The sequence below is a fragment of the Lagopus muta genome, chromosome 1, assembly GCF_023343835.1.
Source record: "Lagopus muta isolate bLagMut1 chromosome 1, bLagMut1 primary, whole genome shotgun sequence".
NCBI classification, from domain to species: Eukaryota; Metazoa; Chordata; class Aves; order Galliformes; family Phasianidae; genus Lagopus; species Lagopus muta.
Window position 1 is genome coordinate 77,338,729 of NC_064433.1, and position 263,653 is coordinate 77,602,381.

A 263,653-nucleotide genomic window follows, 5' to 3' on the forward strand; every position below is an offset into this window, starting at 1 on the left:
AGCTGCAGACCATCAGATCCTTGTTTTTAGAAGTGGATTGGGCTATTTTGTTAATGCTTTTGCTTTTATGATCTTGCTTCTTGTTAATGAGATGTTTTCCTTTCTGGGGCACTTCTTCATAGAGTGTTTCCTTGCAGAGCTGCCAGCCAGAAAGAATACTGATCCCTGTGCAGTGAACTTTTCCAGAAAGCAGGTCCTACACAGGCATTATAAATGCAGTGTTTCTTTGGGCCTGGGTGCCCTAGGACATGCAGGCAGGTTGCTGAGTCTTTGGACAGCAGGTTACTGGTTGGAGTCCTGCCTGGCTCTGTAGGGAGTAAAAGTGCTGCAGTCTGTGTGCTTGCTTGTGCGTCTCCTAGAAGATGGGTCTGGAGGGGTTAATTTCTGATATCTGTACCTCTATTTCAGAGCTGGTCAAAGCTCCTGGTAAAATCTATTTTCATCACAACTTGTATATTTGCCACAAAGAATGTATGATTTGACAGAGCTTTGAGATCTGCTTGGTTTCCTGCTTCTTTTCTGCTCAGTGCCTTGTCAGCTCGCCTTGAGGGTCAAGAAAGGCTTTGCTGCCAGGATGCCACAGGACACTGTCATGTCCTGTGGCAAGGGACACCAGGCCTTCCAGGGCCTCGTGGTCTGGGACATCCCCACCTAGACCTACGATGGCCTCACTAGGCTGCAGAATGCTGTCACCAGAGGGGAGCAAGGCATGAAGGCAGGGCAGAGGGAGCCAGAAGATGGAGCTGCTGTTTCTCTGTAATACGGGAGAATATGCTCACCCACACAGGTAGGCAACAACCTGCTGGGGAGACTTAACTTCTGAATGGTGGATGGTAATGTGGAAGTTAGCACATTAAATAATTCATAGAAATGACACAATTAGAGCTGCGTGTGTTTGCATTTATGGATACAGACCTTCTGACTTTGAGGCATAAACCTCCCTCAAATGATAGCAGTGGAGAAGAAATGATGGAGAAGGCCATAACTGTGCCTTTCCACCTGCACGCCAAAGACCAGCACAGGGGCCACACATCTTCCTCAGCAATCTCAACAATTCCTCCACACGCCCACCTCACCAGTTCGATTCACCTAAATTGTGCACGTGTTCCTGATCCAAAAGAAGGTTCTAACGCAGAACCTTTTTTGAAGTGTCCAGAAACACGGGCTCCAAGCCACCCAGCGCTGATGGAGGTATGAGACTGTGGGAGATCTCCATTCCTGAAAGGAGCGGGACGAGGAGGTGCTGGTGCAGCCCTTTCCGTAGCAAGGCACTAAGCGGGGAAGCAGAGGTGCCCGTGGTGCCAGGAGGACTTCCCGGCTCAACTGCCTTTCCGAGAGGAAGCAGCAGGAGAGCCGTGCCCTTCCGACACCACCGAACCGCTCCTCCAAGCGCCGCTCCCGGCTCCCTGCTCGCGGGACCGCTCTGCAGCCTGTCGGCGTGGGGGTCAGCTCGGGCAGCGGGTGCCTGCCGCTCTTCCCGGAGCTCTCTTCCTCTAGGGATGGTAGCCCGCCGCCCGGCTCCCGCTCCTCGGGGCGGCCCCGCGGGGCAGCGCGGCGCCCGCACACCCCGGACTCGGCGGCCGCTGGGAGGGGCTGGAGCCGGGGCCGGGCCGAGGCTGGGGCGGCGGCCGCCGCGCCGACCGTCCCGGCCCGCCCCCTGGCTGCTCGGCCCGGCGGAGCTCCCGCTGCCGGCTCCCCGCCCCTCGCCCCTCGCCGTCGCCCCGCCTGGCGGATGGCCGGAGCGCGGGGCCGTGCCGCCTGCCTGCGGCGTCCGCAGCGGTGGCCGGGGCCGGGGGCGGCTCAGGCGGGCAGCGGCGCGCACAGCCGCGCGGGGCGCCCGTCGCCATGGCAGCGCTTGCTCCGGCGAGAGGTAAGATGAGTCCCGGCGGCCCGCCGTCGCCCCCGCGTCGCCGCCGCCCTCGGCGTCCCCCCAGGGCGGCGCGCCGGGCACGGCAGCGCCCCGGGACGCCCCGCGGCCCCGCGCCTGGCGTGGCCCGGCCCGGCCCGGCCCGGCCCGGCTCGGGGCCGCCCGACCTGGCCTTCCGCCCCTCCTGCCTCTGCAGTAGCCGGGCTGCCGGGCGGGAGGCGAAAGGGAAGGCGTCGGGGGCACCCTGGCACCGGTCGCTCCGATTTTCGCCGCGCTTTCCATCGATTACTCCGTCTCGTCCGCCCCCCCCCCCCCCCCCCCCCGCCGCTATCCCCCGCAGACCCCCTGCCTCGCCCTCCCCGAATCACAGCCCGAGGAGTTTCCCTGTCCCCGCAGTCCGGGTGCCCCTGCCCAGCGGGTTGGGTGAAGGGGGGGGAACGAACGGCTCCGGCCGGGGCAGGGGGGGATTTACAAAGCCGGCCATTCTGCAGCGGATCAGAGGCTCTCCGGATGCTGGAGGACGGCAGCTCGGAGCACTATTGGGCCCCCGAACTGGCAGGCGCTGGAGGGCTCCTGCCTCATCCAGGAACAGCGTGGGCCACTGGAGCAAGCCGGGTGGGAAGGACAGCAGACGGAGAGATTGCAGGAAGATTCCTTCCCCAGGGATTAGCAGGGCTGGCCAGCTTCCGAACTGCCTGCAAAGGGCACAGGCCTCACTGCTGCTCTGGTAGTTTTGAGGGGAAAAAGATGGGATGCCAGCCACAACAACCTGCTCTGAGCAGGGAGAAAAGGAGTTGGTCCAGGGGGCTGAAGAAATGTGGTGACCCAGAAGCATGGGAAGGGTGGGAACTGAGCCACTGTTTGGGCTCAAGGCACTGATCCACCAACAGGCCGACTGGGTTTGCACTGTCTAGACAAGGTGCAGAACAGGCCTTTGTCTTCCTGGAGCATACTGCATGGGCATACCCCATAGGTGAAGGCAGGAGAGCCTGAGCTGGCAGCACTGGAGTCACAGGGAGAGGGCTGTGGAGAGTGAGGCTGGTTCTACAGGAACTTGAAATGTGACGGCCAGGAAACTTGTGCTTCATGGCCATGGGACTGCAGCAAGTTGCTGGAGCCACAGATTGCAACCCTCGGTGGGTTGAGACAGCTGCTTGCCAGAGAAAAGCTGAGGTCCAAAAACTGGTGTGGATGTGGGAGCTGTACATCAGGAGTGAGGGATGTGTGAGGAGAGCAAAAGTGGAACAGCAGGGAGCGGTGCAGATGGGGCCATCGGTTATAAGAATGGCATTATTAATGTTTTGGGTGGGGAGCCTAAGACTGGAATAGCAGGGAGCACAGAGTGTCTGGCAGCCAGTCCCAGCTGAGGGACTGGCACAAATCTGGGTCTTCTGTTCTCTGAAAGACAAGGGGGGAGAGCTCTGCAAAGCCAAATCATGACAATGTGTTTGTGTGAGCAAGGAGAGAAAGGGAGATTTGAAGAGATAGCATGATCTTAAATTACTTTTTCTCTTTTCTCTCTTCTACAGTGAACCTCATACCCTGAATCTCCAAGGGAACCTTTATAAAGGATTGCCCCCTCCCTGCCATCTCTTCATTGTTCATCAGCTCTGCCCTGCATTCACAGGGAAGCTTGGAAAAACACGCTGAGCACAGGAGGGCAGCAAAACAGACACTGCAGTGAGAGTGCCACAGCTTACAGAGCTCTCTGAATCCTCCTCCTCACCCTTCACTCCCTGTTGATGGCTCTCTGACTGACTTAGCAGGCATCTGGCCACGAGTGAACCATTTGCTGAAGGGGATTACACATTGTGCATGCACCCTTCTCACCATTTCTGTGGGACCTTTGTCCTGCTTCCTGTCTTCTCTGAAACTCTCTGTTAGCCCCTTGCTCAGTGGGACACTGGGCAACAGGTGCCGGCTGCTGTAAAACTCTTTGGAGTCCGAGCAGCCTGTTTGTTTGAGGGCTTCACCAGTCCCTGGAGAAGGTGGTTCATCAGACAGAAGGTGTCTGAGAAGCACACAAGGTAAGGAGAGCCTTTTCTTTGGGGGAAGAGTGGAGGAAAGGAATGAAATAGATGGGGAGGAAAAAAAGAAGTGAGCATGAGAGACTGAGGGAAGAAGCACTGGCAAGCTTTCATGAGAAAGAAAGAAGGTGGAAGAAAGAAAAGGGAAGAGAACAACAGAAAAAAACAGGAGAAAGAGATCAAGTGAAAGTGATTTAAACAAACAAAAGGAAAAGGGAAGACAGAGATGCAGGCTGTTCTGCCTCGTGCCTGGTGACAATGCCTTGAGGAGTGCCTGCAGAGTGCGTACGCCTTGCATCAGCACAGCAGCAGATGAGGAGGGACGTGGTTCCCCCAGTGCGAAGTCTCATTCATCCTCTTGTAGTAACCCAGAGGCAGGAACAAGGTGCAGCCTAGCAGGAGGACAGCATGGGGGACTCTGAATCAGAGTCGACCTTGCACAACAATTCACTGTGGTGGCTGGCATGTGGGATGTTAGCCCTGCTGGCCAACTCTTGGATTATCCTCAGCATCACGGCCAAGCAACAGAAACACAAGCCCCTGGAGCTTCTCCTGTGCTTCCTCGCTGGGACTCACATCCTCATGGCAGCAGTGCCCCTCACTACGTACGCTGTGGTGCAGCTGCGGCGTGAGTCCTCCAACTATGACTGGAACGAGAGCATCTGTAAGGTCTTTGTGTCCACATACTACACCCTGGCACTGGCCACCTGCTTCACAGTGGCCTCCCTTTCCTACCACCGAATGTGGATGGTGAGGTGGCCAGTCAACTACCGGCTGAGCAATGCCAAGAAGCAGGCTCTGCATGCAGTCATGGGGATCTGGATGGTATCATTCATCCTCTCCACCCTGCCCTCCATTGGCTGGCACAACAACGGCGAGCGATACTATGCTCGTGGCTGCCAGTTCATTGTCAGCAAGATAGGTCTGGGCTTTGGTGTCTGCTTTAGCCTCCTGCTCCTCGGAGGAATTGTCATGGGCTTGGTGTGTGTGGGGATCACCTTCTACCAGACCCTGTGGGCACACAGAAGGCGACGACAGTGCTGCCATCAGAGGCCAGAGGAAGCATCGTCCTGCTCATCAGCACACAACACTTTCAATGTGCCAGCCATTGTGGTGGAGGATGTACGAGGCAAAAGGAGGTCCTCGCTGGATGGCTCCGAGTCAGCCAAGACCTCCTTGCAGATGACCAACCTCATCAGTGCAATTGTCTTCCTGTACGACACACTCACGGGGGTGCCCATCTTGGTAAGCAGCAGGTTCTTTCTTTCTCTTTACAATATGTAGTTAAACCAGATTTCCATTTCTCTCAGATTTTAAAGAGGAAACTCCTTTCTCCACCCACCAGCCAAAGTGTTGCCACATCTGAATCTGTATTATTCAGGGGGCAATTTTAAAAAGCTTGCAGTAGTTCCCTCACCCTTCCACAGGAACATTTTTTCAAGACAAGCCTGAGCCTGGGGAATATACACCGCACCACAGCTAAAACCGCTGTGAAAGTTTTAAGTGTCTAAGAGGAGACTGGAGAGGAAATTATTCTGCAGATGTACAGGAGTCTACCTTGGTAAAAAGGATGAGATTGCTTTTATTCCAATTTGTTTCTGGAAATCTGATGCACCAGCTTTAAAAGCTGTTGCGGAGAGGTTTATTTTTCCTACTGCTAGTATGTTTGTAGTCAGCATTCAGGTTTTCACTGGCTGGTTTATTCTCTGCAAAACTGGAGAGCGGAGGAAGTTCTCAAAAGGAACCATTAAGAAAACGAGGCTTAGTCACAGTTTTTTTTCCTGTGGCTGTGTCCTTTGTTTGTGCCTCTTTAGCTCCAGCACTTAATGAACATAAGGAAGAAGGGATGCTAACACCAAGTCTCATATTAGAGAGATCACAGCTCAGGGTATGCTCCAGCAAACCTGCAGAAACATTCTGGGAACATTTTTTTCAAAGGCATGTGCATACTCACTTGACAAACCTTGTAATGACAGATTATATCCTATTACAGAGGTGACTCCTGTTTTCCTTCTTTTATCTGCATGTCTGTTTTTCACAGTCTTGTTTCTCTCTCCTCCCTCGAAGGTTGTGAGCTTTTTTAGCCTGCGCTATGACACGGCACCCACTTGGATGGTTCTGGCTGTGCTGTGGTGCTCCATGGTGCAGACTCTGCTGCTCCCCTCTTTCATCTGGTCCTGCGAGCGCTACCGAGCAGATCTCCGCACCATCTGGGAGCAGTGTGTGGCTATCATGTCTGAGGAGGATGGAGATGATGGTAAGCCCCTTACCACCCCTCAGACATCTTTTCAGTAACCCCATTCCCAGAAGACTATAGAGGAGAGAGTTGCCTTCCCTGGGAAAAGGACATAATGGCACTGGGAGAGATATGGGTGGCTGTATGGGATGCGTGTTAGAGCCTGAAGGCAGCAACAATGAGAGAATGTATTCTGGAGAAGGCTCTGACATTTACATGCTGCCTTAGCACTCACTAGCATCCCAGAAAATCTGTGCAACATCCTTCACAGTAGATGTGTAGCTGTCAATCCGTAGTGAAAGACACAGCAGCCCTCAGGCCAACCAGCTGATCCACAGGTCCAAGTTCTGGCAGGGGAAGATTCCAAAGAGAGACAGAAGAAATGACGCAGTCTCTGTGTCCTTTCTGCTGGAAGCAGAAAGTAGAGGTCCTTGTTCAGATATCAGTCCTGATGACTGCAAGTAGGGTGGCAGAGGTCAGGTGTTAGGATGACATCTGCATGCACTGATAATGCTCATCTTCTGATTGCCATACTCTCTTTGCCAACAGATGGTGTGTGTGATGATTATGGGGATGGCAGGATCTGCAAAGTAAGATTTGATGCCAACGGTGCTGCAGCTGTGAAGCGGGATTCTCGGGACATCAAGCTGCTACCAATGCACCACATGTTGTTGCCCCAGGACAAGGTGCACTATCTGCAGGTGAGCTGAAAGCTAGTAGTGCACACCCATAACCTACTCATTCTCTGTCCGTCTCCCATGTTCGTGTCCTTTAGACTCTTCTCTCAGCAGGCCTCAAATACTCCCCTTCTGCCTGTCTTTTCTCCAAGTCTTTCATCGCCTGCCTCCTTCTCCATCACCCAGGTCCCTATCTCACGGAGGATGTCACATGATGAGACTAACATCTTCTCCGCCCACCGCTCCGCTCCATCCTTCCTACACAAGTGGTCTTCATCTGATGACATCCGCATTTCCACCCTCCGCAAGTCTGGAGGCCCTGGATTCTTGCCTCCTCAGCTGCATGACTACCAGCACTGCCGGCAGCCCCCAGAAGACGAGCTGACATCCCTACGGCAGTTTTTGGAGGGTGGGCTGGTGCCCCGAGGATCCAGCTCCAGTGCCTGCTTCTTCCGAGATGAGATCACCACGTTCATCGATGAGACGCCACAGCCCTCCCCAGTCTGCAGCCCACGGCACTCCCGTCTCCCACTTGCAGCTTTCCGCGATCGCCGCCTCTCGCTTGGCAGCAGAGAGGAAGAGAGCACTGACCGGCCACGGTGCTTCTCTCTGGCTGGCAGCGAGGCTTGGCAAATGCAGGATGAGGAGCAGGCACCACGTGAAAGGACCCCTGAGGCCTGCGAGGCACAGGCCCTCCAGGATCCCAAATTATGAGACAGCATCAGAAACATTCAGTGCCATCATGATTTTTAAATAAAACTTCAAACCTTCCCTTTGTCCCAGGACCCGATTACTAATTGACATTCTCATCTTTCTCGCCAGCAGGCAGGAAACATGGCACCCCATGGTAAGAGAAGTGTGGCAGATCTGCAGAATGGAGCTCCACGGACACGGACAGCCTGTGCCTGCCCTCAGGTTACAAACCCACCGCTGCCTTGGTGTCCCTTTGTGAACTCCACCCTTGCATTCGCTCTGCCCTAAGAGACGAGGCAAGCATGGAATGGTATTAAAATTCTATATTTGGAGTGTCAACCGTGTGTCTGCTTTTAAAATAATATATTAGTAATTATTTTGTTTCCATAGAAACAAAATGATTGGCCCGATGTTTAATGAAGATTCACTGGCTTCTGGAAGGAAAATGCCAAATGTGCGAGGCGTGCTTCCTGTCTTGTTAGTGTATCTAGGAGCAGCAGATGCCCCGCAGCCCATGGGAGGGTACAGCGCCCATACTGAAGAGTCATCATTTGGAGGGGGGGTTGAAAAGATTCCCTCTCCATTGCAAGGTAGACCTAGCCTGCCTACAACTAAACAGGAACGGACTCGGTGATTTCTGAAGCAGTGTTGTTTTGAAAACTTAAATCCTCTCCAGAAAGACCCTCTCATAAAGTAGCGTTTCCACTGGTGCAGTCTGTTGATTCCAGTGCAAACTTTATGACTTTGCACAAAACATTGTAGCCCAAACTTCTCAGGCAGGCAGCAGCCAGCTCAGAAAAGCTGCCAGAGCCTCTACTTGCAGGGCTCCAGGCTTCCACGCTACCAAAGCCGGGAACAGTGAGTGCTAAATCAAGCTCCTGCTCTGCACAAAACTCTTGAAATAGAAGTGTGGTGGTATATTGGAGATGAGATTTCTCCTTCTTCGTGCTGTTTGTAGCTGCAGCCACAAGTGAAACGGGTGGCTGCATCAGAGAGACCATGGCAGGTATGTTGTCCTTCATCAGCCAAGCACTCTGCCACATGATGGAAGCTTCTGAAACGTAACAGGTCGATGTGTGTCCTGCAGCGGTTCTGATAAACAAGCCGTGACCTCCTCAGTGCCTTTCTGTCAGAGGGCCGAGGTCCCACGGCCAGAAGGAAGGGTTAGGTTAGCCGGTGGCGACCCGGACACAGAACCGCAGCAGGCCGCGTCAGGGCTGAGCTGGCTGCACGGGCCCAGCCCGGGGTTGGTCCAAGCGTCCGTGAAGAGCGGGCAGGTTTGCAGCACCGCTCCTGGGGCCCGAGACGAGCTGCGGCCCCGTGCCCCTTTACCCCTCCCGCAGCGCCGGAGCCCGCTCACCGCCCGGCCCCCTGGGTGTGTCCAGCCAGGGCCGCCAGTGCCTCCACCCGCCCGCAGACCCCCGCCGCCTCCCGCTCCTCCTCCCGCTCGGCGGCTCGGCCATGGCCTCGCTCGTCTGCCTTCTCTTCTTCCTCCCCGCCGCCACGTCCTCGGCCGCGGGCCGCCTGGTGCCCTACGACCTGCTGTACGCCGACGGCGTGCGGGCGTACTTCGCCCGGGACTGGGGGCGGGCGGCCGAGCTGCTGCAGCGCGCCCTGCACAGCTACGCGGGGCTGCGGGCGGCCCGCCTCGCCTGCCGGGATGCCTGCCTCCGAGAGGCCGCCTTCCTCGGCGAGCCGCCGGCCGCCGGGCCCTGGGAAGCCGCCCTCTTCGACCGGGTGCTGCAGCGCGCCGACTGCCTGCAGCACTGCTTGGGGAGCCGGCTGGGCGCCGCGCCCTCCGCGCACCGCGCCAGCCTTGTCATCCAGCGGGACTTCGAGCGGAGAGAGCCCTACAACTACCTCCAGGTGGCCTTCTTCCAGGTGGGCCTGCCCTCGGGGCCGGGGGGCGGCGGCCCCGGGGAGGGAATAGGGGGTGCAGCAGCCGGGCTCGGAGACCGGGCTGGAGATCTCCAGCACCCCGTGCACGCTGCCGTGGGAGGGCAGCGCGGGGCACCTCCCCGTGTGGGCAAACCTGGGTGACAGCCTGGTGCCGCGGTCACGGAGGTTAGCTGTGGGAGCAGCTGTGCTGAGGGGTGGGCCTGGACAGAAGCAGGAGTGATGTACACAGCCTTTTTTTCTCTGCAGCTGAAGAAACTGGACCAGGCAGTCTCTGCTGCTCACACGTTCTTTGTCGCCAATCCCCAACACCTCCAGATGCGTGAGGACATAGAGAAATACCGGCGCATGTCAGGGGTGAAGTCAGACAATTTCCGAGACCTGGAGGCTGCACCACACTGGGTGAGGGTCCGAGTGAGAACCAGCTCATACCACATTGTAGGGAGCGGCATGCAGCCCTGATCTGTTCCCACACGAGGTCTGTGGCTTCAGATGAGATGTATGTGCTTCAGTGATGGCACACTACAGCAGTTATGACACAGGCGTTTTGTGGTGACAATTTCTATAAGCTGTGGGGCTTTGGAGAAGTACATTTGTCCCCAGTCCTGAGGAAGGGCTGTCACTGCATGGTGGGCTGTTCGTGATCCAGGCGGGCCCCTAGGTGTCAGCACCATCCTGAGAGTGACTCAGTCTCAGGGAGTCCTTTGGTGTCACCCGCACTAATGAGGAGCCTGGATCTGTCTTCTGCAGGAAGCATATGAGGCCGGTATGCAGCATTACAATGCAGATGAGTATCTGCAGGCTGTGGACAGACTGGAGGAGTCACTAAGAGAGGCACTGTCAGCACTTGAAGAGTGTCGTGCTCTGTGTGAAGGGCCACTGGAGGATGAAGAGGTGGAGGAGGAGGATTTGCAGCCTGGCCTGTATGAAGCCATTGCAGGTAGTGTTAGAAGCCCAAAGGGATGGGTAAGAAAGCCATTCTTCTTACAGTGGATGTCTCATCTTCCAGCGCTCCTGTCTGGCTGTCGGAGCTGCTGGCTTTCATGCCTCTCTTTCTTGCAGCCCATTATATTCAGGTGTTGAAGTGCAGGCAGCAGTGCGTCCTTGAAATTGCCACAAAGCCAGGGTGGATTTCTGCCATAGAAGATTTCATACCATCTCATCTCGATTTACTGCAGTTTGCATATGATCAAGGTGAGCAGAGCTACAAACCAGTGGGTGATGCTGTGGCACCCCTTAACTTTCCACTTCTGAACTTGGTGGGCAGTTCACAGGGAGAACACCTGAGCTCTACCTCTGCTCTCCTTCTGTCCCCATCTACCCTGTACTGCCCAGAACCTCTCTTTGCTTGCTTCCTTGGGAAAGATCTCATGCTTTACTTCAGTCTCCTTGTGCAGCTTCAGTAATGTGGCTGTTTCCACTGTGTGTGGACAAATCTTTCCTATACCCCTCTCCATTTCAAGACCTCGCTCCAGCAGTCCAAGCTGTACATTTTACACTTTCATTTTCAATACATGGCCCCAGATCAGACCTCTACATCTTACCTAGAGCATGTGCATGTATCTCAAGTCAACAGTGATGCTCCTGCTAAGTCAGCCCTGCCTGCCCTAGCTGAACTGGTATCATGACATTGATCAATCTGCCACTTGTCCTTCAGCTCCTGGACACGTACACTCCCTCCTGTCTCCTCTAAATGAACTTCCACTAAATATAGGAAGCGAGCCCATTCTTTGTGCAGTGCGTTCCGTATATTTTCTGCCCACAGGTAGAGGCACAGCTGGGCAGGGATTGATATGTACTCAGTGTCATTCCTCCTACTGCCAGATTCTGACCAGGATCAGCTGCTGCTGGCCGGCACACATCTGCTGCTAACACCAAGTCTTTCAGATATACCTGTTTGTTCTGTTTTGTCCCTGCCCAAGTTGGGAACCAGGCACTGGCTGCTGAATGTGCTGCTTCCTACTTGCTCTTCTATCCCACGGATGAGCCAGTATTGGAGAAAATGAAACAGTACCACTCAGAACTTGGAGAAGATACAGCTGTCACAGCGAGAGAGGTAGTTACAACCCCAGGTCTGTACTTTCTGGTCCCTCCCCTGTCCTGCACAACAGGGTCACAGATCCAAGAAACACAGGGAAACATGTTCTACAGCAGATGTGTTCCAAGCTCAGGACTGAAGAAAGTGGGAGTTTGCTTATAATCAGTACCAAACAGGGTTCTTCTGGGACAGAATGGGTTCTCATGGCACAGAACTGTGTGTTGGAGAAGATTTCTGCATGGACAGTGATAGGTTTGCCTGTTGTGAAGTGGTTGTTTGACAGCCTCTTTGCTTCCATAGAATATTCGTCATTATGTGCAGAGATCTCTGATGGAGAAGAAATTGATTTACTATGCCATGGAACATCTAGGAGGAACTTTTAATGACCCTGTAAGTAATGGTATCATCTTAAATTTCCTGCCTTGATTTCACCAAGACAGCTGCTAGAACTTGCTTCAGTAGCACCTGAATTAGAGAGGATCAGATGCTGATGAGCAGGACCCTCCACATACTTGTGAGGTGGATCTTCTAAGGCCTTTCTGCTGCTTCTGAAATGAAGAGTAGCTGGAAACTGCTGTAGATAGCATATGCATTAACCCAACATTATTGTCCTCCAATCAAGGCCGGAGCCATTGGTCTGGCTGTGGAGAAGGGGGATCAGGAACAGGATGTTTGTCCTGATTTACTATGGGAGAAGTTTGCTTTATGGTGAAACATCTGCATTTTTTTCTACAGGATCTTTGGACTCCAGATGAGCTGATTCCTGAAAACCTAAAGCAAAAATATAGGTAAGGTTGGATGAATTGACAAGGACTGAAGTAGAAGTGTTGAAAGCAGGGGATAATAATACTGTCATACTGAGGAATGGGTAAAACAGGAATAAGAAGTCAAATGCTGATCACAGAAGAGGGCAGACATACCTCTATGTACTGACAGCCCTGATCTGTGTTTTTTCCCTTGCTCCCGAGAGAGGATCAGGAGAAGCAAAAGCAGGAAACTCTTGATATGGAAGAGAGAGGAAAGAGAGGTGAGTAGAAAAGCTTGTAGAAATATTTGGTTGCAGTCAGCTAGGCTAAATGCTGTCTTTTCTTCCATCCTCAGACATTTGAATGCTAACATATATGCAGACTGACTCGAATGGCTCAGCAAGTCCTCTCACTGTTTCTTTTCTCCATCTGTGATGCATGTGTACTCTTGCAAAATCTCGCTGCGTACCTCTCTGGGATGGGAACTTAAAGAGCACTGTGGCTGGAGAAGCTGAGGTCAGTGCTGCCTGGTTGTATGACAACCCTGTGGACATGTAGATCCCTGTTCAGCACAGCTGGCATGGATAGGCAGGAGTGGCTACGCAAAACGTGGCTCAACTCCGCCAGCTCAGCTTCAAACAACACTTTTCTTAGAGGGACCAAAAGAAGGCAGAGGAAATGGAAACTGGAAACAGACAATTCAGCTTTGGCAAGCCTTTCCCTGAATAACACCAATCCAGGTGGCTTGTGGCTGAATGCTGTAGACTGCAGGGCGAAGTTCTGTATTCTTTCTGGCCCTATACTCTTGCAGGGCTCTGTTCTGGTAACTTTGGTTGAAGTGACCCTAAGTGGTTCTCTTGCTGTATCATGTGGGGGAGCAGATCATTTTGAGCACCTGAATGCATTGGCATTCCTTACCATCCAGAGGAGAGAGGAGATGGGGGGGGAGAAGATCAAAGATCAAAAGATCATGTCACTGACCAATACCCATTGCTTCTCTTTGGAACTGGAAACAGTAGGAAGATGCACTGGTGATGCTTCTGGAGTAAGATGCCTTGCCCCAAGAGGCTGGGCCTGATTCGCTCTTGGGGTACACCATATATTCAACTGTCCCCAGCTTTCTGCTGCTCTCCCAGCAAGCCCCAAGTTTCTGCTGCCTCCAGAAGCACTTGCTGAAGGCCAGCTCCCCAGCTGATGCTCTGGATTCTTTGAAGCTTGTGAGGGATGCATGTGGCCCAGATCTGCAAGGAAAGGGCGCTTCTGGGGAGCTGTCCTGTCTTCCCAGAGAATGTATAGTGTCTGTTTACTTTCTTATCCAGGATGGGGGTTTGTGTCTCGGGGCTTCTTATCCAAAGCTTGCTTACCTCTGTCTGTACTTACTTCTCCTACAGGTTCTTTGCCTTTTGAGGGTATCACAGTCACCATGGATTCCCAACAGATGAATGGAACCCAGAGGGTTGTGTTTGACAGAGTCCTGACGGAGTCTGAGTGTAAGGACTTGCTCCGGCTGACAGAGGTAATGCCTGGGTCTTATAGGAACTCTGTATGTATCACTTCCTCCTCAGCAGGCAGTATTGTAATGCTGCTGTGGAGGAGAGAAGGCAACCTAGTGCATGACCTCTGTATCATTTTGTTCCAGGCAGCAAGAGGAACAGGAGATGGCTATCGAGCGAGACGGTCCCCTCACACCCCACATGAGAGATTTGAAGGGTTAACCATTCTGAAAGCCATGCAGGTGAGTGGCTCCGTGAGTCTGCCATCTTCTTGTCCATAAGGCATGCTTTTCTCTCTGAAGAGCACTCTGGTCAGGGTTGTGGGTGGCTTTTCTTTCTTGCAAGAGCGTGAACAGCTTCCCCTGACCCTCCACGGTTATAGTTAGATACACTGTATTTGGAGGGCTCTATAAGCACCTTCCCTCTTGTGGGGCAGCGTTTCGGGATTGCTAGTTGCCTGAGTGCAGTAGTCTTACAGGGCAGTGTAGCTTAGAATAGTGGTGTAATTTAAGGTGGAAGGAGCCTCTGGGAATCTCTGCTTTTCCCCTCTGCTCACAGCATGGCTAACTTCAAAGCTGGATGAAACTCCACAAGGCTTTGTGAATGTAAGTGGTGAACATATCCAAGGTTTGAAATTGCCCATCCTCTCTGGTGCCTTTTTCAGTGCTGTGCAGATCTCAAGGACAAGTTGTTTTTCCTTATATCTAGCCAAAATTTCTCTTGCTGCAACATACACCCATTGCCTCTTGTCTTTTCAGTGTGTTCCTCTAAGAAGTAACTGGCTCCATCTTCTCCTTAACTGCCTTTCAGGTGATGGGAGACTGCAGTTGGATCCTCCCTTGGCCTTCTCTTCTCCAGGTTGAAGAAACCTAGCTCTTCAGCCTCTTCTAAGTCATGTGTTCCAGATCTCCATTTGTCCTAGGACATTTTACTGAGGGCTCACTCCAGTTTGCTAGTGTCTCTCCTATCCTGGGACACAAAATGATGCTGCATTCCAAATGTGCTTCACACACTAAGGAGAGGGAAAGAATCACTGCACTGCACACATGCATACCTGACATTTATATGAGAAAATGTTATTTTCTTACATGCATGAGCACAGTAGTTTACACAGATCTGTGTACAGGTTCTGTACACGTGTCGTTTCTTAGAGTATCTCTATGAGTATTCTAACAGGCTTGTTTTTCACTTGTAGCTAGCCCAGAGTGGGGACGTGGACTGGAGAGATGCCAAATTGCTTCTGCAGGCCAGTGAGAAATCACGGAAAATCATAGAATCCTATTTCACTCCTGGAAAGAAACTGCATTTCTCATTCACACACCTTGTGTGCCGCACAGCAGTAGAAGGTAAAGAATCCTTCACCCTGTTAGTCTCCTCTCCTAAAGAGCCTTTTTCTTAGTCCCAGCCACGTGCTTTCAGGAGACTCTCTTCCCTTTTACTCTCATGAATCCCTCACTCTCTGCTCTTTCTCAGAATTTTAAATGCTCTTGTTCTTTTTTGCAACTTTCCTTTTCAGAAGAGCAGGAAGGTCGCATGGATCTCAGTCATCCTGTCCATGCTGATAACTGTCTGTTGGATCCTGACGGGAAAGAGTGCTGGAAAGAGCCACCTGCCTATGTCTACAGGGACTACAGGTAAGAGAAGGGGACCTGCATTAGAGCTTGTGGAGATCAAAATGTCTCCCCAGCCCCAAGAAAGTGTGAGCTCAACTTATATAAATACCAGCCAATGGGTTGTTGGCTCACATGAGGGCTGTAGCATGAGGCTGAAGGCTGCGTGAGTGCATTCAGAGTGAGGTGTTGTACACCTTCCCTAGGCTGGGAAGAGGTCTTTCTTCCCTCCCTACATTCAGCATTGGCAGAGTGCACAATGAGACTGAGAGGCTGACAGATCTAGAACCATGATGTTTAGCTGTCTTTCGTCTCTCATAATGCTACAGCTTACTGCTAGCACTTAGAAAAAGAAGTTTCTTTGAATTTTATTCTGTCTTTCTCAATCTTACTCTCCCACTTCCACACATTACAGGACAGGGAGAACCAGGCTCTTCGAATTTCTTTCATTTGAGCTGTCAGTGTACTTTAGTGACTGTTCTCCCACTGTTCTCTCTGAGGGTTCACTTTGAGTACTTTGAGTTGGGATTTTCCACTGCATGTGAGAGATTGTTCCAGATAGCAGCAGATTTTGTTACTGTATAGGAACTGTTGAGTCACGGCCTGACCCACTGATTGAGCACCTGGAGAAAGGACTGGCTCAGCCCTGGGAGGGCAGGTGAAGGCAATTTACCTGTGTGACCAGAAGGGGTGGAGCCTGGCTGCACCTCTCTTAGACCTCATTTAAGAGCTGACTGCCCCTGGGGGACAGTTTCTGGTTGAAGATCCCTCCCATGTGGAGTTTTTCCCCATGAGCCTACATCCTTGGAGATGGGTGAGCATTCCTTTCCTGTTGCCCCTTTTGCCATTCCACTCCTGTATCGCCTTTCCACTGCGCTGATCTTTCCGACTGCAGCAGTTACTCTTCTGTGAAAGAAACAAATAGATTTTCAAGGTGGTGACAAGCCTTGCACATTGCAGCCAAATGTGACCAGTTCACTATGTTTTTGTTCTTTTTCCCTATTCGCCATCTCATCCCTGGGTACCAAAAAATTTTATATGCCTTTTCTTTGAGTGGTAGCTGAACCCAGAGCAGAAATTTGCTTTGAACAGCCTATAGTAGGGATGTGGGACCAAATGGGATCCATTTGGTGTCTTTAATTCTATTTCCATTCTTCCATGGGTGTTAACTTGGTGTAGTCAGATAGTACAGTTACAAGGCTCTGTCTTCTAACTGTTCTCTATTTCCTTTGCAGGAAAGTTTATCCTGTCACCTTATTCCTCCCTGAATAGTAGAGTTCTCTGACTTGTATGCCGATGTATATTAAAATTTCCTTCCTGGATCTATGCTACTCAGCTGTTTCTAGGAGTATTCTGCTCTCGCAGAGTGAAATGTGGTAGACCAAGCAGCTCAGTAAGGGCCATGCTCTTCTAGTGTCCTTTTCAAAGAGGATCCTATGCTCCAGACCGTCTAAGAAACACCATTCAAAAACTTCTTGGATTTCTTCTGTGTATCTGTGCTATACTCATTAATTAAATATTAAACAGAATTGGGCCAAGGGGTCCCAGAGTTCCAGTAATCCTCATCCAGGTGAACAGTAGACCTCTCCATGCCACTTGTGTGCTATTCAGTGTGTGCTGTTCACATGCTCTTCTTCACCTTCTCTGTGTCAATTAGTAATTTCTCTAGTGGCACTGCTCTGATAAGTTTTTAGCAGAGTCTAAACTGACAAAGTTGAGCATGTTATCTTCTTTCCTTGAGACATTAACTGTTTTGTCAGAGATTATGTGATTAGCTAACTGCTTTTAGTATACCCATGTAAAGAAACTGTTTTCCATGTTGTGTCCTTCAGTTATCTGTCTCCTCGGAAATGGATTTGAAAGCCCTGCAGACTTCTGAAGTTGAGCTGATGGCCTATTGATGCCTCAGCCAATCCTCCTGTCCCTTTGTACGCATGGAAACCATCAGAGCTTTTCTCTAGTCCTGTGTTACAGCCCTGATTTGAGTCTTTAATACTCTATGGGAGAAGATCTATAACTTTATGGGCTCTGGGGCTGGTAATCATGTAATTGAAATTATGTATTTAATATTTTGCTTCAGCAGCAACAATGTTGATATCTATTTCATGCAACTAGTCTCAATAATGAGCCCCTTTTGTTCCTTTGGCATTCTGTCTTTGGTTTAACTGAACATGAGGGATAACTCACAGAGTTTGTGGTTCTTTTTTTCATACAATCACTCAGGTTGGAAAAGACCTTGAAGATCATCAAGTCCAACCACAACCTAACCATACTACCCTAACTCTAACAACCCTCTGCTAAATCATGTCCCTGAGCACCACATCCAAACTGTTTTTAAACACGTTTTTCAGGGATGGTGACTCAACCACCTCCCTGGGGAGCCTATTCCAGTGCTTAAGACAGCCAAAACAGCCCTTTCTGTGAAGAAGTGTTTCCTAACATCCAACTTAAGCTTACTCTGGCACAACTTGAGGCCATTTCCCCTCATCCTGTCACCAGTGAGAAGAGACCAATCCCGCTCTCACTGTCAGCACCTTTCGGATACTGGAAGAGAGCAATTATGGCTCCCCTCAGCCTCCTTTTCCTCAAACTAAACAACCCATTTAGTTGGCTGTGGTCTTGCCTGCACTTCAGTCACCTCACTGCTTCTCTTTTTGTCTTGTATGAGTAAAGAAACTTCTTGTTTTAATTTTCTTTTCCACATGCACCATGCCTCTTTCTGACCATTCCTGTGTTACACTTTATTCCTTAGTTCTCAGGACCTGGCACTTTTTGTTGATTAATCCCCTCTTCCAGGCTTTGGATTGTTCACAATACTAAAACACAAACAAGGTCACACCAGGTCAGGTCTAAGGTGTGCTTAGCCCACGGCATTGTCACAGTGGTGCCACAGATGCATGCTGCAGAGTATTTAAGAAAAAAAACAAAAGCCAGGATGAGTGTGTGGATCTAACTCCATGGAGTACTCCCCTGGCCTCCTGTGGCTTGCAGCTCAGGACTCCCCTGAGCTAAGCATTGCTGTATTTAACACTCCCAAATGGTTTCTCACGATAATTGAACCTCTGGCATTAATTAGGTGCTGCATTCTCCTATGGCAATTAGTCTGGGGAAGTGCCAAGGCTGAATGAGCTTCCTCATCCATATGTCCTCTTTGTTTTTTTTTTGGTCCACAGTGGCATTCTCTACCTCAATGATGACTTCCGCGGTGGGAGCCTTTTTTTCACTGAAATGGACACTGTGACTGTCACGGTAGGTCTGGGACTGACCAAATGAAGGACAAAGGACTGAGCATGAAATTTAGACCAGGTGGGAGGCAGCACTAGTGCTGTAGCAAATTCAAATAGGGGCAGCTAAAGGCAAATTGAGGCAAATCTCAAACAGAGAAGAGGTTAACTCCTTTCTAGTAGAGATGTTTCAGGCTCTTACTGTCTGTAATCAGCACTATATCTGTAGAAGGACAGTGAGCCCCAGAGCAAGGGGCTGCTGGTTTCATTGTGTCTTCTCTCTCCTGGCAGGCTAAGGTGCATCCTAAGTGTGGGAGACTGGTAGCCTTCAGCTCTGGCAAGGAGAATCCCCATGGCGTGCAGGCAGTGAGCCAAGGCAGGCGCTGTGCCATTGCTCTCTGGTACACGCACTCTGCAGAGCATGCTGAGCAGGTAAAGAGCCATGCTGGAGAAACATACACAAATACCTTCAAACTATATCAGATCCTCTGAAGAATCACTTTTGAGTTCCCTTATGGGGCAGCAGTTCGTGGTAGTTCTCTGACAAGATAACCAGTGGAGGAAGTCACTGGAGGAAGCCAGCCTCTGATGAGTCCTGCAAGACAGAATGGATTCTAGCAGGGTTGGATGGATGTGGCAAAGACCATATGTGTCTCTCCAGGCCCTGTGAGCAGGTCTGAGATCCTAGCAGGGAGAGTCTCATATCATTTTTCTCTATGGCTGCAGGAGCGGGTGAAGGCAGAAGAGCTGATGGAGCAGAGAGCTGCGGAAGAGAACCAGCCCGATGGAGATGGATATCATGGGGCTGATCACAGCAGCAGATCCTCCCCAGAGGCTCTTGTTCCCAGTGGTGGAGCCAGGCCCACGAGCCAGAGGCACAAGTCTGTCTCAGAAAGGATGCAGCACCCCAAGGAGCTGCGAGCCAGGGATGAGTTCTAAGTGCATGGGGCCCTGGGCAGGACTGGCACACACAGTGGGTTCACAGGTCTTGGGAGTAGTGGGACCACAGAGGCCTGGAGCAGTTAATTAGCATGCTAGAGCCATAGTGATGGGGAGGGAATGCAGTTTTCTTCTCTGTGACTGCCCAGCAGCTGAAAAATGGTAGCAGGAACAGAGTACTAAAGCTAGGTACACCGGGATCTTTCTTCAGTGCCCTGACAATATGTTTGTGTCACTCAGAAGTAGGAAGGCCCCCTTGCCAGATTCCTCTCAGAACAAGCTTCTTGGTCCTCTGGGGCCAAAGCCAAGAGTGCTAGGGGAAGCCTGGAGACTTTGATGAGCAAGGGCTGTCTCATATTCAGGAATTCAAAGGAGAAGCCTCTGGATTTCCTTGGCGCCTGCAAACCTTGAAAACCTCAAGACTGGCATGCGCAAGGGAAGATGAGACACTGTGAATATATGGAATAAAAGGAAAGTGCTGGACAAATGTAGTGGGAGCTTGAGTCTGTACACGAGGAGGGACACATGCAGATTGGTTGGTGATGGAAATTTAATTAACAAATGATGGAAGGAGATTGAGCCCTTAATGAAAGAAAACAAAGTATTTGTCCAGATGCCATCTACTTGTAATAGGGTAAGAAAGCTCTGCTATGGCTTACCCCTGGAAAACATGGGAGCTCTTTTAAAGAAAAAGCACTGTACACTCACATTTCCCTGAAGTGAGGTGTTTTGTTTTGTTTTAATTCATGCACCAAATTGTCTGTGAAGGCAAATGTTTTGTTTATAATTTTCCATGCTGACATAGAGACAATCTGCTGTCATTGCCCAGGGGATTAGTGTCCAGAGATGGGATTATATTGTAGCCAAGCAGGAACTGAATGAGGTGGATATGGAGCGTGAAAAAGAGCGGTGAGCATTTTCTTGGGAAGCGTGAAACTTCAAGGCCTATGAAACAGGCCTTGGTGTGAGCTGCATAGAGACCACAAATGTGGTATGGAAGGAAATAAGTCTGAACAGTTGGGGCCAGTTTGGTAGGAGGTGCATGAGTGTTCCCCTCCCTGCTGTTTGGCTCAAGGCTTCTTGCCTAGTGGAACATGTCGTGTTAGCCTCAGTCCTACAGTGCTGAAGGAGCTGGACTGAAGCAGGGAAGACCTTCCCCCTTCTGAATCCTGCCACTTCCTTAATGTGCAAACCTGGGAATCATGCATCAACAACCCTTTTTGTCTCCTGATCTTCCCAGGATCATGGGAAAAACAAAATTTGATGTGTGCATTTCAAATTCCCTACCCTTAAAAGGAGATCCACAAGGTCCTTGCATCCACAGGTTCTTCCCAGTGATTTACATGGGATCGCTGGATGTCTCCTGCTTGATGAGACCCTTTTTGGTGGGGTGTGGGGCCAGTGTCCACAGCTCTGGCTTGCTCTACCCAAAGGTGGCTTGGGTGATTAGACTGATGGCTTCCTGACGTCAGATGAGATCCGTTAAAAGGTATTTATCTCAGGCTTGGGCCAAAGCTGCGGGAGAGATTAAAAAAGATTGAGGCCAAGATAATCCCCTCGCAGCATCCCACTAAAGTGGCTGCCAAAAGGCACACCACCAAATCTTTTGCTGCTCCTGGCCTCTGCGCCCAGTTCTGTTTTCCCCACGCAGAGCTGGAGTTTGCTGCCCAGAGAGGCTGGGACCCCTACCCTACACCACTGTGGGTCTTGCCTTGGCAGGACTGCTGTGAGTGACACAATTTCCTCTTCCTGGCGTGCACAGGGCACAAGTGGCACTCTGTATCCGCAAAAATGGGAAATTTCTGTGGACGTGAGGTACATGAGCCCTGCCCCAGTGGTTTATAATCCTAGCCTGTTCTGGCTAATCTTCACTTTATTAGTTCGTGGCTCACATAAACATGGATTCAAATGTGCCCGCAATGGTTGCTTTCCCTTCAGAAGGAGTGTGCTACTCTCTCTTTTCACCCCTCCCCATCCACCTGCTTTGCATTACGTCCCAATCCGATTTCCCCAAGTCTCTGGTGTCTGATTTAATTTGCCTGACGCTGCTCCTGGAATCAGCCCTCCCCTGGCCCCTCCCGTCCACAGCCTTCCAGCTCCCCATGGGGAGATCAGTCCTGGGAGAGGTTGAGGAGCTGAGAAGGAGCGAGGGTGGACGACAGGACCGATTGGGCACCACGAGGGGACGAGGACCTTCTGGCTGGAGGGAAGCCATCCTCAGCTGGGAGGCAGGCTGTGAGACTCCCAGCTAGGGAAAGCGACCCAGCCTACGCTACAGATCCTGGTAAGGATGCTGCTTTGTTGCTCCATATGTCACTGCGGTGAAGCTGACACTTGGGACGCTGGGTTTCCTGGTCTGATGCTGTGGCGTGCACTGGGATCTTTGCACAGGTGCTGATCCTGTGTGCAAGTATCTGAGGAAGAGGGAGGGAAGAGACGGTGGAGAAGTTGGCGATGGTGCTGAGGTGCCTTTACAGTGATGAGGGGCTCTGGACAGGGATGAGGTCACTTGTTCTCACCATGAGAGCTAAATCCCACTGGCTTCCAGACTGGTGCAGGAGGGCAGTGCCTCCCCTGAGGGAGCTGGTGCCCACCACCCTATGCAACTCTATGCTACCGGTGTGTTCCTGCACACTTCTTTGCAGTCAGGTTTTTTTTTGATGGAGGGCAGCCCACAGAAAGAGAGGAACAGAGCAGGGTAATTTTACCCTGGCTTTTGATCTCTATCAAAGGAGAGGGGGATCATCTCTGTATCCGGCTCTGCAAGGAGCCCAGGGTCACCAGGGCGAGCATGCAAGGCCAGCCAGGGGATTATGCGGAGACCCAGGGATGCTACCTATTAATATTCAACCTTCCTTCCAGCATCTTTCCCCTTTCAATTTGCAGCCCTCATTCAGCATCCCACAGAGAGACCACTCCCTGCCCAGTGCAGGGCAGTTCACCCTGAGGTGAGAAAATTTGAGGGTCCAATTCCCTTTTCTCCCACCTGTTGCTCACCCCATTCCCACAAGCACGTGGTGCAGGTGGCTCAGCAGGACTGTGCCTGGGAGTGTAGGATGGAATGCTGCCCTGACATGGTGCAAGGTACATGGCTACTGCCCTGACAAGTCACGGTTTGGCAGCAAAAGGCAGGGAAGGTGCCCAGGGGCTCAGAATGAGTCTGGCAGTCCACCAACAAAAGTAATGCAGCAGGGGGCTCCAGCCAGCTCACCAGAAAAGGCAGAAGGGGAAAGCACAGTGAAAGAGAGCAGAGAGAGGAAAGCTGCTTTCCAAGTCTAAGAACTGTCAACTGGATGAGTGTGACCAACGCAGAGAGCGGAAGAGGGGCTGAGGTGGTCTGACTGAGCACAGGCTGTTTGCATTGCAGTGCTCTCCAGGTGTGTGTGGCTCACTAGATGCACGGCGCTATGGAGCAGTGCTGGTGTCATGGGTCCTCCTGCTCTGTTGTAGCACAAGGGTGACAGTGGTAAAAATGGTTTCTCAGAGGAGCATAACAATTTGGTTTCCTCTACTGCTTAGCATTGATCTGAAAGAGCCATTACTTCCAGAAAGCACTGGGATTGCATCATTTGGAAACCTTTCCATTTAACACCAATCTTGTCAGCTTCCGTGCTCTTATCTGCAGATCTGTAAGAAATGTGCATCCCTAAGGTCCTGCTCAGGGCAGTACTGTGCCTTGGCCAGGCTCCAAGCTCCATTCCACGTTCTCTTCATCTTCACAGTTTCAGTTCCCCCATTTCCTGCCCTAAATTTACATGACAAGCTGTTCTTCCGCACACCTACCATGGTCCTCTGAGGATACAGCAGTGCTGCAGTGGGGACTTCATCACTTGCTCGGAACAAATTTCAGTGGAATGTGATGGGTGGAGGTGCAAGGTGAAACTAGGGCTATTATTACTGCTCATCTGTGGCTCCTTGTCCTGAGGCTGAGAACAATTCCCAACATCATTTAGATTGTTCCCTCAGAGGGATTTAAAGATTCAGGTGAAGATCTGAACCTGAGCTGCACCTTCTCTATACTTAGCCCTTTTTATCCATCCTTGAGATCATGCCCCTGCCCTTTGATCTTCCTGTCAATTCTGAAAGCCCTGCATCTTGTCATGCACGTTAGCAGAGGGCAAAGAAGACTCCTAGGAAATGGCTCTCTAGTGCCGTATTTGAGAAAAAAATACATCCAGGAAAGGAAGAGACCAAGTTAAAAAAAAAACAAAACAAAACAAAAAAAAAAAAAACAACAAACAGAAGAGATACAGAAGAATCTGTGGGCCCAAGGAATGCTGGGAGACGTGCATGCAGCCAGTTTCATTTGGGCAAGGATTGCAGGAATGGAGGGAACAGAGAAAAAATGTCTGTCTTTACTGTGCATGTCTAAGCAGAAGTCCACAAGAGTGGCTACAAGGAAGGCAAATGGATGGTGATTTCAGACAGGCAAAGGTCTGTGAAAAGATGGGCTGCACAACAGAGAGACAGTGCTGTTCCAGCCAGGAAAAGCTTGAGGATGAGTTCTCTCTGGTGACAACAACATGGTCCAAGGGAATGGCATGGAGCTGCACTGGGAGCAGAGGGCAGTGGGGCCCTGGAACAAACTGCCCAGGGCAATGGGCATGGCCCCAAGCTGTCAGAGTTCAAGGAGTGTTTGAACACCACTCTCAGACATAGGGTTTGAGGTTTGGGTGGTGCTGTGTGGAGCCAGAATTTGGGCTCAGTGATCCTTGTGGATCCCTTCAAACTTGGGATTTTCTATGGTTCTGTGATTCTGTGGAAGAGATTACCACAGAAGACAAGCCTTCATGCTTTGGGGACCAAACAGAGGAGGATGGAAGGAGAGAGTGAACTGGGAAGCAGAAGCAGGCATCTGGTGCTAAGGGCTGTGGAGACATGATGGAGGGGAGGTAGGATCGGTCCTGGGGAAAACTATGAGAGGGCAAATTCTGGACCAGAATGAAGGAGCTGGTCTGCTCGGGGATGCTGAAGGTTCAGGTTTACCACTTAGTGTGCTAGGAGACAGTGACCAAAGCTGCACACAGCATCCAGAGCTTGTCCGTACAGCAAAGCTGAGGGACAAACATCACAAGGTGAGGAGCCTGCTGCTGGAAGTTGCAAGGCCTCCTCAGCATCTGCCCAGTCAGCCAATGAGCTGAGGGATGGGGTGAGTTGTTCAATTCTTTTCCAAAGAGAAGTGCCTTCAGGTGGGTTTTCAGGACATTATTCTTTGTTCCACCTTTGGCTCCCTTTGTTCCACCTCTGGGAGCAATCTCATCACCACTGCTCTGTCAAGAGAAAGAGAAAACAGTGGCAAGGGGCTAGCTCAGGTGCTGATCTCCCCCCCATCAATTTATACAGCTGAGTCTGACAGCCCTAAGCCACCACTAGGATGCATTCCTCAGGCTCTGACATGGTGTCCCTGGGCCTGCACCCTGCGCCCTAACCATGCGTGGTACAGGCAGCAGGCAAGGGGCAGCCATGCTGTAACACTGTTCAGGCTTGCAGGCAGCTGGTACGAGACTTCCTCTGCAAAGAGTAGTCTGAAAAATCCTCTCCTTAGGATAAATACCTGCCTCCTGGGAGCTGAGGGAAACCTGCATCTCGCTCAGCAAACTCTGACCAAGCAGAATTTAATCCTGCTTGAAGCAGCAAAAGACAGAGCTGCTTAGGGGAAGGGATTCTGAAGAGAAAATCAAAGAGTTCATGAGGAGCAACTACATAAAAATGGTAAGCAAAATTGGGATTCAGGAGCTGTCAATGCCTGGGGAGTGCCCACAGCCAGAGAGCAGCCTGGCATGGAGAAAGCAAGGCCTTTGAGCAACAGGCCAGAGCAAGATGGAATGCTGTGGCTCACAGAGGGTAGCAGTAGTTCTGCAGGTCCTTGGAGTCTTATAGGTCTTGGACAAAGTGCCAGCTTTAAGGATGAACACCTAAAACATTTCTGGACACACATTCCTACCAAGGAGAAAGACTGAAATAATAAAGACCATATTTGTCTACAAGAGTGAAGATGTCAGAATCACTGGTGGAGTTTTAAGTACACCAAATGGAAAAGAGAGAACAAAACTGAGATGTTGTTCAATCTTATAGTATAGCTGTAACTTGAACATGAGTTGCAGTTCTGGTTCATTGCCCTCTCTATGCAAGCGTATCATCTATGCTCTGTAAACAACTGAAAAGTGCTTAGAGAACAACAGAGGTGATGAGATGCAGCAGTTTACATGTAAGGAATGACTAATTGTGCTCTGCATTCTGCAAAAGGGATGGATAAAGATGGATATGACAGAGATCAATACAATTCTGAGTGATGCTGAGGTGAATAGAGACCATTTATTTGCAGATTCAACTCAAAAGAACCTCCAAGTGGAACTAGTGCCTTCTGGGTGTATCAGAACCAGGAACTTCTTCATAAAGCATGCTACTGACTTGTGGAATTCCTCACTACTGTGCACTGAAGATATTAAACTTTGACTATGGTACAAAAAGTGACAGGACAACTGTGTAGAAAACCTGTGAAAGCCTTGCATGTCGTAAATGCTGCCACTAGCTTTGGAAGCTGGTGAAAAACTGGGCTAGGAAAATAGGAGAAATACCACTATCTGCTTATGCTAATCTCAGATTCCTCCCGAGGTGTCCACATTATTATTATTAGTAGTAGTAGTTTTAGTTTTAGTTTTAGTTTTATTTTATTTAAACTAGAAGGGAACTTTGTTAGAGCAATCCCTCAGTTTCCTTGATGGAGGACTGATGAGCACTGCCTGCTGATGCAAGTGCAGCAGAACTTCAGCAAGAAGTTCTTCAGCTTCTCAGTGTTCATGTAAGCAGGACACAAGATCAAAAGGATGTTTGATGAGGTTTAGCATGACCTTCCCAAACGCTAAGGGCATTGACTGGGTACAGTGAGACATTTCAGTCGTTCAACCAAAAATCAGCCTTTATCAGAGACACCTGCATTTCCATAACTGAGCAGTCTTATTGTTGGCCTTTCTACCTCACATCTCCCTCCCTTAATTTGTCTTCCCAGATTCAAGGTTGCCCACGTGGAAAAGCCACCTCTAGCTCAGAAAGATGGGAGAAATGGAACAGATGAAGCAGGAGGCTGAGCAGCTGAAGAAGCAGATTGCGGTAACGCTGGCAATAGTCATGAAACTGCTGGCAGAGTGTCTATCCCTTGTGTCTAAGTCTCCAACTTGGAGCTGAGCTTTCTCCAAGTATATCCTTGGAGCCTTCTGCAACACCGCACAGCCCTCTATGTACTAATGGAGATCTTCCTAGTATGGAGGGAGGGATTGGAAGGAAAAGTAGACAACAAGGGGGAGAATGGAATGGACACTGGCATCATGACTGCAGATGAGCAAAGACTAATTCATCTCCAGACCTCTGTCTGTGGGGGCAGCTGGTGTTCTGTCAGGCTGGAGGATTCATGGAAAAGGTGTTGCATGGAGAACTGGGGAGCCTTAGACTCACCTCTCTACTGCTTGTTTGACTGGTGCTGAGCAGCCCTTATCACAGAGCAGGAACTCCCTGTGCTGGGTACAATACAAACTAAGCAAAACTCCTATCCATTTTAAATGAGACTGTAGGGAAGGCCTCTGAATTTTACTTGCTGTTGCCTCCGTCACACACCTTTTTTTCTGTCTCATCCACTCTTGTCTCTCCTCCAGGATGCCCGGAAAGCTTGTGCAGACACAACACTTGCTCAGGTAAGGGCCAGGAGTGATTGGGCAGGTTAACATGCATGAGGTCAGCTAGCATCACTTCCAAGGGGACTCTCCAGGTTGGAAGCAATTAGGAAGCAGGGATAGGGAGGCAGTACAGCTCCTGTTGGTCCCAGATTAATTCTTTCCCTCCCCCTGCTCTTTCCTCAGATTGTGTCTGGAATGGAGGTTGTCGGCCGCATTCAGATGCGGACCCGAAGGACTCTGCGTGGGCACTTGGCCAAGATCTACGCCATGCACTGGTCAACAGACTCCAAGTGAGAAAGATGCTGCTGATCTGCTGGGTGCCTGGCAGCACGTAGATATAGAGAGCAAGAAGGCTCTGGCAAAGAAAGACCTACTAACACAGTCTTATTCCTTTCTTGCAGACTACTGGTCAGTGCCTCACAAGATGGGAAACTGATTGTGTGGGACACATACACAACTAACAAGGTAAGAGTCATGTGGCTGCAGAAAACTGGGATGGGATGCGGGATTGGAACCCTTCAGATGCCCTCGCCCTGCTCTCCCATCTCCTCTGCTGCCAGAGGCCAGACATGGTTTCTTGTCCTCCCAGGTTCACGCCATCCCTTTGCGTTCCTCCTGGGTCATGACCTGTGCCTATGCACCCTCAGGTAATTTTGTGGCCTGTGGGGGCCTTGACAACATGTGCTCCATCTACAACCTCAAGACGCGTGAAGGCAATGTCAAAGTGAGCAGGGAACTCTCAGCTCATACAGGTGGGTGTTCTGCCTGTCAGCGGCCTGGGTGCCTCTGCTTCCAAATCTCACTCTTCTAGCCCTGCTCTGTCTCATATTCATTGGTTCCTGCTCCCCAGGTTACCTCTCCTGCTGCCGGTTTCTTGATGACAACAGTATTGTGACTAGCTCTGGAGATACCACATGGTAAGTGTTATCCTCTGTATCTTATTGACACGAGCAGCCACAGGCACTGAAAACTCACACTGGTCCCATCATATACTGTATTTTGGGAGAGCTCTGCCTCATGGTGGTGTGTGATCTCAGGCGCAGACTCTATGCAGCCCCTTTGGCTCTTCTGGCTGAACACGTGGTGCTCTTTCTGCAGCATCTTTCTTCCCACTTTATGTAAGGATGTTTTACCTGAAAGCCACAAAGAGCAACTCAAGAAGCCAGACTCATTGCTCTGCAGCTGCTGTTTTTCCCTGTGCAGGTTGGGTCAAGATACAGGTCTATCGGTGAAACGGGTCTATACTCCCACTCATCTCACGTGGTAGCCAGGCCCATGACTTCCCTCCTTTTCCTTGCAAGCAGAACAACTCTTTAAGCCAGCTAACAGCACTGTATGGCCTTGTCTGGCTCTGACAAGTTCTCTCTTCCACAGTGCGCTCTGGGACATTGAGACAGGGCAGCAGAAGACCGTTTTCCTGGGTCACACTGGAGACTGTATGAGCTTGGCAGTTTCCCCAGACTTCAAACTGTTCATCTCTGGAGCCTGTGATGCCACTGCCAAACTGTGGGACGTACGGGAGGGTACCTGCCGCCAGACATTCTCAGGGCATGAGTCTGACATCAATGCCATCTGCGTACGTATGCCATCTGTGTGGTAGAGGGGAAAAAAGAAAAAAGAGGATGGACCAGCAATAAAATAGAGTCTCAGGTCATGGTTGAGAGAGGCTGTCAGTCACATGAGGAACAAGGGTCTTGGGATTCAGCCTGAAGCAAAGAGGGCTTGAGTTCAGGTTGGGGGCTGGTTCTTCGCAGGCACTGGGGCACCAGAGCACCTGCCATTCTTCAAACCTGGCTTGGACCCAGCCAGTACACTGTCATCTGTGGAGCTCAGCACGATAACACGTGTTTATGCTGCTTTGCTTGTACCAGCTGTTGGGAACCTCAGCTTCGGCATGATCTAGGAGCCTTGACAGAAGACACAAGTGAGGTAGCTGGAATATCTAATTTAGCTGAAAGTCTCGTCTTCAGCTTGTAGGGGTGGTAACTTGGGATCACAAGATCATCTGAAGAGGAAATCCTTATGTAAGGCAGCAGAGAGATCTGGGAAAGTATCAACCGTAGAGGCAAGGATTCAAACCAGAGCCCTAGAGGTGACAGAACAGTATACAGTGTCATCTCTTTCTGCTAATTAAATGGGTCTGCTGGCTTCCTGCAGTGTACAGCTTCTCTCACCTGACACGTGGCTATTCTTCTGCCACACCTGTGTAGCTTGATTTCTGCTCTGGGAGCTGGGGCAGGACACACCCAAGAAGCACTTATGAGAAGGTGGCTTCCTGATGGTTAGCAGAGAGGTGAAAATCCATAAAAACAGCCTCATTAAAATCCGATGTGCCCTTCACAGTTCTTCCCTAATGGCGAAGCCATCTGCACTGGCTCAGATGATGCCACCTGCCGCCTCTTTGACCTCCGGGCAGACCAGGAGCTCATAGTGTACTCTCACGAAAGCATCATCTGCGGAATCACATCAGTCGCCTTCTCCCGCAGCGGGCGCCTCTTGCTTGCTGGATATGATGACTTCAATTGCAACATCTGGGACTCCCTGAAAGCAGAACGTGTGGGTGAGTGGCTCCTGGAGGCACTTCTTTCATTCTCTGCAGAGGTCTTCTATCCCTACCAAAGAAAGGAAAAGCAATGTATCCCTAATTTTTCTGAAAGGGACACATCCTATACCAACCAAAACTCAGCAGTGCTTTCTTGTGCTTAAATAATAAATAAACTACCTTACTAAATGTTGGCTTTAATGTTGATCAGGTCAAGGCTTGAAACAAGTTTTTCAGAAGAGAAAAGTGTCAATATTCCTCTTAGCTAAACTGCTCTCAAACATCAGTATTATGTCATACATTCTTACAGCGCTGCACGGTGGCCAGGCACCAAGCTGAGCATGGACCTGGGCTTCTATCCAGCAGCTTTGGATGCTCTGATGCAAAGGATACGCCTAGTTACTATCTTTCTTCTAGACGTGGCTCCTAGTCCCCCAAAACTTATCACAGCCCACATTTGATCTCCAAAAGCATTGCTCTCTTAGTTTTGTCAAGGACACCTTCCTTTCTTAGCCTTACAATGGCTCCATGGTGAAAACAGTTGGCAACGATCTCTTGCATTGAGGATGCTTCTAGCTGGACATTCTTAAGAACATTGCTCCTTGGCCAGATACCCTAGTTGTACACCATGCACAAATGTTCTTCTGCACACTTGCTCTGATTAGCCAGGTACAGATTGCTAATCACATTTTGCGGGAACAGAATGATGCATAAAAGACTGGGTACACAGACTGTGGGGAAAGCACTCAGCTCAGTTAAGCCTTTTGCCTTCTCTCAGCCCTATTTCTTCTACTGATTTCTCATCATCTTCTCCCATCAGGAATCCTTTCTGGCCACGACAACAGGGTGAGCTGCTTGGGCGTTACAGCAGATGGCATGGCTGTTGCCACTGGCTCCTGGGACAGCTTCCTCAAGATTTGGAACTAAGGGCAGCAGAGGAGAGAGAAAGAACAGCGGAAGCATGGCCCACAGCAACCGCATCATCAGCCAAGCACAACAGAAACACCCACTTGTCACTCTCACTTCTCGCTACACACAGGTTGCTTACAGGGGTCTCCTAGAGTGAAAGGGGAAGGAGGAGGAGCACACACACTGGCTGTTCTCTCTAACTCTAAGTAAGCCTAAATTCTTGCAGGCTTGAAGACCTATAAAACACATCAGTTATATCTCTGGACTTTCCAGTACACCTCAAACACTGCATCTTCCTCCAAACACCACCACCCACATTTGGTATCCAGCCCTTGGAGGACCCCTCATTCAACACCTCTGTCCTAGACCTTTGATTTAACTATACCTAGCTTCTGTGGGGCTGTCATACTTCTGCAGGCAGCCTCAGAGATATACTAGGCTTGAGATTTATAACATGCAACCCTTACCAAGCAGGTAGTGTAACTTGGGCTCACTTTCTATTGGGAAAAACTTAAGACTTATCTATGGATAAATGGGGGGAAAAAAATATAGCCCTCAGACTACCAGAGAATGTTTTATTTATTGTTTGCTTCTTGCTGTTTCTTCTCTTTTTGCCTCATTCCTATATTGTGCAGTGACCCTGTCTAACCAGTAGCCATCAGCTACCGCTTTCATGTCTGTTCTAGGTCTCCATAGTCCAGGCAAATAAAGAAAGCTGACATAAGCACCACAGACTGTTATTTCCAGAGCCGCTCTTCTCCCGTGAACACTCTCTTGATTCTCTCTCTAAAGAATGTATTCTTTTAAGTCCACAAGGAACGTGTTCCTCTGTTGTTTTGTTGAGAATAGCCCTATTTGTCCTGAAGTTCACTGCTCTGAGTTAGAATGGGGCACTGAAATTATATCCCTGCAAGCCTTGGAGATCTGTAACAATTTAAATCTCTCAGCTCAGGAGACAGCTGAGCATCAGAGCTAATGGAAAGCTGACATATTAGTCCCTTAAACTTAGAATAAAAGAAGACACACATGCTGGACAAGCAGAATGCTCCTACTGTCACCTCAGATACAGAGTATCAAACACCAGCTAAGTTTTAAGATTAATTTATTTACTATAAGAACTATACAGTCAGTACAGCCTACGGAGAACCAAAGCCTGTACGTATATGAATATATATAAGGTTAAGAGTATTATCTTCCCACCAGAAAAAGGTGAAGATAAATCATGAGTCTGGAGTCTTAGTTGATTTCAGGATTTCCCAGTCCTAGAGGACTCTCTGAAAAGAGAATTACAGGAAGATTTTTGGGAAAGAAATCTCTAGTTCTCCACAAAAGGACACTGTTGGTTTTCTTTGTTTAAATCACTCCAAGCACAGTTCCCAGCTTTGAGGTTCCTGCTCAGATCCACTGCCACATCCTTCTCCCCAGGGTTCTCCCCCAGTATGTGCTTCTTAACCTACAGAAGGAAAAAAATGATGGTAAAATACAAACCGAGTTATTCAACTCTCAGTAAAATACATAAGCCATTTTCAGGCCATCCACCTTTGACGGAATATCTGGCACTCTAATGTAAGAGTACAGGATTTTCATAGAAAATATAGAGAGGATGCAATGGAAGGGAGTAATATTGTGGTAGAGTTAGGAATACAGATATGGAACAAGATTTGAGAGGGATCTAGGCATAAGACCATCCCATATAAGCATTCTCAGGATATCACCAGGCTCTACAGGTTTGGGAGACCATAGTTCCAGCCTGTGGCTATACAAAAAAAATGGAGAGATTTGTTATTTCAGCCCCTTCCCCTCCCACAGTATGAAGCAGTGAGATTTACCTGACGTTGGACAGGAGCACTGGGGGAATTATCGTCTTGTAGGATACTGAAGGGAGAACGGACAATCCCACCAGAGGTTGCCAAGATCTTGTTGCTGGCCTTGCGTCTTGCATGCTTGTTCACTGAGAAGCAAAGGAAACAAGTCAGTGTGTCACAACAAGGCTAAATGGTCCTGGATTTTACGTGCTTCCTGACATATGATCTCATACATGTTATCCAGAAGGTAAGAGGATCAGAACGAGACAAAGGCAGAGGCTGGCAGGGACCTCTGGATCTATCTGACCATGCTCTGTTCCAGCAGGGACACTGAGGGCTGAGTGCCAAGGACCACAATTGGGTGGGTATTAGAGATCTCCAGGGAGAGCCCAGAGCCTGTGGGCAACCCATGCCAGGGCACCATCACCAGCACAGCACAGAAGCGCTGCCTGGTGTTCAGAGAGAACCCTACTGTTCTCTCTCATGAACTCTCTGGTTCGTGCCCATTGCTTCTAGTCCTGACAGTGGGCAACGCTGCTAAGAGCCCGGCTCTGTCCTCTGTGCACGCTCCTCTGGGGTGTAACTCTTCAATCCCTGAGAGAACTCATTTAGAGAAGCAGTCCCCAGCCTGTCAGCTGGAAGAACCGTTGGAGACCGACCGCTTGCTCCAGCACACACCCGCCCCACACAGCCCCTCAGCCACCCCCAAGGGGCTCACCAGAGGCCAAGCCAGGCCCGGCACAGCGGTGCGGCCGCAGGGTCGCCTCGCAGCCGGGCTCGGGGCCCCTGTCGGGCTGCAGCTCCGCGGCGCCCCGCAGGGCTGGCTCTTCACACGCGCGCGCTGCTGCGGGTGGTGGAGGCTCCGGGGGCGCGGTGTCGACGGCGAAGGCCTCTCCGAGCTGCCTGACCAGGCACTCCACGCTGTCTGCGGGGGAAGAGACAGCGCTCAGCCCACACCGGGAATAGGCCCCGGGGAGGCGGCCCGGCACTCACCGCTCTGCGTGTCCTTCATGGGCGTGCGGGATATGCCGGGCGTCGGCGAGCGCGGGTCGGCGTCCTGAGCGCCTGCCTGGGCAGGCCCGGGCTGGGGGCTGCCGGCGGGGGAGCTCACCACCTGCGGGAGGACAGCGGGCGCTGAGGGGCCGCGGAGAGCAGTGAGGAGGGAGGAAAGGGGGAAACGCTGTACCTCAATGGGGGTGCGCAGGATGCCGGCACTCGGGGAGCGCGGATCGCTAACGTGAGCCAGGTGGCGGTTGCGGAGGGGACCGGGCACGGGAGTAGTAGGAGCACTGCCCGAGGCGCCCATAGCGGCGGGCGTGGAGCCGCGCGGTCCCCAGCCGGCGGCGCTGCCGCGATTCAAATCTCCCGCTCGGCCGCGGTGGCGCCGCCCCATTGGTCCCCGCCCGGAATAGGGCCCCGCCTCCGATCCCGCCCCGTGCCCGCCCCCGCCCCGCCTCCTGCCTTCTGTCGATCTGCGTGAGACTCCGCCCCACGCCGCGACGCCATTGGCTGAGGAACTCGGCAGGGCCGCCCGTGACGGCTGAAGGGCGGCTGCGATTGGCCGAGACGGCCGGCTCGAGCGGCAGGTGGGCGGGGCAATCGTCTCCAGGCCACGTTACGGGCGTGCCCGCGCGGCACGGGATTGGCCAGAGACCTTACGAGCACGCTGGACTGCGATTGGTCAGGGTGGGGCCGCGGGCGGAGCTGCAGTGAGCCGCTGTCATGGCGGAGCTGAGCGAAGCGCTGCTCTCGGTGTTGCCGTCCATCCGGGTGCCTAAGGCCGGCGACCGGGTCCACAAGGACGAGTGCGCCTTCTCCTTCGATACACCGGTAAGCTCGCCCCGAGGCCGACCTCCGCGGCCGGCCGGGCTGCTCCCCGCTCCCACCCGTTCTCAGCCCACCCGGGCGCCGGGGGTGCCGCCCGCGCGGGGCGCCATGGGATTTGTGGTTCCCCGGCTGCCGGGCCGTGTGCGGCCCGGTGCGGCGCAGGGCCGTCCGAGACTACAGCCCCCGACGTGCCTCGCGGCGCACCCCTCCCGGCCATGGAGCGCTGGGGGCTGTAGTACCCGGCCGGAGCGGGCGTGGGCAGCTCGTCGGCCCCTCGCCCGCCGCGGAGTATGCCGGGGGCTGTAGTCGGGCGGGGGGCGCTGCCCGTTGGCCTGGCGGCGTCACGAGGCCCCGCGGGCGGGGGCGAGCCGGTGCTGTGTCACTAAGATGGCAGTGGGCGTCTCCGCGGCCCTCTCCACACCGGTGCCGGCGTCCCCGCGCCTCTTTCCCGAGCCGGCCTGGGTGGGCCTAGGGAGGGGCGAGTGCCCCTCGGTCTCCTCCGCAGGGGATGTGCCGGAGCCCTCGGGAGAAAGGCGCTGCCCCCCGAAGGTGGAGGCTCTTTGGGAAACAAAACCCCACCCCCTGGCCCAGCTTCCCTGCTGAGCCCCGCGCAGTGCCAGTCCCTGTGCTCTTGCCCTGTCTGCCCACTCTCTGCATTTGGATCCCTGCCCGCTTTGGCTTACGGCCGGTATCTTTGCTGAGGTGTCTTTGTGCTTCTGGGGTGAGCAGGGCTCACCTGTAGCCAGTACAGAGTTCCTCACAAGCTTTTGCGTGCAACAGTGAAAACAAGCAGTGGTGTGCTGGCCTCCCCTGTGCTGTGGCCTGGCAGAGCTCCCCATGGCCATGGGAGCTGTGCCTGCAGGCAGGGTGGCACAGCTGCGCTGGGAGTGGTTATGCCACGTTCTGACTGTGTGAATGATGCATGCTGCAGGCCTCTGGTGGGGCATCCTCCTCACCCTCCTGGGGATCTTGCTCAGACATCACAGGTTGGGTATCATCCTGCTGTGTGTGAGGAGTCATCTGGATTTACCTGTACATCACCCTATAGGAGCACCTATCCTGGGACAGCCAGAGCAGGGCTTGCCAGCTTAGTTCAGATCAGTTACTAAATAACTGATATATAGCGATGAACAATTGCCATTATTTAATCAGTAGTTGATAGCATTCCAAGAGGTACCTTCTGTCCTAACTGTTGGAATGGCATTCTTTGCTGTCTCCCTTCAGTTTTTCTCTCCCCTTCCTTCCAGGAGTCTGATGGCGGCTTATATATCTGCATGAACACGTTCCTGGGCTTTGGGAAGCAGTATGTGGAAAAGCATTACCAGAAAACAGGCCAGCGGGTCTATCTGCACCTCAAAAGAACACGTAAACCGGTATAAATAAAATAAATAAAAACAAGGTGGCAGTACTAAAAAATAATGGAAGTCATGCTTGTTCTGAAACTGGGAGGTGGGAGATGTCTCGGTGTTAAATCAGGTATAGAGTTTTTCCTTCTGTTATCAATGATATTTTTCTTGGTGAGTTGGGATTCGCTAGACCTTCAGCTCTGCTGATGTTGAGCTGTTGTACCTAGCTGTTGGACCAAGTAGTTACTGCCAGCCCTCTTGCCGTCTTTGCAGTATCTTAACTCCAATCCTTAATGCTTGCCACAGCATGTCTGTCCCTCTAACTCTCTAACCCTATTTCTTCTCAATGAAATAGAAAGAAGAAGATGCTAATTCCAGTGCTGGGGACCCCCCAAGGAAGAAACCAACTCGCTTGGCTATTGGTAAGGAGGCGCTTGTGTACCATATATTTCTTGTCATTTTGGATCAGTCTTTTGAAGCTGCTTGGCTTCATGGCACGTTTCCGTTCCCCTTCCTCTTCTAAGCTAGCTATGGTAGTGTCCCCAACTGAATTCAAATGTAATGTCTTCTAGTATGTCATAGGTAGGCAGTTACTGCAGAGCAGATGTTGTGATGGTAGTTTTGCTCTGCATTCAAACTTGTAGCATGTTTTCTGTAGGTAGGTAGTCTTTGTCTCCTCTCTGAACTCATTATGCCCGATAGAGCTTGGTCCCATACGGGTCTGTTATTTAATACAGATGTATCTAGTGAGGGGTTGGAGTAAGTCTGAAAAAATAAAGTTTCCAACAGAAATATTTCTTCTGAGAAATTTAACTAGTGGTATTTGTGTAGAACAGGAAGGAATTACTGATAAGTGCTGTGGGAACACTTTGGGTTAGACAGTTTCTTGAAATATGAAGCTGATACTGGAGGAAATACACAAAACCTTAAAATGCTGGAACTGCTCCAAAAGTAATGCCTCTTATTTTATTATTTTGGCCCACAAAATCAGAAGTGGTTGTTGGTGGCATGGCAGTAGATGTTGAACCTTTCCACCAATATCCCATTACATTTTGTTGCTATGTGACAGATGGCAGCAGAGGGGCAGTCTAACAAAATGGTATCTGACATGGAGGAGCAAAGAAACGAAAATGTGTCACTGAATTTCTCCATGTGAAAAAATGGCACGCTGAATTGATATTCAGTGACACTTGCTAAACTTTTATGGGAGCCACGCTGTGGATGTGAATGCTGTGAGGAGGTAGGTGGTGCATTTCAGCAGTGACAACAACAACAGTATGTTACCTCCACTGGTACAGGTTTTTAGGATCGCAGCAGGTAGGCATTTGTTCATTGCTGGCAAAAAATACATAGCTAATGGTGAGTGTTGAAAAGTAGTGTTTTATAGCTGAGAATTTGCTCTTTCAAGTAATGTTATTGTGCTCTTTGTATTTGTTGTAGTTTCCATGGAAATAAATAGAAGGTATTACTTTTGGAGCAACCTACACATTAAGAGCAAGCCCTTTTTCAGGAGAACAGTGCTGATGTTCCGTCACTTTTTTTGCACCAACTGAAAAGCTGTCATAGGAATCAGAGAAGATGCTGCTTATTTGGAGCGCTATCAGCTAGCAGTTTCTTAGGCATTATGAAGCAGAGGACGGGACCATTTTTATCAGTAACATTTTCTTGGATTGCTGGAGGTTGACCACTACAGGGAAATCCAGAACTTGTACCAAGCAGGTCTTGCTTCTTAGTCACTTTTTCCCTAGCGGTGTCATTGCATAGCAGAAGCCTTGTGAGAAGAAACCTCACTGCTGCTATTGCTGCTTTGGGAGATATTCGTCCCAATCTGCTTTGTGAGTTATTTCTGCATCCTCAGTTCTGCAAAGATCTTGAGACAAGTTTTCACTGGATCAGAGAACAGTTGCCAGTTATAACATCATAGTGGATGAATGAAGCAGAAGAAAATAAAAGAAAGTAATAGCTTTGTAGCTGAGGCATAAGTAGTAATAATAATAGGCATAAGTAATAGCTGTTGTAGCTCAAGTGTAGTGGTGGATTAATGCAGACATAGAGGAGGGTTTTGAAAGTATAGGAAAGATTTAGGAACAAAATATAGCTGCATAATATACCCCGTGGTCTCTCTGTACCTCAGCCTCCCACTCCATGAAAAAAACTGCCAGTAGTAGCGCTTGCCCTCCATGCCACTCTGTTGATAGAAAGACTCTTGTGGAGGTTGTGATGCTGAGATAGAGCCATGAAGGCAGCAGGCCTCCTGGGGCAAGTTTGTGGGTATATACGGGGTAGAAAAGGGGTGGGAAACAGTCTGCCAGCTGAGGACCCTTTTCCTCATCTGGAGCCTCAGGAGGTTTGTGTAATGCCTCAGGGGACTTTGAGCAGTCTGTTTTTGTTTGCTTAGAGTTCAGGAGCTGTATAATATCCTGAGATTGTGTACTGTTTTGCTCCATGAAGTGATGACAGATCTCTCTGGGATGTGCTGAAGAGGTGCAGGAGAGAATTATTTGAGATGTTGTTGCATGATGCTTACAACTTCTCAGAAATTTTTAAAACGACTTGGGCTTGCAGCATTTGCATTCTTACGTGGCAGATCTTGCATAGTCTGAACACTGTAGGTATCTGTGGTGAGAGGTGCAGGAGATATTGTAGGAACCAGATGTTCTTGTCAGTGATGTTTTATCAAATGCAGTAATGATTCTCAGAATTGTGTCACCTCCAGAATTCCTGAGGCAGGGGCATTAAAGACTTCCAGCAAAAACTCATATTCCCTTCAACGGTTTGTTGCAGAGACTTATTGCATCCACAGCATGCAATTTTCAAATAAAGGAAATGCAGTAAAAAAAAACCATGGAGGTTTAAGGTTGTCAATAAGCAACATGCTTTCAGCCCTGTTTCCTTCTGGAATGTAAAGTGTGAGCTCTTGCAGAACAGGAAAAGCCAAGAGGTTTTTTGTGAGAACCTTAGAGAACCAGAGCCTTCCCTCCACTGCACATGTAGCTTCTCAGTGACTCTGTCTGTGACAGGGGGGTTGAAACTAGATAATCTGTAAGGTCCTTTTCAACCCAGGCCATTTTATGATTCTATTCTATGACTCTTGACGACTTGCAAGTAATCTGTTGTTTATTGAACCTCCATTTCTGTTGCAGCCTCTTGAAAGCATGGCTAGATGGGCAAGAGAAAATACCAGTACTGTGCCTTTCCTAAGGCTTTTTGTGTGTTATTCTGGGTGTTGTGCTCCCAGAAGAACAGAGAACTGCTAGTTCTCTGTATTTGAGTTCAGGTCATTGATTTTTCTTTTTTGGAAGAGGCAAGAAGCAGAGCCAGGCTCCTTGAGGATGCAGATAGGCTAGTCCTTCATGCTGGATTGGAACACTATCTCTTCCTACACATCTCCATGTGTGATCTGAGGTGCACTGTGACGGATAAACAGCAGTCTTTTGTCATGGCCCTGTTGTGGTCACTCTGTAGAACACGTCTGTTTTTTCCAGTTGTAGTCAGGGTCTCGAGTTTCTTTAAGAGCAATTGTAAAAGTAGCTGACAAAAGCACACCTGTTGTCACTAGGCTTATATTTCCTTCTGTGAGGTCCGTACCTGCAGCAGGAATGCTGGGAGGTAGACATGAAGAAAGATTGTGGAACACTGGTCTAGAATTTTGCCTTAGTCATGATTCTTTATTTCGTGTAAGCTACAGGTGAAGAAGTGTTGGAAACTATTTAGTTCTTATCTCTTGCCACAATGTTTTTTCTTTCTGCAGGTGTAGAAGGTGGATTTGACATCACAGAGGAAAAGTTTGAATATGATGAAGATGTAAAAATAGTGATTCTCCCGGAACATTTGGATATTCCCCGTGATGGGCTGGAGGGACTACCTGACATGGTCAGAGACAGGGTACGTTTGGTGGAGGGTGACGTTTTTCACTAGCAGGGAGGCAATGAAGCATTGCTATGAGAGAGCTGCGGGATTATTCTACAGTCATAAATTACTTAAACAGTGCTTTTATAGTATGGAGCCTGGTTTATGACCAAATACTGTCTTTCTGTGAATGACTTGCAGTTCTGAACGTAAACGTAGAGTGCTGTAGCACTGGAAGTTTCTTCTCTTGCATTCCGCATTGTTTTTCTTGCTCTTCTGACTAGATTGCCAGTGCGGTTGAAGCCATCCTTACAGCAGACTCAGCTTCCCGGAAGCAGGAGGTGCAGGCTTGGGATGGGGAGGTTCGACGTGTTTCTAAACACGCTTTTTCCCTGCACCAACTTCAGAATGATGTCCGCATCCCACCATGGTGAGCACAGTACTGACATTTGCTGTATCATTCTGTGTCCCAGATGCGCCCTGATCATCTTCCTCTCCTGTCCCAGAAGATGAGATTTCCTCTCTGGGGCCCTGCCCTGTGTGTGAGTGTGCCTTGTGTAAATACAAGACCGGGGGCAAACTAAGGTATTTCAGGATGCTCAGCGTTCTGAATTACAAGATAAATGAGATCACAGAAACTTTTGCTCATACTGTGGTCAGTGGGTAGCAATGGAGAGGGCTTAGGAGATAGAACCCAAAGGTTTTTACCCTAACAGCACTTTTCCTCTATTCCTTGTCAACAGTGGCTGGAAGTGCAGCAAGTGTGACATGAGGGAGAACCTGTGGCTGAACATGACCGATGGAGCCATCCTCTGCGGCCGGCGCTATTTTGATGGCAGTGGAGGCAACAATCATGCAGTGGAGCACTACCGGGAAACTGGCTACCCACTGGCTGTGAAACTGGGAACAATTACTCCTGATGGGGCTGGTGAGAAAGGGGGATCCAACAAGGGTTATAGATGGCAGGCACTGCTCAGGATGACTTTGGTCTCTGACAAGGTAAAGGAGGGAGGATTTCAAGGCTGATCTTGCCCACGATATGACCTGGAACATGCAGTATCAATCTATCGTAAGCTTTCCCATCTCCCACCCTGACCTGCTTCTTGTGGCAGACAAAGAACCAGCTGATTAAATCTCCTCTCACTTGTAATCTGAAAGCTTTTAGAACAGTTTTCCAGCTTTCTCTCTTATTTTAAGTAGTGAGACATCTATCAAGGATTTTTTGTGTCTAAAACCTGAGGGTATAGCACAGTAACCCTTTCCTCAATCCAGGTGTACAATCTCAGTATTCTGTGTGTTGTACTACTCTCCTGAAGAGAGAAAAGAGAGGAAAGTCCAAGTGCTCAGTTTGTCAAAACTCCCAGTTCTGAGCACCCAGTTATCTTCATCCAGAGTGAATTTTAGACCATGGGCCATGATTATTTTCCTCTGTGTTTCTGCATAGATGTCTACTCGTACGATGAGGATGACATGGTCTTGGATCCCAACTTGGCAGAGCACCTCGCTCACTTTGGGATTGACATGCTCAAGATGCAAAAGGTGAGGGGCTATTGCTGTGCAGACCTAGAGGGGGAGAGAAGAAACTAAGTTTTCTTAGCTGGATCCCAACTTTCTGTGGCTGCACAGAGCCATTCCTGATGAAGAAACAGTGTTTTATTTATCAAACAGAGAGTTGCCTTGTCCGCCTCTCCCATTGCCTTTTTTGCCTTGCTTTCTTGTCCAGTAGTTTCATTTCACTGTGGCTCTGTGTCAGTACTTTTGGCAGGAAGGTGCCCACACCCCTAGCTGTGCTCCCTAGATTTATTGTTAATTTGTAGTTTTCATGCTCCTTTTAAGAAAATGCCTTGGATTTCTCTCATATTTCATAGCATTCCTCCTTCTGTCCCAAGTACTTAAATATTTGAAAAGAATTCTCGTATCTTCTTTTCACATTTTGTTTCTCTACTGCATTGCCCTTTTCACACCTCAGTTGTTCTCTTAAGTTGTCTTTGAAGGTTTTCTCCTGTTCTTTCCCTCCACAGACAGACAAGACAATGACAGAACTGGAAATAGATATGAATCAACGTATTGGGGAGTGGGAGCTCATCCAGGAATCTGGTGTGCAGCTCAAGCCCCTCTATGGGCCCGGGTACACTGGTATCCGTAACCTGGGCAACAGTTGCTACCTCAATTCTGTGATGCAGGTGCTGTTCAGTATCCCAGACTTCCAGAGAAAGTAAGTGAGCCTAATCACTCTTTTCCATTGACCTGGGATCCCCTGGCACCAGTACAAAGAGCTGGGAGCTTCTGTTGCAGGAATCAGGCTCAGAGCTGTTTTTGCTAGATGAATCCATATGTCTCTTAGATTGCTCTGGTTTGTTCTGCAGGTATGTGGACAAGCTGGAGAAGATATTCAAAAACGCACCTTCGGATCCCACACAGGACTTCAGCACACAAGTGTACGTAGACTTTTGGTGAGAGAAGGAAGGCTGAAGCTGCCTGGGTGTATCCCTTCTGCATTGCTACAGGTTTCTCCCTCAAGCCTTGCCTCTCTGTTTCCATGTTCATCACCAGACACACTGGTCTTCTGTGATCAATAAGGATCTAAGCCAGGAAAGATATGCTGAATGTCCTAGATGGAGAAAGCAGGGTTTATCTCAGTGCCCCTGGGGACTCTCAAACCTATGACGTGAGGGATGCAGTACCATATGTTACCACGAGGGGATTTCTCGTAGGCGTATTCTGTCTGCGTAACAGCTTCTTTGCAGAAAGGTTTGCTTTCTGCAGAGGAAGAAGATGGCTAAGAGCACAGAGATACACAGATTTGGAAAAAAAACATCACTCTCAGTGGATAGTTTATATATGCTTAAAGAGACTTCCTGCAACAGGTATGGAAAAAGGAGCACAGGTTTTCAGAGGGCGCTTCATTTAAATACATTGCTTTGCTTTTGCATCTGCATTAAAACAGCAAAGCAGTATATGGAGGCTTGGGATAAAGGAAAGGAAGGTAGCATTTGTGGAAGAGAATCCAGAGGTAAGCAAAGATTCCAAATTCTAAAGCCTGGGGTTAGGTGTTCAGTTAGGAGGAAACTGAGACAGCCTGGACAAAAGGAGGAATTGGTAGTGTTTGGTTCCAGACAAATGGCAACAGTGATGGGGAAGAATTGGAGTGAAGTGGAAGAACAGGAGGATCTGGGTGTGGGAAGAAATCACTTGAGCTTTGCTATTGTCCATTAAGTGCCTCATGGAGTTATTCTTAACCTTCCCCTTGGGAAACTGTGATCAGTCTGCTCATAATATTGCTATTTCTAGCTCAGGCAATTTCACTGTGTCCTGTTGTCTCTTGTGCTGTCAGTTAGATACACTGCTACTTTAGCCACGTCAGGCTGCAGTATAGCTTGGCTGCTGAGCAGCTGCTGTGTTGCTCAGCACTGGCAACCCTTCTGTGAGGAAAGGGAAGCTGTTCCTTTTTGCTCTCCCCACTGTACAAGCAGTGGTTGAAAATGTTGACCAGAAGTCCAAGTAACTTTCCTGTGGATGATGTCTCATGGGCCCAGAGGGATCAGACCAAGATAAGGTGATCTTAGCTGATGCAGTTGAGAAAGCCAATCTCTGTGAGAATTCCAGCCATGTCACTGTTAAAGTTGGACAGGTTTCTGTGGCTCCCAGAGTGTGTGGAGTTTGACAGACTTTGTCATTCCAGAGCCAAACTGGGTCATGGTCTGCTATCTGGGGAATACTCAAAGCCAGCTTCTGCAGAAGGGGAACAGCAGCCTGATCAGAAGGTGAGATCTGGATATGGTTCCCACATGGTGTGTGTTAAATGGGGGAGGAGGAGGGAGAACCATTTCTGAAGATATGTCCGGGGGTTTGTACCATGGCCCCATCACACAAAGAGCATGGCTAAGAGTAGAATGTTGCATACGAGGGCACACGTTTGGTACATTATGAACACCTCCTTCTTCTACCTTGTTATTTGCAGGGTGTACAAAATGGCATTGCTCCACGCATGTTTAAGTCCCTCATTGGGAAGGGACACCCAGAATTTTCCACTAACCGGCAGCAGGATGCCCAGGAATTCTTTCTGCATTTCATCAACATGGTGGAGGTAATGGCTGAGTTTTATTTCTCTGATTTCAGAAAAGCCTGGCTTTTTTTCTTGCTGTAACATGGCATGAGATGTACATGTGAGAAGCTGGCAAATGGAGCAGAAGGAGGGAGAGAATAAAAGGAAAAGGGGCAGCTGGCACCTGTGGGAACAGAGAAAGAGACATGTTTGCCATGTTTTCGGGGCTGATTCCCAAGAGATTCCTCCTAGCAAGGGCGCAGATGGAGATGTAAAATTCAGTTTAGGAGTTAGAATGGCATGCGTTCCCACGATCACAGAAGATGTCTGTAGGTTCCTCTTTGCTTTTCCTGTGGACGGGGTGTAGAAATGAATACTCTTTCACCATGTCTTGTGTGGGACTGCTGCTGCTGTAGATCGTTATTTCTGCCATTCTGATGCCATATCCATCCTTGTAATCTCTCCCTCTTTCAGAGGAACTGCCGCAGCTCGGAGAACCCTAATGAGGTCTTCCGTTTTCTGGTGGAGGAGAAGCTGAAGTGTCTGGCCACAGAAAAGGTGAAATACACCCAGCGTGTGGACTATATCATGCAGCTGCCAGTACCCATGGATGCTGCGCTCAACAAAGGTTAGTGATATGTCCTAGCCAGGATAGCAGCATACATTATGTCAGGTATCATGCTTTTCTTACGGAACTCCTTAAATGGGAAAGAGACTTCCTCAAGCTATTTCTCTGCCACTTCTGAAGCCAAATTCTTCAGCTGGTCTTGTAGAATTGGGCTCATTTCTTTAGTGGTGTGACAGTGATGTCCCTCTAGAGCCTTTCCCTCCTACACTTCAAGCTGGGCTGTGGTTTAGCAGCAAAGCAGAACTGCAGAAGCAGAATAGTGCTTGCAGTTGCCAGCTTTGTGCTCCATTCTTGAGAATGTGTATCCATGTATCTGTAGGCCCATTCAGCCTCTGGGTGTAGGTTACACAATTGCTTTACTTGTACCTAGAGGTTGTCCTTGACTCCTGTACTTTATTCTCCTTTATTCTCTCAGATGAACTACTGGAATATGAGGAGAAGAAGCGGCAGGCAGAGGAAGAGAAGCAGCCACTGCCTGACCTGGTGCGAGCCAAGGTGCCTTTCAGCTCCTGCCTAGAGGCCTATGGAGCTCCAGAGCAGGTGGATGATTTCTGGAGCACAGCCTTGCAGGCCAAGTCTGTGGCTCTCAAGTGAGTGTGTGGGGGTTACTAACTTGCCAGGCTATGGTGAGTGGGCTGCAGCCACATCTCAGGGGGACTTGTTTTCATCGCCCGGAGAAGGCGATGCATTACTGAAGAGCATTCCCACAGCTCTTCAGTCCTCCAGATCTTTGTCCATAGAACATGGAAGCAGAAGGGAACCAGTCCATCAGTGCTGGAGTGCAATCCCCTGAAGGATTACGGTGGGCAGAACAACAGTGCTAGTGTGAAGTCCTTGCCATCAGATTTCAGTTGCTGAGAGGCTATGAAAATACAGTGACATCCCAGAAAATTGGCAGCTTTTATTCTAAATGCAGTTTAGCTGTAAAATTAGTACTGACGAGTATGGCAACACCAGTTCTGCGTGATCTCCAGAATGTCTTTAAGGGAAGCTTTTTAGCTGCTAAGGTTTGAGTAAAATGCTGAGCATAAGAAACACCTGGGTTAAAGTATGCTAACTTAAATGCTAATAGCAGAGCTTTAAAGAACAGCTGTAATTTGTCACACTGCCAGCAGCACATGTCACAATGGTGCAAAGGTGTAGTGAGAAGAACACAAGCTTAAGCACCTTCCTTCTGTGATGCTACTGGCTGTCCTGCAGTGAAAGAGTAGTTGTCAAAGAGCCCAGTAAATCCATAGAATGTGACTTTTTTTTTTTCCTAACAAATGTACTATTATTAAGCAATAGCTACTAAAAATGAACAGTAAAACATACAGTTTGAAAAATAATGTTTTGCTTTTAAATAGTGAGTTGTGTTCAAAAGCTTTGTTAGAATTAGCATTGAATATATACTGCTTAAGTTAATTCTACTGCATGTTAAGATTATTCTGGTAATATCTGTCTCTCTTAATGTTGCTTCTCCCTTCACAAAGGTTCCCCTCTGTTTTGGAGATGCCAAACACCCTTTCCCTCAAACTGTGACTAAATAATGTTCAATCAAATCAAGTCCCTGTCAGCTTAAGACTTGCCTCTTCTGCTTCATAGCTGAAGAAGTGCTTTTGCACTTGAAAGCTTATCACTTTCTGCAGCTTTATCTGTTGGTCTAATAAAAGATTTTATTTCTTGTGTTCCATAAGAATAATAGTTTAATTAACTCCTAAAATCTGAGTCAGCTTGTAAAATGCATGATTGGGAGATAAAGAATGTACTGTGTTTCCTTATCCCCCAAGATTTTGGGGGATTAAATGCTTTATTCCACCTAATCTGGTCAGAGAACCTGCTTTAGAAATTGTTTGGTGTTTCACAAACTTTAAGCTCAGCCTAGGAGAGTTGTACAGATTTGTCCCTGCCTTAGGACATGCCTCCACCTTACTGTTAGTTGATTTCTTGAATCAACTAGATGCCCTCAGTCACTGCTAACAAAGTATAAACTGGCTGTTACGTTAATGTCTTTCAGAACAACGCGGTTCGCCTCTTTCCCAGATTATCTGGTGATTCAGATCAAGAAATTCACTTTTGGTCTGGACTGGGTGCCCAAAAAGCTTGGTAAGAAGGACAAGAAGTCCAAGCATATAGGTACAAGGAGTGATAAATGGGTATTGTGATCCTTGCTCCATAGAGGAAAGTAACAACCCCAAAAGGATCTGCAGGCTAGCATGTTGTGTCCCCAGTGACTTGCCCTTCTAGAACTCCCAACGGAGTCTTCTGTTTCTGCCTGTGTGTCAGACTGAGCAAACACCCTGTCTTGTAGATGTCTCCATTGAAATGCCAGAGGAGCTGGATATCTCTGCACTGCAGGGAACGGGGCTGCAGGATGGAGAAGAAGAAATGCCAGACATTGCACCCCCACTGGTGACACCAGATGAGCCCAAAGGTAGCCTGGGGTTCTATGGCAACGAGGACGACGACTCCTTCTGCTCCCCTCACTTCTCCTCTCCGACATGTTAGTGATTCTCCTCCTCTCTTCCTGATGCCTGATTCGTTTCCTTGCTCTCCTTGTCTTGTCTCCTATCCTAGTGGTTTCAGACTTTTCCTGTCCCTCTGTCTGTGAATATCAGCTGCCTCCCTTGCATGTAAGGGTGTTATGCAGGGGAGTTTGTTAATTCCCTTACTGTGGGAGATGAGAATGTGGCATGTCTTGTGCACGTAGAAGGGGCAGAGCTGAGATTTACACAAGATTTGACTGGCAGAGAGGTATTTTACGTAGACAAACCACAGCACAGGGCAGGGTTTGAAGGCTAGGAAATGGGCAGTGCTGCTGAGTTAATGAGGTGAACGAATCCTTGTGTTCCCTGGAGTGCATGTGTGTGAAACCACATTTTTGAATAAAGTGTGATGAGGAGAGCAGGGAGTGAAGAAATGGCTTGGGAAGCTGTATGAGACTGCACAAAATGGTGCAGGCATGGCTTGGGTGGGAGCGGGTGGCTCTAATCTCTGTTTTCTCACAGCCCCCATGTTGGATGAGTCAGTGATTATCCAGCTAGTGGAGATGGGCTTTCCCATGGATGCTTGCCGCAAAGCAGTGTATTACACAGGGAACAGTGGGGTTGAAGCTGCCATGAACTGGGTCATGTCACACATGGATGATCCAGGTATGAGACCACATAGCCATGGAGAAACTTACTGCATCTGGGTCACTGTCTCACTTCTTGTCCCACTGCAACAGGGAAAAACTAGTCATTTGAACCTCAGACTGTATCCCTTCTGGGGGCTGTGTTTTGTTTTCTGCTGCAGATTTTGCTAACCCGTTAGTTCTCCCTGGATCCAGTGGACCAGGGTCGACTATTGCCTGTCCAGACCCTCCATCAGAAGACAGTGTGGCCACCATTGTCTCCATGGGCTTCTCCCGGGACCAGGCTATGAAAGCACTTAGAGCAACGGTGAGGGGCACAGGTGACATCAAAGCAAAACAATTTTCTCAGGAATAGGCATTTGCAAGTCTTTTCCTTTGCCTTCCAGAACAACAGCCTGGAGCGTGCAGTGGATTGGATCTTTAGTCACATTGATGACCTTGATGCAGAAGCTGCCATGGATATCTCAGAGGGGCGCTCGGCAGCAGAGTCCATCTCTGAATCTGTTCCTGTTGGTCCTAAAGTGCGCAATGGGCCTGGAAGTGAGTTCCAAGCAAAATGAATACAGGCTTTGGGGTGCAAGCTCATCCAATCTAATCAATGCAGTAAATCCATAGGTTTTAGTGGCAGCAGCTCCCATAGAGCTGAATGGGTAGGAGTGGGGAGGAAAAGGAGAAGGGTGGCAGTGTAGGGCCTAAACCCTTCAGCATGGGAATTAGTTGGAAGCTGATAAGAGTGAGGCCAAGAAGATGCTGTTAAATGAAAGGCAGGAAGGATTGTAGTTCTTTCCCCCATATTCTGATCTTTGGTCTCATTGAGAAACTGAGTTCCAATCCATTTGCAGAGCTCTAATGCCAATGCAGTTTTGCCCTGGACTCTACAGGTAGGTGGAATTCCTGCCACTACCCATTCAGCTTACCTGAGCCAAATGAGCTTGGGAGAGAAAAGGCTCACTGGAAGTCGTCATCTCATGTTTCCTTGTACCTTTGGCCTCAAGTCAGTCACATTTGACTGGGACCCATTTTTAAGTTAGTACCTAGGAGAGCTTCCGTCAGATCTCACATCAGGAATTCTCTAGAGGGCCTCGCACAGGCCTGTGGTGCCTTTCCACTTTATCTGATACCTCTTCTCTTTTCCTCACAAGAATATCAGCTGTTCGCCTTCATCAGCCACATGGGCACTTCGACTATGTGCGGTCACTATGTTTGTCACATCAAGAAAGATGGCAGGTAAGAGGGGTTTTGACAAAAGGGGTCTCTGACGTACAGCTTTAAGCCACTGTTCTGCCCTGTTTCTTCAGAGGTGACGGTGGACAGAGAGAAGCAATCTGGCAAAAAGGCTCACATAGCGTCTTTGCCACACGATAGCATTCCTGAGCTTCCCCCTTTTGTGTGTTGCAGGTGGGTGATCTACAATGATCAGAAGGTCTGTGCTTCTGAGAAGCCCCCCAAGGACCTGGGCTACATCTACTTCTATCAGCGGATTCCCAGCTAGAACATCCTCTTGCTGTGTGTGGAGGGGGGGAAAGCGGGCCGTAGGCAAGGAAGGGGAGGGGTGGGGGCAGTCAGAGCAGGGTCCGCCTCCCCTGCTCCTCTTACCCGCTCCGCCCTTCCTGCCCTCGCTGTGGGACGCACGGGGAGCTGAGTTCCACGACGGGCTGGGGCTGGAGCCCCCGGGGACGGGAGCGAAGGGGAGTCGGAGGGTGGACATACGTGTTTCTGTAGGACGTACCTTCACTACCCGCACCCCGCTGCGCAGCCCTTGGCTTTGCTGCTGGGGGGACGGCAGCTCCTTGCTTCCCGCAGGGGCAGGGCACGTGCGTGCGTGTGGCTCGGGCGGCGCTTTCTGCCTGTCCTCCCAGCGAGAGGGCAGCACGGGAAGCAGCGCGGGCCGTGAGCGGTGCCCCCTCCCTGCGTGCCCTTCACATGCCAAAATACACGAGGGACAAAATAAAAGTCGAAATAAGTCCCGGTTGATGTGTTCTGTGTAGCCGGGGCCCAGCGAGCCGAAATTCGGGCACTGCCGCGGTACGAGCTTCCGTACGGAGAAGGGAGATGGCGTGGGTCTCTTGCGGGAGGGGCGCGGAGCTTCCGTGCGGGCCCCCCGCTCATCGCAGCTTCTGAGGAGCCGCCGCAGGCATCTCCAAGCGCAGGCCGCCCGGCTGCCGAGGCCCCGGGGGGTGGGGGAACTACCGGGGGGCGGGGCTACCAGGGGGCGGGGCCTCGCGCCCTGCCGGCCTATAAAAGCGGCCGCCGCAGGCTGCGTGCCGTCGCCGACCTTCGTCTGTGTCGCTGGTGGTTCTCGCCTGTCGCCTCCGCCATGGCTCCCAGGAAGTTCTTCGTGGGTGGCAACTGGAAGATGAACGGCGACAAGAAGAGCTTGGGCGAGCTCATCCACACGCTGAATGGCGCCAAGCTCTCGGCCGACACCGGTGAGGGAGGGCGCGGCCGCGGCCGCACGTAGCTCACGTCCCGCGCGGCGGGGCCCGGCCGGGGCATGGGAAATGTCAGGGGGCGGCGGGGCCGAAACTTAACCCCGCAGCGGGGCTAAAAATACCGCGACACCGGATCCCGGCCGCTGAAGGGCACCGCATCCCCCCCCACCGCCGGATGCGGGCGGTCTCCGTCCACCGGGGCGGCGGGGATCTGCGGGCCCGGCCCGGAGAGGAGAGCCTGCGGCGGGCGGTGGTGCTCTCCGGGCTCTCGCTCGCGCGGAGCTCCTGTCCCCGAGGCCTCGTCCCTGCGGCCACGGCCTGCCGCCCTACCCCGCGCCAGGGTTCGGAGGCGCGATATTTGGGCTGAGGTCACCGCACTGTGGAGCGGGTTCCAGCGGCGTGCCTAGCTGATGCCCGGCTGAAATCCACGTGTAACCCGACGCTGCCCTTTTCTCCCCGGTTCAGCCTTGAGGCCGGACAAGATTCCTGCCCGGTTTCTCGACTGGGATGTTTCCAAGGGACCCGGTGTGAACTGGCTGGAAGCCTGGCTCTCTGCCCGACTCCCCCATTTCTGACCCCTGGAATGAGTTTCCCCTCTGCTGTCGAGTCATCAGATAGTAGGGAGGATGTTCCTACTCTGTGGGTCCCCCAAATGTCAGCGAGGGCAGGCTGAGCCTCCACCAAGTGGGGGAGGGGGAAGGGTAGCCTCTCAGGGCTGGGCCACAGGGCCAAAGGTTGCGTGTGGTTTCTATCCTTTGGCCTTCTGATGGGTGACCCTTCTGCCTTACAGAGGTGGTTTGTGGAGCCCCTTCAATCTACCTTGATTTTGCCCGCCAGAAGCTTGATGCAAAGATTGGAGTTGCAGCACAAAACTGTTACAAGGTACCAAAGGGTGCTTTCACAGGAGAGATCAGGTGAGTCCAAAGTGAAGATTTAAGCCAGCATTGCTTTGCAAAGTGAATTTTCTGTGGAGATGTGAGTCAATACCTTCATCTGCTTTCTCATCAGTCCAGCAATGATCAAAGATATTGGAGCTGCGTGGGTTATCCTGGGCCACTCAGAGCGGAGGCATGTTTTTGGAGAGTCTGATGAGGTGAGAGACTCTGGAGTGGAGAGGTGGTACCAAACACATCATTCTGTGAAGGCTGGAGGAGTGAGCAGTTTATGGGAAAGGTAGGTACAGGAGAAGGTCTGACTGCCACTTACCTTATTTCTCTTCCATCCCCAGTTGATTGGGCAGAAGGTGGCTCATGCTCTTGCTGAGGGCCTTGGTGTCATTGCCTGCATTGGGGAGAAGCTGGATGAGAGAGAAGCTGGCATCACGGAGAAGGTGGTCTTTGAACAGACCAAAGCTATTGCTGGTAAGGGAAGAAAATTGACTTTTTTCTTTGGACAGCTGGGAAATGGCCATTTTGGCCATAAATGTCTGTTCTTGGCCTTTCTTGAAGGCTTTCAGAGACATTGCTACAAATGTTAATGAACAGTGGTCATGTTATTAAAAGGTCTGCATGTTCCAGGAAACTTTCCAGATCTACCCTTCCCAACATGAGGTATTGTAATCATGTATACTTTCTTCTCTCCCCTCAGATAACGTGAAGGACTGGCATAAGGTGGTTCTTGCCTATGAGCCAGTTTGGGCTATTGGAACTGGCAAAACTGCTACTCCTCAACAGGTATTAGCAAGGGAAAGGTGGCTGATAAAATGGCTGTCTGAGCTTGCTCGAGAGGTCTCCCTGAAGATGGAACAAGGCAGTTCCTTCTTTGGAAGGGAGTTGTAGGCAGGATGGTTCGGACCAGTTCCTATTTCTGTTTCATTGCAGGCTCAGGAAGTTCATGAGAAGCTGAGGGGCTGGCTCAAAAGCCATGTGTCTGATGCTGTTGCTCAGTCAACTAGGATTATCTATGGAGGTAAATGAGTCTGTAGTTTCTTTGAGGCTGAACTTAATTTTTTTGTTTGTTTGCTTGCTGCTGTTGTACAGCATGCTCTGCTCTGCTGATGAGGAAACATGAGACGAGCAGAGCATGAAGAACCACTTACTAGCTTTTTTAGGTGAATGGGAGATGGTCTCACAATTTACAGAATAAGAGGTGGCTAGTACCTTGCAGGTGTATCTCTGTGTTATTGCCATTTTGGGTTTGTCACATCTGAACTCTTAATCCTGTTCCCTCTTTAGGTTCAGTCACTGGTGCCAACTGTAAGGAACTGGCCTCTCAGCATGATGTAGATGGCTTCCTTGTTGGCGGGGCTTCTCTCAAGCCAGAGTTTGTGGATATTATCAATGCAAAACATTAAAGCAGCCTGTGAGGAGCAGTCCCTTACGGTTAAGAGCAAGAAACTGAAGCAAGAAGGGACCTTTTGTTGCACGTGTCTCGGTACAGAGGCTTCTTCTGAGGCTTTCCCCCACCACCACAATCATTGTTCTAGCTGTGCTGCTAACTCCCATCACCTCGTTGGAGTCCCATTAGTGTGAGCCCATCTCAGCAGAGTCTCCTTTCTGAACTGGCAAAATCCTTGGTTATCTGTTGAGCTGTTAGAGCCCACAGTCAACTTGGCCATTGCCTCTCTCTCTTTGCAGCCCTGCAGGGAGGGAGGGCCACTAGTACTGAGGGGAGGAAAAAGGAACCACCATCTTCTGCATCCTTCAGCTCCATCTGCAAGGAGCCTGGCAGCTTAGACCCTTGTGAGACACCTTACCTCACCAATGTCCTGTATTGAACAATAAATGAAAAGGAAAAAAGTGTGTCTTGTTTCTTACTCAGAAGCAGTTAAGGGCAAGGTGTAAATAGATGAGCTGGAGTACTTTGGGGAGAGCTAGCTGCAAAGAGGGCAGTATGTTTGGGTGTTCTGTCTTTGTGAAGTTTTGGGGGGGGGGTGAATGTATTTTTGGTCGTTACATTTTTATTTTTTTTTTTCTTCTTATACCCCTCCATTTCCTTGTTGCTCCAACAAGCGTTGCACAAATGCAACGTGTGTCTTCTCACTATAGTTCTCACCTAGAACATAGCCCAGAGAACCTTTATTTACTGTTGCAGTTCCTCTTCGGTTCTGTGATGATGAATGCACTGCAGTACATTTCAGTAGCTGCAAGAGCACCTGGCTGTCCCACTAATAAGTGGATCTTCCTGCCACTGTCACCCTGGTGGTGGTTGCTGGCTAGGTGAGCCAGCACAAGTGTGAGCAATAGCTTCAGGCTGGTGTGAAGCAAGCTGGTGAAACCGCTGTTGTGAGGTAGTAATAATCCTAAATTAGTTGGTGAGGTTGTCTGGCCAGTGAGTATCCCATCAAGTAGGAAAGTTGGCCTGAGGAGGAAAGGAGGGGTTGCTGGTGGAGATAGAGCATGTAGTGGCCAGGTGCCTGGAGAGAGGTGTGCAGAAAAGATGTTTCAGAAGTTAAAATGGAGAGGAAAAAGATCCTAAGATCCGTGGCTTCTGCAAGCAACGTGTTTGAAGGGCTTCTGGGGCATGGCCTTAGTTTGGTCCTACACAGCACTGTCAGAGCAGCAGTGACTTGCAGAGGTGGAACTGTGCCTTGGACTGGATGGGCCCAGGCTGTAGCACTACTGCCAGCTCTGCTGTCCAGCACTGCCTGGAGAGCAGCTCTGCAAGGGACAGGGAGAGTGACCTACACAGGAAAAACAGATGGGAGATGTGCACCACACTTGCTGTATTCAGGAGAACACAGAAGCGCAAAACCACTCATTTAGTGAGGAACGAAGCGGGCAATAATCTCTGCATGAGCAGGAACGTTGTGGCTCTTCTTTTTGTCTGCTTTCTGGCAGGAGGAACCATAGCTGCGCGGAGCAGGATCACTGCCAGCTCCTCACCCTCAATGAGAACTGCAGGGGCTGGACCTTAACCGTGTCGCTGCTGAGGGCAATGAGTCGAGATAGCCTCACCGAGCCCGTGCAGCCCTGTGCCCAGGCCGGGGGCCAGGAAGAGCCGGCACTCCCAGCACAGGCACGCATCACACACGCACATCAGCGCGGACGGCCAACACGCAGCTCCGCACACCGCGCTGTGCCAGCGGCCTCACCCCACGTCTCTCGGGCCGGGCCTCGGCCGTCGGAGACCCGAGGCGGCTGCCGGCACAACTCCGCACTCAGTCCTACAGCGGTTCCGATACCGACTCGGCGCGAACCGGAACGCGGCCTGGAACATACGGGAACCGGGGAGGCCGGAACTGCCCGTCAGCGCGGCTGTGTGGTAGCAGCGCCGGGGCCCGCCCCCGTTCCCATGGCAGCGGCGCGGCCTGGCGGGCACGGGGCGCAGTGAGGCCTGGCTGCCGTCGGGAGCGGGGCGAGATGGAGGGCGGGGGGCTGAGCGCGGAGGAGGAGTTCGTCGGCCATGAGGGGGGGGAGGATGACGAGGAAAAGAAGGCGCTGTCGGAAGAGGAGGAGGAGGAGAAGCAGGTGAGGAGGCAGGCGGGGGCAGCTGGCTTTGTATCCCCCCCCCTCCGTCCGCCATTTCACCTGTGCTGGGCTCTCTCCCCCAGGTGCCGGCCGCATGTCCCCTGACGGAGGAGGTGCTGAAGGAGGGCCTCTCCCTCCTCTGCAAAATTGGCAACGGCCTGGCGCACGCTTACGTGAAGTTTGAAGCCAAGTATAAGTGAGTGTGCAACGCACATGCAGGAGAAGAGATCCTCCTCCTAACGTGTCTGTGTAGCCGTCCAGGGGCTGCACCTAAGGCCACCAGTGACTGGGCTGTGGGGCAGGAGTGTCACAGGGCACATTGTCCAACTGCCTTGCTTCCAGGCAAGGCCTGAACTGGGGACTGCCTCCACTGTAGCCAGACATGTGGATCTGTGGGGCACAGTAGTGACCCCTGGGCTTGTGGGAGCTTCTCGGGTGCTCTGATTTTGATCTCCCAAGGGGACCTGAGCAGGACACCTTCACTACAGACAGTCCAAGAAACATCCATTAAGCATCTCTGCATATAACTGATTAACATACACACTTAAAAGTACAATGCCACAGCTGTCACAGGAGTTTGGAGCCTCAGCCCCATCAGTACCCCCAAAGAGCTCTAGACATAGCAGGCCTCACAAGGTAAGGCCAGTCTAGGTGACTACTGGCTTTTCCTGGCTAGGAAAGTCATTACACACAGCCTTGGGTTGCCCCTACTGTCTAAAAGACACTCTCCCCCTTCCCACCCCCCCTAGGCTTGCCTTCTTTCTACTCTGGTTCTTCCCTCTCCTGACTGCTACAGTTCAATGGGAAGAAGTACTGTCTGTGCCAGAAGGAAGGTCCTCTCCTTGGCATTCAGCCTTGCTTATAGCATCTTTGGCCCATCCCTATTGCCTGCCTTTTTCCTCCTTCACACAAGGCTTTGTAGGACAGGAGGGAGATGGGAGAGGAGGGGGCCCTCCCTCCCACCATAGTGAGAAGCAAACTGAAGGCTGATAGCAGGGGAGGAAGTGAGAGGTGTTTTATTCACTTTTTCCCTTCCACAGGGACTTGACAGACATCAGCCTCCTTGAATGTTTCATTCACCTGCGGTATGTGGATTTGTCAGAGAACAAGCTGCAAGATTTGTCTCCACTGAGCAGCCTAACCCACCTGCTTTGGCTGAAGGTGGATGGGAATCTGCTTACCAGTGCCCACATGCAGGAGCTTCCCTACCTCCAGATCGTCAGCTTTGCTCACAACCGCATCAAGAATATGAAGGGCATTACTCACCCCCACTTAGCCAGCCTCAGCCTTAAAGGTGGTACAAACTACTGTCTTCATTGCTGTGCACATAGAAAACTCTCTTTGAGTGGTATTAACTGTCATTATTTCTTTGTCCTATGGCACTCAGGAAATAAAATCCAGACAGCACTGGGTCTGAATCAAGCACTGTATAGCCTGCGTATACTGGAGCTGCGAGGAAACAAGCTAGAGAGCACAGCAGGGCTTTGCCTTCCCAAGCTCAAGAATCTCTATCTGGTAAGGGATCAGCCATCTTGGGAAGTGGAACTGAGATGCTGCAGAGGTTGGCATCTTCAGTCAGTGGGTGTAGAGAAGACGCTATCCCATTCCAGACGTCATAGTGTACACGCTAACCTATTCAGTTCAATCTTTGCAGCCTGAAAGGAACAGATTTCAGAGAGCTAAAGAAGCAAAGGTCTCTCCTTTGTGGTAGATCCTTCTATGATATCTGTTCAAATAGTGCAAAGGCAGTAGCAAGTAGCCAGTAATTGTTCTGCAGAGAGCAGGGAGATTGGCAGTGCTTGGTATGTTGCATTCTCCCTTTGCAGGCACCTAAGGGAGAACAGTGTTCTCTCCCTGGCAGCATTAGGCAAGATCACACTCCATGTCTCCCAGGAATGTCAATGTCAGTGGGGAAAGCAGTAGGTGTTCTCTGGATTACACACAGGAAGGTGATCATAGAACGTGAATGGTTTGGATTGGAAAGGACCTTTAAGATCTTTTTGTTCCAACCCCCCTACTATAGGCAGGGACATCTCCCACTAGACCAGGTTGCTCAAAGCCCTGTCCAGCCTGGCCTTGAACACCTCTAGGAAGAGGGCATCCACAACCTTCCTGGGCAACCTGCTCCAGCATTTCACCACCTTCACAGTAAGGAATTTCTTCCTAGTACCTAGTCTACATCTACCATCTTCCATTTTAAAGCCATTTCCCCTCATCCCATCACTACCAACCCTTCAAAAAGTCTCTCCCCAGTTTTCCTATAGGCTCCCTTCAGATACTGGAAGCCTGCTATGAGGTCCCTCCGGAACCTTTTCTTCTCCAGGTTCAAGAGCTCCAACTCTCTCAGCCTATCCTCATAGAGAAGGTGCTCCAGCACTCTGATCATCTTTGTGGCCCTCCTCTGGGCCCACTTGTCAGTTAATAATAATATTAAATAACTTTCTGCCTATTTGATGCGCACTTCCATGTGTACAGTTACGTATTTGAGGTCTCTATCTAACCCAATACCTATTGCCAGCAGCTCTTTCTCCTCTCTGATGGGCCTAATTGAGTATGGGTATAGCAGCACAGAGATATGATTCACATCTTGGGCTGCCAAAAAAACCTGATTGAATATCTCAGTTGAAACTAAGAAGAAGCAATTTTCTTCTACTGTGAGCAGTTGCTTAGGGACCATTTACTGCTTGAGACACAAATGAAGAAAGTATGTTGGCTTACTCCCATGAATCACACAGTACTATTGCTTGCAAAGACTTGATAGTGATCCTGAGTCGTTACCTCTGGAAAAGCAATTAAAGATGATGAAAGCTACAGGGCTTCTTTTCATCAGTACTCCCTGGCAGAAAGCACTGAGGAGATTGTTGTCTGAGGTTGTCTGCTATTTTCTGGTATAGAGCTGAAGTCTTAGGACTACTGGTGCTGGAAGAAGGGATGAAGTGGGTAAGTCTCTAGGTACAATATAGAATTGCTAAGTAAAACAAGCCATGTTAGCAGGTGACTGAGTTAAACCAAAGCAACACCTTTATTTAAAGTAAGAAACATAATTGAAGAATTCCTGAGCCATGCATCTGAAGCAGGCAAACTGCAGGACAAAATTATTAAAACTAGAACTACTGATTAATGTCTCAGAAATGTGAGCTTGAATTTGTTCCCCATGTTTACCTGCTCATCAAATCGTTTTGGAGGGGGAATCTCTCCCAGTACTACTTTGCTTTCTGTAGAAACGTGTCGGCGTTACTTGAGCCATAGGTAGGTAAAGCTGATGTTGCAAGGACAGGGTTCAGTGCACCCATCAAATAGGAATTCAAAGGTCAGCTTAAAGTAACTGAAGCAGATTTGGTTAATATATGACATAGTTTCAGTATTCACAAAGTTCTGCCCACCAGCGGGAAAACCAGAGGCTGATTGTGAGCCATGTGGTGCTTCAGTCAGCATCCATTTTAGGTTCACTGCTGTCCGAAGTGTAGGTGTGTGTTACTTCCTGTTCATTACGCAGCACTGCTGACAAAGGCTAGCTACAGCATGGGCAACATGTTGTATAGCTTGCACTAAGAAATGATGGCTTATGTGTACGTGAGGAATCGTTACAGAAGGCGAGGTGATGATGTGATCATTAAAATAAAGGTGTCATTTTGAGTGCTCCTGGAGTTCAGAAAAATGGAAGAATAATAATCTGTTCCAAAATCTGATCTGCATCGTCCTGTTAGCGCTTGCATGGCTGGAGCCTTTAAAACTGTTCACTGGTGTAACGGAGCAAGTGGGAGTGATAGTAGGTTGCTACTCATTTCACAGACTAGTGGTCTGTGAGCTCCCCACTTTCATTCCGACATCAGCTCCTGATTTCCTCTGAAGTGAGATATACAAATCAACCTTGGCTTTTTAAATTTGTTTACAGGACCTTCACTAAGTCTCAGACTTTCCTCTTTTTCTCAGTGTTACCTTCTTGGCCCTTTTGCTTCCGAGTCTCCTTTGCCCAGTTTCCAGTGCAGTCTTCATTTTCTACAAAATATTCTTTTCATAAGTGAGCCTGCCCTAAACTGCTCTCCTGTCCCACCAGTTGAGACTCTTCTCCTTTTATTAGATTTGACTACATCACTGCATTTGACTACATCAGTTTTGGCATTGACTACATCACTGCTTGAGTAACAAAAAAGGAACAGAGAGTGCAGTGGCACCGTTGTGGGTTAGCCTAGCAGGCAGCTAAGCACCACACAGTGTTCTCCCTGGTAGGATGGGGGAGAGAATTGGAGGGAAAAAGTAAAACTTGTGGTTTTAGATAAAAAATAGTTTTATAGGACAGAATAGGGAATGAACAAAAAAAAACCCCAAAAACCCACAAAGGAAGTGTTGCATAATGCAATTTCTCATCACTCCCTGAATGCCCAGCCAGTCCCTGAGCAGCAGGAGCACACCTTGGCCAACTCCTCCCATGTGATAGTTCAGTGTGATGCCAGATGGTGTTGGATAGCCCTTTAGCCAGTTTGGGACTGTCCTGGTTCTGTCCTCACAGCTCCTCGTGCCCCTCAGGCTCCTCACTGGTAGGATGCTGTGAGAAGCTGAGCTGTGTCTGCGCAGAGCTGCTCAGCAACAATTAAAACATTGGAGTGTTATCAACATTATTCTCATTTTCAAATCAAAACATGGCACGGTGACAGCTACTATGGAGAACATTAGCTCTATGTCAGTTGAAACCGGGATGGGAGCCTCTCTCCCTGTTCATGTATCTGCATCCTTAGAAACTATAACCCTAAGCCACAATCACAAGTGAAGTCCTGCTTATCTCTGGGTTGAAAGATGCGGTAGGGATAACGTAGTTGCCAGGGATTTTGCAAACTTGGCTGCACAAGGCCATGAGCAATCAGATCCAGCTTTGGTGCTAGCACTGCTGTTAATCCAGGGATGGACAGGAGGCTTTGAGTGGAATTTTCTAGTCAAAATTGTGCTGTGAAACTATTACTGAATGTAAGAACTTTGTGTTTCCCCATCTCACAACTGTTCACATCAAGGTGAAAGAAATAGGGAATTTTGAACTGGTAAGATATTCTTCCTGCCCTAAGCTTGTCAATTTTATTTATTTGTTTATTTATTTGCAAGACTTATGGATAGCTAATAAATATTGTACTAAGAAGCTCTTAAACCAACTGACAACCCCCACTTCTCTGCAGCCTCTGTCAGGATCATGCAGCCTGCTTCTGGTCATAGAGGAGCAGAAGAGAAGACTTCTTGGTAGTAGATTTCTCCTATAAAAGAAGCAGCTAAACTGGAAGTTTGCTGGACTTTATGACTGAGAGGAGCAGATAATTATCCTTTAAATAAACTTGACTTAGCTCTTTGCTTTCTGTTCCACATTGACACTCTTTGAGGCCTTAGGGGCTCAGATGAGGCACTGCTGTGGAAGGGCTGTTTTGCTGGAAGTACAGCAGGTGGCTCAGATGGCATGCTCTGGTAAATTTGAAGCGTGGCATGTCTGCATCCCTGCGTAACTAGAGGCTGTGTTGGAATTACTCATCTGGGGCGGTCATGTCCCAGCCACTAAGTGATGCTGCAGGGAACTCTTTTTAGCAGGCATTTGGTTCTTGAATCTGAATACTCAGAACTCTTTCAGTAAGGCCCTGAGCATCCTGCTTGCAACCAGGCTAGCATGGTAGTTAGCCTGGCTGCAAGCAGGATGCTGCATGGAGACTTCTAAAAGTCCTTTCCCATCTAACTCTTTATGAGTCTAAGCAGAGTCCTGATCAGAGGTACAAGCTAGAGCTGCAGACATGTTCTCAAGGTATTCTGTCCCCTATCTCTAAAATTCCAGTGCAATTTCTGGTTTGGCTTCTGACCATACTATCTGTCACTGCCAGGTAGCCTCCTTACATGTGTGTATGATGTCCTGCTTCAGAGAAGATTGCTTAGCAGAGGTAGGAAGTCTGAAGAGTAGAAAGAGCTTGACAGAACAGAAATAACTGCTGTTCCCTTTGCCATGTGTGCCTTTTTTTCATTCTCACTTCCTATGTCCCTGCTTAGGCCCAGAATACCATTAGGAGCCTTGAAGGCCTTGAGGCACTAGAGCAGTTGTCAACTCTGCACCTGCGTGACAATGAGCTTGAGACTCTGGATGGATTCTCTAGCAGCATGAAGTGCCTGCAGTACCTCAATCTACGGTAGGTCCTCCCTGCTTCTTGTCAGGACTGGACACCAATTCATCAGGCTATACTCCCATTTACATCTTTAGGATTTTCTGTTTTCTCTAGAAGCTGAAGCCTGATGGGAACGGGTTGGATTGATCTTTACAGCTTTTAATTGGTGTTCAGGGCTCAGTTTTCTACCAGTTTCCCAACCCAGACTTTTCCAAGCTTCTCAGAAAAGCTCTGCCTCTCCAGTTGCTCTCAGACTCCACACCATACTTTTTATATCTTGCTGTAACTCTTTTTCCACCCCTCTCCGCCTGTTCTCTGTGTCCTGGCCATGACCACCAGTGTCCTTTTCTTCCAAGCACTTGCTGTACAGGGGGTGGCATTATCAGACTGTTCAACACACTGTTTGAACAGAAAGAAATCCTTATTGTTAGGACTTATATGGATCTCTTTCTCCTGCACATTGTGCTGATTTTTCTTTAGGAACAATGGGATCAGTAGCTTGCAGGAAGTGGCAAAACTGCAGGTGCTCCCCATGCTGCAGGCCCTGGTGCTGATGGACAATCCATGCTCTGATGAAACAAACTACCAGCAGGAGGTCCTGGTCCAGCTGCCACACCTGAAGCGCCTCGACAAGGAACCAGTTGAGAAAAATTAGCATGCAGAGGCAAATGAAATCCGTTAGAAAGGGCAGGAAGAGGAAAAGGTATGAACAGGAATGTGAAAAACATAAGGTCAGATGTGCTGGTAAGCCCCTCCTCCTGTGAATCGAATGAAAAAATGGCTGAGGGAGGTCAGGTCCCAAGGGCAGAGCTGCATGCAGCTGAAAACAGGCTTTACAGTCTGATTGCCATCCCTGGCCCCAGCAGCACAAGTGAGAGGTGAAAAAGAAGTCAGGCATGGAGTCATTTAACTTCTCCCTCTTTCCTTCTTCAGGAAATGGAGGTATCTCCCCAAGATGATGTATCGAGTGACCTCTGGTTTAAATCCCTGTTCCTTGTGAAGATTTGGGGATGCATCTTCCCATGTGCAAAGCAAGAGCTATAGGTATGAGGTTCACCTCATTTTGCCTGGAGAGGAGTGTCCTGGATGCTGCCTTCAGTTACTGCAGTGTTTTTACAGTCTCTGCACGTACATCCTCAAAGTAGTCCCAGGAGGGAAAAGGGGGGTTACAAGTTGCGTGGTTTGATATATGATTTTCTTATTTGGATAAAAATACTTAACGAACCTGGAGTGTCTGTAATTGTTTATCCTGCCCACCCACTCCTATTCCCTAGCTCTCTCGCCCTCTTCTGTCTGTGTCTGTCCCCTGTCTGTCTCTCTCTCTCTTTCTCTCCATCCCCTACGTGCTGTTTGCAAAGCTTTGCTAAATCCTGACTCATCGCAGCTTTGGGTCACATGCTGCTGTCCCGGCCCTATCAGGGGCGTCTCCATCCTGCTGCCGCCGCCGCCGCCGTTGGCTTAGAGGACACATCATCTCCCCTTGAGGTCCTGCATCCCTACTCAGCTCCGTCCTCTCTCCTCTCTACCAGCACTTTCTCAGTCTCTCGTTCACCCCTGCTCTAGGAAGGTAAGTGTCTCCCCGTGGCCAGCCCTCCCCCTCACTGCATGCGTGCCTCTGCTCCCCGCTCCGTGCCCTCCAAACCCTACACGCACTTGTGTCCCTGTAGAAAAGGACCGTTGTGAGCGGCGTTAGCAATTAAACTCCCCTCACTTCCTCCACCTGCTCCTCCCACCCCTTTCTCCTCACCCCCACCCTTCTCACTTTTCTTTCATATTTTAATTTCAGGTACTCCCTCCTTCCCAATCCCCGGCAAGGATGATTTCAGATATGAGTCTGGGGAATTTCAAAAGGGGGGGCAACCGACAAGCATAGGTGCTGCTGCCAAGGGCACTGCGGGGAGACGCTGAGATGGAGCTTTACCTGGGGGAGGGGGCTGGCGGTGGTGTGAGGTAAAGCTCACTGGATTTTGCTGGGGAAAGGACCCAACCTCGGAGCAGACCTCTCCCAAACTACTGATGTGTCGACGCAAACACGAGAGCGAAGCCCAGTCCCAGGGAGAAGGAGGGAGGAGGAGGGATGTTTTCTTATCACCGCCCCACACCGCACAGGGTGAGGGGGGGCAGCAGGGAGAGGAGGTGACAGTCAAGCAAGCGAGAGCTGCATCAGCCACGACACTGCAGCAGTGCGGGCTTCCTTAGGAGCAGTGCCTAGCCGGGGGGGTGGCAGCTGCACCGGGGCCCCAGCATGCAGGGCTGGTGGCTGTGCCCTGGGGAAAGGTCTCTGCAGTGCTGTCCTGCTAGGAAGGGAGGGGGGATTGCTGCAGCAGGGTCAGGCAGTGCCCTGGCGGATTGTGCTGCATGAAGCGGTGCCCGTGGGAGGCACTGCAGCAGCGCCGTGCCGGAGTACCCTGCTCAGCCCCTGCTTGAGAGAGGCAGCCCAGCCTCCAGCCTGGCTGCTCTTCTTCTCACTGTGTCAATGGGTTTCCAACTGAGGCTCTGTCCCAATCCTTTATCCCAGCTTATCCGCCTCTGACCTGCTTTCAGGACAGTGCAGCTGATGCGAGGGATTTTAGAGTGGTTCAGCAGAGGCCGAGCAGAGAGGGACATGGAGAAACTGCAGAAGTGGAGAAAAGGGTGTAGAGAACTAAAGAGGAATGAAGAGATCCAGTAAATGATGGGATGGAGCCAGCTAGGTTAGGTTTAGGCTCGTCATCTGGCATCCTTGGAGCTGGCTCCAACAGGGATAGGTGGATGCAAGCAGAGGGACATAACCAGGGCCAACATGATCACATAAGCACTGCATCTGGCGCAGGTCTTGTTATCAGACCCCTGCTGTGCCATAGGTCATTTTAATGGGTATGGCCAGGGCACTGCTGTGAAGAAGCTCACAGCTGTGCAGGCATGGCTCTGGAGGAAGCTCCTGCAGTGCAGACCAGATGGCATGAGAAGTGCTGCCAGTGTGGCTGAGGGGGATCCCAACCCAGATGGGCCCTGTGGAGGGCCCTGCATAGGTTCCAGAGAGCCCCGGTTTCCCCCCATTTAACCTTCCCAGCATCGCAAGCTTTTGCTGAAACTCCAGAGCAGTGTGATTTCCCCAAACCCTGTGATTTCCATGTATCAGAGGCCATGGGACTGGGAACTGACTGGCTTCCCCAGCCTGTTTCTTAGCCCTGCTCTTTGCTGTGATGCCCTATTTGCAGCACCCCCAACAAACACACCTGTGCTGAGAGACAATGTCGGCTGCATCCTTGCCTGCAGCCCAAGGCATGATTCTGCCCAGAAAAAACACCGACTGCACCATGCTTGCCCCTGGGCCTGGACTCCACACTTGTGTGGTTCCAGCTCTGCTCTGCTTTGAATGAATAAGTTGGGGAGCCAGGGACAGAAAGCCCAGCGAAGCAGGGGTGGCAGTAACAGCAGATGCTGCCAGCTCCCAGCAAGGCTGCTCCCTACACTGCACTGCCCCACTGCCTGCTGGTGGAGGCAGGGAGACTTGCAAGGCCAGCTAGGGTGCCAGCTGCAGAGGAGTGAGGCAAGGCCAAGGCAGGCGCTGCCCAGGGCCCAGCAGGGATCTCTCATCCCTGTGAGGAGATGAAAGTTTCTGGGAGCCCTGGTGCCAGGGCTGTGCCCTCTCCAGAACCCCCAGTGCTGTGGCCCCCTGTAAGTCAGAGGTGCTGGAAAGGGGGCACGTGGCTGCCACACGGGACAAGAGGGAAAACTCCTACTTTGTTATATGTAGTGAAGGGATGGGATTCAGCATCAGTTCCTGAAGAGAATGTGGATAGCTTCTCACTTTCTGGGCTTTGGATCACAATTTTCATATCTCCCCTCTAGTCTAAATTTCCTCAAGCCTAAATTTCCTTGGAGTTTGAACTTCAGCTCCTAATGTAGTTCTTTGTTGAGCATCCTTTCCTCTGCCTAGACCTTAGAAGGGTGAGCCCTAGGTCCCAAGGGCGGTCTGAGATCTTGCAGGACAGCTCAGAACTAGCATGTCCTTTCCTCTCCTCTACACAGAGTCACCATGGCAGTCGAGAGGATCCATGCCCGAGAGATCCTGGATTCTCGTGGGAACCCCACTGTGGAGGTGGACCTGTACACACACAAAGGTATGGGGTGAAGATGAGAGATGAAGGGGAAGTCCTGTCTTGCTGAAGGGGCTGGATCTGCACAGCAGCTGAGAGCAGGGAGTATCTCCCCTGAAGGCTCTCCAGTGAGCGACCAGAGACATCGGGCCAGGGAGATAGATCTCCTGGCGTCTACCTGTGGTCCTGCATGACATGCATAGTGAATGCTGAAAGCTGTGTGTGTGGCTTGTCCCATGTCTGACTGTAGCAGAGACGGCTAGTTTCATTAAAATAGATATATTTACCTTTTTGTCCTATCCACACAATGCTCTCTGCAGCTATACTTTCACTCCTGGGGCACATTTGGAAATGCTTCCACAGCCATGCTCTTGAGGTTGAGGGAAGATTTGTTTCTGAGATGTGTGCAATCATGTGTGTGCAATTATGCATTTCATCTGGAAGAACTGCAGCTATATTGGGCTGACAGCTAGGTGGGATGAGATATGTGCGTAGTATGAGTGACCAGAGTAGGCCTCCAACCTCCTGCACCTTCACTGAGGTAAAAATCCAGCCCTGGACAAAAGGGAGGAAGCCTCCGACAGCTGTGAGTAGGGCTGTCGGAAGGATGCAGACAGAAGTACCAGGACAAGGAATTTCTGCATGTCATTTATAGTTCTGGGACTGGCACAGATCTCTGCATGGCTGAGATCCAGGTTTTCCAGTCTGAAAACACTGGGTGGACTTCTTTCTGTCAGACTCTCTGCTATTCCTCCTCTGAGAGGTGTTCACCTCTGAGAAGACTACCATGAGCAGCCAGCCAGTGGGGCTATCTGTTGGCAGAGGCGGGTGGCTCTATCCTTTCCTTAAAGTAGAACAGAGACAGATGCATGAGGTCTTTCCTTCCTTTTAATCCTCTGCTCTACTCATACACACGTTTTGCTGTCCCTCAGGCATGTTTCGAGCAGCGGTTCCCAGCGGAGCATCCACTGGGATCTATGAAGCACTGGAGCTACGAGATAATGACAAGTCACGTTTCCTTGGAAAAGGTGGGGAGGTGTCTGCTCCACACCCTGTACCTGGGGCTGTCACACATGGGGCTTCACCAGAGGGTACCACTCATCCACTAACGAGACATGCCCTCCATGGAACCTTCCAGGCACTGATCCAGTGTCAAGTGAAATGTCAGGCCTCGACTTTCCCTCCCTGTTTCCCCCTCTCAGCCTTTCTATTGGTCTTCTACCCTCCCTCTCTTCATTCTCTTCTTTGCCTCAACCTTTGTCTCTCTCCTTCTTTCTCTGTCTATTCCCTTCTTTAGGGGTCCTGCAGGCCGTGGATCATATCAACAGCACTGTCGCCCCAGCTATCGTGGGCTCTGTAAGGATTTCTCTTTGTTCTTCCTTATTGAACGCTTACTCTGTTCCGTCTCTTTCCACCTGATCTCTGTTTCTGCCTTTCTTCATCTCACTGGGTTGACAGATGTAGTGCTGCTCTCTGTGAACCCAGGCACACTCTTCCTGCCTCCATGGCTGTATGCAACCACAGAGATCTTTTCTCTGAGTGGAAAGGAGTTAACCCTACCTGGCCCACTGCTGCATCTGTACCACCTAGCCAGTCCCCTCGTTTCTTTCTATAGAGCTCTCTACCTTTTTCAAATGTGCTCCTCACTTAATCTCGTCCACACGTCTGCATCCTCACACCCATTCGTCCTCCCCTCTCCTCCAGCATTCATGGTGTGGTGAGCAATGACTGTACCCACGCAAGGTCTGGCAGCCCTCCCCAGCACAGTCTGTGGACTTCCAGATCTGTGGTGTCACATCTGTAAGTCCTTTATGGAACCTGCTCCGAAGGGAGTTGAGTTGATGTCATGCACTGAAAGCCACGCAGCTTGTGAGGAGTCTGACTGAGAGCCCAGCTCTTCTCAGCCCTGAGAACTTTCTGTACTGGTAGAAGGCTCCCCACATTGGCCTTAACACTGCTCCCCCGCTCATTCCCAGGAACAGCTCCATCTAGTTCACGTGTGCTTTCTTGGGGTTGAGCATGCACTGTTATGCCTAGCTTGTATGTAGCCATAGCATGACAAAGCTCCCTGGAAGCTGCCAAAAAGCTGGATAAATCCTCAAATGAGTGCTGTGTGCTGAACTCTGTGTGACCGGCCTGGGCTGCTGCTGATCCCTTATCCAATGTGGGTGCATCTAAGCTGCACTGCAATAACATCATCATGATTACCTTACCTGACTATATACCAAGGCTATATACTATTAGTATATACTATATACTAATTTCCAGAGCTGTATGTGTATGTATTCCCCCACAAGCTGAAAAGGTCCATGTACCCCCAGCTTCTCCATCAACACCTCCTTTCTCATGTGCCAGAGCCAACAACTCTTCTCAACATCCCCTTCTCAGGAACTCTTTCTTTCCTCCAGGGCCTCTCTGTTGTAGATCAAGAGAAGATAGACAATCTGATGCTTGAGATGGACGGCACAGAGAACAAATGTAATTTGCTATTTATTTCGGTCTGGGAAGTAAAGATCACGGTGGGTGGAGGGAGGGTTGTAGCCTGGTCTGGCAAGGGCACTTGCTGGGTAGAAAGGCAGTACCTGAGAACCTCGGTGAGTTCTTGGTTTTGCCCACAGCCAAGTTCGGTGCCAATGCCATCCTGGGAGTTTCACTGGCTGTGTGCAAGGCAGGAGCTGCAGAGAAGGATGTCCCCCTGTACCGGCACATTGCTGACCTGGCAGGCAACTCCGATCTCATCCTTCCTGTGCCAGTAAGAATCCTCCATCCTTGACATACTAATTCAGAAACTTCCAAAGATACCTCAAAGAGTGTGTTTGATAGAGGAGGTAAAGTAGTAAGGGATATAGGACCAAAACACCAGCTGAATGCACTGCAGGAAGCAAACCAATGCCCAAGCTTTCTCAGGGAAGGACTCACAAACAGAATGCCTATTCCTGGAATGGTGTGTAAGGCTCTGCCCTCCCCACCTGCACAGGGGTAGAGGGGAACTGGAAAAGGCTCAGGAAAGGATAAGAGACAGATCAAATTGTGGGCCAGCTTTTGTAAAAGGAAGGGCTGTGTAAACTAGGAGTTTTCCTTGTGGAAAATAGGAGCTGAGAAGGATACAGCAGATGTTGTGGTGGGGGTTGACTGAGGATCAACCACTACTCACTCTTAATGCAAGAACCAGAGAGCATCATGTGAACCCTCTGAGGCACAGTTCAAAACAAGGCTAGTTATACTGTGAAACTCCCTCACAAAGCATACTGTGGGTGCTAAAATTTTCTTGGGGTCGAGGAAAAAGTTCCTGGAAGAGAGGTTGATGTAGCATTGCTGAATGGACAGATAAATACATACAGTTTGGGAGAACTCTGAGAGGGAAACAGGTGGGAAAATCCTCTCCAGTTGTTTGCCACTATTGGAAGGAGGATCCCAGGCTGTACGTGGCTTTGGTCTGACATGCTACAGCTGATGTGTTATGTTACTCTATGGGATGTGGTATATCATGAATAGACATGGTGACCCACCTGAGAGCCTTGTCAAAATGAGTTCCTTCAGCTCTAATTCACTTACAAACTCTTCCAGGCTTTCAATGTGATCAATGGAGGTTCCCACGCAGGCAACAAATTGGCAATGCAAGAGTTCATGATCCTACCTGTGGGAGCTGAAAGCTTCCGCGATGCCATGCGCATTGGGGCTGAAGTCTATCACAATCTCAAGAGCGTCATCAAGGAGAAGTATGGCAAGGATGCTACTAATGTGGGCGATGAGGGAGGATTTGCCCCTAACATCCTGGAAAACAGTGAAGGTGAGAGTTACACGTTAATGGGATATCCCTGCCTGCAATGCTGTGACCAAGGCCTTTTTACACCCAATCCTTTTATCCTTTTAGATGTGGCCTCCACAGCCCCTCAGCATGTTTCTGTTCTGCTCCAGGCTTCATTCTCTCTCCCTCATTGAGCCATCAGACTCGCAGTGGCTCCTGTTCACAGGGTCTTTCTAGGGAAAGTTTCTGCTGGAAGTCAGAGCTGTCTGGCACAGGCTGACTTCAACTCTCTTCCTTCCAGCTCTGGAGCTCCTCAAGGAAGCTATTGACAAGGCTGGCTACACAGACAAGATTGTCATCGGTATGGATGTGGCAGCCTCTGAGTTCTACCGAGATGGCAAATATGACCTTGACTTCAAGTCCCCAGACGACCCAAGCCGCTACATTTCGGCAGATGAGCTGGGTGACCTCTATCAAAGCTTTGTACGTGATTATCCAGGTGAGCCACTGTGCTTGGCAATGGGGACTCATCACCGGTATTGCAGACACCACAGGTGCATCTCTACCATTTTGGGGGGATTGGGAGGAAGGTAGCTTTGACTTGTCTCTTCTGTTGTCCATTCAGTGGTTTCCATTGAGGATCCCTTTGACCAAGATGACTGGGAGGCCTGGTCCAAGTTCACGGCCAATGTTGGCATTCAGATAGTGGGAGACGACCTGACAGTGACAAACCCCAAGCGCATTGAGCGAGCTGTTGAAGAGAAGGCCTGCAACTGCCTCCTGCTCAAAGTCAACCAGATTGGATCTGTCACAGAGGCCATCCAAGCGTGAGTCCACCCTGCTGCCACTGTTATTTGAAATAGTTGGTGATGTACCACAATAAGATTAAGACTTGTGTCTCTGTGAGAGTGTAGAATGCTGAGGAGGGGAGGAGAGGGTCTGGATCTCACCCTGTGCAGGGGGTGGGTATTAGAGTGGCAGCTGCTGAATACATATCTTGCTCCTGCAGCTGTAAGTTGGCCCAGGAGAATGGCTGGGGTGTGATGGTGAGTCACCGATCTGGGGAGACCGAAGACACCTTCATTGCTGATCTGGTCGTAGGACTGTGCACTGGGCAGGTATGTGAAACCTAGGGTGTGCACAGGCATGTAGAAAAATGCAGAGGTGAGAAGCAGCATCCCTCTTGCTTCTCCCTCTGGGGAAACTGGTGCGAATCATAATGGCGTCTTACAGTGTTTGTTTTGGGAAATCCTTTACAGATAAAGACGGGTGCCCCCTGCAGGTCTGAACGCTTGGCTAAGTACAACCAGCTCATGAGGTAAGGGGCTCTTAGGGTAGGAAACAAGTGAGAATGGAGAGTAACTGAAAAATAGAGAAGCTAGAAACCCGAAGGGCAGAAGGAGTTTGTTGGGAGAAATGTGAAGGCAAACTGCAGAGGTGAAAGTAGAGATCTCTGGATCCCTCCTCCTTGGCATGGTGGGATAGCAGCACCCTCCAGCAGCTAGCCCCTCTGCCCCCTTTCAGTTTCCTGGCCATATGTTATCCCTCAGGTACTCTGGTGCCTTTCCTGAGTTTTGCTGTGTCTCTCTCCTGCAGGATTGAGGAAGAGCTTGGTGATGAAGCACGCTTTGCTGGACACAACTTTCGCAACCCAAGTGTTCTTTGAACGTTGTCCCCCAGGCATAGACACCCTTCAGCTTTTTCCCACGTCACAGACTCTGAACCCTCCTTCTCTTCACTACTCCCTTTTTTGCTCTTTCTCCCTTCTCTACCACCTGGTTTTCTCTCACCTCAAAGCCCCACGAGTTCAGGTATCCCTGGCTAGATATACCCAGATGAAGGATGAAAAAGTGGTCCGCCCCCCGTCCCTTGCTTTGGGATCATAAGCATTTCTGAATCTAGGCATTTTGTGTCTTTTGTTCTTGTGCGCATCTGAACCACTCTGTTCACATATTAGACTATGGGAGCATGCTGCCCAGCGTGTTTACGTTGTACGCCGAAGCATGTGCAGTGAACATATGTGCGTCGGCTGGTGTGTTTGGACAAGTGTCGCACTTGTAGCTGTGTTTGAACGAGTGTCACCAGTGGCTCGCTCTCGTTGTGCGTGTGTGTAGGTGTATGTGTACTGGCCTACAGCATTGTTGTGCCCCAGGTGCATTTGCGCTGAGCCGTGGTGGGACCTAAGCGTTCCTTCCTACTGTTCTGAGCGCTGTTCCATGCTGAGCTGTGCTTGTCAGCAGCTTAGTGTTGAGTGAACAATTGCTTGTCACTGGCCGTGTGTACGTGTGCTGTCAGTCTCCAGGTTAAGCAGCTCTATGGGATCTTGTGGGTCAGCACATAGTACTGTGGGGCAATATATTAAAACACAGTCGTAAAAAAAACACATGCTCTCATTTGCTTATCTTAACCTTCTTCTCTGTTTCCATCCCTCTTGCACTCCTTCACTCTCTCTTCTGCCCATAATGTCTGCTTCACCTTCTAGACAGTCAGTGCTCAACAGAGCAACAAAGTACAGAACCCTAAACTTAATTAAAATGTATTTCACACCTGAGATCGTTGACTTGGCCTGATGTTTCTCTGCACTTATCTGTATTTGAGGAATGGGGACATTTTGTTATCAAAGAAGAGGATCGTGCAGAAGGACAACCAAAGCAAGCAGAGGAAGTTGGCAAAAGAAAGGCCCAGATAACCCCCAACCTGCTTTCACAGCTGTCCCACAATGAGACTTGTCTGTCCTGTATCCAGCTGGGAAATATTGAGGGAAGGGCAGATGGGAGAGTTTTCTGCATGAAGAAACTGTGCAAGGGATTTTAATCATGCCTGCCACTGATCTAACAGACCCCAGGGCAGGTCACAGGCCAGATGCCCACTAGACATCCTGTGACAGTAAACTGAAACTGCAGATTTTGGAAGAGAAAAAGCTATCTTTGTGTGCTTGGGCACACTGAGGTCCTGCAGAGCTCCTGTTCAGCCCTTGCCTGACTGTGCTGCCACACCTTTCGCGATGAGTAAGGTAAGTCAGCTTGTTCAGTGAGCCCTAAGCCCCCTTGACCAAGCCCCAGTACAGACTTCCAAATTGAAAGACAACATTTAAAAATCAACACTGGCATTTCACTGCTAACTCTTTACTAAATAACACAGGAAAAGGAGTGCATTCATCAAGGAAAGACAAAGGCTGTGACATGAGAGAAAAGATGGTGGGAAGGAGAATGGTGTTGAGACGGGGTTGGTTCCGGTGGGGTCACCAGTAAATACGGAACAAATACCGGCAGCAGTCAATAGCTTGCGTCCTAGCTGCAAGTACCTCTGTGAAGACTTGCCCCTACGATCCCCCGCGTCCCGTCCCACACCTCACGCGCACGGACGGTCAGTGCAGACCAGCACAAAGCAGCGGGACTGCCGTTGCCTTCTGGGAGCTGTAGTTCGGGTATGGCCGCGGGAAACGCTCCATTTTCCAGTGCCGGAGCCCTCGCCTCGCCTCAAAATGCGGGTCCCCTGCAGGCAGGGGGGAGCTGCTCCTCCGCCCGCGCTCCCGTAGGGGGCGGCCTTGTCTCAGCGGCTCCGTGCGGCTCGGCTCGGCCGGGCGCCGGCGGAGGGTGGGATGGAGCTGGCCCCTCCGGGCACCGTTGCATTTTGCAGCCGTGCAGCGTTTTGCCACTCCCTCATCTGCAAAATTGGTTTTGCACGATGTCTCTGGTTTTGGAGGAAAGTATATTTTTGTGCTCGAGGTACATGTTGTTATTATTATTTTTTCTTTTTCCATTTGCACGCCTAACCACTGCTCCCTTTTGTTTTAGATGCTGGGATTTTGCAAACAGTATGGCTGAGCAATCAGGGAAGGTTTTTTGGAAGTAGTTTCTCAGCTTTTATACTCTTAAAGCATCTCCTCTTCCCGTTCTCCCCTCACTCACTCTCATTTGTCTTTTTTCTTGTTTTTTTTTTTTTTGTTCACGGAAGGAAACAAAGTGCAGGAGGTGATGCGTTACCCATTTAAATGCAGCAGTACTGTAACAGCAGGGAACAGGTGTGTGTGTGTACCTCCATAGACTGTGAGAAGAATTTGTTAGCAGTTACTGCCAGTGAGATAATGCCACGTCCCTACAGTAGGACGTGTGGAAGCACCGGGGTGATGAGGATGCATTGCCTCAAAGCAGTGCCTCACCTTGGTGGCTTTTCTAAATCAGAAGAGTTTGGCTTTGACAGCCCAACATGTATATGACGCTGGTGTGTTCACTTGGGTCACTACAGGTACATACATGGATGCTGCTATTTCTTTGTCTCCGTGGCAGACATTTGGTTACAGTTCCTTTGTGATAGAAAGACCCAAATACTTTGTTATCCCTTACACAAGCAATGCAGTAGGAGATGCTATCTTCTCAGCAGCAGAGCTACAGTGTGCATTTCCATGAGAAGCAGCGGAGATTGGGGTGTGGAGGCAACGATGTCTGTTAAGGGGAACGAATGTTGGATTGGTTTTCTTTCAGCTCTCAAATCAAATTCTGTTTAGATGACGTTTTCAGAGATACAACTGGCTGTTCAAGGGATAATTTAGCTCCAGCTGCCCTGAAGCCTGCACAATTGTTCTTTAATAAATAGGTGTCCACAGAGCACCTGGAAAGGAGAATAAGCCTTATTGTAGAGGACACATGGAAGCCTTAATGATGCAGAGCTAAGAAGTTTCTCCCGTCCCTCTCTCTGGAATGACTTGGGAGGGGTGGGTGTAGGGCGGAGGGGAGGGAGAGGACAGATATGCATGTTAAAACTCAAGTAAACAAAATCCCTAACATAGGAGGCTTTTTCTGCTGAAAGATGACCTTGATCTGACCAGAGTTCCAAAAAATTAGGTGCTGGGTAGCTTGTGTTATGGGACAGCCACTGCAGGGAGGCTGGTGAGGCTGGGCATTGAGTTGTGTCACAGACTCAGCATTTCTGCAACCAACAAACACCAGTGCTGTTTGCATGAGTTTTAGACAGCAAGCCAGGAGGGGCCATCTTGTGTGGCCATGTTGGAGTTTGTGTCACAGGAAGTCTTTACCAAGGCCTAGAACAAGCCACAGGGGTTTCTGATTCTTCTTGTCAAGGAGATCGCTATGTGTTGCACGTCTGTGCTGCCTGAAAGGGAAACAGGGCTCTGCATAGTTTTACAGCCACAGGTTAATAGGATAAAGATCAGAAGGGGTGTCTAGTGGTCTCCACACCAGGCTCTCTGTAGAGGTAAGGTTGGCCCCAGAGGTAGATCAGCTGCCCACAGTTGTTCCTGAGCATCTCCAAGGGGAGACTGCCCAGATCTCTGGGTGCCTGTATTGGTGCTGAACCATGCTCAGGGAGGAGCTTTGTTCTTTGTCTAGACAGAATTTCTCTTCTTGTAAATTTTGTAACCATTTCACTGTCCATCTGTTAGGAAATCTTGGCTCTGACTTTGCTATAAACTCCCATTCTCACTCTCACTCCTCTTTTTCCCTCAAAAAACAAAACAAAACAAAACAAAAAGCTAGAGAGAGCAATTAGTCCTTCCTAATCTTTTTTTTTTTTTATCTTTTTTTTTTTTTTTTCCCCTCTCCTGGCGGAGAGAACTGTCTCCCGTATCTTCTCCTTGCATGTCATGATCTGCATCACTTCCAACCACTAGTCCTCCACGGAAATTTCCAGCACCTTCTTTCTTCTGTATTTGTACAAGAAGGTTGGAAGGTTGCACCACAGCCAGCTCCTCTCGCTCCTGAGTCCCCCAGAAGTAGAAAATAGTGGAAGGATGCAGTCAAAGAGACTCTGGAAGGCTGCATGCTCCATCTGCCTGCTCCAAGGCAGGACCACTGATGTGTTACTCGTCTGTCTTCCATTTGCACTGACCGCTCTGAGTCAGAGTACAGCATGGTGTTACCAAATGTCAGTATGGGTATGAAAGTGATGACATGAAAACCTTTTTAGAATTGACCTTGTGGTTAAATAAACTCAGGGTCACCAGATGGCCTGACAAGTTACCAATATGAGAAGAAGAACCTAAGATTATTAAGATGGAATGCGGAGAGGCCAAAGCAATACCAGGCACTGTGACTTTCACTCAAGTCAGAGAAGGCTACCTTAGTGATTTGGGTATTTTTGTTTGGCATCCAGTAAGCAAGGATTTTGACAAGGTCTTCCTCCTTTCTTGAATTGTCCCTATAAAGATCACACTCATTATGAGCTTGGGATGCAGGGCTGCCAAGCTCCTAAGGTGAGAATTTGAAATGGCAGTGACAACCGCAGCCTCAACAGCAATAACAGTATTTTTTCTCATCTTCTAGAGCTCTGCTGGGTGAGACACTTCTTATGGCAGCTGATGCTTAATTTTGGGAGTGTGTATGCGCCCTCTGCAATGTAACACCTCTGTGAAATAATCGGTATCATGAAATGTTTCATACTGATAATCAAAAATCAGTGAACATTTTTGCAAATGTTGGTTGTAGCTTTTTCAATCCTCTGTTCCACACAGGGAAATCAGAAAGTAATGGTGAATAAAAGCACCCCAGTATCACCATTGGCAGGGTGGAGGCTCTCAGCAAGGGTCAAGGCAAAGAGATAGGATGAGGAGAAGAATAGATGAGAAAATGAATAATGGCTGGAGACATGAGGCATGTTTATATTGTGTTATATTGTGCAATGGCATGCTGCCTGGCAGCAGAGCTGATTTGGGAACAAGAGTCCAAGTCCAGGGGAAGTGTGGGCCTGGTAGTGGCATGGTACCGCTGGGAAGAGGGTGTGGAACAAAAGCTTGCAAGAATGTTGCTGGGACATTGTTAGGAATGTTTGTAAAATGCTTGGGTGCAGCAGTGATTAGCACTACAGAAAAACCCACAGGGAGATTATTACATCTGCATTCAGTGCCAGGTTTGGATGCTGTACAGTGAATAATGCTCGGAGCCATGTAACGGACAATAAGGAGTGCTGAACGAACACCCACTGAGAGCAACATCCAGCCTGCTTGCTGATGGACAGGAGGTCCTGCCGAGGAAAGGTTTTGTGATTGTGTATATGAAGGCTACCCAAATGCCACAGCAGGACTTGCCCCTGTGCATACCAAATCCCTCTTGCTCTGTGCAGGCTCACATAGCAGCGTAGTGCTTGGTTCTGCTCATACAACCAGCCTCCTTCCAAAGTCTGAAGCTGAGAGTAGCACTCGGTCACTCCTGGCTTCTCCCTGATGCTCACCAGCAGTAGAATCATAGGATCACAGAATCATAGAATGGTCTGGGTTGAAAAGGACCATAGTGATCATCTCGTTTCAACATCCCTGCTACCTGCAGGGTCGCCAACCACTAGACCAGGCTGCCCAGAGCCACATCCAGCCTCGCCACATAGATGAGCCTGCCCAGAGCAGATCGCAGCCCTGCTGCGCTGTAACAGAATCATTTGGCTCCCCACCTCCCCTTCCAGAAGTCCTCCTTTGCTTAAACTTTTTCAAAATGGCCATGCACACCCTCTTTGAGGCTGAACTTTGCAAACAACGGAGCGCAGCCAGCAGCCAGCCCATTTTCCTGAAGCAGAGAGGAGCCCACACGCGGGCAGGGGAAGAATTGTTCACATTTTTAACATTCTGGCTGAATTTGAGCCCTTTGTAACGGCACGGCGCCCGCGTCTCCTTTGCATCTTAAAGAGCGTTTCTGGTAGCAGCCAAAGGCCCCTCAGCGCCCGCCCGATGCCTCCTGCCAGCACCACAGATAGCCCAAGCAGGACCCGACCCCACAGAGATGGCTACCTCGCTTGACAGAGGGGAAGAATAAGAAAAAGGGGAAAAAAGCGGGGACGTCCCAGCCCCCCGGGACTGCGCAGGGCACTATCGAGGCGGTGCGCGGCGCAGCGGGGCCGCACAGGCCCGTCCCGAGGCGGCCTCCTCCGGCGCTGGGCGCCGGTGCCTCTCCGGCCGCCGCACGAGGCTCTCCCTTTGTGCCGTTGCCTGGTAACCGACGGGGGATGGGAGGCCGCCGGCCCGCGCCGCATGCTGAGCGCGGCCGCCCCGCCCCGGGCCTGCCCGCCCCCCGCCGCGGGGAGTCCGCGGCCATTTCGTCTCCCGGCGCGGGGCCGAGCCGCGCTGGCGGCGGCGGGGAGGCGGGGACGGGCGCGCTGGCGAGCGCGGCTCGGGGGGTGACGGGGCGGGGGGGGCTCGTTCTGGGCTCTTCGGAAATGGGAGGTGGCTAAGGGAGGCGGGCGGCGAGCGGGGCAGAGGCGGCGGAGCCTGAGAGCGGGGGGCGCGGCGGGGACGGGGGGCGCCGCCCCCCCTCGGAGCCGCTGCCCCCGCGCCGCCGCGATCCCGGAGGCACGAGAGAGAGCGGGGGAACGCGAAGCAGGAGGAGGGAGGAAAAAAAGGGGGGAAAAAAAAAAAGAAAAAGGAAAAAAGGGGGAGGGGGGCAGCGTTTAAATCCCTTCCCCCGCTCCTCTCCTCCTCCATTCCTCCCTTCATTCGACCTCCCCTCCGGAGCCGCCGGTGAGTTCCCCTCCCGCTCACGGCCGCTTGTCATTTTCGCCCACTCGCGGGGATTCCCTCCCTCCCTCCGTCCGTCCGTCCGTCGGATCGGGGCGGGGGGCGCGGGCGGGACGCGGTAACCCCCGTGGCGGTGAGGAAGGGCCCCCCGTGGTGCCTTCCCTAGTGCGGGCGCGGCGGGCGGGGCCGGGACCGGGTCGCGCTGGCTCCGGGGCGAACCTCTCCCCGTGAGCGGGAGCCGGGAACGACCGTAAATCGCCGAGGGGGGCCGCCCGCCCAGCCCAGTGCAGCCCGCGGAGCGGGCCCGCCGTAGGGTCCCGGGGCGGGGACCTCCCCCCCCTCGCCGCTTCCCGGCGTGACGTCAGCGCCCGCCGAGCCCCCTCCCGGCAGAGCGAAGTTCGGCGGGGGCCGGGGCAGGGGTGCCCCCGGGGCGGCGGAGGAGCCGGAGCTGTGAGCGCGCAGCCCGGCGCCGTTCGGGAATCGAAATAAAACAATGCTGGAAGGAAATCGGCCCGCCCGCTGCCGGCCGGGCTCCCGCCGCCCCGAAAAATCTCGACGAGATTCCCTCCTCCTGGAGAGCCTCTTATTGTCCCTGCTTTCCAGGTGCAGCTCGGGAGCACGCAGGAATAACGCCCGCAAGCGGTGTTCGCAGCGGGCTCTGAGCGGGGGAACCGGCGTACCGCCAAGTGCGTGCGCTCCCTCTTTGCTGCACGGGTGGGATTCGCCCCGCCGCTGCCATCCGCAGCACGGGCGGACCTGCTGCCCTGCTCACAGGCGGGAACAGCTGCCGGGGGACCGGGGAGCGAGCACGGCCCTACGGGTGGTGGCATCTGGGGGGCGTTGGTGCTCACTCTCCGTCCTGGGGTGTTCGTCGACTCTTCAGGGAAAGGTGGCAGCCTTATTTCCTGTGCCGCTCTTCTGGCTGTGCCATTGAATCGGTCGCTGCTTTGCCCTGCTGGCCCCCAGATGGCAGGTTGCAATGCTTCGGTGGCTGTTGACCAGTGAGTCCGCCGGCTGTGCTTTGGAGTGGCAGCCATTTGGTCATTGTGGCATCGCTTTGCACGCTGCTTTGCGTGCAGTTGAGATCTGTCGATTGCCTCCTGCTAGCTGCAGCGACGTTCTGAGGCTGCTTCTGAAAGAGGTAGTGTCTTTCATGGCATTTGCCTCGGCGCTGTGGCTGCTTGACTTCTGCAGTGAGTTACTTAGTTGCCAGCGCAGCTACTTGTGAGAATTTGTGTCTTTTGTCTGCACGGTCTGTTCTGCGGCGCTATGATTCCTCATGAGCAGCCTCTACCCATGGAGCTAGCCATTCAAATCGGTTGTGAACATCTCTCCTGGGTTGTTGTACTGGATGGGTGGCACGGGAACCTCTTTGCTTTCTAGCACTGAAAAAAAGTGAGGTGAAAGTAGCAGGCCATTACCTTAAGGATGTGTAGCAGCAGAACCGTTGAATATGTCATTCATCTTGTGCCATCTGAATAGTGGAACACAGTTATTGAACCTTCAGTTGTGCTTATGCCTAAAGGTTCAGAGATCAGCCCAGTTTTCCCTCAGGAATCAAGGTGTTCATGTCAGAGCGCAGCCTTTCTGGGTTGCCTTGCTTTCATGAACTCAAGTCCACTATTGTTGAGTTGAAAGCGAATGTCCCTTTAAGCCAAGGGTGTTGTGCATCACTGCTGTGCTGTACGTGCATCCTTGAGGGAGTGGAGGGGCTGAAACTCCAAAATCATTGTCCCTGAATGGGACACTTGTAAATGTGAACTATCAAATCAATAGAAGGAATTTCGTCCTTCTTTCCCAACCTGTTTGTTTTTATTTTTGTTATTGGTGTCTGCATAACCAGTCGTTTGTGCATATTCCCTGTTTTTGGGGGGGAATAGTCTGATCTTTCAAACCATACTGTTCTGGTTGTGATTCACAATGGAGCCTTTCAAGCATGGCTTTGAGGAGTGATTTTGCAGTGCTGTGTTTCTTGCTGGAAATGATAAAACTCCTCTAAACATGAAAATTAAACTTGCACTGAGTTCTAATAAAGAAGATCAACAGGTTTAACCTGCTGTGATGGGCCGCCTTTACATCTTTTTCATATGAATTTACCTCCTCCCCCAAACTTTGTACCCCTTCGGTGTCTCTGGAAGGTTCCTACGTTCTTGCCTTCAGATTCATCTATATTTGTATATAATACTGGGCATGCAAGGATCTATGACTGTAGCCTATCAAGATCATTATACCAAGAGCAACCGGATAGGTATCTTTCTTCAGGATGGGGAGATTGTATTTGCAGCTGGAATGGATAGAGAAGGTTATGCTCATCCCAAAGATCAGCATCTGTAACTCCATAAATGCTTTCTTTATTGCTCCTTGGCAATAGATTGGCTTGAGTTGGAAGGGACCTTAAAGTTCATCTAGTTCCAACCTCCCTGCTGTGGTCTTCCTCCTGTTCACCAGCGTTATTGTGGAGGATGAAGGTGGAGTTGATGGGTGTAGATACTAGAATTTGGAGCTGTGTGGGGAAGAAATAAATTGCTGGACCTGTGTTGTAATATCTTTGCAAATTAAGTCTCTGCAATTGATTTGAGCATTTATTTGATTTTTTCCCCTTCTTAAATATCTCCCTGCACGCTTACTCAGTCTTTTATTTTTTTCTCTTTAGGTAACTGCCTGTTCTTATGAGAACCTGTATGCTTCCTCTGTCAGGCTTTATCCTCCCCGGTTCTATTTTGTCTATCTCCTATTAATGTTCTCTTTTAGACAAATAAACTGCATTCTTACTTCTAGTGGATTATTTTTTTTTAACCTCCTTCTTCCTCCATTAAGAGTTGTTATGAAAATATCAAGTGTATTTCCTGCATTTATCGGTTTTTCTCTTCTATCTTTGCTTCCTGAGGAACGTTGTGAAGTACAGAATGATAATGCTATATAAATTTCTTGAAGGGCCAGTAGTCCAAAGGAGAAGGCAATTCAAGTTCCAAATGTGAAAATATAAGCATCTCCAAAAAAGTCATGCTCTTATGTAAGTGAGCTACATCTAGGGTACATGTTCTCTGCAGGATTAATTCACGTGATCACAGCCTGCTTACAGTTAGTTTTTTAATGTTAACATGAGGTAGAGCATTTCAAGACCTTGCTTGGGTTACTGAAGCTGCAGAGGTCCCCAGACACGTTGCTTGGATATGTGTGCCATTGCCCTTTTTATAACACTAAGCTGGAGGATCTTGCTGACCTTCCAGTTATTAAGTGTGCAACTGTGGGCCTACAGCCCATGTCCTCCTCGTCAAGTGTGTGGAGAACAGTGAGATGCAAGGGGATGTTTTCAGCCCAAGTGATTTGAGATTTACCTCTGTATTAGCCCAGGGGTTAAAGTGGACTTGAGAGTTCTTTGGGAGAGAAGATTTGGCACATACTAAAAGTTTAGCGCTGGGTAGTTTTGCGAAGAAACAATCCCTTCAGAAGCACTGCCTTCCTTCCAGTTCTGATGATGCTCTGCTGCTGCAGAAATTTCTTAGATTCCGTTTTCATTGTTTGTTGTGGCATTGATTTGTTATTGTCTCTTGTAAAAATATCAATGTTTGATTGATTGCTGTGGCGGTATTTTCACCTACAAACCAAAGGGTAACTGCAGTATCTTCTCTGAGTAATTTTAGCCAATGTTGTTCTGACTGAGCTTTGCTGAGGAAGTGTAACTGGTTGCTTTCAATCTTCCTCTATGTCTCTTGCCCTGGTGACATTGTTCGTCGTAGATCAGTTTAGCTGGAAAATTTTAGTCGTGTGCTTCCCTGCTTTACAAGCCACTTGGTGATACCTTCTTTCTTCCATAAGGTCTTTCTGTGTTGTACATCATTTAAGTGAAGGTTCCATTTGAACAGCCTTTATCTCTTTTTTGTGTGTATGTATTTTACATGCACATATATATACACACATGTACCACATGATGTACATATATAGTAGCATATATAATACATCACATACAATATGCATCATAAAATACTGTATATTAAGTTTTAAATGGAAATTGTATAGTGTAGTATATTGGATATAAAGTTGTATCTATGAAATAGTATATTGTGTATGCTGCTGTTTTTCTTTCAGACAGCGCAACAGATGAAGTGATTTTCCTCAGAATTATTCAGAGCTTGCCAGCAGTCGACTCTCTATGAGCCAATCATGATTGTTCATGGGGCTTTCCTTATACACTGCTAGACTGATGCTTTCAAAGTACAGTTTCACCCAGGACTAGCCTCTTCTCAACCCCTCTATGACTTCTAATGACTTCAGCATTAAAAAACCTGTTCTGGTTAGCTAACTGCGCTTCTACCCTGTACGACACGAGGCAGGGAATTTTACCTGCAGTCTTCACATTTGAGCAATTTTTTAGAAGAAAAGGGGAAAAATCATTAAAGATTTCTAGCAATACGTTAAATCCCTAGGCAACTTTTTCAAATAATTAATCTATCCCAGTTTTCAGATTTTACCCTGCTTCTGTCAGAATTTTTTCTAGCTTCAGCTTCTATCCATTAAATCTAGGGTCTTAGGTTTGTAGATTAGAGAGCTCTCTCCTATCCGCAATTTTCTCCCTTTATCGTATTATAATATTCGTAGGCCTTGGTCATCACCTTTTGACCTTCTCTCTAATAAACTAAACATGTTGAGATTCTTAAGACTCTTTGTGAAGAGGAAGGGGAGTTACCAGACCTCACATCTTCCTCATTGTTCTTTCTCAGAAGTTTTCAATTTGTCAGCATCATTTTTGAAGCACGCAGGACAAAACTACATACGCTTCTCCCATGATCACAGAATCACCAAGGTTGGAAAAGAGCTCTGAGATCATCCAGTCCAACTGTCCACTTGTCACCAATATTTCCCACTAAACCATGACCCTCAGTAAAACATCTAAACATTTCTTGAACACCTCCAGAAACAGGTGACCCTACCATCTCAGAGAAGCGTTTCCTAATGTCCAACCTGAACTTCCCCTGGTGCAACTTGAGACCATTCCCTCTAGTCCTATTGCTAGTTATGTGGGAGAACAGATCGACCCCTACCTCAACCACAACCTCCCTTTGGGGACCTGTAGAGAGTGATAAGATCACCCCTGCGCCTCCTCTTCTCTAGACTAAACAATCCCAGCTACCTCAGCAGTTCCTCATAAGGGTTGTGTCAGACTCCTGTGTTTAGACCAGTCCTGTGTTTAGTCGGGTAAAAACATTTCTCTATTTCTGTTCTTGAAGAACTGGTGGATTTCATTCATTCAGAAATGGCCTCCTTAGAAGTCCTGTGCTGGGAATTCATGTTCAGTTTGCTACCGACTGTTAATTACAAGGCCTTTCCAGAGCTTCTCTTTATCCTCAAATTTTCATCCTTGAAAGCATTCTATGTTCTTCTGTTCTTCCTGTCGAAATCTTCCATAATTAAAATGCTTTTAATGCAACCTCACTGTTGCAGTAATTCCAACTGATCTGTGCTGCATACTCTGCCTCAGTACTACCTGCAGACTTTACTGTGTTTCTGCAAACTTTGTTTGGCCGGTGCCTTCACCAATTGCCAATGAGTCCCATGATGATTCACTGTTGACCCTCAATGGCAAGCTTTGGGAAATACACTTTTTGACAGTGGATCCATGCGTGAGGTCCTTTTGACAGGACAGGTCGTGCTCCTGCCATATCTGTGCACTAGGTCACAGGTTTGCCAAGTGCTGCTTTACAAAGATTACCCAATGGTTTTAATGATTGATATGATTAATATCTCTTGGGCAGTGTTTTCATTTGCCATCATATCTTTTCCCCTGGCTATCCAGTTTGGGCTTAATCTGGTAAAAATCATGCCAATGGCTCAGTAGCCTACTTGAGATGTAGAGGCCTTTATCTGTGGTTCTGTAAGGAACATTATGCTTATGTACATGGCAGCATTTTTGCATGAATTTGTTATTTTAAAATCTTTTGGGATCAGGGAGAATCTTAGATGTTTGTGACTTCTAATACTTCACTGTATCATGATCAGGAAGACCTTGACTCAGCCAAAGTTATCATGTTTTCTGATTTTGTAAAGTCATTAAGAACTAAATCCAATTGTTCTTTGTGAACTTGGTGAAGTATGTGAGACAAAACTTCTGTTCCTATCCCAAGAGTAATTCAGTGCTGGCACAGGTTCCTGTGTGACTGACGAAGCTGTTCCCTGAGATGTTTGTGATGATTTCACGTAGCCTTGCAGTTTGCTACAAACAGGGGATTTGGGTGGAGATCTCTGGAGATCTCATGTGTAAATCTAACTGTCACAAACTATTGGGTTTCTCTTCTCTCAGCCCCACAGCTGAGAACAAGATCATCCCACTTAGCCAGTTCTGTAGACTGGGAATGATCTATGGGATTGCAAACAAGGGAGTGACTCAGAGTTCATCAGTGTCTTGTGCCTGCAGCTCAGCTGTTCCTGTGCCCATCTCCTTGGCCTTAGTTCACTCCTTTCCTCCTGGATTGTCTGTTTGTCTTCTTCCCACTCAGACTCTTGGTCTTTGCAAAAATGGCCGTCACACTGACTTTGCTGTTAGCTATGAATTCCTAGAAACAGAGAATCCAAAGGCCGTGCCTGCAAAACCCCTCTGTGCACCATGCCAACTACTTTCTTTTGCAAACTTAGTGCATTCTATCTTAATAATAAAGATTTTATTTTACCCTTGTTATGCTTCAGGGAAAGCTGTTTCAGAGCTTCGCCAGATGGATGAGTCTTCTCATTTCCATCTTAGAATTGTTGACAGCCATTTTATACTTACCTTCTTCCTTAGCTTCAGTGTACTTCTAACTCTCTGTGTTTAATTTTTGGTGTTCCGCAGACAGTAATTGCATGACCTCAGATTTTATATTGTGATATTTGGAAAAGTAATATCTTTCTAGGTCTTGAACATGACAGACAGACTCTTTGTGTCCCTCAGTACTCTGGAAACTGCTTTCTGTACCTTCTGCAATACACTTTGATCTTTACAAATCTTTACAGAACCAACAGATTTGGTTACAGGGTAACCAAAGCATTGTGTGGGTTGCCTGACAAGTTCGGTGTCCCTTGGCATTGATACTTTCTTCCTCATTGCTTGGTAATACTTGTGTGGTACCTTCAAAATAACAGTGGTCTCCTAAGCCTTCCTGTGATTAATAAATCCCTCTCCTCTCCAGTGCTCTCTACTGATGAGCAGAAGTTCTGATGGTGGATTTGCTTGCTGTTTCTCTTCATGCTATTGAGTAACGGCCATCTCATCCAGAGTCTGCTGCTCCAGCAGTGGTCGCTATCAAATACTTAGGAAAAAGAGTAATATAAAGCGACCTTATATGCCATTTTCCTCTGGTACTCCTACAGGTTTCAGCCATTTTCAGGGCAGGGACTGCCATAGGCAGATGTGGTTTCCTGCTATTCAGTGAGCTTCAGATACTCTATCTTGCACAAACCTTTTCTCTCTCTTTTCTCCCTTAAGCCCGTGAAAATTTCTAGCACTCACAAAGTCCTTTGATGAGAAATTCTGCAGTGAACCACCCAATTCAATAACCATTTATTTCTGTTGATTTTGAACTTGTTCTCTTGTTCTTTGTAGCATTATTTGATGGTCCTCATTTCTTGTACTGGAAAAAACAGCAAGAAATTATTTTATACCCAACTCCTACTTTTCACATATGGCTTTACAGACCTTACAGACCTTCTGACATCCTCATTTAGTATTCTTTTTTTTTTTTTTTTTTTTTTTTTTTTCCTGGACAAAGATATTTAATCCATTCAGTCATTGCCTTTTCATTGCCTTTTCTAATTTCTGTGGAAGGAACAGAACTGCAAGCATGCGTGGGCAAAGCATGTGTTTATGCAAGTGCATAATGGCATCCACTATTTTGTTTTCTGTTCATTTCTACCAGGTTGTTTACCTTCTTGATAGCTACTGAGTGCCACGGTGATGTTTTCATGGGTCAGTCTCTCATACCCCAAGGATTCCATTCTTGAGTGGCTCTGATCAGTAAATAGTCTGTCAGTTTACATGTGGAGATGGAGTTATCTTTTTCTTTATGCATTGCTTTACATTTGTGTAGATGGAAGTTCACATGTCATTTGATTGCTCAAGTCATTCCTCTTGGAAAGTCCTCCTACAGTCCTCCTCTACCAGTTCTCACCTTTTCTGTCATCTGGCCTGACGCTTTCAGCACTTTTCTCGTTCAGATCCATTTACAGGGTTGAATCCTTTTAGCCCCTGAGCTTTTCTCTGTCTCTCTTCAACATTCTGACTAGTTTGCCTGGGACAGAGGGTCTGAGCAGAGAGCCATACCATGGCCTGGGCCTGCCTCTGCCAGCTGCAGAGCAACATATCTTTGCAGAAAGGAGTGGCGATACGAGACATTCATTGATTTGTTAGAGGAGGGTTGGGTGGATGGTACGGCTGTATTTTGATATTTATCCTGCAGCTGCAAAGTTTCCAGCAACATCTCTCAATAAAGACCTAGGGCAGAAGACCTAGGTTCTCAGTAAACAACCATGGCAGGCCAATAGGTGGATAACGTCCTTGTACCAGCAATTTGAAGCCATGGTACGTGGAGCCATGGTCAAAAGCTGCAGCAAGGAATTTATGAGCCTCCAAAGATGTTTCAGTACTGGGATGGGTACCCCATGTCAGTTGGGGTTGGTTTGCTTTTTGGGATATTTGGGACATTTCTGAGCAGCTCCACCTAGATTTGTGGCCAGTCCAGCCGTGAGCAGAAGTTTGGAGAAGGGACCAATAGAGCTGCCATCCAAACCAAATCTTTCTTTGAGTCTCTAGTAAACTGGCCTTTGATGTCTCTAAGCAATTCACTTTGCATTCCTTAGTAAAGGGAAATTCATATCTAAAAAGAGGGAGGTTATGAATTACAGTAGACTCTTAAACAATTCCAGAGGTGAGGTATGCTCAGGCCTTGCAAATACAGGAGGTGCTAAGCTTCCCAAAATAGTGAGCATGGAAGTGGTGATGTGTCCCGTCTCAGTCGTGCATTTGTTAGCTTCCATCCCACTCTGTGTTGCATTTTGTGATCCTCTGCCAGCCTATATCTCCAGGAGATCCAAAGGCCCTCCTCTGGAAAGGCTGAATATTCTTCTGAGATTTTAAAGTAAATCTGTTACAGACTTACAGTCATTTTACTGTGCCCTCAGGAATCAACTTGCCATTAATGTAACGTTCTTTAGTACATCAACCTTCATTTAGTGAATCAAACTTCATTTTCAGTTGCTTTTGCAAAAGTTAATATCCTCTTCTATGCTGTAAATTAAGCTGATGTTAAATGCATAAATGTTTTTATTATTTATTACCTCACTCTCGCTCTAATTGTTTTTATCTTTCACTCTTCTCATTAGAAAATATGTTTTATTCTCAGTTATCTTTTTTTGTGGAGTGGAACTTCCCAAACTGCAGCTTTCACACTTCACATTTTTATGTCTCACAGTTGTGTAGAATTAAGAAAACAAAACATTAATGCAGACTTAATAAAAAGTAAACTGGCTTTATCCCCTTAGAGTGCCAGTACTCTGAAAGTATCTGGCCTCATTTCGTGAAATGGGAGCATTTTAATTTTTATTACTTTACAGGGGTAAAGAAGCACTTAGGTGTAATGACCAGTGAATTCCTAAACAAGTATTGTTATGAAATATATAATATAAAGACTAAACCTAGTGACTGAAGTTGAGCTCCAGCATTATTTTAATATTTATGTAGGTAGACCTAAGCCACAGAGGGTTCATTCAGTTACTGTATTTATGTATAATTCTGGAAGAGAATGAAGTTTCCAAAAATGTAGATGTGCCTGTTAAGTAAATTGGTTTTTAACATTGGTTAAGTTTGTTTAAAAATGTTTCTTAGTGACACATTTTATGTGATACTTTGGTGAGTTTAGTTTAGCCAGAAGAACATAACATAATTTCAGTAGTACAATTTACAGAAGATAACTAAAATTGGAAACCATCGCTGTTCGTGCACTGAGCTCATACATTCTGATTTCCAAACAGCAGTTTACACTGTCCTGTGCAGCAGCAGGAGGTGGGGGCTGACAATGGGCAGGGAGGCTGGGGAGGTCAAGGAAGAACATAGTTGGTTTGGTACGAAACTCCTGGCAGCTCCAGTAGGAAGAGCTGGATCCCCCAGCTCTGCAGTCATTTTGAGGAGAGAGACGGCGTTAAACTTTGCTCACTGGAATTTTATTGGAAGATGATTAAATGACCAGTAAGTCTGCCATTTTACTCCTTCACTAATCCAGTCTCCAGCCTGTGCTCACAGCCCCTCCATCCACCGGCTGTTGTAATTATTCTGTAGGATCCAGCCTGTGTCAATTACTACCTTTCATTCAGTTTCACATAAGCATACTTCTTCATAACAAAAGTTACTGTATGGAAAAAAAAAAAAAGTGAAGATTTGCAAGTCATGGGAATATTGGCAACCAAGGTAATACCAGCTACAAGCATTTGCCCACTGCCATCTTTGTATTCAATGATTTTGGCATCCTAATCTTTTCACTTACACAGTCATTTTCACACTTGGTGTACATACCGGAGAACTGGCAGTAAGACTGCAGCATGCAGCCTGAGCCCTGACATACTCATCATTTATTGCTATCTAACAATGGACACAGCACTTTCCCCCTTCCCTCCCTCTTGCGTGCCTAGTGCTAAAACACCAGGATTAGAGCACAAAGTCAGGCAAGTAGCCGTTAGGAAATGTCACACATCAGGATGCCTGACTTCAGTGTTTTAGAAAAAACTTTGTTTTTTCAGTTACTGCACAGTTGTTAACCCCAGGTGAATCTCTAGGATTTTTTCCTCATTTTATAGGTAAAGGAAATGGGGATAGGAGTTGAAAATATATTGCCTGGAAACACTATGCAGTATAAGATATAGCAGCTGCTGTCTTGAGTGCCTGTCCCTGGCAATCCTGCTCCATTGGGTGCTCACCTCTGAGTGGTCTTTACCTGCCATTGGGAATACTGTGGTTTTACATCACATCTTGCTTTCAGGATGCTTTTTGGCATCTGCAGTATGTTATAAAGATGCTGTGTTCATTTCACCACCCCTTTTCATCCTTTTGGAGGAGAAGGGAGAAGAAAACCAGGATATGAACTTGAACTAATAAGCTGCAGAGAAGGAGAATCCCTCTAATTCTCAGACCCTGTTTTGGCAAGCCAAATGCCTTTGATTTCAGATAGGATTTTGAGTGTAGTTCTTACATTAAAAAAAAAAAAAAAAAAAAGACAGGAATTGTCACTGTGTACTTTCGATAATTCCCAACTGGAAAACAAACAAGCAAAAAGCACAAAAGGAAAAAAACAAGAGAGTTTGAACTTCGGAACATCTATACTTAGACTAAGGGAGGAACTCAAAAGTCATTTTCTATGGACTGTCACCTAGCAGAAGATAACTCTGGCCAGGCTATATGTCTGCAATCTGAAGTAAGCTCTAACACTCGTGCACAGTTGGCTGTCCATTGGCATGGCATTCCCTTGTACCGCCCTTGGCCAGTGCCAGCGAACGCTCTCCGAGATGATGCCCAAGCATGGTTTGCAGGTAGCAAGATATTGTCAGATTGCCCCTTCCGCCTATGATCTGGCCATGCACATTGCCATCTTTGCATTGTGCCCCCAGCTATGGATGTGATCAGCCCAACAGTGCTGGACTTGGCTGGCATTTGACCTCAGGCAGACCGGAGCCCTGTGTTTGGGCTGCCCACGCTGGACTGACCCTGCTGGTGAGCACTGGCTGAGGTGACAAGGCCCTTCAGGTCTGATTGGGTCCTGGGGCATCATCCAGGCCTTCCCATCTCACTGAAATTGCCTCTCTGCTGCAGGCAGCATGTGTGGGCTGTACATCTGGGTACAGAAATGCAAGTTTTCTGGGGAGTTTGTCACTTGCCACCCCAGACAAGCCCCCAAACACCATTCTAGGCCATCTGTGCTTCTGCTGCCATGTATGAATGTTTATTTTCTTAGACTCTCAGTCTAGTATGTAAACTATGTACAGAACTAAGGACATTAATGTGACTTTCTAAGAGGGCAAGAGCATGTGTTTAAGTAGGTAAAACTTGAGTGTGTCCCATTAGAGCTGGACTTTCTTCCAGCTCCGATAGCTGCAAAGAGCTGCTTCACACCACAGCCTGTGAAGAGCACAGTGTATTGGGTCTCCCAGTAGAGCAGCCCCAGACCTCCTGGCTGCCTGGACAGCCTGGGACAGGGAGCCACACGTGGGGATGCCTGTTGAATGCAGGAGCCTGCACAGGGCTTGCAGGAGAATATGGTGGATCCTTGGAAGCGCGCCTGACTGAGCTGGGTTATACAAACACAAACAGCAATTCCCAGTGCCTCTTAACTCAGTTTAACCTGTAAAGGGCTTCACAAGGCCAGGAAAAGGTTAGCCCTTTGGCAACAGTACTACCAATTGTCTCATTTTCACAAAAGCACAGGGTGGTAAGAACTCTTCAGAGGCATCTTCTGTGATGGAAAGGGTTAAAGCGTAGCTCAGGTTTTACACTTTGTTAATTGCCAGGGTTCCTACTGCAAGCTTTTATTTTGCAGATGTTGAGATTAGAAGCAGCACTGTGATCCTCTGGTGTGACCTCTGACATAGCCATTGCTGCGCTGAGCCAAATAACGTGTGGGTCAGTTTTGCTTTAGAAAAGTCTTAATCCTCTAAGTGGCAGAAACTTCTGCCCCAGTGGTTAATGGTTGTCTTCCGAAATGTACCTGTTTGCTTCTGGCTTTGTTTGGTGCTACGTAATCTGCAGCTGAGAAAAATACTTGGTATTTCGTTTAGAAAGGGAAGTTCCAGTAAGCATTTGCCTTGCCTCCCTTGGGTAGACTGCCGTCATCATTACTATGGAGCTGCTAGAAGGCTGAAGTGAGCCTTCTGCACTACATGACAATGTCCACTGTGGGAGCTGTGGGTGGCATTGCTGCTGAGTGTAATATAAAGAGCAGCAACATGTCGGCAGTGAGCTGCTGCTAGCACTGCATTCAGTTGAAGTGGAGCTGGCACCTGAGGGCTGCCAACATGGTGTGTGCTGGGATTGAGTTCAGCTAGGATTGCCTTCCTTATAGCACTCCTTTCTTATCAGAAATAGTAATTCTACATGCTTACGTGGAACACATTCTAGCATCGGCATAACTGACTGAATTAGCAGCTGAAGGCCAGGTTATGCCAGAAAAACAGGCCTGTAAAAGATATCCGTTCATAGGGATTGAGAGAATGCTCTGGCTCCAGTAGGTCAGTTCTCAACCTCTGAGCTATTTTTCTATTAAAGAAGAGGTCTAAGTTAATGAATTGTTTTGTGTGAGAATTAATGCTAGATGAGTCCCCTGTGGCTTTCATGGTGAGGGTCAAATAAAATATTAATGAAATTAAAACAAACAATCCCTGTTCTTCCCAAGTATCTTCTATATGAGTGTCTCAGCACTGGCCAGAGAAGATGAGGAATCCCACAAGGAGCAGGTCAGGGAAATTACTTGTATTTTATGAGCAGGGAGGTGGAGGCAGTGGAAAGCAGCGACTCAGGCCATGCAACTCAGCATCTGGGCCATGAGCTCTCCCATCCCATGCTTTTGCTCTGATCTCTGGGTTCAGCTCCCTTTGGAGAGTGCTTCCAGACTCCAGCACTGACCAGTTAGAGGCTGACCTCTCCAAATCTGGGATGGCCTCTAGGAGTGCTGAGTTGCCAAAACTTCCCAATGCTTCCAGAGCCAAGCATATAACCCAGAAGACAAGTGTATGTTTCCTGATGCTTCAACCACGGGACAAATTTTGTTGTCTTGCAGATTGCCCATCCAGATGCTGGGTGCAGGAGCTTGTACAACAGACTGGAGAAGGACGGCCTCTTTGGATATGCCTGTGCAGTGCAGGGCAATGCAAAGGGTCCTGAGCTGGAGCCAAGCAAACCAGCCTCAGAAGCAGCATTCCTTACTGACCCCAGCATGGCTCCCAGGCTAACAGAATCATGGTGTTTTCATACTCTGAACTAGGAACCCTCTGGCATCATGGGGTGTTAAATATCTAACAGTGCTTTCAGGACATGGCACAGATTGTAAGCTTGTTCAGAGGGAGCTTGGAAATCTCCCTGCTGGTGCAAAGTTCTGTGCATTTCCGGGCATGACACTGATACACAGAGGAACAGCAGAGGGGATGGAGATGAAGGAGGTCTAAGGAGATGGTCCAAGCTAAGCAGAATGATGCTGTTTGTGCCATGCAACATCAAAGCTAAATGAATGTTCTTGCACCTATTTTGGACATTGAGTAGCATGAGCAAGACTTGTCACATATCCATCTTAACATGCTGGTATATGTGAGCATGTGTGTGTGGTCTGGGGAGGTCAGGGCTGTATCATCCTCCTTGCAGCAGAGATCTCAGGGGGCTTATTACACAGACTTAGATAATGATAACACGTGGCCAGTTAAGGATAACTTACTGCAGCGGCAAGTACAAAGAGGAACTTCTGAAGGCAGAAAATTAGTGGTGATTGTTTCTGTTTGTTTTTTTTTTTTAACTCTTATCTCTCTCTGGAGATAAATCAACAAGGAAATGGAAATACTAAAATGCTTCCAGAGGAAAATCAAAATACTGATAACTCATTCCTCCCTGCTTCCCTCGAAAAAATTCTGTTGCATCCTGACTGCTTCACATAATGTTTGTATCAGTCCTAGAAACTGCAAATCAGAGATGACAGTGAACAAATCTTTTCTCCTACTAATGGGAAAATTTATTGCGTTCTTGGTAAAGATCCTTACATCTGTGCGTAATAACTAAAGAAACAGTAATAATTTTGTCATATTTCTATAACAAACCACAAAAGGATGTTCCATAGTCTACTCACTGTTTCTCCCCATCTTCTTGTCTCCCTTTCAGTGCCCACCAGGGTCGTACTGCCTTGCTGGTGTAAGCCCTCCCTTCCAGAAGACCTGCTCTTGCCCACCTCAGTCTCCCTCAGAACAGCGGAAGGGGGCTGCACAGCGATAAAAATTTATGTTTTCATCAAGCCGTGCCAAGGAGAATGGGGGTCCCACACCCAAAAGAATGAAGACACGACAGAACAAGGACTCGGTACATAAGGTGGAAGAGGGAGGTGGGATCCCAGTGACCAGCAAGTGCTGTGGGTTGGGACTGAGGCTTGCAGCAGAGGTGGTGAACATGAGTTTGATGTGGTGGAGTGTCAGGACGTGGGGCTTCGAGAGGGCAGGGGACAGGGCAGGAGTGGAAGGAGGTGCAAAGTAGAACTTATCCGATGATCCCTTTCCAGATGTCTATGCGGAGTGGACGGAAGAAAGAGACTCCAGGGCCCCGAGAGGAGCTCAGGTCACGGGGTCGAGCTTCCCCCAGTGGTGTAAGCACCTCCAGCAGTGATGGCAAAGCTGAGAAATCCCGACAAGCAACAAAGGTAGTATGAAGTAGTGTGCGGCTGTAGGGTGCCAAAGGGCTGCCCAGAATGGGCACGACCCATTTGGGAATGCAGACCAGATGGGATCTACCACGCAACCCATGCTGAGTTAGCTACCTGTAGGGGTTGTATTCCTTTCTTTGTGCTTCCTGATATCTCAATTTTCAATACTGCTTTTTGCTATATCCTGGCTCAGTGTTGCCACTACAACGTCCCACTGCCTGCTATGATCTGCAACAGAAGTGGTGCTGTGTCTCGCCTGCTGCCAGCTGGCAAAGCTGGGCAGGGTGGGAGGTTTCCCTGTGGCCCTCTCACCTCTTTGTTTTCTCTTGTCTGCCTTGCAGAAAGGCCGGGTGGAGGAATCCTGCACCCCCAAGGGCAGCAAGCAGGGCCGAACAGAAGAGATCTCTGAAAGTGAGGGGGAGGACAGCAATGCTCCTAAAAAGACCAAAACTGAGGTGAGTTCTCTTTGTTACGGTTACTGGCACATTCTGGACCCTACCTGTGCTGCTCACATCTTCCTAGCTTGAGATTCTGTTTGCTTGATAGCTCTGTCACCTCAGATTGTGCCCTGCAGCTCTTCTGCAGGCAGAGCCCAAGTGACACCTGCAGTTACACCTATGTAATTTTTCCACGTGGATGCTGCTCAGCTCAGCACTGATCTTTCTTTCAGTTGAACTGCTCTTGTAGGCTCTGAGGCTCACTTGTTTGTTGCCACATTAACTGCTTAATCACCAAACAGTGGAAGAGTTCAGTGGGAAACACAAAGAGAACCCCAAAAGGTAAGGAGTGGGGCAGAGAGGACATGCTCAGGGCAGGGCTTGGAAAAGGACCAGGGAGCAGGCCTCTTCCTGAGCAGGGTGTCAAGGAAAGCCCTACTCAAGGGAAAACTGTGGGTCTGGGGGCTGTGTGGGCAGCACTACCTCCCCCCTTATTGTGCCACCTGGTGGTAGTACTGGCTCATGTCTTGGCCAGCAGCCCATTACTGGTGCTGGTGCTGGGACCTTGCAGGTGCCTTGTCTCAGCCTCATCTATAACAGTTACTGTGCCTCTGAACATGAGATGCCCATCACCATCTCCTCCCCAAGTGTGTAATGAAGTATCCAAGAGCACCTGAGCTGCTGTTCCAAAGGGCAGCAAGAGAACTGCCAAATGAAGCCTCCTTCCCTCAGTGTGCTTTTCTAATGCTAGGGACAGCAGAGGAAGGTGAGATTGAAAAGTGTCACGCATTATCAGGGAGGTCACATAACTTTTTCTTCCTCTCACTACTTCAGGAATTACCCTGTCCTCCATCCCCTTCTGACGTTGACAGCCTCGATGGCCACAGCTTCAATGATGAGATGAGCAGCGACCCACGGGACATTGACCAAGATAACAGGAGCACCTCACCCAGTGTCTACAGCCCTGGCAGTGTGGAGAATGACTCCGACTCCTCCTCTGTGCTGTCCCAGGGCCCATCCCTCTCCTACCACCACCCTCCGCTCTTCCCCCAGAGCCCTCCGGTCGCCCCCACTTCTGACAGCCTGGCCCGTCCACCTGAGCCTGGTTTCAGTCTCCCAGGCGAGGCCCACCCCCAGGGCCCCACTGGTGGAGGCTACCACTCCCAGCTGGAGGGCCAGGCCTCCCGCATTTTCCAGGCTCCAGCCCCACAGACACCAGCCTCCTCTTCTTCTGCCGTTGCCACCACTTCTGCCCCCTGCTCTTCTTCCTCCTCCTCTTCTTCCACTTCCACCCACGCTCCTCTCTACCCTACGGCCAATGTGGTTCAAGTTGGTTCCAAAATTGCTGGTGGAGCAGGGGGGCTCTCAGCACCGGGGAGTCGCGAGCAGACCCTCAGCGCCAAGCACAATCCACCACCCACCACTCCCATCTCACTGGCGTCGGTGGTTGGGGGGTTGCCCCCTCAGAAGACTTCCCCAGCCAACCCACCGCCTGCTCCCCCAGCCTCTGCACCTTCCTTCCCGCATGTCTCAGCCAACCTGCCACCCCCACCAGCCCTACGCCCACTGAACAATGTGGCAGCTGCCTCCAGCTCCCCAGGGATGGCAGGGCAGGCCTTGAGTGGGCACATGGCATCACCCCATGGGATAGGCCAGGACAAGGCACAGCCCCTGGCCCCCTCACGCTACCCCTATGCCCCTCCGCAGCTGCCACCCTCCAGTTCCTCTTCCCAGTACCCACAGCCCTCCCCCACCCAGCCCTTGCCTAGTTACACTGCCTCCTATGGGCACTCCTTTCCCCCGCCCAGCGGCCTTTCAGTGTCCAGCCAGCCCCCCAAGTACACCCAGCCCTCCCTACCCTCACAACCTGTATGGAGCCAGGCCCCTCCTCCCTACAGCCGCCCCCTGGGCAATGCCAGCTCGCATCTCCCAGCCTCCTTCCCTGGTCAGTCTCCTCATCACCAGCAACCACCACAGCAGCACCACCATGGCCACAGCAGTGGTGGGGGGGTCTCCCCAGCTGTAGCAGCAGCCCCCCCACAACCCCCTGGGGGCTATCCCCATGCCCTGGAGTCCAACAGCCATCACCCATCTCATGCCACATATGGGTTGCGCCTCTACCCTCCCCACAGCCAGGCCACTTACAGCCAGGCTCCCTCAGCTGCTACAGCCCCTTCTTCCTCCTCCTCCTGTTCCTCCTCATCTTCTTCTTCCTCCTCCTCCACCTCTTCCCAGGGAAGCTACCCTTCCATATGCACTCATCCCCCGGGGCAGAGTCCTGCCACCTACACCTTCCCCCCGCCCCCACCCCCCTCCCCGGCCCATGGTGCTGGCCCTCCAGTCACCTCTGCAGCCACCACCCTCTCTACCGTCATCACCACCATGGCCTCTCCATCTGCGGCCCCCTACAAGACCGTCTCGCCCCCAATGCCTCCCTCAGCTGTGGCCCCATATGGGAAGTGTGCAGCCTCCCCTGTCCCCACCTTCCAGCCCCCAGCTCCCTACAAGCCAAGCTCTCCCCCAGCTTCCTCGGCTGCTCCATTCCGGGCTGCAACCCCCCCAGGCTACCGGGTAGCATCCTCTCCTGTGGCCAGTGGCTACAAGGCCGCCTCACCCACCCCGCCTGCCCCACCGCTGCCAGGGAGCTTAGCCACCCCAGCCCCACCACTGCCACTCAGCGCAGCCCAGATCAAGCAGGAACCATCAGAGGAGTATGAGCCCCCAGAGAGCCCTGTGCCACCCGCTCGCAGCCCCTCACCGCCACCCAAGGTAGTGGATGTGCCAAGCCATGCCAGCCAGTCGGCCAGGTAGGGGCAGGAAGATCCCCACCCTGCTCTTTCCCCGTTCCCCCTGCACTGACACGCTGCATTTGATGCCCCCAGGTTCAACAAGCACCTGGACCGTGGCTTCAACTCCTGCTCCCGCACAGACTTGTACTTCGTGCCCCTTGATGGCTCCAAGCTGGCCAAGAAGAGGGCAGACCTGGTGGAGAAAGTGCGGCGGGAGGCCGAGCAAAAGGCTCGGGAGGAGAAGGAACGAGAGCGGGAACGAGAGCGAGAGAAGGAACGGGAGCGGGAGAAGGAGCGGGAGCTGGAGAGGAGCGTGGTAGGTCCAGAGGATGCTGGAGGCTGACCTTGGCGGTGGGCCACAAGTATCCTGATGCTGTTTCTTTGCTATCTTGCAGAAGATGGCCCAGGAGGGCCGGCCAGTGGAGTGTTCCTCACTGGGGCCCGTCCCCCACCGCCCTTCCTTTGAGCAGGGCAGCGCTGTAGCAACCGTGCCCCCCTACCTGGGCCCTGACACCCCGGCCCTGCGCACACTCAGTGAATACGCCCGGCCTCACGTCATGTCCCCCAGCAACCGCAACCACCCTTTCTACGTGCCGCTGGGTGCCATCGACCCAGGCCTGCTGGGCTACAACGTGCCAGCCATCTACAGCAGCGACCCAGCCACACGGGAGCGGGAGCTGAGGGAGAGGGAAGCCCGTGAGAGAGATCTGAGAGACCGGGACCTGCGTGAGCGCCTCAAGCCTGGGTTTGAAGTCAAGCCGGCTGAGCTGGAGCAGCTCCATGCCGTTCCAGCTGCTGCCATGGATCCATTCCCACGCCATGGTGGGCTCAGCCTGCAGACAGCCCCCGGTCTCCATCCCGCCTTTCCCTTCCATCCTGGGCTGGGCCACTTGGAGAGGGAGAGGCTGGCGCTGGCAGCTGGCCCCACTCTGCGTCCTGACATGTCTTATGCTGAGCGCCTGGCAGCCGAGCGCCAGCACGCCGAGCGGGTGGCTGCTCTCAGCAATGACCCACTGGCCCGGCTGCAGATGCTCAATGTGACGCCTCATCACCATCAGCATTCCCACATCCACTCCCACCTACACCTCCACCAGCAGGATGCCATACACGCAGGTAAGGACTGCACAGAGCAGTGCTCTGCTCCTGCTGCATCCCGTCCATCTGCCTCTGGGAAAGCCCAAATATTTCTGATGCAAGATTAGAGGGCCTTAGCCCCACCTATTCACCCAGAAAAGGTCACCCTCGTGATCCCTTGTGGACCTCCCATCCAAAAGACACTGTCATCTTTTGCAAAAGCCATGTGAGTCTGCTGCTTGGTGGAGAGCAGAACTGTTTTCACCGCAGCTTTTAGTTTGGGTCTCTTAGAATGCAATGCCATGTGAGCACTGGCTCCACCATATTATGGGGCTGTGGGCTGCATTCCTCACCCTAGGGTCTGCTGAGAGCATGGGCGCCCTGATAACAGCAGCCTCAAAAGCATCCTTAATGCCAGGGAAATGTTGGCTCTGTAGTTTGCTCTGTAGTTTTCTCCTGCCACTCTTGGGATGGGATAGGGGGAAGAATGGTAAGGAATTGGAGACAACCATCCTTCAGAATGGAGGTGGCCCCTTCCATTTCTTTGTTCCACAGGATACCAAGGTAAAAAGCAGCTTAATGAAAATCTCATGGAAGCAAAGCCCATACTATCATATAATAGAAAGAAATTGCCGTGCCTACGAGGTGCTGTGAAAGGTCAGCAGGATGTGGTGGCAGTCACAGGCAGATACCCACATTAATCATCTGCAGCTGTTCAGAGGTGGCATTGGGTACAAGTGAATGGTGTGGCTCCAAAGCATTGGAAAAATCAGTTTTCATATAAAACAGTATCTCACTTCTGGGTACAGGCTAGATGGTAGAGCAGGCCCTTACAGAACCAACTCTGAAGAGTATGGGCACAGAGTATGGGCCACACTGCTTCACATGAAATTCAATGCAGGCAAAAGGAGTAATGCTCAAAGGCAATGGTACTGCATTGCATGCCTTGAAATCATTCCAGTCCTAATGCAAAGCGACTTGCTCCGTACCTGTTTTGTTGTTGTGTCCTGTGCTCTTCCCTTTGTGACTTACCAAGCACGAGACAACTACCTTTTGACATCTTTTCTTCCCAGCCTCAGCCTCTGTCCACCCTCTGATCGACCCCCTTGCCTCGGGATCGCACCTCACTCGGATCCCATACCCGGCTGGCACCATCCCCAACCCTCTGCTCCCTCACCCTCTCCATGAGAACGAAGTGCTGCGCCACCAGCTCTTTGGTAAGAGTGCTCTCAGACCTGCTTTACCCCTTCAGAGGGCATCAGCAGAGCACCGTGGGGCAGGGCGGCCATGGGGGGTGTCACAGGATTGGTGGAGATCTATGAGGCAGAGCTCCGGCATGGTATGGGTTTGGGTGTAGCACAATGCCATTAAGTGCCGTGGAGCCTTGACTGGTCTGTAGGAGCACGGATGAAGCTGTGACACTAGCTTGTTCATTCTTTCATTTGTCTATTGGTACAGCTGCTCCCTATAGAGACCTGCCAGGATCTCTCTCTGCCCCCATGTCGGCAGCGCACCAGCTGCAGGCCATGCACGCGCAGTCGGCCGAGTTGCAGCGCCTGGCACTGGAGCAGCAGCAGTGGCTCCATGCTCACCACCCTCTGCATGGAGTGCCACTCCCCACCCAAGAGGATTACTACAGGTATGTGCACCAAGCTCACACTTGGACTGAGCATAGCAGAAACACTGGGAAAGGGGCACATCTGTGTAAGCAGTGGGGTTGGAGATGTGTTTCCCTATATGTGTGTGGCTCCAGACTGACCCCATGCTGGGACTGAGGATTGCTTGCTGCGGTGTACAGCTATGGGCTGTTGGCCAGAGGCTGTGGTGGGGCTTCCGCTCCTGTCCTTGGCAGGAAACCTGTTTCACACATGCCAATATAGTGATGAATAACTGATACCCTTGCCAAAATGCCAAGTATTCGAAGGGCTGGATGCCCTTGTCAAGGCAAGGCTTTCTCAGAAGCTTGTTGGGTAAGAAGTGCAGCATATTATGTTTTGGATGGCACCTCTTACATGAAGGATTTGCAGTGCCAAGCTGGCACTGCCATGCAGGATTAGGCTAGCAACTGGCATTTGCGCAACGCTAATTTCTCCCTATATCTTCCCTCTCACAATCACTTTGTTTCTCTCCTTTATCCTAGTCACCTGAAGAAGGAAAGTGATAAACCCCTTTAAATTGACTTCAACTGTCAACATGACATCCCTATGTCTTTCTGTGAACCAACCAAATCCCAGGGGAGGGGAAGCTGCAGTGATGCGTGTCAATCCTACCCTGCAGCACACTGCAAGAAAGGATGGGACAGAACTATGGTATGGCATCCTGGGAGCAGAATGTGGAGGAAAGCACACAGGGAGGGACTGCAACACCAATGATCGACTTGAAAGGATCTGTCCATGATGTCAGCAGAGCTCTGGAGGAATTAAAATCTGCATCACAAAGAGCTCACAAAGATAAAGACTGGTGTGAATTCAAGATTGCAGCAGCTCCATCTTTCGTTTTGAGGGAGCAGTTGTGTTAACTAGAAAAGGACTCACGGGACTTCATGTACACAATGCCGCCTTTCCTGCTTCTGTGAGCAGGAGCTGCAGCCACGACGCACCTCCAAACCCAGTGGAGCCTTTCTTCTAGATGCCTCCTCTTCCCCCACACTGTAGGTGTAAGATACTGCTTAGCGATGCCGAAAAGCAACACGGAACTTATTCAGATGAGCCTGAGCAGCCTCTCATTCTCCAGCCTCCCTTCAGATGCGAGCAGTGCGTTCCCGGACCTTTGAAACACGGCACTGCTGCCCGCTGCCAAGGCAGCTCCAGGCTGCTGGGTACCAAGCGCTGTGGGACTGCTGGGCGCGGCCATATTTCCCTCACACCTCACGGATGGCCACGGCCCACAGGCACCCCTTGATCCCAGTGCCAGGCCTGCCCCAGCGGCACCCCTGCCCTCACCCCCCCACTTGGTGTACTTTGACTCATGCACATCCTATTAGACGTGGCAGTTTGATGTAGCAACGTGTGTCCCCTTCCCCCGCGTGCGTGTCTGATCTCACGGTTGTATAACTCGAGCGGTCCCCATATATATATTTACTTAACCATTAAAAGGAAAAGGAAACCAACCCACGGCCCAGATATGGAAAAATGCCCCAACCATGTTCCCCACGCACTCCCCATCACACATTCTAATAATTTATATATATAAATATATATATGAAGCTCTTAAAAAGAAAAGCAAACAAGCAAACAAAAACCCTTCCAGAATCAGAGTCCGTTGTGTTCATTTCTCTCTCGGCGCCCAGAGGTACCCTGCTGGACAAGGCGCTCAGCCTGCCGCTGCGGCCCTCGGTGGGCGGGGCATTCGGAGGACACGCCCTCTGCACTGCACCTCCCGCCAATCGCAGCCCTCGCCCGAGGCCCAGTCGAGCCCGTCCTCTACAGGGGGCGGGGCGTGCGCGCATTGGCGCCAATAAGAAGCGGCTGATCTGCATACGACCAAAGCGGCGCGGCAGGGCTCTGTTTTGCGGCTAATGCCGGCCGCCGGAAGCGCGGAGCGGGAGGCAGCCTGCCTAGAAGAACTGTGGGGCCGCTCGGGCTGCGGCCCGTAACGAGCGGCCCACTCGCCCTTACTTAGGGGCATGTCTGCGCCTTGCGCGCCTCCGCGCGAGCCGGCGTTTGGCAGTGATTTCAGCTCTTTTAGTATTTGTCCAGCAGGTTTCCCGCTCTGCGGGAAGCCCCACACTGCAGTGCAATGATAGGGCGCGGCGGCGGGGGGCGGTGCTTACGTTGTGGGCGGGGGGCGGTGGTTGGCGGTGCGGGGCTGCGGGAGGCCTCATGGCGGCTTCCGTCCAAGCTCCGCCGCCGGCGCTCAGTGCGGAGCAGGCGAAAGGTGAGCGGTGGAAGGTGTGGGTTGGCGCCGGGGTGTCGTGGCGGGGTGTGTGAGGAGTTTATGTCGCCGCAGTGGTGCTGGCCGAAGTAATCAAGGCCTTCGGGGCGCCTGAGAACGTGCAGCGCATGGACGAGGCCCGGGAAAACGCGTGTAATGACATGGGCAAGATGCTGCAGTTCCTGCTGCCCGTGGCCACGCAGATCCAGCAGGACGTGATCAAGGCCTACGGCTTCAGCAGCGATGGCGAAGGTGGGCAGTCCTGGCGGCAGGAGGGCAGGGCTCGTTCTGCCGAGCGCCGTCTTCCTTCTCTCCCTCCTTCCTTCCCTCCCTCCCTTCGCAGGGGTGTTGAAGTTCGCCCGGCTAATCAAGTCCTACGAGTCGCAGGACCCGGAGATCGCCAGCATGTCGGCAAAGCTGAAGGCTCTGTTCCTGCCCCCCATGACGCTGCCGCCGCACGGGGCTGGCATTGGCGGGGTGGCCGCCTCGTGACGCCGCCGCCTGGGCTGGTGCTGGGGGTCCCCGGTGCTCCGTCCGGAGCCTTCCCTCGCGGCTGGGGTTGTCTGCGCTGCTGCTCAGGCAGCCCCGAGAAACTGAGCGGTTTAAACAAGGAAGATAATGGCATGAGACGAACCGGCTTCTTTGTGCATGTTTCTGTTTCTGGCTGTGAATAAAAGACGTCTTGAAAGTGCCCTCGTTGGCTAATGAATGGTCAATAAGCTGGTGCAGCTCTGCAGGTATAGGCCCTTCTTCCTGATGCGGGGCAGTCATGGCGGTGCCCACCTCATATGTGGTGAGACCTGAGCTTACTGTACAAGGCATGTACCAAGTTCTGCAGAAAATGCACTTGATGATGCAAGACTTAGTATGAAAGCACAATACTTTATAGCTGTCCCTTTCTTTTTTAATGCTGTTAAAGAGATGCTAAGCCTCATCTAGAATCACAGACTAGTATCAGAGTATGACATGTTGGAAGGGGGCCACAAGGGTCATTGAGTCCACTCCCTGGCTCCACACAGAACCTATCCTAATTCAATTTAAACCCAGTGTCTGAGAATAAGCACTCTCAGCTTCAGCAGACTGGGGCCGTGGACAGCCTGTTACAGGGCCCCACCACCTTCTGGTGAAGACCATTTTCTAACCCCCAACCTGACCTCCCATGATGCAGCGCCTTGCCATTCCCTCTAGTGCTGTTGCTGCCACCTGACAGCAGAGCTCAGCCTTGCCCCTCTGCTCCCCTCATGAGGAGCTGTATGCTTCTGTGAGATTCAGAGTCAACTTGCTGTTAACCAGAATTCCCAGACCCCTTCCAGTGGGGCTGCACTCCACCTTCTCTTCCCCTGATAGGATAGATCCAAGGTTGTTTCATCCCAGGTGCAGAATACAGCATTTGCTCATGTTAACCTTTACTTGGTTGGTGATTTCCCAGCCTTCCAATTTGTCAAGAACAAGTATTTACAAATGTGCTATTTGAAACGTACTAGGCAGCATGTTCCTGAAAACAATATTGTCCCTAAGGTGCTGTCCAGTGATGTAAATGCAGCTTAGACCACTGTGACCAACAGTCAGTACTGATAATTCATACACTTTCCCATACACTCCTACAATGAGCCTCTGTGGCTGTATTCTTGTTTTCTGTCCAAATGGGATCAAACTTGTCAGACTTCGTGATACAAGTGGTAACATGATGTAGCAAGGGCTGGCATATAGAGAGAGAGGGCTGTGCTTGACCATTTTGGACGCAGATAATGTGTAACTATTCTGCATTTCCCCAGACTGAGAGAGAAGTGGGCTCTCCCTGGTGTGAAATTTTGTTATTTTCACCTTATGAAGGAAGGCACACGAATGTATCATTTTAGCCTTCTGGTACATATGCCTGTTGCCCATGGGAGTGCTGTGGTCTTTGGGAAGGGCTGAGAGCAAAGAAGGGCTCCCAGCCACCACAGGCTGGGAGAGCAAACTACGGCTGCGAGAGCTCTGTTGGGTTTTGCCTCTGTGCCTTGGTTACAAACCAGGTAGGAATGTAGCTGGAGAGGGTGTGAGCAGAGTGGATAGGAAATAGGAAGAGCAGTCCATCCCTTCCGTTTCTACCTACCTCTCCCAGCCTGGCCTTTCCCCACCCCTCTAGTTATTTATTAACTACAGCCCAGGAAGTGTTTTGCAAATGGTGAAAACCAAGCCCTCTGCCTGGGGCCTGCTTTTTGCCTAGCCTGGAGCTACCACCTTTAAAGTGCCCAGAAACAAACAGAGCTCAGTCAGGATCCTGCCTTTGTGCATCAGACGGGTGAGTCACGGGACACACGGCAAACCCATCAGCTGCTCCTTCCTGAGCCTTGATACCGACTGCCATGATCACCCAGCCATGGCAGCAGAGCACAAGTCCACCTCTGCTACTTCCAATCCTGCTTTATTTCTTCTTGTAGGACCCCCTGGTTTAGGGGTGTGGTAGTTCCTCCAACAGCTGCTGTTAACCCCCCATCAGTGGGGATCTGCGTGTCAAGACCCCGATGCCATCCTGTGGGTGAGTGCTCTGTGTGTTAGTTAAGGCAAGAAAACAGAACTGGGGGAGGGAAACAAAGATACTGGCAGTAGGAATTGGGCACACATGGGAAAAATATACCTTAAGCTTGAGGTGCTGGAGGACTAGAGTTTCAGTGTTTCTGTTATTGCTGTTACCATTGCTCCTCCTCACTTTCATAATGAGTGAACAGTTTGTGATGCCCAGCTCACTGCAATTACTCTGTGAGCTGTGAAGCTGGAGCATTTAAAAATGTTTTTGTACAGAGGGTTGTCAGGTGGTTGACCTTTTTAATCCTAGCAATCTGTGATTGCTACAATTTTAATTCTTCTTTATGGAAGAGCAAGGCATGCAGTGTTTACCATCAGTATAAATGGGCATTCTGTTTTGAGGACTGCAGTGGTATGGAGTAAAGAAATGCAGTTTGCACTAGTCTGAATAGAACCTCCTTGTCAGGTGGTCACACAACCTACATCTAGCCTCGGCAGGTTATAGGATGATGGTCCATATGCCCATTCCCTAGGACCAGATGGCCTTCACTGCTATGTACTTCTGGGAAGAACTGCAAGACTGCCTGTCTCAGTGCTGAGAACTAGAAATAGCAAATGCAGTGCTGATTTTCAAAAAGAGTTCAAAATAAAAGCCTCCAAATGTGAAGAAAGCACAGACCATTACAGTTGATATCTGGGCAAGAGGTAGCAGAGAAGGCAACGTCTGTGACATCAAAGAAGGAGTCAGCATCTGCTTTTGTAAAGGCAAATCTTGTGTTGTAAAAAAGCCTGCAGATTTTGATCAACTTAACAAGTTTGTGGACAAGAGAGACCTGGTTTCCAAAAGAGAATTTGACAAGGTTGCCTCATGAAAGGGTTTAAGACAAATTCATAACATAAAAGAGAAGGTGGCATTTTTCTTTAGTGAATAACTTGAAAAAATAGGGAAAGGAAAGTAGGAATATGTACTTTTATAGTAAGTTGAAGGTATCATTAATGTCATGATAAGGGTCTGACCTGAACTATGTGCTGCTCAGTATATTTCCAAAAGACCTATAAATAAAGCTTGAATATTGAGATGAGAAAATTAACTGTTTTTAGAAAGTTATTCAGGAAAATGGGAAGCTGACTCAATAGTTGCAGAAAGACTTTATGATAATGGATGAGCAGGCAATTGATCAGGAGATGAAATTCAATGTAGGCATATGTAAAATGATATTCTTAGGATCATCAAATGGTTTGGGTTGGAAGGGATCTTAAAGATCATCTAGTGCCAGTCTTCTCTGTTGTGGGCAGGGTTGCCACTCACTTGCTCCACTTGCCCAGGGCCCTATCCAACATGGCCTTGAACGCTTGCAGAAGTAGGGCATCCACAGCTTCTCTGGGCAACATATTCCAGTGCCCTCAGTAAAAAATTCATACTAACATCTAACCTGAATCTACTATATTTTAGTTTAAAACCATAATCTCTTGTCCTATTACCACAGACCCCAATAAAAGGTCCCTCTTTCTCTTTCCTGTAGGCCCTTTTTAGGTACTGTAAGGCCACTGTAAAGTCTTCCAGGAGCTTTCTCTTCTCCAGGTTGAATGATCCCAAATCTCTCAGACTCTCTTTCCAGGAGAGGTGCACCAGTCCTCTGATCATCCTTGCAGCCTTCCTCTGGACTTACTCCTGCAGGTTAATGTCCTTTTGGTGCTGAGGGTCACAGAGCTGAACTCAGTACTGCAGGGGGTGTCTCATGAGAGTGGAGTCTCATGCAGAGGGAATAATAATCATCTCCTCTCTGCTGGCCATAGTTCTTTTGATACAGCCCAGGATATGGTTGGCTTACTGGGCTGCAAGTGCCAGAATTTCATCCACTAGCACTCCTAAGTTGTGTTCTATTCTCAGTGCTGTATTTGTGCTTGGGATTGCTTGGACTCAAGTGCACTTGGCCTTGTTGAACTTCATGGAACTCTCTTAAGCCTGCCAAGGTCTCCCTGGATGGCAACACATTGGAGGTCCCCCGTTCCCTACAGTGATCAACAAACATCTCACAGCTTGGTGCTGTTGGCAAAGTTGCTGGGCATGCACTCAATCCCACTGTCCATATCAGCAACAAAGATGTTAATAGTGTTAACCCCAATACTAACCTCTGAGGAATACCATTCGTCACCTGTCTCTACCTGGACATTGTGCCATTGACCAGAACTCTTTGAATGTGATCATCTAGGTGAATCTTTATTCAGCGAGTAGTCCTTCCATCAAATCCATGTCTTTCCAGTATAGAGACAAGGATCTTGTGTGGGACAGTGCCAAAGCCATTGTAAAAGGCTCCCGTGTTTGTCAGGCACAGTGTGCTCTTGTGGAGAAAAATAACTCAGAATTTACACATGAAACAGTTGTGAGCTAATGGTAACCTCTCAGGAGTGAGATTGTGACAGCATACAAGTCCATGTGCATGTTAGCTTAATGTTCAGTTTTGGTGAGCAAATAGCAGAAATTATCATCATGTCTCTGTCTGTGTCTCATCTTTAATGCTGTTCATTTCTGAGTCATCCTTTGCCCTCTTCTCCAAAACAATACAACAGAGTTAGACACACCTCAAAGAGGGACAACAGAGATGATTTGGTCTGGGATAGCTTTGTATGGAGACCATCTAAGTAGGGTTGGAGTCTTCAGCCTGGGAAACAGGTGAGGAAGGATACAGAATTTAGAGGTTTATAAAACCATGAGCGGGTGGAGTGAACATCAATCAGGTGAAGACTGATTTTTCTTTCTACAGCAATGAAGTATTATTAAAAATGTGCAAGCAATATAAGCAAACCAAAGGAGGTAGTTTACCAGTGAAACTCCTTGACAGAAGATGCAAAATTTCTTACAGATTTGACAATTGACAAAACTAACTTCAAACAGAGACTTAAAGAGTACAGGGAGGAAAAAAACCCTCTGTGCATAAATTCTTCTTCTGCTTTTCCTTTGTCAGCCATTTCAACCTCTAGATGGCCTAGTCCAACCCTTTGCTCACAGCTCTAAACCACCATAGTTGAGGTTGCTTAGGGCTTTTTTCAGGTTAGTTCTTGCACATCTCTGGGAGAAGTTCCCGTCTCTCTGGGAATACTGAGGCAATTGCTGAACCTCCCTTGCTGTGTGTATAATCTGAATTTCTTTGCTGCAAGCTACGTTTCTTATTTCTTTTCCTTTTGCTGTGTTCCATGGAGAAGAATCACCTCTAAACACCCTGGTCCCCTGTTAGATAGTGTCAGACTGCTATTAAACTCTTTAGCAAGCAACTTTTCTCCAGACTGAACAAACCTAGCTCTCATTTTCTGTGGTGAACCCAAGCTCCTCATTGCCCTGGTGGCCTAGTGCTGGGTTGTGCCCAATTTCTCAGTGTCCTTTTTTACACCAGTTCAGATGGAGGTGCCTTTTAATTACTTACTTTGTTTATCCTGTCTTCTGATCTTGTTCCAGTGCTAGCTGTGGCTTTTCTCCATGAAGAATTTGCAAGATGAGGTTCTACTATCTGGTGGCACTTAAAGCCAAACGACACCATAAGAGTAGTCTCTTTGCTGAAATCTTCTGACCTGTTAATTATGTTGTGATAGTATTTTAGAGTCTCGATTATAATTTTGTGGTACATGCTTCCATATGACATCATGTGAAAAAACTTGAAAACTGTGGGGAGTTGGCTGGGCAGGCAGGTGCTGCTCAGGGGCTGGTAGGCTGGTGGTGAGCAATTGCTTGTGCATTGCTTGTTTTGTCTATATGTTTTATCATTATCATAACTATTGTTCTTTCTTCCTCTTCCTTTTTTTTTTTGTTTTAGTGAATAGTTTTGTAGTTTTTATCTCAGCCAATGAGTTCTACTTTTTTTTTTTCTTTTTTTTTCTTTTTTTTTTTTCCCCCCCCAATTCTCTCTCCTATCCCCCTGGAAGGGGTGGGTGCAAGTGAATAGCTGTGTGGTGCTTAGTTAGCTGTCCATGCAAACCTCAGCAGTCCTTTTGGCACTCAACATGAGGCTCAAAGAGTTAAATTAGCAGCAGATTTGACCAGAGCTTATTAAAACAGAGTTGTGGTTGTTGTGGTAGTTACTCTGCTAATATTTTTATTATTTGCAGAGCTCTTTCAGAGCCTTTTCTTGGAACTATATTATTTAGCACCATACTTGCTATTTATTTTCCTCACTGTGGTGTTTACTGTCACTAAGAGTTGAATTAAGTTTGTCATTTTGTTGTACTGTGTGATCTTGGTTTATGATATGATAAAATTGCTGGTTGGAAAACTGATCTTGAGTTTGTGCTCAGCATTACAATCATCTCTGTGCCTAGGGAACCAGATGTTGGAGAATATTAGTAATGACACCCTTTGCTTTGTCTCCTCTGGGAGGTAGGCCGTGGGGGAGACAAGGGAGGATACTTTCCACCTTTTCCTCAGCCTCCCTTTCTCTTTCACTTTCTCATGCCTCCGCCTCCCACAACAGGCCCTGATGTTGCTCCAAGCACTGTGACAGGCCCTACAATTGCTCCAGTCTTTGTGACGGACCCTGTGGTTGCTCTAACCCTTCTGATGGGCCCTGTGGTTGCCCCAAACTCTTGCAACAGGCCCTGTGGAATTAGCTTTCCTCCTCAGATCGTTGCCACTGTTTTGTTCTTAGGCCTGTCTCCCTGCCTTCTCCCTTTTTCCCCTTTCCCAGGGTGTGGTTCCATGGGTTTCCCTACCCCATTAGTCACAGAACTGGGCTGAACCAGCCTGTAAATTGTTGACAATATCCTTTCAAGTAAGATCTGCTATGTTACCCCGACAAATGGACCACCATGGAGGAAGGTATCCAGTGCCTGATAAATTAGCTGTGCTGGAGATTATGCGTAATGTTTACTTGGATGGTAATCAGTTATCCCATGATCCAGATGATATGAGGTGCCCTCAATCTATTTGACAGAGATCTGTATGGAGTGCACCACCATCATATGCCACCACCTTAACAGCAATGACCTGGAAAAATAACAACAACAACAAAAAAAAAGCAGATGAAGTGTCTAACCTACTTCAACAATATGAGGAAAATCTGTCTTTCTCCCTACACACCTGTATCAGCTGTAGAGAAGCAGGTTCAGCAGCTCAAAGAAAAATATAAGTTTTCTCCCCAACCTATACAAACCAGTATCTCAGCTATTAGAACTCAGCGTTCCTGTGCTCGAGTGAGTGAATACAGTGACACCACACTGTCACCTGGTGGTTTTACTGTGTGACCATGGATAAGATATGAGGTAGTGGAATGGAAAACCCACTTTGATCCTTAGGCATGGATATGTGAGTTGCAAGGAAGAACAATTAAAAAAAATGGCTCTTCCAGAAAAATGGCTGCTCCAGTTTCCAAATGGCAAAATGTTCCTAGATAGACAGATAGTCTGATCTTATTTCTGACATTGACAGTGAACCTTCTGGTTCTCATACATGAGAACTGAGTAATGAATACAGTAATCAGAATCAGAGGTGCCCTGCCTCCAGCCAAGTGGAGGAAAGGGACAATGAGTTTTACTGGACTGTGTGGATTTGACAGCCTAGCACATTAGAACTACAGGAGTGTAAGGCTCTAATGGACACCAGTGCACAGAGTAATGTCATCAGGTTATAAAGGGGCAGATCTTCTGTATTTCTGGAGGGACAGAGGTATCCCTTTTCATACTGTTTCTCACAGTATCCTTTTGGACAAAATGTCTACCATATGGCTAGACAAAAACATAATGTGATGGGTGAGCAACTGGCTGATGATTTGGGCCCAAAAGGTCATAGTAAATAGGGTCACATCAGGCTGGTGGCTGGTCGCTAGCAGGGTTCCACAGGGTCCATTTTAAGGCCAGTTCTCTTTAATATTTTCAAAAATTATTTGGATGTAGGACAAGAAGGTATTTTGAGCAAGTTTGTTAATCATACTCAATTGGGAGGAGCAGGTGACTTCATGGAGAAGCTTTGCAAAAAGTTTTAGACAAGTTAGAGGACTGGGCAATCACCAACCGCATGAATTTTAGCATGAGCAAACACCAGATTCTGCACCTGGAAAGGGGTAATTCCAGCTATACATACAGACTGGGGGATAAGATATTGAAGAGCAGCTCAGATGAAAGAAATCTGGGGATTTTGGTCAGCAACAAGTTGAATATGAGTCAAAAGTATGCCCAGGCAGCCAGGAAAGCTAACTGTGTCCTGGGTTGAATCAAGCATAGCATTGCTTGCTGGTCAAGATAAATTATTTTCCTACTCTACACTGCACTGATACTGCCTCTTAGATCATTGTGTTCAGTTTTGAGTGCCACAGTACAAAAAGGACATGAAACTATTAGTGTGTCCTAAGGAAGGCTTACAAAGATAGTGGAGAGTCTAGAGGGGAAGATTCATGAAGAGTGGCTGAAGTCCCTGGGTTTGTTCAGCCAAAAGAAGAGGAGACTGAGGGGAGACCTCATCGTGGCCTACAGCTCCTCATGAGGATTTCCCCTCTCTGATGACAAGTGATAGAACCTAAGGGAATGTCATGAAGCTGCAAAGGTGTCTGTATGGCTATCAGGAAAGGTTCTTCACTGGAGGGTGGCTGGGCCCCAAAACAGGCTCCCCGGGGAAGTGGTCACAGTCCTGAGTTTGCTGGAGTTCAAGAAGCATCTGGACAATGCTTTCAGAGATGTGGTCTTGTGTGGAGTCAGGAGTTGGACTCCATGATCCTCATGGGTCCTTTCCAACTTGAGATATTCTACAGTTTGATATGTAGTAAACTACCTGAGAGTGAAAAGCAATGTGCCTTGTTCACTGGTGGGTTCTACTGTACTGTGGGACAGTGTTAGAGGTAGAAGGCTGCTGTATAGAGTCCTACATGATTGAGTTGCAGAAGCTACTGAAGGTGACTTGAGGCAATTTGCAGAAGTGAAGGCCATCCAACTAGCTTTAAATACTACTGAAGAAAGAAGTGGCCAGCACTGTATCTCTGCATTGACTCCTGGGTGATGGCAAATGCACTATGGGAGTGTTTGCAACAATGGAAGCAGAACTGATGCAGTTATGATTATGGAAAGATATTGCTGCTTGGGTAGATAACATGGTTGTAAAGGAACATCCCTTAGATGCCCACATACCCAAGAACTGTGCCACTGATAATGATCAAAACAACCAGCAGATGGATCAGGTCTCTAGGACTGAAGTGGCTTAGGTAGATCTTGACTGCAACATAAGGGCAAATTATTTCTAGCTCCGTAGGCTGATGATACTTCAGGCCATCAAGGAAGAGATGCATTATATAGATGGACTTGGGATCAAGGGGTTGACTTGACCATGGATGCTATTGCACAGGTTATCCATGAATATGAAAGGTGTTAGAATTAAACAAGCCAAAGAGATAAAAGCTCTTTGGTATGCAGAACAATGGCTGAAATATAAATAAGGGGGGGCCTGGCAGACTCACTGTATCACACTCACACAGACCTGCAAGTGCAGTGTGCTTACAATGGTGGAAGCACCCACCGAACGACTGGAAACATACCCATGTCCTGTGCCACTGTGTAAAACCATCCAGAGTTGATTTTCCCTTCATAGCATCTGGTGTAATTCTGTGTTTTCGTTTTAGGAGAAAAACACTTGATAACACCCCAGTGTTTTTAGTTGGTGCTGAGCAGTGCTACACAGAGCCAAAGACATTTCAGCTTCTCAGCTTCTTATACTGTCCTGCCAGCAAAGGGAGCTGAGGGGGCACGAGGATCTGGGAGGGAACAGGACCAGGACAGCTGACCTAATCTAGCCAAAGGGATATTCCATACCATATGACTTCATGACATAAACTTGAAAGTGGTAGGGAAATGGCCAGGCAGAACCTGCTTGGGGAGGTTGACTGGCTGAGCATCAGTTGGCAGGTAGTGAGGTTGCTTCTGCATCACTTGTTTTGTATGTATATATTGTTATTATCATAACTATTATCCTTTTTTTCCTCTTTCTGTTTTAGTGAATAGTTTTTATCTCAACCCACAAGTTCTATTTTTTTTTATTTTTTCCAATTTTCTCCCTCATCCCATGGGAGCACAGAGTAAACAAATGACTGTGTGTTTCTGAGCTTATTGAGGTATTGTATGATCTTTGTGTAAAATTTGTTTCATTGAGTCTCTGTGCCTTTGAAGTTTCCTTATTTTAATATCAGTTTTAAGTCAGTACAGCTGGATTCTGCAGCTTACCACATCCCAGCTTATCATCTGTGTGAAACTGGAAGTATTTCAAAGGAGGCTGCTTTTGGTGCCTGATCTGTCTTTCTAGCAATGAAGTTTAGTTTCTCTGTTCGTGTCTCCTGTACTTCCCTTTGGTGTTAGTTTCTGTATGTCTTGGCCATTGTGAACAGCCTGTTCATTTCTTTGTAAGATTTGTGGTATGTAGGGAAGTCTGCAACTGCTGCTACTTGAAATGAGCAAATCTCTTCTTTTTCCTTCTAAAACAACACACATCTCAGCTACTCTGTGTGGTAGAAGAAAGAGTCATGCTCCTTCGCCAGCTGGATTGCCTTCTGTGGCTTTTACTTTGCTCTCATTCTTTCATGATAACTGCAGACTTTAAAATGTGCTATGGAAAAGGATAGTAATGTGCTTTAGCTGTGGAGAAGTAGAAATAGTTTTCTTACTTTTAATCTGGATGTGTGGATTTACAGCTTTGACCTCACAGGTGCTGTGTGGGCCCACCATAGGCTGTAGCTGATGGTTCTGCTCTCTGCCTGTTGTTCTGGGTGCTCCAACATGTCTCCCAGCCCTTTCTTGCTTCTTCTAGTTGTACCCTCCAGGTAGGCTGTGTTCAAGATGAAAGTGCTCTGCTTAGAATGCTAGCCTATGCCTCTTAAAATCTGCAGACCTGGCTTTACTCAGATTCCCTCTGTGGCTGCTTATAGCACATGGGATATTTACCTGCCTAGTGGGGTCGTGGATGTTTCATCTACACGGCTGAGGGCAGCCCCACAGAGCAAGATGCATGTCTGGTGGTCATAACACATAGGGTGCTTTATTGCTGAATGCGTACCAGCAGCATGTGCTGCCTGTTTTACCCTTGCAGATGTGTGGGTGACCCTAGGCAGCTGTGGTCCCCTTAGTACCACTGCAAGGACTTTGGAGTGGAGAGCCCTTGTGTTTCTTACTGACCTCATGAGAAAGAAGGGGAACAAAGGTCTTGCAGAACTGAAATTTGTGACCACAGCTGGGTCCCAAGAAGCACTTGTAGAGTCAAACCTGATGTGAAAAAAAAAACAAAAAAAAACAAAAAAAAAACACAAGGGCCTGAGAATAACAAGGGGGCTGGGGAGGAAAGACACAAAAGGAGAAGCAGAAGTGTGTGCAAAGCAGCTTGGGGCTGAGGAGCTGATGGTTCAGAGCACTTCCTGTTCCTGGAGCCGCGTGTGCTCAGCTGCGCACCAGGTTGCTCCTGCCTGTGCTCTACAGCACAGAGGGCCAGGAGATCAAGGCACACACCCAGAAACAGAGTGATGGAGAGGCACTGAATGGACTAACAGTAGACTTCAGGAGAGATACATGGCCAGCTCCCAAGAGAAGCAGAAACAACTTAGTGCCGGTTGCTCCATTGCTGATCTCCGACTTCCCTTTTCTCAACAGTGCAAAGAGACTTTTCCTCTGTATTTTTTGAGTTGCTTTGGTGATAACCACTTGACCTCCCCTTCATTTTTCCCTTCACAATGGTGAGGTAAGAGGGTCTGACACGTTTGTGCGTGTGTGTGGATGTGTGTGTGTAGGCAGGGGAACCAGCAAAATAGGGCAGCTCGGAGGGGATCACAGTGGTAGCTGTATCTCAACTGAAATCCTTTGTAGGCTTGGGGATGTGGTTAATAAGGGTATTCATGCTATTGCTGGCTATCACCTGCATGGATATCCCTAAGGAAGATGACTGGAAGCCATTCTTCACTGTACAATAGTGGTGCCTGGCATTTTTTTCGTTTACTTGTTTCTGTTTTCATCTCCTTTTCTAGGTGGTTTCATCGTGACCTGAGTGGGCTGGAAGCTGAAGCCTTACTGAAGGGACGAGGTGTCCATGGGAGCTTCCTAGCCAGACCCAGTCGAAAGAATCAAGGGGATTTTTCCCTTTCTGTTAGGTAGGTAACCTGGACTTTGACTGCTGTCTTTCCAAGGTTACATATGCAAAATGCAAAATCTTCATTTGTCCTGCGTTCTCTTCTTCAGCTGTCCTTATTCCTCTGACTTCTTTCCAAGCTGTAAAAGGACCTGAGCTGCCCAGTAACTTCTAGACACTCCCTTAACTTTCATCAGGAGCTTCTTTTTCCAGTCATCTCCTTCCACTGGGATGGTTTGCTGCAGTTCCATGGGAGAAGGTGATGCAGGCGCTGGCTCCAAATTTTCTGTTTTTTATTCAACTGCCTCACCAGACTGCTCTGTGCCTCATCCCTCAGGGTTGGTGATCAGGTAACCCACATCCGTATCCAGAATACTGGGGATTTCTATGACCTATATGGAGGAGAGAAGTTTGCCACACTTTCAGAACTGGTGGAGTACTACACGCAGCAGCAGGGCTCACTGCAAGATAAAGATGGAACCATCATTGACTTGCGATATCCTCTCAACTGCTCTGATCCCACTACAGAGAGGTATGGAGAAAACCAAGCATTGGTATGTCTGTGGTGACATGTTTCATGCCCTTCTCTCTACCTGGCCCACATCTCTAGAGAAAACCTTGCAAAATGCATCTCCTGGTTCCCTCATCCTCCTGTGTTTCCACAGGGACAGCCATCCTCAGCAATAGCTGAACATAACTTGACATGAGAGCAGACTTGATGGGGATCTATTTATACTTTTGATGTCTTGTTGCCTTTGTGATTTATATACTGTTCATAAAAAGCAGGGGTTGTGGTGTTAGTTATGTATCCGCAGTGGTAGGTGGGGGTGACTTGGTGCGTGGGAGCCCTCAGCCTTGCCCCAGACCTGCTCCTTTGGGCCTAGCTGACTCGTGGCAGAGTGGGGCCCACATTCACCTGCTATTCCCAGCCTGTTGAGTCTCCTTCCTGTCCCCACTTTGCATATGTCTCTGACACAAAGTTCCTAAATCAAATCAGGTGGTTTTGCCCTTGCATCGAGCCTTCAGGCTTGCTGACGCAGCTTGGAGGGTGTCATGCTGTGCTCTGGGGCGGGGACAGACGGCTTCATGGGGAGCAAACAGGTCCTCCTCATGCACCTGGGGACAGAGAACTGCAATGCTGGGTGAGAAGCAGCTGGGTGCACCGTGTGTTACTGCTGTGTCCTGGCTGTCCGCTCCACTCAAGGCCGTTGGGCTGTGGCCCTACTGCTTCCTCCCTTCCTCCTGCGGTTGGAAACTTCTCCCCCCAGCTCTTACGAAAGCTCCTCTCACTCTCTCCCCAAGTGATTTTCCATCACGTGGGTTTGAAGAGCTAGGCTGTGCTGGGGGAGGGAAGGGGGGAACAGGACACATTAACTCCTTCCTACCTGTTCAGGATTGGCCCGCAGACCCCTTTCTTGATCAAGAGGGCAGTCTGCTGTTCCCAAGGGCAAGTGTTGGCTGGACACTTATTTGGGAAGAGGTTCAGAAATTAATAACTGCCATGCAATGGAAGTCCCCAGCTACTTCTTGCAGAGAATGGGATGAAGATCAGTAGAAATTAAAGCTAGCCCCAATTAGCTGAGGATGGTAACTGTATGTGACATCTCAAAAGGATTCTTAGATGATGTGTAGAAGAATGTGTTGTGCTGAGCAGAGCAGGGGTGAATGAATGCCCTGTCTGTTTCTGTTACTGTGGAATGGGATCCTGCACTAGATTTTAATTCTTGGGGATAGCGGAGGAGCTGCAGCAATTCAAGGTCCATCAATAAATACCACTGCAGCCCCAGACCTCCATCATTAATTACTCAATTGTCAGCAGAACTGCTGCTATGGATCTACCCACACTCAGCATCTGCCTGGCCTTTACTGCAATGTGTGCAGTGATGTGTGGAGCATATCTGGTGCTTATTGCAGTACCTGAAGTGAGCAGAGCAGGAAGAGGCATTACAAGTCAGCCTGATGCAAGAGCTACCTGCTTTTGAAATGCTACTCACCAGGGAGATGGCCAAAATGGCAGTGGCTGCAGTTGCTGAGAGCTCCATGACACAGGACAGAGCTGCACAAACACAGCCCGTGCTGGTATGATAGATTCAAAGCCTCTGAACACACAGCCCAGCGCATGGCTTCAGCTGCAGATGAAGCTGTTCCATTGACAGATGAGCCTTTTTGAGCCAGTCCCATCCTTGCTTGAGAGGGCCCAAATCTGCTCTCTGATATCTAAGTGGGGAGCACATAGGCACTGGGGTTGTGGTGGCTCCTGGTCTCAGGTATGTCCAGATCCAGCAGAGCTTCCACAAGCAAAGTGGTACTGGAAGGAGTGGGATGATTCAGAACATCTCACAGCATCTCAATTTACTACAATTTGCATGTGTTTCCCTACTTACCAGCTCAGTAATGCCCCCAGTACCTTCTGGAATGGTCCCCATGTCTAGTCTGATTGCTGTAGTGTGATGTGTTCATAGAGTGGGAATTATCCTTTGACTGAAAAGACAGCTGAGTTTCAGAAAACAGGATTGTTACTAGAATTCCAAGAAAAGGATCTTTCCCTTGGTTAGTTCTTTAATGGGTCTGAACTCAGTAAAGCCATCTGAGTGCTACTAAATCTGATGGGATTGTTTCTCACTGGGGCCTTCGTTCTGTTTTCTTTAGTGTTTGAATTTCCAAAGCACCCTGTAGCAGTAAGGCTAGAATCCCAATGATGCTTAAAGATACTGAAACCCACAAATACCCTACCTGAACTGATCTGAAAGCCAGTAAGCATGGCTTACCTGTGCTTTTGTTTATAACACAGCTGTATCAAACTTGGTGCTTTCCCACTGTAATTTCTGTTCCTTAGTCCCTTCTAGCTCCACTCATCCCTTGCCCTTTCCTTTTCTTGGCAGCTGTCTAACTGCTGTGCCACGTACTTTTCCCAAGATCTTGCTTCTCCATCGGTATCCCTTCTTTCCTCCTTCCTCTATTTCTCCCCTCATCTTTCTTCATCCCCCTTTCTCTCCTTCCCCAGTGTTGCTGTCTGGCATGTATCAGCTCACTGGCATCCACTTACTTGCATCTCCACCTCTTCTGACCTTCTCTTATTTTTTCAGATGGTACCATGGGCATCTGTCAGGTGCTGCAGCTGAATCACTTCTCCAGGCCAAGGCCACCCCATGGACCTTCTTGGTGCGGGAGAGCCTCAGCAAACCTGGAGATTTTGTCTTGTCTGTCCTGACTGACCAACCTAAGCCTGGGTCTGATGCTCCACCAGCTGGAGCAACCAGTGCCTCTGGGGCCCGTCTCAAAGTCACCCACATCAAAATCATGTGTGAGGTGAGCAGGTGGGAGAGCAAAAGGAGAAGGGAGTATGTGTTTCTACCTATCTCTGCTATCTCTTCAAAAGCCCTGTCATCTTGATGACCAGTGTTTATGAATTTGGATCAAATTGCTGTCACCTTGCAGGTTCCTTATGTTCTCATGTAGGACTGGGTGACCACTGGCAGTGCTGGGCGCTCAGACATGGAAGGAAGCAGGATGAGGTGTGTGTGAGAGCTCCAGCAAAGGGAGTCAAGTGAAAGAGGAGGATTCACAATCTAGTGATGAGTTTATCAACAGACTTAAAAGCTCTTGGCAGAGTTGGAGGTATCAGCAAGGTCTTCAGACTTATTCTGGAGGATGTTGCACCTCTCTGTAACAAGCACTCTCTCTTTCATATGAAGCTATACAAGAAACGGAGGGAGATTTCAAGGCCAGAAAGCAATAGGCCTTAAGTGAGAATTGAAGGCAATATTTCCTCCAGGCTTCCATCCACTAAGGAGTCAGCTCACCATGAACTCAGTACTGTCAAGCTACCTTTTGATGACTTTTTTCTAGATGGCACAAAGTGGTTCCTACGACATCGAACCTCAGATTACTCTTTTTTCCTGAGCATTATCAGCTGTGCTTGCAGAAATGTTATGGGATGTAACGTGTTCTTTCTCCATTTAGAATGGACGTTACACAGTCGGAGGTACTGAAAAGTTTGACAGCTTGGCAGATCTTGTGGAGCATTTCAAGAAGACTGGGATTGAAGAGGTGTCTGGCTCTTTTGTATACTTGAAGCAGGTAAATTCTGTTTATTCTGTTTCTCAAGGATCCTTCATAGGGATTCGCTGTTTGTTTGTGTTCTGTCACTCCTTGTTTTCCACAAAGGAGACTTTGATCTCCAGTAGCATCTCTCTCTCATGCCAACCTGTTGTATTTTCCCATCCCCAGCCCTACTATGCTACAAGGGTGAATGCTGCTGACATTGAGAATAGAGTGCATGAACTGAACAAGAAGAGTTTATCCGAGGAAACATCAAAGGCTGGATTCTGGGAGGAATTTGATGTAAGAAACAGTGGGGGGATTTACTCTGTCTTTTTGGGGAGTTCCTGTGCACCATTTAATTATCCATCCCTGATTTCTTTTTGGAAGTTTCTCAGGCAATCTTGTAAATTAATATCAATTTGTCTCTGAAATGTCTGTTTAGATCTCAGGAGTAAGCATTATCTTTAAGTTAATTTATCTTTAAGAACCCAGTGAGGTAGAAATGTACTTTTTTCATGGATAGAACTAGTTGCTAAAACAGTAAGAGCATGAACCTTGGACTTTTCAAGCTAGTTAACTTTTTACATCTCTACTCCTCGACAAGCATGCCCACGTATCCCTAGAGTTACCACTGCTCCTCTGACCATCTACTCTGTTATTGTGATCTTGCTTTTTCCTGCTTTTAGAGCCTGCAAAAACAGGAAGCCAAACAACTATTTGACCGTCACGAGGGCCAGAGACCTGAAAACAAGAGCAAGAATCGATACAAGAACATCTTGCCTTGTGAGTCTATCTCCTCTACTGTAAAAAGAGCAAAAAGATGGAGACAGGCAATGAAGAGGTGTCCCAGTTATCTCTGGCCCTGCCTCAGCCAGTTCTGTCCTCCAGATTGGATTAAAAAGTCTGCAGCATAGAAGATTTAAAAGCTGATAAAAGGTCACAACCTTTTCATGCTCCTGAAGGAGCGAAGGAGGGAGGAAAGCATTAGACTAGCTTATGGGACGGTCTGTCATGGGAAGCGGGAACTGGAAGCACACACTAAAATTGCTCTGACCCCAGAGAAGAAGTAGTGAAAATGTGGGGCATGCTGTGTACATTGAGTAACATGAATGAGGTGGCAGTCAGCGAGGGAGGTTTGTGTGGCTGGGCACAGTGTGTCTCACTGCTCTGTTTATTCTTGACTGCGCACCTAGTTGATCACTCTAGAGTCATCCTCCAAGGAAGGGACCCAAATATCCCTGGATCTGACTATATCAATGCCAACTATGTAAAGGTGAGATTTTTGAAAGATGGCTGTATGCCCTAAGTGGGAGAGAGGACTGCCAGTTCCTGCAGCATGCTTGATCCTTCCCTTTCCACAGAACAATCTGATCAGTCCAGATGAGTGCCCCAAGACCTACATCGCCAGCCAGGGTTGTCTGGATACCACTGTCAATGACTTCTGGCAAATGGTGTGGCAGGAGAACACACATATTATTGTTATGACCACACGGGAGGTAGAAAAAGGACGGGTAAGAAGGTGTCTTGAAACTGCCCTTTTTTCCCCCTTCAGTCATAGCTGTTTTCTTTCTCCCTCTTGCCTTCTGCCTGTCTCCACTTTACCTCTTGTCCACGCAGAATAAATGTGTGCCCTACTGGCCAGAGGCAGGCAGCACAAAAGAATATGGTCCTTACCTCGTGGAGAATGTTGGGGAGCACGACGCATTGGAATACAAACTCCGGCATCTCTGTGTGTGTCCAATAAATGATGTGAGTGTGCTTGGTCGGGGACTGTTCTGGAACCCGTGAGTCTAACAGTCACTGTATGTTTAAGGCTGGGAACTACTGGGTGCTGTGGTTGCATTGTTCCATCTGTTTTGGGCTGGGACCACTGGTGACATCACCAAGGAGCGCTCTTAAGTCTTTGGCTTAAGAGCCAGCTCTCCCCAGGACAGTGGCCAGGGGGAGGACTGGGTTGCAGTTTTACCAGTAAGATGTTTTTATTCTCAGAGTGAGGCTGTGCGTGAGATCTGGCAGTACCAGTACCTGAGCTGGCCTGATCATGGTGTTCCCAGTGAGCCTGGAGGAGTGCTGAGTTTCCTCGATCAAATAAACCAGAAGCAGGAGAGCATTCCAGATGCGGGGCCTATTCTGGTGCATTGCAGGTTGGTACAAAGGCTGAGGTTTAAATCACTCTCCATCTCTTTCATAGGGCAAGGTGTAAAGTCTTTGTCCTGCTGCACTAGCTGTTCCTTAGGACTTGAACCCATTGACAATTCTTACTCCTTTTTGATGTCCCCAAACCAAACTCTACTGCCTGTTGAATCCTTGATTATTTTGTGGCAGTGATGAACAGCTGCTACAGTGCTGCACCCTTCCCCAGAAGCAGCTGCATATTGTTTCAGGACCATGATGGCTGGGTGGATGTAGGTATAACTATGCAGGCAGCTCTGATCTCTGCTTGTCCTCTCCCTGCAGTGCTGGGATTGGCCGCACTGGGACTATCATCGTCATTGATATGATAGTGGAAACAATCTCCACCAAGGGTAAGAGGACCTCATTGTGTCTTGAAGTAAACTGGCCCACGCAATAAGGCTTAATGCCAGCAGCAGAAGGTCTCAGTGGAGGAGAGCCTGCCACAGCCATGATAAAGTTGTGCTATCCTTGGTCTACGGCAGCTGCTGATTCTCTGAACTGTACCCACTTACTGTGACTTTCACCTTCCCTGAGCCTGAGCTCTTCCTCCAGGGCCAGGCTTGAAAGATCCTGAGCAGGAAGAAGGGATGGGAGGTCCTTGCAGGGGTAGGGGTGAAGGGAGGTGAAAACTTCTTGAATGAGCTCCACTGTGACTGCTTTTGGCAGAGAAGTGGGAGAGAGGGGTCAGCAATTACATCCGAAGTTTTTCTGGTACCCCTTTGTAGGGCTAGACTGTGACATTGACATCCAGAAGACCATCCAGATGGTAAGGGCCCAACGCTCAGGGATGGTGCAGACAGAAGCCCAGTACAAGTTCATCTACATGGCCATCTGCCAGTTCATAGAGACAACAAAGAAAAAGCTGGAGGTTATCCAGGTGAGAAAATGGGCTTTCCTATCCTGGGAATTGAGGCTGTGTGTAGTGTCAGCCCTGAGTCCAGGTGCTCTATTTCCTAAATGTTAAGTTAGCTTTGGAACCTACATAGACTCCGACAATGAACCAAGATTTGAGACTTCTCCCCAGCACTATAAAATTCAGGAGACAATAGCAGCAGCTCAAGTACCACCTCCTCTGAACCACTAAACAGCAGTTTTAATGCAACCATTTCAACATCATTCTATATAACTTCCCTAAGTGTGGTTTAGTTACAAGCTGAATCTAAACCAAGCAGATTTTGCTCTCTGCCTTTGTCTTTCCCATCCTGGTTTTGTAGTTGTCTCCCAAACCTCTGTCAAAAGGGTTTTCTCTTACTTGCATGCTGATACTGGCATGCTTTCTTTCTAGCCTCTGACAACACTCACTACCTGCTGCTGTTTCACTGTTTAGCCAGCGCATGACAGTGAGGTTTGTTGGTGCCTCCAGAAATGCGTTGCCTTTCTAGTCCCTTCTGTACAAGGATGCAAGCATTTTCCTGCTGCTCACCTCTGCACCACCTGTGGGCAGTGCACAGGGCATGCGAACTTAACAATCCACCAACCTCTGCTGAGATCCTAGCATGATATGGGCACGATTAAACAGCCCCGATTCTTCCATTATGCCTCCTCTCATTATGCTTCTCCCAGACCCCATTCTTCTCAGCTTGAATTTTCTCTCCTGCAGTCTCAGAAAAACAAGCAAAGTGAGTCAGAGTATGGGAACATTACCTACCCCCCTGCAGCGAAGAATTTGCATGCCAAGGTCTCACGAAAATCCTCCAAGTAAGTGCTGGCATAAGCCTGAGGCTAATCTATGCTTGCTTCTGGCAGTGCTCTTTCTACCTGCTGGCTTGGCTAGGCTTTTCCTTCTGCTCACTTTTTCCTGTTTTTTCCTGGTCTTCCAGGCAGAAGGAGACAATTTATGAAAATTTGGGTAAAAAGGAAGAGAAGGTACGGAAACAGTTGTCCTCGGAGAAGAAACTGAAAAGCTCACTGAAGAAGAAATAAGCACAGATTGCAGGTAGCCCCAAGGGAGTTTCAACATGGAGTGCAGGATGGGAGCTCACATCCATGCTGGCCAGTCTCACATTTCAGTCTCTTGGACAGCAGGCCTTCCTCATCTCTTCCACGCCATCTTTCAGAACTCTGAACCAGGCTGCTTTCTAGCTAGCTGACCGACTTCAGCGTCCCTTGCCTGTACAAGCCTGTGACAACTCCCACTGCCCTTCATCATTCATTAACAGGAAAAATCACACCACTTCTTTCCCTTGATCCTCGTGCACTGGCACCCAAACTCACTGCTGCTTCAGCACTTCCTCTTTTTGAGGAGTTAAGGAAGAGCTTTACAGGGACTACATCTCTCTCTGCTTCTTTGAGTTTAGCCTGTTTAGCATTCCCTGAGAAATCATCTTTTAAAATCTTTAATTTCTGGCCTATTGCAGCTTAGCTCCTCTGCTGTTCAACAGGAAACTTCCCCTTTTCTTTATCCTGTCCCTCTATACAATAACCTTTTCTTTTCCATCCTACAATTGAATGCTGTAAATATGCCAGACTTTGGTGTGACATTCATTTTATCTTCTGTTTGTAAATAAAGGTGTACTTGTTTGAATGCTGACCCAAGTCTTTTGCACTGCTTGCAACCAAATAACAGCTCAGCTCCCCTTTCCCCTGTGCAAAATAACCTCTTTTTTAGGCACCACACACAGCATAAATTTTGAGATTTTTAATTTTTACAAATGTTTGAAAGAATCACTGAGCACACAGTGATAAATATTCCAGCAGTTGATAGGCACCCAATGAATGGTATTTTCCTGAATTCAGTACTGGGATCCAAATTTATTACAAAAAGATTTTGTGCTGATGGCAGCAGAACTCCCTCACTTGACCAAAAATAAAAAACAGGTCTGATTTTACCTTACAGATATCTAAGATTAATGATGATCAGAGATGAATTACTACATCCACGTAGGTTAGTTTTATCACTAAGTCCCCTTGCTCCCTCCCCAGATTTAACTGGTGAGGTGAAGAAGGAATTATAGCTGTGATGTGGTAGAACCCAATCCTACAGCTGGGTCACTACAGATGGAGCCGGGGCATGGAAACCAAATCTGGTTACAGGTGTAACAATTTCAAAGTGAGGTCAAACAAAGCTAATGTGCAGGAAATTCCAAGCTCCTCACTCCCATCTTCTGCTGGTCAGCGCTGGCGGTTCTAGAAGCCTTCAGTTCTTTCATTTCTTCCCTTGTTTGAGTAGAAGACTGTCACTGCGAGGGAGATAGAAGTGAGTAATCAGCCCAGAAATCACAGGCAAAGCTGAGCCAGACCCTTACTACTGACTTGGGAGCATGAAGTGTCACACTCCAACAATGTGGACTTCAAGTCCTTTGAAGACCTTTTTTTGAACCCCCTTAAGCCTGCTGGGACAAATAAGGTAGAATCTGGCCAAACAGGCACAAAGGTGATCAGAGAGAGCATAGAAGATAAACCAGCTCTTGTTTCTTTTCTCGATTCTAAGCTTTTAGCCAGACACTACTAACTCAACTGGCTCTGCTCTGTCTCTTCCAGTTAACACTGGACAAATGAGGCTAAAACCATAAAATTCTGTCTGGCTCTGAAAGCGGAGAATGAGGTTTTCTAACATGGACTGGAAGGCTTTTGGAGAGTGATGAGAACATCTTTTCAAGAGATCATTACACCAAATCAACCCAATATACTACAACCATCTAAGTGCCTCCATAGAGCCCTCTGTTTTAACAGCAGGATGTCCAATACAGGTGGGACAGATTAGAGGACAGTCCTCAGATTATCATTCCTGTCTTCCCCATGCAAGGTTCCAAGACACACGCACATCTCCCACTTGACGTAGATGTTTGTATGGCCCCTGCAAGGAAAGGCTTCAAACTTCATATCACAAATGGGAACTGAGGTAGAAACAAAATGAACTGGTAGCCAGAAATGCCCAAGAAAAGCAACACCCAGGCCAAATACCAACACATCAATATCCTTGTTTCAAATACTAACAAAAGGATCAAAATAAAGTTGAGCGTCCTACCTTCCTCTGTGCCAGGAGATGTTGTAGTGGGGTGGAGAGGAAAGAGAAAACAAAAGAGAAAATCATTGGATTGAGAAAAAAATAATTTATTTTTGCAGTAAGCAAGAGTGCACTCTACTTAATTGTGTTCTCTTGCATCAGGATCTCAGAGGAAAGATCCTGAGAGAGCTCCTGAAAAAAGACTAGTTTCACCAGGAAGGTGTGGGTAAATTGCCTCCCAGCAGCCACCTGTCCTCTTACCTGGTAAAGCCCTCATCCTGCAGGTTCAGTACCAAGTTATCTGCTGTGAGATACACACGGTTTTGTGAGCCAGCAATCTGAAAAAGAAATCCGTTATAGAGATCGTATGGAAAAAAGCTTAAATACGCAAGGAAGGACAGCATTAATAATCACTCTCTCCCTCAAGATACAGCTCTCTTGCTTGTATACACTTAAAATCTTAGTTAAATGAATACAGTTTTCAAAGCAAACTACGTAATGTCCTTTCTTCCCATCCCAGTGCCGTCAGACTTTTAAAAAGCAGTGATCATTCTGTCTCCTTGTCAGACAGACCTTTGATCCCATGCCTATCTGTCCCCTCTTTGCAGTGTGCAGCAAGCCAGGGGCTTGTGGTGGCTGCAGCTGAGGGAGGGTGATGAGATCTGATTTGGATCTGGCCTTGTCATATGAAGGGCATAAACTCCTAGCCTTGCATATAATGGCCGATCACTGCTAACTAAATCTTTAGATCTATTTGATCAAAAAAAGAGCAGAGCTGGGAGAAAGATCAGGACAGGGCAGGTCACATTCGCCTTAAATTCATCATACGGCCACCGGGCTAGAAGGAGAGAGCAACTGCAGAAGAAACATGGAAGTTCCCTGCTCTCCTACTCACCGTTTTTGAGATGTTCTGAGCAGCTCGTATCTTACGTAGTTTGATGTAGCCTGGATTCCTGCTCAGAGCTTCACCGAGGTGCAGGGTACGGTTATGGAAAAAAACCTGGCAATGAAACTCGCTGCCTTCAATTAATTCCTCCTAAGGAATTCACACAAATATATCAACACGTATCAGCAAATTCTCAAAGGGAAAAAAAACCAAAACACTGCTACACCACTAATTTGGGCCTCTAGGCAAGCACATTTTTACGTTTCCAAATGTAAAAATTCCAAAAAGTACAACGTTATTGCCCCACACAGCAAACAGTAATTACATCTTACAACAGGGAGCAAAGGCTCATGGTGTCTTCTGCCCTGATCTGTAACCTCAGACAAGTAACTGCATTTAATCCTCACTCCAACAAACTGCAGGGAAAAACAAACCCGAGACCTACTTGATGCTATCATCTCCTCAAAGTCTGCTAAACATGAATCCATGCAACAAATTCCAAGGCCTGTCAAGCTCACAAGCCACATCCCACAAAACACCCCAAAGCAGGATATCATCTTAGCAGCTGTAGCTTCTCCTTCAGCCTGAACAATCTTCTGCTTCTGCTCCTGCTTGGCCTTCTCCACCAGGAACTGTGCACGCTGTGCCTCCTGCTGAGCTGCAGAGAGAATGGACAAAAGCACTCAAAGCAGATCCCATCTCTTGAATCCTCTGCCATGACTCTATGGCTGAGGCCTGGGAAACTCATGCTTCTGTAAGAACTGACAGTATTCTAAGGCCACATCCACAAGAAAGAAATGCATAATTTTGCCATTGTTTTTTTTTAATAAAACCACAACCTCTAAGTATAATAATGGCAAGTACTACTTCCCATAAGAAGTAGTAGGGAAGTTCCCATTCATGACCCATTCCACTAGCTATGGCCCAAAGTTTTCTGCTAATACTTGGAACAATCTAGTTAGCTCCATTACTAAGGAAGCTGGGGCCTGTAACCCTGAAGTTGTATCAATGCAAAAATATTGACACGCTAGCTCAGATTTGCTTCCTTGCTTATTAATACAATAAAAAGGGAAAAGCAACCCACCCTTTCAAGACATAAATTGCACTCACCCACTTGCTTGGCCTCCACAGCCGCTGTGTATTCACGACTGAAACTCAGCTCTGTGATAGCCACATCATCCAGGATGAGGCTGAAATCCTTGGCTCTCTCTGTGAGTTCTCGCCTAATGAGCAGAGACACCTGAAACACAAGCACAGCAACAGCACTTCACACAGGCTGTTTCCCACTTGCTGTGCACTACAATACTGAAGCACAACTGCTCTTCAGTTCAACCACAGCACGCCAGAGAGACAATATCTAAAACAGAGCTTGGACATTAATGCCTGTCCTCTGAATCTATCACCACTAACTCACTCTCCATATTCAGAGCTATATGTGTAGCATTCCAAAACTTAATTACAGCTATTTATAATTCCTTAACAATGCTACACAATTAGCACTAGAAAAAAACCCAACTTATTGAAGGTTTTTAATTTTTTTTACCTTCCACATCCTATCATACGCAGTTCCACAGTTGCCATATTTGTTTTGGGTAAGTATTTTCTCCTGCATTTTGAATTTTCCACCGTTTGGAATTTGAGTTTTTCCTCAACCCTTCATCGAGTGACTCGCAAGCACATAACTTACAAGGAGTCACTTTCTTTCCTTCTGAATCTAAATGCTCCATATTTAGATTCAGAAGATTCATACATAGATTCATACATATCACTTTACAGTAAAGACTGCTAAACACAATTTAACTCACTTGGTTCAGAAGTCTCACAGTTACCCCACGGTCCTCTGCTTCTGATAAACCCAATGCACAGATACTGCTTCTTTGCTGCCACACACTCCTTTTCTATTCATTCATGTTATACAAGATCTAACACATTAAGTTGTCTCCTCAGTGCACACCAGGCAGCTTTTCATGTCTTTCATAACCCCGATGTTCCTGTTACTGCCCAATTCCTAAAATAAAACCTGGACATTTATTTCTGTTATTTGCTTTTTTTTTCTGTCATGGATTCGAAACAAGTTAAAGATACTTTGCATTTTCTCTTCAGCAGTCTCATGCAGGAACTTCTCCAAAGCATTTTAAAAGAAAATCAGCAATTCCACTCTCCTTCATTTAGGATAAGCGGCAGATCACAGAATCACCGAGTTTGGAAAAGGCCTCCCAGGATCATCCAGTCCAACCACCCACCTATCACCAATAGTTCTCACTAAACCATGTCCCTCAACACAACATCCAAACGTTCCTTGAACACCTCCAGGGTCGGTGACTCCACCACCTCCCTGGGCAGCCCATTCCAGTGCCTGACCACTCTTTCAGAGAAGGAGCATTTCCTAACATCCAGCCTAAATCTCCCTTGATGCAGCTTGAAGCCATTCCCTCTAGTCCTATCACCAATTACATGAGAGAAGAGGCCGACCCCCAGCTCCCTACAACCTCCCTTCAGGTAGTTACAGAGAGCAATAAGGTCTCCCCTGAGCCTCCTCTTCCCCAATACACTCTCAGAATCCATGGAGCTCAAATTATTAAAACATAAACATATAGGTAAAGGCTTTTAAAAGTTAGTAATTTTTATAATTTTGCAACCCCTCCAGGTTCCCCCCTAACCCTTCTCTAAACAGAAATGTTTAACAATCTTCTGTAGCATCTATCACCAAACACTTACCATTTTGCTAACTTCTGACCTGCTTCTCATTTCAGCTCCACTCAAACTGTTCAGTTTGTTTTGACATCTCCCTTGATACCCACAAAAGGTCAGACAATCATTTCAAGACAGATCCAGTGCTACATGCTCACTATGATTTACATTAGCTCTCCCTCCCCCATTATTACATTACGTTTTGCATTCTACACATCATGAAACCAACGCTCCTCTCAAAAGCTGGTGGTACAGCTTTGGCAACTGTATCAGAATCAAACCACAAGCAGAACACAGTTCATACCCTTTCTGCTAGCAGATATGCATCTTCCACCCCTTTTACTGTTCCCCATGTGCACAATTTAAATGTCCTTTGCAATCTGAGCAGAAGCTCCCTCAGGAAGGGTCACCTGGGCTCTCTGTGTGATGAGCTGCGAGGCATTGAATTTGGCCACCACGCTCTTGAGCACCTCGTTGACGATGGAGGGCAGGACCCGCTCCTCGTAGTCCAGGCCCAGGCGCTGGTACATGCTGGGCAGCTCTGCGGCATTGGGGCGGGTGAGGACGCGCAGTGAGATGTTCACCATCTGCAGGTCTGAACGGAGAGACATGAGCGGGGCCGGCTCCAGGTCTCCCACCCCACAGGCCCCGCCGGGATCCGCTCTTACCTTTGGAGCCTGTGGGGGAGGAAATTTTCCGCGGCCGGGCACGGATATCATAGATGATGGGGTACTGGAACCAGGGAATCCTGCGAAGGATCGGGACGCCTACATCAGGGGAGGCCGCACGGGCACCCGGACTGGGAGGAGAGGGGTAGGTCCTACCTGAAGTGCAGCCCTTCAGCAAGGATAGTGTCCTGCTGCACGCCGCCAATGCGGTTGAAGAAGATGGCCCGCTGCCCACCTTCCACTGAGAGGAGAAACAGCGCGGTCAGCGAGAGTGGAGGGATGCGGGGGGGGGGGAAGGAAAAACGGGGCGCGAGCCCGGGGAGCACTCACCGATGAAAACGGACTCGCGGACTCCATAGGCCAGGGCGCCGGCGCCCAGCAGCAGCTTGAGGGCGGTGCCGACGCCACGCGGCCCAGCCGGCAGCCGCCCCGCCAGGTCCTTCAGGCTCTGCGCCATGGCCGCGCCGTGCCGCGCGCCCCGCCGGGAAGGACACCGGAAGCTGCCGCTGCCTTCCGCCGCGCTCCGGAAGTGGTCCCAGGGGGAGGGAGGGGAGGGTGCCATCTTGGGCGGCTGCGGCGGCCATTGGCGGCGCTCGCGGTGGTGACGCTGCGTTGTGCGGCTCGGACAAAATGGCGGCGCCCAGGCGGCCGCGTGGGGAGAAGGAGCAGGATGAGGATGATGCTCTGTTAGAGGCTAAGCGCGTCCGCGGGCAGCGACGGCTTCTGGTGGTGCTGGAAGGGGCGAGCCTAGAGACAGTGAAGGTGCGGACGGAGGGGGTCGGGCCGGGGGATGCTCCGCGGTTTCTGTTGTCAAACTGTCCGTGCTTTGGCCTTAGGTGGGGAAGACGTTCGAACTCCTTAATTGCGACAAGCATAAGGCGCTGCTGCTGCGGAGCGGCCGGGACCCCGGAGAGGTGCGGCCCGACATCACCCACCAGGTACCGCCTAGGTACTGGCAGCATGGACTGCCCTAGGGCGTGTGGGGCCATGCCGGTGTGGCACTCGCTGCAGGAAAGTGCCCCTGGAGTGTGGGGTATCGTCTTATGGCCCTGGGGCGGGAATGAAGTTAGCTTCACCCACCATACTTGTGCTTAATAACGTGTGTTTATATTTATTTGTGTATGGGATTGCTTGTTTCTCAGCATAACAGGAGTACTTGTATGGCCACTCCGTCTCTTGTCACGTATGCAGTTGTGGAGTCTTTTCCAAGATCCCTCCCTTGCACCTTTTCAATTTCCACTACTACATTTTTGTTTTGTTTCAGAGTCTTCTCATGCTTATGGACAGCCCTCTGAATCGGGCTGGTCTTCTGCAAGTTTACATCCATACCCAAAAGAATGTTTTAATTGAAGTTAATCCTCAGACCAGGATCCCAAGAACATTTGATCGATTCTGTGGTCTTATGGGTAAGCGATTCATGCTTTGTACTGGCTACAGAATTATGTAGGGTGGTGGTTAGGAGCAGAAGAGTTGTGTGAAAAATTAAGAAGCTACACTGACTCAAAAAAAAAAAAAAAAAAAAAAAAAGTGAGAAAAGAGAAGGGAAATGAAAGTTTCTTTTTGTGAATTCCCAGCCACATACTCGGAATACATACCATACTTCCTAGTACAGTAGGGAGTTGCCTGCGTGAGAGTATGCTAATGGCAAAATAATTCTCTGATCAGTGTTTTGTTTTGTTTTTTTTTTTAAACTTCTTTAGAAGATGCTGGGAACTCTGAAATTCTTTCTAGTTGAGCTCTCACCAGCAGGCAGAGAATGTGCTTCCTCCAGCAAGAGAACAGACTGCTTAACTAATGTTCTTCTCTTTTGTCAGTTCAGTTGCTGCATAAGCTTAGTGTTCGAGCAGCTGATGGTCCTCAGAAATTGTTGAAGGTAAGCAGTCGTTCACTGTTTACAGGTAATGGTGCAAGATTCCTCTTTGCAGCCAGTAATGTATTTGCTTTGAGTGCAGTATATATTGTGGACTTGTCTATCTGACAGAGCCTCTTATCTCTACACTGCTATTAATTTTTTTTTTCTGTAGGTTATTAAAAATCCAGTCAGTGACCATCTACCTGTGGGCTGTATGAAGATAGGTACCTCTTTTGCAGTTCCAAATGTGACAGATCTGCGTGAACTGGTTCCTACAGCAGAGCCAGTAACTATTGTTGTGGGAGCTTTTGCCCACGGTTCAGTAAGTGCATGTAGCCTTTTTACTTAGGAGTTGTAAATATATTTATGATTGTAGGTTTTAGTGCCATTTTTGAGGGTTGTTTGTTTGTTTGTTTGTTTTAAACTTCTCTATTCTTTGGGAGCTTTTCCTGCAACCCCTTCTCTGCTATAGTCCTGTTAAGAAACTGCCCAGCTCTGTGATACTGGGGCCTTTCACTGAAGAGAGGGCTATCAATTGCTTTGAGGAGCTTTAACGTGGCAATACTAGGTCTTGGATGAACCATGGTCATATAGGAGCAATGATGTGCCTCTGAAACGGATGAAAGAAGATGGGATTAAGTGATAGTGTGCAGCTTGATATACAGTCAGATATGTATTTTCCTCTTCTTTCTCCCCCCAGGTCAATGTGGACTATACAGAAAAGATGATCTCTATCAGCAACTATCCCCTCTCTGCTGCCCTCACATGTGCTAAAATTACTACTGCCTTTGAGGAAGCCTGGGGAGTAGTATGAACTTCTGTCTCTGCTGCTGTCATGATGGACTGCTATACAGTGACTCCAGATTCTGGAGAGGCTTTTTTTAGTTCTTTGTGGACCTGGTGCAGCTTTGGGCTCCTGAAAAGGAAAAGCTTCAGTTTCTTCTTTGTAGCTCCTGGAGCAATGCAACTTTACATGGAGGTGCCCCACCAACCCTTTTTCCTCCTATTAAAGGTAACTTTTCATAAGACTGTGTTTTGTACTTAATTTTTTGTAAATGAACAGCGTGGATATCACCCTTGATAGTAAATCCAAATTTGTTGTGGAGCCAAAGTTCTTAGCTGGGCCCAGCAGCTCTTTTGCTGTAGTGGGTGACAGCTCATGACTCCCACACTGATGCACCCTGGAGGAAATGAGCTGAAGCAGATATGAAAAAAGAACAGGAGCAACTTTATCTTGGATGACAAACGTAGAAAAGTCAGAGGGTAGCTCCATTCCAATATAGTGCCCGTGTTGAGTGTTTTACAATCATCTGATATCAGCAGAGAGACGAGAGTGTCCACTGGAGGGCGGCAGAGAGATAAGGCAACATACAGAAAGTGGAGGGTCTGGAGGGAGACAACTCCATTCCCCTCCTTTTGGGTCTTTGACCCTGTGCTTTCTCTTTTTCCCCCTCCTCACGTTGAAAAAAAAGTCATACTTCAACACAGCAAACTTGGCAGGTGGTGCTTTGCTTCTGGAGTGTTAAATCAACTCCTACAAATGCATGGGTGGTACAATCTGAAAAAGAAAGAGCTACTATTAGACTTGTTTCAGTTGTCTTGTTTCAGGGCTGTAATGCTGCTGTTTCACTTCACCGCCTCGTCCCAGTGTGGGATTCCTGCGAGGTGTCCCTGAAAGTAGCACAGCCTTACCTGTTGGCTGTTATTCTGCTTTTTTTAGCTTTTCTTTTCGTGGCACAAGTAATTTGCGAATATAAGGCAACACCAGTAATAACGTGAAAAACAACACGTGGCCAAGGAAATAAATAGACTTGTACACCTGCAAAGAGAAGGGGTTAAGGGTCAGCAAGCAGACTTCAGCTAAGACCACATGAGAGGGCAAGCAGGGGTAAAAAGGACTGGTTGCATAGATTGTGTGTTTAAGGTTAATAAATACCTTCATCCATTTGTCCCAGGTGAAAAGGCAAAATGGCACCAGAGAATAACCCATAAACATCCAGTGGTTAGTCTGCTGTAGCACATAGAAAATAGGCTGCAAGGCAGTGATGGAGGCCAAAGTGCTTAAAGTAGGACTGTCCCGAACAAGGTTTATAACCTAATGTAAAGAAAAATAAAGCTCTTCTCAGTTGGATGTCTTAACAGTTGTGTCTGTAGGCTCTGCAACCAGACCATCCTTGTTAATTAACTTTGGTAACCGGCAACAAAAAACTAAGTACCCTATTCTTGAAGTTTTAATCAAAAAAGAAAAGGCTAAATATGGAATATTTTTCTTTCACTATCAGAGATTTAGCTGCCTTAGTGAGAGGCATTCTCACGTGCTTGTCTTCCAACCTTCCCAACTGGCAAGCACTTCAGTTGCAATATGCTCATGTGCTAGTTGTACTGTAAAAGCTGATGGGAAGAAAGCTATGGCTTGCCAGTGTTAAGCTAGGAATTTAGTGAACCTTTGACCAGAACAGTACCATTGTGAACACCAATTTCTAAGTGAGCAGTTATTAAACCCTTCAATGTGGAGTTTCCAGACTCAAGGGGAAACGTTAACGCAGGTGACTTCATTCTGCTGAGTCTGACAAGGCGCACCTGCTTTTCAACGATGACTATAAGCAGCTCCATTTGAAAGCACACCAGGTAGCCAGAGTGTAGTCCATGCCAAATAGCCAGGAAGAACAGGGCCAGTGCCTGTGAGAGCAGTTTGTTACCCAGGAACTTCAGGCGCTTGAAGATGTAACTAGAGCAGAGTAGAAACAAAGTGCTTCTAGTACACTGTTTATCCTTCTCTCTCCATGTCAGAGATGTAAGGCCCAGGGGACCGTGTCTTCACGTTTCCCTGTGGTAACAGAAACAGCTAGACAGTAGTTGCCCTCAGAAATTGGGGGCAACTTACACTTCAGTCTTTATCTTAAATGCCAGCTAGTGGGGATAGGTGGTTCTTCTGACAACACTCACAGAAATGAGGATATTTTACAATTCAGTTGTGGTCCAGCAAGATCTGAACCAAAAAGCTGTGTCATTGCACAGGAGGCATCAAGAAGCAGGAAACAGCTGCCAAACTGCATCAGCCACTAGACCAGTTTGGCAACTGTTTCACCTGTTCTGCAACTGTTTGGCCAAGAAGGCTAGAGAGCCCACTGTAGTTCCATTCTAGCCCCCCCCTCCAGCTTTTGCCATTTTCAACTTCTTGCCTCTTAACAAAGAACTGCTTTTTTAAGTTGGATTCAAAGATCTACCCAACTCAGTAAGCTGTTTCAAATAGGAGTAGGGTGAGAACTGAGAACTAGCAGATGCTGAGTGCTCCCTTCTCAACTTATGATCTTGGTTCTGTTGACACAGGTACTACTGACATTACAGAAGTAGAAATTTTTCCTGCTCACCGGGCCACCCAAGCATTGGTGTTGGTGTTGAAAGAAGCAATGGTCCCTGTGAACAAAGGTGTTGTCTCATACAGCCAGACCTTCATATTGGCACAGGCATCCCACATAGGTTTTCCACTCTGGTCAGTCCCATTGTACCCTAGACCAACAAGGATGCAGACACCTTCCTACAGAAAAAGACAGAGGAAGGATAATAAAAATACATCACTTTCTTTTTCTTTTTTTTTTCCTGAAAGGCAGAGCTGGGGACATACTGATTCTGTGCTCACTGGACAGTACCACTGCAGATGGAGAGAATGAGTTAAAATCTTCTCTTTTTGATTAGTTAACCCTTGTTTTACTTAGAGCAAACTACACTGATCTGCATTGATACCCAGATACTTGAATTTCTTCCGTTTAGTGCTAAGTCCAACCAAAAGCATACTTTGTAACTTCAGAGGTGCTAACTTTGTTCATTTGCCTTGTTTCTAGAAATACTTCTGACTCACCGTAACAAGCCAGCAAGTTACGTATTTGTAGAGTATAATTTTGCCCCAGACCAGTATGTAACCACAGCGGAACCAGAAAGGCTTCTCCTGCAGAGATAGAACAAATTAAACATGAAAATGAATGAGTTCTGGCTATATAAAAGGTGGATAGCTGAGATCTCATTACTGTCTTTCATATTAATCTAATCAATATGTTGCGACACTAAATAAACTGGACTAGCAGGCTACAGGGTTATATGAATCCATACACCTTTTACTTCCTTTGGTGATATTTGACTGTACTGACACACGTAGTCTGGAATTAGCATAATCATTGTGGGAATTGATACCCTCATTTATTCACACTGGTACAGAAAGAATGAACAAGGACTGACGTCCCTGTTCCTTGCAGGGGAGTTGGACTAGATGATCTTTAATGGTCCCTTCCAACTCTGAGGATACTGTAATTCTATAATCTGCAGATTGGAATTGCTTGTTAGGAGTTTTCAAAGAACCTCAAAGACTCTGTAAATTTTTAATTCAAATGAGTCAACCTGGAGAATCTGCTGCTGCATCCCTCTACACAAAATACGTTGTTGAGAGAAGCAGATCAAGTTTTTCTTTCAAAGCTGGCCTGTACTCAAGGATAGCTCACCTAATAGAGTCTACACAATGAACCTCCATCTTCAAATTTTAAAAAGCCTTGGAAACTACTATGGCAGAGTTCTTTGTGTGCAATGGTTAAGCAGTTATTAAAAAGTAACAAACTACATGTTAGGATTCCAAAAACAGCTGTACCATCCAAGATGAATTCTCCATTTGTAAAAGTTTTTATGTGGTTCTGTTCAATTAAACACGTTCTCGTTCTGCATCAAATGGAATCCATAGGACAGGCAGCAAAGCCAAATCAGTTATGGGAAGGCATAGCACTAGTTGCTGACTTATCTTCTTTTTGAATTGAGGCAAACCTAAAAAGTACAATGGCCTTCCTCTACTCCTGTAGATCCAGTGCCCTCCAGAGAAGTAGAATTCTTGCACGTATCAGAACTGTCAAATATATACATACCATGTAATCATCTGAGATGAGGTATTCATCAGAGATGTATGGGCTTGACAAGGTATAGGTCACTAGAAATAAGAGACCCAAACTCAGGCGCTTGAGAGCAGGCACAAAACTGAGAAAGAAAAATATGAAGGTCAAGGAAAAGCCCTGTTTAAAAACAGAAGTGGAAATGAGGAGTATGGGGAGACAATGACAGGGGGTTACCACATTCCACTGCAGCAGATGCCTCTACTTGGAAGCTGGGGTGCTGACCGTATTCCAGGTCAGGACTGAGTCTGTACTAAACAAGTCAAATGTTAACATTTGTGCCCCCGAACAATGCTAGGAAATTATGCAGAGTTTATGAGCACCTTCTGAATGGCTGCCTTCTCTTATAAATCACTTTTAGTCACGGTATTTCAGTGTCCAGGTAAGAATACACTCTGCTGCAGGGAATGCATGGGGGGATTCAGCATTCTGGGATCTTAGGAAAGCAAGGAGCTAAGTGGATCTCATTACCTATTGGGTCTCTGGCCTTGAACGTCAGTCATCTCACCCTTTGCCAGTTTCTGATAGTCTGTCATGGAGAACTGAGGCCCCACCATGAAGGCACCATAGAAATAGGAGAATCCTGAGACCTCCAGCAAGGTAGGAACTCCCCGGACAGCAAATCGACGCTGCTCAGGGGTCAGGAACTCCTGCACCAAAGGGATTGGATTAACATCATCCTAAGGGTTGTCATACTTAGCTCTGGATGTTATGTTTCAGTGCATCTCCTTTATGGTCTAAGCTCTTACTCTCCACATACAGGGAACTTTTAACTTAGTACTTCATGTTCATTCCTCTCCTCATTGCTATCACTATCTCCAGTCCCTCCAAACAGCAACAAGATCTAACAGCTGAGACCAGCTGCATAGATCTATACTCCCAAAAAAGCTCAAAACAAGGAAGAAATCTGTTAACATGCAACCCTGCCAGCACAGATGCACAGTAAAAGCTCTGTATCTGACCATTACCAATCCCTCACTGCAATAGTATGTACCCAGACCATGCTGTCCTACAGTTCCTACTTCTTGATGCAAGGATTTAATGTCTTCAAATACTTGAAACTTCTGCTTAAGAGATTTCAGATGAACATTTTTTTTCTTGCAGTTTGTGATGACTGCATGGACACTGAACTCTGGATCAGGGCCTGTACAGGAGGTGAGAAACAAAGACACCTAAAGTAGTATTAAGAGACTGTAGTAAGTGTTCTGTCCTCTTCCGCACACTGTGCTGTGTGACTTCTGTCACTATGTAATCTTCTCTAATAACAGGGCCAGAACAAATGGCAAAAATCCACAAAGATATGACATGACTCAACAAAAGAAAGGAAGATGGGAACTGAGATCCAGTGCTGATGGTTTCCACATTAAGGGAATACTACCCACAAGACACAGAGCATTGGAGATTGGGAATCTAAAGCAACAGATTTGGGGAAAGCAGATGGTGAGGAATTTGGAAGGGGGCAGAATTATATTTTGACACAATTCAGTGCTGAAGCAACTTTTGCCCTTCTGTAATTGCTACAGTTTCTGTTCCAAATTATTTTTTTCCACTCTGGAATTCAGTGCTCTCAGATATTCACAGATAATCCTCTCTCAGATCTGGCTTTTGCCAAACAATGAATGCAGCTTACTAACTTACATCCTTTGAACCTGATTTTGTGTCTTCTAGATCACTGGAATAGCAAACTAGAGGAAGGAAAGCGTATTTGTGTTCTACTCACCAGATCTTTTCCTCCATCATAGTAATCAATGGCCAAGCCTGGAGATGAGAAACAATCATTTGAAGATTTATGATGGACTATTTGGGATAAGCAAGCAGTCCTCTTCCCTGAGGCATGGCTTACAGAATGCAAAATATAACAAGGTAGCATTGCTTACCAATTAACTTGAGAGTCAAGACACAATGTGGCATTGTCCACTTGATGTCATAGTGCTCTGTGGCTGTGAAGTAATAGCCAGCCATAAGGTATGTCTGAAAGAAATAATTATTTGGGTTATTTAAAGCAAACCTCCAGCAGTTTTTGATCTGTTTTCATTTTTCCACCTATATTTGCTACTGAGAACTGCAAAAATGAACAGAAAGCTCTTTCTACAAACTGATGCAAACTGACATAAAACTTCCTTAGGAGGAAGTTTATCACACAGAGGGTGGTGACACACTGGAACAGGCTGCCCAAGGAGGTTGTGGATCTCCCCATCCCTGGAGGCATTCAAGGCCAGGCTGGATGTGGCTCTGGACAGCCTGGTCTGGTGGTTGGCGACCCTGCACAGAGCAGGGGGGCTGAATGATGTTTGAGGTTCTTTTTTAACCCATCCCATACTATGATTCTATGATTCTGTGATGCAGTAAGAAAGGGAATTTTACCATCTGAAAGACAAACGTGGTGAAGATGGCAGTGACTGTGCGACCCATAAGTCTCAGGATGAGAAACTGTATTAGAACACATAGCAGTGAATGAAAGAACTGCATCCCTGTAGAGAGAGAGAGATGAAGCAAAAATGAGATTTTCCCACTACAGGTCCTCCCAAACTGCAGCAATCTCTGGGCCTAGTAGCTCTCTCTTCCAAAGCTCATCTTACCAAAATTGAAGTAAGCAATTGAGAGTCCTGTGAACACATTGTAGAGATGAATGAGGTAGGTCTCCTTCTGGAAGAGGAAATAGCGCTGGAACAAGGCAAAAGGATATCCTGAATAGAGGGGGAAAAGATGGAAGAGTTGTAAATTAGTGTAAGCAAGCAGCAGCATTTGTAATGGTCCACATTATAGCTTTATTGAACACTTTACTAGGAATATGCACTTGACGTAGATACATCACCAATACAGGCCATGGTATAATTGCTGATACTGTATTTCCATCTAAGGGTATAAATGCTAGATGACTTAGTGGAGTTTCTGGCCTTATACACTACAAGAGGAGGGATAGTGCTGAAATACATATATCAGACTTCGGTGGACTACTCTCTCACTCCTCCAAATTCTGTGACAACCACGGCGAATATTACAAGGCAAGGGAAGATAAATTTTATAAATGGTTTATACCATTGCACTGATCTCGAAATTCAGTCCCTGCTCCCCCTCAGTGACCTCTTATATGATGCTGAGTAACCTTATGGTCAATGGCTCTATGTCCAGGTGGAGGCTGGTGGCAAGTGATGTCCCCCAGGGGTTTGTCTTGGGACCAGTACTCTTTATCATAGACATAAACGATGGGATTGAGTGCACCTTCAGCAAGTTTGCAGAGACACTAAGCTGAGTGGTGCTGTTGATACGACAGAAGGAAGGGATACCATCAAAAGGGACCTAAGCAAACTCAAAAGGTTAACCTAATGAGATTCAACAAGGTACTGCACTTAGGTCAGGGAAATTCCAGATGTGTGTACAGAGTGGGAAAAGAACTCCTTGAGAGCAGCTCCACCAAGAATAACATAAGGGTCCTGGTAGACAAAAAACAACGTGAACCAGCAGCATATACTCGCAGCCTGAAAGGCTCTGAAAGTACTCTGGACTTCATCAAAGAGGGGTGGCTGGCAGGGTGAGGGAGACAATTGTCTTCTTCTACTTTGCCCCCAATAGATCCATCTGGAGTACTGTGTCCAGGTCTGGGGCACAAGAAAAACGTGGAGATTTTTGGAGTGGGTCCAGAGGAGGGAAATGAAGGTATCAGAGAGCTGGAACACCTCTCCTACGAATACAGGCTGAGGCAGCTGGACTTGTTCAGCCTGGGGAAAAGAAGGCTCCAGGGAGACCTCATTGTGGCCTTCCAGTACTTAAAGAGAGCTTACAGGCAGGAGGGAAATCCACTTTTTTGACAAGTAAATAGGGACAGGACAATGGGGAATCATTATAAACTAAAAGAGGAGACATTTAGATTAGATGTCAGGGGGAAATTTTTCATTGAGAGGAGTGAGGTGCTGGAATAGGCTGCCCAGAATTTGTGGATGTCCCACCCATGGGGGCATTCATTGCTAGCATGAATGAGATCCTGGGCAGCCTGAACTAGCAGGTGGAAATCATGCCCTTGTCAGGAACTGGATGGGCTTTCAGGTCCTTTCCAACCCAACCCATTCTATGATTCAGTGATTTTGTGATGTTTAATCCCAGTGCTCCCCAAGTGACCTCCAGTCATACATAATTTCTTTTTTGACTCTTACTTTAGATTTGCATTTGATTTGTTAAGTACTGTGTATACAAAACTGTAACTAAAGTCCACTGGGACTACACATGCGGTATTTTGAAAAGTTAAAGTAAGAAGCATTTCCTATTAAGTAGCTCAGATAAGTGGAAGGAGGTTTTTCCTTGCATTTTCTATAGTTTAGAACGTGTTCCAATTTAGGAATGACTCCAGATTATTATCTGTGGCTCTAGTGAGAAGTTAAGTATTTGTGAAGCACTTCAGTAGTACAGCGAGATGGGCCATACAATCTCCCAAGAGTAAATTAAATTGTTGCCTTAAGGGTTCAGGTGAGGGTCATGAAGTATACAATAAACACTGCCACTTACAAGACAATAAATGTGTTTTAATACATATTGACATGGTACGTTTTGTCCATCTTACAAGGATCAGAAGTCTGTTCACGCAAATGGTGTTTCTAAAGGCGTATGCATAAGGAAGTTGAACTGGGATAGTAAAAGCAACTTTATATCTGGCTATGAAATGTCTGTCAGAAATATGTACAAATGCTTTACTTCGCACATTTGTGTTCTCTTAGCCTGATTAAAATCAAAGCAAGCAAATCTACCCCAACAAAAAAATCCAGAAAAATAACCACAGTGCTGGTGCCCACACTACTTATTAGCCTGGCTGAAGCTTGTAGCAGTGGATAGATGTCTGCTACCTGAACTAAGGGAGTAAAAGTAGCAGTAAGTAGTCACGTTTTATATGCTGCAATAATAGGGTAATGAAACGCACATTCTGCTGTGCAGTGTTTGATGGATGGAAGCTTTCCAATAAGTAAAGCCAAATCTAAACACTGTGAGAGGAAATGACAAAGTGTACTGTTATATCAAGTACACGTGCTGCAGTCAGTGCTAACAGCTGAGAAGACTGGAAGCATTTTCTGGCCCTTCCCTTCTCCCCCACGTCCCTCGTGAAGGAATTACAAAGTCTGGGACTTGGGCTACCTTGTAGATCCCGGAATGCTGCATGCTCTACTAAGTCCAGCTGTGTACCTCTTTCTTCTAGAAACTCAACTGCTTTTCCCCCATTTCCTCAGCTTCTTGCCATCTCTCATTCTGCCCTTCCTCCTTATTACTGTTCTTTCCTCATTTTGCGTCCTGCACCAGTTTCCACTTTGCAGACTCTTTCTCATGCTCAATGATTGTCCAGTGTCCACATTCCACAACTCATTGCCCACAGACCCTAGCAACCTTGCTCCTGGATGCTCATTCAGCCTTGCTCTCCCTTTTGCAAGAGCAGTTCCTAATTCCCATACAAAACGCCTTACTGAAACCTTCCTTTCCCTTTCTGCTCTACTTCTGTCCGGTTCTTCCAAACCTATTGCATCCACCACAGCATTTGTCCTTCAGCCCAAGTCAGCAGCATCTTCCTTTACCATCCCTGAAAGTCAGCAGAGGAGGAAAGAAGTAATTGTCACACAGAGTTCAGAACACGGGCTCTCAGATACAAGAGTAATTCAAAGAATTAAAACAATTCACATGATTAAAAAATAAGGCATTGCCTATCAGCCTCGAGCTCAGAAACATATAGACAGATACTATTTTTTCTCATTTCAATTTTCCTGTGGAACAGATACTATTCAAGTTTAATAAAACCTATTAACAATAATAAAACCTATTAACAACTGCCCACAGCTCTGTAAAACCAAAAGTGGTAAAAAAAAATAACCTAAGAAGTATTACTGTTGGCTCATACTGAAAGTTAAAATACTTAAGTTTCAAATGGAAAAATCTTTTCCCCTTTTGAAAAAGCACGAGAAAAATAAGATTAGAAATACAGGCAAAGTACAATTTATTGCTGCTCATCAACAGTTTCAGTTTTCATACATTTTCTCAAAAATTAGTGCAATCTCGCTTCAATTTTTCAATTTTTAATTAAAAAAAAAAAAAAGGTTTCCATCAATTTCTGTGGACAGAATTAATTTGTGCCTGAACACTCCAGCGTATCTGTCTCCAAACTGTAAAGAGCTGAAATTTTGTCCATTTTCTCTCACCCCCAACCAGTGTTCCTGCTCTTTAAGCAGCCCTGTGTCACATTCCATGCTTATTTTTTTTAACCCCACACAGGATATCATAGAATGGTTTGGGTAACACTGCTCTAATTAAAAAAATAAAATTACATTACAAGTCCTCTCAGATGGAGGGCTACTAACACACAGCATGTCTGTTTGAAGAAAGCTAGCCATTTAAGGCCCACTCTTGCACTACACAGGTGCTACTGCTGTTCAAAAGTCGCAGTGTCAGCACATTCTTCTGATAAGCAGAACAAGTTGCTCCTGCTGTGGGCTACAGTTTCCTTACAGCTTTCCTGCACACAGATCATTTTCTCAGTTTTACAATTGGGCCAATTCCACCCTACAGATATAAACTTTAACCCCCACGTGGCAGTAGATACTGACTATCAGTGGACATTATGCTGCAGCCTGTCTGCTACGGAGCACTCCCATCTATTAAGTAATTAGTTGTTCTGACCGATAACAGTGGCAGCACTCCCACCCCACCACGGAGTCCTTGAAAGAGTATGAATTAGCACAGGAAAGCAGTTACACAGAAATTAGTGTTGCCATCTGGAAAACCTGCTGTCATATTTAGATAGGTTGGATTGAGGACACCACGCAGCTTTCCTTTCACCGTTCAGAAACAACAGGAACAGAGGCCCTGCTCCTCGGTGCTGATGAGACCACGTCTATCAGCTCCCAGTCTGCCAAATTCATCTTTTGCAGCTCTTTCAGACAGAGCTGACTGAGACAGGAAAGCGGTTGTAATGCTCCTGGAGAAAACAGAAGGCGACCTGCTGATCCAAGGTAACTCTCCTCTTCTGCACACCATCAAACTGAAAAGCTGCCTGCACGCGCCGTTGGTTTTTTGCCTCTAGAAAAGACTTTTTATAGCAAGGAATTAGCAATTGATGCAAAAGTGACAAATCAGCTGAGACATGCCTCTGATGATAAAAAAGATGGAAGAATTTATGGGAACAAGAGGACAATCTCTGATTAAGAGAACCCTGGAGTTAAAATGGAACAGCTTCTTTGCCACAGGCATTTGGGAGGGTAGCGGATTGCTGCACAACATCAAGGTTGTACACAAACACAAGAATCTAACTGAACAAAAATGTAAACGATTAAGAGGCTGGATTAGGCAGGAGGGCTAATTCCAAGCAAAACAGGCCTTGTTAAATTCAACACATCCTAGAATGTGTGACAAAAGTGCCTTTTTCCAGAGATGAAACTGCAAATAAGAACACCAGAAGCCTTCTCTTATTTTTAAGTCTTTGCTCCTTTTGTTTCTCCTTTTCTATATGCTTTTTCATGCTCCATTTCATCTTCATGCTTCTTCTCCTTTTCCTATTGCTGATCAGTTAACTCTACCTTCATTAAAATCCAGAAGATCAATTGCCTCTGTGTTCTTGTAAGAGCACTAAAACTAAAAGGACAGGGGCAATGGGAAAAACAGATGTGTTAAAATGTAAGCCCTACCTAGTATTTTGACTTCAAAGGTGTTCTCTTTTTCTGCCTATAATAGCACAAGAATTCCACAGCTTTAAGAATCGGCGCACATGTGTGAGAATTTTAATTCAACACAGGAGTGTACTTTTAGACATCCACTTATAGTGCTTCAGTTTGCACCACCTCAAAGCATGTGAGCAGCATTCCTTTCAGATGAAACGGAACTGAAAATACACTCCAACAGGTGATCTGTCCACATGGATGGGCTGAAGAAAATTCAGAGAAAATGCCTGCAAACCATTGGTGAGAGGTGGAAGTTGAGGAAAGAATACTCACTTGCGAGCAAAGCAGATGATTTCTAGGACTTATAGGAAAAGCATAACTCCCGCACGTCACTGCTATGTCTGTAGAACAGGGCACACTTCCCAGTAGTGTTCCTGGCAGGCCTGGGTAGATCAGTGGGTCAGTTTTGGCTCAGGGCTGTAAAAAGCACACTGCCCCCACCTCCACGTGAGGCAGTGCCAGGTAGCTTTGCAAGGCAATGTGGCAGCATGGCCAGATCAGCACATTCAATTCTTGGGGATCACGCTCGACTTAACTGCTAGCCACATAAGAAGTAAGGCCAACCTAAAGCCTTAAATAGACAGTGTCAAGGCCTCCTGGCTCCTGGCTGAACAGTGACAGCAGGAAAGAAGCCAGTCTCCCTTCAAAGACAAAAAGGACAACCTCTTCTCTCTTCCCATAGTTGGAGGTGCTCCCTCCCTTCCTCCTGCACCAAGTGAGTGCAGCACTGGCTCAGCCTGCTTACTTCAGCAACCAGAACTCTGTAAGCATGCTGCTAAGAACACCAGTGTCTTCCATGCTGACTTGAAGACAGCACTTCCCCAGGTAAAACACTGTGCTCAGTGAAGGCTGACTGGGCCCTGCACCTAGCGAAGAACAAGGTGGAATACATCTCTTGGAAGGCAAATTCATATCACTGAATCACACCACATTTTTTTAAATTATAGGGCCTGCTAGAACTACACTTAAAAGTAATACTGCTTATAATATTGTCTAATTGCAGCCAAATTTCTTCAAAGTTTATGCTTATAAATTTTCACATGTGAACTCTGAAGTTTGTTTTCAATCCTGTACAGTTTGAATAATGGACTCCGCTCACGTTTTATTCTTTACATCCTGCTTTACAGGATGTAAAAAAGGTGCATCACTGATTAAAATACTGTGGGGTGACAAAAATCCCCATTGTTTACTCAGAAACATGTTCTTACAGTCTCTGTCAGTTTGCTGAGGAAATGTGTCCTCTTTAGGATTACTCAAATTTTTGTTCTTGGTTACTCTTCCTTCCTCCCCATCGTTTCATCCTATCTTTACCTTTTTTTTTCTCCTCCTAACAATGACAGACTGTTCACAGTCTTAAATGACACCTTTTGCTTATTTCAGATCATGCTTAAGTGAATATTCTTACTCTGAATGGAGAGAGTTGGTTCAGAATATTTTTTCAAAGACAATGCAGCTTTCTCCAGAAATTAAAATAAGAAGTTGCAAAGTCCTTTGCAATTCTTCCCATTTTTCAGAAGGCTGTTTTTTGTCAGTTTCTGGTAATCTCCAGAACAGTGAAACCCTGGAGACGGTCATTGCAGTAGAAGTGCATAATCTAGATGGTGAACTGCATCACTGGAGGAGAAAAGAGCAACAACTCTTTAATCCACGCTTAGAAAACAAAAATCATACTTCATCCTCATTGTCTTGTTCTGATATAACTCAGCAGTACTAGCTGCAGGCAATAAAAACAATTTTCTTCCTGAATCCCTGCAAACACCTGAAATGGAGGAAGTCAAGAAAAAGCAACACTTCGCTTACCCTAACGCAATTTCCAGCTTTTCAAAATGCCTTTCGTTTTTGCCCCGCGCCATCCTATGATGTGGTCATCAACAACAGTTTCCTTACCAAAGGCTGAAAGCCATCGGTAACAATAAGAGGACTGTAAGCTAAGCTGCAATGAAATGAGCATTTCTCTTAATGCCAGTGTCAGGTTAAGAAACTGTTCTCACTCTCCTGTTGCTGTGGAGTGGTGCCTGGCACTTACTTTTAATGCAATCCTATAATGCTTTACTACCTATCCATTAAGCAGGAAAGCTGGAGCCAGTCCTCTCAGCCTGACTGCCCACACGACTTGCATGAGGACCAAACTGTAGGCAAGGCTGTTTTGCATGCCCTTAAGCTTCCTGTCTGAAGTTATGTCTTCTCCTGAATGCAATTAAGAGACACTGACGTAAGGAGAAAGGTCAGGGAAATGTATACCAAAACAAGAGGCTAGAGCTGCACATTTTGGGGATGCAGGGAAAAAGGACACAAGCAGGCTCCCAGCTCCTGATCCCAAGACCTTTAATACAAATTTAAAAAACTCTCTGAGACTTTATGCAACTGAGCATCAAACAGGTATAGTTATACTCACAAGTTTTGGGCTCAATTAATCTACTGACAGCAGTGGGCATCTCTTCTTACCATTAAGATGGCAAATCAGCTGCTGTTCATTTCAAACTAATAAGGGATTTTATTCACCCATAGGTCTCCAAGCAGGAAACAGTGCCCTCCAATGTCGTGTTTTAGTTTGTTGCTTCCAAAAGTAAGAAGCTCTAAGAACTGTTCAACGCACGCTCTGCAAATGCATTGCTCTACAGTATGTGTTTGCCTCCACATACACTTTCCAACACTTCTCCTAAATCAGTTCTTGTTGGACAAGTCCCTTGCTTACTTCAGTTGACTCGCCCAGTAGTAGCCTTTCTGCTTTTTCTGGTTTAGGTTTCTGCCAGGAAAGTAAATTGAATCAGCTTATAATTAAAGTCTCAGAGAGACATGTGGGAAAAGCTGTGGAGCTCATTAATTCACACTGACCTATCTGCACGTCCTGTATGTGTTTCCTATTACTTACTTTTCCTTCTTTTTTATACAGTTCAGCAGCTTCTGAGAGTTCAATGTCCTGTATCTACATTTGATGAGAAAAATGTTTTGGTTCAGTTTGATCTTATTGCAGATGAAATCAAGCATGAGTAAGTCTGGTCTAGACTGCAGTTACTAAGTGATACAACTTTTCCTATCTCTCTTTCAAAAAATGCACTTTCAGTTAGAGAAAGCTGTTTTTCAGACATCTCACACATTAGCTCCCATACTCCCTCATATACACTTTCAGCTTCAGAGAAAAGCTTTTATTTCCTTTCTTGATGACTACACCATCCTTTTTTTTTTTTTTTCTTCTCCCTCCTCCCCCCAGAACTTAAAGTTTCAGAGGTATCCCCGGAGATTTCTATCAGCAGACTGTAAAAACACACTTGAATGGATTTTTTGGGAGCTCTGACACATATCCCCACAGATATTAGCCATATCCTGACTCAAGCCTTGCCTCGACCATTTTACCCATGATTTTTAACTTAATATGTTCAGATAAGCATAAGAAGCATGTGTTTTGCAATACTGCAGGTGGAGCACAGGACAACATGCCAGTTTTTCTAGCCACTTAGACAGCAGGCTTCACTCACCCTACCTGGTAGTATGCACAAGCCACTCCTGCACGCTCCCATTGCTGCTGTAGACACAAATATGGTCCCTAGGCCAAAAGGTGCTTGGACAGGGCCGTGTCTCAGGCACTCTATTCTGAGTGTCCCTGCTTGAGTGAAGTGTGGCACAGATGGACACAGAGGACCTTGCAAAGCCCAGCCATGCTGAAAGCTCCGTGCACCTGTGGTTCCCTAGCATGAACCTCTCTGGTCCCGCTCTCCTTCGAGACCTGATGTACTGCAGCACCTGGCACATGTCTTAGGGCACATGTCTGGGACAGGCTGCCCAGGGCAGCAGGCACAGCCCCAAGCTGCCGGAGTTGAAGGAGCATCGGACATCGGACACGGGGTTTGAGCGCTGAGTGGAGACGGGAGGTGCTCTCGGGATCACGGCGTGCCCCTCCCAGCTCGGGATACCCTGTTCTACGGCGACAACTCCGCCAACAAAGTTCTGCACCCAGCAGCGCTCAGGACTCTCAATCGCGCCCACCCCGCACTGTGCAGGACGCCCGTCCCTCGCTATCCGGATCCACAGGTCCCGGTGCCGGGCTCTCCCCCTTGGCCCCGCGCCCGGACACGCGTCGCCCAGCACCCGGACACGCGTCGCCCCGCCGCCCGCCCTCTGCCCGCGGAGGCCCCGCTGATTGGGGGGGTCCGTGCCCGGGGCCGGAGCCCTCGGCCCCGCCCGCCCTTACCCATCAGGATGGACACGATGAGGCGCAGCGCCTGCTCCGACGAGCCCAGGGCCTCCGCCACCCGGGCCAAGCTCCAGCCGGACCCCGCCACCGCCATCTTCTCCGCCGGCCCCGCCGGCCGGTTGCTCCTGGAACCCAGCAGCGGCACCAACACCGCGGCCCCCGCACCGCTCTCGTCCCTCTCCGCGCCCATTGGCTGCTCTGCGCCGGCCACGCCCACTCGGCGCCTCCGATTGGACTGCCTTTGGCAGAGGGGCGGGGCTCTGCGCTCAGTAAGGCAAAGGTTACCCCGCGAGTGGGCGGTGCCGCGAGGTGTCCCCGCTAGCCAATGATTGGAGAAAGCGCTTCAGGGGGCGGGGTTCGATCCGAGAGGCGGGGGCGGGGCCGCGCCGGCGAGGCGGAGTTCGCCTTCCCATTGGCTGTGTCGGGACAGGAGAGAGCCGGGCAGGGAGGGGTAGGGGATGTGGTTGGGCAGGGGTTACTCGCGGGCAAGAGGCGCGTGGCGCTAGCGGTCGTTAGAGCGGAACCGGGCAGGGCCGCGCGGCGACGGGCTGTGGGGCATCGCCGCCCCGCCGCGCGGGGACCGAGCGCTTCGCTGAGCTTCCGGGGTGGCTTCCGGAGCTTAGCTCAGCTGCCGTGCCCCCGAGGGGGTCGCTTTCCCCACCGAGCGCCGTGGCACACTCCGTCCCTGCGGCATCCTGCTCCGTGCGGTCACCAGGTGGCTCTGCCGCACAGCTTGTGGTTAACTCGTGCTACGGGAGCCCTCTGGGTACAACTGGGTACAACGTCCTCCTCGGCGCCGGGTTCGGGTGCAGTGGAACTGATCCTCTTACTTGTGCTCCCTTTTCATGTGTCACTTAAGTCCTGCCCCAAGCGAGCTGGCAGCACAGGCACAGACCCGCTCGTGGGGAAGATTTCTTTTCTCCTGATTATACTCCGAATTGTATCTGTTGCACGTTACGCCCATTGCTTCTTGTCCCGGGGAAGAGCCTGGCTACGGTTCCATCCCCATGATAGCCAGCCTTCTGCCAGTAGCAGCAGTTAGATCCCGCTCTGTATCAGATCTGGCAATGTGCTCACATAGGCCTCACTGACTCAGAAAGCCAGGCTAAAGATCTTACCCCCTCTTGCCTTTTTCCTGGCTAAAAAATGGTTCCTCACTACTGGTTATCCACTGGACTCCGGTGAGTTTGCTCCCGTCTCTCTCTTGCTGGAGAACACACAGCGGGCACAGTAGACCAGACACAGCTTTATCAGTGCCATGTGGAGGGGAATAATCATTTGTCTTTATCCATTTCACCACAGTTTCACAGTAAACGATGTATTGTTGCTTGCTTTTTTTTTTCCCCTCATGCTTTTTTCTGCCCCAGAGTGGCAAAATTAGGGAGAAAAATAGGTTGAAAAAACTGCTGTCTTGAAAGAGGGCAAGTTTCCCTGTATGACAAGCAGTGCAGCAGAAGTCAGAATGCAGAAGTTAGCACAGTTAAGGGATGAAAATAATAAAGTAATGGTTTAACAGAAACCTCACAAAGCTCAGAAAAGCAAATGCCTTGCACCTGAGGTGAAAGACAATGTCTTAGGGGCACTAGGAACGCTAAGCTTCCCTTCAGATGTCCACAGTGAAACAGCGAGAAGCCATGGTTTCACACTGTCTGAGAAATTTCAATTAGACTGAAGGGCTGTTCATCATGGAAAGGGGTACTTAGCCTGGGAAATCTTCAGCCTCAGAGGTGTTCAGAAGACACCTTCATAAGGGCCCAAGGCTGACAAGAAAGTGAGAAAAATGGGAATAAAGAGTAATCAGTGCAGTAAGGAAGTGTGGAAGAAGGGGAGGTTTCAACTCTGGCTTCCACAAATCCCTTACAGGCAGTGCAGAGTGTGGAGAGTAGGGCAGGGTGGTCAGCAGGGGGTTAGAAACCCTTGTAGAGAGCCTCTTTGAGTTTATAGAAAGGACGTCATGTTCACCCTCACTGGTCGCTGTTAGCCAAACTTTTTGTAAAGCCCAAGAACTGACAATATCCATCTGTTTAATTGTGCAAATGTATGGGTTTCAAACTCATTTCCCAAGTTAATGAAGTCTCTGTGCACATACTGACTCTTATCATTCCCCTGGTTGTATTTGACAGGGAATGGGCTGCAGTACCTGTAGATATGAAAGTGCAGAGCCAGATCAGAGAGACAGGCCTGCTGGCATCACTCCTGAGTGAGCCCACTCCATAAGCAAACTTTCTGCCGTGTTTGGTAAAATTAAATAATCCTATAGATTTAATACTTCTTCTGGAGTTATAACCTCTTTTCTCTATCCTGCTGCCGAGGATAATCCACAAATTAGTTTAAAAGTGATGAATACAAGAAAGATCCAAAGAGGTCATGGAAACAATAAAACATGGACAAAACTTCTGGCTTGTTAGTTTTTATGTACCTACAAGTGGGAAACTATAACAGGAACAGATAGGCATATGTTTGTGTCTTAAACATCATCCTTCAACATCCATGTATCTCTTCCCCTTTTCCTGTTCTTCCCCTCCCTTCTCACCCCTTTTCTGTAAAAAATGAGGTCGTACGTGGAGGATTATGAGATTCCATGGCCTTGCTACAGAGGTGAGGCTGTAACTTGGCATCAGCCATGCCACTGTTTCTGTAGCATACCTCACCTCTTATTGGGACATTTGTTCTCTACTGGGATTGCAGGTGGGACATAGAGCATTGGATTTAGCTTTCTGCATGCATCAGTGCATCTGTGGCTCAAGCACAGCTGTGTCTCCTGGCGGATGCAGGCTCCTCTTACTTTTAGAAAGGCAAAAGCCCTGGTTTTGTAGGCCACATTGGCAGTCAGCAGAAATGGCTTTGGACCGTTTTGATCTGTCTCTGGTAGTGTCCTCTTGAAGTCACCCACTGGTCCATCCACAAGTCTGATCTATGATTTCAGACAAAGAGGGAATTAAGGCTTTCCCTTAATTAAGGGAACTTGGTGGGCTGGATAAACTTCTAGGTCCTTAATTTTCTTGAGTAGCTGAGGTAACAAATCCACGAAACACTGTGTTAGTGCACATAGTAACTCATTTGAGATGCCTACTGTGTGAAATGAGAAAAAATCACTTGCAATCACTTTGCTATATGTACAACAAAATAGATTTAGATTTTCTTGCTTCTGTAATTTGCTACTGTCATATAAGGGCTTCTGGTCAGAGCACAGTGCTGATTTTGAGGCCATCATCAGGCCATGATGAATGCCATTATTTTTTTAAACATTCAGGGCACTGCTGTGTTTAGGGAGAGAAGGAGGAGGAGGAGACATCATCAAAAATCTTTCTTTACTGTCTTGGAAGTATATAGTGATTCTGTGACACTGCATCATTGCTCACTGTGAAACTTAAGGTTCCTGTTGGCTCAATATATTAATAAAGGAATGTAGCTGCTGAAGCCCCTGCAGATTTGTTTTATTGTTTGTGTTCATGCAGACCACGGCTGTACAAGACCCCATCCAAGTTCTTCACAAACTCTAGACTTACTTTCTGTGTCTGTCTCCTCCGCACTGAAGAATAGACAAGGGAATCTTGTGCTTCATCTTGCCAGTGCCTCTTTTCATAGGCAATCCAAGGAGCCTATCCTGATTTAAATGGCTATGGGAGAGGAGTAGGTTACTGAGGGGGGAGGTGACTATCTGGAGAGTATGTACAACTGGAATTTATGATTCAGCACTGACAGGGAGAAAGAGTCAGAATAAAATTAGATCTGAATGAAGCTTGCATCTGGGATGAGGAAAAAGCAAGCTAAGCTGAAGGAAAAGCATGGAGAGAACAGAGAAAAATGTAACTAACAGAGATGAACAGCCTGTGAAGAACCTCCTAGGACAGCGTGCAGAGGTGGGTGTCAGGGGTTATATACAGTGGTTTTGAGGCAGTGTGCAGACAGGTCTTTGAGAGATTTCTCTGTCCGATTTTAACCACTATCAACAAAACTAGCCTGGGTCACAACAGCTAGGATGAGGATGTGCTGCAAGCAAGAAACTCACTGAATTGTTATGTTAGCAGAAAGGGAAATAGGCAACTTTCTGCCGAGGTCACAGAGGATCAGATGTTTTACTTGCTACTTATCCTCGATTCCCTGCTGATGGTTTTGACCTCATTAATGTCAGGTTTGGGGTTTTCTTTTCTTTTAATATTTATTCCCTTTGTTTTATGCACTGACTCAGTGTTTCCAAACAGAAAAATATGAATTTTCTTAAGAAATCAGGAAAACCCTTTTTTCCTTCCATCTTCATGGGGGAGATAAGCCAGCCAGGCGTGTTAGAGATGATAATTTTATGAGAAACTGAACACTACCACTCTTCGTAGCATCTGCCAGAAAGGTTATAGCCACACAGCTCTGACTCATCGTAAGAAAAGGTTTGTCTTACACAATGAAGGATGCGGGAGCACTTTGGGAAACTAGTATGTGATCACGTAAATTAGGAATGCATGTGCCTCAGACTGGAGTCTTATGGCATTGACAGCCTTAATGGAAGCATGTATTAACCTCGATGGCATGATTTTGCCTCTTTTAAATTATTAATTTACTAATTATTAATTAACGTAGCTTCTCACGTAGTTTCAGTGAATTGTAAAACGCATATGACCTAGCTGTTTTACAACACCACAAATCTAAACAAATGCAAAAAAATGCTGTATGTTTATTTAATTTAAATATATACCTTAATATAACTGGTCTTCTGCGTGAATAGTTATCATTATGCAGATATGTGCCCACCAAAAATGCAGCTACCTTTTTTTTCCCACTAACTTCAATATTCTTTTTCTTAATTAATAGCTATTTGCCTTCCTACCAATTATTGATATTTACATACATGCCAATTTTGACCATTGTAGCAGACTAGCTGGGTCAGGTTCATATGAAAATACACAATTCCCTTGTGATGCAAAGACCTGCACAATATATCAGCACACACTTCTTTTACTTCTGTCATGTCCATTTTAAAATGAGATTGTGACTTGAAACGTCAATGGTAGAGTTTTTGTTTTGCCCATTTCCAAGCAAAAAATGTTTCACTGTTATTTGTGTTGTATTTTTCATCACTGTTTTCCCAGTTCTTAAAATTCCAGTTAAAAACATAATGCTGTGTTCCCTAGAGGCATCAGAGGCAAGATGACATACTGTTTTCTTTTTCTTCCCATTCTCAGTTAGACAATAAAACTGACTAGGCATGTTCTTCAAGTAAATCCTTTATCCCAAGTACAGTGAAGTCAATTATGATTCATCTGTAGGTGCTTCTTTCTCTTGGCAGTATAAAGGAGTCTTTCACATGAGCTTTGCTAAAACACTTTGCCTATGGCCTGTTGAAACTTGAATGTTCTTCTTCAGGCCAAAACAAGCTCTGGAGCATGCTGTGCTGATTGTAAAGTGTGGAGGGTATAATGGAGTTTTACACCTTCATTTACAGTCCAGCCCCAGTTGTAGCTGGCTGGTGAGGTTTTCTAGAGTATTAGTGGCAGGCCTTGTGGCTTGCGCAGTAGTATTTTGGTCTGGGCTTAGGGGCACTGGCTGGATTAAAGGTCGTCCTTTTCTTTATGGTCTTAGACCTAACCTGGTCCAGGGCTAAGCCTGATGAAGAGTTAGCTGCTTTTACTTCAAATTCACTTGGTAAGTAGCTATGAGAGATAGTTAGGAGTCCTTAGTGGTTCTCACCGGAGGGTGTCCATAATAAGAAATAGCAAAATAGTGCATGCTAACTACTGTTGGTATCCTCAGAGACGCGTGACACTAATTTTCCCTTTTTTTTTTTTTCTTCCTAAATGCACTTCTCAAGCATAAGATGAAGAACAGCAGCAGCCTCTGCCCACAGGTTTGCAGTCCCAGAATAGATTTCCGACAAAGTGGTCTCCAGAGCAGATGATCAAACATTTTTTCCCATGCGAGAGCATTAGGTCCATTCTTATGTGGACTTTGCCTGGTCTACACCCTTTGAAGTTTATCTAGGACTTGCTGAGAGAGGAGGAAGAGAGAGAGATGGGAGGCAGCTAAAAGCTCTGTTCCCCTCCCTTTTCCCAAAAGTCATCTGATTTCTCGCAAATCTCTAATACGGACCAGATCTGTGCACTCCCCCACACAGCCGGAGCCAACAGGGTTGTGCAACTTGTTCTGGAAATTCCCTCTTCTGCTGAAAGCCGGTAAGCTTTTTTCTTGAATCACAACCTACCGGGAACGCTGGAACATCACACTGCTAGGGGGTGCTGCAACATTGCAGATGAAAGCTCTCTTCCCCATTCCACAGGCTTGGATACTTTTGGAGTGAAAAGGGAGGAAAAAGAAAAAAAAGAGAAGAGAGAAAGAGAACATAAGGGAAAAGAAGAACACATGGACTAGGGAGAGAAGGTAAATATTGCAAGCTTTAGAAACGGGAAACAAAAATATTCCTGAGTGCCGCTGTCTGACAACTAGAAGGCTCAGTGCGTGCTGCCCCCAGGTTGCGGTGCTGGGGAGAACGAATTGGGTCCCTTGGTTGGGAGGTGCTTTCTGTCAGTTTGTTAGGCTCTATAATGTTCTTTGGAGGCACTGATGGACATAAAAGAAGGACATGAGTTCCTCTGAATAACGACATAGAGATTACTGCACCATTTTGTCAACAGTGAGACCAGCATCCATCCTCAGTGCTTGGGGTTGCTGTATGCAGGAAGGAGTAGTGAATAATCTTGCATTTAAGGCAAATCATTGGTGAATTTTCTGCAAGCTTAGTGTGTTAGTCCTTGACGTGTGTAACAGGCATGTAGAAGTACAGGTGACATTAATCAATCCCACTGTTTTTTTTGTCCCAGGCAAAGTCCAATCCCTGAATGTTTTCAGGAAAGAAGATCAGCTTTTTCCAGATGTGGTAAGTTTCTCAATCTCCATTGGGGCAGGCTTATTCATAATTTCATTTTATAAATGGTGTTTTTCTTTTAATCTAAAGATTCTGGAATCTGAATGCGTCTGTTCCCCAGGCAGCCTTCAAAACAGGATAGTGAAGCAAGAAATATGATTTAAGACCCTTCTATGCAATTTCTGCAACATTACCATTCCTCTACAGCTGGAGAGAAGCAAAGATCAGCATGGAAGTTGTGCTCTTTCAGTTTGAAATTCTGCAGGAGAAGACAAGCCCCACATCTGGTTGTTGGACCTCTAAAGACAGGAACAATACTGTTTGCTACACACAGCCAAAACTAGCCTTTTCACTAGGGACTGTGTGCATATGGAGATGCAGAAGACTTCTGCAATGTAATTTTTCTTCCTCTTTTCTCAGGTACCTTATCTTCTTCTGTCATCCTGTCTGGGCTGATGCAGCCTCCATGTACGGTGAGATCTTGTCACCCAATTATCCTCAGGTGTACCCAAATGATCTGCAGGAATCTTGGGAAATCCAGGTCCCTCCAGGATATGGCATTCGCCTTTATTTCACGCATATAGATCTCGAACCTTCACAGAACTGCGAATATGACTCTGTAAAGGTACTGTCCCTCCCTATTCTCATCAAGAGAGAAAAAGACAAGAAGTCGAGGTATAGCGTATAGCAGCAGGGCTGCATACAAAGCTCAAGGCTGGAAGAAGAGATGCACTCTTTCTGTTATGATCCCAAATAAGCCCAAATGACTGGAAATATCTGTGCTAACAGTCTCTACGTTGATGTAAGTTTACTTTGGAATGATATGAGCACTGTCTGTCGACTGAGCACAATATCTGTACTGCACTTCCTGTGTTCCTCTCATATCCATTGGAAGAGCCCACTAACACCTCCATATTGTATTCAGAATTAGTCCATGAGTGAACATAAACAATTAATGAAAGTGGAGATTGATTGGTAATGACTAAAGTTAAAAACAATCAAGAGATCTGTGCGTGGATAGTGGCTACTCAGAAAAAAATGCAGTGGCCTATTGTCCCAATCTTTGCACCTATTTAAAACGTAAAACATTTGTTATCTGAAAAACCACAACAGGTATCTCAAAGCAGGGAAGTCAGTAAGAGGAAACGTTCCTCAAGGATCCTACATATGGCAAGAAATTTGTTCTCTAGGGATTCTGTTCAGTTTTACCTTGTCTGACTGTCTTCTGCCCTTGACCATCTCTGGATGAAAAAGTAGCTTTAGGCCTTCTGCTGTGACGTGGCTGTGCCCTAAGAGAGAAATCTAAATGTCATGAGAAATGAATGCAACTTACTAGCTTTTGATTAGTTGTCTACAAACTAGAGGACTCAAGTACTGGTAATTACACATATTTCAGTAATGAGGCAACACCTTTCTGAAATCTGCAGATCCTGTCTGGTGGCCATGTTGAAGGTTTGCTCTGTGGGAAGAAGAAAACTCGTGCCCCTGGCTCCTCGATTGTGGAGGAATTTTATGTCCCTTATAACACCCTGACTATGACCTTCCAATCAGACTTTTCCAATGAGGAGCGTTTCACTGGTTTTGCAGCCTACTATGTTGCTGTAGGTAAGGTTAAAACAGACTTCTCTGAATCTCTGTAGTGTTCAAGAATAGGAGGGGGGGGGGAAGCTGGGGGAAGCTGTACAAATGGGTTTCCTTATGAAAAAGTCCTATTTACAAGAAATCCAGACAGACAGGACTGCTTTCCATTGTGGTCAGTCTAAGTGCTGCCTTCAAGACATTTTTTCCTTGTTGTTTGCTAGTATTTACTTCACTTTCTCATCTTCCTCCTGCCCTTAGGGCCTGCTTCTAACCTGACATATTTTCTTCTCACACTTGCAGACTTAGATGAGTGCACGGATTTTGTGGAGGAACCTTGCAGTCATTACTGTAATAATTATATTGGAGGTTATTTCTGTACCTGCCCACCAGATTATTTCCTCTATGAAGATAAGAAAACATGTGGAGGTAAGAGATCTACATGAGTTGTGGTCAACAAAAAGAGTTAATTTAGGCTAAGTGGGATATTGTGCTTGAAAGAGTTTCTCTGCTATCCCTCTCAGTCAGTCACAGCAGATATATTATAATGACAAGGGCATCCCAGTGTAAATCTGAACTGGTAGTAGACTGTGTCTGTGAATTTTTAGCATTCTTTTTGTGTGGTATCAAGAAAACTAAGGAAGTTTTATACAACGTTCTCTAAAGACTGTGACAGAGATCCCTCTTAGCATACTGTATTTCTTTTAATTCCTGACAAAACAAAGTAGTTCAAAGAAGATAAAAACACAAGGCTACTTGGCTTGACTGGAAAAAAAAACAAACAAACTGCAAAGTCACAAATGAGACATACAGAAAGAGGTACAAGATGAGAACCTACAGAGGGTCTAAATCATAAGTGGAAGGTTTAAAAAAAAAAAGATGGAGGGAGAAAGGGAGGACACTAAGCAAGGCGAACAAAATTAGTGATATGCTGAAGCTGTTCTCTAGTACTGAGGACACCAGGAAGTTGTCTTCCAAATGATGGACAAGTAGGCATGGCAGGTGAAGCCACTCAAAGTTAAGGTCCCTCATAAACTGAATAAGGAGTTGTGATTGTTTTCAGTTTCTTGGGAAAATGCAGTATTAGATGTGATTAGTGCTGGTGACTGGAGAGACTGGAGATACAGTGGAAGAAGGAAAGCTCATCTGCTTCATAATTGAACCATTTCCTTGTTGAGTCCTTTCTCTGCTCCTTAATCCTAGTGAACTGCAGTGGCAATGTCTTCACTGAGCCATCAGGGGAGATTGCTAGTCCAAACTATCCCAATCAGTACCCAGAGAACTCACAGTGCAAGTACCAAGTGGCTCTGAGGCCAGGCTACTTTGTGGCATTGACCATACGCAGTGAAGACTTTGATGTGGAACCAGCCGACTCAAAAGGGAGTTGCCACGACAGTTTAATAGTAGGTATGGGGTAGGGAGGAAGTCAGGATGCTCTGGGTTTCCCCAGAGACGTCCTCATATTCAGAAGACCTTTGATTGTTTACCTTGAATTTCATCTATGCTGCCTTTTAAAGTTTTTGGGAATACTAAAAAATAAAGTTATTAGGAATCTCTCTGTGAGTACATGTTGTATTTCATCACTTCTTCTTGTTCGTTATTTTCCCAGCTTGTCTCTGGAAAGCAGCGTTATGGTCCCTATTGTGGCAGTAAATTCCCAGGTCCTCCTGAAATCAAAACTAGGAGCAACATTCTTGACATAATTTTCCAGACTGACCATGTGGTACAGCACAAAGGCTGGAAAATACGCTACTATGCTGAGCGTGAGTATACACTTAGCAGTACATTCCCTCTGCTGATGAGCTAGGGAAAGACCTTCCCCCTGGTCAGATTCATGATACAACAACATGTTAACTTGCTCAGGCTGCTGGGTTTAATATTCACAGCTAAGGAGCTATTAACTAAACAGAGGATGCCTGTAAACTAGAGAGAATAATCGCTATGAAGAAAGAAGTTTGTTACTTGAAGAAAATCTTGAAGTAAATCTTGAATCAGTTAATCACTGATTTCCTCTTATCTCTTCAAAGCCATAACCTGTCCCCTGAGTGTCATTCCCAATTCTGTTCTTGACCCAAAGAAGGACAGGTATATCTTCTCGGACAATGTGAAGGTGACATGTATGGAAGGCTATGAAATTGTGAGGGTAAGTTACACAAAAAAAGCATATGCCCTCTTTGCCCCTCCCGGCAGCTTCCTGCTGCTACTTCCCATCATTGAGCAAAAGAGCTCAATGTTTTTGCCACAACTGTATCAAGTGCAAACTTTTTCCAGCAACTGCAGCATCCTGAGGAACCTCCACTAGAGTGTCTATTTCAGATACATCTCATGGTCAGTGACTTATATGTGTCATGTTCTTTTCCATAGCAATATGACAGCATCACGACTTTTCACTCCAGTTGTCAGAACAATGGTGAATGGAGCAACTCTAATTTCAGCTGTATTCGTAAGTGATCTGTCTCTGTATCGTGGGAAACAGACTTTAATGAAGTAAAATGCACTAAACACACAATCTCCAGACTAGGAGAACAATGAAGGACTGGGATGTGAGCATGCTGAGAGGACAGAGGAACTAAGCATGGATGACCATACAGGGATCAACAGAGCTGTGTGGTTTCCCATACTACAGAATAATCACATTGTTTGGTGAAGATACCCCTTTGATTGTCTTTGATTGTTTGTTTCTTCTCTACAGCTGTGAACTGTGGTGATCCCAGTCCTATTGACAACGGTAAATATGACTACATCTCTGAACTTCATGAGCCTCTGTACCAAGCTACTGTCCAGTACTTCTGCAAAGCACCTTACTATACACTACAAAACAAAGGGGAAGGTAAGCGTTGTGTCTGCTGCAGAAACATATTTACTTCATGAAAGGCCTAAGAATTAGTACTGCCATTGTTCATGGAGCTGGTATGATATACCCCATTAAGTCAAAGCTGTGAAAAGATTCTTCCTGGTGTGGGGTTGCAGGCAGTGGTTTTGTGTTCCTTTTGTGTTTAACATACTGAAGTGATGTCTTTAATAGGGGTGTTGACCTCAGATGTATTAGCAAGTCCTATCTTCATTTGTCTGGTATATGAACCACAAAGATTTTTACCACACATTTCTGATGGGGAAGTAAAGGACTTAAGAAGCCTATTAGACGAGGTTCCTCCTAAGCAGGGGCAGAAGCACCCTGGTGGAGTTCTCTGCTTTTAGAGAGATCTCACCAATGTTTATCAAGCTGTGCTTGCTTTGGAAATGATAAGGTTAATATACTGTCTTATATAATAACAGTGCTTACGCTGTCTTCATCTTGATTGTATCTTTCTGGCGCTCTTTTCTTGTGTTTTCAAAGCGGTATATCAATGCTCAGCCAGTGGACAATGGATCAATGAAGAAATGGGAACAGAGCTACCAACATGTGTTGCAGGTACTATCAAAACCTGTGAATACATATGCACACATAGTGTGCTTCTTTCATTTACTCTGTTTCTGCGTACCTTCAAGTGTGCACATTCAGTTCTTCAGATCTCTGACTGTTCTGTACGTAGCAAAAAGACTGACAGGTCAAAAGAGATGTCCAGCAATAGCAAGTGTTTCTTCCCTCAGTCTCTCCTAAACAATATTGAGAACTATAGCTTTTCTTCAAACCCTCCTTGGGTTCAGTTTCCATCAATCACTGGTGATGCGACACTATAGGGAAAATTCACTACTCTCACTTGAAGTCTAAATCTAAACCCTAAGTGCCTTAGGAGCACATGTCCTTCAGTATTCAGCAATGCTTAACAGGTCTGAAAGCTTAAGCAATATCTCTATCCAAGACTTTCTTGTCCTCTCATTGTATTAATGGGAGAAACTGGGGAGGAAAGTGCATGGGTACTTTGTCTGCTCCTCACTGCTGGCAGTTATGGCTGAGTATTAACTTCCAGATCATAAAGAGAGTTTAAAATTGTATGTATTCTGGACACTGTTCAGCTTAACAACCTCTCTTAATGGAGGCAAAATTCCTACCACTATCTGTACACAATGCCTCTTTGCTACTCCATACTCTTAAAACCTCATTTTAAAGTACAAGGCCCAGCTGAAGACTGTTCGACTCTCTTACAAGCCAGGTCAGTCAGTGACTTGGACTATACCAGTGCACAGTGCAAAAGTCAAATTGAAAGATGAAGCTCAAATAACATGCAACCAAAAAGAAGGTTACAAAGAATGTGAAGCCAGATTTTCTCAGAGAGACATAGAGACACAAGGCAATAAAAGGCAATGAGCACAAATTTAAACAAAGTAAATTCTGGTAGTGTTTGTGGAAGAATGTTTCCCAGAGTACTGAAACCGTGGTTCAGAGAGGCTGGGTAATCACCACCCTTAGAAATGCTCATAAGTCACCTAGCAGAGCCACCAAGCAACTTTGCTTTGCAGTTAGGAGGATGGGGAAGGGCAGTTAGGGGTGAGCAAGGGTTGAACCAGAGATGTCCAGAGGCCCCTTCTTCTGCTTCATTTGAATTGAAAGCTACTTACCAGCTATATTTCTTTCCTTAGTCTCTGACAATATAACTAAGGGTTCAGTTCAAAACAGACAATGTGAAAAGCAATCAATTTCCTATCCGTGTAATAATGACCAGCCTCATTTTTGCCCATATGCCACATTCTGCATAACCTGATGGAACATTTTATTCAAAGAGCACAGAGCATTTCTGCACCCACAGGACTCAGATAAGATCTCCACTGACCTATTGCTTAAGATTTTACATACTAAAAAATGGAAAGGGAAAATGGAAAAACATCAATAACACATATGAACACCTAATCTGAGACTATCTGTAGTTCACACACATGCACAAAACAAATCCTTTCGAAGAGTAGTGTCTTTAATTCTTCTAAGTATTTAAAATGTATTTTTTATAATATTTGAAAAAAATATTTATTTTTACCTACAGGACATAAGTCAGCAAAGCAAAAATGCTAACTGCAACACAATGAAATTTTGAGCTTAGGCAAAACCAGCGCTGATTGGTTGACAACAGCTGTGAAATTTAGCGTTACAGAACAAGAATTTGAGAATGAGCATTTTCAGCCTAAATTGAGTGTTTGATAGGATTTTTGCTTGAATTTTCTTGAATTTCTCTGTAAATGCTCCCTTCAAATTCTATGAATTCTATGACATAGAATATAAACAGAAGTTAGTTGCTCAGAATCAAAAATGATTTAGAAGATACAAGTGAGGACTATGGGCATTTTACTATTACCAGATAAACCTCTAACTGCTAGTTCTCCCATCTGGTTCTTCATTTTTCTTTTCCTTCTAGTCTGTGGCATACCTAGTAATCCTATCCGAGAGACAGGAAAGATTTTTGGAGGAACTCGTGCAGAAAAAGGCAACTTTCCCTGGCAGGTGTATTTTGAACACCCAAGAGGAGCTGGTGTGCTCATCTCTGAAAGATGGGTAATGACTGCAGCTCATGTGCTGGATGGATATGACATGCCTAGCATGTTTGCTGGGACAATAAATATTGGTGGAAGAGCTTTATATGAAGAAGGCAAGCGTCTGGTTCCAGAGGCATCATTCATCCATCCAGGCTGGAAGAGGCTGCCCACAGGCTCTCACAGGACTGATTTTGATAATGATATTGCACTACTGAAGCTGAAGGAACCTGTGGAGATGGGTCCAAACATCTCACCCCTCTGTCTTCCTGGTAAATCACCTGAATATGAGCTACAAATAGGGACTCTAGGCTATATTGCTGGCTGGGGATGGAGAGAGAAAGGAAGACTGCCCAATTATCTTTGGAAGGCCCAGATTCCTGTGGTGGACATGGACAAGTGCCGTTCTGTGAAACCAGAGGGCTCTGCTGATTCCAGTGCATACCGATTCACCGACAATATGATCTGTGCTGGTGGTAGCAAGGACAGCTGTAAGGGAGACAGTGGTGGAGCTTATTCCATCCAAGATCCTCTTAATAGCAGCCAGTCTTATGTGGCTGGGTTGATCTCCTGGGGACCAAGATGCGGTACCTTTGGTCTCTACACCAAGGTAGTGCGTTATTTGGACTGGATTACTGAGACTATGAATAAACATGAGATGAAGCCCAGCAGAATTAGCTGATGAGCTCTTTCTCCCTTTAGCACAGTCACTCTTCTTAAATGTAATGGTTACGTATTCTGGTAGTAAGACTGGCTATGATTCTGTTCACTTTTCATGTATAACAGGGTAACTCACTGTGTCTGTGCGGAGTGAGTAGAGAGTCAGGAATATGTATTGTTTTTTCCCTCTGTCACTGTGGCTGGTAAGGGAATTTCACTTTCTTCCACACATTACTATGAGGAAGCATAAGAGGAAGATGCTACTCTGTATAAGGAGGCTCCTTCTGTTTCCTCTCAGTTTTTCTGTTTCATTTTCCCCACTTGATTAAGACATACCCATGCCCTACCTGACAGGGAGATCACAATGAAGAGGAGAGAGAATAATTGTTAGTCCCAGGATAGGTTCAAAGCCTAGTTTCTGATTTCTGTATTTCCTATATTGTTCAGAATATCTAATGGCATTAAAGAATGTCCAAACTTGCTTCCCATGTGTGCATTGTCCTTCTCCTTCTCAGTCTAGACCTAGATCTCCCTGAAATTAAATCAGGTACTGAGTCACATACTGAACCAACATATTGCCAGCTTTTGTCAAGCTCTAACTTACACTACCTTACTTCTCTACGTAAGAGTTTCTATGAAGTTCTTCTGAGTTAGTTGCAGCACACTGACCAACCACCACCAGCAACAGAACCTCACTTCAGTCTTCTGAATCAGGATAAGCAGAACAGAATATCTTCAAAACTCTTATTTAACTGTACCTAGGGCTTATTTTTTCAAACTTTATTGTGTGAGATAAGAAATAAAGATTGCCTGATTTTGGGAAGGTAGTATTATGGGAGAAGATAACCTAATATGTGTTAAGAGTGTCTTCTGCTCCAGAACACTACTTGAAATCCAAATCCCTCACAGTAATCTTTTGACTAAGATGGTCAGGGGACTGGTGCAGATAGCATATGAAGAAAGATGATAGAAACTGTTCAGTTTGAATACAAAGAAGTTAAGAAAGGGATCTGACTACTGTCTTCAGCTACCTAAAAGAGGATTAGACAGCAGGCTCTTCAAAAAGGTAAAGAGAGAGAAGAGACAATGGGCACTGAAACATGTACCATAGAAGATTGAGGAACCTCTGTTATACTGAATATCTGCACAGCTTGCCCAGGAAAGACCCTGAAGTTCCAAAGTTAGTCCTACAATCATCAGGATATTGGATGCTGTCTCTTGGAGCTTAAATTTTTCTGAAAGTCTAGTAAGTGGTGAGGATGATGTGTGCATCTTCTGGGAGACTTCATATAGACTTCTGCACTCAACTCAAGCACATTCCATTTCTCAGTATGTGTAACAAGCAAAATGTTATTTTATTGCAGGGTTGCAACTGCATGTTCCAACTTTAATCTAGTTTTACAGTCATTCTTCCATGTTGCTATTGTACGCCCATCTCATCTTCCATCTTATGCAGCGCAAAAGGGAATCGTTCCTTTTGCACAGTTAGGACTGCAATTTTAGCCCACCTGCAGAATCTGGTTGACATTAAATTGAATCAGTCAGCTGTGTGCCCTGGTGGCCAATAGGGCCAACCATACCCTGACGTGCATCAGGCCCAGCATTGACAGTGGCAAGAGGAAAAGGGATTGTCCCATTCTGCTCTGCTCTAGTGTAGCCTCACTTTAGGCACTGTGTGCAGTTTTGAGGACCACAATATAAGAAGGATGTCAAACTATTAGAGAGAATCCAAAGGAGGGCTACAAAGATGGTGAAGGGTCTGGAGGAGCAGCTCAAGTCCCTTAGCTCAACACACAGGAGGCTGCTGGGAGGCCTCATGGTGACCAGCAGCTCCTTGCAAGGGGAGCAAAGGAGCAGTGCTGAACTCCATTCTCTGGTGACAGCAACAGGGCTGAGGGAATGGAATTGTGTCAGGGGAGGGGCAGGTGGGGGATAGGGAAAGGTTCTTCACCAGAAGATGAAGAAGATGGGGCCCTGGAACAGGCTGCTCACAGCAGGAGGCATGGCCCCAAGCAGCTGGAGTTCAAGAAGCATTTAAACACCGCTCTCAGGCATATAGTCTCATTTTTGGGTGATCCTGGGGGCCAGGGGTTGGACGCAGTTTCTACAGAAACTGAGGGAAAGTTGTCTATCTTCCTTGTCAGATTCACAAATTTTCCTAGTTCACTGCAAAGCAAAAGACAATTATGATGGCTTCTCCGTATTTTTTCCTAATTTTTACAATGACTGAAGAATTGAATATTTTGTTGTTTTTGTCACCTGAACTCACTGAGCATCGCAGAAATTTTGTTTCTGGAATATGGAATATTCCCTAACTGCGTATGCCTCAGTCTCCATTCCCTCTCCAAAGACTGGGGTTAGTTCACTGCTTCTGTGGAACTGGATATCTTAAGTACTTAACAGCCGGCTGAACATGATTCAGCAATGTGCCCAGGTGGCCAGGAGAGCCAGTGGCATCCAGGCTGGTATGAGAAACAGCGCAGTCAGCAGGAGCACCATGGAGGTGGCTCTGGTGAGGCTGCACCTCAAGCACTGTGCTCAGTTTTGGACCACTCACTACTAGAAAGATATTGAGCTTCTGGAGCATGTCCAAAGAAGGGCAACAAAGCTGGTGAAGGGACTGGAACAGGTTTTATGAAGAGCAGCTGAGGGAACTCGGATTGTTCATTCTGGAGAAGAAAAGGCTCAGGGGACACATTCTGGCTTTCTACAATTACGTGAAAGGAGACCGTGGTGAGGTGGGGTTCAGCCTCCTTTCCCAGGTAGCTAGAGATAGCATAAGAGGTAATGGCCTTAAGTTGCACCAGGGGAAGTTCAGATTGGATAGTTGGAAAAATTTCTTCTCAGAAAGAGTGGTGAATTACTGGCATGGGCTGTGCAGGGAGGTTGTGGAGTCACCATCGCTGGAGGTTTTCAAGAAAAGGGTAGACGTGGCACTGGATGACATGGTTTAGTGGGCATGGTGACAATGGGTTGATGGTTGGAGTAGATGATCTTAGTGGTCTTTTCCACCCTAATGATTCTATGATTCTGCAATCATGCCTTTGCTCTGTATTGCCCATAAAATTGGCAAAATCAACAGAATTCTGTTCGTGAGTGTGTTTATATTGAGCATACAATTTCACAGATCAATCCTCAGGGTGTATTAACTTGAAAGCAAATGAGAGATCTTGACACTAGAGATCTGGATCTGGACCATAGGTCTTGCTCTGAAAACAGAGCAAAGAGACTGGGGTGATCTCACACCCAGGGTTCTCCTGGCTCAAGAAGGTTTGTGGTAATAAAACTACTTAAGAAACAACTGCAGAGAATATCCACAACGCTAGAGGCATCTTCTCTCTGAGTCAGAATCATTTTAGAGCTACTGTTCTGCAGTTAGAGCTTTATTTCATATAGTATGCAAAAAAGTCCACTGTCAAATTCTACTCCGTAAATATTCCTGGGAACTTTTCTTCACAAGTCTGACTGTTGTATTCCTTGTCTTCTGAATGTGACATTACACAGTTGACTCTTGATGCCCTTGAAGCCATACGCAGTTTTAGATTGGGTAACAACAGGCTTGTGAGAAGAGAGCAACTCCCACTTGCAGTTACAAAACTAGAAATATTTCAGTAGCAGATAAAGCAATCCCTCTATTAATGAAATCTGTAATTTGCTTTCAGTTACGGGAAGTATATAGTAGTTGTTAAAAAACAAAGATAAACATAACACACCTGTTTTCTCCAGCAATTATTTTAATATTCATAGAATTTCACCAATCCCAATGGGTATATGCACACTGTACTCAGCACATCCTCCAAGGTGTTGTTGCACTGCAAACTTTCCACACAATGTTGCCTACAAAATTAGACTGTAGTAGTTTAATGATATCGTCAGCACTTTAGACAATGTTTGCTGCCATGAGATCTCTGATATTATCAAGGTTTCATCCAATAATAAGACTGGGAGGACAGCAGTTTTGCTGAGTTTTGATGGTGCCACCAAAATTCATCAGATAACATGGTGGTTTTCAGAAATGCTTGTGATTAAGGTTACATGGTCTCTGTGTTTGAAAAGTCTTTAGGACATCAACAAAAGCTTTGGATATGATTTTCTGTATCTGGAACTCTGTATGTACCAATGATTCTTCAGCTGGACAGGAACATTTAGAGCCTATCCTCCTTTATTATCCCTTTGATCCAGTCCAAATAGTTGAGGATCTTGGTGTAGAAGCCATAGCCTTGGGCACAACCGATACCCCAAGAAACAATACCTGTAGCCACCCACCGACCACTTTCCATGTCTAATACTGTAAAGACACTCCCACTGTCCCCCTGGCATGTATCTCGTTTCTCCCTGCGAAAGCCAGCACAGAACATGTTCTCAGAGAAAACCATAGGTTTCTCTCTATTCTTACTATCCAGCCAACTCTGGCATTTCTCCCGAGAAATTGCTGGTAGGTGCACATACTTCAAGTGATTTGAAAGAAAGTTTTTTTCCACACCAAAACCACTCACGTAGCCCATGTACCCATCCATGTAGAAAGTGGTGTTGCTAGTATCTGGGAGACAGATGGGCAGTACTGAAGGGCCTAGGATTACTGGGTATTTCAGCTCCAGCAGTGCTATGTCTCCGTTGTAGTTTTGCTCATCGTTGGGATTGTAATCAGGATGGATAAAGATCCTACGTACGGGGTGGTTACCCATCTTGTAGAGCTCTTCTACATCAGTGTGGCCAAGGAAAATGTTAGCATCCTCTGTTAGCTGATCCAGGCTTACATTGTTCCTTGCTGACCCTTTGGGGAAGATGGTGTGGGCAGCGGTCAAGATCCAGCGATCGCTCAGGAGCGCTCCACCTCCACGTCCATTGATTTCAGTCAGAGCCTGCCAAGGAAAGTTGCCCTTGCCTGCTCGCTCACCACCCACAATCCTCTGGACTTTAATAACAGGCTTGTCCGGCTTCCCACACACTGCGGAGAAAGGTAAGGAGATCATGACATCCTTCACTGCCCTGGCTTGTCTCTCTCTTTCCTACACCATCGCTGTTCACCTAATTTTTGTCTTCCTGGATGTATTTCCCTGTCCTTCCTCACAAACACCATTACTCTCACTCTCCTCTATGCATGTTGTTCCTACTTTGTACTGGTGATAAGCATAGATTGTCTGTGAGTAGACAATGTCATCGTTTTTTACTGACCTGGCAAGCAGGCAGGAATCCTCTCCTGGCCATCTCGATCCACCCAGGTTCCCTCAGAAGAGCAGGTGTATCTCTCTGTAGGATGCGATGGGAGTGAGTGAGACCCAGGCACAGGACAGGAAGAATAGATTTCTCTCTCCAAGGAGTCCCACATGCTGCAGTCAGCCCTCCCATCCCAAAAGTACCCTTTTTTAAGGAAAAGCTGCCTGTAGAATAATCTGGAATGTGTCCCTATGGGACACATGCATCCTGAAGTGCCTCAGTTCCAGGTGAAGAACAGGAAAGTTCAGGCACCACTTCTGTAGAAGAAAAGCCTGAAGAGTCAGCTGAGTGAGTAATAACTTCACATGCTTGCAGATCCCTGTTTGACTTTATTTGGCCTGAAGAAGGGTATGAAGAAGATACAGGGATTTTAGATTCAAGTCTCTGATTGCAGTTGTTTGCAGAGTGTAGGACGGTGCTCTTTGTCCCAGAAATAGGAAAAAGATTAATCTGTTACTGCAAATGTTCAGTATCTATTTCTGAGTCTGTATTGCTCATCACAAACTTGTGGGTCATCTCTCAACACAAATTTCACTACCTCCAAAATTACTGCTTTTCTCAGAAAGTTAGTGGTGGTGACTAAAAATAATTTATATACAATACATTTTATACAATTTATACTGTATTAAATGTTTCCAAGAAACTCTATCCTGTTTTCTTTGAAAGCTGACACTTTCCCATTAGAACTTTACATGGACTTTTTATGTCTTTCTTGTCACCAAAACTCCTATGTCATCAAATCACGTTTGAGGTGCAAAAAGAAGGCATGTGAATGGTTTGGAATGTTCCCTTAATTTTTCTGACTTGCAACATAGATTTTTCTGCCTGTCTGTTATTTAGCCTCTAGATGTCTCTGCTGTTGGACAGTATTCCAAAGAGACTAAACAGTATTACAGCAGAGTGGATTCTGAGTTTATTTATTGGCATCTGGAGCAATGTGGATTTCTGTGATTGGGTTGCAGAACATTGGTGCATTGTGCCTCAAATTTCGGTGAAAGAATGAAATCCACCAGAGGAAAAAAGTCATGACCGCAGATGACTATCATGAGCATCACAAATTAAACCTTCAATTAAAGTTAAGGAGAGCCTGGAGGAGGGATATGAAGGACTCTGGGAATGAAGTAAGGTTGCAACAAACCTCAGGACCTATGCTGCAGAGCCAAGGAAAGGTTGGAAAGCCTTCATAAGAACCTCAAGACTGGGGAGTAGAGATTAGGAAAATTCTAACTGGAGATTGTAGTGGGCTTTTTATTTCAGTATTTTAATATCTGTGTGTGATCAGAACTCACCACCTCCTCCTCTGGTGACAATGTGATAATATGGTTCATTGCACTGGTATGTGATCACTGACTGGTAGGTATTGTTTGCAGGTTTGTTAACATAACTGAATATTCCATTGGTCAGTTCTGCAGGGCTGCCACAGTTCACAACTACAAAAAAGAAAGAGAAGAAAATAGAAATGAGTAAAAGACAGCCTTAATACCTGTAGTTTAAGGCTTGATTTGGACTGCGGCCACATTGTGAAGGATGGTGAGGACCAATTAGTACAGTGGGTAGAGAGTGGTTGCTCCAAAATGGATCCCAAACTGCTTTTAGATGTTACAACATTGTATTGACCTCTTAGTGATATTTTATGCATTTCTGTAGGGGAGGGAAAACATTTAGCTTTTTGGAAACAAAAGGTATAATGAGCGTTAACAGTGGACCAAGTGGCCTTTATAGTCCTTCCTGTCAGCATACCTGTAAGTCTACGGCCAAAGACAACCTGAGTCACAGACACTGAACTCCCTGTGTACTCAAGGGAATAACTTAGAGCAAGGGAACAAATTCCAGCACTCAGCTCACTCACTTTCACAGTGGGGCATGGGTTGATGCCATGTCCCGTCAGCTTGGCAGACAGCAGTGAAGGACAGCAGCTTCCGGTTGCCCTGCACAGAAGAAATCAGAAAAAAAACCAAAACATTGCTGGCTGTATGGAGCCCCATATTCATAGAATCACAGAATCATAGAATCACCAAGGTTGGAAAAGACCTAAAAGATCACCCAGTCCAACCGTTCACCTATTCCCAATAGCTCCTACTAAACCATGTCCCTCAACACAACATCCAGTCTTTCCTTGAACACCCCCAGGCTCGGTGATTCCACCACCTCCCTGGGCAGTCCATTCCAGTGCCTGACCACCCTTTCTGAAAAGTAATACTTCCTCATGTCCAGCCTGAATCTCCCCTGCCGTAGCTTGAAGCCATTCCCTCTGGTCCTATCACTAATGACACGAGAGAAGAGGCCGACCCCCAGCTCACTACAACCTCCCTTCAGGAAGTTATAGAGAGTAATTCCCTTCACACAACACACAAATTCCCTTCCCTTCCCTCACACAAAAATATTATCCTAACTGCCTGTTTTACTACTGCTCCCTCGCAGCACTGTGTTCCAGTTGCTGGCTCTCCCCTTGCTGCCTTCCTTCCATCTTGTGTTTGCTGCAGGCTAAAAATTATGCATAAAGAGACAAAACATAAGCAGCCAGCAACCATAAAAATTTGAGAAGTCTGAGGTGCTGACAGTACAGAGTTCTGACAGCAGGATGGCAATGAAGGCAGGTAGTATATTCTGCTTCAAGTCTGATTTCACATCCTCTCGAAGTGAGACTTGCTTACCAGTTCTTCCTGGAATCTTTGTTTTCCCATCTACAGGGGCTTGCCTTTTCGTGAGACAAAGAACGTACAAGAAAGGAGGCTAGGAAAAAACACTGGGAAAAAATGCCTGCAGATGCATGGAAAAACAGAAATAGCAAGAGATTGCCAGGAGTGAAATGGACAAAGAAAACTTTACTGAAAGTTGAAAGACACAGACTGAAGAGAACACAGAATATAGCTGAAGGGAGATGAGAAGGGATCTCACCTCCACCAAGTTATAGCCAGTCTGGCAGCTGACAATGAAATAGTCTTGATAACGATACACAGGTTGCAGGTCTCTGATGATGGTAAACTGATCCCGTGGGACAGGCTGTGGGCATCGTATTCCTGTTAGAAAAGGGGATAAAGTGGGTGGTTATTAACAAATGGTGTAGATAGGCTCTAGTAGTCATTGGGGAAGAGACATCTTACTCTCTGAGGTGTAGTGGATCTTCCAACCACGACTGAACCCTGATTCATCAGTGAAGAAGAGTATGTCCACCTCATTGCTTTTGGTTTCTATGCTGCCAGGTGACTTCTTGCCACAGAATTCACCAATCTCTCTTCCTTGTGCTTGGATCTAGTGACAAAATCAAGTATCTCAGGGACAGAAACATACATGTCTTCTCTTCAGTAACCCTATCCCTACCTCAATCCAGACCAAGTTTGCCGAAGTGCCTAATGATGGGTGGGCTGCCTGTCTGACCCATCTTTGCTGATGGCAGCACTGTCAGATCAGAACAAATGAGTGACCAAATACAAGCTCTACTTCTCCTTTATTGTGGGAATCAGAGCTATCAACCAATTTGAATCCTGAGACTAAAGCACATAAAACCTCAAGAAAGATGATTTTTTTTTTTTCTCCATTCACAGGAACGTGTGATCCAGAGCCTGTTGGTCTCAGGACAATGCTTATACAGATTCTGAAGGAGGGATAAGGGAACAGCTCAGTTTTGCGTAGTGGGGCATTCTTTTTGTACAAATCCTGTATTTCTCATGCTAGTAGTATCTGCAGAATTCCTTTTCAGCCCTGGCAGCAGGGCTTGAAGGAGAGTCTGCCAATTTCCAGTACCTTGAGCTGATCATAGGGACAATGGACTTGCTGGTGGTCATCAATCTCAAAAGGTTCCAAGAACTTCAGGATGATAGACAGGCCTTTTTCCAGACGGATGCTGTAGTTACACTGGAGGTCCTCAGGATAGGCGTGGGGGTATTCTGGGCTGCTCAGGTACCCAGATGCCTCTGTGAACAACTCACTGCTGCACTCCACTGGTGTAGAGGAAGAAAGCAAAGATCACAAGATGAGGCTGTGCCAGCTGCGGTCCCATTAACTGCTTCCTAAACCACTTCTCCCACTCTTCCTGGCTGAAGGGCTCCTGTTCTGGAATCCTCCATATTCCATCTGATCTTTCAGACTTTCAGTTTACCTTTGCAGGAGTGGTAGTCACTTTGGAGCTGATAGCCAGGTCGGCAAGAGCAGAAGTAGCCACCCACATAGTTGTGACAGATTTGCTGGCACCGAAGCCCCTCCTCATCCTCAGCAGCATTGCTAGGATCACATTCATCAAGATCTGAAGAGGTAAGAGATGCTGGGTTAAGAGGAGGAAAGTGTCAAACCTATCTGCTGTACACTGAAAGTATACAGAGATGAGCATCTTTGCTCAAGGAATCTCTTGATATGCCTGTTAAGGAGGAAAATTAGTTGGACCCGCAAAGCTTCTTTCTGCATGACAGATTGCCTCCTACTCACCCACAGCTTTATAATAGGCCAGGAAGCCCCTGTAGGGAATGACCGTGCCATTGTCTTCATTGGAGAAATCAGAGTGAAATGAAAGATGCATCCTGTTTCCCTTAGATACAAACTCCTTTCTTCCTGGGTGATTGCCTGTGGTTGACCCAAGCTGCCCACAATATCGTCCCAAGCTCTTCTTGTCTGCTCTGATCTGTCAAGGTGAAGGGGAGATCACTGTAGCCTCACAACAGTCAGTTATGCACCACTAATATCCAGCCACAAAATGCCAGTATCTGCTTCACCTGTTACTGTCTTTAGCTCCTTCCCAATCCTCTTTGGGGAGTGTGAGAGGTAGCCTCGTGAATGAACAGCATGCCTCTAGATTCCCATTTCCAGCCACCAATTACCCCAGGTATCTATCCACATACCTTAACATAATCATAGAAACAGGTCTCTGATGGCTCCAGGTCAAAATATCTGAAGGTCAGCTTCACCACATAGCCTTTGGGAACAATGATATCCCAACTGCTGATGTTATTGTTGGGGTATGGTTTAGGATAATTTGGGGATCTGATCTCCCCAAATAACTTTCTTGGGACTGGACTGGAACTGATCACTCCAGAAAAGAGGATGGCCCACAGGAGAAAAGGAGTGTGCCTGTGAACATGGCAAGCAAATTATGACATTGCACAAAACTCAGTCATCCAAAATCAGGGGAGAGATTCACAGGTGGCTCGCATGCAGTCTAGCAAAATGCAAACATGAGAGGCCTAGCTGCAGGTTCAGCTTTCAGCTAGGATCACACAGGAACAATTAGAACCGTGGAAATGAAAACGTCAGTACTGACCAACTCCAGCAAGGTGTCATGATCCAGCCAAAGAGATTTGTTCACCTGGCAAGCACTTTGAGGGAACATGGGTGAATTCCCCAAGCAGTGGCTGTTTGTTCCCAGCAACGATGGGCTAGGCTCCTCAGAAGCACTGTAAGCGTGGTTCCCCTTTGCTCTGGGCCAGTGGATCATTTCTGATCATCGCTAGTTTAGGGTTTTGCCTGATTCATGTGGTCAGTATCTGAAGATCTCAATCTCAGTTTATTAACGAGCAATCTGGCAGTGCCTCCAGCGTAACCCTCAGCTCAGTTATGCCCAACTCATCCTCCTGAAAAAACTGGCTCTCATTTGTTTCCCTTTCTTTTCCCTCTCCCTCTCTGGGAAACGGGACTGTCCATACTCCTCCAAAACACTCCCATTGCCCAGATCTCACGAAAAGATCCATCAAGTTGATCCTTCTTCCTTAGCCCTAGCAAAGTTTTAACGAAGGGACAGCAAGCACGAGGTAAGCCTTTTTGACCCATCCACCTCCCTGAAAGAGCCTAATCGCCCTCCACCCTCCCGGAAAGGTGTTGCGTTCCCGTTCCCCACACTCACACCTCCATGCGTTCGGTCGCAGTGCCCGCTATTCTCTCTCCTCCCGTTCTGTCCGAGCTCGAGCTGCACGGTCCCCGGCTGCGCACGGGGGGTGGTGAGAGCAGTGGGTGGGGAGACAGAGCCGGGCTGCGGGCAGCCGGGACGGGACCGGGCGCCTCCAGCGCGGCGCCTGCTGCCCTCTGCCGCCCAGCTGCTGCAGCTCCGCGAGGACACCGGTCTTGGGGCCAGCGAGGCTTTTGTGGGGCTCTTAAATCCCAGCCGGGCAAAAGCAGACTTTCATTTCTACGGAAGAGGGCAAAGAGGAAGAAAAATGATTACCGGAGATCTTTGGTGATGATTTTAACTGCATTCCAGCAGCTCCTACGCTTTCTCCTACTCCTTCTTGGGCAGTTTTCTGGTATAGAGAGAAGCACAGAAATTTCAGTCTTAACAAATTTTTAAATATGAGCTTTAAAAAATAAAGCCATCGAAAAACCTCACCTCTCATCATGCTGATGTGCTGAAGAACGCCTCCGACCACTTATTTATATACCTATTTATTGGGATGAGAACAGGGAGCTTCTTCAGGGAAAGGAAGAAACCTCAGCCTTTTGAGTTAAGCAGACATTAATGAAACTGAACAGGCCTATAGAATTATAAGCACTCAGAGAACAAGTGTTTTTTCAAAGGCTCTCATTTGCTGCGTGTCCCGCAATCGTCTGAAGCATTTTTAAGAGAAACAAGATGGATAAAGCCTTTGTTATTTAATGTTATTCAATGGAGAAATGAGAAAAGATAGCAACTTGCAAACACATTTCAGGCTTTCATCAACACGGTGCCCAAGCCTTGTTCTGAACTTCACAAACTTCAGAATTTTACAGCTTTCAGATTTTGGTGTAACACCATTCTAGTGTTTTCCCTTTGAATTACAGATGCAGAGAAGTTAATGAGTTTCTTGCACTGAAATCACAGAAAACAATCCACAAAATAATCCACATCATCTACAAAAACATGTTGAATGAGGAGGAAAATGGTGTTTATAAAAGAATGAAGAAAGTTTTTCCAGGATATTTATGAAAGTGCACTGGAGACTAGCAAAACTATTCATCAAAATGCCTTTGAGTTATCTGGAAAAGATCACGTAAATGTGCAGTTAGTGCCTCTGTAATAACAGTGTATGACCTCAAACATCTGAATTAAGATTAAGGAGGAAATATTACACTGGTGCTTCTTAGTGTATGAATTTGGGCACCCTCACTTTTACACTGTGGCACAGTGGGTTATTCTGACTTACTGTCCCACCCAAAGGGAAGCTTTTACTTAAAGACACCACATGTGGAAAGAAAAGCTGGGAAGCACCAGAAACTGCTGAGAGACCTGTTACCAGCAAGTCATTGGTAGTGTTTACTTACAAAGAACGGACAGGCAGATGTAATTTAGGATCGTCTGTAAGGAAGCTGATCATTTCAATGTGTCATTTGCAGGAATATTACAAGCAAGCAGCACTATTAGGAGTTCCCAAAGGCACTTTTAAGATAAATCTTCCACATGGATTTGTTTGGTTTTGTTTTGTGTTTTTTTTTTCCCTGGTAACACCATCTGTGGTACCAGGAGAGTACTCCAGCTGCTAAAGTAAAGGTGAACACTTGAGGTGTGTCTATCTGGAGCAGCCCACTTTCGATACATGTCCCATAGACCTACTTGATTTCCCTCTGTTCTGCTCCAGTGCTCCTGCTGGTTGGTGTGCCCCTTCAGATGTTCTGTGTAATTTCTCTGCTGCTTTGAATACAGTGTGTTTCCGGAGGTCATTGGAAAGAAGGTCGGTCATCAGCCTAGAAGCATGCATGAAATATTCTCTGATGTGCAGACCCTCTCACACATGGAAAACAAATTGAGCTGGATACTCCATCGTCAAACCTGAAGCAACAAAGACAGAGGAACTCCTCTGTTAGGCCTCGTGTAGCTACTCCACCTCTCTTACAGTATAATCATCCTGCCAGGGCCACAGACTCAGGTTCACCTGTAGTGGTGGTGCTGATAGATGTCAAGGAAGTGGAGCCCTTTTTGGGACAGATCATCTGCTGAGAGCCAACAAAAGGGAAAGATGAGTATATCACTGAAGGAGAGAAGGTCCCTAAGCATGCAACTGAGTTTAGAAATCTCCTCTCCAATACCCTATCTGTAAGTTTCAAATGAACCTTGCCATTCTCAAACCTTTAAGTAAGTCAATGCATTTGATTGTGTCAAATTGGCTAATGGTTAAGTGCTTATTAACTATTACTTAGAATCATACAATCCAACCTTGTGATTTATCTTGCAAGTATTAATAAACCCCAAATAGCTGCTAAAACTAGAGTTGTGTAAAAATCAATTGGTGGCACTTCAACGCCGAGCTGTTTTCCCTGGGCACTTTAGCTTCAAACACTCTTTTTGACTAAGCAACACTCAGATATCTCTACTTGATCATTTATTGCCTTTTGGGCAATAAATAACACTCTGCCACTAGTCTAAGGGCTTGGGCTTCACACAGCTTCTAACAGGCACTATTAAATGGCTTATCATTTTTTCAGACAAATCATGCCACTCCTACAGCTCTGGTTTATGTGGAGAAGGTGACCTACATAAAAAGAGGTTCACGACTCTAGAAACGGTTCTTGCCTGCGGTATGAAATGGTGAGCAGCAACTGACAAATTGTTAGCAATAGTAGATAGTACCTGAAATACTGTAATAGTCTGGAATACTATCCCTTATGATTACTATGGCTGTGGATCACACCAAGCAGGTGTGACTCCTATTGGTGTTTTGGCACAAATGGATGCTTCCCTAGTTCAAGATATTGCCATCTGTATAGAATGGATGTCAAGCAATCAGAAGCAAACTGTATCACCTCAGGGAATTCTTTGGCTATTATGTGGATGGCTGGCATGCCAGTGTAGAGTCTGTCACGGTTAACCACTTGAAGGCAATAGCTGTCTACCACCAAACCAGAACATAGGTCAGAAAAGCAAAGTTAAGAAAGTTAACCAGCTTTTGGTGTGGAGCCTGAAATAAAGTGATCACACAGTCTGGAGGATACCAGTCTGGACATGGTGAAGCAAGCTCAGTGTTGGGGATCAGAATCAACTCTCAGAAAGGCTCCTTGTTCAGACTGTGGGATGAGGGCAACAATTCAACCAGCTCCTCAGCTGCTGTCAGTTGAAGCCCTGGATCTTACAACCTCACAATACAACAGAGGTAATGTAGGGGCTACTGATGATAAATGGAATAACGGTTCATAGAAGTCTACATGGAACAGACAACTGATATATCTTGGATGATTTGGTTATGATTGTCCAATGTGTTTGGACTGACATCCCAGTCAGTAGCACCCTTGCACTGTGGATACTGACAGGATGTTGCAGCCTGTAATGTCCTGAGACAATCTTGAAGAGCCAGATGTCAACACTTACAGATACAGCTGCAGCTACCTCACGCCTTGCATACTGCATACTTGCATGTATTTAAGTAGTCCTTTTTTATCACAGTCATGTTTTCGTTTCTCTGAGAAGAAGCTCTTTGGAAAATACTTTTTAGATGAGCTGCTGGAGGGGAAAAAAAATGCGTTTAATCAGCTTGAAATGAGCTTGTTTTCAAAATCATGGCTCTTTGACTGTCAGTAGCTACACAGAATCACAGAATCACAGAATTGTAGGGGTTGGAAGGGACCTCCAGAGATCATTGAATCCAACCCCCCTGCCAAAGCAGGTTCCCTACAGTAGGTCGCACAGGTAGGCGTCCAGGCAGGTCTTGAACATCTCCAGAGAAGGAGACTCCACCACCTCCCTGGGCAGCCTGTTCCAGTGCTCCGTCACCTCACTGTAAAGAAGTTCTTGCGCATGTTTGTGCGGAACTTCCTATGCTGCAGTTTCCAGCCGTTTCCCCTTGTCCTGTCTCCACTCACCATTGCAATACACATTCCTGAGTACAGTGTTCTTCAATCTTTAGTTCAGGGGCAGACACAAGTTTTCTTCAGAAATAAACCACCAGGGCCTTTTGCACATCCCATCCGGTGTCCTCACTAAAGGACACCTGTCTTTGTCCATCCTTTCAGGGGACCTCATGTCCCTAGGTTCTATCCCTTGGTCTTTGACTGTAAAGGGGAGCTGTGAACCAGGGGAGCTACGACAGTAAAGGGAGGATAGTAAAGTCAGGTGGTGTGCAGGGGCTACAGACAGTGGTTTCTTACACCTGGAGGAAAGACAGAGCTGCCTTCTCTCTCTGGGCTTTCCCAGGAGTGCAGTGAACATGAACTACAAGGGGCTTCCTACCTTGCCCCAACCCTTGGATTTCACACAGAAATCTTTGACATCGAAGAATCATTTCTGTGCTACAGCTTGAAGCTTTCAGGATCCTGAAAAAAATATGATGGGAGCTTGCACTGGTGTTTTCAGAAGAGGCAGCCTCAGTTGTCCTTGCTGACTCAGGGCTCCAAATTCTGCTTTCCAGAGGTAGCCGAGGGACTGTGCTGCCAGTGCAGGGAAGCAGGAGAAGAGAACCGCATAGACCAGCGAGGGCCTGTCCAGGCTCAGCAGCGGCAAGCGCCTGTGGCCGCCTATGCGCAACTCGGGCAACTCATCACAGTGTGGGGTGGCTGGATGGCCTCCGCCTCGCCTCACTCCCTCCCACCCAGCTCTTATTCTGAAAGGAGCCGCCGTGCACTCGGCGGCCCTTCTTCCTCCCTGCCTCTGCCCACCCTGTTCTGCCGGGACGCGCTCCAGCCGTCCTCTCTCCCCGCCTCTCCCTTGTTGGGGCCTGGCCCGCCGTGACCTGACCACGGCGCGCCGGGAGGCCTTCTTCCATCCTGCCGCTTAGCGAGGCAGAAAAAACACGCTGCTACAGGGCGCCTGGCTCGCAGCCATCGAGTTTGCTTCTTTAATCTGGAACAGTTCACACTGGAGTGTGGGGCCCCGACCCCTGTCCCAGCAGCCAGTGGTCACTTCACTTTCTGGAAGACCTGAACGCAGACCTCATCTTCAGCCGTCATGCGCTGGGGAAGGGAGGAGAAAGAGGAATTCAGACTGCAGCCCCGTGTGCTCCTGCTGAGCCCTGGCAGGTCATCCTGAGGGTGGGAAGGGCCACAGTTGCTGCTGCATAACTTTAACTTTTGAACCCGGGCAGCGGATGTTTATGAGAAGTGGCCATTGCTCCTGAGAAGCCAGGGCAAAGCCTGAGAGGAGCAGGAAGGAGGCTGCCCAGGTTCACCAACAGCTCACAGTGCTTGCACTATGTCCCCCCCCACCCACCATGCAAGCTGCATGGGCCCTTCCTCACCAGGTGCAGCCGGTCTCCCTCTAGCCAGTGCCGCCAGCCGCGGTTCCTCTTCTCCCCTATCTGCTCGCATACCAACTGGTCGCCCTCCCAGAAAACAGTCGTCTGAAAAAAAAGCAGAGGGGAAGTCGTGGACACAACAAAAGCAATACAGATTTCCAGTGATGACACTGAGTGCTCCCATCACATTTTCAAATGTGGTCCCTGATATGGTTAGCGTCTCTTGGGTGGCTCCTTGGGACTGATGCTCTCTGTGGCAAGATTTAGTATCCTTCTGGATCCCAAAGCACCAGGTCTGGCTGTGTGCTGCTTGCCCCCTCACTGGAAGCAATTCGCTGGGCCAGGTCTGGGCTGGGCTCTCACCTTGCTTGTGGACTAAAAGCCAGGCAATCCCCAAAGTCCTGGTTCATCCCAGTTGCCATTATCTAGGCCAGTTGGGGATCCTCACCTGGCATTTGCGTCCATCTACGGGTCCCAGGTCTTCCTCAAACTGGACCCCCAGGTCAAAATCCATGACGTAGTCCCGCAGGGAGGTGATCGTGCGGATAACCATGTGGTCTCCTGTGTGGATGATCTCTTTGTCGGGCTTCAGCAGGCAGACCACCTTGCGCAGGACCACGTTGATATCTGGAAGATGAAATGGAGGGGAAGTGTGTGGGCTACCCAGGCTCCTCCACTCTTTGGGCAAGGGGCTCGAGCTCCAGGGATCTCTCCCCCTCCCACCGAAAGTGATAGTCTCAGATGGAATGACCGAAGGGTTGGTTGCCCAAGCCCCTTCCTTCCCTTCCCAGGTCCCACGGGCTGACAATTTTTGGAGACAAAAAGGAGTATGAGGGAAGGAGGAGGGAGGAGTTACCCAACGCGCGCAGGTAATTGTCCATATTCTCCTGGGAGACGAAGCGGTAATAGCCGCTGAGGTTGGGCAGCATCCCGAGACGGAGCACCTGGCTGCTGGCTGCGGGAAGCGGGGAAGAACTGCCCGGCGCGGAGCGGAGCGGGGCGGGCACGACGAACTGCGGGCTCCTCACCGAAGTAAGAGTCCCGACGGGCCTGTCCCTACTCCAGCACCTCCGCCTCGGGGCGGGAGAGCTGTGAAGCACCCCCGCCCTCCGCCCGCCTCCCGCCCGCAGCCGGGGCCGCCGCTCCCGCAGCCTCGGTCCGTGACGTCATGCTGCAGTGGCGGGGCGGGGCCGCAGCGGAGCCGCCGAGCAGCCGAGTGAGGGCGTGGGCCGGGCCGGGCCCGCCGCTGTCCAGCACCGCCGGGCGGGCCGGGAGCAGCAGCCGCCGTCGCCGCCGCCGCTGCCGCCGCCGCTATGGGAGGCCGTCGGCCCCGCGCAGCCTTCCTGCTGCCGCTGTTGTGCCTCTGGGCCGCGCTGCCCGGCGGCTGCCCCAACAAAGGTGAGCGGAGCGCCGCGGGCACGGAGCGCCGCGCTCGGAGCGGTCGCGCTGCCGCCGCTGTCACCCGCAGTCCCGGCGGGGGGCTCCGGGTGCCCAGGCTCTGGGGCTCGCTCTGCCCTCTCAGCGCCCTCATCATCCTTCCATGTGCTGGCTCCATCTCCTACCGCCTCCCTTTTCAACAGTCTTTGGTTTTAACATCCGCTTCTCATTTGCCCCCTCTCCACCCATTTGTCTCGCTTTGTGCCCGTTTAGCTTTTCTCCCGTAGCATGCCGAGAGGGAGTGTGCTGCACCTCCATAGACCCCTCTGCTCCCTGAAGCACGTCCCCCATCTCCATCTTCTCATACCAGCCCATGCGTCTAGAACATGTCAGTGGGAAATGTTGCAGCAATTATGTGTTATCTGTGCAGGTGGCTTACATAAAACAGTGCTTTATGTGCTAAATAGGGAAAATTAAAATAAAATAAAACAGAAAGACCAACGCCGAACGCTGCAGCTCTAACACACTGGATGCAGATGTTCTCAGAACACAGAGCGATGGAGAAGGATGTAGGTTACTAGATCTGGGGCTGCAGACACAGGCACAAGAAATTCATTTTCAGGGAATCTGGGAGAAGATAATCCGTTGGGGTAGGAGAACATGAAACATGCAAGGGATGCAGGGGCCATCGGGAATGCGGCAGCTTGGTTTGCTTTCTGTGCCTGGGGAGGGATGGAGGCTACAAACAGGGTGCAGCACGATGCTCTGTGTGTGCTGGTACCAGCAGAGGCATTTATTTTGTGCTGCTCTGGTGCCGGTGAGAACAGTTGTGAAGCCAGGCCCCTCATGCTCTGTATTTTCTCTCTGTGAATTTACACTCTGAAACACGTACACATCCTTGGCAACTGATTTTAGCTTTATAGGAGCTTTCTTGAAAATGGTATGAGTCTGCATCCTAAAAATATCCCCCAAATGTATTTCTAATCCCCAAGAAATGATTTCCTAAGAAATCAAATTGGTGATTCCCAAGGTGCATGTGGATGCAGCAAAAGATTTCTGTCTCACCCACCAGCTTGTTACCCCAGCAACAGGGCGTATTTGGCATTGGTAGTTATGGGTTCCCACCTCATCGGAGAGGTGCTTGGATTGGGACTGACACAGTAGGATCTGGTGAGGGCAAAGGAGGGATGAGGCAAAACATGGGTGCTTGTACACAAGAAAGATTCTTCCTGCATACAGAGCAGGGTGGATATTTTTCAGGATTTCCTATGCAGTGCTTTATAATCTTAATTGATACGGTAGAAGAGAAATGCCAGCCCACACCTGGCTTCTCTGCCAGGCTGGGTCTGCCTGCTCAGCCTACTGGTGCATCCCTGCTCAGATTGCAGTCCCACCACTGGCCCACCCAGCTCCAGCAGCACCCTTAGGTGCTGAAGTACAGAAGAGACTATTGATCGTAGGGGATGTTGTTCCTCTTGAGTCAATACAAACGCCATGGCGGTGTGCGCTGCAGAGGATGAATTCACATATTGGAAGTAGTGCCCTTGAAGGGAGAGGCTTTGTATCCTGCTCTCTACCAGCTCTGAGCCATGCTGTGTGCAGAGTGTCGCTTGGTTGTAATAAATCTTGTTCTCCAGGGGGTGGGAGAGTGGGGGATTATCTGGGAATGGGGTTTGTAACTAGGACATGTAATGTAATCTCTGAGGCCCATTTGGCAGAGAGTGGGCATGGGGGAGGGGTTCTTAATTTATAATGATTTTACTTCTCTCTCCTCCGCCCTTTCCCTCCTTTATTTCTCCTTTTCCCTGCCCTGGAGCCTATGTGATAAAGATTAATTTACTATTTCTGGGCCTGTGACATTTTTCAGAGCCTCCGGCTGGCTGCTGCCTCCATGCCAAGCCTGGCTGGGCTACAGCCAATGGAACAGCAAGGAGGGGCCAAAGGAATATGGTGCCCACCATAGAGTGGGAAAGAAGGAAGGAAGGGGCTCAGCTATTTGATTTACATGTGGGGTAGCTGACTGGATGTGTACCTGGGGACACGTGTGAATCCTTGCCCTTAGTACAGAGGATGGAAGGCATGAATGACAATGGATGAATGCAGCTCTTTTCTTCTGGGGGCACCCCAACAGAAGGTGTCTCCTAGATCCTTTACTTATGACTTCAGTGCTCTAAAGTATTTAGCATTTGGAATCTCTCTCCAGAATCAGAATACTTGTGCCTCTTGATTTCATTTTTTTTTTTTTTTTAACTATCCCAGCTTTCCAGGGTACACAAATGCCCCTATAAATGCTTCCAAAAAGAGAGTATTGAGGTGAGAAAAAACACGTTGTTTCTGATGGCATCTACCAGGAGAGGTAGAATAGAGCTGAAGAAAATTAGCTTCCTCTTCCTAGTCTCTCTTAGCCTTTATTCTAGAGATGAAGATGGGGAGGGGTGGTTAATGTCACTGCATGGTATACTGCTCCTTTTCTACTGTGTCTGTCATTTTGGCTAATACTTTCCCATGCTCCATCCCTTACCCAAACTCACCTCAGCAAATAAGCACAAACCCTGGATTGAAGCTGAATATCAGGGCATCGTCATGGAGAATGACAACACAGTCCTACTCAACCCACCGCTGTTTGCACTGGACAAAGATGCTCCTCTGCGCTATGCAGGTAGGTTGGTGCCAGCTCTGGGGAGGTTAGGAGCAGGGAGAGACCTCTAGGGAGGCAGGGGCAGGACCACATTCATCCCTGTACTAAATTCTGTTTAGGAAATGATTGCCTCTAAGCTTTGTTCCAGAGAAGGTCCCTGGTGTAGTCTAGAGCCAATTTGAGCATAGCTTGATTTAGGATCCTGTGAGCTGTTTCCCTTATGAGAGGAACTGAGGGTGGAGCCAGCTACTTTTTGACGCAGTTCTGCTATTTTGAAAGATCACATGCACAGCTCTGTGTCTATGAGGACTGAAGGAAGCTGCTGGGCATACTTCCTTGGCTGTTCCATATTCCTTACAAGAAGCACAAGTCCCTGAAAGTACAGATGATGCTTTGATGCTTTTTTGAGGTTTGCATTCCTAGTACTTGCTTCAGCCATGCCTCAGATGCTGCACTCCTGCAACCTCCATCAGCTTTGGGAGATGAAAAGGGATCCTGTGAGCTGAACTTTAGGATTTAGGTTATCTTATCTGTAATTCCCAGAGGAAATGTACACATCCTGTGTGGGATGGATGAGACATTATGGAGCTTCATGTTTTGGATGTCTGTCAAAATGCACAACCTGCTTTGCCTCCCTGTGGGATGGAGAAGCAAACTAAGATATTCTTGAGTGTATAGCCCTAACACGTCTAGTTTAAACCTGTAATCAATCTCAAGCCTTTCTTGGTGCTGGGCTAGACTTCTTTTGGGGATGGTCTCCGGTAGAGGGCAATCTATACCATTAATGGCTGTAAACTGGTAGGGGAAACTCTCAGTGAATCAGAACTGCTCCGAAATGAGGTGGTAAGGAGGGAGAAAGAAGAGTGTAAGTTAGAAAGGAATAAAATATGGCAGTGGGAAGCAAGAAGGCATACTTTACTCTACTAGTCCACTTCATTCTCCTCTTCCTCTCTGCCTGTGGGTGCCAGGTGAGATCTGTGGCTTCAGGATACACGGAGCAGGGGTGCCCTTTGAAGCTGTGATACTGGATAAAGCTACAGGTGAGGGGCTGATCCGGGCCAAGGAACCGGTGGATTGTGAAGCACATAAGGAGCACACATTCACCATCCAAGCTTATGACTGTGGAGAAGGACCTGATGGAACCAACACTAAAAAATCACACAAGTAAGTACATGCAGCCGTAGCTGCATGTTACAAAATGCGATCTGTCACAGAAGTGCAAATGAAGAATGCAGTGAGAGCTCTTCCTGTTGTCATAATTATTATTCTCTAGCCACCCCACATGCTACAACTCAGCATGTGAATAAGACTCAAAGAAAACGGTGATGGTCCTGTTCACTAGCTGAGTCACACGAGTTAATATACCAGAAGCAAGGGCTGCTTGACTGCTGAGTCTGAGTGATGCCTTACATTGCTGTACACAGGAAAAAGGTCCAGATGACATTATCACCTTTTTCTCTGGGATGGAAAACCACTGTACAAGATTTTGCACGTGAACACTGCTGTTTTGAAGCCTCAATCTTTTTACTTGTTCTTGCCTTTGATATCTGAAAGTCAGTCTGGTACACAAAGTTACTTACTCTAAAATCTAGGTGGTGTATGGCTCCTAATCAGCTAATCAGTTCTTATTGATGTTTCTCTGCCTCAGGGCCACAGTGCATGTTCGAGTAAATGATGTGAATGAATTTGCTCCTGTCTTTGTGGAAAAGTTGTATCGTGTCGCAGTGACCGAGGGAAAGCTGTATGACCGCATCTTGCGTGTGGAGGCCATTGATGGAGACTGCTCACCACAGTACAGCCAGATCTGTTACTATGAGATCCTGACCCCCAATATTCCCTTTCTGATTGACAATGATGGTAAGAATCTGAATCTACCACGAGTACACTTCCCCTTTCCCCTTTTCTCTCTCCCTCTTCTAGTCCCATTTGCTGGCAGGGCTGAGACACACTTGCTTTGATTCCTCCAGCACTGCTAATCTCTGTCTTTGTGCAGAGAGACACAGCAGCCATTTTTGTGGATGCTACTGCATGTTACAAAGTGGCACTGTGGGAGAACTCAGCCTCTTTTTGGATGTTTCTATAGTTGACGAAAAGTAGAGTTGTTTTTAGAAGCAACATGTTTGAGGAGACTTTCTTCCCTATTGATCTATTTATTTTGCTAACCAGGGAACATTGAAAATACGGAGAAACTTCAGTACAGTGGAGATCGTCTCTACAAATTCACAGTAACAGCCTATGACTGTGGAAAAAAGCGGGCATCTGATGATGCTGAAGTGGAAATCCAGGTGAAACCCACCTGCAAGCCCAGCTGGCAGGGTATGAAACCTCCAGACACAGTTATGTCTTCCCTTTGTGTCAATCTACTCAGTCCTACTTACCAAAAATATTTGTATATACATATATAAATTTGTATACACATATATGTTTAAATTCTGACAGCAAACCAGTGATTGCATCTGAGGTATCACAAAGCTACTGGAAAGCAACTCTAACAGAAGAAAATTATTCCCTTGATTACTGTGAACTTCTTCATATTTGATAAGGCTCATAGATTGCGTTCATAGAATCACAGAATGGCTTGGGTTGGAAGATCATCTAGGTTCCAATACCCCTGCCACAGGCAGGACTGCAACCCCCACTAGATCAGGCTGCCCAGGCACCTGACTAACATGGCCTTGAACACCAACCAGGAATGGGGCAGATGTGGATTGCTTTGGGGGCTGCTCATCTCGAGGAACTCCAGTTTTTCCAGGGGTGATGTGTGTTTACAAATTGATTTACATCACTAAAATTAAAGGGAAATCAACAACTAGCTAAATGTCTACTCAGCCTTATAAAGAGAGGTTGAAAATCAAGGGAGTGATGCTACAATGACACTAGCTATAGAAGATGAGAATTTGGACTATCTGTGCTTCCAGGAAATTTTCCCTTGCACTGATGCCAGATGCACAAAGTTGGTTTTCAATGCTGAAACGGACAAAAATCTTTGTTTATGGGCTGGTACATAAAAGCCACTTGTGTTACCAAGTTTTCTGGCATTAGGTCCTGCCAAGGGACCTAAGCCCTCTCTCTCTCACGTTTCTTCATTAGGCTGGAACAAGAGGATTGAGTACACGCCGGGTGCAGGCAGCCTCGCGCTATTTCCTAGCATTCACCTGGAGACCTGTGATGAGCCCCTGTGGAATATCCAGGCCATGGTGGAGCTGCAGACAAACCATGTGGCTAAGGGCTGTGACCGGGATAACTACTCTGAGAAATCACTACGCAAACTCTGTGGTGAATTGATTCTTTCCTCCCCATTTCCCTGAAGGGATTTACAGCAATACTCCTGTGCCTCACACAGCAGAGTTTCTGGGACGTATTCCTCCTGCCTGCTGTGGACAGCAGGGCTGTGAGGACACCTAGCTCAAAGGCTGTGTTGAGGGACAGTGAGCACCCTGAATGTATTCGTAAGGGGCCCTCTGTGCTTTCCTTACTGGGAAGCCAGAGGCTTCTGTGTGGTGTCTCATTGTGCAGAGTCTGTGGGACTTCCTTCACACAAATGGAAAAACACCATTCTTCTCTGAATAAGAGGAGGCCTGCAGGCCATTCTCCCTCTCTCTGTACTCTGGAATATTACAATGAGCCCTATGCCACCATTTTCTTCTGTGGCCCAGTCCCCAAACTTGTTAGATTTCTGTGCTCCTGATTCCTGACTTCTTCTGTTCTTGGTAGGTGCTGCCTCAGGAGAGATTGACTTGCTGCCTGTGCCTAGTCCCACGGCAAACTGGACTGCACGGCTCTCAGTGCACTACAGCCAGGACAGCAGCCTCATCTACTGGTTCAATGGCAGCCAGGCTGCCCAAGTACCTGTCATGAATGGGCTGAATGCTCATGAGGGGCTGAGTGACCACTTCACCCTGTCTGTGTGGATGAAACATGCTGTGGTGCCCAGCAAAGGCAGGCGGGAAGAGGAGACAGTGATCTGCAGTACAGTGCAGAGCGGTGAGACACTTTTCCTGGGGAGGTGACACTGACTTGTTAGAAGGCATTGTCCCTGCAGATGGAAATCCCCACGTCCCAGAGCAGGGCTCTCCACACAGCTTCTTCTGGGAGCATTCAAACACACTGTGAACACATGGTGCCGAGTGCCAGTCATGCAGGCTTGTCATGTATTTTTGGGCTCTGGCTAGTGAGACTGCTTTTAAGTGTGATGCATAATGCCTTGTGTTTGTCCCGTGGCAGAGGATGGCTACTCGCATTACTCTCTGGCTGTGCATGGCTGCCGAATTGCTTTCCTCTACTGGCCATTGCTGGAGAGTGCAAGGCCTGTGAAGTTCCTCTGGAAGCTTGAGCAGGTGAGGAAGTGTTTACCTCTTTCCAGTGCTCTTTTTCCTCCTTCCCCTTGCTGACTCCTTCTTCTGCTGTCTAACACAGGTCTGTGATGATGAATGGCACCATTATGCTCTCAACCTCGAGTTTCCAACTGTCACACTCTACGTGGATGGTGTCTCTTATGACCCTGCCCTCATCCATGACAATGGCCTCATTCATCCTCCACGGCCAGAACCCTCAATCATGATTGGAGCCTGCTGGGCAGGTGAGTCTCACTCCCTGAGGCTTGCTCTTCTCATACAGGCAAATGGAAGTGAAGGGAGAGCCAGAAGAGGTAAAAAATGCTGGCTAGGACTAAATTTTGCAAAATACATTGCAGCCATCATGTCTCCTTGGCACCAAAATCACTGTGGCTCCTTCCCTCTTATAAACTAAGCCATAATATTATGCCATGGTAATAATAGCTTGGGTTTGAGTGTCAATGGCAACTTCCTGGGTAACAGAAGTAGAACATGTGATGATTAGCTAGCTTTCATGCAGTGAAGAGTTGAAACTCTGTACATCATTCAGGTGATGGCCTTTCTATCAAAGCTCTTCCCCAGCGAGCAGGGGTATTATTTATACTGCTGACTGTATTGGTGGTGATTTGTGTGTTGTGAGGATCTATACAGAGTTGTCACAAATCATTCTGTGCAGGAGTTGGATTGGAGGACAAAGATCAGATTAGGAACATATTTAAGCCACTAATGTATTAAAACTGGTTCTGTGGAGATGTAAGACTACATTGACCAGGTCTTTCAGCATTCCTATGAGACTGGATCAGAACAGAACTAAGGAATTTGCCTGCTCCTTGCCTTCACTCCAGCAGAAATTGCTTGCAAGATCAAACCTTTATTGTAGTCCTGCTTTTCCCTGCTCAGGGATCTCCCCACAGCTTGATTCTCTCCATTAGTCTTTAGTGATCAACAAACATTAATCAACCTGAATCACCCTCCTGAAGCTGCCTGATTTTCAAAGGGATGCTCAGAATGTGGCTAACTGAGAACATGGCAAGGAATGTGCTCCATAAATGGAAATAACTTAATTTCCTAGAATAGATATTGTAAGGAGGAAAAGTAAATGTTATACTTTCTTCTTGTATAGATCCAGTCTCGTCATCCCCTTCATGAAAGGGACACCACTCTCTTTCATCTGCGGAATGCTATCTCTAGGGCTGAAGGATGCACTGCTTTGCATGAGTCCAGAGCTGTTCTTTTGTTCAGTGCTGGCTGGCTGATGCAGGCACTCATGTAGATACCTGCCTGATCCTGTAACTGTCCTCTTCTAGTGTGTAATTGCTTGTTCTCCTTTGCAGAGGAGAAAAACAAGGAGAAAACCAAAGGAAATGAGAATTCCACTGATAGTATACGAGGTAGGAAAAAGAAAGAAGGTGGTTCTCTTCTCTTCACTATGCATGACTGTATCACTTCTTGCACGGTGCCTTCCTCATGCAGTTCCTTGATCTTGTCCATCCACCTCCCACCATCTTGGGAGGAAATCCCTTATTTTCTGGCAGATTGATCCTTGATACCTTGATGTTGTTAGAGCATGAAAATGCTGATGGGACTACATCCTGCTTTGAGAGATAGAGTATGCTTCTCATGTGGAGAAAGTGTCCTCGTGTCTGGTCATTAAAGCTAGTCTCTGAAGAACACGGGCCATTGGAGACATCAGGAGATGTCACCTCATCCCTAACTATCTGTGGAACATACAGTTTCTTTCAAAAGCCCTCACAGGAGTAAGAAGGGGACAAGAAATTGTTTCCATTTGGCATTCAGCAGTGTGCAGAAACTTCTCTATGCTACCTACTTGTCACTGCCCTGGTCTTTCTGTTGGTCTTTCCTCCATCTGGAATTCAAAAAATTATCTGCAGTATCATTCATCTTTTTGTTATCTTTGCTTTTCCATGTCCTGTGCACCCCTCTGTTCTCTCCTACCTCTCCTAACATCTGTACGTACCTCACACTGTTGCTTTCGCTGTCATTGCTCTTCCATGTCCCATGCACCCCTCCGTCTCTGTCTACCTTCACAGTGTGTCCCTCACATTTTTTTGTTGTCTTTGTTTTCTTCCTCACCATGTCTCTCACACCCTCCACGTCCCATGTTTCCCTCAGGAGATCCTCTGTTGATACACCACTACTTCCATGGTTACTTGGCTGGCTTCACTGTACGCCCTGGTAGCTTGGAGAGCCGGGAGGTTATTGAATGCCTGTATGCCTGCCGTGAGGGGCTTGATTACAGTGACTTCGACAGTCTGGGCAAAGGGATGAAGGTATGCCCATCTGCCCAACTTGCATGGGTCTCTTCCACTCTCCTCCCTGGCCTCGCTTCCCTGAACTTTGCCTGCTCTGCCACCTTAGATAGCTCCCCACCTTTCTCCTTTGTGTCTCTCTTAGCCTAGGGTGTAGGCATTTGCTAAGGAATTCTGAGTATTTTCTTCTTGTTCACCTGTAGGTTCATGTGAACCCCTCTCAGTCCTTGCTCACTTTGGAGGGTGATGATGTGGAAACTTTCAACCATGCTATCCAACATGTGGCTTACATGAATTCACTGCGCTTTGCTACTCCTGGAGTCCGGCCGCTCAGGCTCACTACTACTGTCAAGTGAGTAGATAAAGCAGCACTTCTGTCTAAGTTCAGCAAGAGGATTACCTCTCTTTTGGCTAAAATTACACTCACTCACCTTGTATTTAAATTCTAATTGGTGGTCTTGAAATGGGTGAGAGTCTTCCTGAAAATAACTATGAAATTATCCAATTGGGTACTTTAATACAGGTTTCCTAGGATCTTAGGGGATAGAACTTCTGCCTTTGCTGATGGTGTTCCAGACATGTGGGCTGTTTTTAATTTTCTCTGTGGTGTGTGAATGTGACTAAGTCACCTGAAAGCCAGTGATTCCTACCACACCTCTCTGTCTTGCACAGCAGGACACAGGGAATCTTTTAGAAACTTTCTACCATGAAAAAAAATTCCCTTCACTGACAGTAATAGGCAGGAAACAGTCCTGTGAAATGTTGGTGGAAGCTGGGGCTAATTCTGATGCTTTCTGTTTCTCTCCTTCAGGTGTTTCAGTGAAGAATCATGTGTCTCCATTCCTGACGTGGAAGGTTATGTTGTGGTGCTACAGCCTGATGCCCCCCAGATCCTGTTGAGTGGCACTGCCCACTTTGCTCATCCTGCATCAGACTTTGAGGCTCCTGATGGAGTCCCCCTTTTCCCCAACCTCCAGATCACCTGCTCTATTTCTCACCAGGTGGAGACCAAGAAGGATGAGAATTGGCATGGCACTGGTGAGTGGAGTACAGGGTGAAGTAGAGACAAAATGGAAAGACCTGCAAATTGCTATTCTGCAGAGGAAGGAGAGCTCGTAGTTGTACTCGAAACAGGAGTTTACAAATACAGAAGCAAGGCATTGTCTGTTAATATGTAGGCTAATCAGTTCTTATCCCTTTCTGCTCCTCCCTGTACTTTTTCAATCCAACCAGTTCCTTGCCTCACTCTCTTCTCCTTTTCCCATGCTACTCATTCCTAATCCCCTTGACATTTTACCTACATTTCCCTTTACTGAATCCATCACCAGATGTCCTTTCTGACTGTTCTCTCTCCACTCCTGCACTTCTTCCTGCTTCTCTTATTTCTTGTCCCCTCCCAGAGCTATACAAGAGAGGGTCAGGTTGGATATTACGACAAGGTTCTTCACTGAGAGGTGGTTGGGCACTGGAATAGGCTCCCCAGGGCAGCGTCATGGACTCAAGCCTGTCAGCATTAAAGAAACATTTGGGCGATGCCTGTAGATATATGGCTTAACAATTAGTTTGCTCTTTGTGGAGTCAGGAGTTGGAACTGATGACTCTTTTGAGTCTCTTCCAGCTCAGGATATTCTGTGATTCTGTGATCTCTTTCTGCATCACTTGTTCCTATGAATTTCCCAGTTACTTTCCTTATGCCTTGAATATCCTTCCCTTCAGTTTCCTACATCATGTTCACATTACTTCTCTGCACAACATGCTCCACGTCCTTTCACTTAAATTGTATCTCTTCTGCTAACAGGATTTTTTTGCTCATAGTTTTATGATCACCAGCTTGAGCTTCTTGACATAGAGAAAGTTGGTCTTGGCCCTACTGAAAGTAGTTAGTCTTCAAAATTGCTTGTCATTTTAAATAAAGATAAAATCTGAAACTTGGTTACCAACAGTTGTGAGGAGAGAAAGCTTTCAAAAGTACTCAAGGTCTGGGAATATATGGTAAAGTTCTTCATAATTATAACACTGGCATTGCCAAGTCCTTACAGCTGTGTTACCATGAGCCAGTCCATAACAGTATGTTGATCTAAAATATAAGTGACTTTCTTATGTGCATAAATAATGTAATTAAGACCAGAGGGAACTCTTCCAACAAGTAAATAGACTAACAGTGATTTTACTCAAGGTAAGTGCTAGCCAGAAAAAGAGAAGTAATTTCTTACAAGTTCTTTTAAGTATCACTCTCATGCCTGCCTTTGTTCGTGGCTGATTGACTTTGTGGCCCTGTCTTCTTTCCCTTGGCCTCTCAGTGACAGACACACGTATGTCAGATGAGATTGTACACAACCTGGATGGCTGCGAGATCTCATTGGTAGGAGATGACTTGGACCCAGAGAGGGAATATCTGCTCCTGGATGGGGCATTGCTGCAACAGAGGGGCCTGGAGCTCGTTAACACCTCTGCCTACCTCACTATCACAGGTATGTCCTCTCCTTGGCTGCAGCTGTCTATTTATGCCCCTTCCACTGTCTGTCAGGCATCACTGGGGGGAACACTTAACCCAGTGTGCTGGTGTACCTTGTGAGACATAACCATTTGCTGAACCTGTGGCTTTTCAAGTCCCAGGCTGTTTCCTTTAGGAAGCTTACTCTCCCAGCTCACGATGCTAGGACATGGTGTCTGAGCTCTGCTTTGGGCTTGCATCACCCCTTCTTATTTAGTCCCACTGTCTATGGGGTCTTGTGTTCTTAGATGGCAGTTGTATTTTGCATGACATATTAGGAGACAGCATATCCTCCAGGTTGTGAACTGATGCATTGCTTATATACACTACAGAATTTAATAGGGCACTTTTCCTTCCTTGTGCCTTAGCAGTGCAAACTGGGCTTTCACCACAGACAGCTCCAGCTCTGGTGCTTTCCAAAATTTATGAACCCAGCCTTGGGTTATTCTGTTGCTCCTGGTTGTTACAGGGTTGATACCAAATGACTTTTAAGCAGGAGCTCTTTGATCCCCCTCCAATTCTCTCTTCTTGTACTCAGGGGTAGAGAGCATTGCAGTTTATGAGGAAATACTACGCCAGGTCTCATACCACATCAACCGTGGCGCTGCTCTTTATGAAAGGAAGTTCCACCTGTCCTGCACTGAGATGAACGGACGTTATTCCAGCAATGAGTTTTCTGTTGAGGTACATGGGTACATGGGTGTTTATGCATGCATGGTGAGAACACTGTGAACAGAAATGCACCCAGTGTAGACTATCACAGTGAACACAGGGCTGAATATTTTTCACTCTGGTCTTTCTGCAGATGAGTGTCCTCCACAACATGAACCAAGCTGCTCATCCTAACCACATGCTCAATTCTCAGCAGTTTATACACCGAGGCCATCATTTACCCCCAGAGCTATCTGGCCACAGCTTGGCAAGCACCCATAACAACTCTAGTATGTAACACATCTTTTGGTTTTATTCTCTTAAGGTCAGGATGTTTATTTTCTGATATTCTGTTAGAACTTTGAGCAGGGGATTCCTTTCAGCCTCCATATATGTATTTCACTGAGTTCTTACACTGCTGCCCCACTTTTCATCAGAAAGTGGTCTGCAATATGGGTCAAATATGGGTCTTAGAGCTTGGTGCAACAATCCCCCTCCTCCGGTATTTTGCTTTCTTGATACAGCAGCAGTCTGAAATCTCTAACTGAGAAGGTCTAAAAAGAACAACTGTAAGCTGGTAGTATTTCATTTGTGCATCTTGCAAAGGTGCTATGCAGGGTTGGGTAATACAATTTCAAAAAGAAGCTTCATCAGCAGGAGTGAAACAAGAAAATCAAGACTGCCACTGCTCTAAAAAGAGATGGGAGGTGGTGATCAGCAAAGGCAGAAAAATACAGGAGAGTGCACTACACAAATAAGATAAGTATTCTTGCTCCCAAAACAGAGGAGAGAAGCCTGAAAGCTAGGCTAGATAGATTTGTTGGTTTGCACTGTAGTCCTGTGCCACAAGCATGACAGCAGTCTAATTGGTTCTTCTGAGGCTGAAAATTCTAGGATCCTATGCTGGTTTTAGCTCCCTGTTGTAGGGAACACAAAGTACCTTCTGTTCTAGCTTTTGCTGCGTCTTGCAGCAACTTACCCAAAACTGATGCAGTCCTGCAGCTGGAACTGAATACAGGGATAGCTTGTAGAGAACACCAAACATCACCCTTTGCTGTACTCTTCCCCAACTCTGCTTGATTTCAGCAAAAGCAAAAGTTGTCCCTACTATAAAAAGCTCCACAGAACAAAAACATGGCATGCTTGAGTTAAATTTTCCAGGAAAAGGGTTTATCTGGGGAGCCAGGGCTTGACTAACAGGTCCAGAATGAAGAAGAGATGAGAGCTGGGCTAAGGCTCTTAGATGGATTTCCACTTCTATCCTGTGGAGAAGCCAGGCTTTGCCTGTGGCATTAAATTAGAAGGGTTCAGAGCAGTCTGTCCCATGTGCAAAAGCAAAAGCAAAAAAAAAAAGTGTTATTTTGGTTTCTCTGTACTGCTTACAAAGAAATCACACTATTAAAATCATCCTCGTGCCCTTGCAGACTCTCCCCACCACACACTTCTCTCCTGAGGAGAAGACATGAGTGACTGCTTTATGACATGTTCTGGTGATTTCAGAAGCTAAGCAGAGTGTACAGGCAGACCTGAAGTTAGTGAACACCTAGACCTAGACATTCTGGGAAACCTTGAGCAAGGATACAGCAGCAAAAGGCAGGAATCACCTGTGCCCAAGGGAGCAGAAAAGTCAGGACATATTCCTACCTAGACCCAAATCGTACATTATATCCAGCAGCCCTCATTGCTGCAGGGTGGGTGTGGGTCAAGTCAGAAATGTGTTTATGTGAGAGTCTGTAACCTCCTTTTTCTTTTTTTCTCCAAAGTGGTCCCCAGTGCAGCCACTATCATCATTGTGATGTGCGTGGGCTTCCTGGCACTCTTGGTGATCCTTGGCATCCTCCGCATCCACTCACTGCACCGACAGGGAATGGGGCAAGAGGTCCCTGAGGCTGCTGCAGAGGGGCACACAGGCACCGGCAGCAAAGAGAGCGATTTGTTCTGGGACGACTCGGCCCTCACCATCATAGTGAACCCAATGGAGGTGAGGAGCAGTCACAGGAACCAGGGCTGGAGGGTACAGCTGGGCTGCCAGAACCTTTCTCTTACGATAGTCTCATCTCTCCAGTCCTACCAGGGCCGTCAAGAGAGGGCTGCAGAAAACTGTGAGGGCAGAGCAGGTGAGGGCATGGAAGAAGACGATGACAGCAGTGATTTGGACACTCCTGACTCCCCAGACAGCAATGACATGGATGATCGGCACATCATTGGCAAAAATGACAGTGCTCACCGCTATTAGCAGCTTTAAAACATCTGTCCAGTGGATCCTCTGAAACGTACGGCTGGGAGGAGGAGGTGTCTTTAACTTCCTTTTTCCCCCACCTTGTACATGTTCTCCTCCCTCACGTCATTTTTGCCCCCCATGCTCCTTCGTCTTCTGCCATTTTCATTGTGGACATTCCCTATGATTGACCCCTTCCCCCCCCCCCCCCCGTATTTGGCTCTCTAGAGACACATATTTGGGCACTTGCACATGACTGTGGCACAGTTCAAACTATGATGAAGAAGGAGGGGCTTGGAAAGAAGAGAAATGTGGAAAGAGGAGCCAGCCATATGGCTCAGAGCAGGGTCTCTCACAACCCCTCCCCAGATATTATATATATATATATATATATATATTGTATATTTTTTCAATGTTGTTGTTTGAGGTTTATTCTCATTTCATGCAAAACAAAACAATCCAAAAAAAAAAAGAAAAAAAAAAATCCCCACAACCAGAACACTGCAGCTTGTGCCACTTTGTAAAATTGTCGATACTCCTGAACTAAATGAATGATGGTAAGAAGTATGAGGAAGCAAAGTGGATTTTAAAATAAATGGATTTCAAATATAAGGTTCGGGGCTTCTGCAGTTTTTCCACTATAAATTGTGAAAGAAGCTGTCTGTGTAGCCACTAATATAAGACTGGCGATTGTCCAGACCATGTATTTATCAAAATTATTGCCTTATCTTGGGGATGTGTTGTGTTTTTGAAGTGTATGTGTTGTTTCAATTGTTCCACCTCCCCTTATCTTTTTGAGACTCAAATTATTTTCTTTGAAAAGACAACGTAGTCTTTCTCAGTACACCGGGCCATGAGCCCACACAGGAACAGAAGGCATCCCAGCCCATTACCACAGGCAAACATAACATATGCAGGAAAATCTTGATAATAGAAAAAAAGCAAGGCTCACATCAACAGAAACAGGCTAAATACTCAGATTCATCCACCTTTTACATAAACCACTTTCTTCACAAGCATTTAAGAGTGCATTTCATATCAGGGACTTCAGCTTATAGCAGAACAGCTCCAGCAGTTCAGAGGGAAGTTGGTGTACTCCTCCTTCTGCTACTCAGGAAAGGAGGGGACGCAAAAAGATCACGTATGGGCAAGATATGGCTGTGAGGACAGCAGCATAAGTTATTAGGGTAGTGCATCATAGCAAGTTGTGTTTCTTCCCTTGAGCTACTTGGTCCAGCTCTTCAGACCTAGCAGGAGGAAAAGAAGCTGCCAACTGCCTGACTTTTCTCAGGGCAATGGCTGCAACATGTTAAGGACCCACAGGAAAATTCTGCATTAAGATGTTTGCTAGCATCCAAGGTTGAGGAATCCTCAAGGGTAGGAGGACAGCAGAACAGATAAAGAGTGAAAGAGCCCCCCTAGGGATATGAAAATGTCTCGGCATAAGATCTCTGCTTGCTACAACTCTCTCAAGATGTCTTAACCCTATCATGGGTAGCTGCGCCCACATTTGGTTGTTACTGGGTCCAGATGACACAATGATGCTGAAGCTCAGGTACGCATACGCTTTCTTCATCATCTCTTATCCAGTAAGTTTCATGTCCTTGTCTCATACAGGGAGCTAAGAGCAGGCATTGTCAAACCAGTGCCCTGACATTTTGAAGCACTGGAAGTATTGGAGTCTCCAGAAAGAAGAAAGGCTACATTGTATGTACTGGAGCAAAAAACTTTGGACAAAATAGTCTTACGTCCTGAGAATGCTGTGCTTGACCAGTCCCAGTGTGTGACAAAAAGCACCACCTCCTGGACCAAGGAAAAAGACCACGTCTCTGGACTATGGTACTCTTATCTCTCCAGCCACCTCAGCCAAGTGCTACAGTGTGCTTATAAGGTGGGAGGTGCCAAACATACAATGAGTTCATAGGTAGCCATCATGATGGCTGTGTTGGGGATCTGGCGGATCAAGTGGGCCAGGAGCCCTCGGTATAAAGCCGAGGGTCCCTCTTCACGGACTATAAGCTGCAGAGTCTGTATAAAGGAACGATACCGTGACCCTTCTTCTCGCAACCGTGTTCGAATTACCTCTGGAGAGACAAGAAGGGAAGCAATATTATCAGAATGATCTCACAGGTGTGGCATCTTCTGTCAAGGGGAACAAAAGGAAGCAGAGCAGACTCACTCACCGTGTGGATATGCAATGCACGAGGCACATGTTTTGGAGACAGCAGCAGCTCCCATTAGTCCAAAAAAGTCACGGCTGTTTGCTGAAAGTGTGAATGGTGTAGAAAGGGAATGATGGCCATTTCTCAGATGCTGTTTCAGTGCTTCATATATGACAAAGTGTATGATGGTCTCTGACACTCCAGCATAGGAGGCTGTGATTCCACGGTAAAATCCAAGAAGGCCCTCGGTACGGTACACGTGCACAGCACACTGGAGGGCATTACTGCCCAGCTCCCCCTTCACCCTGTAAAGACAAAAGTGAGGAGGAAGGGCTAGAATAGCATACTGCTCCACTGACCAAAATACAGTTCTGAACACAGATGGATGACTCTTCCTCAGTGTGCCCTGAAGATTTATGTTCTGATGGGCCAACCCCATACCCAAACCAGTCCTGATGAGGCATGGAGTGGTTCTGCATGTCTTGTCTGCCTTACCTGGCTTCCAGCTGCATCCTGGTTTTCACCAACCAGATGGGGTTGGTGAGTGAGGCAGAGGTAATGCCTGGAGAACAGAAGAGGAATAGAACAATAAGCACCAGGACACCACTGACAGTTTGGAAGAAGTTGCTGATCTGTCAGCTCCCTGAATTCTGCCTGGAAAGCTGCAGTAGTTTACAATTTGAGAGTGACCCTGAACTCCCATGAGAGATGTGACAATTAGAGAGTAGACTACCTGACTTTCCACTTCTTCCCTTATCCCTTATGAAGATAACTAGCAACTCTACCTTCCACATAACCCTGCTACAGGAGACAGGAAACAATAAACTTGTAAGAATTAAAAAATTTGTTAGAGATATTTTGTTTAAGATCTCAAGAGATGTGATTCCGGGTGCACACTACAAGCTGCCTTCTCCCTACACACAAATGAATAGAGCTCTTTTCCTGATAGCAGCAGAAGAAGGAAAGACTAGATCTACGAACTGAAGAAACAAGCCTAAGAAGGATGAAGAATGAGAAAACACTTTGTTTAGTTGCTGCTCCAGATGTGGGGGAACAAAGGTTCAGAAGGCAGCAGCAATGCAGGTTGAAACCTGCTCACACTCACAAGCAGGACTCCCTAGCTCTGATTTGAGAAAGAAAAAGCTCACCTGCACAGGCTGCTGATAGCATATGTACTTTCTTGGACTCTGGTACAAGGACAGTATTGAGCCTCTCCTTCACACCAGAATAGGCAGCAAAATATATAGCCCTGGTTGGAAAGAAAGACAAAGAGGTTACAGCTCACCTACAAGAAGCACTGCTGTAGAGCTTCAGTCCAAATTTTATTCTCAGCACAAGTTTGTCTAACATGACATCACTACTGCCTCTACTCAGCGCACAGCAGTCATCCTATAGCTGTGACCAAAAAGTCCCAAAAATGCTTGCATAAAGGGGAAGGGCCCTGTGGCACAATGGGACTATTCTGTTTACTTTCAGAATGTGAAGCAGTAGCTGTCATGGAGGTTCTTTAAGAAGTGTACAGCGTAGGCTATCCTTGGGGATCAGAACTCACCGGGAAGGGGCAACCCCAACAAGGTTTGGGCCCAGACCTCGGAACAGGGATCGCATGCCTTCCTTCTCAAGAATGGTCCTATAGAAGGAAATAAACAAATCAGAAGAAGAATGAAGTCGGAGGATTTCCTGTTGCTCTTTCTTCTTTCTTCAGTGATCTTGCTGTATCTCCTCCTCATATCCATTGTTACCATTTTCTGCCTTGCTCTCCTCTTCTCTTCTTAGTCATTTATTCCTATTTTTTTCTGACATAAGCACTCTAAGTTTGATCAATCTACTAGCTGTGAAGCTTATCACAGTCTCAAAAGCTGCCTTGCAGACTCAGCATTCAAAGCACAGATCAGCTATGAGGAGCAGGTATATCTGTGCTCTGATGAAACTTATCATTGCACTTGTAGTTTGCAAAGCTTCAACCCAAATGCTGCTTTCCTCTCTCCACATGATGGCCAAACCTTCACTTCAATGTTGCTAACACACACATTCTACCCTGCCCTACTCACCTGAGCAACTTGAGCACTCCAGGGGCTGGTGGGGTGGGGTTCATCAGCCTCACACTCATCCCTGGCAGCTGTATCTCAGAGAGACACAGAGGTCGCAGTGCCAGCTGAGATGACTGCAGACGTGTCTTCACCACTTCCAGGGGACAGGTCAGGATGGCTCCAGCTGTGCCACCACATCTAGAACGTAACACCATAGGTAAGGATGACCCCCATGTAGGAATAGGGTAATGATTCCAACCTTGCCTTTCCACTGTCTCTCCCTTCTAGGCTAGGTCCCCCAGCCTGCGTCACACACGACCTCCTGCTCTCTGGTATTGATTAATGTAGTAATGGCTTCTCTTGGGACATCTCCTGGCAGCATCGCTCTGAAACCATTTGAGACAAACAGTCCCAAGTCCACAGGGACTCAGCTCAAACTTGCTGATCTTTGCAGTCAGATTTTCCCAGAGTAAACAGTTCTGCTGCCCAGCCTCTATGCAATGCCTTTGGCTGACATCACCAGGCACTCTGCCTGTCCCCCGCCAGTGCAGACAACAGCAGCTTCTCCCACCCCTCTGCCTGCGTATGTCTTTCAACCCAAAATTCATTTAGCTCCATTTTTTCAAGGCCTGTAAGCAGGATCTATATTTTCTGCCAGCAGCCCAACTTGCTCAATGAAAGAGGGTTCGGGCCTTAATCAGATAGAAGTTATTTTGGAAACTCAAGTACCATCAATCACTAACTCTGAAAAGATACGCATCCTCTTCTCCGCTTTCTGCCACGCAGGGACAAATCAGAACCAAAGAACTGTTATGTTCAGTTCTCAGCTTCTGCCCATTCAGATCCTCTGACTGAAAGCTTTGCTCTTCTAGACGGTGCTCAGTATCTGAAAGGCTGTTCTGAGCTGAATTGACTTGAGTGCATGACTTGAGTGCTACAGCCAGACAAAGGCTTGAAAAAGGGACAAAAGTTTCTACTTTCTATAGCCAAACTCACCTTGTTTCTTAAGAGACAGAGGGTGGAAAGAAAAAAAATAAACCCTCATTTTGCTTCAAAGAAAGAAGAGCCAATGAAAGAATTACACAGCGTCAAAGAAGAATCGTGTGTATCAAGGGATTTCCGCATGAAGACATAGGTCAGTGGATTGCTAGAGCTCCTAAGAATTATTCTGGAACAGTCTCTATTGCTCACAGCATACATACATTGCTCTTACAGCCTTTACTCCTTGGACAGGATAGAGGGGGGAAAAAAAAAAGAAAAAAAGGACTGGATACCTACTATAATGAAGTCCAAGGGTTAAAGATCTAGCTGCTAAATTGGTCTAAAGACAAGTTTTATGCAGCTAACAATGCCAGCAGCGAGTTACATCACTCCATTACACCTGTGCTGCTTTGCCAAGACCTTTGCAGGTCTAAGCAGTGGGGTAACTTGCAGAGCAGACAATCAGCACTAAATCTCTTCAGCAGCTGCAAGTGGTAGGAGTCTGGGATCAGGTGGAATGTAACCAAAAGCACTTAGCTCAGGCTCAGAAGACAACCCAAAGCAGTAAGTGACCTGGCTCGAGTCCTCTGGAAATGTATTCCTCGAGGAAGGATGGAGTACAATGGTGACAGATCAAAAATGTCTGAATAAATTCTACAAGCAGAGCCGCTTCAACTTCTCACCTACGGGTTGGACAGATGCTGTGGAAGGACTACATTCAGAGAAGCAACTGGTACCCTACAGATATCTAGCAACACACAAGGAGGCACAATAATGTATAATAATTTTTCTTCAAGAACCCCTTACCAGAGCATGGTCAAGACATGAGTTTGAACCCATGCCCCAAGTATAGAGAAAAATTTCCTGAGTTCAAGTTCCTCAAGCTATGTGTACAGCCAACAGAGAAGAAGTGAAAAGAATAATAATTTAAAAAAAAAAAAAAAAGCAAAAGAAATAGATATTTCTTTGCACAGTGGTTATTTAATCAGCAGTAGGTTTTCAAGACAAAAGGGGCTTTCTAAGCCAGTATGGCTAAATGGCAAGACTTGAGAATTTTCCAAGGAGTCAAAAACTCTACTAAACACATAAGGAAATCAGGTGAACCAGTTGCTCAGAACTGGAAGAAATCTCAACTACATCTCATCATGCACATGATGAGACAGCTGCTCAATGTATAAGAAACACAGGTTTCCAAGATTCTTCTTTTACAGAAGAAATGGAAAGTGAAGCATTTTCATCACAAAGAGGTGAACTGTTGATCAGCCCAATACTAAAGAAGGCAAAGATAAATGAACTCTAGTAAGAACAAAGCCGTAACCAAGGGTATTAAGAGCTGGCTGAGGAGACTTAATGCCTACAGTTCTAAATGTTTAATACGTGTAAGAGGACAAGAGATCCATACCAGCCTAGAAGAGAGTTACAGTGTCTACCAGGATTCAAAATAAAATCATATTTGTGATAATTTATGCTGGTGAAGTTATACGGTTATATAACCTGAGATCCATACCAGCAAACATGTACAGCATCATACCATACAGACTTAAAAGACACTTCATTCTAAACAGTATTGGTAGAGGGGCTACATTGGTTTTGTCTTCACGGAAGTTATCAAACAAAAGCTGAACTCACAAAAGCAACTACAAAGATGTAACATAAATCAGATTTTGTGAAACACTAACTTAGCACCTCACAAAACCATACTTACAGACCTAGAACTTTCTCTATAATATAGATGCTAAACATGTTAAAATTATAGCACAAAATATTGCAAAGGAAAAATAAAAAATAAAAAAATCATCCCCACTCTTCTCCCCCATTCCTAACCCAGTTATTAGAAAAGAATCAAACAGTGGTGATCCTGCAAGACTTTAATCGCTTACAGACCAGACCTAAAATTTTTCTTTTTTTTTCCACCAGCAAACAGGAGGTAACATTTAACATCTGATAAAATTCATGGGTGACAAAAGCTGTCACAGTAGCAAATAATGAGCAAAGGTGCAGAGACTGGGAAGTAATTAAAAAAATAAACAAAGAAACAAACAAACCCCAAACCATGGAACTGAGCAATCACCAAGCGTTGTTGCGTTGCACTTAAGCAGATTGTTTTAATACAGACAACACCCTAAAGCCATTACTCTTGAAAATGTAACAGAGTCAATTACTGCAAAACATGAGGGAGAGCAGTAATGGATAGCCAGTGCAACACGTACGTCCAGCAGTGCCAGAAAGGGCTAAAGGAAGGCAATAACACAGTCTCAGAATAGAGTACTTTTCCACATCTGTTTCTCTCATTTCAAAGTTTGCAAAGTCGACTGCAAAGCTTGAGGGGGCAGAAAATAAAAATACAAGTAAATGGAAATTTAAAAAACACTACTAACTTTTTTTTTCACTAATGATGTGAAAAGGTTGTAAGATGCACAGTTCTGACAGGGCTTAGTGGCAATTCACATTTCAAACCTTATTTTGGCTAGCTGAAAATTGTGATAATTTGTAGACCTTTCAAAAAAACATCTCAGTCAGACAAACCTCCATCTATACCAGGATTCTGTCCATAGTAACTGTTACCTATAGAAGAGAAGAAACACTCCTGAAGAACACACTCTTAGCTTTTAGCAATTTCCAACTCACAGATTTCCTCAGCCAGATGTGTTGCATCACATTCAATAATGGCTTTAAACTTGCAGAGGGTAGATTTAGACTAGATACTAGGAAGAAATTTTCTTTAGGGTGGTGAGACATTGGAACATGTTGCCCAGAGAGGTTGTGGATGCCTACTCCTTGGAGAGCATACAAGGCCAGGCTGGATGGGGCTCTGAGCGACCTGGTCTAGAAGGAGGTGTCCCTGCCTACAACAGGGGGGTTGGAACTAGATGATCTTACAGGTCCCTTCTAATCCAAACCATTCCATGATCGTATGATGATAGCTTTTCAAGACAGTCTCCTTTTATTCATTGTTCTAAATGCACTTTGGGCACATAAAAAGCTTTTATCCTTTCAAATCCTGAGGTCAGGAGTTCCCCTCTTTAACTGTATGTTGTACTAAAAGCTATGTTCTTGCACTACTTTTGAACGATCCCCTCCGTATCCTATGATGGTCCCCTGTTCTTAGACTAGAAAATATAATAAACAACTGTTCCTTCATCAAAGAGATCTATTTAATTAGGTGAAACAATATCAGTTACTGTACACCTTAGTAATAACTCAAACTTCTTACTCCTTGGGTTTTAACTAATTGCAATTGAAGGATGACTGCAGGGACACGAGTGCACTGCCACTAACTGAACCATCTTGCTTTTTCAAGAACCAAAGTGGAAAATGAGGCTGAAGAAGAGGTTAAGAAGAAAGCTAAGAAGTATGAAGAAATACATATAGAAATGCTCAGCCTTTGAGATGCAGTGATTACCCAATTCAAGGAAAAATTAACGAAAGAGAACAGTGTGTAGAAAGTAGCACTGGGAACAGACAAGGCAAGCGTACAGAAGCAGATTGACATGGCACAGTTGTATAACCTGGAGAAAGCTTTCCTAACTGAGAGCAAGGAAATGATACGCCTTACCACACCCTATACTGAAGACCTCGCTGCGATACAGACTCCAAGAGGCTAGTGGAATTGGAAAAGGGCGAGATCTTCGTCTAGACAAGGGAACTGGGCAGTCACACAGCAGGGCTGGAACGGCTTCGGGCATCTCGAACTCTAAGCACAATACCGTTCCGTGACTCAAAAGCTCCCGTCCGACCAGAGCTGCAGAACCATACTTTTACCCCGCGGCCTCCCGGGACGGCAGCCGGCGGGGGGAGGAGCGAGGGCCGCGGGACAGGGGGAAAAAGGCGCGGTTCCGGGCTCCTGCCGCGCGTGCCGCTCAGAGCCGCGCCGCGCGGGCTCACTCACCCTCCGGCGAACAGGTGGAGCAGGGTGCTGTGCTGCGCCATGGCACGGCGCTCCATCGGCAGGCTCCGCTGCTCTGCGGCACGGCCGGGATCCGCCGCCGGCTCCCCGAGGGCGAGGCCTGGCCCTCCCGCCCTCCGCTCGCATTGGCTCCTCGGACGGAGGCGGGCGGGCCGGGCTGGGTGCCGGCAGCCCAGAATGCCGCCTGGGGGGCGGTTTGGTGGGGTTGGGCCTGCTTCGGATCCCCGTGCCAAACTACGTCCGTGAGCTGTGGGCCGCCTGCTGACGGTGCTTGTTCCTGTGCGTTGAATCCAGGTGTCCTCATGCTTGTGCATCCTCAGCGCTGTTGGGAAAAATTCTGCTCAAATAGGCTTGCTCAGTGATCCCAAAAAGGAGGTTTTTTACCTTTCTTTATTCGAATAAAAGGAATGTCTGCTGGGGGGTTTCCAGTAGGATCTCAACCCATCAGAGGTCACAATCTCTTTTTATCCCTATGCCCTGACACTGCAGTGAGCCCTCCCCCTGTTCCCATTATTTGTTCCCTATCATAAAAGTAGTATCATAAAATTTGTTCCCTTCATAAAGGCATCTGCTAATCCAGTACTTGTTTAAAGTATTCAGAGTTCACATTCTTCTCAGTTCACTTACAACATGTTCAACCCCCCAGTAGGTACCCCTTTTCTTTGTAATACATACTTAGTAATCTGGATTCAGAGTTTGTTGTTTTGTCCAAGTTCTGTTTGTAGCCTGTTGTAGCCTGTCCATCCCTCTTTGTCCTGTAAAGCAAGCAAGATTTACAAGCAATTGCTAAGCTAGCATCTCCTGCTATTTATCTGCAAGACAAGTTTTATTTAACCAGTTCTCATCCTTCGTTCATCATATTAAGTTCTTGCAAGGACTTAATATCCTTTCTTCACTCATGTCAATTTTCCCTTTTTTATCATCTAATTATTCTTGCAAATAATTATTTTATAACATAGCCTTTTATTATTTCTTCTTGTGCAGTTCCAGGTGCAGTTGCATGCCTTTAGACCGTTGCCTTCTGCCCCCAAGTAATCTCTCAAAGGGAGGAGAGTACAAAACTTACCACGGACCTTACCAGGCCTATACCTATCATCAAAAAGCAATCCTCGATCAATAACAGGGTTCTGATCTTTGCCAGTCCTCTTGTTTGAGACCTTCCATTAAACATTTTAAATCTTCAGTCTTTCCTTCTGCCAACTGGAAAGAGTCACTAATATTAAAAAAATAAATCCCTTCAAGTTCCTGATGCCCATGATTGTGACTTAGTAATAGATAATCATTAATAGCTCTATTTTGTAAGACTACATGCTGAATTTCTCCTGATAATTTATTTAAGGCTGCAACAGATGGGATGTAAAATTGATTCAATTTTTTTATTATTATTATTTTTATTGTTTTTATTTTTTTGTGAAACCACAAGCAACCACAATAAGTTGTTGATGGTTGTGGATGTTGCAGACGGTTAGTCCTGGGACTCCCACTAAAGATAGGCCTAGAACAATCACTTCCACCTTTATAATAGGTTTACATCCCTATCACAGGTTGCATCCAGTTGTAAAGCCACTCGTTTGGATTGCTGTCCTGTAGACACAGAGGAATGGTCGTTATATCATGCACTGATTGCTCCCAGCTAAACCAAAAGCGAAGGTATTAGCAGCCTCCCAAATGAACCATACCCACATTTTCCCCAGAGGGTACTCTCCTGGGAGGATTGCTCTGACTCCCCATCTGCAACAAATCAAAATCTAGACTCGAAACATGCTGGTTCCAGTTCTTATGCTCCTTTGCCACTATCTTCTCAAGCTTCCCTGGTGGCTAGTTGCATAAGGTCACTACTCAGGTGCTTTGTTTAAAGGTTATCCATAATCCTCTGTCTTCTTTCAACTTGAAAGTCTACTTTTCTGGAGCTTGTGTGGGCTTAGTGAGGGTATGGTGAATCCATCTGTGTTCCACTGCTTTCACTGCAGCCTCTATAGTGAGTAACAGCTGAAAAGGTCCATTCCACTTAGGAGTTAATGATGATTCCTACCAGTCTTTTACCAGGATCCAGTCTCCAGGCTGAATATTGTGCACCACAAAGTCCAAGGGTACGGTTTGTGCAGCTGGGCCTCCTGCCAAAGAGACAAGAGACAGTATCTTGCCCATGTATTGTCTTAAGGAAATATCACTTATTTCCTTTTTTCTCCCAGGTTGGGTGCTACTTGGGTAGGGTGTTCTGAACAGCAACTTACTGGGGAATAACCCTTTGTCTCCCTTAGGTTTTGCCCTTATTTGGGGTAGCAATCTGGCCTAAGGTAAGCTAAGTTTCTATTGCTAGTTTCAGAAAGTTTTACTTTATTTCCCCATTCATTTTTTCCACCTTCTCTGAACTTTTGGGTCACCAGGAGGCATGCAAGTCCTGTTGTATCTCCAGTGCATCATGATTCCCTGCAACACCTTCCCTGTGAAGTCAGTTCCTCTGTCTGCATCTATTGCCTCTATCATCCCATACCTAGGAATGATTTGTTCCAGGAATATCTTTGTGACAGAGCAGGACGCTGCTGAGGCTACATGAAATGCTGCAGCCACCTTGTAAGCTGGCACACTATCACTAGGAGGTATTTAAGTTGCCCAGCCCTGGACATCACAGTCAAATCTACCTGGTACCACTGGAAGGGTTGCCCTGCCCAGTGTTGGCCTCCATTTTTACCATTTGCTTTGCTTATTATCTACTTCAACACATATCAAACATCCCTCAGTGGCTGCTTTTGCTAGTGCAAATAGCTCTATGGTAAAAAAAGATTTTTATAAAGGCATCTGCTAATCCTTTGGAGCCCCAAAGGCTTCTCTCATAAAGTTGTTTCAAAACTTCTAGGAGCAGTGACTTGGGTAGCCACTGTTTGCTGTCCCTGGTGAACCAGTTAGTTATTCTCTATACTGCCCCACTGTTTTTTCTTACCTCTAGCTCCTCTGGCAGGAAACACATTTCATCCAGCAGTGGCTAGGCCACTAAGAGTAAGGGGGAGATCTTAGATACTTCTGGCAGACTTGCCGTGCCATTTTCTGAGCTTCTTTGTCTGTCAGTCAATTATGTGTTTCCTCCTATGAAAATCCTACCTGATGTCCTCTGGCATATGTATGCCACCTATATATATATGCCACCTATAGCCAGCTTTTGAGGTAGATTCACCACTGTCAACAAAACAAATCACTTTGGCTTTTGAATCAGAACTGAATACTGAAATTTTATCATCAAAACATATGGCCAGATAAGCCTATAAACCATCACTTTTTAGAAACAAGTTTTGCTTTAACTGGAACAAAACAGACCAGGCCCATTTTCCTGCAATTCCAAAGGATCACAGAATTGTAGAATCATTGGAAGGCTTGGGATGGCTGCTTCAGTTTGGTTGTCCTCATCCTCCAGCCATACTGTATACCAGAGTCAGTTGGGAATGACTCTCTTGGCTCCCTTGTTGTTGACCAGGGGCATGACATTTCTTTGGCTGGAGACACAGCCTTAGCAGTCTTTTTGTTAATGACCAAACCCTTTGCAACTGGCACAATGATACTCTGACAAACAGGGACTTCTAGTGGGTCCCCTGTCTCTTCTCCCATTGCCCCTTTCTCCAAGGTTTTGATATACATCCTAAAGATTTCTTAAAAAATTCCAACCCCTTACAACAAAGATATATTACCCCCTATAGAATAACATAATAGTGACACAAAACACAAAAACAATGTTCTATTTCCCATTTTCACACTTAATCATTTGAAAGAAAGGTCCAGACTTTCATTTTCCGGTGGCACCATTTTCCTGCACACCAGCATGTGTAGCTCACGTCTTTGGGTTTAAGAGTGGTTATGTAAATGTCTTGCCAGCTAATTGCAGCTACCTGACAGATGTTCCACAGCAGCTTGAGTTGGTTTCTGAAGCGTGCTTTCAAAGTGATTCCTCCAGCACTTCTCACTTGCTGTGCTTCAGTTGTTGCAGAGCAGTTTGGTGCGCAGGCTGAATTTCCTCCTGGTGGAGCCAGGCTGGCAGATGTCTGTAAATGAGGCATCCTTGGGGCATTTCAGCCACCAGTGGGCCACAGGACCAACGGCAGATGTAATCCAAAGTAAAGCTCCACAGATGTAATTGGTGTGGGTGTTGGATTTCCAGCCCCCACGCTGTAACGCCATAGACTTGCTCCTGTTGCACCATAGTGCTTGCTAGCAAGAACCTAGCAGAGAGTGACATACACATTTCAAAGCTGAAAGGAGAGCATTCAAGAAGATTTATGCTGAAGAATAGTGCCTGAGCCAGCACCAGACACTTGTTTTTGGAGAGATGAACTGTATCATGGAAGTTGAGAGAAGATTCTGTAGAAGATCACATTCCTTTTGAAAAGGAGGAAATGGGATTCGATTTTGGGTGTTTCTAGCACTCGGGTTTCACAGAAGACAGCACAGATCATGTAATCCCATACCTGTTACAGCCCACTGCAATATTTTAGAAATCCAGAAGCAAATAATGAAATAGGACACGCTCATCAATTAGGTAACTGACAAACACTGCAGGAATCTCGTGTTCTTCGTGCGCCTTCACAGCTGCTCCTTACCCAACCTGCTGTGGAGCGGGCTCCAGTTTTGGTAACACACACATCACTCATTCAGCTGAGATTAGTACTGAAGAGTACACCATTACTACAGCGGGACTACGGTTCTGGATAAACCCAACATATTGACAACGTCCGTGACGGAGCTTTTATCATATATGATAAAATTATACATATTTGCGCAGTGACTGCACGCACCAGAACGCCCGGCTGGCAAAGCAGCGCGAGCGGCTGCCGGCGCTCGGTCCCTTTAAGGGCCACGGCGCTGCGCTGGCGAGGTGCCTGTGCCTTTAATTGCTGGCCCCGCCCGCGAGCCTCGCGACCCAGGCGCCCAAAGTACGGTGTGGGGTAGGGGGTTCTCGTGACTCGGCTTGGCCTGCTCCGGCGGCCTTGGGGAGTGTGGGGTCTCACGGCGCTACCGCCGCCGTGGGGCTGGGGTCGGTATCGGGCGGGTTGGGGCGGGCCGCGGCCTGCGGCCTGGTTGGCTGGCTGGCTGGCGAGCGAGGTTGGGGCAGGGAAGGCGAAGGTTGCCAGACGGACGTCCCGCTGCCCAGGCGGCGGCCAGAACAGCCTGGCGGGTTCCGGGTCGGGGGGCGGACTGCCGGAGCGAGGGGTAGGAGGGCGCTCTGCCTGACGTCGGCCCGGTGTCGTCCCGGGGCCAGGTGCAGCCCGGAGGGCTCTGGCGCCGTCCGTGCTTCGCGCCATGGCTATGAGGGAGCTGGTGGAGCCGGAGTGCGGGGGCTCCAACCCCCTTCTGAAGCTGGCCGGCCACTTCACCCAGGACAAGGCCCTGCGGCAGGAAGGGCTCCAGGGATCCCTCGGCTGGCCTCCGGGAGCGGCGGGCGCCGCCGCCGTGAGTGTCGAGGGGCGCTTCGCTCGCTGAGGGCGGCCGGGGGCGGGTGTGGGACTGCGCTGGTTCGCGTGGGAAAGGGGCTGTGGGGCCGCCCCGTCTGTCGGCGAGCTGACGGGGCGTGGTCTTGCTCGTAGTGGCCGTGTCCGGGGATGCTGGCAGGATGCTCGTGGCTGTGGGGGGGGCCGCACGCCTTACTGATGCAGCGGCTAACCCGGAGGGGGTGGTGGGAAGCTTGCGCGACGTGGTGCGGGGTATTCCTGTGCCTATAGCTTGGACGCGTGCTGACAGCCAGTGCGAGAAAGCGTGGTTAGCCTAAACAGGAGGGAGAGGAGGATGTGTGCTGATTGACATGCTGTGTGGATAGCCCAAGCTGTTGAGATGATTGCCCACTGTTACTTCTAGGTATCCAAGCCGCTGGGAGTAGCCTCTGAAGATGAGGTAAGAACAAATAGATGCATGTCCTTATTACCTTTCTCTTCAATGCTTAGTTTGCTTTTTACCCTCTATCTAATTTTATTTTTCTGCCAAGTCTGTTTCTTCTTTCTACTCTGTGGCTCTACTTGTTTATTTTCCATGTTTTAGATGATGAATGTTAATCTCTCACTGTCTTTGGTAGCTGGTTGGAGAATTCCTACAAGGGCAGAATGCCCCATTACTGTCCCATGCACCCCAGACCTTTAAGATGGATGACCTGTTGGCTGAGATGCAGGAGATCGAACAGTCAAGCTTCCGACAGGCGCCTCAGCGAGGTGAGGGGAGCTGGAGTAGATGGATGGTGGAAAAGGTCTCAGTGTTGTGGTTAAACTCTTAACAGGGTGGCTCCCTCTGTTGTGAGGTTATGTGGAGCACTGTTTCCAACTTTGGACTTCCCAGTACACTGATATATTCTAATGAGTCCACTGGAGATCAGGAGGTAGAATACGTGGTGTAAGAGAAAAAGGTGAAGGAAGTAAGTTTCTTCAGTCTGGAGGAGTGTCAGGGGAGTAGGAGTGGATCTAATTGTCTTCAGCAGCAGTAGCTGGGATCTTTGCACTGATAAACAGCAAGAGAATGAGAGGTAGAGGAGTAAGGAAATGTATTCCCTCGGTGGACAGTTCAGCACTGCAGCAGATGCTTAGGGATTCTGGGGAGTCTCTAGACTTCGAGAAGTTCAGAAGCTGCTTGGTCAGTACTCTGAAATATCAGATCTAACTTCAGTGTCTTTTACTTTTTTTCTAAGACTTGCAACCTTCAGAGATTCCTTCTAACTAGAATCTTCTGGTGATTTTATTCTAATAAAGAGGAAGGACCTGATCTGAGATGATGATGGCTACCTGAAGGTGCCTTTGAGTTCTCTTGCATTCACTTGTGTTTTTCTTCTAGCTCCAGGTGTGGCAGCCCTTGCACTGTCTGAAAACTGGACCCAGGAGTTCTTGGCTGCAGCAGATACCGCTGGTGATATCGCTTCAGATTACAATGAGGCTGACTGGTCACAGGAATTCATTGCTGAAGTGACAGGTGAAGGGTCCTTTTTGGATTATCGTTGTGATGTTGCCCAGTCACATTCTTGCATGCAGTGTAGTTAGTGAGTTCAAAACTGGAATCATGCTTTTGGAGCAGCTTTAAAAAGGAGGAGGGGAAAAAAAAAGACTGCTTTGGAGTGGATTAGCTAAATTGCTCGCTATTTGGTGTGGAAGCTTTTAATTGGGCACAAGATCTTTTTATTTTCAGATTGGGTTACTTGGAGAACTTGGGAGAAGCAAGCTATTCAAGCTGCTTTTATTAAAGTTATGGTTCAACTAACGTAATTTCTGGAGATGCTCTGCTGCTGCTTCTTCCTTATGTATACTCCAGTTCTCACTATGTTTTCCTTTGGTACTAAGGTAAATGCAGTTTGGAGTGCTTTTTTTTTAAAAAAAAAAAAAAAAAAATCCATTTTTAAATGGATTTTATGAAGAGGGAGAGGAGAAATTTTGAGGAGAAAAGTGCATTCTCACAGGTTGGAAAAAATGGAAAATGAGTATTTTTGGACCTAAGTGTAAGCTTTCTGTTCTAAACAAGGTGGTAGTTTATCTGAAAAGCCATCTTCCTTTGTGTATAGAGCTGTGTGTTGAATATGGTCTTTTGACCATCTAGGACTTAACCTGGAAATTATGTGTAAGATTTAACTAGATTCTTTTCTGTTCCCTGGGGGTGGCCACTGTAGGAAGTCAGATAGTTCCATTCATTGATCAGCAGACTTGATACTCCTGGCAGTAAAAGTCAACACCTCCAACGTCTATGAGACAGTTGTGACAGTTGTGTTCTTCCTAAATTGTGATTTTTTTGACAGAGGCTTGTAGTGCATTGCTGATTTCCTTGACCTACATGGTATCTCTCATGGAGCAGCTGTTAGAATAATGAAGTGGAAGTAGAAAGTAAAGATGTTGCCACCATAGAGGCGTTTGTATTAATGCTTTGTCTGTATCTAAGGCTTGATTATTATTTTTTGTTCAGGACACAGAAGAAACAGGTATTGACGATCTTTCTTTGAAGAGGTCTTTACTGCATGTGTTAGATAAGAGTATAAGAGTATGTAAAATGATGAAAGTGGAATCTGAAGTTAAGCTTAGTGATGTTCTGCTCATCTCACTCTTCTTTCCCTGTCTTAATGTCCTATGCAGATCCACTGTCTGTGTCTCCTGCCAAGTGGGCAGAAGAATACCTTGAGCAGTCAGAGGAGAAACTGTGGCTGGGGGAATCAGAAGACCAGTCAGTAGCAGATAAATGGTAAGTCTCTAGTGTCAAGACCAGTTATTGCTGCTAGGCTTCTGCATGGATGAAGGTTAGACAGGTGGCAGAGAAACATCTTGAATGCTTTTGAATCACTTACCTAGACAGTGTTCTCCTTAGTTTTAGAGAAGGGAGAAAATGATGCTTAAGAGATCACTATTTTGCTAGATTCTAGTTTCTGGAAATGCTGTGATCTTGTAGTCTAATATAATTGCATAGGTAGTGAAAAGCTTCTTAACGTGATTTCAGTAGTTGTTGCAGTAACTCCTGCTCAAGCAGAATTTGTTTTCTGCTCCTCAATAGATGCATTTTCAGTTTTAGAAATCTCAGGTGCTAGATCCAATAGTTGTAGACTTTCATCACTTCATTCTCCTTATTTGACAAACTGCATCAAGCTTTTCCTTTGCATATTTCTAGATTTGGCCATTCAGATAACATTTTCAAATATTTCTGTGTGGTAAAGATCAGTCTATTACTGAAAATCTTCTCTGTGTAGGTACTTGTGGACTGTGGTCAAGTTTTTCAGGTAGCAAAATGTAAGCAAGCACTTGAGCTACTTAGATCTTTCTCTAAAACAGACTATACGTATTTAGGTACTTCTTTCTCCTCGCTTTTGATTTTTTGGGTATCTTTTTGCAAATATTGAAGTTACTAAGTTCTCCTGTTCCAGTGACATTGCCAAAACTGACAGTACAGGTTGCACCTAGAATATTATTAGAATCTATCCCACTTTAAGCCATACAAAACTATGTGCTCTCTGTGAGCCCTTCATCTTTTTCAGAGTTGCTGCTTTTTCAAAACGCTGTTGTGCTTCCATAAGAACAGCCTACTTTCTTTGTTCCTGCAATGTTCCTGTATGAGGCTATGATTGATGGTGCCAATACTTGTGGTACTTGATAGCATGGTTGTGCCACTCTTTTGCAGGCTTAACCTAGTAGTAATTTTGAATTTTTACAGGCTAATTTTGAACTCCAGAGTCTGTTAGGAAGGACTGTATCCCTCAATACTTGTCTACCCCATTCAGTGGACTGCTAATGAAAGAGGCTGCTGTTGCCTAGTTTCAAACTGTTTCTTTCCCTTTAACTGATTATTTTAAAAAGGTATGAAGAATATCAATCTGAAGATGATCTGAAGAAAACTGCTAGTGATTTTCTTTCTAAAGTGGATGATCCAAAACTCAACAGTTCTGAGGTGAGGAATGCTGTGACTGGGGCTGACAGATATCTAATGTGTCTAAAGAGTTTGAACGGAGAAGAAGGGGGAAGGCAATAAAGGAAAAAAGGCCTGCTATCCAGTGCTTCCACTTCTTCTCTGTTTCCTAGAAGTCCAGCCCTTCAGTTCCCACAAAATATTTTATCTTTCTGTAACTGCACTGTGGTGAAGAGCTTTCCTGCCCACTTCTCTAGCCTTCTGTGCTCACTTTGCAGAGAGAATTCCTATCTGTAAAGAAAGAAGGGGGGCATAGATAGAAATGTTTTTGGCAAAGCGTCTGCCCAGCTCCACCCTTGTTTCATTTCTTTGCCACAGTTCCTAAAGTTTGTCCGCCAGATTGGAGATGGCAGGGTATCGATCGAAGCTAATCAGGTGACCCACAGAGACCAAGATCAGGCAGAGCAATGGGCAGCTGAGTTTATGCAGCAGCAGGTAGGAGCCTCAGCCCTGTGTGCACTGAAGGAGGAAAGGTCTTTGTGACAGTGCACAGTCTGTGAGCGAGGGATAATGAATGGCAAGTCTGAATTTCAGCAGTGCTTTACTTACTAATGACTAGATGTGGGAGGTAAGGGAGGGACTGTTGGGCTCGTCAGAGCAAAGTCTAGCCAGATGTTGGGAAGATATCTGGGCACTGTCAGTGTTCTCATCTTCTGTAGCACCTGGGAGGGAGGAAGGAAGTATCCAAAATAACTCCTCTCCATTTCTCAAGGCCATCAGTTCTTGCTGATGGGAAGGAGAGGTCATCGCAGACCCTCCAGGACATTGGGATGTGTGCTGAGGTTACCAAACCCTAAAAAGAAAGATGTGTTTCTGTTTCCAAACTCCCAGGGGGCATCCGATGCCTGGGTGGATCAATTTGCGCGATCTGGGAACATATCAGCTCTTGATACGGAATTTGAGCAGGCAAAGACTGCTGTGGAGGTAAAGCTGAAGGAGGAGGAGGGCTGGGGTAACATTTGAGAGCCCGTGACAGGGTTAACTCTCCTTTGCATGTATTGAGGAGGGCTAGAAACATTTAAGAGGGCATGCTTTGTGGTGTTTGTAGAGCTCAGTTAAAAGTTGAGGTATGCCAGTCACTTTCTGTTCTCCCTTCAGTCAGATGTGGATTTCTGGGACAAACTTCAGGCAGAATGGGAGGAGATGGCCAAGAGAGATGCAGAGGCTCACCCTTGGCTTTCTGATTATGATGACCTCAGCTCTTCTTCATATGACAAGGTAATACAGGACAGGGTTTTCTAGCTCTGTGATGAGCTGCCTTGAGGAAGCCGGCAGGTTGTCTGCTGTGCAGGTGAGTTCCATAGATCCCCAAATGCTGTTAAGGTTTCTTCTTGTGCTGTTATTTACTGTTGCATGTGCCCTTATTCTAGGTTAGCTAGGAGTTAAATGCTGCTGTCATTTGTTCTGATCTGCAAGTGCTGTCTAGTTCTTGTTCACTACCAAGTGCCAGTTAATGCTGGCATTGCTTGCAATGAGTGCAAGTGCCCACTCCCACCCAGAGCTGGTAAGCTAAGCACCAGCTATTTAATCACTGTTGCAGTTTACCTCATATGTGATATAGTCTAAGATTCAGAGGAATCTTTCAGGATAGAGCAAGCAGAAAGAAGAGCTGCTTTTCTCTAATCTGCTACAAGCTAGTAGACAGAGTGGGGTTGCTACTTGCTCTGCTGTTTGTCACAGCTGGACCAGACTGTGATATCCTGTAGAAAGTGCTTTTCTGCCTAGCATCACCTGGCATTAGCCCTCTGCTTGTTTCTGCTGCTAGGGTTACCAGTTTGAAGAAGATAATCCCATGAGAGATCATCCTGACGCATTTGAAGAAGGGCGAAAGCGCTTGGAGGAAGGTGACCTCCCCAATGCTGTCTTGCTGTTTGAGGCTGCAGTGCAACAGAAGCCAGATCATATGGAGGTGAGTGAGACTAATGGTAGCAGGCCTTGACTTGGTGTTGTCCTTCTTGGATCCTTTACCTTTGAGATGTCAGGGTATGTGTAGAAAGCTCACCACAATCAGCTGTGCAGGACATATGAAAACATTTCACTTGTCTGTGGCCCTGGATTTGTAGCTGGTGTGTGTGAATCCTGAGGAGGATGGTGGGCAAGAAGGTTTAGGGCTGAAATCAGATGCACAAAGTCTTCTGCTCAAAGCTGTGTGAAATCATAAGAATGCATGCATGAAGCCAAGATAAGAGGCTCTTATATCTTTAAGTTGCTTTTGTGGAAGACTTAGTTGGCTTTATGAGCCTGGAGGTGCTTCTGATAATGACATTCTTTAATATGGGTATTAAAAGCAAATTCTTAGCAGTTAGCTGCACTAGAGGTTGTGGTTAGGACCTGGATCTGTTAGGAAATGCCATCTCTCAATTCTTTTGAGTAACATGAGTGTCTCCGAAGGCTTTATTTGAAGTTGTATACCAGAAAATGATTTTTACGCTGAGACGTGTTCCAGCAGTTAATTCAGTGAATGCTTCCTCCATAAAACTTCAGCTTCTGTAGGATGGATTAAGAAATAGTTTGTGCCTTTCTTCAGAAGTAGAGTGCATAAATATTCTCAGAAGGATGAGATGGAGTGCAAACGTGCATGTGCTGCTGTCTGTCTCTGAAGTGCCTATGTCAGAAGAGCTAGGAAGACTGAATTCTCATTGGGACTGATTCAAGTCCTCCTCGAATAGTAATTTGAAAGGAAGCACATGTTCTGAAAATCTACTCTTGCTTTGAAGTGGTCAAGAGGTAATCCTTGAGAACTGGACAGTCTCTCGAACTGTTGGAGCTGTGGGCTAGGCATAATAGCTGAGACCTTAGGAGTAGAAATCTTGAACCTTGCTGGCTAGATGTATTGAGGAAAGTTCTGAATTCTTCTGCTGTAACTGTGGAAAGGACAGGAAGTCAAGTTCAGATGGTACAATGGTAGACTTGTACTTTTTTTTTTTTTTTTTTTTTTTTTTTACTGCAAAGGAAATTCCATAGTCACCTTGGTCCAAAGTACAACTTTGTTGGATCTCAGCTCTTCTGCCCTCAGAACACTGTGCTGTTCTGGCTGGTGAGCTCTGTGTTGTAGCTAGTCTTGTGGTGAGGCATTAGGGATTTGAGGCAGTAGATGCAGACTACCTGTTGCTTGTGGTGGCTGGCAATTGCAGTATATCTTCTTCTCCTAATGCCTTCCTTCTTTGAGACAGTTGACGCTGCACTTCATGTGACTTAAGTTCATAAAGCAGTTACTTCATGCTGACAAATCCAGCAAGCTAGCTGGCCTACTTAGAGGCAAGGGATGTGGTCATCAATGTAAGGTGAATGGATATTTACTGTGGATTTAGCACTTTAAATATTCCATATGCCAACTGCCTGGAAATTGAAGTTTTTTTAATGTACCAGTGTCATGATGATTGAAGAGCCAATAAAATAACAGTGCTTCTGCTTTGTGGGCAATTTTCTAAAATTTTTACTTGCCAGTGGACTGTATATACACAAATATATTCAGCTGCCTGCCTTGAAGGTCCCATTATTAGCACTATTGCTATACAGTTTTGTTTTTAGAAAAGCTGAGATCTGCTTTTCCCTCCTTCCTGTGTTTTGGACCACAGTTAAAAGCTGAAGTTAGCCATTGTGCAATTTTAGAGGGTAAAGCTGCAAACAGTTGCTTTATGGTAGCTTTCTTGGTACACATTCATTTCTTTTCACCAAAGCTCCACTCTTACTGTCCTTCATAGCATGTGAACCAGAAGGCCTATATATCTTTCCAGATTAAATTTATAGGTGTGTGTGGCTAATATTAGGGCTGCTCTGAAAGCAGTGCCTCCTATTTTATCGCATCGGCCTGTGATATCAGAGGCGGATGCTGGTAGGATGGCAGAAGAGGTTGAACCTTCCCATCAGTACTCTGTCACATTTTGTTGCCTTGTGGCAGATGGCAGCAGAGGGACAGTCTGACAAAATGGCATCTGACATGGAAGTGTACATGAAGCAGAGGTGTTTGTGTGTTTAATCTCAGATCTAATCTCTGTGCCTGTTTATTTTTTCTGGATCTGAGGAAATCTAACTTTATGCATCTTTTTCCTTCAGGCCTGGCAATACCTGGGAACCACCCAAGCAGAGAATGAACAGGAACTCTTGGCAATCAGCGCTCTCAGGCGGTGAGTGTTGCAAAAGATCTGAGCAGGGGTCTTTATCTTGTGCATAATGCCCCGAGGAGCACGTAGCTAGTGTTGTGTGTTCTGTTTTGATTGTGTTATCACCTGTGGCTGGATTTCTTGATTTTAATATGGTGGTTGTTTCTCTTTGTGTGATATACAGGTGCTTGGAACTGCAGCCTGGTAACCTCACAGCACTTATGGCTTTAGCAGTCAGCTTCACCAACGAGTCCTTGCAGAAGCAGGCATGTGAGACCCTGCGGGACTGGCTACGCCATAAACAAGCCTATGCCCACCTACTGGAGAAGGAACCAGAGGAGAATGCCTCAGAGACAAATCTTGGCACTTCCAAGCGTGTACTAGGGTCCCTGCTGTCTGAGTGAGTTGGGGATATAAATCTTAGCCTTCAGATGAGAAGTGTCTCGGAGAATTGGGGCTGGGTCGGGCAGGTGTTAGATTGGGCAACCCAAGGTCAGCTTGTTCTACAGTATACAAATGTCCTTGTTCCATGCTTTTCCAGCTCACTTTTTGCGGAAGTCAAAGAGCTGTTCTTAGCAGCTGTGCGCAGCAACCCCTCAACTGTTGATCCTGATGTTCAGTGTGGCCTGGGTGTCCTTTTCAACCTTAGTGGCGAATACGAGAAGGCTGTGGATTGCTTCAGTGCCGCACTTAGTGTGCGCCCCAATGTAAGAAAGGGCAGAGTGGGGGTGCTGGAGGTACCTAGAGTTTTGTGGGTGGAGGTGCTGTGTGTACTGTGAGGTACATCTTCTGAAGCAAAGGAGCAAGGCAGACATGTTGGTTAGGAAGGGATGGCTTGGAACATAAAGAGCCAGTTTGGCTTAGTCTTTTCTCTCTGTCCCCTTTTCCAGGATCATCTCCTATGGAACAAGCTTGGTGCCACGCTGGCCAATGGGAATCGCAGTGAGGAAGCTGTGGCCGCATACCGGCGGGCACTGGAGCTCCAGCCAGGATATATCCGGTCTCGATACAACTTGGGCATCAGCTGCATCAACTTGGGTGCCCACCGGTGAGCAGAGGATGTGTAAATCTGCTGTGACCTATGAGGTTGCATATCTGTGTGGGAGAGAGACTGTGATAGGTTATTAGGACAGTGCTGTGCTGCCTGCAGCCTTCTGGTAGCAATAGGCAGACAGTGAATGAGTAGAATCTGCCCTGAGAAAATGCCAGGCAGATGCACTTGCAGTGGAGGCCATCTGGACTTGAATTCCTGATAAGGGGGAAAGCGGGATCACTAGTGGTTTTGGAGCGGGGAAGGATGTGCTAAAGAGGGGGGGAAACTGTTGTAAAGGGGAGAAGTAGCAGTTCAGAAGCAAATGGGGAGGGAATATGAGATGTACCATCTCCAATAAGCATATGTATGTTCTCATGTTGACAGTGAGGCTGTGGAGCACTTCTTAGAGGCTTTGCACATGCAGCAGAAGAGCCGAGGTCCACGAGGGCAGCAAGGCGCTATGTCTGACAACATCTGGAGCACCCTCCGCATGGCCCTCTCCATGCTGGGGCAGAGTGACCTGTATGGAGCAGCTGATGCCCATGACCTTCCCACGCTGCTTCGGGCATTTGGCCTCCAGCAGTGACTCTGGGATCAGCTTCCCTGCGAGTGCAGGTTTGGCCCAGCCCAGCTGTGACCTTCTCTAGGGAGAAAATGTTCACTTGGGTACACACACACCTTTGCTCTATTAGGGCAGATCACTTGCAACTATTTCTTTTTTTTTTTTTTTTTTTTAATTTCCTGCTGAAGTGTGCAACTTCCCCTACCTGTTGTTTGTGACCTGAGGATCTCTGAGTGGTTTACATTATCACATCTATGGCTGACTGACACTCTGCTGCCAAGCAGATGGTCAAAGTGGGGAAATGAGAAGCTTTCCCAGATGGCATGTGCAGTGGTGCCCAGTGTGGCTTTGAGACCTCATAGTAGCCATTCTGGAGAGAGTACCTGCTGGATATGTTTCAAAGGCAGGCTGCTTTGGTGGGACAAGATTGATGTTAAGTGAAGCAGTGGGAAAACAAAAAAATCTGGATTTGAGTATGCTTCCCCCATGTATGTGCTTGTATGTGTATGTATGTGGGTTACTAGGGAAAGCTGAGGGCAGCAGTCGATTTTCCTTGGGTAATACTAAATTTATGGTACAGTCAGATGATGATTTCTCATTTGGGAACCTCTGAGAGCAGAGTAGTGTACTTGTGCTACGGACGTGAGTGGACCGTAGGGATAAAAGAAGTCCCAGAGTTCAGATTTGAGACAATGTGATAGGAATAAAAGCCTAACTATAACCTCCCCTCCCAGAATATGGTAGGGAACAGGTCAAGTCTTAATTTTCACTTGATCATCTCTCATTGTTTTTACTTTGTGCAGAAGTCCCCCATCTTGACTGTAACTAAATCTTGTTCATTATAAATATCTGTATATGATTCTGCTGGGGAAAATGTTTTTTTAATTGTAAAATATTTTGTATAATAGGGGAGAGAATTAAAATTGCCAAAATTACGTCTTTCTCTGTGTGAATCTGTTGAACCTGCATGCGGTGGGTAGTGCAGTACTCTGCAGGTACAGGCCCACTGGAATGAGAAACATAAATCTGCATCGTTATCTCCCTTTTCCACCCAGACTTTGTTTTATTGATAGCTCATGCAAATGAAGCGTTAAGGACCTCATTTTGCTGTAGCCTCAGGCTTCAACAATAATGAATCTTCTGTGAGCCTGCAGAAGAGCTTCCCTGTGGCTTCATCAAGGGCAGATCTTGCCTGACCAATCTGGTAGTCAGATTCTATCAGTCTGAATCAATCTTCTATGATGGAGTGACGGCTTCGGTGGACAGAGGAAGGGCAATGGATGTCATCTATCTGGACTTCTACAAAGCCTTTGACATGGTCCCTCCCCACATCCTTCTCTCTAAATTGGAGAGGTATGGATTTGAAGGATGTACTTAGGTGGATTAAAAATTGGTTGGCTGATTACAGCCACAGGTTGTGATCAGTGGTTCTGCATCAGGGTGAAGGCTGGTCACAAATGGTGTCCTTCAGGGATCGGTCTTGGGACCAGTGCTCTTCAGCATCTTCATCTGTGACATAGATGATAGCATGGAGTGCACCCTCAGCAAGTCTGTGGATGACATCAAGCTGAGAGGTGAAATCCATACACTGGAAGGAAGGGAAGCCATCCAGAGGGACCTGGACAGGCTGGAAAAGTGGGCCTATGAAAACCTAATGAGGATCAGTAAGGCCAAGTGCAGGGTGCTGCAGTTGGGTCGGGGCAATCCCAGGTATTCATACAAACTGGGCGAAGAACTCCTTGAGAGCAGCCCTGCAGAGAAGGACTTGGGGGTCCTGGTGGATGAGAAGCTGGACATGAGCCTGCAGTGTGCAATTGCAGCCTGGAAGGCCAGCTGTGTTCTAGGCTGCATTAAAAAAGGGGTGGCAAGCAGGGAGAGGGAGGTGATTGTCTCCCTCTACTTGGCTCTTGTGAGGCCCCATCTACTGTACTGTGTCCAGGCTTGGAGCTCTTGGAGCAGGTCCAGAGGAGGGCAGCTGAGATGATCAGAGAGGGCTGGAGCACCTCTGCTGTGAAGAAAGGTTAAGGGAACTGGGCTTGTTTAGCTTGGAAAATAGAAGGGCTCCAGGGTGACCTTATTGTGGCCTTCCAGTACTTGAATATAAACTCCAATATGAACAGGAGGGGGAATGGCTGTTTACAAGGGTGGATAGTGATAGGACAAGGGGAAATGGTTTCAAACTGAGACGGGGAGGTTTAGGTTAGATATTAGGAGGAAGTTTTTCACTCAGAAGGTGGTGACGCACTGGAACAGGTTGCCCAAGGAGGCTGTGGATGCCCCATCCCTGGAGGCATTCAAGACCAGGCTGGATGTGGCTCTGGGCAGCCTGGTCTGCTGGTTGGTGACCTGCACACAGCAGGGGGTTGAAACTAGATGACCATTGTGGGCCTTTTCAACCCAGGCCATTCTATGAAAAGCTCACTTTGTTTTTTCCAAGTTTAAGGTCACTGTAACACTTTATTTTTCTAAGTTTATCACTTCTTTGAGGAATCTGGCTGCTACTGTAGTCAAGACCAGGAGCACTTATGCTTCCTGTGCCACCAAGAATCTGTTCATTCATACCTTCTTCATACCTATGGCTTGCAGGCTTGTTTTTCTCGTTCTATATTATCTATACAGTAACAATGAGGAGCAGAAAGTATGTGCAGCAAGCAGTACTTGGTCTGTGTTTTCTAAATCCTTAGCTTCTCTTTCTCTCTCATTTAGCACTGTGGCCCTGAAACCTGCATACACTGTGGTAAAACTGCTGTAATGCCTGCAAAACAATTTACTGCTTGTGCTGACTAGAAGAGTGAAAGATGCTGCTTGTGCTTTCCAGTCACACGCTCTCCTCCTGGTCAGAGATGCACCTTTTGCTTTTTAGTGATTTCCATCTTTGCTGGACTCTTCTCTGCTTGGGGGGGGGGGGGGGGGGGGGGGGGGGGGAAGTTGTGTATGCTATTTATTACCTGCAGTCCATGTGTTCTGCTTTCTTGCCCTACATTTTTCTCTGCTCACACTCCCACTTCCCCTGCTTTGCCTTCTCTTTTTCTCATTCAAGTGCTGTTAATACTTATCTCCTTGTTTCCTTGGTTGTCAATTTCCCTCTCCATTTTGCTTAACCTCTTGACTTGTGTTTGGTGTCCTCCCCTACCACATTACCTCTTGCCTGTGCAGCTAGAGATGCCAGCACTTCTTTGGATGAATGAAGGTTGAGCTGCATCTGACCTCACCACTTCCAACCTTGATCTGTTAAGAACTGTCTTCTGAAATAGATTATTTCTGTTAGCAAGAGCAGCTGGTTGATCCTATTTCTGGTAGCAGTTTACACCCTTTGCCTACTCTCTTCAACTTTGTATATCCAACCATTTTCAAACTATATTTACACTGAAGCTCTGCCTTCCACATGCTCTGAATGTGGAGGAGGGAGCAGAGCCTATAGTTTGCGTTTCCACCCAAACTCATCTCTGCTGCTAAACCTTGCTGTCCAGTGGAGGTAAGTAGCAGCACTGAGGATTTTAGATTCACAAAAAGATAAAGCAGTGAGGATTTTTCAGAGGTATGTAATCCAAAACCCTGTTGAGACCAGGCCTGGTGTGAATGCTGTGTCAGGTGGCTGAGTGCATTACAAGTAATTGTGCTCTGCAATTTCTATTACCACTTACTTGCTATTTTTCTTAATAGATAAAACAGATAATAGATAATACTCTTTCTTTCTCCAGGAATATGCTGTTTACAGGCTACCTGTAATATATGCTTGTTTAACAGCCTTTATGAATGGTGAATTTATGTCCTGTTGTTTAAACCAGCTGGTGAATTTACTCTGCAAAGTTCCTGCGTATGCCCAGAAGATCCATATTTAGACATGGAAGGTATTTTATTTTGTTTTGAGCCTGTGGCCTCTTCCTTTGTAATCCCCTACTTCCTGGTACTGCATGATGTGGCAAATAATTGGCCTTGGGGTCAATCAGCTTTAGTTTTACTGATCTCTTTTGCTCCCTTCTTTAGTGGATCCTTTCTAAATAGAATGGTTTTTAGCACAGTCAGTGTCAACCCAAAGGGAACTCTTCCCCTTGCTATGTACTCTTTGCTTCCTTATCTTTTTCACTTGTACTGTGCTCTGTACCCAAACTTGCCTCTGGCCCTGAACACAAACACCACCCCACTTTCTCCTCCTTTGAGTCTATCCCAGGTGCTCAGATCAGTCTTTTGGCATGCAAATCTGTTCCTGTGAAAGAATGGAAGGCAGAGCAGTGCTTGCCCACCTGCAGCAACAGAAGCCAGCAGGGCTGGATGCTTTGTCAGAACAGACTCTGACAGCTTCTCCATGTAGTACTCCCTTGTCCACAGGAGTTTCACTGCTCACACACAAAAGAGAGAGAACCTTTTGCTGTTCAACACTACACCCACTGTGGCAAAGACTCGTTTGGTATCTTCAGATGCTTTTAAATGCCTGATTTGAGGCATTTGGAACCTTAAAACCCTGTAAGTGTATGGATACTTCTGTGAGTGTCCGTATCATTACTCTCCTAGGAGTCTACATCATTTGTCTTCTAGGAAGAGTTTGGACGTCCGGAGGTCTCCTGAAAATCTAATGCCGGAAAGATAGTTTCTTCAAGCAACTTTTCACGTGTCTTGTTGCATTTTTAAAGCACAAGTGACACCTAGTGTTGAGTTGAGGGCAAGTCATTGTCTATCACGTTTGTACACGGACCAGGATGCTAAAAACTGTTTAGGAGAGCAACTGGACGATGAAATGTACGAGAAGGACAAAATGCTGGATACGTTTTCTGAATGTGATACTTTTGTGAGCTTGAAAGTCTTTCTTAACCAAACGGGGTGCTATTAAGCTACGACCTTCCAGGTGCCTGTGGCTTTTTTTTTTCCTAGTATTGAGCACCTGGTTAGTCTAAGCCTTTATGTTTGTAGTTTCCAACTTAGCAACCATGCTACAGATACCCATTTGCACGTTTATTAAAGTGCAGGGACAGCAAACAGTCCTGCTGGGCTTCTGACATTTTGAACTAAAACAATTATTCACTGGGTTTGTTTTCTTGATCTCAGAAGAAGACATCTTGAGAAGGAGATTATTAGAAAAACTCTTCCCTTTCTTTGCTGGCTCCTTTATCTTGTCAAACTGGACTTACAAAGCTTTTGTCAGTCTGTATTTGTTGTGCCTCTTTCCAATGCATCTTTTGTAGAGTTGAATGCTGTGAGTGGATTTGCAGCACCTGTCCAGAAGGGTGTTATTGTCCCCCCTTCAGCTGTAATAGTAGCGTTGTTCAGCCCAGTTTACTTTCTAACAGCTGACATTCTGTCAGCGCCATCCCTCCCAGAGATTAGACGATTGCCCTATGAGACCCTCACAGTTTGCTTTTGCTGTTGCTGCGTGTTGTGGTAGCAGTCACGGGGTGCATGCAGAGTAGCAGACTGCTGAACAGCTTTGGCACCACTATGGTGCTCTTAAGTTCTGGTGAATAAAAGCACCAAAACAGAGTCACCTTTCAATGGCAGTGCAGCTCAGCTGCTCCAGGATTCATTCTGATGTGAATAGCTAAGCTTCCACGGGAAAGAAGCACTGGCAAAGTTCATATATAATTACCACCCTCCCTGCCTACCACCCCCCACTTTAAAGTAAGGGATAAGAAAAGATGAGTAGTTACTGAGATGAAAGCTAAGGTATCCATGGTGGCAGAGAAGGTACTTGGCTGAACAACCTACTATTGAAATAGTGTGATTTTGAAGCAATTGGTGAGGTGATGAAGCGGTATTTATCAAACCTGGCATTAAAAAGATTAGAGGAGAGGAGAGTCTAATTTCTGTCTGTCCCAACCTAAAGAGGGTGTTGGGCAGCAGAACAAGACTCACTTGAGGTACATAACAGAAAGACAGGAAGCAATGGAGGTGACAGAAACCGGTTATAGAATGGGAAATTCTGTCTGGACGTTAATGGAAAGTCTTCTTCTGAGAGTGGTTCTGCAGTGCCCAGCTGGGCAGTCTCTGTCCTTTGGAGATGTCTGGAATTAGCCTGGACCGGACTCCTTGCTGCTTTGAGGTGCTGCTGATCACCTGCTGCTGAAGTCTGAGGTAGGATTTGACAATGCAATAAGCTCAGCCTCTGTAGTGAGAACCTAGCAGTCCTTCTCCTGGAATTTGATTCTCCTATGCAAAAGCAGCCTTTGTTTCCTGTCCTTGCTCACCCTGAATGAGTAATGTTTGTCTATTTTTGTTATGCACTCTAAGACTTACAGATGGAAAAGCAATGTGCCAGCATGCTGCAGTATTTTTCAGATGGAAAAAAAGCAATGCTTTTAATATGGGTCATGCTGCCGTGTCCTCTAAAAGCATTTTGCTGTTTGTTTGTTTGTTTGTTTGTTTTTAATATTTGGAGTAGATCCGGGCTTATGACGAAGTCTTCCTTCTGGATGCTAGCACATCTTGCTAGACTTGACCTGATTTGAGATGGATTTTCATGAAAGCTATACTTTGGTTTTCCAGCATGTTCATGTTTTACTTTTGCTGTTACTTCTTACAACTTTCTGTATGTTATGTTATTTACAGTCTTTTTGCAGGCTGTGTGGCTGACATGAATTTACAACTCAATTTGGAGTTGAGTGGACAGGCTGTGGAGATGTACCTGAAGTGTGAAGCAGCTGTGTGCCAACACCAGCAGGGAAAAAAACAGAGTCATTTGATGAATGTTTTAAAATCACTTGCTTTTCAGCGCAATGATGAGCCTAAAGTAAGGTAGAGTCTCTGTTTTCACCCTATGGTTATTTACTGCTTGATTGCTTGTTTCTGAAACAGCATGCAAGTTGGATGAAGAAAAATATTAGGGTTGCCAATAGTCAGGATCTGTTATCTTTCATCACTAGTACTAGATCTAGATAATTTGGGCTGATGATTATACCTGGATTGCTTTCAAGTTGTGTGTATAAAACTTTCCCATTCTGTTCTCAAAAAAAAAATTAAATTCATCATCAGAAACAATTGATCCAGAGACACCACTGCTAATATGCAGAGCCTTTTCAAGCAAGCAGATAGATCTGATACTTGAAGAAAAATGCAATGGTTCTGCTTTTTGGTCCGTAGCTACCTGGTGAGGACTCTCACTTCTTGGAAATGGCTTGTATGTTGTCACACTGTTTGAGTTCATTGGTCAGTCTTCTGTTCATTTTTCATAATTGAGGGCTTTTTGTGTTTTGTTTGTGTGTTTGTTATTGTTTCTAATTATTTATTTTAACCAAGGTACCTGCAGGGTTTTCTTAACAAGGTCTGGTGGGAGGGAGGAGAGGATATGGAGTTGGGCAAAGTTTAATTTGATTTTTCTACTATTTTACCTTTTTCAAAACGGTTTTGAAAGGGAAGCAGAGCATAATTGCCATCCAGAGCTTCAAGTTAAATTGTTTTATCCATCTGCAAGGTGGTGGAAAATAGACCAGAACAATACAATGATAATGAAGTCAGCCAAAGAAGAAATAAAAGTAAATAAATGTTTCAGAGTAGTGGTGAATATTTAAATAGTCCTCTGGGAGAATAAAAAATGTGCTTCTGATAAATAAGCTCAGCATGAGTTCTGGTCAAGAAAAAAAAAAACCAGCTGTGTGAAAAATATAAAAATCCTTCAGTCATTTGTGTTTCAAATCAGAAAAGTCTTCATTTGTTCACGTCTTGTATTTTTGGTATTGTGTCGTTCCGTTCCCCATGTCTTCACAAACTGCATGTTTACACTCATCGCCCTCATTCTTCTCTTTTGTACTCTGAAGGCAGGGAAGAAAAGGGTTTTGTTTTTTATTTTTTTTTCTATTTTCGTCATATTCCTTTTTTTTTTTTTTTTTTTTTTTTAACTGATTTTAGGTGGTTGTTTTCATAGACCGGGGAAGAAAAACACAAAATGTTTGGTTAACTTCATTACCCATTACAAGAAAAAAAAAACACGGTAAATATTCATTACTTCATAATAATATTTAATAAACAATCTGCATCTCTTAGCTCCCCCTGTGGCAGCCTCCTTTGTTCAATGGCTTACTTCTCTGTGCTGAAGGCACATGTAAATGAGACAAGAGGCTTTACAATCTATTTTCTTTTTATCCCCAAAGCACTGGGACAGATGGCCTTTGATACCAGGGGCTCTTTTCTTCTGTGAGCTTGTGAGTCTATATGTAAAGATTTTTGGCAAGGATTTGTGTCAGCCCATCTCATGTGTATCACCACTTAGTTTTTCTTGGAGCCACAAGCAGCCCCGCTGCCAGCTTTGATGCTCTGCACAGAGAGCGTGGGGGACTTAGGAGGTTGTTGTTGCCTGCTTCAATCTGTAACACCTTGAACACACAGTTCAGACCCTCAGATTTGCTCCTAATATTACTTCTGTGACTATAATAAATCTGTCCCAAGGGTGTTCCAAGTCTGCAGGTGCTGAGAAAGATGGAAACGTTTTGTGCTGAATTATGTCATTTTATATAATCAAGAACACAACTAAGTGATTTCATGAGTAAAATATACAAGCAAGCTTAAAATATTGCTCTTCAGTGATGGCATGAATCTATAATAGCCTAGGCAGCTTCTGTCTCTTTTCTTTTGAACATTCCTCCTCTCTGCTTATTCTCTCTTTTCTTTTCTTGGACACTATCATTCAGGCTGCAAAACTTGTTCTTTTTGGCCAGATCAGCATCTTGAAAAGAAACTTCCTCACTGCAAAAGAAATGAGCGCTGTGCTCTGCACAGGGGATTATGTGGGAAGCAGGCTCACAAACAACAGCCTGGATTCATATTTAAGTGAGAATGCCTTCCAAATAATCATTAGTTGCAGTGATACTGGAAACACAGCTGCTGATTTTACTGCTAGTAGGTGGGATGGAGGTTGCCTGCTAGAGGATGCGACTTTTTTTTTTAACAGATAAATATGAAACTGATAAATATTTTTTTCATCTCATGTAAGCCAACATAATTGGAGACATTCTGCGTTTTAACCTTTTTCTTTTTCTTTTTTTTTTTTATTGAGTGTTGAAAAATAAGTCAGGAACGTGTTAAGTCACTTCTACTTTAGATAACTCTATCTTATAATCTCTCAGTTATTAGAAATTTTATATTGACTTTCTTGACAAAAAGGGAATTACTGAACTGCTGGTCTGTAACATTGGAATATTTGGGTGTTTCTTCACAATTGCTTTGTACTATTGATGAATTAATACTTAGAGTTGTATTAACAGTGATGTGACAGTAATGTAACAGTTTTGAGAGCCTGAGAGCAGTGATTTGTGGGCCGTATACCATATTAATCTCCTTTCTTTAAATAATTTAGAAATTAGAATTTTCTTGTACACACTTGATAAAATAAGATTTGAGAGACGTGTTGTTTAAACCTTTCCTTGGCTTGATTCCTCTGGACACTGGGCTACTTTGCTTCTCTCAGATGCAGCTGTTCCAGTTTTGTCAGTAATGAATGCTGGTTTTGCATCTTGATTTTTGATAAAAATAATTTTTTGACTTTTGTTGTGTTCTTTCAGAAATGAAGCTACCGACTATAATGAGTGTGTACATTTGAATATATGTCGTCTCAGACTTGTCTGAGATTTGAGTCTCCAGTTCTTTTTTGTTGCCTTAAACATGCACTGAGTCTTGGTGGCCAAGCACAGGTGAAGCCTGGAGTAGCAGGCAGAATCAGGACCCTGTCAGGACATGGATCCTGTCGGGACATAGCCCCTGGCCAGGACTTAAAGGCTGGCACCAGAGATTGAGGGACTATCTGTCTGTTTGCATTTGGGGCCTATCCTTTTTAGTATCTTTATCAATGATCCGGATGAGAGGACTGAGTGCATTCTCAGTAAGTTCACAGATGACACCAAACTGGGACGGGAGTGTCAATCTGCCTGAGAGCAGGAAAGCCCCTCAGAGGGATCTGGACAGGCTGGATTGCTGGACTGAGGCCACTGTTATGGAGTTCAACAAGTGCCAGATCCTGCGCTTTAGCCATAACAACTCCAGGCAGTGCTTCAGGCTTGGGGCAGAGAGGCTTATAGGACCAGAGGGAATGGCCTCAAACTGTGCCAGGATCAGGTTGAATATTATGAAACCATTATTATCTGAAAAAGTGCTCAGGCACTGAAATGGGCTGCACAGGGAGATGGGTTGAGTTGCCATCCCTGGAGTGTTCAAGGAATGTTTAGGTGTACTGAGGGACATGGTTTAATGGGGGTGCATTGGTAGTAGGTGGGCAGTTGCACTGGATGATCTTAGAAGTCTGTACCAACCTTGGTGATTCTATGTTTCTATGCCATTCCCTTGGCTTCTGCCATATGCACTACAGCCTGCAACAGGATCACTTCATTAGCTAATAGTGAGCTGTTGGGGAGAATTATGTACCTGCTCTGCATCATTTGAGGGAGGAATAACAGAGCAGTGTCTCAAGCCTATTCTGGAAAGGAAAGGGAGGGTGCATTGCTGCTGAGAAAGGAAGAGCTGACCTCCTTTCTTCCCTTCCGAAGTCTGGATCCCACTGCAGAGATGTGATGCTGGGTGCTGTTGTGTTCAGAGTGACTCTACAAGAACAAATTAGCTAAAACTGAACCTGCTTCAGGTGCAGGCTGCTTCTCTTCAAGCTGAGAGTGAAATATACAGTGTTGCTACATAGCAGTAACACTGACATAAAATTCAGGGGAAGACAGCATTGGATGGGAATGTACGTTTCATTTTAAGATGAAATTCCTGTTCTTATTTGGTCCTACTGCTACACCAACACAAGCAATCAAGATACATGTATCCCAGTTCCATGGCTTGCACTACTTGGAGCACAAGGGGCACTGGCATCATGTCTCCAGGATTGTTCCTAAATAAGCAATCCAGAGTTTTGGATGTGTCTTTCATAGTTTTAGAAGTAGACTGTGATTTTGATCTTTAATCTTCTTGTCTATCAGTCATTGGAATTCACCTTCTGCCCTTTGCTTTGTTTCCTTTCTGTCTCATGGGCTCTTCCTGTAATCACAGAATCGTTGAGGTTGGAAAGGATGACTTGATTCTCCAGATTGTCCTTTTGTTTAGTCTTGCTGGAGGCTGATCTGATCTGAGTATCTCAAGAAGTTACATGTTGTTGTGCTTGATGACACTGATCTAAATGCCACCGACACCTGCCATTCTTAACAATCAATCCCCTGCTTTTTGTTTCTTCTGGTACTTATATTCATAGACTGACACTGTCATTCCCTACTCAGATCTGTCTTAATGTTTCCATTACAAATCTCTGTGAAAGAAAAACTTAAATAATTTAGATTCCTTCAAATCGAGTTCTTGGGATTTTGACCTATCCTTGCAGTATGTCCTGTTCCTCTTCACGAAGTTAATGTCAGGCCTCCTTCCTGCTGCTGTGATTATTATAACTCAGTAGCATTAGGTACTGTCATCACAGAATGGCCAGGGTTGGAAGGGACCTCAAGGATCATGAATCTCCAACCCCCCCTGCATGCAGGGCCACCAACCTCTGCATTCAATACTAGGCCAGTCTGCCCAGGGCCCCATCCTTCAACACCTCCAGGGACTGGGCATCCACAACCTCTCTGGGCAGCCTGTTCCAGCACCTCACCACTGTCTCTGTAAAGAATTTCCCCGATATCCAACCTAAATCTCCCCTCCCTCAACTTAAAACCATTTCCCCTTGTCCTGCAGTTATCTACCCTTTCAAAGAGTTGATTCCCCTCCTGTTTGTAGGCTAGATGTGGACTAAATAAATGGTCTTGATCACTTTAGGTTCCAACTCAAGTCGTAATGCTACTGAAACTGATCCCTTGAGATGGTGCTAGGATTACTCTCTTGCTATCTGAGACTTTGAGGAGATTTCCAGATTGCTCTTTGAGTATCTTGCTGAAAGTATTGCCACTTTCACCAACAAGTGTTGGTGGTGGTGGAAGTTTTCCTCATACCACGATAACTTTCATTTTAAATGCCTCTTGATTTCAAAAAGCAGTAAAGCTAAGCAGAAGTTCTTTTCCTACTTATGAGTAATTTTTGTGCAATTGAATTCAGAATAAAAAATAACATAGAAGCTGACCTTTACTTTTAAATAGATAATTTGGGCCCAGACAAGCAGCATGGGAAACAGATGCAGCAGAAGGGTTTTTAGCTACTGCTGGCATGCTCTCTCTGGCAGAGGTGAGCTCTCCTTGCCTTGACTCCCCATCTTTTTCCAATCATGGTGTACCTGATAGCAGGGCTGTCTGGAACATCATCCTACAGCCTGCACAGGAGCACCACATAGTGATGGCTTTGAAGGATGTCCTGCTAGTTAAATATTGCTCCTGGAGGACGTTATGTTTAATGACAGTCCAGAGCAGCCTGCATGCACCTGCTCTGTATCTGTAAGCAGTACATCTTTTCAGGCCTTCTGCTGGACAAAGGTGTGGCTCACAGCTCCTGACTTTTCAGTCCTTTTCTGCACTCACTGCCCTTTCAGTCTGCCCACATGCAAGGCATGCTTGAGCTCTTGGGCTCATGGGTATGTGATTAAAATAACCACTAAATCTTCCCTTTGAGTCTTTTTTTTTTTCCTATGAGCTTTCTCATGTCTGGTGTTGAGGAGAATACTATCTTAGAGAGCCACAGCATCTGGGAGGCTGGGCAAGCTTCAGTCTTGGAGTTGTTCACTAGTCACGAGAGAAAGGTGCTGAGCAACCAGATTTATCTTTAGATTCAGCACAGCTGTGGGCTGGGGGTTGGACTCCAGACTTCCAGAGGTGGGGAAACCACCTGAATCTTTCTGTGAAGATAAACATTTGCTCCTTTGCTTTCACCACTACTGTAGCTTATTATTTGTTGTTGTTTTTCTTCTTACACAATCAATGCCATTCATCAGGCTGTTGTTTCATTTCAAAATCCTGAGATGGGTGAGGCAAAACAAGCCTTTAAAGGAAATCTGTTGGTTTTACTGCTGCATTTGCAAGATCTGAATTGCTCTTAAACTCCCAGTGTTTCCTCCCACAGTAGCTTACCTTGTTAGCGTGCTGACCAATTACTGTGTGTGAAAATGTATTACAGGATAAAGTGATGGTTCAGAAAATAAGCAAAAATGTTCATACTGCAACTTTGCCAGAGCTGCTTTGCTCTGCTCTACCAGCTTTGTGCTCCTGTGATTGCTGAAATGGCTACTTAGGAGGGCAGGGAGAAAGAATTTAAAGAAAGCTGTTTAAATGCCACCTCTATCACCTGGATATTGTCGGTGAATATAAGGACTCCAAGTGTGTAATAACGAAAGTACAATTAAGGACAAGTCAGAGCGAAGCTTTTATTAATTATAATTGTAGGGAGGACACATTCAGATGGGTGCCCTGGTGGAGCTGCCAAGTGACTACAGTGATGTGACTTCATGTTGTTCCAAGATGAAAGGTGAGGGGACAAGTCGAGTGTTAACACAGCAGGTATGCATCCTCGGGTGGGGGTTGGGGTGGGGAATGAACTCCGGACAATAACTTAAATGTTAACATGGCTGAGAAACCATTGCTGAGAGAGAGGTGGCTTTGCTAACTGCCACAGCTGACAATATGGAGCTGGCTCTTGGCAGAGCCTGTGGGGGTGGTACATCCCATATGGTCCTAGCTGAGAAGTGGGAACAACCAGAGGCTTGAAAACAGGAATGCTGTTTTCATTGGTGTAAACTTCTGACCCAGACCTCTCATATCTTAAATGTGAATCATTTTACTACCACGATATCTCACATGGAAACCCTTTGGAAAACTAACATGTATTAGATGCACTTACAAAGTAAGCAAAAATGTGAAGTTCAGCAAAAATTTCTGCAGCTCGTTGATCACAAAATGTTTGACATGTTTTTATTACTGTGATCCAACTGACTTCTCATGAGTGAAGACAATCAAGAATCAAGAGACTTGTCACGGTTCAGTGGACTTTTGAGTCAGAGCAGGAAGAGCAGAACAAAGTTGTTGATTTCTGATCCTTGAGGGTAATACCAGCCCCTTCTCACTTTTGCTATATGGCATGTTTTGAGACTGCTGTGCCAGCTATGACCGGATGAAGTGCTAACAGCTCTCCACATCTGGAAGAGAAATGTGTGCTTTCTAAAAGGAAACAAAATTGTTTCTTGGGCAGCTACTGTGAAATAAAGTTGATCAGGTTCGAGTGTTGACATGAGAGCTGTAACATGTATGGATCTGACGTCTGGATTTACAGACGCTTGATACAGTAGTGGGAAGACAGCAGCAGGGTAACTGTACCTAGAAAAGGAGTGGAGGTGCTGGGAGAGACCACTGAGTGAGGAGAGAGGAAGCAGTTTACAAATGAATCTTGGGACTGGAATGTTTATGTTGTCAGAAATTAACTCGTTTATTTAAAAATATTTTTATTAATAATAGCACTGGTAGTACAGATAGGAGGTCACTAAATTAGCTTTCTATCAGTCAGTAAATCGCACTTTCATTCAGAAGATAATTGAATGTTTCACCTTTTTTTTTACTTGTAGTATTATGAGTTGTGAAATCCGGTCCAAACAAACATCACTGATTTCTAAAATAACTCTCCAATGCAATGTCAATTATACTACTGGTGATCAGTCTTTCAATTCATATTTTATTTATTATATAAGGTACTTCAATAAGATACAAAACTCAGGTGTTATTTGAGCATATATATAAACCAACATGCTTGACTAAATAAGAACAGACAGTTTTGATGTGCATATTTCACTTTACTTTTCCAAATTCAAATTTTGACGTAGTGCTCTCTGTTTTGTCCAGTAGCTGTAACATTTATCCTTTGCTAGAATTGTTTTGTTCTCTTATCCTTTTTTTTTCCTCTCCATTTTTGTCCTCGCCATTTTTCCTGTCCATTTTGTCAGAAATGCTTCTTACTAGTATAATTTTTCCTGCTTTCTTTTCCTGCAGGCTGTCATCCAACTTCTACAGCAAGAAATCCAAACTACAGAATTACAGCCAAGAAGGCAAAGAACACCCTCTATGAGAATGCCTGCTTCCAGGGATCCTCCAAACAATTCACCAGTGACATTGCCAATCTGAAAGATGTGCACTGGAATGACTGTTTCCTCAGTAAAAGTAATAGAACAGCTTTGGGTGGCTTGTGATCACCCCAGCTATGGCAGGCCAGGTATTGGTATTTGAGGAGGGGCAACATAGATTTGTTGGTGAACAGCTAAATGGCAAGATCACTTTCCTGCAGATGATTTCCTGAAAGCCTGCATGATCTGCAGATTAGTCTATGAACATGCTCAGTATTGAGGGAAGAGCATTGTGATAACAGAAAAAAACAGTCTGGGTTGGAGGCATGCCACTGACATTTTCACTAAGTCCAGAGAGGAGCGTGGCCATTGTGTGAACACAGAGATGTGATTTTTTTGCTAGATTGCACGAGAACGTGAACACCTTCCAAATTACAACACAATTTCAATGACAAGCTTCCATTTGTACATCTACTTCTGCCACAGACATGTTAAATGGCTGATGTGCCAAGCAGTGACAACCACCAAAAGCAAGCAGGGAATCCCAACAAGCCTTCCATGGGCATCACTGGATACAAAAGACACCTTTCATGTGTCAAATAGGCAAATGGGATGAGGACAAGAAGGAGGACACTAAAGAAGCTTTGTGTTTCGCGAGCCACGGATCTGCTTTGAGGACAACCAGAGTTGTCCTTTGGAACAAGCTCAGAGTTTCTTCAGGATTGTGACTGTGTTTCTATACTTTACCTCCAAAGGAGCATACTAAAAACTACACACGTTTCAATATAATTTGAATCATTAATTGCATTTGCATATGAAAAATGCAAGGCTTTATTACAGATATAATAAGATGCTCACTGTTTCAGGAACTGTTCTGACATGTACAGGATTATCTGGAGAATTTGGAGTTGCAGTTCCAAATGACACTGCTAAATGGCACCTGCAATCTGAGCCATACTGTTTGCAGTTGTTGCGCAGCTCTGCATTTTATATCTCATCTGTCTCAGTGCTGAGTTCCTGCTCTTGCATTTGTAGCTGGACACAGAGCCTATAAGCATGCAGAGTGATCAACTGCTGAGTGATCAACTGCTGGGCTTTGACCTGTTTAAAAACAAACACAGCAGGATCTTTCAATGTGTCAGCACATCAACACTGTCACCAAAGCTCATGTGGGTAGATCCAAAATGACAATTCAGGCTTCATGTGCTGTGGGACACTTCTTACTAATATGGGCTCAATTTCTGATTTTCTTGCTTTATTCATCACAAATCTTTTAAAAGGATTTCAAAACTCAATTCAGAGAACTCTGAGTATCGTCCTTACTGTAGGCCAAAATAATTAGAACAATATGAAGCCAGCTGTGCCAAAAGGAAGCAGTGGTGCCATGAGGCAGAGGGGAAGAATCTAACATTGGTCTGTTCAAATGTAGACTGTGGCAGGGGTGCCAGTGAATCTGCTGTGTGTGGTATTCTCAGCCTGCTCAGTAAGGCAGGTCAGTCTGGCTGTATCATCATTGTTAGCCATCTCCCAGTAGGCCATTACCTTATAAAATATATTTTACTCTGCGATTTTAAGCACATTGTATTCCTGTCAGTCCATGTCTAGTCCTTCCAGTCACCAGAGAGGGGCCTTTCTTTTTGTAGAGGTTAAGGAAAAGTTGTCTAGATGCTCCCTGGTTACAGTGCAGCGCAGCTTCTTTGCTGCTCATCCATTAGTGCTTTTGAAATCATACTCTCTGGTAACACATCCTCCTCATCCTTTTGGCAGGCTTAAAGAGAGACCTCAGAAAGATAGAACCCTGTCCTGGCATCTCGTGCTGTAATCACTGTGTATCCTCATAAAAAAGTACTGTATGTCACTTTTGTTAGGGAGGGAGCATCGGTATCTCGGCCTCCCTATCAACATGGGGAGAGCAACAGTGCCTGGAGGTCTTAGTGCCTGTTAAACTTGGCGTAGTGCAAATGCAGAGTAAAAAGTCTGCTCCCAAAATAAGCAACAAGATAAAAATGTTTGCAAAAGGGGTTTACTACTAATTCATGGCAAAGTGCAAATAATTCTGAATAAGGAAATCTTGTAATGTGCTACAGCAAAAAAAAAAAAAAAAAGTCTAGAGAAGGATAAAACATGATGCATGCAACTAAAAGGTGCACTTAATCAAGAGGTGATACGTAAACAGGCTGAACTTTCCTCTGCCTAATTAGAAATGTCTGCAGAACAAGCTAAGGCACGTTGGAGTAATGACAAAATATAAAGCTGGGCTTAAGGTTCAGATCCCGCCTGCGCAGGAACGGCTTGATGGTTAAGAACAGCTGCTGAGCTTATTTTGTAACAGGGCAGCATTGTGCTGCTGGTCGAACAATGATTTCTTTGCAGAACAGCAGCAACTAACTCTTGGTGGAGCAGATGCCCTGTGCTGTCCCAGCTTGAGTCTGCACATGGCGCACTGATGGACCACAGCTCCAGCAGAGCAGCAGATACCTTGCTTTCCATCCACAGCTTTTAAAATAAGGATCGCATTCTTTGGAACAACTAAAGACTCTAGATCCTCATGATCCTTTTCAACTCCTGCTATTCTATGATTCTAGATCCAAATTTCATTCATAAAATGCTACACAGAAGCCAAATAGAAAACAAACAAACAAACAAACAAACAAAAAACTGCATGAGTATATTCTATCTCTCTTCAAAGTTCTGTAACAATTGCATCATATTACTGTTCCCACTTCTTGTTTTTCCATTTTTTTTTTCCTATTTGCATCAGAAGTTGTTGCTAGGCACACAGGAGCTCCTCCCACAGCTCAATATACTCAGATGACCCCACAGGATTAATTAGCACTCACAAGTGAACGTGTACAGAGCCTAAGGCAATACAAACTTTAATATCCATCACAAGTTCCAAGTCAACCTGAGGAGAAGCTCTGCAGAGCTGTGTATAATTTTGATTGCCCCATTGTTCACTCAGGAAGGATCTCACTGAAGGATTTTAGTTCTAGGTTCAAGAAGACCATCTCCAAAAACAGTTTGTTCATAGGCAACCCTATCATAGAATTGTTTGAGTTAGAAAAGACCTGCAAGATCACCAAGTCCAATCATCAAAAAAGACTGCCAAAGCAGGAGAATAATTTGTTCAGAGACTACATACAATTTAGAGTTTGGTGGCCAGAATGCTTTTTCATTTGCTTGCAGCACTCCCTATGGAGTACACAGAGATGGGAACTGAATTCTGCTGGTCTGAGAGGGCAGAGGATGAAATCATTATGAAAGCAATGATGACTTAGAGATCTTCATATTGAGTGAAGCATGTAAGAAAATGTTGAAGAAATCTAGGCTCCCTTTGCATCTTCATCAGCTAGCCATCCATTTGCCATCCATTCTGATGCTTTTCTTTGGTCAGCAGCAACTTGCTCTCCTACCTGGTAACTCTTCAGTGAAATGTTGCTCAAAAGTTGCAATCACTCTTGGAATGAGAGCTCAATTTCTTCTCAATTATTTGTTCATGTGTAACAGTCAAACAGTCAAAGCTACTGTATGCAAACAGAAGTATGTTAACTTTTCAGAGGAGGTAGAGGCTGGTATGAGTTGATGTACCTACTCTTTTATTTGATCTCTTCACATTTTCTTTCAATATCTGAGATAGATAGGTAAGGCCTTGGTTTGTCTGTCAAATGCAAACGCACAAGCGTGAGACAAATTATGACCTTCTCCCACTGAAGTGTAAGCAGTCATGTGTTTGCCACCAAGTGTGTGCTTTCTCCAAGGGAAGATGATCCTGGAGGATGTGCCATAAAATCCGTTCCAGTCCTACTCTCCTTGGTTAAGTTTCAGGAATAAGCTCACATTTAAAAGCATCAAATCAAGGATGTCATTTGGAACAACCAGCATATTCCATATTTGTCTTTGACCTAGTGCATGCTGAGCTTTCCACAACTACACACAACAATCCAAAGAGCTTCCCCTAGATCAGCAGCATGCCACTAAATTACTTTGGTTTCCATGTAACCCTTCCAGTTCGCTCAGCTGAACAAATCCTCAATCTTAGAAAGCTTCTATCATTACATTTTTAGTAACCTGTTGTCCACTCAGTCAATCAAGCCACCACAGCTGCAACTTGTGGCCAGATGGAAAGTCTTTCACAAAGTACTAGGTTTCCATCTCATATAGAAGTCTGCTTTTCTAAAGCTATGATTCACACTCAAGGTTGTTAATCATCCATTTTCAGTGAGCTATTCCATCCACTATTCCAGGGCTGGGATACTTGTGCTGTAATGTCAGTACCACTCACATGCAAGCCAGCTAGTGCTTTACAATGACTTAAAATCAGGAAATGGCAGCAACCTTCAAATGCGTCTCATACAAGACTTCTGCTGTCTCAAATGGTCAAGACTTCTGAAGAGGGGAAGCATCAGTATTGCTCATGCAAGGTACCACCTGACAACATTATAGCCCCAGTACCTCATCTTTATTGGAATTTACATTGTTAGGAGACAATGATAGACCCATTCCCTATAACCAACATGAGGTCTGCAATATCTTCAAGGAGGGAGCAAGACCGTTTCTGGTTTGATCAAATAATTCTGTGACGAGGTACTCTGTGGTTTATTTTCCAAAAAACTTGTTTAACAAAACAATACTTTGAGCTGGAGTATCTTGCACGCATAGAGAACTGTTCAAAGTAACTTTCCCAGCCTGTAAGAACTTTCTTTTGAGAAACGTACTTTGGCTTTAAAAAAAGACAAAACCACATGACTAATGCTGATAAAATCCTTCACAAACTTTCCTTTGTTCATTCTTGTATAGACTGGTGCACAACTCTTACTGAGTTGTACTGACTAGTGCACAAACTGCTCCTTCACTAAGTTTGCAGATGAGACCAAGTTAGGGGGAAATGTCAGTCTAACTGAGAGTAGGAAGGTCCCCCTACAGAGGGACGGGGACATGCTGGATCAGTGGGCTGAAGCCAATGGGATGAAGTTCAACAAGACAGTTCTGGGACCTCAACACAGGAAGTACATTGAGCTGTTGGAGCAGGTCCAGAGGATGGCCATGAAGATGATCAGAGGGCGGGTGCACCTCCCTTGCAAGGACAGGCTGAGAGATTTGGGACTCTACAGCCTAGAGAAGATAAGTTCCGGGAGGAACTTATAGCAGCCTTCCAGTACATGAAAGGAGCCTATAGGAAAGCTGGGGAGGGACATTTTAGAAGGGCATGTAGTGACAGGACAAGAGGAAATGGTTTTAAACTGGAAGAGGGTAGATTTAGACTTGAGATGAGGGAGAAATTCTTTACTATGAGGTGGTGAGATGCTGGAACAGATTGCCCAGCAAGTTTGTGGATGCTCCCTCCCTGGAAGCATTCAAGGCCAGGCTTGGGACTTTGAGCAACCTGGTCCAGTGGGAGGTGTCCCTGCCTATAGCAAGGAGTTTAGAATTGGATGATCTTAAAGGTTCCTTCCCACTGAAACCATTCTATGATTCTATGAAGACCAAAGGCTGGAACTACACTTTGGTCACAACCATATGCAATGCAACAGGTTTGGGACAGAGTGGCTAGAAAGCTGCATGGAGAAAAATGATCTAAGGGTCCATGTTTGTCTGAACTTGAGCCAGGAGTGTGCCCAGGTGGCCAAGAAGGCCAATGGCATCAAAAATAGTGTAGCCAGCAGGAGCAGGAAGGTGCTCATCTCTCAGTATTCAGCTCTGATGAGGCTACACCTCAAGTACTACTCTTAGAAGGGGCTTTCAGAAAATAACATTTGTTCAACAAAACAAAACGAAGATGCATAGTATGCAAAATAATGCATAACATTTCAGCATAATAATGCAAAAAGAACATACATACTGACGATATTCTAAAATATAAAATGCTAGGGGACAGTAGCAGAATACCAGACCTTTTGGGACTGTATTCTTCCCATGACTTGGTCATTAAACAATGACTGTGTAAACACCTCATTGTGCCTGCAGGTGGAACCTTGGCATTAAAACCACCTCAGTGGTAGAGGGACACTGCTTTTGGTAAATTCTATATTTAGATGGCCAACTATTAGCATCCTGCACCATTACAAAATAAGATAAGCAAGTGCATTTATTTGTCATCTGGTTTACTGGCAGACAAGATCTGACCTTGAGCCTAGTTTTTATATTTGGTAGTTACCTAAACCAGCCTAAACTTGTTTAGTGGTTGGTTTTACCTGTGAAATATTCATTCTTTTTAACACATCTCTGAGTTTAGGTTATCTGCAGGTACTTTGCAGGCTTTACAGGCCAGACATGTTCAAGATTTCCCTTCCAAGATAGTGACTGAGACACTCTCAGTACTTACCCAAGGGAGACCTGCAGGATAGTGAGTATATAAAATTTGGGAAGATGGCTTCAATGGTGTTGCTGAATGTGTTCCGACATGGCAGTGCAACATGGTGGACAAGTCTCAATATTTATGATCCAACACTGTATAAATTCCTAATATTTCCCATCCTGTATTATTCCTTGCCAATCTTGATAGACATAAAGATCATAGAATCAGAGAATTTTAAAATGGTTTGAGTTGGAAGGTACCTTAAAGATGATCCAGTTTCAATTCCCTTGTCATGATCAGAGATAGCTCCTACTAAACCAGCTTGCTCAAAGCCCCATCCAACCTGGCCTTAAAAGCTTTTCACTTTAAGAGAAAAGCAGGTCCAAGACCGCCTTTGGAACTGGAATGGTTCCAGAGAAGGACCACGATCAAAGGGCTAGAGTACCTTTACCATGTAGACAGGCTGAGGCAGCTTGACTTGTTCAGCCTGGGAAGAGAAGGCTCAGGGGAAATCTCATTGCTGCCTTCCTGTGCTTAAAGGGAGCTAATAAGCAGGAGGGAAATAAACTTTTCAGACAAGTAGATAGTGATAGGACAAGGGGGACTGGTTTTAAAATAAAAGGTGGGAGATTTAGATTAGATACCAGGGGAAATTTTTACTGAGAGGATAATGAGATGCTGGAATAGGTTGTCCAGAGAAGTTGTGCGTGCCCATCCCTGGGGATGTTCAAGACCAGGTTGAATGGAGCCCTGGGCTGCCTGATCTAGTACCTGATTTAGTGGTTAGCAACACTGCCTGCAGCAGAGAGGTTGTAAATAGATGAACTTTGAAGTCTCTTCCATTCCATTCCATTCCATTCCATTCCATTCCATTCCACATCCACAGCCTCTCTGGATATATCTGTTCCAGTGCCTCACTGTATTCTGAGTAAAGAATTTATTTCTTCTATCTAATCTAATTCTACCCTCTTTCATTTTAAAACTGTTATCCTTTGTCTAATCATTTCACCCTATAGCAAAGAATCTCTCCCCATCTTTCTTGTAGTATCCCTTTGGGTTCTGGAAGATTTCCCTAGAGCCCTCTCTTTAGGCTGAGCAACTCCAGCTCTCTCAGCCTGTCTTCATAGGAGAGGTTTTCCAGCCTTCTGATCCTCTTTGTGGCCCTCCTCTGGAACTGTTCTAAAAAATCCATGTCTCGTTTGTGCTGGACTCGCCAAAACCAAATGCAGTATTTCAAGTGGGTTCTCATGAGGGCAGAGTAGACAGGAAGAATCACCTCCCTTGACCCACAGGTCACACTTCTTCTGATGCAGCCCAGAATACAAATGGTTTTCTGCACTGCAAGCACACACTGACAGCTCATATTTAATTTTTCATGCACCAGTGCCCTCAGGTACTGGTTCAGTACCCAGGTCCTCTGTAGTGCTCTTCTCAATCCACTCATTGTCCAGACTGCATTTGTATTTGGACCATATGCAGAACCTTGCACTTAGCCCTGTTGAACTTCATTAGGTTTGCTGTACTCACCTCTCAAGCCTGTTAAGATCCCTTTGGATGGCATTGCATCCCCTCTGGAGAACCGACTGTGTTACTCAGCTCAAACCCACTGTCCATGTCACCAATGAAGGTATTAAACAACACTGGTCCAAAAATGGTCCCATGAGGAACACCGCTCATCGCTAATCTGCACCTGGACAGGTGGAGTGATTGACTCCAACTTTTTAGGTCTAGCCAGTTGCTCATTCCCCTAACAGTCCATACATCCAATCCATATTTTTTCAAGTTAGAGGAAAGGATGTTGTGTGAGACAGTGACAAAAGCTTAAAACAAGTCAAGGACATCAGTTGGTCTTCCCTTGTCCACCAATGCTGTAACTGTTGTAGAAAGGCCACCAATTTAGGCATGAGTCACCCTTTGTGAAGCTATACTGGCTGTCCCGCATCACCATTGGGGACATACACCTTATGCCTTATGTTTTCCATATGCCGTAGCATGCTTTCCAGGAGGATCTGCTCAGGGATCTTGCCATACACAGAGGTGATGCTCATCTGTAGCACCCTGTAGGTACTCCTTTTTTACCCTTTTAAAAAATGAGTGCTGCGTTTTCCCTTTTCCAGTCACTGAGGACTTTGCCTGAATGCTGTGACTTTTCAAATGTCACTGATAGTGTCATGTCTTAGCAAGTTCATATGCCAGTTCCCTCAGGATGCATCTCATCAGGTCCCAAGGACGTTTTCCACATTCAGTTTCTTCAGATACTCTTGAATCTGATCTTACACAGTAAGTGGATCTTAATTCCTCCAGTCCCTTCCTTGACATTCTGTTACTTGGGAGGTTTGGTAAGAGCAACTGGCTGTGAAGATAGGCAAAAAGTTGAGTACCTCAACCTTCTCCAAGTCAGCTGTAGTCAGTTTTCCTGCCTTGCTTCTCAAGGATAGTGCAGTTTCTTCCTTTGCCACCTGATGTATCCGTAGAAACCCTTTCTGTTATTCTTCACATTCCTGATCTGATCCCTACACTCCTGGGCCATATCCCTATAATCTTCCCAGGATGTTATGTCCCTGCCTCCAATGTCAATGCAATATGTATTCTTGTTCTAGTTTGATTAAGAGGTTCTGATTCAGCCATGACGGTCTCCTGACTCCCTTGCCTGATTTCTTGCATGTTGTAACTGAGAATTCTTGTGCCTGAAGAAAAAAGTCTTTAAATATCTCCCAGCTCTTTTTTGCTTCTTTATCTCAGAGGGCAATTTCCCAGGGCATCCAACCTACCAGTTTCTAAAGCAGATGAAGGTTTGGCTGTCATCCATCCTATGTTCCTTTCTCTTATTCAAGTCACAGCATTACTAAGCACAACCAAGCTGGTCTGCCCCATCCTGATCTGGCTTTACTTACACTGATGTGGACTTGAGTGGGACAAATGACATTGTTTATTTTAACTTAGACTTAATCTGTCCCTGTGGTTTATCTCCCCTCAGTGTCTGCAAGCTCATCAAAACAAACAAACAAACAAAACAACCAAAAAACAATCAAACAGAAAAAAAAACCACATCTCAAAACATGTCCACATCCAATTCTGTGATTAATTCAGTTCAGTAATTCATTAGATGATCCTTCTGGTGCTTGCTCTCAGAGCAGAATAGGAGACACCTAAGTCTTTTGAAAAACCATAACTAGATAGAGGTTGGTAAAAATACACTGGGCTGAATCCTGAGCATTCATGCTAGAGAAGAAACTACAACAGATTTTATAGGATGCTGTCTTCTGCAAAGAAGAGTTCCAGTGTGATTCAAACTATGCAATCAACGAAGGACACTCATCACACTTGATCAAGCTGCTGTTTGTGTTCATTAAAGGATGTTTACTTCAGAAGTTTTCTGGAGAAGCAACACTGAAAATAGCTTTCACAAAAGAGAGTGTTTAATTCGTGAGACACAAGCCCAAAAGTCACAGATTACAGTCACAGATTACAGAGATGTTGTACAGACTGTGTTTTTACAGAATACACCTAAAGGACTGTCAGTTCTTGCCAGGCACTGTGAAGCAAGGACTGGATTCAGGATGGCACAGCCCATCAGAGAGCTATCTCAGGAGTGCCCTCAAAGGGTGGAGTTACTGGCTATTTCACATCTTGTGTCACTGTACTGTGTTGATTGGCCAAAGTCCTGTCATGACAGCCTGAGGTCAGTGGTCTCCTCATCCCCATAAATATCACAGGCTCACACAAACAGAGATAAAGGGTGAAAAAAGAATGTATGTGCTGAATAAACTGAAAGGTGATGTTGTGCTAGATGCCAGCTGGAGCATGAACTGAACAGCAGCTCATCATGAGCATCAGATTCAGTGGGTTTGAAAGGACTGAGCATGGGGTCTAAGGAGTCACCTACTCTGTCTTTGAATTTGGACTCACCCTCAGATGGACTGCGGAGGACCTACCCTTCAGCAGGGACATTCCAGCTTCTGGAATGACAGGGAAGATAAAATTCAACCTGGTGCAATTCCAGCATGATGAGAACATTCCAGGGAAAACCAGTACCAGAGAAATGGCTCAAGCACATGAGCGAGACTGATAACTTGTGCAACCAAATTGTTTGGAGAAAGGCCCTAAAGAATCCATCAGCTATAACTACCTATCTAGCTGAAGTAGAGTACTAAACTATTTTTTCTTTTAATTTTTACTTTTACTTTTTTTTTCCTTCCTCTTTTTATTTGATTTACATTTCCCATGAGCTTCACTGGTCCCAGAATCTGACAGAAATCCAAGACATCCCAGAAGAAATACTTTGTTTTTATTCCTATGTATCCGTATCAATCTGAATCCTATGATGATGTGATCTTTCAAAAAAGATCATTAGGTGCTTGCTAACACCTTTTTTCTTCTTTCTTTTTTTTTCTTTTTTCTTTTTTCTTCTTTCTGTCAAGAGCAAAGTCTAGTGTTTGGGAGAAACAATATCTTTACGCAGGAGGTATTTTTTTACTCATGTATAGAAAAACAGAGGAAGATGAAGAGATGAAGTTTCTGCTGAGATCCCAGAGCCAGAAGCTGCCACTACAAGGAGAGCTGACTCAACCACTTTGGATATGAGCTGTCACTCTGAAAAGAACTGACTTTGGACTTATAAGTAAGTTTATACTACCATTGAAAAGTCATCATCGTCAGTGGAGCAATGACACCCGATGACCCATTACTACTAAAGATGAATGGCTGAACTCTGAACCACGCTGGATCCATGGTGGTGACTGTCTCCCTCTTGTTTCCTACAAAGACTCCTTGCTTCTTCTTTCCTATCGTTTCTATCACCCTCCTTCTTTCTCTTCCCCATTACCCTAATTCATAATAGTATCCATCCTCCCCTTCCCCATCTCACTGATTAAGATTTGTAACAAACTGGTCGGACCAACATTTGAACCACTGCTTCTTAATCTCACGCTGGGTATATCCGGTGATATCAAAGGATCTCCTCTCCCTCCTATAAACTGGAGCAAGACCAGTCAGGTCCCACATAAAACACATACAGGCAGGCAAGTCCTCCATCTAAATGTAATGCTAATCACAGCACTGCAAAGTTGTGACATTTTACTTATTTTCTATAATGGTGAGTGTTACTTACCAGTTCAATTTCAACTCTGAATTTGGCTTTAGGTTTTATTGGAGAAGAAAAACTTGTGTTTGCATCTTTAAGTAGGGATTTTTTAGGCCACTCCTGGAATAAAGTGAATCACAAAGAATTGCAGTTTAACAGAGATTACTACTTCTGGGTAGAGATGTAAATTTCTGCTTAATGTTGTCAGTACCATCAAACCTCACAGACTCAGTTGGCTGCAGGGAAATAATCCTACTCCTGGATTGTTATCTGAATTCTCAGCCTTTGGGTTTTCTTCCTCAAAAAGATATTGACTCATTTATCTTCCTGAATATCAGCACACCGTTCTGAATGTTCACCTTCTGCACAGTTTTCAAAATTCCTGGGTTTTTCCCCCCCCCCCCAAAAGATTTCCCTTTTAAAGAAATACACCATGAGAGAAGTAACTAGGCTTCTTGGTTTGCTCTCAGTTTTCCCACTCTAGCTATGATTCAGTCCTGGTATTGTGAAATATTTGCGGATCTCTATTTCCTGCAACTTCACTGTTTGTTTTCATGGTGAGACATTTTTTGCTCTCCATAGCATACATAGCTAATTGAAAAGTAGAGCCATAATTTTCACCTTGTGTTCTACCCACCATGCAGCATTTCAGTTATGCTATAGACCACAATTTCTGTCACAAAATTGTTTTCTTATGTTTCAGAGGAGCAACACTTCTTGAAATGAAAAATATAAAAAAGATGTTCACCAACAAAGAAACAGTGCTTCTGGGAATTAAGCTTCCAAAATCAACTATGGGTGGTAGTGAGAAAAAGATTGTTGCTCCATTCGGACTAAAAGTTAAAGCCTTAATTTGGGGCATCAATTTCATTTGTTTGTTAAATGTAATTATAATGTTTTTTTTAAATGTAATTATAATTTGTTTGTTAAATGTAATTAATTAAAGTGAAGTTGACCTTCTACTTTTAGTATGCAGCAGAAGTGCTGAGAGGCGCATATCAGGGCTCGAGCCTTTGTGACCTCTAACTTAAGGGACATTTAATCTATCCTGAAATTCAAGCACCTAAAAGCTTCTCTATTCATCAAAACCCAGAATTAATAAACACAGTTTTTAATATACTCCAGTGCAAACTTTACACAGTTTCATCTCAGGTATTGCCAGCTGGAATTTAAGTTTTCTGTATTTTCTGTCCCTTAAAGCCATCTGTACAGCCATACTCAAGCACATTAGCCTAGTGCCCATGGCTTTATCTATTACAGTGCCATCAGTAGGATCACCTTTGCCAGTTAACTACTTGTAAGAGCTATAGTGCAATTATTTTCTTTTGTCCAGACCTTCTGAGATAGAACAGACTCAGTTGGTGCAGTTCTGATGATACAGAAAGATAACCAGCTTTTCCAGAAGGGGGAGTGTGAATGATTGTCAATCAATCTTGTGCTCATGTAGATGAGACCCACTGAGTAAAAACAGATTTGCAGACCATATGGGAAAAATTCCAGGTAGTTGGCCAGGTAACCCAATATAAATAATTGGCTGATTTCTTGGGAATTTGGGACACGCTGACAGGCTGATTGCCCGTGATGCTATTTTCAAACTCCTTTATCAAAACAAAAAGCACGGCTGCATACTCTTTGCTGTTCAGAGCCCCGTGTTTAGCCAGTGTATCAAAATGCACACCACGATGTGCCAACACGGTGGTCAGCACTGCAAGCACTGCCCCCCACGCCCTCCTTTCAGTCGGCACAGCGTTAATAGCGCGCTGACTGTTTGCCTGTTGCTGAGAGATGGGCGTGAGAGAGGGGCTGAACCGCGTTGCCTGCCGTGCGGGGATGATTGCAGCCCACGTGTGCGGGGTGGACGTGCCTGGATTACACTTTTATTCTAAAGACTATGAGGTTATAGGAAAAAAAAAAAAAAAAAAAAGCAAAAGAATTATAAACAAAGCTTCACTTTGTGTGTCCCCTGGGAGCACAAGATACTTTTCACGCACAGACTCAGCTATAGCAGTGCCATCCATCTGTATAGGAACCAGAATGAAAGTAAGAACAGAAGTGGATGTGCTGACGGCTGAAGTCAGTCTCACAACGCAGCTGGCTACAGCCAGCTTAGCTCAAGCTGTTGTTAACATCTACATGTCTCTGCCAGACAAGCTCTTGCCCCGTTACCATGAAGAAGACTGTAGAATTCATGCATGAGAACATCACTTCAGTACTAGTTCAAATGTATGTGGAAATGGCTAAGGGACACAGCAGTTCAAAGGAAGCTGTTGCATTACATGGTGCACTCTGTAAAGAAGGCTTAAGCTTCACTGTCTGTATTCCTTCAGCACTTTCAACTTCTGACTTCATGCAGTAAAAGAGTGAAGAAAGTTGCTTGTCCTTTATGCTATCCTAACAAGCTGATTTTCAATATGATCATAATGTACTGCTCTTGCTTTTCCTCCTTTCAATCCTGCTGTCCTCTTCCCTCTTCCTTCCCTCTTCCTCTGCAAGTCCCAAATAGCAGAGGTTTATGTCAATTCCATGAAATTAACAGTAAGAGATGATGGCTGTAATGGCTAGAAGTCTAGTGGAAGTTGTCACTGTCCATGGTAAAGGGGATTGGAACTAGATGATCTTCAAGACCCCTCCTTACCCAAGCCATTCCATAATTTTATGATTCTTTATCATATCTTGGGATTTTTTAGTTGGAGGCTTTCAAGTCTCTGTTAGGCAAGACTGAGGTGATGTGATGTGGGACTGGTGATATTTCAGCTCTTCAGTTTCTGTGATTCTCTGAAGAGTTTCTATAGAGCTGGAGAGTGTTTCAGTATAACATCCACCTGATTCAGTTTCATTCTATTTCCCATTCATCAGCCTGAAAGAACATCTGAGTGATTTGCTTGTTTTTTTTGCTCAAGCTGTCGTAAGGTCTTCAGGCTATGTTTCCTAAGTAGGGAAAAGTAGATTTTGCTAATGAGAAACGTTACTGAGTATGTAGAAAGTTCTTTTCAGTGTTTGAATATGAAGAGTCACAAATATTCTTCTCCAAAGAGCAGTTTATTTCTAAATACAAGACTGTGAATGAAATAGATCCATGAAAACATGGTCTCAGAAACATTAGGGACACCAGTAACAATAGGCTTTATGTCTCACATCCAAGGCCTAGTTCTGCTCTACTGGTCGGAAAGTATGTAAATATGAGCAAGGTCTCTTGCAAAATGTGCATTTGCACACTGTTTCCCTGCCCAGGAAGATGTTCAGGACTTTAACAGCCTAAGGATGTTTGCTAGCACTATAATATAAGGTCCCACAGGAGGTTCCAGAGAGCCTAGCCATGCAAAAGTCAGCTATTACCACCAGATTTTCACAGAGTCTCCTGAAGGTGACAAGGACTTGATCTTGTTTGTCATGTGTTTACCATGAAGGTTCAGTGTCATCTCAGTAGCCAATTATTTGTGTTGGTGGAATCCCAATAGTAAATGCAATGGAGTGAGTTGTGAAACTGCCTGATCTAGGTTGCCTTGTGCTCAGTGCAAGATTAATGCTGCCCTTGTCTTTCTCTGCACAACTCATGGTTTTGTTACGCTTCGTTGTGTCTCCTTTCAGATGAGGTCTTTGGTCACCCATGGAGTGAAGTGAAAAAATGAAATACGTGACACATCTCTATGTAAGGATCCCAGCAGGCTGAGATTTGTATCTCATAACTCACACAGGTGCTCAATACAGAAAAGCTAATGAAAGTCTGTTTCTCTTGCATATACTTGTCCAAATCTGTTTCCTGTAAACCTGTGTTGATCCACAGCTGCATTTTGTTCTGCAGTAGTGTTGATTTTCTTGAATTTGTACTAAGGATAGTTTGCTGAACTCTCATTGAGACATCTTAGTTTTTGCACTTAACTGTAGAGTAATGTCACCAACACAAGAAAGTAATAATAGAAGTATATATTGTGTGAAATGACAAACAGAAATGATGCTAAGGAATGCTGAATTTAAGAGCCGGGTGGCTTTTTGACTGAGCATTTGCTCCCCTGCTATCCAGTCCAACAATGCATTGTTTCTGAAACACAAGTTTTGTTCACTATTAGTAACAGATTGCTCTTATCTTTCAATTTCTCCAGCCAGTTTACTTGAACTACAGCTTGCAATAACCTCATCCTACAGTGCTGGAATGAATTCTGAATTCTGTTTTCTCTGACCACAGATACATTGACTACTGACCACAGTTACTTTGGATGAGCTCAAGCTCAACTGGAATTTTTGCATTCAGTTTAATATGCTGGCAGCCAAGGTTCATTTCCTGTGATAAGATGCTTTGGAATAACATTTGTCTCACATTTATATTCCTTGCTACCTTGAAAATGATCCTTGGGTGTTTTAGAGATATAGATATAAACATGAAGATAGATGGCCAGATATGAGACTGAAGGAGGAGGAGGAAATGGCAGTAGCCTGGGTACATCGAGGGTGGACTGTATGCAGAATCAGATTGGGATGGTACCACCTGTGGAAAACTTTATAGAAGAATGAGTTTTACTGCCATCCTTCTCAGGAGCTGCAGTTGCTTCTGACTAAATTGAGTAAAAATAAATGATGTCCCCAGCTGGAGTGTCTCAGCCACTGTCACCCTTAGGAAAAGCACAGTTGGAATAATGCCTCATTTACCATTGCACTGGGAACAAGAACAGGTAACAAATACATGACTTTCGAAAGTCAACATCAGTGAATTTCAGTGAGGTCCCAGAGTGCTGTGATCCGTGTCCCAAGAGCAGCTGGGCACTGCTGAGCTTCTTCAAAGACTGGGTGATGTAGATACTTCTTTCCCTTCCAGATGAGCCCCTCAGGCTACAGGATATCATCTGGCTCTCAAAACAGCTACAACAACATTTTAATTAAATCTGCAGAGACACCCACAAAGTTGTCCAAATTAATCTGAAACTAACTTCCAATAATGGTAAGACGTACTTGCAAGATATATTCTCTGAAAGGTCAGAACCTTGTTTTGAACAACTGGAAAAGAGTTGAGGTGAAGGTGACTGCAACCCACGTTAACTTAGCTGTTAACTGTTGATAGAAACAGCATGTGCTCCTTTCAAATGACTGGGGAGTGTTTTTGCACTTCCTAATGTCCCACTGGTCCAGCTCCCCCTTTTTCATCCCCTACCCAATATTTCTTAGGTCCTTTTGAGTGTACTAGCATTTCTTTTTTTCTTCTGGTCTGGTTTAGGTTACTGATGTGCATCTATTTCATACTTGTTCTCTTGCCCTACAGCAATGCGAGGCCATGCCATTCTGTGTCACTGAGTCCTGTCATTTTAGTCTCCTGCAATCATCTTGCTGAGAACTTGACTTTTTAGGTGTGGTAGAGTGGTTACAGTGTGAGACCTTATGTGGGTACCTGTCACACGGTTAGAGGAAAAGTTGAATAGGACATCTGACAGGCAGATCAAGTTTTTCAGAATTAATGAAGGGTAATGGCTTCCCCTGAAGGGTTGAGAAAGGCTGATGGCATTTGTATAGATGCCTTCACAAAGACAACTAGATGACCGGGAAAACTGAAATCCTAGAATAATCATGAAGCTAGCTCTCAATCAGATAAAAAGCCCTTAGATCTGTCTTCAGCATGTCACCCTTCTTTAGTTCCTTCATGTCCTTTTTAATCTTAACTACAAGAGTTTGACTTCATATTTTCCAGGGCCTGTAGGTTAAATTTCAGTTTGCTGCTATTGTCAAACATTTTCACTTGCTGCTTTTAATTTAAGTATTTTCATCCTCTCTTTCTTTACTTTCCTTTTTACATTTGCATTTTCTTTTTCCAGTTTTACATTAGTTTTCTTTTTGTGACTTCATGTTTTTCCAACTACAAAAAGCTTGCATGTTGGAGATAGCATTAAACGATATATTCAACCAGTTTCTTAGCAGAGATTTAGGATGGTGCTGTGGCTGGGCTGAAGTATGAATAAATACAGAGAAGTGAAGGAGATGCCCCACCCTAAACAAAGCAAGGGGAGAAATCAGCTACCAGGCTGCCTGGCTCCTCCTCCTCCCTTACACCCCTTCGTTTTTTTTTCTCACAAAGCTCTGCTTTGTTTGGTTTGTGGTTCAATATCTTCACCAGAGTGAGTTCCCAAGCATTGTTTACCAATTCAAACAACAGAAACTGAAGAAGAGCTGATGCTTTTCCTCATGAAGGCACACTGCTGCCAGTCATCCTACTGTTGCAGATCCCAGTTCCCAGAAAGCTCTTAACAGAGGAACACAGAAACACTTTCTCCTAAAGTCTATGTGCAATCATTTCAATGTCTTGCCTCTGTGAGAATGGGCATCACACGATGCTAACATTTATTTTCACATGCTAACATTACATTGCCATTAAAGTGAATCTTACATTTCATTACTCATTAACAGCAATTCAAGAAACACACCTTAAAACTGCCTTAATTTCTCTAATCAGATAAATCAATTTTTCTGAATAATGCTTCCAGTTGTGAATGTGTCTGCAGTGGAAGATCAAACAAGCTCCGGAAGTCCAAATCTTTGCTTTCTATAAAAGTATAATACCCACAGAGGATCAGTGCTGGAACACTTCATGTGCAAAGATCTCCTAGACAAGAAGGCACCCTAGCTGGTTTGTGATGTGAAACACCACGGTAATTTCTTACATTAAAACTGTGTCAAGCTTGTTGCATTGCGCTGTTCAGAAGTCCAAGACTCAGTCAAGTTCTCCTGCAGACCAGGGTCTCAGGCTGCTGCTCTTGATGCTAGAGATGGCTATCAGGAGGAAAATGCCAGTGCCCATGGGAAGGAAAAAAATTACCCTTGCACACGTATCCTTTACTTTGTGAGAAGTAGCCCTGCTACAATCCTTCTTGTGCTCTCTATTCTCTTTCAGCACTGACATTTTACCTCTTGTTGCTCAGGTGTTATTTTTGGCCCGCTGACAAGTGGCCTGCCTATCCACCATGTCAGAGGCATGCAGCTGGCTGAGCTGGAAGAGCCATTTCCTCAGCTGCCACAAGCATTGACAGTTTCTCCACTCCAGACCTCCTGGTATCTGTCTTAGCCAGTTCCATTTTTGTCCACATTGCTCCACATTACGTTCACTTTCCCAGTAATGCTCCCCCAGCAACTCTGTTATTTTTCTTGTCCTCTTTGGAGCAGGCTGATGTTTTGCAGAAGTGGAAAGGCAAGTTCAGTGTTGCTTTTTTTTTTTTTTTTGCTTTTTTTTTCTTTTTCTTTTTTTCTGAAGATGGAAGAGAACATCCTCTGATGTATGTTGCAATTGTTGATAGAAACAGATACGATGTGATTCATTAACCATACCTGGATTCCAAGAAACTCCTAATACAAATCTGGGCTAAGGCAGGCAAGTCCCAAAGCCTTGAAGGCATAAAATGAAAAAAAATCACAAACGCTGTTATGAAGAGTGTGGGGGAGGAGAGCAGGGCCAAATGGCAGTAAGGAAGAAGTGCATTCCTCTAACATGCTCCTTATTCAAGGCAGGCAAACACTAATGCAGCTTTATTAATCTATTCTAAATTTGGCTAAGCTGATGCAGTGAAACTGCTGGGAACCTGAAAAAGGAGGAAGTATGGAGCAGCTTTGACATGCATATTCTCTTCCTCTCCTGCTAGTCCTTTGTATTGCTGCTGTGTATTCTGGCACTGGGATACACACTTGCTCCAGCTAACACTCCCTTGCTCAGTCAGTGAACCATGTTTGGGAGGCAATGTGTAGGTGTGTGTTGAAACCTTATGGGGAGGGGTAAGTTGCATGTTAATAAGCAACAGCTTATCTACACACACACAGACTGAAACAATAATCTGCCTTACTTATTTCAGTGTAAGGCTGGGCACTAGCTGGAAAAAAAATAGTGCATATTACTGCTGACTGCTTGGTATTGGTTCCTGGGTACATGCTGACTCACCTAGGTTCACTTCCAGTCTAGCAGAAGAAAGGGACCATCTGGAGATGGGAAAGCTGCAACAGACTTGTCAAAATAGTTCCTTGTAATTGCTTTTATATTGTTGCTAAGGTAGCAAAAGCTTCTCATGTGGTTTGGGTTAGAGAAAAGAATAAAGAAATACCAAGCAAAACCCTGAATTTTGTTCGATATCAAAAGGAGAAAATACATATGAATTAATTAGCTGGTATTCTGAAATTCTTATGGAACTTGGTAGAGAGAACAATCTACTCTTAAAAACATTTGTCCTAAACAAATTATTCTCTTCAAAGATTTTCTCCCCCTTATTTGTCCAATGGAATTACAAAATAATCACTCTCTAGCTGCTACTCCTGTTACAGTATCAGAGATGAAATGGGTTGTGGTTTTATTGGTTGTTATTCAACAGTATCTAGAAGGTTTAATCAGATTCAGAATTCAGTTTTGTAAATGCCTTAAGGTCTCTATGTATCCTGAATTATTTGCAACATTTTAAGTGGAAGAAGCTCAAGGGAAGAATTGGAAACAAAGAAAAACAAATGGATGTTTAACAGAAAGAAAGCTGATAGAGAGACACAAGAGGATAGACTCCAGCTTTCAGTTTTAATTCTAAGAAGTTATGTGACAGGTTTAAATGATGGTAAAAAAAACCACTTACATACAACTAAGATGTTTAAGTTCAGCCTTATTTCAAAATTGTGATACTACAGAACCTCAATCAGCTGCCTTTAAGGAACCAAAGAAACTCCACAACTGTTTGAGTTTGTGACACTAAAGCTCCTGAGATACAAAGAGTTCTGTTCCTGGAGGCCTGACGAAGGTGGGAAAAAGTCGTAGATTCAAAGAAAGTTTTAGATGAAAAGGGGCTTCTGGAGGTCTTGTCTGCTTCCTACTGCCAGCACAGCTAGCTCCAGAGTCAGATTAGGTTGCTCCACAGCCTGGTCAAGGCAACTTGTGAGCATCCCCAGGCATGAAGATCTCCCAGTCAACCTCGCAAGGTTCCTGTTCCAATGCTCAACCAGCCTTGTGAAGAGAAGCATATGCATTCTTTATGGCCTTTCATGCAAATGTTGTGACTATTTCACTGTGCCCATCTGAAAGTATTCTGACTCTGTTCTCCAACGACTACCTGAAGTCCTCAGCTGTATCCTCTTTTGGCCCCCTTTTCACCAAGCTAAACAAATCTTACTCCCTCAGCCTCTCCTTGGACATCACATGCTTAGAATCATAGAATCGCAAGGTTGGAAAGGACCTACAAGATCATCTAGTCCAACCATCCTATCACCCTTACTACCCTCTAAGCTACTAAACCATATCTCATACCTCATCCAGACGCCTGTGACTCCACCAGCTCCCCTGGGCAGGCCATTCCAGCACCTGACCGCTCTTGGAGAGAAAAAGTTTTCCTTTTATCTAATATAAATCTCCTCTAGTGCAATTTGTGCCCATTTTCTCAGGTCCTGTTTGTTGCCTGGGAGAAGAGGCCAAACCCCTCCTGATCACAACTTCCCTTCAGGAAGAGTTGTAGAGTGCTTCTCTTGATTTTGTTTTTATTGCTCTTCTATGGAGGACACTGGTGTCCACTGTTCGAGATATGGTTTTTGTGTGCCAGGTAACAAAGAATAATCAATTTCACCTGTGGGTCATTGTCTTGCTAATGCAGGCCAATATATGATGTATATTTAGCTCATGTTCATCTTGCAAAGCTCCCACCAATGACTCCCTAGAACATGTTTCAATAATAGAATTCTTCTAAATCATGTCCTGGTAAAAATCTTAAAGTACAGTATTTACATGCTTCTGCAAAAGCTATATTAATGGAGATCCACTTTAGCATTCAAAAATCTTGACTTTTTCTCTCCTTTCTACTTACATGAACCTACACATCTCTTCAATGATTTCAGCATAAATGGCCAGGATTTAGTGTAACAATGACAATAAATATAAACTGATTATGAATGATCTCAGTCCAATCCATTGCTAAACAGTGATTTTATCTGGTTCAGTAAGAAATAATGGATTGTATTAACTGGTGAAAATACCACACATAATTCCACAGATTTGTTTAAAGGCTCTACATTTGTTTCGCTTTGCTTTTAAGTGAGAGTTTGGTTTAAACAGTAACTTGGTTTAAAAAGAGCAGCAATGCATTCTGTTTGGCAAATTATTGCCATTTTGGGGTGCAAACCTGCCCAGAGAGTAATCAGCTCCTTCCAGACTGTTTAATGGAAGGAATAACGACTTCAGTGTTACAACACTGTTTTCCTCTGAAGTTGAACATGCATTTTCTTGCTTGGTTTACAGAAAAACTGCAAAGCTGCTTTCCTTAGGAGGAGTGGAACTGCCTGTCATTCATGCAGGAGGGCAGAGAGAGTGGTGAAGAGGAAAGACCTCTGTGTCATGCTATATAAGGAAGTCAGTCCTGTGGAAGATCATAATTCTGAAGTGCTGAAAGAAAACACTGGCTCTGGGGAGCACTCAAAGCCAGGGAGTACCCAGACAGGGAGAAATAAAATCTCAGCCCAGCCAGAACTGGGCACATCATCATCAAGAGGAAGAAGTCCGTATTTCTTTATCTTCTAACCCACAGAAGGTATGTTGCCACTGAAGTGATCATTTCCAAATTTTCATCATTCCTTCTTCACCTCTTCACTCTTCAGTCACCTGTTTCCTCTTCACTCTTCAGTCCTGTGTTTAGTAGAATCCTGTTAGAGTCTCAGTACGTGGAGTGAAGGAAGCCCCAGTTGGTCTGCGCTGATTAGGTGTACAGTCTTGAGGTCATGTATCTACTCCTGTTCCCCTCCAAGACCTCCTATTTGCACATAGCATCAAGAAACCTTTATAGCTGGACTGTTTAGAATAGCTACTGTGTGTTTGTGTGTAATGCACTTACGCAGATATTTCATTCCTAGCTTTGCATATGAGATTATATAATTGTACATGTTTTCATTACCCACCTGTGTCCCCAAATGTTTCCAATAATGAAGAGATGTGTAGGCTTATGAGATTCACCTCTTTGACTGTATTGATTATTTCTTTCTGGAGTTTTTTTGAGATGTCTGCTTTCCAGGAAATTCCCTCTCCCCTCTAATATTTCTTTTACAACTTCAAACTTCTTTTATTTTCCCATGATGACGTTAGAGCATTTTATGTAACTTTCAACCTTTTTCATACTTAAATATTGATGTATTGGTTTTTTCTTAAATTATTTTATATGAGCAAAACTCTTCAAGGAATCTCTACTTTTATCCCAGTATACAGTAAAGTAAAGAAAGAATTTGATTTATTCCTTGTAATAAATATTGCTTTACATGATGCACATGTGAGTAATGAACACTGTTCATCCACTATGATTATATGCAATGTTATTCTACTGTTCTCTATGCCCTTATATTTACTAGATCTTTACAATTTCAACAGCTTTGTAACACTCTGCATACCTAGGAACTGAATATTCTTCTTCTGACATGTGTAGTCTCATTTTCTCCAAGTCCAAGATAACAATTTTGTATTTTCCTTAGAAAAAAAATTATAAGAAGTATGTTGCCATAGATGCCTGTTCTGTCTGCTGGTCCTCCTCTTCCTTATCTTTCTCATCATCCATGTGGTCACACTGGCAGGGAATACGATGATCTTCATTGCTGTTTTTATGGAGCATTCTCATCCCCCCATGCTTTTTTTCCTCTGTCAGCTCTCTATCATTGACATAGATCAGTTTTTGAGTTTGGAAATCGGATTATATAACTGTGATACCACAAGTTTCACACGGGCATAAAGATAAAAGCAGCCAAAATGTTAACTCCAATTTTGAGATCCTCATGTCTAGCCACCAACATCTGTTTGAAATCTTGTTTCGGTACAAATTTTGAGGCAGCTTCATGATGGAGAAAGGAGGAATCAGTCAGTGAGGACCTGAAATTCCCATTAATTGGGATCAGATGTGGAGCAGAAGCTCCAGCCCTCTGCCTGTTTGTCTTTGTACATCCCTGGCATGAATACAGAGAGATGCAATATTGGTGCGAAAGAGAACAAATCTATCTGCCTGGGGATGGAAGCATCAGAAGGAGCAGTAGAAGAATGTCTGTAAGGCACCTAGGAGTTGATGGCAACTAGATTACGAGGTCATCTTAACATATCTCCACATAGTTTCTTACAGCATTCAGATCAGGATGGAGAGGCAAATGATGATTTTCAAAGGCAGGACAGAATTAAAAGACTGATCAGTGTCAACTGCTAGGTACTTAAGATGTTCAAAAAATGCATATAGTCATCAACATAAGAACTCCAAAGAAGTGATGAAGATTCAACAGTTGATATTCCTCATCATTAGTTTCAAAGCAAAGAATCCTGGGCAGATAATTGGGCAAAAATACGTTGGTGGTTATGAGAACACGAGTGGGAAAGTCTGCAAATTTATGTCTTACACAAGAATCACCTCCCTCCCCTTAAGATCTCACAATGAGCTTTACTACACTGGCTCTACACACTTGCAACATGATTTCATATGTGGAGTTGATTACCAGGCATCAGGTCAAATTCAACTATCTCCCTCTGTTTTTCTCCCTGTAGATGCCATGTGAAGGCTGCATGGAGAAGGACAATGAGAGCACTGATGCAACCATGGAGTTCCTCCTTCTTGGCTTCTCTGAGCATTTCCGTCTGCGGGTCCTCCTCTTCCTTATCTTTCTCATCATCCATTTGGTCACACTGGCAGGGAATACGATGATCTTCTTTGCTGTTTTTATGGAGCATTCTCGTCCTCCCATGCTTTTCTTCCTCTGTCAGCTCTCCATCATTGAGCTTTGCTACACCTTAGTCATTGTCCCTAAGGCACTCCTCGGCCTGATGGTTATGAATGGCATCACCATTTCCTTCATAGGCTGTGCTGCCCAGATGTACCTTTTTGTGGGACTCGGTGGAGCTGAGTGCTTTCTCCTGGCAGCCATGTCGTATGACCGCTACATTGCCATCTGCCAGCCCCTCCACTATGCAGTGGTGATGAGCGAGGGGCTCTGTCTTAGGCTGTGCATAGCATGCTGTCTGGGAGGCTTTGCTGTTGCCCTGGGGTTGACAGTGTCAGTTTTCCACTTACCTTTCTGTCAGTCACATCACATCAACCACTTCTTCTGTGACATCCCTGCAGTGCTTCACCTGGCCTGCACACACAGCTACACCCCTGAGCTTCCCCTGCTGGCGGCCTGCGTGCTCCTCCTGCTACTTCCCTTCATCTTGATCCTGACCTCTTATGTGTGTATTGCTGCTGTTTTGCTACGTATCACTTCCTCCCTCAGGAGGGGCAAGGCCTTTTCCACTTGCTTTTCACATTTGATCATCACCTTGCTACACTATGGATGTGCGTCCTTCATGTACATTCGTCCTAAGTCCAGTTACTCACCAGCTCGAGACAAGATGGTTTCTCTAGTCTACACCAATATTACTCCATTACTATACCCCCTTATTTATAGCTTGAGGAACAAGGAAATTAGAGGAGTCCTGAGGAAAATGTTGAGGAAGCAGAGAATAGCTCAGCAGAACTGGAGTACTATCAGGGCTGTTACAGGTGTGAACTAAATTTTAGGAGAACAAATGTTTTTGTTGGAAATGCAGCCCTGTAGCTTGGCTAGGACAAGATTTTCTATAGATTTCACTACGGTAAATATCCTAAATATCCAGGCAGAATACAACATGCACTGATGTATTTTTGTCAAAATGACACCTCAGCCTACATAGAAAAAAGGAAGTAGGAAAAGGAACAACAACAACAAAAAAGCCTCTGACATAACACTACTTAAAGGGAAAAGTTGTATCAATTTGTGAGTAAGAAGAACTCTGGTCAGTTTATGGTGTCGCTTCTCTGATCATATATATACCCATACTTACATTTACAGTCATCTCAGCATGCTCAAAAGATCAACACAAAATTATTTAATGCTGCAGACTTGTTTTCATTATTGTTCTATCAAGAAGCAAGTAGATACTGGAAACTGAAAGTCAATGAATATTTTTAGTCTGGTAAGTTTTCCAGCACAAAAAAACCCAAAGGGCACTATTAGAAGGTTACAAAAGGAAATACTGTGTTTTGAAAGAAATGAAAATTAAGCTATGATTTTCTCCAAATTTAGCATAAGGTGGCACTTCTAACTTTCCGTCACAAGTGAAAAGATCATCGGTGTAAACTCATCTTACTTCGAATTATTCTAGGTAATGAAAATGAAAGTGCCACTGGTTTGACAGGAGAGTGACTTTCCTATGAGTGTTTTACAGGAGAAACATTTCCTTTTATAGGGAGATGCTTTAGATTTTGACTGTTCCTATGGCAACACAAAGACTCAGATACAGGTCTTATCATGTAGCTTTTATCAGGAAAGACTGCATCATGTAAATAAGAACGCCTGAGGAGTGTTAAAATCCATCAGCATAAATCTTACATAAATCTAATAACACTGCCGCTGCAACTACTGTTGTTCCTATGCCAAAACCAGTGAGAATTCTAGCATATGCTGCAGTGCAGCAGACATAAGGATCTGAAATGTGCACAGCAGTGTTATTTTGTGTGTTTAGAATCAGAGAACCATCAAGGTTGGAATAGACCTCCCAGATCACCTGGTAGAACCATCCACCTACCACCAATATTTTCCAATAAACCATATCCCTTATTATAACATCTAAACATCACTTGAACACCTCCAGGGACAATGACTTCACCACCTCCCTAGGCAGCCCATTACAGCACCTGACCACTCTTTCAGAGAAGAAACTTTTCCTAATATCCAATCTACATGTAAGCAGAACAGGACAACTTAGACAAATATGAAAATATTAGTTTTGTTCAGGAACAGTGGTGAAAAAGCAACTTCAGTATTTTATTTGATACTTTACTGCCCCATGGCTCTTCAAAGCACCAAATGGACCTTGTGACTCAGATCTTACATATGGAATTATTGAGAGAAAAAAAAAAGGACTTGTTTTTATTTCTCTGTCTAATTCAAAGGTAATTCAGCACCCACCTGCCCCAGCAGTGGGCTGGGCTAGAGATCTCCAGAGGTCCCTTCTGAAGTTAGTAAAAGTAGAGATTTCTACCCTGCCTTTTAGGAGGTAATGACATGCTTATATACATGGCAAGAAAAAAAAAAGGAGCAGAAAGACAATGTGGTTTAAATAGAACTTTGGTAGAGGCCTTCACATCTTTATGGCTGTTGTAAGGTTGGGATAACAAGAGATGTAAGTATTGTCTGCTTCTAATTGTTAGAGATTAGCAGGACTCTGGCCTAGAGATGTTCCTCATGGATAGTTATCAGTCAAGGGCACTTCAGCAGATCTGTCCTTACTGTATAGGTAGGGATGATGCTCTTGAGAGGGATGCCATGGCTGAAACAGCAGCCATATTAGACTCCTACCTCTGTAGTTCTGAGACACGTGTGAGAACCAAAACCAACAGTGGAAAACTTCTGAGAGGACACAATCTTCAACCAGTGTCTCTGTGATGAGTAAAACAAGGAGATAATTCAGAGCCCGAGTCTATCTCCCATCCTATCCCTATCAGTATGCCCACATCAGGGTTTACATGGCCATAAAAAACAATATTCATCTCTGCAATTACTTCTTTTGTCAACGCTGCCCTGAGCAAGGTGCTAGATGAGAACACAGATCTCATCAGTTGTTTGGCACCAGAGCTCAGCCTGTGGGCACTCAGCCTGTACAGCCTGCAAAATCTCATTAGTGAGATTTTGTGCTCAAGAATGAAAAGGATTTGGATGATGATGGCAGAGATGTCAAGTAATGTTCAAGGTACTCAAGGTCCAGTATTTTCAATGGCACAGACCAAAGAGGTACCTTTACTCAAGAAAATACTTTGGAGATGTATCCTGTATGCTACCTATCATTACCAGTGATGATGGTAGGTTACCAGAAAAATCTTTTCAGTGTAGTGAAACCAGTGAAAAACTGTCATGCTTCACTGGCAACCCAGGTAAGACATTTCTTAGAAGTGGTTCCTATACACACTAAACAATCAATCCCCAAAAGAGTTAAATGGACTTCAATGTAAAAACATTTCCTTACTTCACTAGGAGTCTAAATACAGGAAGTATGCTAAGGATGTGTGTTTCTGTTACGGGCTAGGGAAGTCAACATTCTGCTGGAAATCCAATTTGAAGAACAGGAAAGTTTCAGCACTTACCCTTAGCAAAAGCATGTTGGCACAGCCTATACATCTTACTTTACATGGAAAGTGAGTCTACCAGTCTCCCTTTGCTTAGATTCTTTAAGAGCTTAGCAAATATGCCAATAATCCTACGGTTGCTTAAACAGCTTCATTTGCCCTTTGATCTGAAGCAGGAGGAAAGCATCAAGGTGAAATTAAAATAGCTATTTGCAACAGTGGAGTTGCAGTCAATGAAAATACATGCATAGATGGTATTAAATGCTCAGTGTAGACTCTAATATCATGAGGATGAAAATCCATTCAAAAAAAAAAAAAAAAAAAAAAAAAAGATGGTTTTTCTCTATTGAGAAAGTACCTGTGTTTTCCTTATGTTATTCAACATACCAAGAGCAATGGATAAACAAGCTTTACTATGATAAAATGTAGAATGTTATATGAGCTTCACTTGCGCACGTGTATAGATAGAAGACATATAGAATAAGGGAGATGATCCCTCCATACGACTGTTTTATGCTGTTGTACAAAATTATTTATCCAACATATAAAATCTGATAAGATACCAAAACCAAAGTCTGCAGTCCTATAAATAGGCTATTAGAGAACAAATATCCATAAGCAATCTGAACTTCACGCCAGAAGTCTGAAGTAGTTTTAGATTCTAAAAACTCGTCATTTTCCAGCTGAATGGTTTATGGACCTTAAGACCCCTTTAATGAACTGAATTTGGAGGCAACGAGGAACACAGGAGAGATGATCAGAGGAACGAGGTGAAGATCCACAGCAGCAAGTTTGTTTCAGTTTCACTTTGGTTGGCAACCATCTCTAGATCAGAAAATTGCCCACAGGTGCCTTGATTACAGCACCATACCCCTAATTTAAAGCTCTCGGCTTGAAACATCCTGCTGATCTCAGTTATCTTTCAGACAAGTTCAGGAAAAAGCAAGATCAAGAAGATCAGTACCCACCCAGACTGTACTCTTGGCTCTACCTGCATAAACTCAAAGATGTAAGACTGTCTGTTTTTACAAATTGGGGTGTAAAGCTGAGGGAGGACCAAGGAGCTCCAGCATCATGTGGCCTCTAAGCTTAGTCACTGTGGAAAATCAGGACTTCCAAATGCTGTTTGTATTTAATTGTGTTTTTGGCCTACAATTGCTTTCAGCATTCATTTCTGTTTTCATATTTTGATTTAATTAGGAGATAAAGCTTTAGAACTCAAACGGGATTCTGAACTGGGAAGAGAGTTGGCAGTGAATTGGAAAGATGTTATTGCAGTCAAAATACCTTCATTCCAGATGCAAGAGAGCAAGGTGTCTGTTTCAAATATTTTCTCTTGATCTCAAGATATAGACCACATTGGATGAGCACATGTTGTTAACACTGTCACTAAGGGAAACTATTTCACTTTTGCACGAGACAGTGGGAGTCTGCAGCACTGCAACATCAATATTATGCTACCGTAGCAAGAGAAAAGGACAAGTGTAATGACTTCAGATCCTTGAACTGCAATTTGTCAATAAAAAATAGTAAAATAACTACAAAGCTGAAACAGAAACAAAAGCATCAAAATTTCATGGCTGCCCTGAGAGGTTGTGGATGCCCGCTCCTGGAGGTGTTCAAGGCCAGGTTGGATGGGGCCCTGGGCAGCCTGGTCTAGTATTAAATGGGGAGGTTGGTGGCCCTGCCTGTGGGGGGGGTTGGAGATTCATGATTCTTGAGGGCCCTTCCAACCCAGGCCATTCTGTGATTCTGTTAAAAAGTAGAAATTAAAAACTTGATTTGTACACGTGTTTGGTTGTTGGTGTACCAAAAATTATTGAAAACTGCACTATCAAAGTGACAAGTGACATGAATGCTGATGGCGTGTTTTGAATCCTAGTGACTTTTTCCAGTATTGGTGAGGTATTTTTACACTTCTTATGTATAATTAATCTGAGAGTAGGAAAGAACAACAAGAAAATATGAATAAACAAAATTATAGAGGCAGGTACTTGTCATAAAAAAGCTGCTCTTACTGTAACTTGAGCTGTGATACCTATTATTGATAATGTTATAATCCTCTTTCTCTACAACCTACTTGAAGGAGCCATGAGCACCTCTACTAGAAATTAAAGTTTTCTGGGGATGAGTTTTATGCTTATGGCACATATGCTGATTTTCTAGTAATGCTCAAAGAAAAACTGAATCCTGCTCCCCCCCAACCCACCCTCAAGAGGTCAGTAATTGAAGTAATAAAAAATTGGAAACTTAACACTATGAAGTTAAATAAATATCTTCAAATATGCCCAGGAATCAGATGCTGTCAGGATCAGATGCAGTATTAGAGTAGAACTGCAATTCTTTTCATCTGTAAATATATGATATGCTATAATATATATTAGAAATTAAAGAACTCTTGATAGTTGAAATTGTACCCATTATAGTAATTTTATGAGTGCGAATATAAATCAGATTAAATAATGTCTCTGTTTGGATTACTTTCCACTTCTACTAGCCAAAATGTAGCAGCTTAAGCTGGGTGGGATGGGTTTCTCTCTCATCCTGCCACAACACCTTCAGGCAGAAGGGATTTCCAGGGCTCCACATCCATTCGACCACCAGAGGGAGCAGAGCTGGGATGTGAAGGTAACAGAAATTTTTAAGGTGATTTCTGTTGAAAAAAAAAAAAAAAAAAGATCGTCTTCATTTCGAAGTGATACAGTAATTGTTCAGGCAAATCCTATACATCTCCAAGGGTGTTCATCTCCAGACATGTGAGGAAGGGTAAGGGAGCATCCCCTGAGCAAAAAAAAAAATCAAACCCCAATCTACACAGTATTTTACCAAAACACAGATCTACACACTGCCTCTGTCAGCTTCATTCGTTCCCCTGCCTTTGTCTTTCTTCTCAAGGGAGAAAGATTAGTGGCTTGACTACTTGTGCAGCCAAGTGCACTGGTCCTTAAGTTAGGCTCACTTTGTGGTCAAGAAAGGTTACTTGTGTTCCTTTGTAGGAATGTAAGATACCTGTTTAAAAATGTCTTGAGTTTCTGGGTGAAAGATAGTCCTAGTAGAAAACTAATTTAACAGTTCAAACTGCTAGGTGGTAGGAGTCTGTCTATCTTCTGTAGACTATCTGAAGTCAGCTATTCAAAGTGTTCTAACATAATTGCTGGTGGAGCAGAACCAGAAAATATCCTAGATTAAAAGAAAAGATAATACTAGAATATTAAACTGTGGTCATGCAGATGAAATAAGAGAGAGAAGGCACAGATTCTTTATAGGGAATGAAACATCAATCCAGCGTCCCCTGTGATGTACAGAGCTGTCACATATTTTTCTTAGAGCTGTGGAGTTAGTGGATAAAGGGGATGAATCAGAGGTCACAGAACAAGGATCTGGTTCTTTCTACCAAAGATATCTCCGGGGCAAGTTCCTCCCTTGCGCTGAAGTATGGCTTGTTGCAAAATGTGAGTGGGGCACCAGGGAGTTCTATATATACCTCTTACTGACAGCTAGTTCAAAGTGCACAATTTCAAAAATACCAGTACTAAAGGCTGACAGATGTAAGGATCCTTTGTTGGCTTGGGAAACAATATAAATGGGGAAACTCAAGAGATTGTTTCTAGATTCAGTTTTGTTCATGATCTGGAAGGATTTGGTGAAACTCTTAGCTCTTTCCAAAATGTGAGGAGTAGCAAACACAGTAAAAAAATTCATTAGAAACATACTAAAGAGTTCTGCCTACATTTCAAGAGAAGCACGTCCCAGTTCTGTCTTGGTAGTGCCTCTTTATTGTCCCAACAGCAAATCAAGACAAGACCTGGCACATACCATTCCCCCTCACTTCCCTCACCACAAGTCCATATTTCTGTAGGAGGAAAGCCCAGGTGTGTTGTGTGTTAGTATTTTGCAGGTAGATACCAAATCTCAGTGATACATGAAACAAGATTCAGGGAAACAGTAGGAAAAAATTATGCCCTGCCATTCAGAAATACCCAAGAGGTATAGAAACAGAGGCTGAGCTTCAATTTGAAAAGATGCTGGAAATCATTTTAAAAGATGAACTTCCCTTGCTGTAAAAATCCATGCCAGAAATGTGGTGCTCATTGAGAAGGTATAACTGTGAAAAGGTTGTGGAGATGTAAAGATAGAAGCTTTTCTGGAATTAAGCTTTTGTTTGCTTGCTTGTTTTTTTGTTTATTTGTTTTCACTAGTCATTCAGGGAATTAGCTTCCTCCAGCAGTTTGCAAAGATTCAACCTTGAGATGAATAAGTAAAAGCATCCTGTCAATGAAATACTTAGTGGAAAATTCACATGCAATGCTTCAGCTTTAATGGGTACAGCCTCTGGGTAGATTCCTTCTTTTTCCCTTTGGACCTGAAGTTTAGTGCAGAGGACACATGGCAAAGCTATGCAGCAGATCTTTTACAGATATCAACACGGTTTTCTACTTTTTGCATTTTTTTCTCTTGATTATAGATTTGCTACAGATCTTGCTGTGACATCAGACCATATTTTGTTTTATTATCTTCGCACAAATTCTGAGAGGAAGAAAATGTAGGCAAACCAATCTACAAAGTAACAAAACTGCACGTACAATTTCTGATGCCCATCAACTGGAATACTCTGTTTTTTTC

The 263,653-nt window shown here is 46.3% G+C and overlaps 21 protein-coding genes and 1 non-coding gene across 30 annotated transcripts; 16 read left to right on the plus strand and 6 right to left on the minus strand.

Annotated features, from left to right (window-relative positions):
* The first annotated feature begins 1,755 nt into the window (after nt 1-1,755).
* GPR162 (G protein-coupled receptor 162) lies at nt 1,756-8,876 on the plus strand. Of its 2 annotated transcripts, XR_007373404.1 has the most exons (6): nt 1,756-1,870; nt 3,397-5,139; nt 5,962-6,151; nt 6,680-6,831; nt 6,994-7,810; nt 7,891-8,876. XR_007373404.1 is itself a non-coding variant. In XM_048928172.1 (5 exons), the coding sequence occupies exons 2-5, from the start codon at nt 4,303-4,305 to the stop codon at nt 7,519-7,521; spliced, it is 1,707 nt and encodes a 568-aa protein (XP_048784129.1). In that variant the 5' UTR covers nt 1,756-1,870; nt 3,397-4,302; the 3' UTR covers nt 7,522-8,876. The 2 variants fall into 2 exon arrangements, 1 of the variants encoding a protein (XP_048784129.1); XM_048928172.1 differs by having other exon boundaries at nt 6,994-8,876.
* Nucleotides 8,877-8,905: 29 nt separating this feature from the next.
* P3H3 (prolyl 3-hydroxylase 3) lies at nt 8,906-20,528 on the plus strand. 2 transcript variants are annotated; one of them, XM_048928117.1, is made up of 15 exons: nt 8,906-9,381; nt 9,646-9,798; nt 10,147-10,336; nt 10,459-10,590; nt 11,319-11,452; nt 11,735-11,824; nt 12,170-12,222; nt 12,403-12,461; nt 13,572-13,696; nt 13,820-13,915; nt 14,869-15,019; nt 15,193-15,307; nt 18,457-18,532; nt 18,799-18,939; nt 19,234-20,528. In XM_048928117.1, the coding sequence occupies exons 1-15, from the start codon at nt 8,962-8,964 to the stop codon at nt 19,444-19,446; spliced, it is 2,148 nt and encodes a 715-aa protein (XP_048784074.1). In that variant the 5' UTR covers nt 8,906-8,961; the 3' UTR covers nt 19,447-20,528. The 2 variants fall into 2 exon arrangements, with proteins under 2 accessions (XP_048784074.1, XP_048784065.1); XM_048928108.1 differs by having other exon boundaries at nt 8,907-9,381; nt 15,190-15,307; nt 19,234-20,526.
* A 5,951-nt stretch (nt 20,529-26,479) lies between these two features.
* Nucleotides 26,480-30,616, plus strand: GNB3 (G protein subunit beta 3). Its single transcript, XM_048928281.1, has 9 exons — nt 26,480-26,556; nt 27,096-27,134; nt 27,300-27,406; nt 27,518-27,581; nt 27,706-27,868; nt 27,967-28,033; nt 28,491-28,692; nt 29,460-29,676; nt 30,479-30,616. The coding sequence occupies exons 1-9, from the start codon at nt 26,500-26,502 to the stop codon at nt 30,583-30,585; spliced, it is 1,023 nt and encodes a 340-aa protein (XP_048784238.1). The 5' UTR covers nt 26,480-26,499; the 3' UTR covers nt 30,586-30,616.
* Nucleotides 30,617-31,652: 1,036 nt separating this feature from the next.
* CDCA3 (cell division cycle associated 3) lies at nt 31,653-33,738 on the minus strand. The gene is made up of 5 exons (XM_048928353.1): nt 33,559-33,738; nt 33,366-33,486; nt 33,091-33,297; nt 32,397-32,518; nt 31,653-32,020 (listed from the first exon to the last, which is right to left on the minus strand). Exons 1-5 carry the CDS (start codon nt 33,676-33,678, stop codon nt 31,883-31,885), a joined length of 708 nt encoding a protein of 235 aa, XP_048784310.1. The 5' UTR covers nt 33,679-33,738; the 3' UTR covers nt 31,653-31,882.
* Nucleotides 33,739-34,048: 310 nt separating this feature from the next.
* On the plus strand, nt 34,049-49,144 carry USP5 (ubiquitin specific peptidase 5). Of its 2 annotated transcripts, none has more exons than XM_048928087.1 (20): nt 34,049-34,202; nt 35,447-35,572; nt 35,901-35,967; nt 39,297-39,430; nt 39,679-39,824; nt 40,138-40,322; nt 40,839-40,933; nt 41,416-41,609; nt 41,761-41,832; nt 43,077-43,158; nt 43,356-43,481; nt 43,914-44,067; nt 44,483-44,657; nt 46,064-46,152; nt 46,358-46,549; nt 47,055-47,198; nt 47,341-47,486; nt 47,566-47,719; nt 48,322-48,406; nt 48,578-49,144. In XM_048928087.1, the coding sequence occupies exons 1-20, from the start codon at nt 34,095-34,097 to the stop codon at nt 48,669-48,671; spliced, it is 2,568 nt and encodes an 855-aa protein (XP_048784044.1). In that variant the 5' UTR covers nt 34,049-34,094; the 3' UTR covers nt 48,672-49,144. The 2 variants fall into 2 exon arrangements, with proteins under 2 accessions (XP_048784044.1, XP_048784053.1); XM_048928096.1 differs by having other exon boundaries at nt 46,358-46,480.
* Nucleotides 49,145-49,432: 288 nt separating this feature from the next.
* Nucleotides 49,433-52,499, plus strand: TPI1 (triosephosphate isomerase 1). Its single transcript, XM_048928325.1, has 7 exons — nt 49,433-49,608; nt 50,402-50,525; nt 50,620-50,704; nt 50,840-50,972; nt 51,199-51,284; nt 51,432-51,519; nt 51,786-52,499. Exons 1-7 carry the CDS (start codon nt 49,497-49,499, stop codon nt 51,902-51,904), a joined length of 747 nt encoding a protein of 248 aa, XP_048784282.1. The 5' UTR covers nt 49,433-49,496; the 3' UTR covers nt 51,905-52,499.
* A 967-nt stretch (nt 52,500-53,466) lies between these two features.
* LRRC23 (leucine rich repeat containing 23) lies at nt 53,467-61,370 on the plus strand. The gene is made up of 6 exons (XM_048928250.1): nt 53,467-54,020; nt 54,104-54,216; nt 55,061-55,535; nt 60,033-60,169; nt 60,626-60,848; nt 61,079-61,370. Exons 1-5 carry the CDS (start codon nt 53,913-53,915, stop codon nt 60,798-60,800), a joined length of 1,008 nt encoding a protein of 335 aa, XP_048784207.1. The 5' UTR covers nt 53,467-53,912; the 3' UTR covers nt 60,801-60,848; nt 61,079-61,370.
* A 208-nt stretch (nt 61,371-61,578) lies between these two features.
* ENO2 (enolase 2) lies at nt 61,579-70,526 on the plus strand. The gene is made up of 12 exons (XM_048928235.1): nt 61,579-61,712; nt 64,160-64,251; nt 65,160-65,255; nt 65,525-65,583; nt 66,636-66,705; nt 66,846-66,979; nt 67,795-68,017; nt 68,277-68,474; nt 68,601-68,802; nt 68,985-69,093; nt 69,235-69,293; nt 69,572-70,526. The coding sequence occupies exons 2-12, from the start codon at nt 64,167-64,169 to the stop codon at nt 69,639-69,641; spliced, it is 1,305 nt and encodes a 434-aa protein (XP_048784192.1). The 5' UTR covers nt 61,579-61,712; nt 64,160-64,166; the 3' UTR covers nt 69,642-70,526.
* A 5,607-nt stretch (nt 70,527-76,133) lies between these two features.
* On the plus strand, nt 76,134-99,374 carry ATN1 (atrophin 1). Of its 2 annotated transcripts, XM_048928066.1 has the most exons (10): nt 76,134-76,433; nt 91,300-91,494; nt 91,691-91,828; nt 92,173-92,286; nt 93,103-95,075; nt 95,151-95,373; nt 95,453-96,170; nt 97,205-97,348; nt 97,590-97,770; nt 98,272-99,374. In XM_048928066.1, the coding sequence occupies exons 2-10, from the start codon at nt 91,417-91,419 to the stop codon at nt 98,303-98,305; spliced, it is 3,603 nt and encodes a 1,200-aa protein (XP_048784023.1). In that variant the 5' UTR covers nt 76,134-76,433; nt 91,300-91,416; the 3' UTR covers nt 98,306-99,374. The 2 variants fall into 2 exon arrangements, with proteins under 2 accessions (XP_048784023.1, XP_048784031.1); XM_048928074.1 differs by lacking the exons at nt 76,134-76,433; nt 91,300-91,494; nt 91,691-91,828 and adding an exon at nt 92,502-92,610 and having other exon boundaries at nt 92,178-92,286.
* A 423-nt stretch (nt 99,375-99,797) lies between these two features.
* LOC125688507 (U7 small nuclear RNA) lies at nt 99,798-99,857 on the plus strand. Its single transcript, XR_007374765.1, has one exon. It is a non-coding gene; the product is annotated as a U7 small nuclear RNA (small nuclear RNA).
* Nucleotides 99,858-99,880: 23 nt separating this feature from the next.
* On the plus strand, nt 99,881-100,697 carry C1H12orf57 (chromosome 1 C12orf57 homolog). The gene is made up of 3 exons (XM_048928371.1): nt 99,881-100,007; nt 100,080-100,256; nt 100,348-100,697. Exons 1-3 carry the CDS (start codon nt 99,953-99,955, stop codon nt 100,494-100,496), a joined length of 381 nt encoding a protein of 126 aa, XP_048784328.1. The 5' UTR covers nt 99,881-99,952; the 3' UTR covers nt 100,497-100,697.
* A 1,458-nt stretch (nt 100,698-102,155) lies between these two features.
* Nucleotides 102,156-121,330, plus strand: PTPN6 (protein tyrosine phosphatase non-receptor type 6). 2 transcript variants are annotated; one of them, XM_048928150.1, is made up of 16 exons: nt 102,156-102,288; nt 102,428-102,525; nt 112,487-112,609; nt 112,925-113,119; nt 115,674-115,896; nt 116,551-116,667; nt 116,818-116,931; nt 117,318-117,414; nt 117,825-117,904; nt 117,993-118,142; nt 118,249-118,380; nt 118,621-118,775; nt 119,089-119,156; nt 119,532-119,683; nt 120,407-120,504; nt 120,627-121,330. In XM_048928150.1, the coding sequence occupies exons 2-16, from the start codon at nt 102,512-102,514 to the stop codon at nt 120,727-120,729; spliced, it is 1,821 nt and encodes a 606-aa protein (XP_048784107.1). In that variant the 5' UTR covers nt 102,156-102,288; nt 102,428-102,511; the 3' UTR covers nt 120,730-121,330. The 2 variants fall into 2 exon arrangements, with proteins under 2 accessions (XP_048784107.1, XP_048784117.1); XM_048928160.1 differs by lacking the exons at nt 102,156-102,288; nt 102,428-102,525 and adding an exon at nt 111,826-112,203.
* Nucleotides 121,331-121,429: 99 nt separating this feature from the next.
* On the minus strand, nt 121,430-127,501 carry PHB2 (prohibitin 2). 2 transcript variants are annotated; one of them, XM_048928262.1, is made up of 9 exons: nt 127,328-127,501; nt 127,154-127,238; nt 126,998-127,077; nt 126,740-126,924; nt 124,749-124,878; nt 124,193-124,296; nt 123,648-123,725; nt 123,014-123,090; nt 121,430-122,779 (listed from the first exon to the last, which is right to left on the minus strand). In XM_048928262.1, exons 1-9 carry the CDS (start codon nt 127,452-127,454, stop codon nt 122,770-122,772), a joined length of 876 nt encoding a protein of 291 aa, XP_048784219.1. In that variant the 5' UTR covers nt 127,455-127,501; the 3' UTR covers nt 121,430-122,769. The 2 variants fall into 2 exon arrangements, with proteins under 2 accessions (XP_048784219.1, XP_048784227.1); XM_048928270.1 differs by lacking the exon at nt 121,430-122,779 and having other exon boundaries at nt 123,010-123,090.
* Nucleotides 127,502-127,537: 36 nt separating this feature from the next.
* On the plus strand, nt 127,538-132,251 carry EMG1 (EMG1 N1-specific pseudouridine methyltransferase). Its single transcript, XM_048928362.1, has 7 exons — nt 127,538-127,759; nt 127,834-127,935; nt 128,262-128,403; nt 128,812-128,870; nt 129,022-129,171; nt 129,550-129,861; nt 132,180-132,251. Exons 1-6 carry the CDS (start codon nt 127,628-127,630, stop codon nt 129,661-129,663), a joined length of 699 nt encoding a protein of 232 aa, XP_048784319.1. The 5' UTR covers nt 127,538-127,627; the 3' UTR covers nt 129,664-129,861; nt 132,180-132,251.
* Nucleotides 130,057-145,859, minus strand: LPCAT3 (lysophosphatidylcholine acyltransferase 3). The gene is made up of 13 exons (XM_048928212.1): nt 145,652-145,859; nt 136,357-136,464; nt 136,142-136,248; nt 135,655-135,748; nt 135,498-135,535; nt 134,249-134,427; nt 133,754-133,862; nt 132,709-132,795; nt 132,221-132,387; nt 131,430-131,577; nt 130,786-130,944; nt 130,542-130,668; nt 130,057-130,407 (listed from the first exon to the last, which is right to left on the minus strand). Exons 1-12 carry the CDS (start codon nt 145,842-145,844, stop codon nt 130,552-130,554), a joined length of 1,506 nt encoding a protein of 501 aa, XP_048784169.1. The 5' UTR covers nt 145,845-145,859; the 3' UTR covers nt 130,057-130,407; nt 130,542-130,551.
* Nucleotides 145,860-151,464: 5,605 nt separating this feature from the next.
* On the plus strand, nt 151,465-160,629 carry C1S (complement C1s). Of its 2 annotated transcripts, XM_048928136.1 has the most exons (13): nt 151,465-151,818; nt 151,923-152,023; nt 152,464-152,519; nt 152,928-153,132; nt 153,935-154,112; nt 154,389-154,514; nt 155,289-155,488; nt 155,695-155,848; nt 156,113-156,228; nt 156,450-156,528; nt 156,778-156,915; nt 157,423-157,497; nt 159,374-160,629. In XM_048928136.1, the coding sequence occupies exons 3-13, from the start codon at nt 152,482-152,484 to the stop codon at nt 160,168-160,170; spliced, it is 2,106 nt and encodes a 701-aa protein (XP_048784093.1). In that variant the 5' UTR covers nt 151,465-151,818; nt 151,923-152,023; nt 152,464-152,481; the 3' UTR covers nt 160,171-160,629. The 2 variants fall into 2 exon arrangements, with proteins under 2 accessions (XP_048784093.1, XP_048784085.1); XM_048928128.1 differs by lacking the exon at nt 151,465-151,818 and having other exon boundaries at nt 151,850-152,023.
* A 2,917-nt stretch (nt 160,630-163,546) lies between these two features.
* On the minus strand, nt 163,547-171,423 carry C1R (complement C1r). Its single transcript, XM_048931942.1, has 11 exons — nt 171,196-171,423; nt 170,198-170,426; nt 169,788-169,980; nt 169,465-169,608; nt 169,110-169,306; nt 168,470-168,617; nt 168,264-168,385; nt 167,215-167,293; nt 166,655-166,795; nt 165,324-165,398; nt 163,547-165,096 (listed from the first exon to the last, which is right to left on the minus strand). The coding sequence occupies exons 1-11, from the start codon at nt 171,201-171,203 to the stop codon at nt 164,294-164,296; spliced, it is 2,139 nt and encodes a 712-aa protein (XP_048787899.1). The 5' UTR covers nt 171,204-171,423; the 3' UTR covers nt 163,547-164,293.
* Nucleotides 171,424-176,057: 4,634 nt separating this feature from the next.
* On the minus strand, nt 176,058-177,637 carry RBP5 (retinol binding protein 5). Its single transcript, XM_048960901.1, has 4 exons — nt 177,339-177,637; nt 176,931-177,109; nt 176,486-176,587; nt 176,058-176,201 (listed from the first exon to the last, which is right to left on the minus strand). Exons 1-4 carry the CDS (start codon nt 177,409-177,411, stop codon nt 176,148-176,150), a joined length of 408 nt encoding a protein of 135 aa, XP_048816858.1. The 5' UTR covers nt 177,412-177,637; the 3' UTR covers nt 176,058-176,147.
* A 13-nt stretch (nt 177,638-177,650) lies between these two features.
* CLSTN3 (calsyntenin 3) lies at nt 177,651-193,242 on the plus strand. Its single transcript, XM_048960881.1, is given in 19 exon segments — nt 177,651-177,721; nt 177,723-177,880; nt 180,396-180,518; nt 181,466-181,661; nt 182,146-182,354; nt 182,664-182,813; nt 183,588-183,773; nt 184,212-184,481; nt 184,722-184,834; nt 184,914-185,076; nt 186,166-186,222; nt 186,965-187,122; nt 187,305-187,453; nt 187,913-188,139; nt 189,402-189,572; nt 190,134-190,279; nt 190,401-190,536; nt 192,010-192,227; nt 192,312-193,242. Coding segments are annotated over 19 exon segments (3,072 nt in total). The 3' UTR covers nt 192,483-193,242.
* A 3-nt stretch (nt 193,243-193,245) lies between these two features.
* Nucleotides 193,246-201,863, minus strand: LOC125700354 (solute carrier family 25 member 36-like). Its single transcript, XM_048960889.1, is given in 8 exon segments — nt 193,246-194,548; nt 194,648-194,931; nt 195,122-195,188; nt 195,775-195,875; nt 196,179-196,256; nt 196,678-196,854; nt 201,527-201,602; nt 201,605-201,863. Coding segments are annotated over 8 exon segments (1,227 nt in total). The 5' UTR covers nt 201,849-201,863; the 3' UTR covers nt 193,246-194,348.
* A 4,529-nt stretch (nt 201,864-206,392) lies between these two features.
* On the plus strand, nt 206,393-217,573 carry PEX5 (peroxisomal biogenesis factor 5). 2 transcript variants are annotated; one of them, XM_048968335.1, is made up of 16 exons: nt 206,393-206,463; nt 206,790-206,980; nt 207,383-207,418; nt 207,597-207,729; nt 208,343-208,477; nt 209,623-209,728; nt 210,832-210,922; nt 211,259-211,375; nt 211,772-211,864; nt 212,039-212,158; nt 212,706-212,849; nt 214,997-215,067; nt 215,228-215,443; nt 215,585-215,750; nt 215,934-216,091; nt 216,461-217,573. In XM_048968335.1, exons 2-16 carry the CDS (start codon nt 206,831-206,833, stop codon nt 216,660-216,662), a joined length of 1,938 nt encoding a protein of 645 aa, XP_048824292.1. In that variant the 5' UTR covers nt 206,393-206,463; nt 206,790-206,830; the 3' UTR covers nt 216,663-217,573. The 2 variants fall into 2 exon arrangements, with proteins under 2 accessions (XP_048824292.1, XP_048824300.1); XM_048968343.1 differs by lacking the exons at nt 206,393-206,463; nt 211,259-211,375 and having other exon boundaries at nt 206,473-206,980.
* A 35,757-nt stretch (nt 217,574-253,330) lies between these two features.
* Nucleotides 253,331-259,282, plus strand: LOC125697097 (olfactory receptor 10AC1-like). The gene is made up of 2 exons (XM_048953755.1): nt 253,331-253,462; nt 255,439-259,282. The coding sequence occupies exon 2, from the start codon at nt 255,439-255,441 to the stop codon at nt 256,438-256,440; it is 1,002 nt and encodes a 333-aa protein (XP_048809712.1). The 5' UTR covers nt 253,331-253,462; the 3' UTR covers nt 256,441-259,282.
* Nucleotides 259,283-263,653: the final 4,371 nt, after the last annotated feature.

Bases quoted from the DNA above. Each gene is read 5' to 3' on its own strand.
- LPCAT3 (XM_048928212.1), bottom strand. From the start codon at position 145,844: ATGGGCGCGGAGAGGGACGAGAGCGGTGCGGGGGCCGCGGTGTTGGTG. The intron at 133,863-134,248 runs GTAATGAGATCC...TTTCTTTCTCAG, and splicing joins CAAGGCCAGAGACCCAATAG to TTTTGTGCCTGCTCTCAAGC. The intron at 130,945-131,429 runs GTGCGCCTTGTC...TCTTTACATTAG, and splicing joins TAGTCATCGTTGAAAAGCAG to GTTATAAACCTTGTTCGGGA.
- P3H3 (XM_048928108.1), top strand. From the start codon at position 8,962: ATGGCCTCGCTCGTCTGCCTTCTCTTCTTCCTCCCCGCCGCCACGTCC. The intron at 10,337-10,458 runs GTAGTGTTAGAA...TCTTTCTTGCAG, and splicing joins CCTGTATGAAGCCATTGCAG to CCCATTATATTCAGGTGTTG. The intron at 15,020-15,189 runs GTAAAGAATCCT...TTTCCTTTTCAG, and splicing joins GTGCCGCACAGCAGTAGAAG to AAGAGCAGGAAGGTCGCATG.
- C1R (XM_048931942.1), bottom strand. The intron at 169,609-169,787 runs GTGAGTAGGAGG...TTACCTCTTCAG, and splicing joins GGCCTATTATAAAGCTGTGG to ATCTTGATGAATGTGATCCT. The intron at 168,386-168,469 runs GTAAGATGTCTC...CTTTTCTAACAG, and splicing joins GATCCACTACACCTCAGAGA to GAATACGATGCCCACAGCCT.
- TPI1 (XM_048928325.1), top strand. From the start codon at position 49,497: ATGGCTCCCAGGAAGTTCTTCGTGGGTGGCAACTGGAAGATGAACGGC. The intron at 50,973-51,198 runs GTAAGGGAAGAA...CTCTCCCCTCAG, and splicing joins ACAGACCAAAGCTATTGCTG to ATAACGTGAAGGACTGGCAT. The intron at 51,285-51,431 runs GTATTAGCAAGG...GTTTCATTGCAG, and splicing joins AAACTGCTACTCCTCAACAG to GCTCAGGAAGTTCATGAGAA.
- ATN1 (XM_048928066.1), top strand. From the start codon at position 91,417: ATGTTTTCATCAAGCCGTGCCAAGGAGAATGGGGGTCCCACACCCAAA. The intron at 92,287-93,102 runs GTGAGTTCTCTT...TCACTACTTCAG, and splicing joins CTAAAAAGACCAAAACTGAG to GAATTACCCTGTCCTCCATC. The intron at 96,171-97,204 runs GTAAGGACTGCA...TTTTCTTCCCAG, and splicing joins GCAGGATGCCATACACGCAG to CCTCAGCCTCTGTCCACCCT.
- CDCA3 (XM_048928353.1), bottom strand. From the start codon at position 33,678: ATGGGCGCCTCGGGCAGTGCTCCTACTACTCCCGTGCCCGGTCCCCTC. The intron at 33,487-33,558 runs GTACAGCGTTTC...GTCCTCCCGCAG, and splicing joins TCCTGCGCACCCCCATTGAG to GTGGTGAGCTCCCCCGCCGG. The intron at 32,021-32,396 runs GTAAATCTCACT...TTCCTTCTGTAG, and splicing joins GTGCTCCTGTCCAACGTCAG to GTTAAGAAGCACATACTGGG.
- C1H12orf57 (XM_048928371.1), top strand. From the start codon at position 99,953: ATGGCGGCTTCCGTCCAAGCTCCGCCGCCGGCGCTCAGTGCGGAGCAG. The intron at 100,008-100,079 runs GTGAGCGGTGGA...ATGTCGCCGCAG, and splicing joins CAGTGCGGAGCAGGCGAAAG to TGGTGCTGGCCGAAGTAATC. The intron at 100,257-100,347 runs GTGGGCAGTCCT...CTCCCTTCGCAG, and splicing joins CTTCAGCAGCGATGGCGAAG to GGGTGTTGAAGTTCGCCCGG.
- C1S (XM_048928136.1), top strand. From the start codon at position 152,482: ATGTTTTCAGGAAAGAAGATCAGCTTTTTCCAGATGTG. The intron at 153,133-153,934 runs GTACTGTCCCTC...TGAAATCTGCAG, and splicing joins GCGAATATGACTCTGTAAAG to ATCCTGTCTGGTGGCCATGT. The intron at 154,515-155,288 runs GTAAGAGATCTA...CCTTAATCCTAG, and splicing joins AGATAAGAAAACATGTGGAG to TGAACTGCAGTGGCAATGTC.
- LOC125697097 (XM_048953755.1), top strand. From the start codon at position 255,439: ATGCCATGTGAAGGCTGCATGGAGAAGGACAATGAGAGCACTGATGCA.
- USP5 (XM_048928087.1), top strand. From the start codon at position 34,095: ATGGCGGAGCTGAGCGAAGCGCTGCTCTCGGTGTTGCCGTCCATCCGG. The intron at 47,487-47,565 runs GTGAGGGGCACA...TTTGCCTTCCAG, and splicing joins TGAAAGCACTTAGAGCAACG to AACAACAGCCTGGAGCGTGC. The intron at 48,407-48,577 runs GTAAGAGGGGTT...TGTGTGTTGCAG, and splicing joins CACATCAAGAAAGATGGCAG to GTGGGTGATCTACAATGATC.
- GPR162 (XM_048928172.1), top strand. From the start codon at position 4,303: ATGGGGGACTCTGAATCAGAGTCGACCTTGCACAACAATTCACTGTGG. The intron at 5,140-5,961 runs GTAAGCAGCAGG...CCTCCCTCGAAG, and splicing joins TCACGGGGGTGCCCATCTTG to GTTGTGAGCTTTTTTAGCCT. The intron at 6,832-6,993 runs GTGAGCTGAAAG...TCCATCACCCAG, and splicing joins ACAAGGTGCACTATCTGCAG to GTCCCTATCTCACGGAGGAT.
- PTPN6 (XM_048928150.1), top strand. The intron at 113,120-115,673 runs GTATGGAGAAAA...TTATTTTTTCAG, and splicing joins TCTGATCCCACTACAGAGAG to ATGGTACCATGGGCATCTGT. The intron at 119,684-120,406 runs GTGAGAAAATGG...TCTCTCCTGCAG, and splicing joins AAAAGCTGGAGGTTATCCAG to TCTCAGAAAAACAAGCAAAG.
- PEX5 (XM_048968335.1), top strand. From the start codon at position 206,831: ATGGCTATGAGGGAGCTGGTGGAGCCGGAGTGCGGGGGCTCCAACCCC. The intron at 211,376-211,771 runs GTAGGAGCCTCA...CCAAACTCCCAG, and splicing joins CTGAGTTTATGCAGCAGCAG to GGGGCATCCGATGCCTGGGT. The intron at 212,159-212,705 runs GTAATACAGGAC...TTCTGCTGCTAG, and splicing joins GCTCTTCTTCATATGACAAG to GGTTACCAGTTTGAAGAAGA.
- LRRC23 (XM_048928250.1), top strand. From the start codon at position 53,913: ATGGAGGGCGGGGGGCTGAGCGCGGAGGAGGAGTTCGTCGGCCATGAG. The intron at 54,217-55,060 runs GTGAGTGTGCAA...TCCCTTCCACAG, and splicing joins AAGTTTGAAGCCAAGTATAA to GGACTTGACAGACATCAGCC. The intron at 60,170-60,625 runs GTAGGTCCTCCC...ATTTTTCTTTAG, and splicing joins CTGCAGTACCTCAATCTACG to GAACAATGGGATCAGTAGCT.
- GNB3 (XM_048928281.1), top strand. From the start codon at position 26,500: ATGGGAGAAATGGAACAGATGAAGCAGGAGGCTGAGCAGCTGAAGAAG. The intron at 27,869-27,966 runs GTGGGTGTTCTG...CCTGCTCCCCAG, and splicing joins GGAACTCTCAGCTCATACAG to GTTACCTCTCCTGCTGCCGG. The intron at 28,693-29,459 runs GTACGTATGCCA...TGCCCTTCACAG, and splicing joins CTGACATCAATGCCATCTGC to TTCTTCCCTAATGGCGAAGC.
- RBP5 (XM_048960901.1), bottom strand. From the start codon at position 177,411: ATGCTGCCCAACCTCAGCGGCTATTACCGCTTCGTCTCCCAGGAGAAT. The intron at 177,110-177,338 runs GTAACTCCTCCC...TTCATCTTCCAG, and splicing joins CAATTACCTGCGCGCGTTGG to ATATCAACGTGGTCCTGCGC. The intron at 176,588-176,930 runs GTGAGGATCCCC...CTTTTTTTTCAG, and splicing joins TAGATGGACGCAAATGCCAG to ACGACTGTTTTCTGGGAGGG.
- PHB2 (XM_048928262.1), bottom strand. From the start codon at position 127,454: ATGGCGCAGAGCCTGAAGGACCTGGCGGGGCGGCTGCCGGCTGGGCCG. The intron at 127,239-127,327 runs GTGAGTGCTCCC...TTCTCCTCTCAG, and splicing joins CCGCGAGTCCGTTTTCATCG to TGGAAGGTGGGCAGCGGGCC. The intron at 126,925-126,997 runs GTAAGAGCGGAT...CTCTCCGTTCAG, and splicing joins CTCCCCCACAGGCTCCAAAG to ACCTGCAGATGGTGAACATC.
- ENO2 (XM_048928235.1), top strand. From the start codon at position 64,167: ATGGCAGTCGAGAGGATCCATGCCCGAGAGATCCTGGATTCTCGTGGG. The intron at 65,256-65,524 runs GTGGGGAGGTGT...TCCCTTCTTTAG, and splicing joins GTCACGTTTCCTTGGAAAAG to GGGTCCTGCAGGCCGTGGAT. The intron at 68,018-68,276 runs GTGAGAGTTACA...TCTTCCTTCCAG, and splicing joins CATCCTGGAAAACAGTGAAG to CTCTGGAGCTCCTCAAGGAA.
- EMG1 (XM_048928362.1), top strand. From the start codon at position 127,628: ATGGCGGCGCCCAGGCGGCCGCGTGGGGAGAAGGAGCAGGATGAGGAT. The intron at 127,936-128,261 runs GTACCGCCTAGG...GTTTTGTTTCAG, and splicing joins GGCCCGACATCACCCACCAG to AGTCTTCTCATGCTTATGGA. The intron at 128,404-128,811 runs GTAAGCGATTCA...CTCTTTTGTCAG, and splicing joins TCGATTCTGTGGTCTTATGG to TTCAGTTGCTGCATAAGCTT.